The 272,845-nt window shown below is 46.3% G+C and overlaps 3 protein-coding genes and 1 pseudogene across 4 annotated transcripts; 3 read left to right on the top strand and 1 right to left on the bottom strand.

The window, feature by feature from the left end:
- Positions 1-5,054: 5,054 nt before the first annotated feature.
- On the top strand, positions 5,055-10,391 carry FAM177B (family with sequence similarity 177 member B). Its single transcript, XM_036277769.1, has 5 exons — positions 5,055-5,231; positions 5,506-5,572; positions 8,878-8,975; positions 9,981-10,073; positions 10,281-10,391. Exons 1-5 carry the CDS (start codon positions 5,055-5,057, stop codon positions 10,389-10,391), a joined length of 546 nt encoding a protein of 181 aa, XP_036133662.1.
- Positions 10,392-45,780: 35,389 nt separating this feature from the next.
- DISP1 (dispatched RND transporter family member 1) lies at positions 45,781-183,874 on the top strand. 2 transcript variants are annotated; one of them, XM_036277614.1, is made up of 10 exons: positions 45,781-45,823; positions 87,733-87,882; positions 95,400-95,462; positions 133,355-133,883; positions 162,345-162,374; positions 167,264-167,387; positions 168,232-168,359; positions 168,806-168,903; positions 171,274-171,371; positions 180,284-183,874. In XM_036277614.1, exons 3-10 carry the CDS (start codon positions 95,417-95,419, stop codon positions 183,872-183,874), a joined length of 4,644 nt encoding a protein of 1,547 aa, XP_036133507.1. In that variant the 5' UTR covers positions 45,781-45,823; positions 87,733-87,882; positions 95,400-95,416. The 2 variants fall into 2 exon arrangements, with proteins under 2 accessions (XP_036133507.1, XP_036133508.1); XM_036277615.1 differs by lacking the exons at positions 45,781-45,823; positions 87,733-87,882; positions 95,400-95,462 and adding exons at positions 117,240-117,246; positions 120,275-120,396.
- On the top strand, positions 103,548-103,993 carry LOC118640642 (annotated as a pseudogene).
- Positions 183,875-235,388: 51,514 nt separating the features above from the next.
- TLR5 (toll like receptor 5) lies at positions 235,389-237,995 on the bottom strand. The gene has a single exon (XM_036277497.1). The coding sequence runs from the start codon at positions 237,963-237,965 to the stop codon at positions 235,389-235,391; it is 2,577 nt and encodes an 858-aa protein (XP_036133390.1). The 5' UTR covers positions 237,966-237,995.
- Between the last annotated feature and the right edge of the window lie 34,850 nt (positions 237,996-272,845).

Here is a 272,845-nt window from a genome sequence, read left to right as displayed (position 1 = left end):
CATCGCTGGTGCCCCAGGCTTGAGCTGAGACCACCAAGGGAAGAGCTAAGGGAGAAGCCGGGAGGCCCTGCGGCAGTAGCCCGGGCGAACAGTGCTGATGAGCTCCTATGTCAGTTCTTTCCTGCATTTTAACCTGCTTCATCTGAAACATTTTCTGATTAATAGAAACGGAAAACTCGAGGACATTTTAGGGATAACCTTCCTAAAGCGAAATGCCAAGATCTAGAAGTAGTATGTTACTCTGTCGATACAGATGACAACAATGCTGTGTTTCAGTGGAGGAGTTAAGAAGTGATTAGGGTGTAAATGTAACAAGAAGTATATTAAAAAGTAGCCATTTTAACAGCAGGAAATAACATTACAAGTCTGCTCATTTTTTAGTGTATTCCATAGTACCTTCCCCCGACCCATAAAAATGAACTAAATGTATGATTCATTTATTAAACAAATACTGAGTTCCAGCTCTGCCAGGTGTTGTGGGGCAGGACATAGGCAAGGTGCACACAGGTAAAACCCCTCCCACTCTGCCAGAGGCAGGGCAGGGGAGGGAGAGGAAGAGGGGACAAACAGGACATGAAATACAGTATGTGTCCGTGAAGACGAGTGCCAAGGAGAGAGAACAAACCAAGGAGGTAAGATGTTCAGTGGTGGTGGTGGTCAAGGGGATGCAAAGTTGCCTTCAAAGGGGAGCTCAAAACAGCCCTTTGAGTTAAAGACCTGGAGGAAGGGAGGGAACAGAACGAGGGAAGAAAGACTAGTTCAGAGAAGAGCCGGTGGCTTGGAGGTCCCCGCGGGGGGACAGCCTGTGGCTGGGGTGGAGTGAGTGAGGGCAGTAGTACAAAGTGAGGCCAGATCTACGGCCGTGCAGGCCGTCACGGGGGCTTGGGCTTCTGCTCTGGGTAAGCTGGAAACCCACGGGCTGTCTTAAGGAGAGGAGTGACGTGATCTGATACGAGATGTAACAGCTCTGGTCTTTGCTGAGCTACACTGGAGGGGGGGGGGGGTACAATGAGGAGGCCGCTGCAATCATCTGGGTGAGAGATGATGGCTTAGACCAGCTTGGCAGCGGTGGCGTGGTGCTGTTAGGATTCCAAAAATACCCAAGAGACTTTCCTGATGGGTTTAATGGGAGGCATGGTGAAAGGAGAAGAATCAAGAATGACTCCAGTGTTTTTGTTCTGAGCAACTGGAAGAACAGAGCTGCTGTTTTTTGAAACGAGAGTCGGGAGCACGTGAGTGTGTACGTGGTTGGGGTGGGGGTGCAGGAAGGAGAAGGGGCCATCGAAAGTTGAGCAAAGACCTAGGTGTGTTAGGATTGACACTGCCTATTAGACACCCAAGAAGAGGTGCTGAGTAGACAGTAGAATCTATGAATCTGAGATGCAGGGGGGAAACTCTCACCTGGAGATAAAAATGTCAGATATAAATGTGTGTGTAGATTGTATTTACTGTAAATAAGATAATCAAAGCAGTAGATAAAGCAAAACAGAAAGCACACCAGAAAAGATCCAATCAATGAACCCTGAGGTGCTCTAATATTGAAAGGCCACGGAGATGTTAGTCTGTTCATTATATTTATATACTTAAGAACCGTTCTTGATAAACTAGATTTGGGGTTTTTAAGAAACAAGAATAGAGGTGCTCATAAGAATCGAAGCACAGTGTAGGGAATATTTGGTCCTTTGAAAGAGCACTTAAAAATATCCATATCTAGGTACTCGGTGTGGAGTTGGCAAAGCTCCCAAGGTTTTGTAAATAAATAAGTAGATTCCACACTGTTCAGTACTGAGCCCCTCTAGGACACAGGCACTGTGATTACAATGACTTTTTCATAGCACATCCTAAAATGTCCACTAGGTGGCAGAAAACATCCACTGCATCAACTGCAGCTACCTCAGTGTCTCCCTCTCCCTTCCCCACCACTCCTTTTAATTAAGAGCCCCTCTGGATTAAACGATGTATATGTCTCGTTAATGCACAACACTAATAATAGAGAACAGAAATGGTCTTTCCTTCGGAGCTCCATAGCTACCAGGATCTGTGAGATAATAGGGGTGAGCCAGGTGTGTGGGGTACAGAGTACTTCATCCAGTTTGGCAATGTGTGTATGGGGAGGTGGTCTTGAGAGGAGTAAACCCAGGAGACTGTTAGGCCTTTCTCATAAACATTTCATATTTAAGATTTTTAGCTTGGGGAAAGGGGGCGGGGTTGATCAGAAAGCAAAAAGCAGAAAACCCTCTTGGGAAAAAATAAATCACAAGACGAGTTCGATCTAGAAGTTACATCTTTTCCCACTCTTCTTAGGGCACTGGTTCCCCAAACTTGACTGCACCTTGAATTCCCCTCGACAGCTTCAAAGATAACCAGTGCCCGTACCCCACCCCTGGAGACTGTGATTGGGGTGGCCTGAGGTGCGGCCTGGCCTTGGACTTTTTTTAAAGACCTCTAGATGATTCTAACACGAAGACAAGTTTGAGGGCCACTGTGTTTACTGAATGCCGGATGTGCAAATAGAACTAACTGCCTTTCCCACAACCCAAACACGGCCCACCCTGTAAGTCACACACAGGAGAACACCTCCCCCTCGGCATGTTCCATCCAGGGCCCTGTGGCTTCAGCCCAGCTTTTACTAATCATCACTCACCAGGCAGCTTCCAGTACCACATTTTGTACTACTTTCAAAAACAACCAGAACGGATGAAAGAAATAGCAAAGGGATTATGTAGGTGAGTTGCTTTTTAAATGCATTTAGAACTCTTATTTATTGATTGATTTTTAGAGAGGAGCATCAGTTTGTTGTTCCACTTATTTATGCATTCATTGGTTGATTGGTGTGTGTCCCTGCTGGAGGATTTAATCCTCAACCTTGGCATATCTGGACGACGCTCTAACCAACTGAACTACCCGGCCAGGCTTAAATGCAGTTTTATTTTCTTTGGGTGTTGTAGAATGTTTTATTTCTCATGGCACTGACAATATTCACTTCTGCAAAAGTATTATTCTTAGAATATTGTTGTTTTTCAACTCCTTCCTTCCTTCAAGTCCCTTCCTTGCCTCTCTGTCTCTCTGAATCTCTCTCTGTCTCTCTCTCCTTCTCCCTCCCCTAGTGCAGTCCGATTTAATGTTTTGTTTCTTTCACTTTATCCAGCATTTCTGTGTGTTTGGGACAAAAAGGAGACCCTTCTGCATTGGCTCAGTCTGCCAAATTTGCTGGCATATTAAGTATTAAGCAATAGTGTGCTGACCACATTAGAACAGTGTTTGACACATACATACTAGTAAGAGATAGGTACTTAATAGCTAGCTTTTATTAAACACTATTTGCTAAGAATTGTTCTACCTTTTATAAGTGTCTTTACTCCTTAGTTTTATAAGATTGGCACTATATTCATACACACATTCAAACTCTATCATTCTTTTATTTATTGATTGATTAATTTTAGAGAGAGAAGAAGTGAGAAGGAGAGAGAGAGAGAAACATCGATGAGAGAGAACATCGATTGGCTGCCTCCTGCATGCCCCTCACTGGGGATCAGGCCCACAACCTGGGTATGTGTTCTGACCGGGAATCGAACCAGTGACCTCTTGATGCATGGATCAATGCTCAACCACTAAGCCACACCGGCTGGACCAAACTCTATCATTCTTATTTTATAGATGAGGAGACCAAGATACAGGGATAATAAATAATAGATTTTAAACCTAAGTAGTCTGGCTCTGAGCTTCTCAGCTTCATTGAGATTTAATTTAAAGACAATAAAATTACCTAACAGTAAGTCTAGTATTCAATTTATTTTGAAAAATGTACACAGTTGAGTAACCACCACTACAATCATGACATCTATTAGAATATTTTCATCACTCACAAAAGTTTCCTTTTGTCCCTTTGGAATTAATCCCCCCACCCACACGTGCCCCTGCCTCACCCCTAGCAAACACTGATGTTTTCTATTACCATAATGTTGCCTTTTCTAAAATTTCACATAAATATAATTTTATAATATAGAGTGTCTGGCTCCTTTTACTTAGCATAATGCTTTTGAGATTTCTTCACAGCGTTGCAAATATTAGTTGTCCACTACTACTAATTGCTGAGCAGCAGTCCACTGAATAGATACAGTACATTTTGTTTATTTGCCAGTTAATGGACATTTGGGTGGTTTCCAGTTTGGGGCTCTTGCAAATGAAGCTGCCATGAACATTCACATAATCTTTAGATGGATATCTGTTTTCATTTTTCTTGGGTAAATATCTAGGCACCGAATCATAAGATCATGTAGTAAGTAAGTTCGCCTCTTAAGACACTGCCAAATTGCTTTCCAAAGTGGCTGTACCATTTTGCATTCCCCACTAGCAACGTATGAAAGTTCTAGTTGCTTCATTGACTTAATACCTAGTATTGTTAGTCTTTTTAATTTGCAGCTGCTAGTATGTTATGATATCTCATTATGGTTTCATTTTGCATTTCTCTAATGACCAATGACATTGAGCATCTTTTCCTACGTTTATTTGGCATCTGTACATCTTCCTTGGTAAAGTGTCTATTCAAATCCTTTCCCTACTTTATTTGAATTGCTTGTGTTTTACCCGTTAAATTGCAGTAATTTTTTACAGATCCTGAAAGTACATTCTTCACTGGATATGGAGCTGGCGAAGATTTTCTCCTCTCTGTGCAAAGCCTGTATTCTAACCACTCAAAGCCTGTATTCATTATTTATTGAAATGATCAAGGAACTTCCTCTAGGCTCCGCCCCCTTCCTACTAGCAGTTGTGGGTTTTACAATTAATAAGGGGTAAGGGAACCCTGTTGAAATTTTTGTTTGCAGATCCAAAGTTCACATTTTCACTACTAAATGAATCTTTTTCATTTTGGTACCGAAATGACCAGTCTTCTCTTGGATTTGAAGAATTGATGAGATCACAGCTGTGATTCGGTCTGAACTCTCTGTCTTTTCCAGCTTGAAAATAACTAACATCTCTTAGTTCTGGAAACGCTGCTCTGTGCAACTGCCCGAAGGCGCCCTGAGCTTAACTCCTAGTCCTTCTGTTTCCTCATGGAAAAAGACAGTTTTCAGCAGTTAGAACTAGAGAAGAGTGGACCTCCCCAAAGGACTACTCCCAAAAGAATTATCCATTTTGCTGATGGAGACACCATGGAAGAATACAGCACAGAGGAGGAGGAGGAGGAGGAGGAAGAACAAGAACAGAGAATGAATTCAACCCTTGACCCCGTAAGCTTAGAACGTCGATATCAGGGAACAAGGGGGCTGAGTGAATGAGAGATTGAGCCAGACGAGGTTGGTAGAAAACACAGTTTTAAGCCAACTCCTGGGTCTCCTTGGTTTGCCGTCTAGCTACATGCATAGTCAACTCTTTATGTTGAAAATCTGAGTTTTCTCATCGATTAGAAAATGGAATATATTATAAAGCATGTTAAAACAGCCTCTTTAGTCACCGTGGTTGCTGTTAATTTAATTACTGTAACTGGATTTCTCTTTTTTTCAGTCTAAACTTTCATGGGGGCCCTACCTACGGTATTGGGCAGGGCAAATAGCAAGCACCTCAGTTTCCAGTAAGTACCGCTAAGGTTATTATTATTTTTTTCTTTTTTTCTCCCTCTCTCTCTTTTCTTTTTGGATTGTTGTTGTTTTTCTTGTACTTTTTCTATATAGACTTACAGACTCAGAGTTAGACGGACGGTTTAACCCTCCACGGCGTTCTGAAGCGGTGGCCTGGCCTCTTCCCACCTTCAGGGAGACCTTTCCACCTTTTCCAGCTCTTGCTAGTACATTCGGCCTCACATTGTGTCCTCTTTTCAAGTTCTTCCTCCTGATCCTACTTGTCTTTCGTGAGGTCACACAAAACCAGCCAGATCCCTCTTTCACAGGACAGAATTTGTAATGTTTGGCGCCAATAGCTGGCCTTCCCTCCGACGACTCTTCGCCTGAACGACCCTCAAGTTGTTTTGTTTTGTTTTTTTCTTTATTGATTTGAGAGAGAGAGGAAGGGAGAGGGAGAGAAAGAGAGAAACATCGATGAGAGAGAACATCGATTGGCCGCCTCCTGCATGACCCCCACTGGGGATCAGGCCCACAACCTGGGCATGTGCCCTGACCGGGAATCAAACCGACGACCTCTTGGTGCAGGGGTCGATGCTCAACCACTGAGCCACCCTGGTCAGTCATAATCACTTTATTATAAACAACAACTGCAGTAAACCCCCTTCTGGGGTCATGATGACTAGCCTACGAGTCTTATTATGCTCGACTGTCACCAGTTTTCTTTAAAGCACACTTGGCAACATCTGATTACTCATTTTCTTCTGTTCGGCATATGCTTATGTGTCCAACAGGGAGGACACAGCCTTCAGAATCTGAGAAACTGGAGTACAGCTCTGAGGAACGGACCTTCACCCATTCGTTAAGTGAACACCTCCTGAGCACAGTGTGCTCGGTGCTGTGCTGCACCCTGGGACACAAAGGCAAATGAGAGTCGGCTTCCAAGGGCCTCAGTGTTCAGTTATAATACAGACTACCCTGGTCAGTCATAATCACTCTATTATAAACAACATACCTAGCATTAGAATCGGTCGTCACAGCTGCCCGGGTAGGAAGAGCGTAGGGACGAGAGACTTGGACAGTCGGGGACGCTGACAGATGAAGTAGACGCCTTAACAGCACTCTGAAAGTATGTCTGGTAAAGGCCAGTTTGGGGACTCCGAAGGGACCAGGGGGTGTCTTTACATGACAGGAAAGAGCAATGACAGGGAGGATCCCGTCAGCTGCTATGAGCCCTAAAGGGATAAGTGCTTTCACATCAGGGTGGAGGGTGAATTGGAAGCTCCCTTGGAGACCCAGGTGAATACCAACCTTACCTGGACCTTAACACCTTGGCAGAAGAGATGCTGTTTTCCAGAGAGCCCTGTGCTGTGGTCAGGGCACGTGTTTGGAAGGGAGGGAGCTCAGGAGGCGAGGGCAGGTTGAGGGGCACAGCTCAGTGCATCAGTAACAGGGTATGGAGGAGGGTGGTGAGCCCCGTGGGGCTTTGACTTAGGGTGGCGGGGACAGGACGCTGGGGGGATCTAGCTGCCTTTAGTGTTCCAAAGAGATGTGTCGTAGTGAGATGCTTCTGAATGGGGCTTCCAGATTGTAGTGGAGGCATAAGTACGCCAGCAGCCAGAGCCCTGATCTCTGCATAGAGGCTTTGGAGAGGGCTGCAACCCGAGTGACCCTGGTAATTAATTCTGTCCACTTAAAGTTCTAGTAGGTCATAAACAGGAAAGCTTCCTAAGGTTTATTCAAATACTTTACAAGTGTCTCTTATACCCATGGACGGGGCATGGTGGCAAATGAACAGTTTAAAGAGCTAAAGTATTTTTGAAAAGATAAAACACATTTGAAAAAAAAAAAGAGCGCATCATTTTTTGTTGTTGTTAATCCTCACCCAAGGATGTTTTTCCATTGATTTTTAGATAGAGAGGAAGGGAGAGAGGGAGGGAAACATCTATATGAGAGAGACACATGGATTGGTTGCCTCCCGTACAACCCCGACTGGGGCCAGGGATCAAATCTGCTATCCAGGTATGTGCCCTTGACCGGGAATCGAACCTGCAACCCTTCGGTCCTCAGACCGATGCTCTAACTGTTGAGCCAAACCGGCCAGGGCTGAGAGAGCGTCATTTTGACGCACTGTCTGAGCACTATTCCAAGAAGCGGAATGAGTCATGGGAATCAGAAAGTCCTGTCATGAGGGGGGCAGAAGTCCTAGAATCTGAAAGGAAAACATTTCTGGGAGGAACCTGTAGGAAACCACTCATTAGTCATGTCAGTCTTTACCCCTGGCTCTAACCATCCCAGCACTGGGCCTGCAGGCCACCTACACCTGGGCTTGACGCAGAAGAGGAAGACCGAACCCGCTGCTAAGGAGTTGTCTCGATGCGGGAAGAACTTCTGCCATGGGTCTTGGTAACGCTGGAGTGAATTTTCAGTGTAATTTGAAACATACTCGCAGCCGACACCCATGGGGACAGGCATCATCTGTTCTGATTGCTCAGGACCATGCTGTACCTGTATTAAGTGCTTTGAAAAGCTCTGCTGGTATGGTCATCTGGAAAGAATCGCTTGGACGTAATCCCAGGTGGAGAGAAAAGATTGAACAAATTCCCTTTGCGTCCTAGAATTTTTGGGAAGTCCAGAGCAACTGACAGCTTTGGTCAGCCTTGAAGTTAATGTAGTGATAGACCACTTAGAGGCACGTTTAAAACCCTGGCACCTAGTCTAGCCCTGGCCGGTTTGGCTCAGCAGTTAGAGCCAAACGGACTGTGGGGTGGGCCCACGGACCAGAGAGACCCGGGTTCGGTTCCTGCTAAGGGCACGTACCTCGGTTGCGGTTTGTCCCCAGACCCGGTTGGGGTCGTGTGGGTGGCAACCACTCTATGTGTCTCTGTCACATTGATGTTTCTCTCTCTCTCTTCCCCCCTCTCTCCCTTGCACTATATCTGAAGATAAATGCAAAAATGTCCTCGGGTGAGGATAAAAAATAAAATAAAAATAATTAAAACCATGGCACCTAGTCTGGCTGGTGTGGCTCAGTGGTTGAGCATTGACCCATGCACCAAGAGGTCACTGGTTCGATTCCCAGTTCGATTCCCGGTCAGGGCACATGCCCAAGTTATGGGCCAGATCCCCAGTGGGGGGCATGCAGGAGGCAGCCAGTCGATATTCTCTCTCATCGATGTTTCTATCTCTCTCTCCCTCCCACTTCCTTTCTCTAAAATCAATAAAGGAAAAACAAACAAACAAAAAACCTTGGCACCTCATCCGACTCTGAACTTGTGTTATTAATTCAGTTCCCCTTAGTGCTTGTTCTTTCTTTCAGCATGTGACCTCCTCGGTGGGAGCGTTGCTGTCTTCTTCGGTCTTAATGAACCCAAATATCAGTATGTGTTAAACGAGTACTACAGAACGCAAAATAAGGTATGTGACATCCGGACGGGGACACCAAGAGCCCCGAGATGGCACAGCCGGTGGCTCCGCTTCAGACCACTGTCCCACCGGGACGCGTGTGCAGCAGGTCCTGGAATGACAGTTCACGTCATAACGTTGATGGAGGGCAGTAGTACCTAACTCTCCTTTATATCACTTAGCCCGGGGTAAAACTGGTGTCCTTAACTGCTGTTTTGCTTAATGTCACAGACCTATCAACAATATATATATTTTTTAATCCTCACCTGAGGATATTTTTCTATTTATCTTTATTTATCTTTTTTTTTTTTTTTTTTTGTACAGACAGAGTGGGAGGGAGAGAGAGGAAGAGAGAGAGAGAGAGAGAAACATCGATGTGAAAGGGACACATCGAGTGGCTGCCACCCGCACGACCAACCAGGGCCGGGGACAAACTGCAACCGAGGTACATGCCCTTAGCGGGAACCGAACCCGGGTCTCTCCGGACTGCAGGCCGACGCTCCAACCGCTGAGCCAAACCGGCCAGGGCTCTATTTATCTTTAGATAGAGTGGGAGGGAGGGAGGGAGAGAGAGAGACATCGATGTGAGAGGGACACATCGACTGGTTCCTTCCAACACGACCCGGACCAGGGCCAGGGATGAACCACAACCGAGGTACACGCCCTTGGCTGGAATCGAACCTGTGACTCATTGGTCTGTGGACTGATGCTGTAACCACTGAGCACACTGGCCAGGCCCTATCAACAATCTTAAGGGAAGACTTACTGTACTACAATTTTACTGAGCTCACACGGTCAGACTGACTTATTTTTCTACTGCCCCTCACTCCCAAGACACTTCTTTGCATTTGGCCTGCTCCTGGGAAGTCAGGATGTCATGAGACGGGTCACCGACGGGCGTGAGTGTGACTCCTGCGACTGCTAAAGGAGAAGCTCCCAAGAGGACGTCTCCCCGGGAGGGAGAGCTCTGCGGTATTTGGCTCATAGTTCAAGCTTCCCTCTTTCTCTCCATACTAGGAAAGTGACAAGGAAAGCAAAGGGACCGGATCAAAGGCCCGGCCACCCGGGGTTCCTAATGAAAAGTGCCACCTGAAGTTCCGGGGGTCCAGAGTATGGAACCGGACGACGGGCGGGCGCAGAGGGCGGTCCCCTGTGCGGGGCCTCGCCCAGGAAGGGTCTGGGGGGGCTTTCAGCTCTTCCGGGGAACCAGGGCTCGAGTTCCCCTGAACCCCTGTTCCCGGGCCATTGAGAGCCATGACGGCAGCACCGTGGGTGGCGCTTCTAAGCCAGACCTGAGCTTGATCTCCTATTCTCCAGCATCCAGGAACTGCAGCCGTAGTGAGAATAACTGTGGACTCTTTTTCAATATACATCTCTATTTATAAGCCCCCCAACGCAACTCCATCCCAGCACTACAAGTCCTATTAGTCTGCGTGGTCTATCAGCACTGACATTTGCATAGCACTAGAAATGCCTTAAAGAACTTGGGCCTTGCAGCCTGGGGCTGGAACCCTTTGTCCTGGGGCCAGGGTGCAGAAAGAAGCTTTGCTCCCCAGAAGAAACGTGGGCAGCGTGAAATCTAAATAAATCCCCTTTCAGGATTTGACGTGAGCTGTGTTCCTCCCAATAACCATCCTGGCTGCTTTGGGGTTTGCTTCGCAATAAGCAAACATTGCTAATAGCTCTGTTACAATATATCCCGGTCTTTAAGAATTGGGTGCCTTTCCCCCAAAACAATTAAAAATAAATTAACAAGCTCTAGTAAAAGTATCTGGGGAAAATGGTGGATTTTCTTGTTTATTTGACAACAAATCTTTAAAATCTGGAAAGAACAAACACAGGGTGTTCTGGCCAAAGGCAGCTTGGATAGAACAGAAAACAGGCCTTGCAGTAGTGAGACCCGAGTTCAAGGGTCAAGTCTACTAGGTGTGTGGTTTTAGGGGTCCAGATTTCTGAGTCCCATTCTCTGTCTTTGCAAACTAGGAGTGGCATTTATTTGTTCCTCAGGGGTTATTATTGTTAAATAAAAGGGGATAATAAACGTGAAAACACTTTGAAAACTGAATATTAGTAATTAATGGCTATACAGACTGTTATATTGAGAGTCCCCAAAGAACCAGCCTTCTGGAACTCACCTGCCCTGACGTAGTCCCACCTGCATGGGCTCTGGGCTTAGCCACGTGACTCGTTTTGGCCTGTGAAATAGCAACTGGGAAGCAGCTGGAGGCTTGGAAACACTTGCACGCGGGGCTTGTCCTCTTACAAAGCTCCACGTTGTGAAGGAGCTTGGGCCAGACTTCTGAATGGAGAGAGGCCACGTGGGGAGCGCTCCGGGGCTTCTCCAAAAAGCAAGGCCCCTGCGGTCTCTTATTGGAGGGTTCATCAGCCGGTGCTGGTCCTGCCTGACCAGGCAGTTGAATAGCCTTGAGCTCTGCCTTCAGGGGGAATATTGCCCACCGGGTACATCTGGGCTTGGAGTTATTCATATGCCTTTGGTTCCCCAAGAACTATGCCAGTGACCCTGCCACTCAGGACCCTTGAGCTGCTACAGGGTCCTGGCAACCCTGAGCCCCTGGTACCAGAATACTGCAGAGCATGTACCCCTTTAGCAGGTTGGATGCCCCAGGTCTTTGATGCCATGGCCCAGCTTAACCCCCTGGATATTCTCCTGGGTGGAAGGGTCACCCCCAACCCCCACAATATGATCTTATACTGAGGCTGCAAAGGTGGCGAAAGTCACTCTCAATTTGGAAGTGCTGTTGATGGGGACCCAGGCTTGTCCAGGACCCAGGGGTGCCAGAGTCTCCTCATTCCGGGACTCCCAGGTCCTTCCAGGCAAGACTGCCGAGTTCCCTTGTAGTGCCGCCTGGACACTGGCAGATGCCTGGTTTCCTCCAAGAGTCGGTGACAGAGACCCTGCCTCTTCTGAACAGGGTCCTGGCCTGGAGCTGGAGCTGGGTCACAGCCTGACCGGCTTCCCCACACCCCCGAGAGCCGCCCAACCCGCATGCGCAGTTCACTCTTCTCAGAGGGCCTCCAGGAGCAGAGGCCTTGGGCCCCCGGAATCCCAGGGGTCCAGGTGGGTCTTACCGGAGGAACCCGGGCAGCCCCGCCCCGCCCTGCCCCGGAACACCTTCGAGTCCCCCCAGGTCCGCCCTCATGGGCAGTGCGCACTACTGGTTAGAATACTCCTTGGCATTATGAAGAGACTCTGGACCCCCCGGAGTCCGCACCAGTGATCAGGCCGCTCAAGACACTTGCCCCGTTGCAGTCCCGGGGACCCCGAACCGCGCACGCGCAAGGGCAGGAGGCCTCTTTCAGGAGGCCTTGGGCAGGGGCGCCCCCAGGCCGCTGATGCCTTGGTGGGGCCTAACCATCTGGATACCCACCTCTTTGGAGGAGCCCTTTCCAAACGCAAGACGATCCTGAGGCTGCAAACGTGGCAACAGTTGCTCCCCAGTGAGTCTCGCTGCCGCTGGGCCCCGCCCCTCTGGCACGGGGTCCCAGGTGTCTCTCATTTCTGGAAGGGCCGCGCCCACCCATCAGGGCTTCAGAGCTCCCGGGTAAATGGCTCCAGGGCTCACGGGAGCCTGTGTGCAGGAGCCGGTCTGCACAGTGAGTGTTTTTAGAAGACGATCTTCCTTCAGTCTGCTGTGACTGCAGCCTCAGCCCCAGAGACTGCCCACACCTCCCGGGTAAGCCACTCCTGGGTTCCCGACTCACAGACCGGGGCAGTAAATGCTCGTTGTATTTAAAAATTTTTTTTTCTTTATTGATTTTTAGCGAGAGAGGAAGGGACAGGAAGAGAGAGAGAGAGAGAGAAACGTTGATGAGAGAGAACATCGACTGGCTGCCTCCTGCACGCCCCCCACTGGGGATTGGGACCAAAACCTGGGCATGTGTCCTGACCGGGAATGGAACCGGCGACCTCTTGGTGCAGGGTCGATGCTCAACCACTGAGCCACACCTGGCGGGCAATGTTTGTTGTTTTAAGCTGCTAAATATGGGGTTGACTTAGCAATGAATAACGAATGTATATTTTTATTCCTAAATGTTCCTAAGGACTCGGGTACTCCCCGAGACTCGTCATGCCCTCAGAGGGCTGGAATTGTGCCCTACTCCTCCAGGCAAACTGGATTCACTGAGGGGCATGCACGGGGCCTCCCCCTTACTGTGTTGTGTTGGGGCCGAACCAAGCAGCCATCTCCTGCAAACTCAGTGTCTGTTTCCTTTGCCACCACTGTCAATTCCCATATTTTCCACCTGCTGATTCATCCAGGTGGGTCCTCAGTGCACCAGGGAAATATAAGCATCCCCTCCCCCAAAAATGAGGCTTCTAGGAAATACAGCTCTTCAGTGTTATAATTCTTTTATTCACTGTTCCATAGCCAGTTTTCCAAAGCACGAACATAATAGCAAATCAACTCAGTAGGACGAGACTCTATGATTAGCAGTGCTCATAACCAAAACCAACACTCCCCAGCCACAGTGGGGACAATGGTATGGTCTTGTCACCAGCCCAGCCTCCCCGCTTCTAGGATGGGTTCCTTCTTGGGCCTTTATTGCTCTTTCATGCCACCTGGGCTTGGTCATTATCACCGTAGTCCATCCCACCTCATGTTTATTTATTTATTTTTATTTTTTTTTTCCCTCACCTGAGGACACTTTTTGATATTTTGTTCAGATAGAGTGGGAGGGAGAGAGAGAGAGAGAGAAACATCGACGTGAAAGGGATACATCGTCGAGTGGCACCCACACGACCCAACCAGGGCCGGGGACAAACTGCAACCGAGGTACGGGCCCTTAGCGGGAACTGAACCCGGGTCTCTCTGGACCGCAGGCCGACACTCTAACCACTGAGCCAAACCAGCCTGGGCCCACCTCATGTTTATATCTTTGAACCTGAGAAAGAGTTGCAGTCTTAGTCCTTTTCCTCCCAGAAGGTATCGCTGCCTTTTGTGTATATATATATATATATATATATATATATGAATATGTTTTTATTAACTTAAAAAAAATAAGTTTTTATTGATTTTTTTTTTTTAGAGAGAGGAAGGGAGAGAGAGATAGAAACATTGATGTGAGAGAGAACATTGATTGGCTGCCTCCTGCATGCCCCCTACTGGGGATCCAGCCCAAAACCTGGGCATGTGCCCTGACTGGGAATCAAACCTGAACCTCTCAGTCCATGGGACAAGGCTCAGTCCACTGAGCCACACCGGCCAGGCTCTGCCTTTTGTATATTTATGGACGCTAAACAATATGTGAAGAGAAAGTATTGTCCTGCTTCATCTGGAAGCTTCTAAGATCCAATGGTATGTTGGAAAAGGGGCAACTAACTTCCAGCAATATTTAAGCCCTAAACTCTTGCCAAGCCCCAAATATCCCCCAATTAAGCAAATTATGTAGCAAGAAGTCTTTTGCATCAATAAACAAAATTTAAGTGACTATCTGGTTCTTGATGTTTTAGGTTATCACCACATTTCAGTGTGTGTAATCCAGGTAAATTAAAGTTAATTTTATTATTTTTCTTTCTAATGATGAAGTCACCTCCACCTTAATGCAAAAAGTCTGAAGTGATCAGAGAAGCTCTTTGGCAAACGCACAGAGGCACTGGCCCTTTATCTCCATTTATAAATCATTCGATGTCTTTCCCTGAATGAGCAGCTTGTCAAAAATTGTTTGGGTCTTTTCATCTTTGCAGCCTTGTTGGTGACGATGCCCTTCAATTATTTCTGTAAAGGTTTCTATCCTCTGCCAAATTGTACCACCTCCAACCAGAAGATGTAATTATTTTTTATACCTACAGCAAAATGAAACTAACCACATCTTTAACCATTTTTATCCTCGTGTATCCTCTGCGGGTTTGCCGAGAGCTAGCAAACACGGTGGTCAGATCTTCAGGCATAAGAGGGGGAAAAATAGGGAGAGCTCTTTAGAGAAAATCTTCTTGTAGCCCATTTATGTTGGGGGCCGGGGGAGTTACCTGACTCGGTCAATGTAAATTTAATTTGGGTGGGCAGATTCACAGTGAGAAAGAGATGAAGGGACTTCAACAAATCACTCGAAAGGAAGCGGATATTATTTCTCTGACACATTTACTTTGCCTTCTTCCTGGCTTTTGGTTGTGTGTATCAGGACAGAGTGGTAGAAACAAGATTCTATTTGGAATGGAGTAAATTTCTGTAGGAAATGTGTCCTAAGATCAAGATTTCGTGATGATCTTCGGTTGTCTTGGGGGAAAAATCAGTTTCACTGACAGCAAGAGGGGCCCCCAAAAGCAAGATGGCACCTAAGAATGTGTTGGTGGCGAGAGACCCTGCTTCTTCCTCATCACATGGTAAGAAAGGTAGTTCTTGAAACTTCATATATCTTATTAATGCCAATTTGGGGCAGTTGATTGAAATACCAATTTTTCCTCCTTGGCTGATGAGATGGTTAGTTTGATGTGTCAACTTATCTAGAATCTAGTACCCAGATATTTGATCAAATATTCATCTAAGTGTTGCTTCGAGGAGATTTTCTGTGTGGGGTTAACACAAATAATCAGTTGACTTGAAGTAAAGGAGATGACTCTCGAGAATGTGGATGGGCCTCTTCCAACCAGTTGAAAGGCCTTAAGAGAAAAACAGATTTCTCAGAAAGGAAGAAATCTACCTCAAGACGATAGCATCAAATTCTGCCTGTCCGGTCTGCAGGCCTGCCCTACAGATTTCGGGGTTGCCAACCCCTGTAGTTGCACGAGCCAGTCCCTGGAAAGAAACCCATTTGATTCTGTTTCTCTGGAGAATCCTGGCCGACGCAGCTGGTATCTAACATGCATTTAGGAAGTGGCCACCACCATGTGTTGCTAGCTGTTCCGCTGGCCAGTTGGCCGATGTCACCACTATGCAATGTGAGGACAGCTCTCTTCTCGGTTTCATGCTTTTTTTCATAGAGCCTTGATTTAAACACGCTTCAGCTCTTAAATTATTATGCAAACCCACACACACACACACACACTAAAAAAAAACAACACCCTTTCTTCTTGGCTTCCCATGGCTTCCTCAATGAAATCCAACATAGAATATTTATGAAGAAGTACCTGGGCTTATGTGCATCTTCTCACAGATTATTGTGATCACCTAGAACTGCATAACTGAGAACTAAAAGTCTCCCATTCAGCTGGCTGTGGGGCCATGTGTGGAGGAAAGACAGGCCCGCAGTTCCCAGCAGAGGCTTAAAGCCAACCTTGGAATCTGAGAGGGACACATATCTTGGAGTTTAAGGACAAGCAGAGTGAGTATTCAAGACCAAGGGAGCCTAGATTTTAATTCCGGAGTCTCTAGTCATTGGGAGGATGGCCATAGCCAGGCCAAGCATCAACTTTGTCCTCTAAATGGGGATGATAAAAACCTGGCCTCCCTCTGCAGGGTGCAAAGTCATTGAGATCCTGAATGTGAAAGCGCTATCAGAACTGCTCAACCATGGCGCCATCAGTATTGCCTTATTCCATTTGGTCCCTTCCACCCTGTGGGATAACTGTAGAAGCAGGAGACTAGACAGTGAGAGTGTATACTGAAGATGACGCCTGTGTTCGTCTCTGCTTTACTTCCTGCTACAGTTATGGTTCTCTGGAAAAAGGAATATTTAAATTTAGCATCCCCTCTCCCCCGCCACCACACACATATTTACATGCAGCTGTGGATGGTTCAATTTACCCACTATCGACTGAGTCATGTCATTGTGCGGAAAGCAGATGTGACTCCAGTGGCTGCCCTCAGGAAAGTGGGGTGCTATTGAGATACAATTTCATATCAAGGGCGGCTCAGCCAAGGGAGCTGGCTTGGGAGTGTGTTTTCAGCAACTTTGGTCAGAGACCCATTCAAGCACAGGGCCTTGGCTACTGGCTCAGACTCCAAGTGAAGGAGGGAAACAGTACTAACAATGAGAGAGGACTTGCCCGAGAACCTTGAGGCCAATGGGATGGATGAAGGATGTTCTCGATTTTGAACCGGTTCACAAAGGGGCGGATTAGGAGTGAAACAGAGGTTTCCTCTCAGCTGCTCCCCAAGCACTAAGCGACGAGTTTTGCCTTTCCCTGGAAAGGTGAGAAGGAAAGTTACATGAGTTGGATTGGCATGTCTGCACCGTCGCAGTCTGAGTGAGTGTGGGTGTGAGTGGCCTGGGATGGAAGGGCATCCTGTTCAGTGTGGGTCCCTCCTTGTGCCCCGAGCTGCCGGGAGAGGCTCTGGGCACCAGAGACCCTGAACTGGTAAATGGGTTGAAAAAGAATGATCTTGCTGACCAGTGTGGCTCAGTGGTTGACCATCGACCCACGCACCAAGAGGTCACCAGTTCGATTCCTGGTCAGGGCACATGCCCAGGTTGTGGGCCAGATCCCCAGTGGGGGGCATGCAGGAGGCAGCCAGTCAATGTTCTCTCTCATCGATGTTTTTGTCTCTCTCTCTCTCTCTCTCTCTCAAATCAATAAAGATAAAATATTTTTTTAAAAAAGAAAAGAATGATCTTGTTTTTATGCATCTTTCCAAAATGTTATGTACTGTATAGCTGACATTTATTCCAATGTTTAATATTAGAAGTGTTTTGGGTTTTACTTAGAAATTTGGTGATGTTTTTGCGACCAGAAATATCCTGTAGGAACGTAACATTGTCTTCTATCAATTAGCTTATGGTAACGTTGGTTTTGGTCTGCATCGCTTCACTTAACATGGTGGTTTCCAAGCACCTAGCCATGATGTTAAGTGAGCACTTACTATGTAGGACAAATGGAGCCTTCAAGCCTCTGGCTGATGCTAGTTTAGGAAACATGCACAAACCACCTTCATATTAATTAGAAGAAGGAACAGCCCTGAATAACGAGTCATGAAAATTAGATTCTGGTCCTGACTCTGCCACTGGAAAGTTCTGTGACTTTTGGGAAAGTCATTTAGTATCTCTGGGCTTGGTTTTCTAATCTATGAAATGAGGAGTTTGGACGAAATGAGCTTTCCCCAAAGTGTGTCCTTCTGAATATTATTAACTTTCATATTTAGAAAAGGTCTGAGAAACTTACTTTTTCGGAGGAGTTCAGTTCGACAAAATGAAAGAAGCGTCTTTGCTGCAGGTCTTTCCAGGTGTTTAATATGCTAATGTGCATTGTTAAGCTCCAAAAGGCACATATAACATATTCAATATTTTCCGATGCATTTGCGTATGAAATCACTTGTGCACGGAGCATTTCAGCAAGGAGCAGTCCGAGGAGATTTCTTTGAGACACACTGAACCAGATAATCTTCAAGTGTCTTTTCATTCTAATACTCTTACTCTATCTAGCTGGACTAGAACTGAAGAAAAGGGCACGTGTCACCTGTAAATGACACGTGAAAGTGGGCAGGTTTTTAATTTTCACCTGCATCTTCTTTGGACGTTTCTCTCCTTTTTAATGGCATTGCCAAGCCGGCTGTCGGCCAAGCAGTACCTCAGTGGCGGCCTTGACTCTCAGCTGTCAATCTGTCCGTGGCTAAACCCTCACAATCCATCCTTTGTTCTCTCTGAAACTCATTTCCATGCCAGTAACCCTGCTTCCAGGCTTGCCTGGTGGACCTATTTCTTGATTATTTCTTTGCTGGTGGAAACACTGAAAATCTCTCTAACTAGTGAGGACATGAAAGGTGCCTTCTCTCTGCTTGTCTATTCTTGACCTTGATGCCAGAGGTTTTCTTTTAAACCATGCATCTAATCAGGTCACCCCCTCTTCTCAAAAATCTTCAAAGCTCCCACATTGTTACGGAATAAAAATGGAAATTCGTCAAGGTCATCCAAGGTCTAGCCCTTACTTATTCCATCTTTCTTATCTCTATGAGCCAAGCTCCTGGCTCCTTAAAAATAATCTTATTTCATGCTTTTTCATCTCTGTGAATATAATTTTTTTCCTCTTTAGGTTGCTCACCTCTTATATAGCTTGTTATTAAAACATGCACCTACAATAAAACATCTGTATCATGCAAGACCCTGCTCTCAACCCACCTCCTTCTTTGGAACTGCCCTCGCATTCTCATTTAGATGGGCGTCTCCTTCCTCTGCACTTGGTTAGAGCCTCCCTGATCTCATCTTCCCCCTGCCAATAGTAGAGTGATTTTTAAACTCATGCCAGTCATTCTTCAGATGATGGGTTGATGAACAGGAGAACCAGTGATGACAGGGCTGAGCTCAACAGCTCAGCCTGATCCCATTCATTTGTTCGCTCACACGACCATCATGTTCCAGACCCTGGGGAATATAAAACATGGATAAGATCCTGCAACCAAGCCCTTGGGCCCCCCAGCATGGCTCCAGGTGCTCAAGGAGAGGCCCCCGTGGACAGTCCGTCCCAGATTCCCCCACATCTTTCTGAGCAGCGATGAGCAGTGAGCACCAATGAGCAGTGAGCACCGTGCAGGCCCCAAATGCTGCTTCTGTGATAGCTCCTTTGGCGCAGGTGGTAAGATCCTCTCATTTGAGATCCTTCATGTTCTTGAAACCCATTAAAAAGCAAACAAACAAACAAGAAAACACCTGTCCTTTGATCCAACTTCCAAAGCCTCATTTTCAGATTCATCCTATTAGGGCTCTGGAACAAGCCTGTGCTGAACACTCCACAAATCCTGGTGCACTCCTGGAGTGTTATTTACTGTAACCTCCATGAAGTGTGCGATAAACACACAGAAGTCCCCAAAGCTGGAGGCTGGAGAGATGGAGCAGGAAGATAAATAAGCTTTGATGCTGGTTTCAATGGATGGTAATTTCTTGCTTCTACGATGCTCCACAAACACAGCTGTCGGAGCGCATTGTGTAAATCAGATGCTAATTAAATTAAATTCTCACTAGAATTAAGGCAGCAAAGTATTTTGTCTTGTTTCCTGCAAACGAGGCCTCTCAATCAAGACAGCTGGAGCACTGGCATTTCAGGTACGTGGAGCGAACAGCTGCAATGAAGCAAAGCAAGCGCTTTCATAATTAAATTGCCATCAGTATCAGGAAAATGGATGGCATTTTGGACAACATGAGTAATGTTAAAAATGCGAGCAATCTAGCGGAAACAGAGCTGAACTGGGAAAGAAGAGAACTGGGTTCTGATGTCAGTTTTGGCAAAATCATTTCATCATCTTACAGCTCTGAGGCCTCTTTGCCTGCTTCCTCCCACCCACCTCCCTGCCCTCCCTCCTTCCTTCTTTCCTTCTGGATATTTATTGAGTGCCAGCTACTGCCAGGCAGTCTACTGGGTCCTGGAGACACAAAGGTACAAAAGATGCTCCCTGCCCTCTGGATGCTCCTGGTCTTTTTGAAGAACCAGGAGGTGGGACTCCAGATCTAGGCCCCTTCCGAGACTTACAGCACTGTCATTCCAAATATAAACTTGCATTCAATCAGCGTGTCCCTGCCACTGGCCTCCAGTTTTTAGTCTAATTGGAAATAAAAGCAGATATAAGAAAACATCACCTCAATTATGTAGGGAAGTACTGAGGCTGGCCCGGCTGGTTTGACTCAGTGGATTGAGCGTCGTCCCATGAACTGAGAGGTCCCAGATCGATTCTGGGTCAGGGCACATGCCTGGGTTTTGGGCTCGATCACCAGTAGGGGGCATGCTGGAGGCAACCAATAGATCTTTCTCACATCGATGTTTCTATCTCCCCCCCCCCCTTTATTCTTTAGGAGGAAAAAAAGTATTGAGGCTGAAACTTGGGTAAGGAAGTCATTCAACAAATGCTTTTCTTCATTTACTCATTCATTCGTTGATGAAACATTTACTAAACACCTACAATGTGTCAGGTTCTGTGCTGGGTGCTGGGGATGCCAAAGGGACAGTCTCTACCATCAAAGAGCTTCCAGTTAATTGGAGAGGCTAATACCTAAAAAAGTGAATTATAATAAAATGTATGATAGAATCATTAGAATAGGATGCACAGGGAGATTTTTTTTTATTTTAATTAATTTATTTTTTTCATTTATCTTCAGATAGAGTGGGAGGGAGAGAGGGAGGAAGAGAGAGAGAGAGAGAGAGAGAGAGAGAAACATCCACATGAGAGAGACACATCGAGTAGTTGGCACCCACATGACCCCAACCGGGGCCGGGGACAAACTGCAACCGAGGTATGTGCCCTTAGCAGGAACCGAACCCAGATTTCTCTGGTCTGCAGGCCAACGATCCAACCACTGAGCCAAACCAACCACTGCAAGGGAGATACTTTTTAAAAAATAAACCAACTCAAAAGACTACTGAAAGTATCTATTTCATCCTTTTAATTGTCTCTAGAAAGCACAGGATAGCAATGCCTCTTACAAATACAGTCTGATACCAAGTGATTACTTACTCAAGAATGCATGATGTGCCCTGGCCAGTTTGCTCAGTGGTTAGAGCTTCAGCCTGCGGTCCAGAGAGACCCGGGTTCAGTTCCCGCTAAGAGCACGTACCTCAGTTGCAGTTTGTCCCCGGCCCTGGTTGGTCATGCAGGTGGCAGCCACTCGATGTGTCCCTTTCACGTCGATGTTTCTCTCTCTCTCTCTCTCTGTTCCTCTCCCTCCCTCCCACTCTATCTGAACAAAAAATGGAAACATGTCCTCGGGTGAGGATAAAAAAAAAGAAAAGAATGCATGATGTTACAACAATAGAAAAGTGAAAAACCAGACTGGTATATTCACGTAACAATGGAATACAACCCGGCAATAAAGAGGAATGAACTACGGATACAACAAAACTAAATCTCAAAAATGTAACGAGTGAACGAAGCCTTAAACAAGAGAGTACAGACTGTATGAGGCCATGATGGTAAAGCTCTGGAACAAAACAAACTAATCTGTGATGGGAAGAAGTCAGAGGGTGGCGGCCTCTGGGAAGTAGGAGAGGGGATTGCTTGGGAAGGGGCATGAAGGTTCCGGGTCATGTTCATGTTCTATACGTCGGCAGCAGTTTGGACTACACAGCTGTATCCATTGGATGATACAATGCATACTTAAGATTTGTGCATTTCATTTAATATAAATATTACCCCAAATGGAATAAAAAAGAGATATTGAACTCCAGGTAGCGATCTGCATACTGAAGTATTTAGAGGGAAGCATATCGATGTGTGCAATTTTTTTTTTCAATTTTTATTAATTTATTATTGTTACAGATGTTTCTCCTTTCTCCCCCCCTAGACACCCTCCTCCTGATCCGGCCCCTACCCCCAGCCTTGTTGTCTATGTCCATTGGTTACGCGTACATGCATGTTAGTTCTGTGGTTTATCTCATCCCTCCCCCTTGCCCTCCTCCTCTGAGGTTTGTCAGTCTGAACCATACTCCTTTCTATGTCTCTGGGTCTATTTTGTTCATCAGCCCACCTTGTTCATTATATTCCACAAATAAGTGAGATCATGTGGTATTTGTCTTTCTCTGACTGGCTTATTTCGCTTAGCATAATGCTCTTCAGGTCCCTCCATGTCGTCTCAAAGGGTGAGAGATCTCTCTTTCTTACAGCTGCATAGTGTTCCATTGTACATATGTGCCATAGCAATTTACTTTTAAATGCATCAAAAATAAGATGGATTCGTTAATGAATAGAAGGATAAATATAGAGATAGATATGAAACAAGTAGAGTGAAATATTAATGGTACAATCAGGTGGTGGACGTCGGGTGTTCGCTGTCATCTTCTTTCAGCGTGGCTGTCTTTAATAATACAGTTGGGGAAGTGGAAAGGATACGTGCTGTCCCCAAAGAGCTGGGAGTGATGCCTGTTTGGGGTTGGCAGCAACAGGACGGAACGGGGGCTTCCAGCCGGTTTCCTCTTTCTCCGGGAGCCTCAGTGCGGGAGGACAGGCGGGGCGGGGGAGAGACGGAGAAACCTTGGGAACCCAAGGGGAGCTGGCAGAGAGGACTAAGCAATCTGGACTCTTGCCAGGGTAAGTTGCTAAAATGCAGAGAGATCCAATTTGTCACCCCAGGCAGGCTTGGTATCTGGACAGGGAAGGGGCTGGCACAAGTCTTTGTCATTTTGCCAATGTACAGATCTCATAACTGTCTTCCCAGAGTGTCAGGGATAGGAGGTTCAGGTGTCTCGTTGCGACACTCCGAGAGGTCTGTTCTAGGGCAGCAATTATCCAGAAGTCTCCGGAACAAAGGGAGAAAAGGCTGTAAAGCAATACGTTTAAATGTTACTGGCTAGATGCTAATTTCTGGATCCATGCAGAATGAAATTGGACTAAAGGATGATTATCCCTTCCTTCTCTTGAAAAGCAAGGGAAGGCTTGGTCTCTTCATTTATAATCCAACAGATTTCTTCCCATATTTAAAAATCTCAGTTCTATGATCCTTGATTGCACGAGGAGAAAAAGATAGAACTAGAGCAAAGTTGCTGCCTAAGGTGGTACCTGAAAATGACAACCGAGAGGAGAGACTGAGAAACACTGATGGATAAACTTTTTAAAAATTTTTTTTATCGCCCTGGCCGGTTTGGCTCAGCGGTTAGAGCGTTGACCTGCGGTCCAGAGAGACCTGGGTTCGGTTCCCGCTAAGGGCATGTACTTCGGTTGCAGTTTGTCCCCGGCCCTGGTTGGTCGTGCGGGTGGCAGCCACTCGATGTGTCCCTTCCATGTCGATGTTTCTCTCTCTCTCTCACTCTCACTCTATCTGAACAAAAAAGAAAAAAAAATGTCCTCGGGTGAGGATAAAAATATCCTCACCCGAGGACATTTTTCCATTTTTTGTTGTTGTTGTTGTTCAGGTAGAGTGGGAGGGAGAGAGAGAGAGAGAAACATCGACGTGAAAGGGACACATCGAGTGGCTGCTACCCGCATGACCAACCAGGGCCGGGGACAAATCGCAACCGAGGTACATGCCCTCAGCGGGAACCGAACCCGGGTCTCCCTGGACCACAGGCTGACTCTCCAACCGCTGAGCCAAACCGACCAGGGCTAAACTTTTGGTAAGTACCCACTGTGTGCAGGCAGATAGCATAGGGCTGGGAGCTTTGACCTGAATCATCCCGCGATCACACTGTGACCCTGAGCCTCACCTCCACGGCACAAATGACGTTCAGGCCCCCTATTGCTTTCCATGACGGTGCCTTATTTCTTCGCGAGGAGATGCAGCCGAGACGGCAGTCATTGATTTCAGACTTCCTCAGCATCAGGGTCAGGTCCCATTAAGTTCTGAAATTGATTAAATGAACCTCAAACAGCAATTTAAAAAAAGAAATGGAACAGAAAAAGGAAATATCATAGAGCAGGTATGAAGATAGGTCGTTTCATGAAATTTTTTGTTTTAGTGTTATGGGTAAGTGTGTATACTGGATTTCCATGGTAAATGTTTCTTTTTTTGTTCTCACCCAAGTATACTTTTCTATTTATCAACAGATAGAGTGGGAGGGAGAGAGAGACAGAAACATTGATGTGATAGAGCCATGTTGACTGATTGCCTCCTGCACGACCCGACCAGAGCCGGGGATGAAACGCAACCGAGGTATGTGCCCTTGGCCGGAATCGAACCTGTGACTCATTAGTCTGCAGGCTGACGCTCTAACCGCTGAGCCAAACTGGCCAGGGCAGTAAATGTTTTTCTTTATCTGGGTCAAGGTTAAAAATCTGAAGAACACTGATCTATTTCATTGCACTGAAATGTACGATGGTTTCCATCCCGTAGACATATCAGAAGTGAATTATGTGTGTTAAAATCTTGTTACAAGAAGGGATTGTCTGCTGTGTTTCTTCGGGGATGATGTCAAACCAGCTCATAGAACAAATAGATGGCAGAGGGTAAGTAGATAGAAAGGTTTGTGATCAGACAGTTTTCCTGAATAATCACTTCCCTGAACGGTGCACATCACGTGGCAGTTACTGAATCTCAGAGTAAACTCGTTCGAGCAGACAGCTTTCCTTCACTAATTACACTCATCCTCACATCACTTGTTACATTCATCAGTTATAAATCATTTTCTTCCTCTTCTCTCTAAAGACACCCTCCACATTTCTTAAGCCCTCATGCAATCATCTGAAAACACATTTTATAAGTCTCTGGAGTGGGGAATGTAGTGGTAGGAGATGATGGAGTTGTGCTCTGAATTATTTAAGGCAGCGTACATCATGAGCGCCTGACATGAGAATTCCATGTTTTGAATGGTAGTTCAGAACCAAAACCCAAGAAAGGTAAACCATAAAGAAGACTACAATTCCTGTGTGTGTCTTTCCGAACATAGTGCTGACTCGGTTGGTTTGTATAAATCATTTTCCGACACCGGAAAAGCAACAGAATCTTGCAGAGTGTGCAAAACAATTTCTTACTCTTTTGGCACGTGCCTTTTGATTTTGAAGAATGCTGCTTCTGTACCTTCAAAACAGGTTTTCAAGATCTCTGTACCCTGGGAGCTGAGGAGAGGGGAATAGAGAGTGGAAGGGTCCATACTGCCACCATCGCCCAGAAGCGGAAACCTGAGGTCTGAGAACTGACTCATGCCAGGTACATGCTAGTCTTTCCTCTTCTCTCCCAACTTTCAATGTCAAAATATAGCAAACCCACAGAGAAATGGAAAAAACAGCACAAGACACATCTATGTAGTCTTCATCTATTTTGGTTCACCAACTGTTAACATTTTGCCATGTGATTCCTTTCATAGATAAATATATAGATATATGGATATATATATATTTATAGATATAAAGATATCTATAAAGATCTATATATCTGTATCTCTTTACTAATTAAGTTGTAGACATCACGACAATTTATGCCTAAATACTTCAGCCACGGTCTCCTAAGAATAAGGATATTCTCCTATGTGATTGTGATATTTAACATTAAATCAGTAATCTCTCCCTAATCCAGAGCCTAACCTAAATTTTCCCAGTTGTCTCCGCATCTGGTCTTCTTGACCCTGGGCCAAGATTCCAGTGCTCAGCACTTCCAATTCCCAGAGTCAGTGTTTCCCTGAAGTCCCAGTCCATCTTCCTTACCTCTTGGGAGGGATCAGACCCCACAGCCAGGACTGCGCCTGAGTGTCTGACCCCCCAGCCCCACCAGCACTGAGGGATGGAAGGAATGTGACTGACACATGGGAGAGGGGAGAGGGGGAGAAGAGGAGAGGGGCCGAGGGGCCGGCTGGGTGGAGGGCCTCCTGCCAAGCACTGTTCTGCCTTCAATCCTGAGAGGATGAGCCAGGGAGCGTTGAGGTGTGGGGTTTTCTTTCCAAACAAGCCCCTCTAGGAAAGATCTACGTGTTTGGGGGGTTATTTACACGTAAGCCAAGACCGAGTCCATTCTCCTACTATGGCACACAGGCCTTCATGAACCAGCTTCTGTTCATCTCTCCAACCTCCCCTCCCTCCCCTCCTCCCAGCCCACTGGGCCAGCCTTCCCCTGACAAGTAAAGTTCCCTCTGACCTCTAGGCTTTTGCACAGGGTTCTTGTGCCTAGAATCCTCTTCTCCCATTTTGCCGGGTCTCCTCTGAGCGCCCCGGCCCCCTAACCTGAGCGGGCGGCTCCTCCCCTGCTCCCGAGGCCCTCAGTCCCCACTCTGTGCTGATGGGCTGTGTACCCACCCGGCTCCTGCAGCGTTCGGTACACGGTTTATCACCTGCTGAGGGAACGCTTCTGGCCGAGATATCGGCCCCCTGTAGTCCCTGCCTGGTTCAGGCTCGGTGTTCGGTGCATAACGAGGATTATAGGATGGTCTCTGCGTCCTCGGGGGGCTACGCTCGAGAGAGGGAAGGGAAGCAAGTCTAACGTGCACAAAGGCCCGAGCGCAGTCCGAGAAACCGGGGAAGAAACGGCTGCCACAGTGCACGGGTAGATCCCACTGTGCCGAAGAACCACCCAGGGGGATTTGCTAACGACACAGATCTCTGGTCTCTACACTCTGAGGTTTGATTTATTTATTTTCCTTTATTGATTTTAGAGAGAGAGGAAGGGAGAGGGAGAGAGAGAGATAGAAACATCAATGAGAGAGAACATCGACTGGCCGCCTCCTGCACGCCCCCCACTGGGGACCAGGCCCACAACCTGGGCATGTGCCCTGACCGGGAATCGAACCGGCAACCTCTTGGTGCATGGGTCCACACTCAACCCCTGAGCCACACCGGCCGGACTACACTTTGAGGTTTTAATCAAGAAGGTCCAAGGGTCTCTTGATGTAAGGGACCCAAGAGACTGCTGTGCTGGAACATGACAGAACTTAGGAACCACTGGCCGCTGAGGGCTAAACCTTCCTGAGGTGGCGGGGTCACCGAGGGGGCCTCCCCAGCTTCTGTGCCAGTGTGAGAGTGAGGAAAAGACAGCCCTTGCAAAGCATGCCACCCTGGCACTCGGCCTGGTGCGCGGGGGCTGCACTTCTGCTTTCGCTGGGCCCTTGGTGGATGTGTGTAGAAGGCACAACCTGAACATACAGACACAGCAACTCTACCCACAGTGACACAGGAGGAACCATCAGAGGTGCCAATTCAGAGCCACTTCTTTTCATGTACCAAGAGCCACTGCCCTAGCCTCTTCTCTACATGGCACCAATGTGGTCCCGCGACATGCATCTCAGTCACCAAGCGAGAGAAGGCACAGGGGAGCGTTCTGTAAGTTGTTAAGCACCATACAACTGTGAGAACCGGTTCGCTTCCATAACTCTCCTTCCTCCATGTTTGGCAATCCTCACCAGGAAACTCATGGAAAAGGCCCCATGTTGTTTTTGAAAGTGGTCACTAGGTGTAGCTATTAGTTAAGATAACATCTTGTTAACCTATCCCTTGGCTCCAAAATACTTTTAATTTTTGTAGAGGTACTGACATTGTTTTTTCTCTATTTGATTGTAAGAATTACACATTGTGTTTCCCATCATTTACAGTAAGATAATCCAAAGTCAAGTAAGGGAGAGAAAATGTCCTTAGATTTTATATTTCTTTTTTCCTTCTTTCATGCCCTTGATTTTAATCATCATCTAGCTCACCGTAATGCCTGCAATGCAGTTAATCTCCACATCAATCTCTATATCATTCATTCAACAAACATTTATTGAGCATTATGTGTGTGCCAGGCATTGGGTGAGGAGCTGCAGATACAAGAGCGAATGAAACAGACAAAACACCACAGCTTACTCCATAGCTCTTTCTGGGACAACAGACCCCCCACTACCAACTTTCTGTTGGGAAATGAGCTAAACAAACTCTCCGGTCTTTCTGTTTCCCACCCTGAACGTCTCCCGAGATTGCATCCATGCAGCTCAAATGCCTCTCAAACTCATCTCATTCATCTTGAGAACCATCTCTTGCCTTGAACAGAACCACCACTCATTCTCTCGAGTCACCAAGTCAAAACCTCACTTTCCTTGGGAAGCTCTCTGTCCTCTTTCCACTCCCAGCTGATTGTCACATCCAAGCTTGGAGCAGGTCTTCCCCTTCACCTCCTTCCCCAAAGCCATCACTGACATTGACATTTCTTGCCTGGGCCAGGGTGAGAGACTCCTACGTGGCTCTCCTGGCTCCTTTTCCTCTTTCATTCAACAAATCCTCTACACTGTTGACAAAGTGATGATCTTGAAGGGTACTTTTCATCATACGACCCCCACTTCCATTCTTTATTATAAAATAGTTGAACTCTCTTTAGCATCTAAAGCCCTTTCCAGCATTTGCTCCATCCTCAATAATCTGCACTCTACCTCTGAATGAATAAAAAGTGGGTCAAGAAATATTTGTGTGTCAGGCATTGGGTACCTATTACTGGGACTTACAGATGCTCGATAAATATTTATTTAATTTGAACAAGGGGGGAATTCTGCTAGAATAAAGGCAATTATACATTTTTGCTTGAAATGTTAATGATAATATATTGTTTGTTCTTTTCTGTTAAAACAAACAAACAAAAAACCAACTTACTGGGTTCTTTTCTGTTCCCTTGATCCCCGGAAGGAACATTCGGGCACCTCGCTGGTTCTGTAGCTTCATCCGTTTCTTACTATGTTCCCTCTCCTGATGATATCGATGAAGAAAGTATCTGGCAAAATTCTTCAGAGCCACATCATTGTGGTCAAAGAAGCCAGACTTTACATTTAAAGCAGTAAGACTTTATATTTCAAGGGGATGGTCAAGAGAAGCTGACTGTCTAAATTTCTGAGTCTTCAGATGTCAGTTTATCTAAATCTAAATAAATTTAGGGCAAACAGACATAGTCAGAATCAATCTTTAGCATACTACTCTGAGTGTGATCTTTAAAATCCAAAAAAGAGTTGGTATTAAAGAGTTACCTTGACAGTTGAACTTTTAGAGAATGAGAACCCTTACCTAGAAGTTTAACTTTCTTTTGTTCCTTCCTCTGAAACTGTTGCCTATTTCTAAAGACTTTTTTTTTTTTTCTATCTCTTGCTAAACCTTAAGATCTAGGCTCCACTTTCAAACTTCAGGATTTCTAGAGAACAGTTTCAGAACTCCCCTCCCCCCCACTTAATCTCAATCACGAACAAGTCATCTTTTAAAAATATTTTTAAAATTAATTTGAGAGAGTGAGAGGAAGAGTGAGAGAGAGAGAGATCAGTTTGTCATTCCACCTATTTATGCCTTCATTGATTGACTCTTGTACTTGCCCTGACAAGGGATTGAACCCACAACCTAGGCATAACGCTCCACCCAACAGAGTTACCTGGCCAGGACCCATGAACAAGTAATCTTAACCTTAAATGTTCTCTTCCTTTCTATCTTTTAGCTAAACCTTAATTTTAAATCTTAATTTTAAAAGTGTAGTCAGACTATCCCCAAAGAACTTTTTGGTATTAACTCCAGCATGAGTAATCCTCAAATTAAATAGGAAAAGAAAGCTATATGTTTCATAGGTTGTGCTGTTAATACAATAGTTTCCACATAAAGTTGAGCGAGGAACCCTGCTCTCATTAACTCAATGGCGCGATAAAAAAGAATGAACTGCAGTTACTCCCAGCAGTTTCGGTGAGTCTCACAGATATAATGTTGAGTTTAAAAAGCTACTCAGAAGAGTAAACACTGTATTATTGCATTATTACGAAGTTCAAGAAAAGGCAAAACCGATTCCAGTTATCGTGAGGATTAAATAAGCCAAAGTCCTTGGCACAGTAGATTAACTGAAACTAATCAATAAGTGTGAGCTACTATTATTATGCTCGGGGACAGTTACTAAACCCTCTCGGAAATAAATTGTGAGTCCACCTATTTGTGCCTCTTCATTAAGTGGTTTTAATGAAGGGCCGTAAGGTACCCCGAGGAAAGAACGATAGACCAGCCCCCACTAAGGTAACTCCGCTCAGAGAAGTGGGGTCCCGGGACTCGCAGGCAGAGGTGACACTGGCTCACGGAGGGGCAGGTAGCAGAGAAGGGTCAGGCAATGAGGATGGATAGGAATCCTTGCCTGGTTCCAATAAGGTGGGGTTGAGGGGTGTCTGGAAGTTATTTCTGAGAGAAGAGTGGGTGAAGCAGGAAAGCCAGAGTGGGACTTAGGGGTCACCCTCACACCATGGCCCCATCAAGCTACCCCAAATAAGAAAAAACGACAGGTTTGCTTTGGAAACAGCTTCAGGAGAAATCCCTCATCCTTTTCTAACCAGATCACTGTCAGCGCGTTTCTCCTGTACACGAACCTGGAGCAGCCCCTGCGTCCTCGATGCCTTGTTCCCTGAGGCATCAGCCCCTCCCTCATCCTGCCTTAGACACTCTGAGGCTGATGGGCGGACAGGCCCGCAGTCTCCACCTGGCTGCAGAGCAGAGGCCCACAGCTGTCTGCTCCACCCGGCTCAGTCTGGCTGTATGCCGAGGCCACAAATACGCTGTGAACGCCCGGGTCTCTTCGTGATCTCTGGTCAGAATGGATGCGGGCTTGAAAGTGTCGAATAACAAAGGTGCCATCCAAAAAAGGTTGAATCATTTCTTTCTACTTATTGTTCTCCCTTTCCACCTACTCTCCTTTTACTTGGGAATTTTTAGATTCAAAGCAACTGAAATAGTGGTGTGGCACGTTATAGTAGATGCTATCAAGAAGGCTTTGAAAGTGCTTTTTAAAGTACTGTATTCCTTATACTTAGATTTCAGTATATGAATGTAAAAATATCTCCATAGAGTGCTAACTGCACTTAAACTGTCATTGTCAAATTAATGGACAATCATCATCCAAAAGTAATTTTAATCCACAGTAATTATACTGGCACCATTAAGTTCTTTTCAAAATTTGTTCTACATGAGAATGAGTGTAACTCAATCATACTTCAACAACCTGGGCCATTACATAATTGCACTCTGAAACTCATGACCGGTGACACCACAGGTATTTAACAAACACTATTTGATTTTCTTATCCTGATCATGTTTCCTTCTTCCTCGTCTCTTAAAAGAAAAAAAAAAAAAAAAGAGGTATGATGTGGTGAAGGTGTGGGACATGGGGAAGGAGGTATAAACTATGCATTACATTTTTCAAAAGAAAGGACTAATTCAAAGTATGTTTTGGTAATAAAAAAAAAAAATGGAGCCTTAGAAAAAAATTGGGTTGACATTCCTCTAGCTAAAATAAGAAAGACTTGAATCATTCTGTAGACCTTGCAAATAGCCTAAGGTGATGATACATTTTGAGTTGACCTGGGTAGTGTGGTTTTCTAAAGACTGGTCGCATAGCCCTGGCCAGTGTGGCTCAGTTGGTTGAACATCCTCCTATGCACCAAAAGGTCACTCACATACCCCAGTTGCAGGCTGCATCCCCAGTAGGGGGCGTGCAGGAGGCAGGCGATCCATGTTTCCATCTCATCGATGTTTCTGTTCTTCTCCCTTCCTCTCTCTCTGAAATCAATAAATACCTATTTTAAAGACTAGTCTCACAAACTTTTCCCCTTGATAAACTGATCTGTGTTAAACCATATGTTTCAAAGACTACAAATCTAGGGTATGCAGTAGTCCTTATCCATGGGAGATTCATTCTAAGACCCTCCATTGATACCCAAGATAATGCCAAGCCCTTTATATACTATACATACATACCTGTGATGAAGTTTCATTTATAAATTAAGCACAGTAAGAGATTGCCTTCAACAACTAATAATAGAATGGAACAATTATGACAATACGCTATAATAAAAGTCACATGAATGTGGTCTCTCTCTCTGTCAAAATGTCTTATTATACTGTACTCGCCCTTCTTCCTATGAGGGGAAATGATCAGATGCCAACCCTATCCCTGAGTCTGTGTAACCATCCCTCAGTTGCAGTAAATGGCTCGGTGTGTCTCATTTCGGGAGAACCCTTGCTGAAGTCTCCCTGCAGGCTCAGTGCTTTCTGGCACAACCTGTTGCCATCAAGGGAAACGTCTTCTGCCCACGACTTAATGCCCTTCCCATCTTAACTGAGCACTTACCACGCACCGTGGCTGTAGCATTTGCAGTCTGAGGTGCGACAGCAATACCAGCACTGATTTCTGTTTCTTCACAATTTCAGAGATAGAAGATTCATTCTTACTGTAGATCTTGGCAATATCAGATTTTTTTTTTCTTAAGTCGAAAGCTTTCATCTTTACGCTTGAAGGAAGCGCCATACAGCTTCTCTTGGGCAGATCTGAATGGTCAGCATCACTACTCTTACGTTTTGGGGCCATTAGTAAGTAAAATAAGGGTGACTTGAACACAATCACTGACATATCTTTTTTTTTTAATTTATTTTTTTTCTTTATCGATTGTAGAGAGGAAGGGAGAGAGAGATAGAAATATCGATGAGAGAGAACATCAATTGGCCGCCTCCTGCATACTCCCCCACAAGGATCAGGCCCACGACCTGGGTATGTGTCCTGACCGAGAATCGAACCAGCAACCACCTGGTGCATGTGTCGACGCTCAACCACTGAGCCACACCAGCCAGACAATCACTGAAATATCTTTTTTTTTTTTTAATCCTCACCCGAGGACATCCTTCCATCTTTTGTTCAGATAGAGTGGGAGGGAGAGAGAGCAAGAGAGAGAGAGGGAAACATTGATGTGAAAGGGACACATCGAGTGGTTGCCACCCGCCAGACCCAACCAGGGCCAGGGACAAACTGCAACCGAGGTACGTGCCCTTAGCGGGAACCGAACCCGGGCCCCTCCAGACCGTAGGTCGACGCTCTAACCGCTGAGCCAAACCGGCCAGGGCTGAAATATCTTGACAGTTCATTGTGTAACCAAGACGGCTAGTAGTGACTAACAAGTAGCATTATTCAGCATGGAGACACTGGACAAAGGCATGATTCACGTCCCAGGTAGTATGGAGCGGAACAGCTCAAGATGGCATCATGCTGCATCATGCAATTTATTATTCATTCATTTATTTATTTATGAATGAGAGAGAGAGAGAGAAACATTCATTTGTTGTTGCCCTTATTTTATTTTTAATCCTTACCTGAGGACATGTTCGTTGACTTTAAGAGAGACGGTATGGGAGAGAGAGAAAAAAAACATTGATCGGTTGCCTCCTGAATGTGCCTCAACTAGGGATTATACCTGTGCCCTGGGTATGTGCCCTGACTGGGAACTGATCCCATGACATTTCATGCATTCATTGGTTGACTCTTATGTGCCACGGCTGGGGATCAAACCCATAACCTTGGTGTATTGGGATGACACTCTAACCAACTGAGCTACCAGGCCAGGGTCATGGCAAACAGTTCAAAACGTAGGTGTTTTCCACTTAGTACTTTTGGACCGCGGTTGCCTTTGGGTGATTGAAATTGCAGAAAGTGACACTGTGGACAAGGCGGGGACCTCTGTCCTTGTCTCTAATATTTGGGTCAACTTTGTCTACATAGTTACAGTTTCCTAAAAAAAGGATTCATGGAGCCAAACCACAGGACTGTCCGTAAGCATACTGAAATTGTGAAATCGTGTGTGTTGGGGGGAGGGGTGCGTGCACGTGTGATGCTTTCTTTGGGGGAAGTAGGTGCATATTTTCATCGTGTTCTCCGAAGGGACCACAACTGAGGTCAGGTTAAGAATCACTGACCTCTGGGTAAGGTCCAGAAGAAAACAAGGAGCTTGAGGGCCAAACCCAGTGCTTGTTCAAAGGCAGCCAAGAGGTGGGTGGGGAGACCACATAGCAGCTGTGCTAGAGCGCTGGGCTGAGACTGTCCGGGAGCAGAGAGCCAGCCGTCCCAAAAGACAGGCTTTATTTACTGTCGATACTCTAAGCTCAATTGGCCAGAATTGATTTTTCTTCCTTTCTTTTCTTTTCTTTGTCAGGCTCACATAACTCATTCAGGTCAAGAATCTCCACCCAAGCCCTTTGGAGGAAGGGAAATGCCTGCTGTGGCCAGTAGGTGGGTAAATACTGGAGCCAACAGCAGAAGGTTAAAGAGGGGAAGTGGCCAGGCTGGATTCAAGAGCTGAGACTGTAACCAAGGACGCGAGAAGCTGCCCATGGTTTACGTTGATCACTTCAGCTCATGATTTGGCCAACGAGCATCCTTTCCCCAATTAACACATCTTTTCTTCTGCACCCAGTCTGGGAACACTGGAGCAGCTAGGGAACCCGGGCAGAGGTGGGGAGGGAGGAGAGGACAGAGGGAGAAGGGGAGGTGGCCCGAGGGATCTTACAGTTCCCTGGGCTTCATGCCTTCCATTGGAAAGGGTGGAAAGGCCTGGTAAACTGAGGGCCTCCTGTCTGGTATACCAGTCCACTATTATTGCTTCATTTAGTGAATTCTTGAGTACCTTTTTTTTTTTTTTAATCCTCACCCGAGGACATTTTTCCATTTTTTGTTCAGATAGAGTGTGAGGGAGAGAGAGGAAGAGAGAGAAAGAGAAACATCGATGCGAAAGGGACACATCGAATGGCTGCCACCCGCACGACCAACCAGGGCCGGGGACAAACTGCAACCGAGGTACATGCCCTTAGCGGGAACCGAACCCGGGTCTCTCCGGACCGCAGGCCGATGCTCTAACCGCTGAACCAAACCGGCCAGGGCTTGAGTACCTTTTTTACAAGGACTATTTTTTAGGGAATAGAAACACTCCTCGAGGATCAATGCTTAAGGCCTCTTCAGCTAACACCTCCCTTATTAGTTAATACCATCACAGGAGCTGGGAGCAAGGAGGAACTCGGGGACGGCTGATGATTATGTTTGCCGGAGGAATCCACCTCTCTCAGAAGTCTTGTTCCAGCAGCTTTAAAAGTTATCAGTGGCCTAAATGTCAAAGGTTCAATGATCACAGTTTTTAAATAAAAATGTCCCTAAGTGATCTGACAAGTCTGAGTGTAGTTCATGGATAATGGGATGAGCTGTTTGAGATCATAGTAAACTGTAGCCAGAGGTGGCTGATTCCCATTTAGTTTACAGGGTTACACCCTTCCCAGCTCTGATTAGATCTCTGGCTGGATGCCAGCTGAACTGGAAGCCAGAGCTGTTTCTTCCCCTTGAAGTTTACAGAGAAATCACTACTTTAAAAATGTGTGTATTATTATACTTTTGATTTGTTTAAAGACTTTCCTTTTTAGACTAATTTTTATTTTATTTTCACAGATGTTAAATTTCAAGAAAAAGTTATTATTGGCCATGATAAATTCATCTGAGCCGCTAGGGATGAACTCTTAAAAAAGCCAACAGCAGCCCTGGCCAGTGTGACTCAGTGGTTAGAGCATTGGCCCCTGCACAGAAAGGTCACAGGTTTGATTCTCAGTCAAGGGCACGAACCTGGGTTGCAGGTTTGATCCCTGCCCAGTCAGGGCCCGTGCAGGAGGCAACCAATCCATGTGTTTGTCTCACATCTCTCTCTCTCTCTCTCTCTCTCTCTCTCTCTCTCTCTCTCCCTCCTCCCCCTCTCTCCTTCCCTCCCTTCCTTCTTCCCTGCCTTCTACTCTCTAAAAATTAATGGAGAAAATATCCTTGGTTGAGGATTAGCAGCAACAACAAGAAGCCTATAGTAGGTTGCTCCGGGGGTCTTGAAGGGCATATGCCTGGAGTTCTGGGAGAATACTTCTCAGAGAAACGGATGCTTTCTAAGGTATAGAAAGGATGTTATATACCTCTGCAATTGAGATCTCTTTGGAACCTTAAAAAAAAAAAAAATGCAAGAAAGTTTATCTGTTTTGCCCTGGCTGGTTTGGCTCAGAGGTTAGAGTGTTGGCCCATGGACCAATGAGACCCGGGTTCGATTCCGGCCAAGGGCACGTACCTTGCTTGCGGTTCATCCCAGGTCTTGGTCGGAGTCACACAGGAGGCAACCAGTCGATGTTTCTCTCTCGCATTGGATGTTTCTATCTCTCTCTCTCTCTCTCCCTCCCTCCTAATCTGCCTAAAGATAAATGGGAAAATGGCCTCAGGTGAGGATAAAAAAAAAATTTTATCTGTTTTTTAGTCTATGAGTAAACAGGAAGAAGAAGGTAAAAACCAAGTTAGCTAGGTAACCCAATATTTTAAGTGTTTCTGGCTGATTTCGTCAAAACCAGTCATTGTTTTTGTTAATTAAAAAAAATTACATTTGACATCATGAATGAATGATTTTAAACATGTATGTGCTTGTTGTGTCAAGGTAACTAGGAGTGAGTTTATTATTTTGTTCAGGTTATTCTTTTACATGTGCTTCTACAAACTGGTTCGTGTCACACTCGCACATAAGAATTCAAGTCCGAGAAAGGAAAACAACTTCTTTAATGAAAGGAGGTAGTTTTCAAGTTATGGATGCTTTATATTTGTCAAGGAAAAACTGCTAGTGCTTTTACTACTAGATTCTTTTCATTTTACATATTATTTAAACACATTAATTTTTTGTTTCTTATTTTTTTTATCCTCACTTGAGGACATTTTTCCATTTTTTGTTCAGGTAGAGTGGGAGGGAGAGAGAGGAAGAGAGAGAGAGAGAGAGAAACATCGACGTGAAAAGGACACATCGAGTGGCTGCCACCCACATGACCAACCAGGGCGGAGGACAAACTGCAACCGAGGTACGTGCCCTTAGCAGGAACCGAACCCGGGTCTCTCTGGACCGCAGGCCGACACTCTAACCGCTGAGCCAAACTGGCCAGGGCGAACACATTAATTTTTTATTTGGAACTGAGTGGGCAGTTAGCTTTTCTGAGTCATCTAGAAGCAGTCACTGTTCACCTTGCTGTTGATTGTCTAGTTCTTCCTGGTCCCACTGGCAGGCAGTTCTTCTCTGTCCCGTGGCCCCTCCCATTGTCTCATTATTCTTCCTCTGTATTTGGCTTTCTTAGGAATAGGAATAGACTAAATTTGCATTTTTTAGACCTTCCAGTTGGAAAAATGACCCCTTGTGTGTAATACAAGAAAAGTTGAGTTCTTCCTTCTGTGAACTTTTGCAAACGTTGTTAGCTTGAGAATTAAGTCTTGGTATGTCATACGTATGTACCCATATTTCTTAGTTTAAAAATTGATAGGGGCCCTGGCTGGTTTGGCTCAGCGGTTAGAGCCTCAGCCTGTGATTGAGAGAGACCCGGGTTCGGTTCCCGCTAAGGGCATGTACCTCGGTTGCAATTTGTCCCCGGCCCTGGTTGGTTTATGCGGGTGGCAGCCACTCGATGTGTCCCTTTCACGTCGATGTTTCTCTCTCTCTCTCTCCCTCCCACTCTATCTGAACCAAAAATGGAAAAATGTCCTCGGGTGAGGATTAAATAAATAAATAAATAAATAAATAAATAAATAAATTGATGGGGGAGATGGAACAATACCATTGGAGTCCAATTTGAGTTCATTTACATTAAGCAAAATATATTAACACAGAGACTTTTTCCTGGATTTCTCCTGGAATCGTGGAGAAATTAGGTCGTCTGGTCCAAACTCTCACCCACTCCTCGTTGAAGCCACCATGGCAGGTGGTCCCTCAGCTTCAGGGAATGGACAGCTCCTTCTCCCTGCTTTGAGATACTTTTATTTCGCTGAATCACTTGTGTGTTCGTTTATTTGTCCTTTATTGAACACGTACTGTGTCGGTCACTGTTTAAGGCACTGTGTGAAAAGGTGGTCATCTTTTTGATGTTCCTGCCCTGCAGGGGGGCTGCATTCCTGTGAGAAGAGACAAATAGGCAAATGTGTGAGACAGTGTGTAGTGTGGATGTCAACACTTCAGAGAGTAGTTTCTTGTTTGTTTGTTTCTCTGTTTGTTTGGTCTAGAGGACAAGTCATTACCTTTTCTTGGAGGACATAGGGATGCTTCAGAGAGTCACATCTGAGATGGTTTGAAGGTTGAGTAGGGAGGGTTCAGTTGAAGAAAAGGCAGAAGGAGGACATTTATTTCTTTTTATTACTCTTATTTTAATATGTTTTTATTGATTTTAGAGACAGGGAGGAAGGGAGAGGAGAGAGATAAACATCGATGCGAGAACCATCAATTGGCTGCCTCCTGCACGCCCCCTACTGGGTACTGGTGACCTCTGGGTGCATGGGGTGACACTCAACCAACTGAGCCACACTGGCCACGGCTGGAGGACATTTTAGACACACAGAAAAATACATGCCAAGACACTCAGTGAGAGAAGACCGGCAAGGCTGTGGTTGTGGTAGTGACAGCGGTGGCTGGAGGTCCACCTCATGGAGCCCTCTGGCAGGAAAGTAGGTTTTGTCTGAGGTGATGAGACTTGACACAGAACCTGCCGCTAACATCATATTAGTGGTGAGAAACCGAAAGCTCCCTTGATGGGCTTAGAATAAGGCATTTATGGGGAGAAGCAGAGAGGGAGAAGGTGGAGGATGGGTCTGGAAAGATATTGGGGGTTCTGAGTAAGAAAACCCATATCTGCTAAAGAATTGGATTTGATCCCATAAGCAACATGAAGCCAACTAGCGTTTTCAAGTGTAATAATAATAATAGCTGTCACTTATATTGCAATGTGGTAAGCAATGTCCCAAGTATTTAGATACATTGACTTATTCAGACCCTATACCAATCCTATGAGGTAGGCACTGTTATTATCCGCACTTTAAGATGATGAAACCAAAGCACAGAGTGGTTAATTAATTTACGTAAGGCCACACAGCTAGTAAGTAACAAGGCTGGGATTCTAATTAAGTAAAGGAACTTTGGAAAAACAACCAAGAGCAATGTACTGTGTGGTTCAGAGGTAGTGGTAGGAAGTCCAGTCTGGAAGCTCTTATAATAACCCAAAAAAGGGCTTGGCCAGTGTGGTTCAGTGGTTGAGTGTCAGTCCATGCACCAACAGGTTCCCGGTTCGATTTCCAGTCAGGACACATGCCCAGATTGTGGGTCAAACCCCCAGTGGGGGGCATGCAGGAGGTGACCAATCGATGTTCTCTCTTATCGATGTTTCTCTCTCTCTCTCTCCCTCTTTCTTCCTCTAATATCAATAAATAAAAAATAATTAAAAAAATAATAATCCAAAAAAGAGAGTTTATACTGAGATAGTGGCCGGGATGTAAAAGTATACCAAAAGTATATTGTGTCAAAATTCCATCTCAGGCTGAGTTGTGCAGGATGATTTTATGATGAAGGACGGACTTTGGTAAAGGGGTCAACAGAGGAACTTCACACCCATTTATTACACACTCTCTACACGCCGGCCCTGGGCTACGCTGCGGTACCTTCAGCTATCATTCGCTTCATTTTTTATCGCTACCAAATTTCCTTGAAGGAATGTAGTCTAGCATTTAAAACACGGTGTGGTCTTTCCTTAGCTCATGAGTATTTCCAGAGAGATGTCCTTTTATATTTTCTGACCCAACTGAACTAAGCTGCTCTGTGTCCGGCCGTAAAGGCCTGTCCTAAGTGGCCAATGTTCTGGCAGAGTTTTGGTGGGCAGGGGGCCAAACGCTAATGATTTTAGTAAATAACGTTCACCCAAACACTCTGTTCTTGTTTCCAGACCTCCGTGGCTGGTGGTAGCGTTCTCCGTGTGGGCTCCTTCATTCTGCACAGGCTCCCTCTGTGCGGTGGACGGGGTGAGGTGGGCGTGGAGGCTCACAGTGAGCCCTGCACCGGGTCCGCTCGGACAAGGCAAGCCAAGGCAATTTTCTGAGTGCGTAATGAGAAAGCTGGGCTTGTGCGTTGCACGTCCAGGCAGTGGTCTCACTTTACTTTGCCAGTGATTAGGAATGAGATTTGTTTGTTACTCATCCAACAAACCGGGAGTGGGCACTATTACGTGCTAGGTTTTGTGCTAAGTGCTTGGAGTCCGAGATGAATCAAACACGGCCTGTGACTGCAAGAGTCACAGCTCCCTTATCAGTCAAGTTCCAACGAGGAAAAAGAAACCACGCTAGTTATCTTAGTAGAGAGAATTTAATTTGGGGAGTTGGTTAAATGGGCGATGGACAGCTGAAAAGGCAAAGGTCACAGAGGGGCAGTTGCTGCAGGAAACAGCTCATGCTTTTAGGGCGGTGGAAACAAGGGAAGCCCAGGGTCTGCAGGAAATGGGATCTGGGACTCTGGGCCAGGCTGCATTTCTGTAGCAGATACTCTGAGGGGCCTGATACAGTTGGTTTTAGGAGTAATAGCCAGTCATTTCCAGGATGAAGGACCATCTATAGGTGAGGCTGACGGGAAACAGGAAGTAGACAGGAAGGTGTAAGTCCCTTCTCTGCCTCCAGGCTTTCTATCTCCCTCTGTCGCCCCCTATTGGAGAAGCCTAACAGGGAGCAACTGGCAAAGGAGAGATGGACAAGAAAGACAGAAAGGCTAACAGTTCGCTTCTAGTGGGAAGTCCAGGCTGAGCCGAGGCTGGAATTGAGACATTTCTGAGCATGTTGCAGGCTCGAGAGCTGGAGATCTAGAATTTCATTTGCATGCTCCTGCCTCAGGGCTGTTCCTTCTGTCTTGGAACACCCCCCACCCCCATGCACACACATTCCCCTTTTTCACTTTTTTTAAAGCCTCTGCCCCAGTATCATTTCCTGATTATTGTAACTGCAAACCCCCCCGCCCCATGCCCTTCTGTAATGCCTTATTTTTTCCTAAAGTATTTATCATTGGTTAAATAAACATGATAAGTTACAAATAAGCATTTATCATCCTATTAAATAAATATGTTAAATCATAACATATTTAACATATTTGTTTATTGTTTTATTGTTTATTTTCCGCCCCCCTCCCCGGCCATTAGAATGCAAACTCTTTGAGGATAGGAATTGTTGTTTCTTTTGTTTCCCAGTAGATTTAAAAGAATAATTGCGCTCTGGATAGTTGTTGAATGAACAGATGAATAAAGGTATGCTTAGTTGAGGAAGAAAAAGAAAGTTGTCTGGGACAAAAGGCTAATAAGACTAATACAAAAAGAAACTCCCAAGGACAGTGGTGTCTGTCTGAGATATTATCGATCTCTCTTCCACGAAGAGAGGGCAGCTGCAGGCAGAAAAGGAAGAAGGCGGTTGACAAGCAGTATTTGCAAGGTGGGCTCAGCAGTGCTCTGTGTGCTCAGGTGACAGAGCAAGAGCTGGGCTGGGGACATTCGCAATTACCTGCACATTGAGGTCTCAAGGGTTGGAAGCTTAGATGGACAGGTTGATGCAGACAGGTTTCTGGGCCAGGGCAGGAGTGATGTCTAGAAAGTCTGTGCAGTTTGTCTCTGTAGGAGTGAATGTTAAAGGGTGTGGAGAGAGAGGTCAGCAGAGTCCATATTTATTTGTGACTATAGTCTCAATGTTCCATTTTCCAGAGATGTCACTAGCATTCTTTGGGCTGTACTCCTCTAATACCAAAATTCTATTTGACTGACATGGGAAAAAAGAAAAGTAATGAAAAATATAGAACATGACTCAAAAAAAGAAAAGTACCTCATAAGTAACTACCGTGAAGAACCTGGTGTGGTTTAATAGCACTGGTCCATTCTGCTCTGATTGGAAATTTACCATATGGAAATCAGATCAGTTTCTCTGATTCAGTCTTACATACTCTTCATTTCATTCTTAACAATACCCATCACAGATCTTTGACCTTCTGTTTTTTTCTTTATAAAATGTTAAGGAAACTATAAAAAGGTGGATAGAGTTTATACAGTGACAGTCTAATGTTCTATTCATAGTTTTGCAGGAGAAAACTTGCATTTATATATTTAAGGAAACTTTCCTTTAGAAATATTTAAGGAATCTTGCTTGTGTGTGATAGTGTTGCCAGATTTAGCAAATAAACACAAAGAATGCTGAATTACACTTGAATTTTAGGTGATCAGTAACTTCCTGTTATCAGTATGTTCCATGTGATATCTGGGACACACTTATACTAAAAAATAACCAGAAATTCAAACTGAACTAGATATCCTGTATTTTATCTGGCAACTCTATATGCAGGGTATTTTTCCGAGCAGTGAGTATTTGCAATGTGAGAAGGCCCATCTCAGGATAAGAATACAGAGGAATCAGACATAATTCTCTATGATTCTGTCGTGTCTCCTCAAGGCAGTTATAACCAATCTGCACTGTATTGTTTGATTTCAAAAGTTTTTAAGAGAATGCTATAAATAAAGGAAGTGATTTTCTTGCTAACTAACTGGGATCTTTGTAGAAAAGGCATATTCCTCTTTATGGTCTATATGTTTGGGAAATTTGGCTTCAACCTTCCCAGCCTGTAGCTCATTTCTTCTTAGGAAATAATTTTTTATCACTGAGTCTCAGAGCTGAAAATTCAATCTATTACTTACCTAGTGGTGAGATTTTCAAGTTAGGAATAGAGCTGTGTATTTAAGTTATCAAACCATGGAGTGACTTTTTTTTTTTTTATCCTCACCCGAGGACAGCCTTCCATTTTTTGTTCAGATAGAGTGGGGGGAGGGGGGAGAGAAACATTGATGTGAAAGGGACACATCAAGTGGTTGCCACCCGCACGACCAACCAGGGCTGGGGACAAACTGCAACCGAGGTACTCGCCCTTAGCGAGAACCGAACCCGGGTCTCTCTGGACCGCAGGCAGACGCTCTAACCGCTGAGCCAAACCGGCCAGGGCATGGAGTGACATTTTTATTGAAGAGAAAAGTCTGGTTTTACTAGTCATGTTGGAATTTAGCAGGTGAAGCTTTCTCTGGCAGGAGCATTTCTGCTTATTTTGATTTTGTTGGGACTCAAACCAAGTGAGGCTTTTGCACCACTCAGATATGAGGAATGCCCCCTGCTTTTGCAGAAAGACAAAGATTGGAGTTTAAAATGATTAACCTGCATACAAGTCCTTGGGAACTCACACACCCAAACTTCCAGTTAGTGAGTATCATGCCAAGTTTTCCTGCTGTGTTTCTTGTTTCCATATGGAAGTTCCATTGGTGTAGGGCTTAAAGAGGTCTCAAGTAGAAATGTTTAATTGTTAAACAATGTGTTCCTGTAGAAATCACGTTTCATTTGAATTCCATAGGAGAAAAGAGGTAAATAAGGCCCTTTTAAAAGTTCTATTTATAAATATGTCTACTCCAGTTCACTGTGGCAGTAAGAAGGGATCATTTGGCTCAGTGCCCATTCAGCAGGGAGTCTGGGAGCGGATTATCTTAAACAAGGCTGTAATATAGGTATACACCTTAAGATTATTTTGTTTGCAAAAAGCAGAAGCCTTCTTTGGCTAGTCAAACAAAAACATGTTTTGGCAGTACACAGGGATATCGCCTGCAATCAAAGGCCACAGGGCAGGTCCTGGGTCCTTGGCAAAGGGTGTTAATACATCTTTTAGGGCAGTGCCATTTATGTGACTCAGCTCTAGTGGATATCTTCTCTTGGGGTTTCCCTATGCTCTATTTAAGATCTCTGGGGTGACGGGGAGTCTAAGTAGCCAGGTTTAAGATGTGTCCATCTCTGGATTAATCTGTTATACAGGGGACATGAGAGTGTGGTCAACTTGTCCACATTTTCCCAGTTTAAGCACCAAAAAATTCGGTGTCTTGGGATCCCCTTTAATCCTGGGCAAACCAGGAGGGTTGCTCACCCTAGAGCATGGTCATTGTGCATGCATATATGGCTTATTAAGGGATTGCCCTGTATATTGGGGCCATTCCTGCAAAACGAGGAATAACAGTGAGCTATAGGGAAATACCTCATGGAGTGCCTATTACATTCTACTTCCTGGTGGCCCGGCACACACACACACACACACATGCACGCGCGCGCGCACACACACACACACACACACAACCCCATACATCACACAACACATACACTATCTCTTCTTCCTATTCTTTCAAAGACACCTCTTCACTACATGTTTGGTTATTTCATGTACTGCCACAAATGGACTGCTAACCTTCCCAATGGGAGAAAATCCAAAGCTGTATTCTTCTCTATTCAGAGATGATGTTGTGCTTCTAAGTACAGACTTTCTACATGATGTTTCTTCTACCATAATCCTATCACCATACCAGGGTGGCAAACGTAGGTTTACAATTGTGAGTACATGAAACACAGCGTTTGTTCTTGTATTATTGTATTATTTTCCATACGAGCAGATGGAAACCTACTTTTGCCCACCCCTGTACATTGCAAATGTACTCTGTTGTTGGAAAAGAAAATGAAGAAAAAATGTTATTATAGTATATTTTTCTTTTTAAAAAGGAAAAACGGGGCTTGGAATGCAAGAAGGTATTTATTAAACACCAATGGCAAGCACGAAAATAGCAATAGAGACAACAGTCTTCATCACTGTAGCTAGTAGTGACGTTTCTTCCTCTGCCCATTTCATGGTTTTCTGTGGCTTCAGCTGGCATCTCAAGTTGATTGGGGTGATTTGCCCAAAGGAGCAACTTGAGGGGTATGAATCTTGGTGGTTCTGCTGTTTTGGGTTGTAGTAGTCATCCATTGCTTTTACATATGGGTATGGCAGTTTGAGAATGCACCCTCAAGGATAAAATGTCCTATCCATGATCTTTCAAGTTCTTATTCTTCTTGGATGACTAGGTCAGACACCCTATTCAACCCCTAACTCACTTTTACCTGTTCCCCTAGAGAACTTCTCCCCTTTCGTGTTGCATGGAGTCTAAAGTCCCAGTTCCTTAGTCTAATACACAAGTCTTCATGCTCTGGCCCTGCCTCCTCTCACTGTGCTTGCCCTTGCCTCTGTGACCTTGCTTAACTGTGTGCCTCTCCAGCTCCCGGTCAAGCCCAGCTCTCCCTCTTTGGCAGCCTAGTGGTCTACATGCCCTCCCCGACCGTGTCTGACCTTTAAGCTTATTCATCATTGTAATTTCAATTGAAGAGCACTATCTCTTGAGCTCCCTACACCCCACCATTCTCTGGGGTTCCTTTAACGCTTGATGTTTTCATTGCTCATGTTTGGGGGAGGCCACTGTTTGATTTCTTCTATTTCTAATTCCCTGTCCTGGGCGCCTCCCTCACTCCATCATGTAGGGGCTCACCTTTATTGTTTGTTTTGTTTTTTATCTTCACCCAAGGACATTTTTGCATTTATCTTAAGATAGAAGGGGTTGGGGGTGGGGGGTGGGAGAGAGAAACATTGATGTGAGAGACACATGGAACCTGGGTCTCTCTGGTCCAGCGGCCCACGCTCTAACCGCTGAGCCAAACCGGCCAGGGCAGGGGCCCTCCTCTGTTTTAGTTGTTAAATAAGTGATAGTACAGTAGGTGACAAAAACTTGGAGAAATGAAGCAATGCCCCCTCGTACTGCGATGCTTGTATCACACTTGCGCTGCCCAGGGCTGTGATCAACCTGCTTATACTTGTGCCACCAAGGCGGAGGGCAGGGGTCGGGGTCCGGGTCACCGTGCTCTTCCCAGGGCCGGGCGAGCCGGAGTCAAGCGAGTGCAGAGGCGATGCCCCGGGAGGAGAAGGAGCGCCTGCGAAAACACACCTCGGTGCTCCGCGAGCCGCGGGCGGGGCGGGACTTCCGGCCCCTGTAGGACCGCCTTCCGGCGCGAGGCGGAAGCCCGGCTCCGGTCCGGATCGGAGCCGGAGCACCCGGGACACTTGTGTCCTCAGCGGATGCTTGTCGGCCCCGCAGCCGCCCTGCGCCGCGGGACGGGGAGACCGGGTAGGGACCGGAGAGTCGGGCCTCCCCGCGCGGGTGGGGGGAGAAGCGGGACCCGGGTTCGAGGGAGGGGACCACGATGGGGCCGAGGACCCGGGAGAGCCCGAAGGGCAGCGCTGAGGCTAGGGAGGGCGGCACGGGGACCCCGAGGGCGGCGAGGCCGGCAGCTGGCCCCTGGGGAGCTGCGGGCGACACTGGGCAGGGATGCACCTCCCGGGAGGGGAGCGCGTCCCGCGTGGGGGAGTGTCCGGCACTTGGCCGTGGACGAGGGTGGCGCGAGACGGCAAAGGCTGGCGTCCGGGCAGAGGTTCGAGAGGAGGGGTCATCCTCCGAGGGTCCTTGAGGAGAAGGACGTCTTGATGTAACGGATTAGGATGGGATGCTGCGCCCGTGTGGCTTCATTTTCGGTGAATACCGGTGTGTGCGTGCGCGCGTGTGCGTGTACCTGTGTGGATTTCAGGAGAGTATTTCACGTTCCTCGGGAAGCTTGAAGTCTCCTTCGTTCAGGTTCCAACCAATGCCGCATATCTTGGTCCGAACGATGCAGTCCTTTCCAGTGGTTTCATACAAGCGAGCCAAGCGAAGTTTCCCTCTTGCAGCCTTCTCTGCCCTGCAGAGTGCAGGCTCGGTTCCTTTGTCATGGAATGAACTTTTCAAGTGTATTTACAGGTCTGGTGATCATTACGCGGAAAGCCAGCTGTCAGCGTTGGCAGGCCTTGTTTTCCTGCCTCTTTCTCACAAAATACTAACAGTTGTCCTGTTGGGTTTAGTTTTTTCCGCTTAACCAGTAAGGGCAATTTTAGATTAGGGTGTAGTCAATTACTAAGTTTCTAAGAACTTACTGTAACTTTTTATTTCTGCTACAAGGAAATAAGTCTATTTGCCATTGGCCGTGTTTTTAAAAATATTGGTAACCCGAGATTTGTTGTCATACACACATGAACACATTTAGTTTTCTTTAATAGCCGGTGTATAATATGTGGGCTTGTTTTGATCATTACCCGAGATAATTATAATTAGTTGTTGTCTACATTGTATTTATGTTTTATTGGCTGCAATTCATACATATTTCCTAATCTACACCGTATTGTATCTCACTAAAGTGTGATTACAAAGACTCTCCTAGCTTCAAATAGATTGTAAGTGAATTGTTTGTTCACCACAAACTGGGCAGGGTAGTTGGGGAGAATGGTAACACTGTCATTGGTGGAGGGTGATATCTGCTGATTGGTGTGCTTGTTTCCAGTGTTGCATATTTCAAGTGTTAAACTTTATTACTTTTAAAATTACTGTGTTGGTACAGGTAATTTTTAGATCTGATTTCGTGCTCTGACTTGCACCGATTCACATAAATTAGAACATTTTATATTTATTGCCGTGTTGCTAGCTTATAAATTATTTTTTCCCAGCTTTTTGAAGTATAACTGACAAATAAAAAGTGTATATATTTAAGGTGTAGAATATGCATATGAATAGTGAAATGATTACCACAATCAAGCTAATTAATGGATCATAACCTCACATTGTTACCATTTTATTACTTTTAATGTGGTTACAACACTTAGGATCTACTTTCTTCCAGATTTCAAATGTACAACATTATTAACAATAGCTTATAAACTCTTGGAAACAATCTGTGCTTTAATTTTAATTTCCTTACGTTTTGTGGCTCAGCTGATGTTAGCAGTGGGAAGCAGTGCCTAATCAGAAACAATGTAACTTTAACACATAAATGAGCATATTGAACACTTTGTGAATTAGGAAATGAAAAGACGACACTGATCTTTCTAGTTATTGAGTTAACTGCTATATAGATTTCTATATGTTTAATTGGTATACTTGAATCTTACTTCATTAAATTAGACAATGCTGTTTTTTCTGATAAGACTCATTCTGTTTTTTCCATACAATCTTGATTTTAAAAAATGTATTCTTGCCCCTTTCCATTGGTTTTTTGGGGAAAAGCACTTGAGACAATATGCAGGTCTTTAGACTAGTTCTCGGTAGGTTAGACCTTCTGTGGCAGGTTTCTTGGAATACATCTGAATGGAATGTTTGAAATCTGAGTACATTGTGTTCTGGATAATCTTTGGAATTTTTATTCTTTGTTCTAGTTGTTGTGTAAGTTTCTCAGCTTTCTCTAGATAAATTCTCTATGTTATTCTGTTGGATTTTGATGTATTTTACAGCTTAACCAATCATAACCATTTTTTATCGGGTTGTAGCAAATTACTAGTTATTCTTATAGATTTCTTTTTATTTTTGCTACAGTGAAATGTCTATCTGTGCATCGCAAGAACTGTGAAAACGGCGATAACCAAAACGCTGTCTTCTAATATGCATACGTATCCATTTTGTTTTCCTTAATTACCAGTTTGTAACATAGGATGTAATTTGAACTTTGTTTGGTTCGGTACTCTCTGATGATCAGTTTTATAATACATAGCCCATCCTCAGCTATCGGTGTACCCTCGTTAGAAAGCCATTCCAGCCCTGGCCGGTTTGGCTCAGCGGTTAGAGCGTCAGCCTGCGGTCCTGAGAGACCCGGGTTCGGTTCCCGCTAAGGGCATGTACCTCGGTTGCAGTTTGTCCCTGGCCCTGGTCGGTTGTGTGGGTGGCAACCACTCGATGTGTCCCTTCACATCGATGTTTCTCTCTCTCTCTCTGTTCCTCTCTCTCCCTCCCACTCTACCTGAACAAAAAATGGAAAAATGTCCTCGGGTGAGGATAAAAAAAATAAAATAAAATAAAATAAAAAAAGAAAGAAAGCCATTCCAGGTCATTTGATAGAATCGGGAGGCTTTGTTAACAGCAGAGGAATACAGCTTTTGCACAGGGACTTGCCAAGCCAAGTGTTGGTCCTCTGCTGACTTACCACCCAGCTGCTGCATTGCCTGTGATGTAAGCATGGCCCTCAACCAGATGGGCTGACGCTCAGTGTACCCTTTCTTTTAGTATCACTCTCTGTGCGTTTTCTTCTGCCGAGTTAGACCTTTCTCTCCTATTGACTGTGATGACCGGGGCCTCAGAGTGACTCGGGTGGCAGGGCAGCCAGACAAACTGCAGTCCTGTTTGTATAGCCTTGTCCGTTCTGCTGGGTCTGGTCCTGTAAGTCTTGGCCGACTTTCCAGCCTCCAGGCATGTGGTTATGGCTGTGAGCCACTTGTTTACGTTATTGTTGTTTGAAAAAAAGTTTCAAACTAAACTGTAGTTGGTCAGATGATATAAATGGACCCGATTTAGTTTTGCTTAGAGTGAGGCATCCCATGAACGTACACGTGGACTTTTCTGTTGCAGAGATACGACACCTCAGGGCTACAAATACGATAGAAAGTACACCGATTGCCCTGAGTAATTGTTATTAGGTTTTTAAAATGTAATGTTTGAAGGGAAAGAAAAGCTGTTGGATAAAAGACTTGGGCAGAGGTGGGAGAGGCTGACATAGTAAGGGGTGATGGTAGGAGCTGTCCGCAGTGGTTGGAAGAACTACCTTAGCACTTAGGTTGTTTAAAATTGCCAGTGCTTCATGATAATAAAAAGCAGAAAGACTTGTCCTTGGTATTAGTATTGTTTTAAAGTACTTGTCTGCAGGGGGTAGGGAGAGAACTCCCTCTCACCTCCCTCTTTTTTTTTTTTTTTTTTTTTTGGTACATGCCGCTTGCGGGAACTGAACCCCAGACTCTGTTCTGCAGACCGACTCTCCAACCACTGAGCCAAACTGGCCAGAGCTCACCTCCCTCTTTCTCCTCCATGAGAATGACCTGAGGCTCTGGAAGTTCAAGTTGATATGGTAATTAGGATCATGGAGAGGTTTGGGGCAACGGTTGAAATGTGAATAAAACAAGCAAACAAGCAAGTATTGAGGTTTGTTGTAGTGGTGGTGTTCATTTTCAGTATTGAGAGGACAGAGGCTTGGAGACTAATGAGAACACTGCAGATCTGAGAAGACCCAGCACTATATATGAGTGAATTTGTCTTAATTAAAGTGGAGGAGGCCCTGGCCGGTTTGGCTCAGCCATTAGAGTGTTGCCCGCAGACCAATGAGTTGCAGGTTTGATTTCCGCCAAGGGCATGTACCCCAGTTGTGGTTCGTCCCTGGCCCTGGTTGGGGTCGTGCGGGAGGCAACCACTCTGATGTGTCCCTTTCACACCCATGTCTGTCTCTTCCTCTCTCTCCCTCCTACTCTATCTGAATGAAAATGGAAAAAAAAATGTTTTCAGGTGAGGATAAGGAAAGAAAAAACCCAAAATAAAAAAATAAAGTGGAGGAGGGGGGCAGTCCCTAGGAAGTGATGCATAATCCAGTTCTAGACTTTCCCACGAAAACTAATGACTACAGAGAAAAGAAGTATCAGCTCCTAATGTATTAGGCCTAAGTGAGGACTATATCATAGTAATTGAATAGAGTTGCAAAAAAGAAAAATGGTACCAGGCACCACCCATATACCCTTTATTAGCGATTCACCTGTTGTTCAGATTTGGCCCCGTTTGCTTGGTCACTGAAGAACAAGAACGCTTTTGAGTAAAGTAGAATGCTTGCATCAAATATATTCCCAAGGTGAACTGCTAACCTCATTTCTCCCCCTAATAAACAGTTATTTATTGGCTCTAGTTCTGAGGGGTAGAGCTAGGAAGTACCTTGGGAGAGAATCTGATTTGACTCCCGAATTTACAGAGGAACTCTGTTAATCTGGTCTTGTAGTCACACAACTGATGTTTGAACTGAAACATGGGCCTTCATATTTCTTCCTGTTGAGTTGTGTCCTGCCTGTGTTCAGCCCGCCTGTGTTTCTGCCTCTAGGGCAGTGGTTCTCAACCTTCCTAATGCTGTGACCCTTTAATGCAGGTCCTCATGCTGTCTGTGGGCGTGTCTGCATGTGGGCGTGTCTGCATGTGGGTGGACCCGCCTGGAGACCATAGAGGAGCGGGGTCTCAGTTCCTCAGACAGTCTAAGACCACCAGAAATATATGTTTTTCGATGGTCTTAGGCAACCCCTGTGAAAGGGTCGTTTGACCCCCTAAGTGGTCACGACCCACAGGTTGAGAACCGTTGCTCTAGAGACATTTTGGTCTGAATTTTCTACTTGCCTATTAGCCATCCTTATAGGCTCTGTCTTCTACATTTATAATACTTATCTCTTAAAGCATGTGAGGCTTTGGATCGATTATAGCTAAGTAGCTAATACTCCTTGTAGGGCTTAGAGTAGGATCATGTACAGATTCTTTTATACCAAGTGTTCTGCAGAAAAGTGTGACCGGTGATACTTCTCTGGGCCTGGTGCTCTCACTTTCTGAGTAACCCAGTCATTACCCAGAGGCCTTTGCAGAGCTGGTAGTGGGTTTTCTGTTCTCAGCCACTCACTTTTATGTGCATTTCTGAAGAAGAGAAAACAAATGATTGAAATTGTGTTCTCACATACCTGCCTCTCTCCTCGCCCTCAGTGAAATGTCACCACTTAAATCTAGAATAGTTGAAAACTCAGCTGAAAGAGAGTATCTGGGACCTGCCATTTCTTATGTTTCTGATTTTGCTTTGGAGTTTGGTCTTTGAACTATGTATGAACTCTGATCCACACTCTAAAGGCTTTTAAAAACTGCCAGGAACTATAAAAGGTTTTAAGAAATGACCCATAGAGGGAAACGATAATTAATGTTTTTGGAAACTAGGCTTGCCAATGGCCTTAGTTCATTATTATTATTATAATATAAATGTATAATTACATATAGATTATATAGCTAGACATAGATTGTATATAGTCATTATTTTCATTTTTAGTTAATGTCAAACCTTTGTATCCCAAACTAATAATCTCTTATATAGACACATTTTTTAAGCTTTGGTTCAAATCTTAGTTCTTCATCTCCATATTTTTAAAGTTAAAATCTACAACTAAGCACTGGTCGGTGTGGATCAGCGGTTAGAGCATTGGCCTGCGGACCAGAGAGGCCCGGGTTCGGTTCCCGCTAAGGGCACATAGCGGTTGCAGTTTGTCCCCGCCCCAGTTAGGGCCATGTGGATGGCAACCACTCGATGTGTCTCTCTCACATCAATGTTTCTCTCTCTCTCTTTCTCTTTCTTTCTCTCTCTATCTGAAGATAAATGCAAAAATGTCTCGGGTGAGGATAAAAAAATACATAAATAAATAAAAATCTACAGCTAAGTCTAGCGTAGAAGAGAGTCTGTTAGTTGGTGAGATGAATGCTATATTTAGTAGGTAGTGGATGGGAAGTGAGACTTGCAATAATTGGGTTTTCATTCAGTTAGGAACGAACTAGTAGAGGAATAGAAAGAGCCCTAAACAGTGTCCTGGGTTCTAGAAGTAGCTATGCTGCTAAGGGGCTGTGTGATTGGATGGGGTGTTGCCCCTCAGCCTCAGCAACTTCCTATGAAAAGAGGGCTGGACCCTGTCAGTGGTCTTATTTTCCCGTAGTATTCCTCTCAGCAGCTGCTTCATAATAATTCCTAGCTGTGGGAAGTCTTTTTCCTAGGCTAAGAATGACTAAACCATGGCCCCCAGCCCCTCTCAGCTCTGACACCCTAGAGAGGTGCTAGCCTGTACAGCGGTCCCTTCCTACAAGCCTAGATGCGACTGGCCCTTGACAGGAAAAGTTTACGGCCACCTGGTATCAGTAAGGCTTTTTGAATGGAACCAGAGTGTGAACAGATGTTACCAAGTATGTGATTCTTGTATCCTTAGTAGTTTCCTGTGTATGTAGTGATTCCGAAATCTTTGTCTATGTCAGTGTGCTAACCAGTCGCCAGCTCATCAGTAAAACAGAGCTGGAGAATTCTCAGGTTGATTCTGCAAACATACTGAGCAGTGCAAAGTTTACATCTATTTTGTATGGATGGTTTCTCATTCTTTAAAATTGGGTTGATCGTATAACGTGGTCATAGTGATGTTTATACTGACTGGTAGTTGTGAAATACTTTGAAAATGAACAACGTTGAATCTCAGAATCTTCTAAAATCAGTTTTGGAGCTTAAAAATTCCTTGTAGGAAACACACTGTTCTTTTTCCTCCTATGTATTTTAATAATGAAAAGTGAGATAATGGCATTGCTAATTTGTTGGCAATGTGTAGGAAATAGAAACTTACAAAATAACCTTCTGAGCACTTATTTAAAATACTTTAATATTTTAAAGAGGTCACAGGAAACAGATATCTGTTCATCCTTACTTAAGAATGACAACAATACCAGTTTGAGCTTTCAGTATGTTAGAGTATCAATGTAAGGGTTCTCTAGAGAAACAGAACCATGTTCATTCGTGTGAGTGTGTGCGCGTGCGTGTGTTTAAAAAGAGACGATTTTAAGAAATTGGCTCATGAATTGTGGGGACTGGCAAGCCCCAAGTTTGCAGGGCAGGTCAGCAGGCCAGAGGTCGGGCAGGAGTTGATGCTGCAGTCCTGAGGCAGAATCCTTTGGGAAGCCTTGGCTTTTGTTCTTATGGTCTATAACCCATTAGCTGGGTCCCCCACACACAATCGAGGGTAATCTTTACTTAAAGTCAACTTACTGTACTTATTAACCACACCTACCAAGTACCTCACTGCACCACCTAGATTAATGTTTGATTAAATAACTGGGTACTATAACCTAGCCAAGTTGACACATTAACTATCACAGTTAGTATTTAAAACACATTTGGTATACTAAATAACCATGTGTATACAGTATTGCATAGAGATTAGTAAACAGGAGCGTGTCTATATTCCTAGCCTTTACGGAATTACCTGGGTTTTCACTTATGTGTAAAATAAAGATTAGAAAATGGACAATTTAATTAACCTTGTCACCCTATGGAACTGAAGTTATTCTCTTTTTTATGATATGTTGTGTATTATTTTGCCATGTTGTGTATTATTTTAACTTAGGTGCCTTACATAATTTTAAAATTTTATAAGAATTTTTGTTTTTATAAGTAAATGCTCTTGCTAATCTTTTTGCGTAAAACATGCTTAGAGCTGGGGATCAGTTTTGAGCTTATTCAATTTAATTCCCGTCATTTATGGTTGAGAAACTGGTCCCAGAAGGGCGGAGTGCTTTGCTCAGGTAATCACAGCGAGTAGAAGAACCAGGATCAGAAGCCGGGCTGGTTTCCAACCCGGTCCTTTTGCTCCAGTTGAGCGAAGCTGCCAGGGGCAGGTTTTCTGAAGAAGGGGTGATTCTGAGTTTCTACTTAAGGGATTGAGTATGAATTAATAGTTAAGAGAATGGAGGTGATATTCAGGCCATTCAGTGACATTAGGGGGAGGTGGGCAGAGAAAATTGGTTATGTCATTGGTTTCTACAAGTGGACCACATGCCCTGTTGAGGGCACATGGCGACATTTGGCTTGAAGAGATTTTACCTGTAAGAACAAGCTAGCCACTGATGATTCACAGGGGAGAGTCCAGAGGAACTGAAGTATAGAGGGGCATGGACCAGGGACTGAGAGAGCTTGCTTTCTGGGGGAAGTTGAGAACAAAGGGGTGTTGGGGTGTTGGAACCCAAGTGCCCTCTGTAAGCACGTGGACACGGATCTGGAAATCGTCTAGGAGGGAATTTCAGGACTTGGTGGGACACAGAGAAAACATTGTAGGATGTAAATGGATCCTTGACAAGGTTGCCAGGTTTCAGGCATCATCGAGTTTACCTCCTTACCTGCAAATTAAGCACAATAGCACCCACCCACTGCACGTAGTTGCTATAGGGAGCAAAGGAGGCAGTGTGTGTACTGTGCTCAGCACAGTGCCTGGCATAGTGCTCCAAAGTGATCGCATTTATTACACTACATCATGGCAGCTGGCTGAGGGTCTTGTTAGAAGGTCTCTCTAGATCCCTTTTCTCCTTCCCTTTCCCCTATTCTAGCTACTTTATGTCACCCCCACAGCTCTGTAGCATGCTTTAGCCTCCAGGTTTATTTTCCAGGCAGGTGTGGATCTCTGACTGTACAGTACCTTCTACTTCTGTGACCAGCAGGCCTGTTCTCTTGAATCAGCTATGCTCTTTGGGGGCTGTATTCAAATCACAAATTCCATTTCATCAGATTGAAAGGATGGACTGACGGCAGCACTATCCAGTTAATTTTATGACTCCTGCTTTGTGTGTGTGTGTGTGTGGTTTTTGTTTTTGTTTTCCCTTTGGAATATTACTTTGAGATGTGGTTGGAAAGGGGAATGGAAGGTACGGGATTTGGAAGTCGCTTTTCCTCCAAACATAAAATGAAATATTTTGACAATGCCGACCCCAAAGTAGTTAAAAAAGAGCTTTTCTGTGATAATTGCATCTTAAGATATGAACGCACTTAAGGATATAGACGCAGGGGTAATTAAATAACAGATTTTTTTTTTTCTTTAGTGTATGGGCTCAAGATCAAATTTGATATTACCAGATATGAAGCATAGAGTATCATCCTTAACTTTATAACGTAATTATTTCTCAATCAGATCTGGAAACCATTTCACTTGGGTTCCTAAGGTTGGTATTATTTGCATTGGACTCAGAGTGACTTGGTGTGTTTAATTATCTGACTAAGGAGCCTCTGTGATGCTTGAAGATATTAAAGGATCTTGAACATTTAGGTGAGAGATTCTCTGCGCAATTTTGTCTGCTAGGTTATACATTTAAATTGAGAAACTGGTGTATGTCTATATTTGCAAGCAAAAGGAGTTCAGAAAAGCTTGTAAGAGGCCTTTAGGGGAAAGAAGTAAGTTTGAATGCTTTTTTTTTAGTAGTCCCTAACTGCTTAAAAAAAGATGCAATTAAGTAGACATTAATTTTTGAGTGATAATGATTTTTCTATAGTTTGATCACAAGGTAGAACAACTTCATATTCTTAGACCCCGGTGTTTCAAATTATATGGTATCCTGTTTCACAGTCCTGGATCAGTATTGGTAATGAAGAGTAACATTGATTTTCTTTGAAGATACGCTGGCAATTATTGTCTCTGCAAAGCCAGAGCAAGAGTATTGGGTGTCAATTATTACTGTTTGTCCCCCAGTTCTTGGTACACAGTCTCCTGCCATCTCTTCTTTTCCTACTGGTATTTCCTCTCTTGGATAAGATGCTTTCTTCTCCCACAACTGCCCCGTGCATTCAGCTATCCTCTTCCCTAAATGAAATCTCCGTTTTTCTCTTAACCGATAGCTAATCTATAATTATTTGATTAAGTTAATTTGAATAAGGTGTGGGACAAGACATATTACATAAATTACATGTGTTGTAAAGTGAAACTTTTAAAACTATGCAAAAAACTTGTTAATCCAAAGAATCGGCAAGTGACTTACTGGATAGAGATTGCTTGTGTACCTCGTTACTTCCGACTGCCTTTTTTGGACTCCCAGTTTCTAAGAGAACATGTTGGTACCTGGAGTAGTTGAGAAGAGGGGAAAATAATGGGAAGAGACAGGACCTTTTCCATCTTGACAAATAGGCATAGCCACTCCTTGACTTCTTCCCCAGGTCCTTCCTCTGGAGTCTCACTGCATAGTTTTTGTTTGTGTGTTTGTTTACATACTCTTCTTATGAAATATAACTCGCCTCTCGGTTGCAGGTTCCTAGCTCCCAACTTGCTGTTAGAAAGATACTCCTAATCTAGGTTGTCCAGTTACATATTCTTTCATGAAACCTAAGAATCTACTTTGTTTTTCAGAACAGTAATAACTTCTATTGACATGATGCTTTTTTTTTCCCACCAAGGAATAAAAGTCATCACTGTCTCTCTTATTGAAAACATCTCTGCCCTGGCCGGTTGGGCTCAGCAGTTAGAGCGTCGGCCTGTGGTCCGGAGAGACCCGGGTTCGGTTCCCGCTAAGGGCGCGTACCTCGGTTGTAGTTTGTCCCCGGCCCTGGTCGGTTGTGCGGGTGGCAGCCACTCGATGTGTTCCTTTCACATCGATGTTTCTCTCTCTCTCTGTTTCTCTCTCTCCCTCCCACTCTACCTAAACAAAAAATGGAAAAATGTCCTCGGGTGAGGATAAAAAAAAAAATAAAAAAAAAAATAAATAAATAAATAAAAAAAGAAAACATCTCTGATAATACTGGCCTTTATTTATTGATCATGTACTATGTGCTAAGCACTCTGCTGGGTATTTTTTTTTTTTAATCCTTACCTGAAGATATTTTCTCAAATATCTTCAGTTGGAGTGGGAGGGGGGGGAGAAAGAGGGGGGAAGAGAGAGAGAAAAACATCAATATGAGAGGGACACATCGATTGGTTGCCTCCTGCACGACCCCAGCAAGGGCCGGGGACAAACTGCAACTGAGGTATGTACCCTTGGCTGGACTCGAACCCTCGACTCTTTGGTCCATGGGCCGAAGCTCTAACCACTGAGCAACCGGCCAGGGCTGCTGGGTAATTTTTATATATATAATGTTCATGTCTCAGGGCAACCCTTATATAAGGTAGGTATTTATATTTCCCTTTTATAGATGTGGAAACCAAAGTTTGGAGAGATTAAATAATTTGTCTAAGTTTATACTACTCGTGGAGCTAATTCTAAAGCCTATTGGCTTTTGATTATACATGGTTTTCCTCTGCATTTCAAAAGCACCTTGAGTGTTTTGGTCCTTATACCTAAAGTACTTTTTAGAGAGTGTGAGCAGCATGGCGATCCTATACTTAAAAAAAAAAAATCTACGTATTCTTGAAGTGTTTTATGATCCATTTGTTCCACTTTAAACTTTTATGAAATGCAATCAGTTTATTAACGAATGTTTTTTCCCCCCAAAGTACCAGAATTAATGTCGCATCTAAAGTAATGGATGCTTGTGGTATTTGCTGCATGGATGAAAACAATAGCTAAGAGAGGTGGCAGTGAACGCAGGGGGTTATCCACATAAAACTTCATTTCTTCTGGAATGTGAAGCAGGAACTTTTCTCATATTACAGCATGCTGCAGGGCAGGGCTGGAATCCAAGCTTTGATGAAAAGCACCCAAACTCTTTTTTTTTCTTTTCTTTACAACCACAGTTATTGCCAGCTGAAAAGTGTAATGGAGAAGAATGATGAATGCATTTCCATCTGCTGCAAAACATTTTTTAGCCAGTTTCATTCTTTTGCACCTAGATAAAAAGGCCGCTTTGAAATGAAGAGTAAATTAGTGGCTGCCAAATAAGTAGTTATTAGATTCCTGCTCTGGAAACCTGTTCAGGTGATACTGATGGGGGCAGCTGCCAGTTAACAGTTCTGTCTGAAATGCGTGCTCTCCGGGGGATGGTAGAAGAATTCAGGCACTCGGGGGAGTCTTTCCTTTTCATCCCCAACTTCTTAGGTTTAGATAGAGGTGTTACTTTCCTGGAGACTGCTCAGGCTTTCTTGGGCTGTCAAGGTCAAATGCAAACCAAACTTTTAGAATGATCTGCAGTAGATCCTTTTACTCATTGGCACAGGAGAGAGCTAAGCTGTTTTGAATGGCCTGGGTCTCCCTTGCCCTCTTTCCCAGCCGCTCAGGCTGTGGGGAGCATATTGAATCGCTGTGCTTCCAACATAGTTGATGGATCTTGATGTCTTTTTGTGTGTGTGTGTGTTGTTGTTGTTAATCCTCACCCGATGATATTTTTCCACTGATTTTTTAGAGTAGAAAGGAGAGACAGGGAAGAAGGGAGGGAGGGAGGGAGAGAGAGAGCCCGCGCACACGAGAGAGGGAAGCATTGATGTGAGAGAGACACGTTGATTGGTTACCTCCCACACAACCCCATCAAGGGTCAGGGCTCAAACCTGCAACCCATGTACATGCCCTTGACTCACACTCGAACCCATAACCCTTCGGTCTGTGGGTTGACGCTCTGACCACTGAGCCAAACCAGCCAGGGTGGATCTTAATGCTTTTTGGCTTCGGTATGGTTTTATTATGGTTGCCTCTCAAGATCACTTCAGCAGCAGTATAGTATAGAAAAATTTCATTAGTCCCTTCATACTGTAACCTAATTATTAGTAATTAGGACTCTGGGCTCCACTGAGCAAATTAGTAGTCACCTTTATGCTTTAATACTTTTCAGTGATTTTTAACTTGTGTTTCTTTGGCATGGGAATGAAGTTGTATTTGCTGAATGTTGATGGGCATTAGGATTACCTACTATCAGGGAGTAAGTAGAATGTAATTTATGTAACTGCTGCGGAAGGTGCTTTTCGACACTTCTGCTACTGTGGTGTGATAAAAACACTTTTAGAAAGAGGATAATTATATGGCTGGCTAACACTGATTAAATACATACTGTGTGCCAATTATCATGCTAAGTACTTTACATCTGTTCTATCTAATTTAACCCTCACTGTAATCCTGTTAAGGGCCATTATTATGCCAACTTCCCAGATGTAGAAACTGAGGTGTATGGAGGCTGAAAAGCTTGGCCGAGTGCAAGTGACTGGAGCTGGGGTGGGAATCCAGGCGACCTGTCTCCAGGGCCAGGGCGCTTCCTCCCCTGCCCCCATCCAGCCGCTGCCTTGTGTTTTCTGCACAATTCAGCCCTGTTTCAGATTTCCACTCCTAGAATTCCCGTGTCGTTTCCTATTAGAGGCTGTGTGTACACGCCGGATTTTCCATTTCTCTTCTAATAAAACTTCATCTTCAGGTTTAGCGGTTGCCAGTTGGTTTCTTGCAAAACATTTCCAGCTTTGAGTTTTTTCGTTCCAGGTAAGAGGATTGTGTCAACTTGCTGACTCTTCGGTGCATGTGCTCGAGACGCCAGAGCTTTGTGCTGCAGAAATGAACAGTTAGAGCGGTCTTTGTTTGGATTGTATTATAATCTGCGGGAGGGAAGCCTTGTCATTTGAACTTTATTTTAGACACATATGGACATTAATTTTTATTTTATAAAATATGCATATGGGGAAATTCTGGAAGCAGCCTGTGTAGAGGAGAAAAAATCCACCCAGAATTTAGAATTGGCCATGGAGAATTTTAAAAAGAGAGTGAAGGTACGGATAATCCATATGTGGGTTGTTGAATTCAGAGTTTCTTACCTTTTTCCTCCTTAGAGCGCAACCTGATAACACTGTTATCGGGAGGTGTTCGACTTTCTAAACTTGAACTGAACACCGGGCGTTTTGGACATTTCTCAGCCCATGGGATGGTCTTCACACAGCAAGGCTGTCTTTTATGCTGTGCTTTGGGATTACACACTTGTTCCTGGTTTTGACAGGTTTGAATTACCTGCAGTGAGTTACACATCTTTGAGGTGACATCATTAATAGTCTTTCTTTTTCTTCCAGAAAGTTTGGGGTTGGAGGGATAGGCAGCTATATAACAAAGCAGCAATGGGGGTTCTTCATCTTACATGGGGATCGAACCTACAACCCTTTTTACAAATTTTTATTGATTTGAGAGAGAGAGGGAGAGAGAGAGAAACATTGATTGGTTGCCTCCTGTACAGGGATTAAATGTGCAACCTGGATATGTGCCCTGACCAGGAATCAAACCCAGAACCTTTTGGTGTACTGGACGATGCTCCAACCAGCTGAGCTACCCAGCCAGGGCCCTTTTGACATTTTGATAAACATTCCCAAATGAAATCCTAAATAAAGCCTTCTTTGATCTAAACTAACTTTGAGATTTCCTTGAGGATTCCTGGAAAATCTCAAAGCATTCTGTAAAAGAGAGATGTTAAACTGGTTAGGTTTATTTGATATATTAAACTGTGTGGGAAGCATGTCAAATAAGAAGTGTTGATAAACCTTCTTCATTATTTCTGTGGATGTATGTTATAGAAACATATAAACACTGTTAAAAGTTCATAGAAATTTGTCAATACCCTTGACATTCATGATATATTCAGCATCATGTTATCAGTCTTATTCCAGTTATTGTGTTAAAATATTGTATGTAACTGAAATAAACAAAATTTCTTGTCAATTACATTATAATGACCTCTCATCAGATCTTTAACCATGGCCAATTACGAGTCTTTGTCATTCACAGACAGTTATTTTTCACTCCTAATTCTTCTCTGAAAGTGTTTACAATCAGCTCCAGGAGAGAATGCTCAGTGGAGCCATTACTTGAGACCATGCCAGTGGACTGAGTAATTTTCTAAACTAATGAAGAAGTTGATGGATTCATGCAACTGCTCCCCCAAGCTCAAACAGAACAAGAATGAATTACACGAACTGATGAAGATGATTATACTTTTTAATGACTTTTTTTTGAAACCTTGCTGGCTCTTTAATGTTTTGTTTTTCTCTTTTCTCTTAAGCTATCTCTCATTTACAGCAATTTGGTAAAGTGTACCTGTGTGAACAAAGACGAAGGTTTTCTCCCTACTTGATCCCTGCAGAATTCAGAAACTCTTATTGAGTTTTTTTTTTTTTATCCTCACCCGAGGACATTTTTCCATTTTTTGTTCAGGTAGAGTGGGAGGGAGAGAGAGGAACAGAGAGAGAGAAAGAAACATTGATGTGAAAGGAACACATCGAGTGGCTGCCACCCACACAACCGACCAGGGCCGGGGACAAACTGCAACCGAGGTACGCGCCCTTAGCGGGAACCGAACCCGGGTCTCTCAGGACCGCAGGCCGACGCTCTAACCGCTGAGCCAAACCGGCCAGGGCTTATTGAGTATTTTTATTCTCATGGCAATATAGTTGTTTGCATAAGTCCAACAAGAATCTGTTTTCTTTGTAACAGGATACAAAAAAAAATTGGTTATATTACCAAGGTTTTGACTGTAATGTCATATTTGAGAATGATGTATAAAATCAGATATGGCCAATTTTAAGGAACTAAGGTGGTCTTTACTGAGCGAATGCTTATAAAACTCTCTTGGAAATCTCTGGCCAGTGCGGCTCGGTTGGGCGTTGTCCTGCACACTGAAAGGTTGCTGGTTCGATTCCTGGTCAGGGTGTGCAGGAGGCAGCTGATCCATGTTCCACTCTCACATTGATGTTTCTCTCTCTCTCTTCCTCTCCCTTCTCTCTCGAAGGAAGGAAGGGAGGGAGGGAGAGAGGAAGGGAGGGAAAGAAAGAAAGAAAGAAAATCTAAAAAAAAAAAAGTCTTGGGGGAAAAAACCTGGCCTGGTACTTGGCTTACAGTGTTCCTAGCTTTACAGGTGAGTAAGTAAGGGACACCCCAGGAACCTTAAAATATTTTGGGAACCTTAAAAAGAGAAATTCAGGGCTTGGCTTCCCAGCCTCAAGAGGCTTTTAAAAGTCTTAATTTGAGATTTGTTGTTGAAAGTTTCAGCAAAGCAAACTTAAGAAGAATATGGTTGGTCACAGTTCTTGCTGCCCTTAGGTAAATAATCGAATTGAATGAGATTAGACTAATTTTGCAGACAGATGAGTCTTACCCTCCTTATCGTTGATGGAAATGGGGGTAACGAGAGAGAGAAAAATAGTGTTTCAATAGGAAACTATAGTACACCCCGGTGGGGCTTAAGTTCTAGTTTTGTTCACTGTCTTTAAGGTTTTGTTATCTACCGGTAGGTTGGACTGGATCCTGAATTCGAGTTTCCTCCATTATCTGGTTACAACCCTCCAAATGAGCATTTCCAGTTTTCCTCCACCCCTCTGCCTTGGAATCACTGAGAACTAAAACTGTTCTTCCCTGAACCCTGCGAGCCGAGGCTGGATAACCCGACGTTAGAGAAATCACCCGAACAGATCATGGACAGGCAACCATCATGCCTGTTGTGTGGGTCACTCAGGGGTTCTCCAGACCACCTGATGACCTCAGCAGAGGCAATCAGACTGCAGACTGGGAAAACCCATCAGATTGCACTGCCTCTCCCACACCGCCATCTAAAGATGCTTGAGCTCAGCATCCAAAATCCTAACTGCCTGTCCTCTGGACTCAGAAACCGAGTTGATGGTTTTTTCTAACCATTAACCTTTTCCCTTTACTCCCATAGAAAGGTCCCCTGTTAAATGCCTGATTGCTTACACCGTGTAGAGACCTATCTTAGGTGGGCCTAGACTCCTACCTATACCACCACCTTCTGAAATGAGACACAGCTGTTGAAATGGACTGGCCCAGTCTCAGCACCAAGACTGGTTTGATGTTATGGGTTATGGGACAGTCTAGCAGCTCAGTTTCCGGACTGTCAAACGTCTTGGGAAAGTTTTAGATGGGGGAATGACGGGTCAGGACATGCTACCCACGAATATGGTACCTTGGCAGGTTGAAATTTTAAGCTGAAGGAATTTGAGAAATGGCAGGTGTAGGAAGGACCTTTTAACCTTCCCCTAAAGCAGGTCAGAAGACCCTCATGTGAGAGGTGCTTCCCTGTATCCAGAGAGAGGAGCACCTTGATCTCCAAAGATGGGGGCACACCGAGAGGACCGAACTGACTGGTCCTGCTGAGCTTCCCGTGTATTACTCTTGGCTCATGCTCCTTTGTCCTGTCATTGTTCCCATGATTCTCTACTCTTCATCAAACCTAAACACACTCAGGTTTGACCATTTCTTTGGTCTTCATTTCCTTAGGTAGTCTCCTGTATCACATAAAATGTATATTAAATAAATCTATTTGCTTCTCTCCTGTTAATCTGTCTTTTGTTATAGAGATTCAGTTGAGAATTAGAAGGGTAGAAGGAAAATATATTTTTTCTCCTCTACAAGAAGAACTAAATAATTTTCTAAGAAACCTTGAAAACCCCCTTACTTTGGAGGCTTATATTGACTGCCCTCTTGAGGCAGAAAAAGAAAAACCAATTTTCTAATGGGACATGAAGTATTGTTTTTTCTTGCATCTTTTTCTGAGATGACTTGATCTGAGCCTGGATTGCCATGTGCAAAGAGCGGGAGGACCAAAGACTCCAAGAAGTTTTACAGTAAGGCTGAAGTGACCACGGGCGTGTCCACACTTCCTGGTATTGACATTTGGCAAAGTTTGTTCTGAGGACTTCTCCAGGGGCGTCTGTAGTCTTCAAAGAGATGATAACCGTACTTCATCAGTTCTCTTTACATTTTAGGCTCAAAAATAGTTTCTTTTTTATTAAAAAAAAAATCTTACATGAGAAGTTTTTCATGTAAGAAGTTTTTCTCATGTGTTTTAATTCATTTTGAAGTGAAAAATCATGCCTTATCAAAAATAGTTTGTGTACTGTTTTTTACTTCTTTCTTAAGAGTAAATATTAAGAAGGCGTTTACCAGTAGAAAATAACTTCGAAGCAGTGTTTCTTATATTCTTTTCTTTCATGTAATCTTATAATATGATTACCTACATTAGAGGTATGTTTTCCTTTGCTCGCTAGATAAACACTGTTAAAATAATATTTTGATTGCGAAGGTGCTTAACCCGCATATTTTTAATGTGTTAAGGTTAACGTGTTATCAGGTTGTGCTTTGTGTAGCAGGCAGTGCTGATTCAGTGGGTCTCGGCGTGGCTTCAGTGAGCCCCATGGAGAAGATGAGCATTCGAAGGGAGCCTCTTGCTTTGTAAGTAGTGATGTTGAGTAATGACAGGACATTCATGTGCTTGGCCAGAATAAACTCCAGACAGATCTGCCTGCCTTCTCCTCCAGTGGGCTGTGTGAGTTGGTGTTTATCACTGACGTGAATATCAAGCCTTACAAACCACATAACTTGACCATGAAATCAAGCAGCTGTTTCAAAGGGCTCCCTGCAAGTAGATTTTATTTTTCAGTTTTGGGGTCACTGCAATGAAAAGAGGATTGTGCAGTGTGTGTATGCATATTGGAACTTTCCTCCCCTTCTTCCCTCCCTCCCTCCCTCCCTCCCTCCCTCCCTTCCTTTCTTTCTTCCTTCCTTCCGCCTTCTTTAAAGCGAGTTTCAGTGCAGAGATTTCTGCAGTACTTTTGGTTGGTGTTCTCCAAATGGTCCCTTCTGTCAGCACAGTCGGCTTTGTACTAAGGCTAATAGGCCATTACATTAAAAAAAAAAATCAGATAGTGTTTATGGTATTTGGCGACTGTCTTTCAGAGATGATGGAAAGTCAGAGTCTGTGAGGTGGTACCCTGTGTCATTTAGATCTGTCACTCCTTTTGTTTTAGGGTTAATGGGGAAGGTGCCTCGTCCCTACAGAATGATATCTAAGTTTTCGAAGAACCTGCAAAGGTGGTTATGGTGGCATGTATGACTGATGGGTCGTTGGGATTGCTCCTGGCTCCTTTCTAGTGCAAGATGTGTATACATATGAGTTGTATAGAACCTTTAATATGCTGACCTTCGGTTGTGCTCATGTGAAATCTGATGATTCTCCTCTTAAAAACTGGGCTGTTTCAACATTCTTATGTTGAAGTTTAGCATGGAAAAGTTTAGCATTCTTATCTGGCAAGAGCTACTCCACTTGAAGTATCACTCCATTTGGCTTTTCTGTGTGTGCACACACACATGTGTGGAATTGTGAATTTAGGTTAGGCATTGACATAAAAAATGGGGAGATTATTTCAGAGACAATAAGTTTATTTTTTGGATAATGGAGGTATCTTAAGTTAATTTAACAAATATATACTAAATGTCCATGATATATATAGAACTATGTTTGATGCTGGAAAATTTATAAACATCCCCAAGTTCTTATTCCTTATCCTTAAAAACCCTACATCCTATAATTGCTGAGCCAGCATTGTAGTAATTCAGATGAGAGAGAGATTCTCAGAGGACAAAGCGATGAGAGAAGACTTTGTGGACATCATGCTCCGTGCTGGGACTTGAAGATGGGAGGCGTAGGTGCTGGGGAGGAAATGCTCAGTAGGGGGAGCCGGAGTGAAGGTGGGAGTCAGGATGTGTTGGAGGGACCAGTTTGGTGGTGGTATGTGGCACACAGGACAGGGAGTAGGGGAAGATCAGATTGGGGCCAGGACTTGGAGGACATTGAGTGCCATCCCGAGGAGACTCTTAACTCTTGGGAAACCATGAGATTCATTCATTTGTTAACCAACTGAATACGAGTTGTGTGCCAGGTGCCAAGCAGGCAGAAGGGAAGAGGGGGTAAGAGCATGGGCCCTGGGGCTCGGAAGTTCCCGGACGGAGTCCAGATCGGCCGCTGACGGCTTAGTGAGCTCTTGCAAATCTCTCAGCCCTCTCGGACAGGTCTTGATTGGCCTGTGAGGGTAAATTAGTCAAATCGCCAAATCATTGCTTTTTATCAAATTTTCAAATGTTTAAGGTCTTAATAGGAACTTTCATTTTTGGTTCCTTATCAGAAACTGTTATTACTAACAAAAATTTTAGTATTTCACTTAGCAGTTTTTTTCAGTTGAGAATCTTTTAAATGAAGGGTCATTTTAGCTAGTTTTGATTTCTTTTGGATACTGTTGAGTTAATTTTAAGTTAAATTTAACATGAAAATAAAAATGAGTTAGAGTTAAAATTTTAAGTTTAAATTGCTGTAAGTTAAAAATAAAACCCCCCAAAAATAAAATAAAATCCGAAAACACTCCAAAGAAATCACAGCTAGCCAGAACAATCTGTGGCTGGGCCATGGTATGGCGGCCTTGAGGGTTCTGTGTGGGTCAGCCCTGCCCATACTGCACGGGGTGGGGAAGGACTTCCACAGGGACAAGATGAATGATGTTTATTTGTTTGGCCATTGCGGTTGTTTCATAATCAGAAAAGGGAGTGCAGAGAGCATGCTGGATAGGCAGAACTCGCATCCACAGCCTGTGGCGACCCAGAGTGGGCTAGACCCCTGCCTCGGAGGTTGACGTAATGGAGTGGGAAGGTGGTTGAGGTCAGTCACAAGGACAGCCTCACAGTGTGGCAGAAATGTGGGTATATTAAATGGGTCCTTCCAGACTGACTACCTGTGTGTTCAGGGACACTCCATGGGCCCCGATCTTGGGTTGGTGGCGTCTCACATTTGGACGTCCCCCAGCTGCCCTCTAGTGCCCTGCTGATTTCTCACCCGAGCCTGCCTCCTGGTCTCTGACGCCGCCGGACAGTTTGGTTCCATGTTTGAACAGGTGGCGAGACTTGTAAGGGCGAGTGGGAAGTGGCCCGGCCTGGGGACGAGGCCCGCGCTGTGCCTGCTCCTCCGAGCTCACGTCTCTGGGTCCTGACTGCTTTCCCCACGTGGCTGCCGCTTCGCCACGACCGGGTGGAGCTCGTGTGATGTATGGGCTATGAAGCGTGCATTTCAGATGTTAGGAATTGAGCTCTAAATTCACTTGACAGAAACCAGACTCATTGTTCCTCGGAGACCCTAAGTGTAGTGGGATCGGAGCCAGAAGACCTGGGCTGGAATCTCCGCTCCTCCTCTGATTATTCGTCACTCTGAGCAACAAATGGAGTTTCTCGTCATCTGTTTTCTCTTTAATGTAAAGGGAGGGATAGTTCTTCCCAAGGCCGCTTGTTGCAAAGAGACTTAAATAAGATGCTAAGAGAGCATTTTAGACCATTCCGAAGAGCTATTGAATTGTCAGCTGTAATGGGGTCTGTGCATCGCGGGGGGCTGGCAGGTACCCACGTGCTGAGGCTCCGATTTGTAGTCGTATGCTGTGTGCGGGCAGAACCCTGTGGGCTGCCCAGCTGTGCACCAGCACCGTTAGAGAACCGTGCTCATCTCATTTTCTGTATTTCTGAGTTTAAGAACTTTTCATCATCATTTGTCTACTCACCCGCTTTTCTCAGAAGTCTGAGCATCCTTCCCCTCTCCGAATGCAATGGTATAGCGGAGCGTGGTGCTCTGTGCTGCAGCTGGACAGACAGTTAACCTCCCTGGGCTGGTCCCTACAGGCAAAGAGGCAGGGACTGTGCCAGCGGGGTTCTCTGGGAGTTCTCTGTCTGCTCACATTCGGAGGAACAAGATAGTAGAAAGGAATCTGGAGAGCACAACACAGAAGAGAAAGATGTTGGGGCAAAGCTGGCCAGACACAGGAATTCAGGCTCAGCAGCTGAGTGGAGAAGCCAGCAAAGGAGTGTGGTCTGGGTCCAGGGAAAGCCAATGGGGCACACGAGGTCTTACCTCTGAGACACCTGTCCCAGCCAGGTAATGCACACGAAGCTTACACACCCGTGGCACCCATCCAGGCTGCACACTTCACACTGTCACCCTGTTGATGTTTTTATGTATGTAAAACAGCATTCATAGACTGACAGATGACAGTTAAGACTTTCTGTATTTTAAGACAATGGCCTCTTTTTCATAAGAGAAATATATCCTTCAAGTTAGTTGTTTTGAAAGTGAAGTATTTGACTCTTGGCTCTAGTACACAAACTATGTGATATTGGGCACGTTACCCAACTGCTTCTGAATGTTCATTTTTTTTATTAGCTATAAAATAAAAGAGTACCTTGCGGATTTGTTGGGAAATAAGATATGTAAAGTACCCTGTAGGGTGCCAGGCACAGAGTAGAGATTCAATTAATGACGGTATTATTATTTGATCTAGGTTTAATGTATAACTATTTTTATATCGTTGGCAATAAGTTCTATTAGGTACATTGTGAGTATTCCAAATATTGTCAGTCTTGTGGGTTTTGGTATTTGTTTGTAGACTAATATATATTATGTTCTTTCATTGATTTCTGAGAGAGCAGATGCCGTGTTCTGTTGAATTATATGTAGTAACTAAGGCATATATCAGTTGTCAGAAGCAGCTTCATTGACAAAAAGATAACTTCAAATTTTGAAGGGTCATTTATTATTTTACATTTTACTTGGGTTATATTTGCATCCTTGACAAGAAAATTAATAGTTCTCTCGAACGAAATTCTATATCACATTCACTCTGCACTAGAATGGTCGCCCCCTCCCCTGCCTGCCCATCCCCCCCTGCCCTGTCCCTCCCCCTTTGATAATGAGACAGGGCTGCCTCTAGGCCCAGGCGCGGTTCTCCTCTTCCTCCTTTTGAGAACTAGAACTCCTAGCTGCACCCCAAGTGTTAGCTCACCCGTGGCCACCAACTACCATGTGTTTCCCAGCCACGTGCACCAAAATGGAGCCTCGTGACTAACTTTGGGACCCTAGGGTGTTAAAGGAAGAGGTGTGGGCGGCTATGGGGGTCACTTTCGTAAAGACCAAGTCATTTGCCCCAGATGTCTTTGTTCCTTTTCCTCTTGGGCTGGGAAATGACAAGAATGAAAGCAGCAGCCTTGGATCCAGGGATGGACACTAAGTGATGAAGATGGCAGAACCCCTGGCTGCTCGGGGCGCCCTGGAGCAGAGCTGTTTACCCGCCCTGGATTGCTCTCGAGCGCTTGGTCTATGGGAAGGAGGAAACTCCCGTCGTATTGGGCCCTTGTACGCTTGCACGTCTCTGCTGCAGTGGTCGCAGTTTGTTGTCGTCTGACTAGTGCCTAAGGAACCACTGCCACTGAGAGTTGTGAGTTGCCTACTGAATGGGAGAGCATATTTGCAAATCGTATATCTGATAAGGGGTTGGCATCAAAAACATAAAGAACTCATACAAGTCAATAGCAAAAAACAATCTGATGGAAAAAAAAAAGGGCAGAGGCTCTGAATATATTTTTCCAAAGAAGACAGTACAGATGGTTATCAGGTATTGGCGAAGATGCTTAATGTCATTAATCATCAGGGAAATGCAAATCAAAACCAAAATGATACAGCACTTCACACCTGTTAGGATGGTTGTTACCAAAAAGACAAGTGTTGGCGAGGATGTGGAGGAAAGGAAATGCTGGGGCGTGGTTGCTGGGAATGTGAATGGGTGTAGCCACTGGGAAAAACAGGAGGTTCTTAAAACAGTTAAAAATAGAACTACCATGTGATCTACTAGTTCCACTTCTGGGCATTTATCTGAAAACGAAGACATTAATTGAAAAGATGCATGCACCCCCGTGTTTACTGTACATTATTTATAACAGCCAAGATATAGAAGCAACTTAAGTGTTCACTGATGGACAGTGGATAAGGATGTGGCACACATGCTTTATGACACAGGTATCTCCTTTCTAACCTGGCACTTAGAACTTCTAGATACAGGTATACACCATGAACACGAACTCTGATCAATACAAATAATGGTCAAATGGTATTTAAAAGAAAACTTTCCGACAGAAAATTTTTAAAACTTTCCATCTATGATTCATTACAGAGCAGACAATAATTACCAAAATATTCAACTCCCTTTGCACTGTCTTAGCAATTCAGATCGGCAGCATATTTCTAAATATTTAGGTAATGAGAAAGTACATTCTTAAGAAAGGTCTCTCAAACTTACAGACTTCTCCATTCCTTGCCAGATTATGCCATCAGACAAAATTAGTTGCATGTGTTTACCTTTACATTGATTTCTAAAAATTTTTAATTGTGGCAAAATACACAAATAAAGTTTACCATCTGAACCATTTTTATTTATTTATTTATTTATTTATTTTTATTTTTTTATCCTCACCCGAGGACATTTTTCCATTTTTTGTTCAGGTAGAGAGAGGAACAGAGAGAGAGAGAGAAACATCGACGTGAAAGGAACACATCGAGTGGCTGCCACCCACACAACCGACCAGGGCCGGGGACAAACTGCAACCGAGGTACGCGCCCCTAGCGGGAACCGAACCCGGGCCTCTCAGGACCGCAGGCCGACGCTCTAACCGCTGAACCAAACCGGCCAGGGCTGAACCATTTTTAAGTGCACAGTTCAGTATTGTTAAGTACACTCACACTGTACAACCAATCTCCAGAACTTTTTCATCTTGCAAAATTGAAACTATACCCATTGAGCAATAACTCCCCATTTCTCCCTTCATCTGGCCACTGGCAATTACCATTCTATTTTCTGTTTCTGTGAATGTGACTTCCCTAGATCACTCATCTAAGTGGAATCATACAATATTTGCCTTTTTGTGACTGGCTTTTGTCACTTAGCATAATGCCTTTAAGGATCACCCATGTTGTAGCACGTGTCAGAATTCCCTTTCTCTTGAAGGCTGAATAATGTTCCGTCGTATGTGAGGACCATATTTTGTTTACCCATTCATTTACTCATGGACACTTAGGTTGCTACCACCTTTTGGTTATCATGAATAATGTTGCCATGAACATGAATGTCAATGCAATAATTCATCAAAAGTTCATGTTACCAGAATTATTCAGTGATGCATATGAAAAGTAAGAAAAATACAAGAAGTCAAGGAAAATAAACTTGTCACTTGGTTTTCTAATAAAGGATACAACTTTCCATTTGGTGAAATGATAGGAAATAGCCCAAAGCCCATTCATTTATTTGATTTGACACTAAGTTCTATTTCTTTCACAATTACTTTAAAAAGTCTATTGGGTCAACTCAGCAGTAACTAATTTTGATATCTAAAATTAATATATATCAAGAATTTATCATGTAGGAATCTCCAAAAATATTTTTCTGTAACAAATACTCTTATAGTTCTATGGGAAAGCTTAAAAAATGTCTAATTTCTTTCTTGTAAAACATCCTTATCATTTCATTGACTGAGACACGGTTTTTTAAGCTGCATATTTCAAGGAGAAAACATAATATACCTGTTTTTGACAAGCATTGAATCACATAATGAATGAAAGCTACTTAAAGGTTTAAAATATCAAGAGTGGGTATCATTAAGTCTTGTACAACATTAAGTAGTAAAAGCATTTCTATTTAGACAAAGGCACTCAGGAAACAGACCTAATGCATATATGCACCTATGTCAGAGCACTTTCTTCGTCTTCTAGTTAATAATATGTTATTACGCGTTCAATCCTCAAACCTTAAATTATGTCATATCATTCCATCTCCATTCAAAGGAGCATTAGATGTGCTGCCTGACAGTCTCCCCCTTCTCAGAGCTCCACCCCAGATGCATTGTGGGCCTGGTCCTCAGCCACAGAAGAATCTTCCTGCAAGAGGGGTCCAGATTGTTTACACTGCTGTCCCTGGGAAATAGGGCATATCTACATGTACTAGATGGAAAGACATCTCAAAGTCACCGTTTCATAAAAAGGCAAACTCCAAGACCATTCTCAGAGTCAGACTGGGAAGATGGGTAGAAAATAGAACTTCTGATTTTCATTTACCATCCTAAGGGGATTTTTAAGGCAGTAAAACTACTGTGTGTGAAACTATAATGGTGGATATATGATGGAATGCATTTATCAAAACTCGTAGGGTTGTACAACGCAAACAATGAGTCCTAATGAAAACTATGGATTTGAGTTAATAATAATGTATCAGCATTGTTTCACCAATTGTAACAAATGCCTTTTTAGATGTTTAGTCCCTGACTACACTGACCCATGAAGATTTAATGCCACTAATACCAGATATTAATGATGAGGGAAACTGGGGGGTGGGGAAGCTAGTATAGGAATTCACTGAACTTTCTGCTCAACTTTTCTTAAACCTAAAATTGCCCTAAAACAAGTCTATTTCATAAAAAAGAAATCCGTAGTGATTTATTTACTAATGACAAGTATATTATGTATCTCTCATAATATAGAAAAATAATTTTTAAAACTGTTAAGAACTAAATATTTTAATCACACAGTTAATGCAGATTTGGGAGATGAAACCAATATATGCCCTGTAATTTCAGGGCTTTCTAGTCAATCAGATATTTTGCTATTTAAAGTAGGTTAGCATCCAGAACTTAAAAATGCACAGTATATGGGCACTAAGAGATGCTCTTCCTAGATAGGTGGGCCCTGCCTTACACTACTGTCTACACACTAGTTCTACACTCGAAGGATACTCTCTACATCACTGTTTCTCACCATTTTATTCATTACCATCTCCCTCAGGTGCCTTTTTAGACATTTATTCCCTAACTACACTTGAAATGTTAATGCCACCAATACACTCACTATTCCTTTATATTATTATGAATAGTCACCCCCTACATAGAGATTCTCCTTATCTCTGTAATGGGGGTAATACCGCTTACCTGGCAAAGTATGTTAGAATGAAAAGGAATAACTCATGTAACATGCTTCTTAGGATAGCATTCAACACATTGCACGCAACCAATAAATGGTACAAAGATAACTATGATGACAATAGGCACATTTTTTTTTTTTTTTTTTGCAGTCAGATAACAATAGAAGAAATAGACTTAAACTGTTTTATTTCTTTAATTATTTTTTTATCCTCATCCGAGGACATTTTTCCATTTTTTGTTCAGATAGAGTGGGAGGGAGAGAGAGAGAGAGAGAAACATCGACGTGAAAGGGACACATCGAGTGGTTGCCACCCGCACGACCCAACCAGGGCCGGGGACAAACTGCAACTGAGGTACGTACGTGCCCTTAGCAGGAACCGAACCCGGGTCTGTCTGGACTGCAAGCTGACGCTCTAACCGCTGAGCCAAACCGGCCAGGGCTGTTTTATTTCTTTAAAAAAAAAGAAGGGCGCCCTGGCCAGTTTGGCTCAGCGGTTAGAGCGTTGTCCTGCGGTCCAGAGAGACCTGGGTTCGGTTCCCGCTAAGGGCACGTACTTTGGTTGCAGTTTGTTCCCAGCCCTGGTTGGTCATGCGGGTGGCAGCCACTCGATGTGTCCCTTTCATGTCGATGTTTCTCTCTCTCTCTTCCTTTCTCTCTTCCTCTCTCTCCCTCCCACTCTATCTGTACAAAAAATGGAAAAATGTCCTCGGGTGAGGATAAAAAAAAAAAAAAAAGAAGCTTCAATAAATGTTTGAACAAATGAATGACTAAATTAATATATGTACCAGTTCGTGAATTGGGATAGATTCCATTTTCATCTATGAATCTTTCTTTTATGAATATAATGTTTCATTTGCTTTTTCTAGATGTTTTTCTTCCTTTTATAAGCTTGCTAAGATTTCTTTTAAGTGATTTGCCTTTGTAATAAATAGGATTCCATACAAATAAATAAAAGTATATTTAGCAAACAGTTATATACTGCTTACTATGTGCCTGGTACTATTCCCCATAAATCATGTAATCCTCATGAAACCTTATGAGGTGGTTATTACTCCATCTACGAGAGGAAACTGAGGCACAGGCAAGTTAGGAAACTTGCTCTGTTGTCTGGCTAGTAAGTGTCTCAGCTGGGATTTGAACACATCTCTGTTCCAGAGTCTGTGCTTAACCCCTACTCTGGGCAGGGTCCTATTTTTAACAAATGCCAGCTCTAAAAATTATTCCCATCTCCCCAGAAGACTGCCCATGTGAGTGGGGCTTATCTTATTATTTGTAGTAAATTTCGTTAACATAGACATTTTTTACACCAATAGTCACTGTACTTTTATCGTCAAGCTATTTCATGAGTATTCTGTGTAATTTAAAGTTATATCTATTGTAAGATGTTTGAAATATGCCTAATAATATTTATATTGATAAGACATGATAGTGGTAAATGGGCGTTATTTCAAATGGAATGGTGTGTGTATATGTGACTTTAGCTCTTTGCTGAGGTTGGTAAATGTCCTTTCTGTCTGAAACATCTTTGAAATGTCAGACAGGAAATGGGAGGCTTGGGATCAGAACGACTGGATTTTTAGACATTAAGCTATTATTTTTGACATCTTTGCTAGGTACCTAACAAATTTTGAACCTAGTAATGTCCTTGGTCTTCTAATTGTCTAGGTACCCGAGGAGTTGAAGTGTTTCTCTTTCTTGCCCAATTCTGGGATGTAGGAAGGAGTTCTGAAAATTTAAGCTGTAGTCTAGATTGTGTTTGATATTTCACAGATGAAGGCATTCAATTCACACATTTATGGCTGTATGCAGCCCTTTTAAAAAGCATTTTGGGATATTTCTTAGTACTTTGGTTGTTTAAAGACCACAAATAGCCTAATTTCTCAAGTATGCAGTGTATAAATTCACTGTGGCATCTCTTAAACTAAACCCGTCATTTTAAAAGAGGAATCATCTGTGTATTCAAATACAGTGACAGCAAAACCACTAAGTGTGGACAGAGCCCCACTTGTCTGTCCAGGCATTACTGTTTTAGAGAAAGAACAACTGTTTTTCTTTGTCTAACCTTTATACTTTTCCTCTTTCCCCGAATAACTAGTACTTTTACAGGTATAGTGTCAGGCAGAAATTGCTTTATGTTAAAGATTAAAAATAGCAACCAATAGTGAGCATTTTCTATAAATATTAGTATTTTCCAAATTATATTCTACGAGACTCTTGTTTTGGGACACGATCTGCTAGAATATGGTTTTGTAGTAATAAACTGAGGAATAATTGCATAAATACTGCCCCTCCCAACATACACAGATGCATGTGTCAACACACATGCTTTGAGAAGGTATGCTAAATATTTATATATTAATGACATTAAGTAGTCCTGTAGTAATAAAAACTGGTTTTGCTTTGTTTGTTTAGCTCAACATTTCCCACAGCGATTTGAACTCAGGACCGTTTTCCCCTGAACATCAGTTGGTTATCTGCTGCCCCTTGTATTCTGCAGACTACTGTTTGGGAAATACCACTCTATGGTACAGCAGTGTCAGCAGCAGGTTATTTTGATGAGGTTTCAGAAGAATGGCCCATCAGAAGCAACCATTGTTACTTCATTCATAATTAATAAACAGATTGGAGGGAAAAGCATTTAGAAATTGTGAGACACTGAAGGTATGATGACTCTTCCTTGAACCTATTATGCAAATCCAAGATGGCATTAAAAGAGTGGTTTTTAAAGAAATACTATTTTATCACTGGAAATACTTCATCTAAAATTATACTAACAAAATGTTCCTAAGTGGATGATTCTGGGTGAAAATTCTTTAAAGGATAAATAACAGTGACTTGTAATTAGCTCAGGTACAAACATAAAGGTACTTCTGAAATACTTGAGATAATTTTAAAACTGTTTTTTTTTTTTTAAGTTTTAACTTTTATTACATGAATCTCATTTGTGTAATTTGCTTCTAAGCCATTTCTTTATAGATTAATCTATTGCAAACTCAATATGGTGTGTCTCATAAAACCTCAGTTGTTTAGTGATCTGTGGCCTAATTGAGAGAAGAATGGAACAGAGGCAAAGGAGAGGTCTTCTCGAATGATGAAGAAGGAAAAATACCTCTTCTGAGCAGTGATTAAAAATAACAAACAAGAACCAAGAGACCTGACTGTTACAGTTTAAAGGAGTGATCGATAATTGATAAACCAAAGGGAAAGGCATATGCTTACTGAATTCTATCAGAGTCCAGATCGAAGGCCAAGAAGTGTTAAAGCACAATAGCAGTAAAAAAAAGAAAGAAAGATGAAACCATGAGACCGTGCTGCAGGAGAAAGATGAGCTTATTAGTGGGGGTGTAGCGTCCACGATGGCTAGGTGAGGGGAGGTCTGAACGCAGGTGCCACTCCAGAGGAGTCAGCCTCGGAAGCAGTAACAAAAGCAGATAAATGGTGCTAGTGTCATGGCTTCCAGTGAAGATATTGGTATGTTTCACCCTCGCTGAGGTGTGTTGGGACTAGGAAAGACACCCATGGAACTGCAGTTGTCCTTAAGTGCTACCTTTTTACATGCTAAGCGATCATCTCAGAATATATCCTGAGTAGTCCATTCCCTAGTCTCTGTTTTTGTATCTTTAAAATAGCATGTACCCATGCCCTGGCCAGTTTTGCTCAGCGGTTAGAGCATCAACCTGAGGACCAAAGAGTCTCAAGCTCAATTCTGGTCCAGGGCACGTACCTCGGTTTTGGTTTGGTCCCGGCCCTGGTTGGGGTTGTGTGGGAGGCAACCAGTTGATGTGTCTCTTTCACATTCATGTTTCTCTCTCTCTCTCTCTCTCCCACTCTATCTGAAGATAAATGGAAAAATATATTTGACTGAGGATTTTTAAAAAATGAAATAAATAAAATAGCATGTACACATTTGTTTCCTAAAATCTTGCCATTTCAGTGGTTCTTGCGGGACTTTAATAGACCTGGTATGTTTAGATTTCCTCTAACTGCTATTTACTTCCTTTGATACTTTATATTCCTTTGTGGCAGAAGAAAATACAGTAAAGCATAGTATTAGCACCCATTTTATAGGAGTGGGGAAATCAAGGTGAAGGTTAAGTGGCTTATGTAAGAAATGAAGGGAAGGAAGCTTTCAAGTGTAGCTTAGAAACCAGGAGTTTAGTACTTTTATAGGGAAAAATATGATGGCTAATTGAGCAGGCTTTCTGAATTTAACTTTTTTATGTTTGATTCTACACTTGCGTGTATTAAATCTTTCAAGTATTATCTATATCGGTACTGACTAATCTACCTTTTGTTATATAATGGATAACTGATCCAGCCTTTCCTTTTAAGAAAATCCTCGATGTATTAGGTCGTTAAAACAAATTCTAACATTTGGTGCTCATTAGTGTTGTAACCGAAACAAAAACATTTTAATGGTTGATCCCAGAATATTTTGAAGTTAGTGTAACTTTGCTGGAAAGGTATTTAAGCTACGGTATCAGTTGCAAATAGGCCATGAGCCAATTTTCAAAGCTGTTTCTAAGTAAGACATGGAGTTTTTCAGAATGCAAAAAAATACATCATGTGGCACTGTGCCATGAGGCAGAGCAGCAGAATGAAACAATTACAATGGGTTTTGTATTGATAATTGTATTTCTAAATGAGTAGTTTAAGATATTACGAAACAGTTTAGAATAACTCTCCAATGAGTACAACAGTTGCTTTATTTTAATTGTACACTGTGGAAGAGGTGTTTTGAATGTAAAGAAGGATGGGAATATCTGGATGACAAAATTCATACTCAATATTTAGTATTGATAGCTAATTGACAAGATGAAAAATGGGATGCTTCATTTATCTATTAAGGTAAAATAATGATTTTCTGCAATGTAGTGATTAAAAAGGTAAAATCTCTACTTAAGCTTCTTACTGCTTGTTTTTCGGCTGGGCAAAAGAATTTGGCAAAGAATATTTTTTCTCAAAGAATACTCAAACTGCCCTGGCCAGTTTGGCTCAGCGGTTAGAGCATCGGCCTGTGGTCCGGAGAGACCCGGGTTCGGTTTCCGCTAAGGGCACGTACCTCGGTTGCAGTTTGTCCCCGGCCCTGGTTGGTCGTGCGGGTGGCAGCCACTCGATGTGTCCCTTCACGTCGATGTTTCTCTCTCTCTCTCCCTTCCTCTCTCTCCCTCCCACTCTATCTGTACAAAAAATGGAAAAATATCCTCGGGTGAGGATAAAAAAAAAAAAAAGGGCCCTGGCCAGTTTGGCTCAGCGGTCAGAGCGTCGGCCTGCGGTCCAGAGAGACCCGGGTTCGGTTCCCGCTAAGGGCATGTACCTCGGTTGCAGTTTGTCCCCGGCCCTGGTTGGTCGTGCGGGTGGCAGCCACTCGATGTGTCCCTTCACGTCGATGTTTCTCACTCTCTCTCCCTCCCACTCTATCTGTACAAAAAATGGGAAAAATATCCTCGGGTGAGGATAAAAAAAAAAAAAAAAAGAATACTTAAACTGTGGTAAATGCAAAAGAAAGGCCCAGTTAAGTATTATTAATGTTGAATGTATATTCAAATTAGATTCCATACTTCATTTGTCCTCCTGAAGCAAAAAGAAATGGAAGACAGTCGTTTGATTGATCATCAATATAATCTAATGGTTTATATGTGTGTTTGACATTTAACCATAGACTATTACTTGTAAGAACATGCTTTGATTTTCAGAGTAATTTACAGTAAAACTGAATTTTCAGCCACTATTCAATGTCGTTTATTCAATATCTGCTCTTTTTACTTAAGTAAAATGTAAATGTCAGGTTTAACTTATAGGACATTTAGAAAATATATTTTATTTATTTATTTGTTTGTTTGTTAATCTTCACCTGAGGATATTTTTCCATTGTGAGAGAGACACATTGATTGGTTGCCTTCTGTGTACGTCCCCAATGGGGCCGGGGCTCAAACCTGCAACCCAGGTATGTGCCCTTGCCTGAGAATCGAACCTGTGACCCTTCCATGAGTGGGCTGACTCTCTAACCACCGAGCCACACTGGCCAGGGTGAAAATATATATATATATATATTTTTTATCCTCACCCGAGGATATTTTTTCCATTTTTTGTACAGATAGAGTGGGAGGGAGAGAGAGGAAGGGAGAGAGAGTGAGAAACATTGACGTGAAGGGACACATCGAGTGGCTGCCACCTGCATGACCAACCAGGGCCGGGGACAAACTGCAACCGAAGTACGTGCCCTTAGCGGGAACCGAACCCGGGTCTCTCCGGACCGCAGGCCGACGCTCTAACCGCTGAGCCAAACTGGCCAGGGCTGAAAATATATTTTAAGTATTGGTCTCCTACCAGTTTAATTTTTAATTTTGAAAAAGTTCAATTAAAATAAAATTTTAATTTTTAGTTTTTTACCGTTTTTTATTTGTTTTGGTTTATTATTTATTTTGTTCTAGATCCACATTGCAGAATCTTGCTCATAGAATAAAATGTAATGAACTCCAAATATGTTTGAGTAATTTTAAAATTCATCCTAGTGATACTCCTGTAATTTTCTGTTGTTTCTTGGCCCTGTCGTTTCGGGTGCATGTTGCCTTCTGATTTCCCCGGCTCTGCCAGCCAGTATGCGGAGGGCTGGGGGTGTTCCTCAGGAAGCAGAAACATGGACGGGGAGGGACTTGTTTGGAAAACATTTTCAATAATGTAAATGATGCTATATGATAACTAATAAAATCAAAACATCATTTTTTAGCCCTGGCTAGTTTGGCTCAGCAGTTAGAGTTCAGGGGTTAGAACCCTCGGACCAAAGGGTCACAGGTTCAATCCCCAGACCCCTTTGGGGTCTATGGGAGGCAGCCAATCCATGTGTCTCTCTCACATCAGTATTTCTCACTCTCCCCCTCTCCCCTCTTCCCTTCCACTCTAAAATATCAATGGAAAAATATCCTCAGGCGAGAATTAACAATAATAGCAGCAGCAACAACAAAAGCACATCATTTTTATGATGATGATGTATAGGGAACAAGTATAATGATAGGAGAGTTTAAGGACTAAGGGTCAGTTTCTGACACTTCAAGGTGCAGTAGAGCTGGGAATCTATAAAGCTATATTAGGACATCATCTCTAAGTTCATTTTCTAATAATGCTAAATATCACTGCTTTCTGGACAATAGCCTACATTGTGTCTATCCCAGATAACTTTTTAGAATAGATACTACATGCAGGCGGAACAAAATGAAAAGGCATAGAGGTGTAGTGAGGTTTAACCTCTGCCCGCCCTTCAGCCACAGTCTCTCTCCTGGCAGGCAACAGCTGATGTCAGTTTTTCCAGAGATTTTATGCAAATATAAGCATATATGTTATATGTGCATACGTTTTTTTTTACAGTTTATTGTTAAGTTGTTTCCTTACTTGGATTTTGCAAAATATACTGCAATGAAATGTACAAATCTTGTTTAAAAAATAAAAAAAATAATTTTCAAGGATGTTGAAGCAGGATGACTCTTATAAAGGAGACTACCATATGCATCTACGCTTAGTACTATGAACATTTTTGCATCTCTCATGTAAAACTAACTTTATTGAGATATAACTTGTATATGATAAAATGTTCCCATTTTAAGTGTTAGGTGTGTGACGAATCTATACAGCCTTGCAACCACCAGCACAGTCAAATTATAGAACATTTTCTGTTACCTTAAAAGTTCCCTTGCACCCTGGCCGGTTTGGCTCAGCGGTTAGAGCCTCAGCCTGTGGTTGAGAGAGACCCGGGTTCGGTTCCCGCTAAGGGCACGTACCTGGGTTGCAGTTTGTCCCTGGCCCTGGTTGGTCGTGCGGGTGGCAGCCACTCGATGTGTCCCTTTTACGTCGATGTTTCTCTCTCTCTCTCTCTCCCTCCCACTCTATCTGAACAAAAAATGGAAAAAATGCCCTCGGGTGAGGATAAAAAAAAAAAAAATTCCCTTGCACCCTCACACTCTTCAGTTCCCCTCCCACCACCAGCCCCAGGCAACCGCTGAGCTGCCTTTGTCACTTTTACATCCTATTGGTGGACAGAGCTGGGAAATTATGTATAAATGTGTGTGTATATAGATTTGTATATCTATATCTGTATCTATATAATCTATATATCTCTATAACTATACATATCTACATCTAAATAAAGATATAGAACTATATCAGAAATAAATATAGATATGTATCCTATGTGTGTATATATATGTATGTAGGTACATATATGTATCTATGATATGTATAGACATGTCTATATCTATAGTATACACGTCTATATTTATTTCTATAAATAACTATACATTTATACTTATACCTCTAATTGTAATCCAATATCATAGGTTTGTTCTTTTTCCCCTAAGCTTTTCTCTTGCCATGTGAGAAAACCTGCCTTCTGTTAACCTCAATATATTTACTTATTTGCTCAGTTACCTTCTATATAAAAAAAATCTGGCTGCAATTCACTACATTTTTGCTCCAGGCCATGCTGACTCCCCTCTGCCCAGCAGCCTCTGCCCAGCCCAGGGGCCAGGGAAAAGAATGAAAAAGAAGGGAGAGGGAGGAAGGTCCTGTTAATGAATTTAGGCTGAATTATTCCATTGGATAAAAAAAAATTAAAAACCCGAAGGGAGGAGGGTGCCATATGGAATTTTAAACTTGAGAATAGTCCATTTTGTTAATACCTTAAAAAAAAATTGTTTCTGATTTCATGTCACAAGCTAAGTTCATAAAAATGTTTTTTTGTAGTACTTTTTACATCTTTTATCTTACTTTTGACATTTTCATTTTTAGTTCATCTGAGATTTATTTGGGGTTATTGTAGGATCTAATTATATTTTATTTTTCCAAATGGATTATTCCACCATTAATACTGATTTTAAATGCTGCCTCCACTGGATCTTGTTTTACATTGTTCTGTTCTGTCTCCTGATGTTCCATTTACCGGTTTGTTTCTCTCATTACATGCCTCTTAGTGGGGCACTGTGATAGTAACTCACTGGGTGATTGTGAGCACGAAATGAGAAATGCATATAAAATGATTAGTGCTCACCATCTAGTGTAGTCACCACGTACGTATTAGCCACTGTTAAATTAGCCAAAAAGGAATCCGTTAGTAGAGAGTAAATTGCAAAAAAAGGTAAAATGTGTAGTTAGAACTTCTGGCATCTATTTATTCCCATACAAATTTAGACCTAATTTTTATATTGTGCTTATAGAATGGGAACAGAGCTGATATTCGTTATGTATAGATACATTATATTAAGAAATGCAGCCAGGAGTAGATGACATTTAGTTATTTAGAATTATAGGTGTTCTAGATTACAGCCTCTTTATGGGCAGAGACTATGTTTTATTTCATTTAACAGGTAGTTATTGAGCACCTCAATGTATTAGGCACTGAGCATAGAACAAATATATATTTTTGTTTTTAGCTGTCTTCTACTGATGTGGAAATATTTTTATCAGAACTGTATGCATTCACTGAGAAATTTTCATAAACATTTGGATGGGATGATGAGAATCGTTGAATAGTGTTTTTATGTTAGCTTCCTATGAATTATATTTCAAAGTACTTATTTGTCCCCTCATCCCCTTCCCTCAAATCTTTGTATGATGCCACTCACATATAAGGCAAAGGGCCACATTTTTGGAATGCTTCTTTTGTATTTTTTGTGCTTCGCAAGATGTTAATTCTGTATTCCACGTCGAATCCTGAATGGGGAATGCACACATACCGCTTATTAACAAAAAGATGGTAGTTTCAGAACCTCATGCCAATATTGTTTTCTCTGAATGCTTCCTCTAGTTCTGTGACTAAAGTCATGTAGTTCATTTGTATTTTTATAAGATCAAATTAATGCATTTTAAAATTCAGGCATCTGTTCTCTATATGTTCCACACCTGCGACAAGATGGTTTTAACCATTCACTTATAAAAGAGAAACACATTGTCAGGGGGCACTCCAGCTTTGAAGCACACGTTCTATTTTTTGCTGGGTAACCATGTGAAAAATACCAATTACTGCCACTCTGAGAAGAATGAAGTTACTTGTAAACCTAGTATCCATACCAAGAAGGCCCTCTAAATCAAAACCATACTGAGATGCAATAGACCAAATCTGTATAACATAAACCTTTCAAGATCATTGTTGCTAAAAAATCATCTGTGATTTGGGAAGGCAGCTCTAACAAAACAGTGTTGTTACAAATAAGGAAAGTGAGACCCCGGGCAGCTGGTCCACAAACAGGAATCACCGAGACGCCATGCAACCCGAAGACCTCAGTGCGGAATCGGAGTCCGCGTCAGGGGACTGTCGCAGGCCATGTTTCTAGTCTATTTAAAAATAATAATTAATTTTCCCCCCATTGACCCCCTTCACCCTGCTCCGCCCCCCTGCCCTCACCCCCACCCCAGGCCTTCACTGCACTATTGTCTATGTCCATGGGGTACGCGTATAATTTCTTGGTTAATCCCTTCCCACCCCCCCTTCCCATATGAAGTATTTTGACATGTGAAACTGTGGAATTTCCAGAAATTAAGAACATGCGTAAAAGCACCATTTCTGTTGGAATGAAAATTGTGACACTCAATGTAGTATGTCAAGTGCATCTCAATAAAGCTGGAAACATTGTTTAAAATCATGAGCATTTCCGATCTTGAGGAGAGTAATCTATTTTTTTATTTTATTTTATTTTTTTTTTTATCCTCACCCAAGGACATTTTTGCATTTATCCTTAGATAGAGTGAGTGAGCGGGAGAAAGGGAGGAAGAGAGAGAGAGAAACATCGATGTGAGAGAGACACATTGACTGGTCGCCACCCACACGACCCCAACCAGGGCTGGAGACAAACTGCAACCGAGGTACGTGCCCTTAGCGGGAACTGAACCCAGGACCCTCTGGTCCGTGGGCCGACGCTCTGACTGCTGAGCCAAACCGACTGGGGTGAGGAGAGTAATCTAGATTCGGATACCGCGCCTGTTAAGGAAGAGCGTGTATTCCAGCATCGCTGTCACTGTTAGAAACTGTCTCGGGCGGGAAGAGGCAGCAGGAGTGTTGCTAGAAGGACTTAGAGGTGGTTTGGTCCCAGCTCTGTTGCTAGTCTACTGAACAGTATACTTAGTCTTTCTGTGCCCCAGTTTCTTGAGCTGTGAAACGTATAAGAAAGGTCTTATACATTTAAGATGTGTGAGCTTGAAGTAAATACATGAAAAATGTTCAGTATATTATTAGCACACGAGCAACACGTAGTAAATGTCGGCGGTCAAGTTCAATGTAAGTGGACATTCACCCCTTGTGCGCTTTCTCTACTCCTCTCCTCACTCTTAGTTTTTCCCTTTTCCCTTTAGTTTTCTAATCTTACCACTTCCTTTTATTCCACTCTCTCCCTTGTTTACTCTTTCTCCTTTAGCTGTCTGTTTTTCTCCCACTTCACCCCAAGTTTTTATTAGCTTTTAACATTTCCCAATTACTATTATTTTGTTTGGCAGGCCCAGCGGCCATTCTTGCCTCTTCCCTTCATAGGCCTAGTTCTCTGCCTCAGGGCCTTTTTTTGGTGTTGTTCATCCTCATCTGAAGATACTTTTCCCTTTTTTTTTTTTTTTTTTTAGATAGGAAGGGAGTGGAGACCGGGGGGTGGGGAGGGAGGGAGAAATGTCAGTGTGAGAGACACATCGATTGGTTGCCTCCCACATGACTCTGACCAGGGCGGGGACCAAACCTGCAACCCAGATATGTGCCCTTGACTGGGAATTGAACCCGAGACCCTTGGGTCCGTGAGTCAGTGCTGAGCCAAACCAGCCGAGGCTCTGGCTTGGGGCCTCTTAACCTGAGATCTTTGAATCCTCTTCAGAAGCCTTAAGAACCCCTGAAATTGTATACGGAACTTTATAACGATGTATTTTCTTGAGGGAAAGTTTCCTAAGTTCTTTACCTGGTTTCAGGGGATTTCATGCGTTCTCCAGGGATAAGAACCCCTATCAATGGGATGTAACTACCCCACCCCCACCCCATGATGAATTGTTGGGCTTTTTTGCCAGTTGCCTCATTAGTACAAGGGGACCTCCTTATACATGAGAAGATGCTCACCGCTCTACTCTCTACACTCAGAGAGCATATGGGATTTTGTAGCATAGTGTTATAAAGGAATTGAGTTCCCAGGTCATTCATTAACTGTTGCAGTTCTGTGTTGTGCTCTAATATTTGAGTGCAACAGCTTTGTTTTGCAAAATGTTAGTAATTTCAGAGAAACAACATTATGCATTCCATATGGCCACCTCAATTTAAAACTAAGTAGATATTTCTCATTTTAATTTTTTTCCATTTCTGTATGATACACCCAGGCCAACTTGGAAACAACGCATTCGATATTTTAGAAACCAATTGTCTAGTGAAAAAACAAATGTATTTGGAATGAGTTATAAATTCATTAGAAAACATTCCAGATTGACAGCATTTTGGGTTGCTTTTAAGCCTTTGAAGGCAGGCACGTCAACAATAACAGAAGTAATGTAGACTTTTGGTATATATTTTTTTCAAATTGGCCCAAAGAGTCAAAGTTGTTTTCTTAACTAAAATCATCCTTCACATGAGTCGTCATGACAGCCTGAAAAATTTAAAACTCCTCTAGGAAAAGGAGATACCCAAGTAACACATTCTTCACGCATCCTATCGTGTGAAAGTCTAGAGAAGAAAAATATTCCTTCTTTCATCTCTGCACTGATAATTCTGACCTCAAAAATAAAGGCTCATTTTCAAGGGCCTGGATTCCATTGGGGTGTGAGGGAGCGAAATTAACAAACACAATCCCCTTCCCCTAATCACACACACACACTTTAAAACAATAGTGGCAATCAATCTGCTTGCTTGGTGTGCACAGCTTAGCCAACACAGTGCCGTACATATTTATCACACACACGCATAGATATATATACACACATATGTGTCTATATACATACACATGCATATAAATATATAGTGTGTGTGTTCATATACAAATAGTGGTGGGTGCAGCAAAGATGTGAATAGGACCCGAGGAAGAGTCCCTTTGGCTCTAGACCTCCATCTACAATTATTTGGTGGAAAAAATAGCATCCTTCTTTTAGTCATAATTAATCTGTTTTCTGTGCTTTAATAACAAAGTCGGTGGCAGACCATGATCTGTGGCTGTTCCAAAAAGAAGGAGCTTTAGTCGCGCAAAGATGTTTGCACCTTGACGTGTAAAGCGTGCACTGGGAGGGAATGCATGGGGTGAAGGTGCAGGAGATGCTAGCCACAGCCCATGCAGGGGTCACCCGGAAGCACTCTGTTCTTCATAACTGTGTCCCTGACTCAGCAAGCCTGAATCTTAGGAGCCAGGCCCTAGCGCCCCTGTCTTGGAGATCACCCTGAACTCTAAGAGTACAGTGTGAACATGACCCATCTAGGCTGACCCTTTCGTTTCTCAGGTGATGAAATGGAGCGCTTCAGTGTCCGCATTTCAGCTGATTAGAGAAGCATCCTGTGGTGGACCCTAAATATATCTGACTCAGTGTTTACCTTTAAAAAAAAAATTGTATTTGGTTAATATCATGCCTACCCAGAAGACTGCTTTGAAACCTGAGTGATAAGGAGGTAAATGGGGATACCTAGCTGCTTGTGATGAACAAGATATGGGGGAGTAGGAAGGTGGCTTCTCTAGAGCAGAAGCAATTCTGTTTGTGTCCTGGAGACTGAGGCGGTTTAGTCCAAACCACTTTCAAATGTGTCTAGGGAGCTTTAGGAGCCTGTTGGGGAACCCTCAGGGCTGCTTTGGGTATAGGTTTTCAAAGAAGGGAGGGGTCTCTGCCCACCCCTCTTTCCCTTAATGAGGGAGCTACTATTAGATACAAAGCAAAAAAAAAAAACAACAACAAAAACACAGAACTTGAAAACAGTGAATGGCTTCTTGCCTCTGTGTTGTCGAACCTTCCGGAGTAAGAATGTTTATGCACAGTCTGGACGGTTTCCCTGTGTAGGACGAGGAACCTCATCAGGACCTTCTCACCCTGGCTCCCCTATTCTTTTCTCCTTCTGCCATCCCTCCTCTACCCCTCTCCTTGCAGGAAGGAAAGTGGGGGAAAGAAATAGAACCCGAGTTCTGGCCTGGTGGCTCAGTCCATTGGAGCATCATCCTGTACACCGAAAGGTTTCGGGTTCAATCCCTGGTCGGGACGCCTATGGGTAGCAGCCAATTGATGTTTCTCTCTCACATCGATGTTTCTTTCTCTCCCCCTTCCTCTCTCTCTAAAATCAATAAGCATATCCTCGGGTGAGGATTAAAAAAAAAAAGAAAGAAAAGAAATAGAACATGAGTTCACACCATGGGAATTATAGGAGACCTATTAGCAATGACAGATTTAAGCAATTAGTTAATATTCAAAAGCCCTGAAAGTTATGTTTTTAAATTTTCTAACCCAATGGAAAACTACATTATCCTCATTAAGAAGAATATAAATGTAAGTAACCAACACACCGAACTATTTAGAAAGCAACATATTTCAGCCAATAATGAGTCCTAACCTTTAGGGGATTAGCACGTGGAAATCGTTACCATGTGCCAGCAGATAGAAACATGCCACCATACTTCTTAGGTCAAGGACTGAGTCTCCATTATACCAGGGCATTCTCATTTTCGCCGTTAATCTCATTTACTTGCTAAGTGCTTTGCATGCTTAATGGGACAAAATGTAAAGAGATGACTGACTGGTTAGTGTGAAATGTTTATTTCAAAACACCTTTTTCTCCCTACCTTTTGAGGAATTTCTGACCATTTCAAATGTTGCATACCGTTGAGAGTAACCTAATTTTTAAGCTACAAAGGTATGTGATTTGAAGGCTTCCGACCTAATGAGACTGGAATTTTTCTCCAATTATAGACGAGGCAAACCATCCTTCTCCAATTTCCAAAAAGAATGCAGTTGCTTGCAAGAGGTCTAAACGAAGGGGACGTTTAATATTTTGAAAAATATGTCCTGGGGGTGGGGGGGAGACTCTGCTCTTCAAAAAGATATTAAATTATTTAGCTTGGCAGCTCCAGGAGGTGACTGTACTGAGCCGCATCACCTCCACTGGTTTTTCATTGAGTTCAAGTGGAAAAACGGAGCGCTTTTTCTGACCCGGAGCCTTTACTAGATCTGTCTAAACGCCCGCCTGCTGTCATCTGCGCAGGTACATTCTGCTCCCCGGGGACCCGCATTCGGTCTTCAGACGCCTCGGCAGCCGCAGAGCTGCGGCCCCGCATCCCTCCACCGGGACCCCTTCCGGCCCAGACGAAACTGATAGTTCCCGGCCCGTGGCTGCCACTCAGGACTAATCCAGGTAGGGCCGCTTCCTGTTTTTAATTTTCATGCTCAGAACTGAAAGGCAGCATTTGCCCTTTTCCCATGAGAAGCCAGTGATAATGTGTCCGAACGCAGCAACTGGAGCCGCTGGCCTTGCAGACCGGCATACCCGGGCTTTGTCTCCGGGCCTCGCAGATAGGAGCTTGATGACAGATGCGACGCAGTGGAGGACAGCCGTGTAATAGGGCATTAAGGGAAAAGAAGGCTGTATTAGGGGTTTGCCATAAGAGTTTCAAGTTGGTGGCATGGAGAGCCACTGTTTCCTACGACAAAAGATCCATTAGTGCCACTTGCCATTTTGGGTCAAAATGTTTACGTGCATGGACAATATGTTTTTATGTTTATTATATTTTTTGTTATAAAAATAATGCAACAAGACGGGGATGTCCTCAAGGGTAGGAATCTGTCCTATTCATCTTTGGAAATGTCTGACAAATAGTAAAATCTTAACTGGTAACTGAATGGCCACGTTTATGAATGAAGGGACTATCATGTTTGTTTGTAACTTTTAATACTGATATAATTTCAAGCTTAAAGAAGAGCTACATAATCAGTACAAGGAAATTTCCTGTATTTATACTGTGGACTGAGATTTACCAATTGCTTAGTAAGTTTTACATTTTTTGTATATGCATAATGGCTTCCGGAGCCATTTGACAATAAGTTGCCAATGTTTGCCCATTCACCGCAGTATGTATTTCCTAAGAACATTCTCTTATAATAAAATACAGTACACTCATCAAAATCTGGAAATTTAACCTTGACATAATACCATTTTCTAGTCCATATACAAATTTGTCCATTGTCTCAATAATATCATTTGTAGCTATTTTTTTCTCAGCCCAGTGTTCAGTCCAGGATCACACATCCCACATAATTTTCATGTCTAATTACCTTCATTTAATCTAGAATATGTCTTTAGCTTTTCTTTTTCTTTCTTGACCTTAACATATTTTGAAGAGTGGAGGTCAGTTACCTTGTAGAAGAGCCCTCAGTTTGGGTTTGTCTGATGATTAGTCTGTCATTGGAAGGAAAGCCATACCCTTCTCAGTAGATCCTATCAGTAGGCACAGGATATCGGTGCACGAGTATTACCGACTTTTCACTTGGTTAAATCATGTCCACCAGGTTTCTCCACTGTAAAGTGACTGTTTGTCCTTTGCAGTTAACATGTCATTTGTGGGGGATGCTGTGAAACTGTAACTATCTTGTTTCTCGTTGAATTTTCACCCCCGAGTTGTAACACTCATCTTCCGGTTCTTCCACGATTATTAGTTGAATTACGTTTGAAGGAAGAGCTTCCCTTTTTTCTTGTCTTAATTTTTCATTTGTATTCATTTGAACTCATAGTTTCTTATTTTATTCAAGGAATTATATTCCAGCCCTGGCCGGTTTGAGCGTCGGCCTGCGGTCTGGAGAGACCCGGGTTCGGTTCCCGCTAAGGGCACGTACCTCGGTTGCAGTTTGTCCCCGGCCCTGATTGGGTGGTGTGGGTGGCGACCACTCGATATGTTCCTTTCGCATCGATGTTTCTCTCTCTCTCTCTCTCCCTCCCACTCTATCTGAGCAAAATATCAAAAAATGTCCTCGGGTGAGGATAAAAATTACAAAACAAGGAATTATATTCCAGTCTGTCAGTTGTCTTGACTCTCGAATTAGTCTCGATTTGTCCTGTGGGAGCCTCTACAAACTGCTCCTCTGTCCTTTTGATAGATTTTCATCCTTCTTTGAGAATCTCTTACTTTCCAGTGTAACAAGATGTTCTAGGTCCTTCCTTGCCCCAGCCCTGGACTCTCGGGCTCAGCCTATAAGAGTCCTGATTCCTTTTCGCCGTGAAGGATATTTAAAATCAAGATCTGGGTGCTTGGTGTGCTCATTGTCCCTAATGTGTCTTTAGTTCTATATGCTCTCAGGCCTCAGATCTCTCAGACTGAGCTAGGAAGTGTGTGTGTGTGTGTGTGTGTGTGTCTGTGTCTAAGTTTATGCCTATGTCTAAGTGTAAGTTAAAGTTCTGTATCTAAATGAAGATTTCATAGGAGCGACTACATTTCAAATCCAGCACTCCAGGGTTCATTCCAGTCTTTCTCCACGTTACAACAATGCAAAACTTGGCTTTACGATACCATTTTATATCCCTAGTATTTTGTCCAAGCCTTGGCATTAAGTGATAAATACATGTTTTCAGGATTTAAATGACTGAATGAGCAAATAAAATAGTCATGATGTCATCTGTAAAGCTCTGCACTGTGTGACCAATGCCGAGTATGACTTAGATGCTGAATAAAACTTTGCTGAGCAAATGGTTCCCTTCTCTCCAGTATCTTCATTTTTCACTTTCGAACCAGATGAAACATGACTCCCTGTGAGTACTCTTGGTTTTTTTTTAACCATTTAACGCATGAATCCAGATAAATTACTCAGTGAATATGAACAGTCTTTTTTTTTTTTTTTCCAGTGAGAAAAAGTTATAAGGAAAAATACATTTGCAATCTAAGAAAAATAGTTCCTTTGTTTTGTTCAGAAAAACCCCTGGCCATGGGCAGCACCGCTGAGAAAGTTTCAGGACTTCTAATTAGGAAGATTGGAGCTCGCGGGGTTTGTCTGGCACATTTTTCACGTTTGTCAGCTCTGGCGACGTGAAATATGTTCTTCATCTGAATTCTCTTCCTATACCCCCTGCTGCCAAGGCAAAAAGAATTCCCACTTCCCTGCTGCTTATTATTAAGCTGCTATAAACCAGGATGCTTGAAGATAACTTATGAGCCAGAGACTAGAAATTTCTGATAACCTTAAGACTCATTGCCAAATTATATTAGTAACTTTGTGAGTAATCTGGAGAAAGCAGTAGGGTTTCACCCACCTATGCCCTTCAAGGTTATAGATTTACAATTCTGGACAGCCATTAATGATGTTACTTCTTGAAGTGGATATTCCCCCCTTAAACCTCAGGAAATGTGGTCTATTTTTCTCTCTGATGTAATTAAAATAAATAGCTTCTTGCTCATAAACTCTTAGTTTATCTCTAGAAACTTGCTTAAAAATGACTCTATTCCCTTAGTTTTGCTTTTTCTATTTACCTGCAGTGTGTTAAATACAGCATATGCATTGTAACTCCTAATAGAGAATTCAAAGAGACAAAGCCTTACGTTCAATAAGACTTTTCCACAAAATTGGCTTGGAATTAATTTTTGTTTGAAAGAAGTTTTCCTGCAGCATAGCTTCTTTAACCCTTTATAAAAACATTTAAAATATTTCCCCCATGTTTATAAAGAGAGTACCAGGCTTTTGCATCTTCTAAAACGAATAGAAAATTCAAGACATTTAAAGCAAAAACTAAAAAAGTATCTCTTTACATAAATCATCCTCTTTTCCATGATTAAATTTTTGAAAGCCAAGTTTTATGGCTTCATATCTTTTAAGTATAGACATATAAAGCTAAAACCCCCAAACTGTTGCTTAAAAAATACTATGGGAGTGGTTGGTGGTGCTGCCGTATCACATTCCAGGCTGCCTGTTGGTTTTGTTGCTCCAGCATCAGCCTAGTATGACTGATTTTTCACACACACACACACACACACACACTCACACACACACACACACACACACAATTAACTATTAGAAGCAGGTATACATACCAGTTTTTTAAAAATGTCTGTACTTTTAGCTAAAGTTTTGTTTTTGTTTCTGTTTGAATGTTCGCTTATGGTCCCTCTGTTGTGTTTTATCATAAACACAGTATGTTCTTTGAGGAGTGCGGACATCTAGGAACATAACCACATGAAATGTAGTAATTCTTTATATATATTTATATATGATATGTTTATATATCGTTGAATCAGCATTCAACTATGTTGTTTAATTTGTTATAGAAAGCATCTATCACTTGTTATTAAAGAGATATAATAAATAGAAATTCAAGTCAATCTGTAGCTTTGTGTATTTGTGGTTCTTTTTTAAGGAACTTAAAACTGAAGTCAGGTAATAGAATTTTTCATAGAAGAAAAATATAGATTGTCTGATTACTAGCTGGCTCAACTCTAGTAGTTTCTAATACCTTCAAATTTTTCAGTGGTAACATCTATACAGAAAGGAACATCTTGAAGGTAATTTTTAGATGTGGTTTCCTTAAGATCAAACTTTTCAAATGCTCATATTGATCCACATAATGTTAAGCATTTTTCATTCTGTTTTATTTCAGAAATTTTTTATATTTAGCAATAAATTGATTAAGCTAGTATATTCACCAATGAAAGATGAATATTGTTTCCATGTGAAACCAAGGCTAATAAATTTTCATAAATGCCTTTGATTTAATTAAAACCCAAACCTTCTTTTTGCCAAGAAATGAATTGCTTAGTGTAATTACAGTTTTCTTTTTTTAAGGGAATGGAATGAATTCTCTGCATTTTGTGATTTTTTTCATAAGTCTAAGGCTCTGAGCCTTCAGGAACTCTAAATAAGTGTAAATGCCCTTGTAATTTTCCAACATTAGGGGTGCCTCAGGCCCCAAGAGGTTGTTTGTTTTAAATCACAGGTACTAATAAAAGAAAAATATTTCTGAATATAAATATTTACTGGGAGTTTCTTAATCATTGGTTTCACATAACACTAACAAAGCAATTCTTCACATAAAATATAAAAAATAAATCAATTTAAAACATAAAAAAAAGCCAGTAACAATTTGAGTGTATTTGGGATTGAGAAAACAAAATACTTACTAACCCTTTTCTTAGTTCAAGTCTATGTGTTATATATAATCATTTGCTCTTGTAGCAAGCTTTTATTTCTTCATTAAAGTAGCACCAAATTAATAACTTTTAAAGAACCTGAGTGTGTAAACAAGACCTGATTCAAGCACTACATCTTAACGAGGGGATTCTTCTCTCCCAGGAGCTAGTAAAGCTTGCAGAAACCATGACCATCTGATCTAAAATGATGATTTTAAGGATTAACTGATACAGGCTAGAAAAGAAAATACATCACACGATGAAACAACTCTAAAGAGAAATAGAGGGATCTCATCTTTTCCTTGATCTCCGCATTTTGAGAGATGTAACTTACAGATAGCTAAATTTACGTAGTAGCTTTTCTTTTTTCTTTTTTTTTTTTTAATCCTCATCCGAGGACATTTTTCCATTTTTTGCACAGACAGAGTGGGAGGGAGAGAGAGGAAGAGAGAGAGAGAGGGAAACATCGATGTGAAAGGGACACATCGAGTGGCCGCCACCCGCACGACCAACCAGGGCCGGGGACAAACTGCAACCGAGGCACATGCCCTTAGCGGGAACCGAACCCGGGTCTCTACGGACCGCAGGCAGACGCTCTAACCGCTGAGCCAAACCGGCCAGGGCCGTAGTAGCTTTTCAAATGAAACTTAAAGTTAACCCTTCATGAAGAATTCTGATACCTACTGTTATGGCTGTAAATGAAAATTAAATGATAATCATGTCAAAGGAAATCATTACATTAGTTTACTAATTTTTGGAGGGGGTCAAGTCAAGAGAGACAATGAGAGAACTTTTGAGGCTTATAATGGGATGGGGCTGGTGGGTCATTTATTTAGTTTGAATCTTACATTCATGGAGGGTCTTAAATGTAAATTTTTTTTTTTCTTTTTCTTTTTTTTTGTGGTACGTGTCCCTAGCGGGAACTGAAGCCAGGACTCTCTGGTCCGCAGGTCAATGCTCAACCGCTGAGCCAAACTGGCCAGGGCTTAAATGTAAATTTTTAATATTATCCCCAATCAAGGTTGTTTATATAGTTGTATGTTTGTTTGTTTTTTCCTCTGTGTTAAAAACATTAAACTATAAAATGTACTATAAATTATTTTAACTATTTTGACTCTTTTTTCTGCCCTGCCCTGCCCTGCGTGGTCAAGAGATGTTCCAGCCACCTCCACTCTTTTTAGGCTCCTACTATAAAGAAAAGGGAAGGGAAGGGAAGGGAAGGGAAGGGAAGGGAAGGGAAGGGAAGGGAAGGGAAGGGAAGGGAAGGGAAGGGAAGGGAAGGAGGGGAGGGGAGGGGAGGGGAGGGGAGGGGAGGGGAGGGGAGGGGAGGGGAGGGAATAGCATCAGGAACTATTCATTAGATGCCTGCTGTAATGAATGAAAAATAAAAGAGTTTTGGGTCTCGCTATTGCATTTGAAGATATGTATATGCTTCTAAAGTTTGCCTGGAAGAAAAAATATGTGAAAATATCCAGGCACATTCTGAAAAGGAGAGTTACTAAGGGAAACTTGATTTATCAGATAGCAAAATTGGATAACAGACCTACCTCTTAGGGTTGTCATGAGGATGAAAAGGTATTGTTTATTTCAAATTCTTGGAATAGCGTCTGACATAGAACAAATCTTTCTTTTTTTATGAGCATGCAGTATTTTTTCTTTATTCAGAATGGGAAGATATTTCTAGCAGTCTCCACACAAATGTTGCTTTCTATTTTATTGGTCAAAATTGGGCCACAAATGCCTGGCCGGGGTGGCTCAGTGATTGAGCATTGACCCATGAACCAAGAAGTCGCCAGTTTGATTCCTGGTCAGGGCACATGCCCAGGTTGTGGGCCCAGTCCCCAGTGGGGGGCGTGCAGGAGGTGGCCAATCGATGTTCTCTCTCATCGATGTTTCTATCTCTCTCTCCCCCTCTCTTCCACTCTCTCTAAAAAATCAATAAAGAAAAAAAAAAATTGGGCCACAAGTCCACATCATTGTTCCTAAGCCCTTTCAGTGGACAAAGCTAGGAAATACACGGATCATGCTAACACATCTACACACCCATATATATATATATTTGTTTCAGTATCTATCCATCTGTCTGTCATCTACCTAAAATACCGTGAGTTCTTACCTCTGGCTCAAATACAACAGGACAGGGTTCTTTCTACCATTTCTCCTTTTCTTATTTGTTACTTTCCTCTCCAGCCTGAGAGAAAGGAGCTGGCTCTCATTGTCTAGAACATGTTTACTTGTTTGTTTGAACCTAGTAGACATGCAAAGCAGTGGTTCCAACTGAAGGCAGTTTTGTCTCCCAGGGGACCCTTTTGTCGATGTCTGGAGATGTTTTTGGTTGTCCTACAGAGCACATGACAGCCTTCACAAGAAAGAGTTATGTGGTCCTAAGTGTTGGTAGCAAGGTTAAGAAACCTTGGCGCCGAGATTGCATGTTCCCCCATGACAAGTAAGTGTGCCAACTCGAGTATATTATTAGTGTACAGTTTTTTCTTTAGTCTTAGAGTATTCCGGCCAAACAGTGTTAGCCCACGTTTATTAGGGTTAGTTCTTTCCGTCTCCACCCTTTCAATACGCTTATGTTATTTATGATGCAGTCAGGAACATCTGCTACCGCTTTTATTCAATTTGGGGTTTTATTTGTTTGTTTATTGTGTGAATGTGTGGAACATGACTCTAAGAATCAGAGCAGGACAAAAAGGGACACTTAGAGAAGTGGGAAATTATTTTACAAGTTCTCCAGATGATTCTGATGTTCCCCTGTTTTCAGAACCACTGGGCTAGCTCATGGGCTTTGAAGTGAGACCTGAATTTCACTCCAGTTTCTGTTCAGGTATGTACTGTGGGTAAGTTCCTTCTCCTTGATCTTCTGATGCCTGCTTCTGAGGATTGTTGTGAGGATATCTGGATGTTCATGCAGTGCCAACCCCAGTGGGACCCCCAGTGGGACCCTGGATGATTGCTGCTTTCTTTCTTTCGTGTATTCATTTAGCAATTAGCAATGGTGTTGCTGCTATGTACTGAGGCATCGTACTATTTCCTAACATGGTTCATGCCTCTGAGTAGTTCGCATTATAGAGGGCTTTTAGCAGTTTTACAGAAAATGCAATGACCGTTTCTTACATTCATGTGCAATATAAGAGGTTAAGATAATAATAAATCATGATTTTTGTGGAAGCTTCTCCCTAGAAAGCGTAACCAGTGCAGACTGTGCATATATTGTATGATCTATCATGGAAAAGCATATCTAGAGAAATAGATACTTATGTGTCTCTGACTCTCTCAAATATAAGTTATTTCAGGCTTTTAAAAATGCCTAGATATCAAACCACTGAGGTTGAATTTTCTGGTGGTGAGTGCCTGTGGGCAGGTGTTCAGTGTTCTCAGATAGTGGACATTTCTGCGGTTTTATTGTAGCTGAATGTTTTCAGAAGAGTGCTTCTCTCAATTTTAACGCGTCTGCACATCATCTGGGGATGTCGTTAAAAAGCAGACGCAGAGTCCCCAGGGCTGGAGTGGGGCCCGAGAACCTGCATTTGTAACCAGCTCCCAGTAGGTAAAGCTGGCTGTGGTCACATTCGGAGTGACAAGGTTCATTGCATTGACTGTGACATCATACTTTCTGGCTTTGAATCCCAGTTCTTCATCTGATTAGATCTGAGCCTGTTATGAATGACTGTTTTCACTCTACATACACATGGTACATTAAGGTATCAGCTGCTGACATCACCCCTTCACAGCATATGAACATTTTATTTTTTAATAATTTGTTTCTTTATTGATTTAAAAAAATTTTTTTCTTTGTGGATTTTAGAGAGAGGAAGGGAGAATGAGAGAGAGAGAGAAACATTGATGAGCGAGAACATCGATAGTCCGCCTCCTGCATGCCCCTTACTGGGGATTTGGCCCACAACCGGGGCGTGTGCCCTGACCAGAATCGAACCGGCGACCTCTTGGCGCATGGGTCAACCACTGAGCCACACCAGCCAGGCTCTTTATTGGTTTTAGAGAGAGAGGACAATCAATGAGAGAGAACATTGATTGGCCACCTCCTGCATGTCCCCCACTGGGGATCAAGCCCACAACCGGGACATGTGTCCTGACCAGGAATTGAACCAGCGACCTCTTGGTGCGTGGGTCAGTGCTCAACCACTGAGCCACACCAGCCGGGCAGCATATGAACACTCAGTGCGAGAAGACACACTTTTAACAACTAATAGAAGGAATTGAAAAACCAGTGTCATGATAATGTAGCTAAAGACATCTTCTTTTGTTTGGATCCACATATTATTTGTGGATCCCCAGTGTGACAGCCACTAAAACTAAGTACCTAAATAAACTGAAATGAGAACCAGGCTTGCAAATCATTAAAGGGTTAAATCAGGATTTAAAAAAACACATTATGATCTCCTTATATTAACATATTAATAATTAATAAAATAGTTTTAGTGAAATCATTTTTGAACCATTAACAAATAAATAGAACTTACTTTAATATATTATTTATTTCATCTGTCCTTTTAAAATTTCTAATTTGTATGAGTTTGAATGTACCTAGTTTCATGGTATAGAAATACATTTCTATAATTTACATTCTAAATTGGGGTATGGATTTCTTTGCTCATGAGGGGTGGAAGAAAAAAGTGATTCTAGAGCCAGATGGTACAGAAAAGATGCCTTTCTTTTGAAAAATAATTGGGAGTCGATATTAATAGCTACGGGGAGAAAGAGGTTGTGGAGAAAGACCTTCCATTGTTACCTCTCCAACTCAGATCGCAGAGCTGATACTCAAATTCCTTTTCTGTTTCTCCTGTAAGTTCTTCTGATGCTGAGCGCAGAGAGCTAGGCTGTCGGGAATCTGAATAATGAGAGCTGGAGGGACACCAGAGACAGGGGGCCGAGCAATATTCTGAGGTTTATTTGGTAACACTCCTGACGACAGGAGCAGTAACCACATCTGATAGTCCGCTGTTATTCGGTTCAGGTAGTCATGCATTCAAGAATGTTTATTGAGCACCTACTATGCCTTTTAATTTACATTGGACAAGTCAACAAAGCACCCCAACTTTTTCTCAGACAAAGCTCGCTCCAGTGACTGTGTGAAGATGTTTAGATTGCTCTGGTGGCAATACCTGCATTTCTTCCTTAAGGAGGATTAACTTGGTTAGGGAGACAAGGAGCCCCTTGTGGCTGGCAAGGGGCCAGCTCTTTGAAGTTCCTTGCTGGAGCAGACTAACCCTGTCAATTCCAGCGGTATAGGAAGCTGGCGTGGACTTTGATGTCAGAACTGCTTTGAGAGACCATCTTACGTTGCGTCGCCTTTGAAGCAGAGTGACCCAAGGCAATCTTTGCTCACACAGGGCCAATCATTTGACCTAGAAAACCTGGAAAGAAAAATCCCTTGCCAAAAGGGACTTGCAGATAGCTACAAGTGATTTGAAACATCATGTCTACAGAGAGTTTCCAGAGAGATCAGTTGGAGTTAATCTGGTTTACCTCAAGGCAGAGGATTAGTTGTTCCAAATGATTCCTTATGGGAATGTACAGGTCGATGGAGAGCATCTGTGATTTCTTTGAGCACTGGCATGTTTAAGTGCAGGCATTTCTGGGGAGGGCCAGTTTATTGCTAAATGCACAGCTATCCATAAACACAGAGTGCGCGGTTGAGATATTTTTAAGAGCCCGGCTATAAAGGATTTCGAATGGGGGGAAAATAGTCACAGAAGCCAAAGGATCAGGTTCAGAGATAGCATGTTATCAGGTTTCTCCCGGGATGTCAGGTTAATGGGAAACTGGAAACAGAAAGCTGGTGTGTGTTAACCCTCGTACACCTTCAAGTGTTGCTTGTTAAGACAGGCACATTTTTGAAATATTTGTTGAATACCTGAGCTCCAAGCCCTTTTTTTCCTGGCTGCTTGTCACCCTTTGGGTTGGCTGTTCTGATCGTAGCCAGAGCATCTGGGCTTCTCACAGGCAGTCAACATTAAAAGAAACTTATCAGCGTGTCTTCTGCTCCTATTACCCTTTAATTCATAGTCAAAATACTTGTTAGTTTCAGGCATAATAGTGTCCTAAACTAGGTAATTATTTATAAACATCATAGTGTTGTTCTAAAATTTCACCTTGTGTTATTTTTATCTGTTTATTCAATTTATTTAAACTAAAAAAAAATTCTCCCACTCACACCCCTGTCTCTGGCAACCACGGATCTGTTCTCTGTATCTATTAGCTTGGTTTATTTGTTTATTTTTTTAGATTCACATACAGGAGAGATCATATGGTATTTGTCTTTGTCTGACTTATTTCACTTAGAGTAATGCTGCAAAGGTCCATCTACATCGTCACAAATGATAAGATTTCATTCTTTTTTATGGCTAAATAATATTCCATTGTATGAGTGTGTGTATACATCCATACCACAATTTCTTTATTCATTCATCCATTGATGGACATTTAGGTTGTTTCCATATTGGACTATTGTAGATAATGCTGCAGTGAACATGGGGATGCACGTATATTTTGTTGTGAGTATTTTCATTTTCTTTGGATAAGTACCCAGAAGTGCAACTGCTGGAACATATGGTAGTTCAATTATTAATTTTTTGAGAAACCGCCATAACATTTTCCATAGTGCCTGCACCAATTTACATTCCCACCAACAGTGTACAAGGGTTCTCTTCTCTCCGTATCCTTGCCGGCACTTGTTATTTCTAGTCTTTTTGATAATATCCATTTTAACAGGTGTGAGGTGGTATCTCATTGTGGTTTTGGTTTATATTTCCCTGATAATTAGTGATGTTGAGCATCTTTTCATGTATCTGTTGGCCATCTGATGTCTTCTTTGGAAAAACCAGATACTCTGCCCGTTTTTAATTAGATTGTTTATTTTTTTTGCTGTTCAGTTGTATGAGTTCTACATGTACTCTGGATATTAGCCCCTTATTAGATGTATGATTTGCAAATAGTAGGTTGTTTTTACATTTAATTGATGGTTTTCTTTGCTTTATTATTTAGAAATACCACATTATTTGTTTTTGATATCTTAATGTTCAAAATAATGTTATCTTTAAGAATGGAAAGAGAGCTTTGTCCTAATTTAGCAGGTTGGAATGGGGTTAGAGGTCATAATGACAGAGAACTGACACTGCAGACCCATCATTTGATTGTTTCAGTCACTAATTATGGGTTCATACTGGACCCTCCTGGGCCCTTGGCTACAAATCCCTGAAATAATGACTAGGAAACTTGAAGGAGGTCACCATGTTGGGTGGATTTGCAAAGTGGAGCTGCCTGAATGTTAGGAGCAAGTTGGCATTTCATACCAGTGGCTTCATTTTAGACCATTTCTAGGAGATGGGTTAGCTTCCTAGCGCTGCCCAAATAGTCCCAACATGGCCCTGTTTCCGTTTCCACCATTCGCTTCCAAATGATGAGTGTTCATGGAGAGAACGGCCCTCCAGTACTTTTTGATTTTAGACATATCAGCCACTCATAATAAGCATCCCGCGTGGAATACAGGCTGGCTGCTGCGTGGGCATGAATGAGATGGAGCAAATCCCTACACACATGTTAGAACAAACTAAAAAGCAAGACTTTCAAGCTATTATGTGTGTTGGACAAGTCAATCTTAAGAAGTAAAAAATTTTTTAAAGTAAAATTTTCAGAGGTATTTTTATTGAATGAAAAGAGTTAACAGTTCTACTTTTGGTAAATTATTTTCTGGTCAAGGGAATGCTGTGGATGGGGCAATATAAAAATGATAAAATCAGAATGCCCAACATAATGAGAGAGCCTTTTAAATCTTGAGTTTTTCAGTGTTTTTTTTTTATCAGAATGTATTCAGATAACAGAATAAATTTGGCTGCCTATTGAAGATAACAGACAAACCAGAAAGGGTTTGAATAATCCTTATTTTCTCCCAGAAACTGGGACAGAGTAACTAAATCTTCCTCAACATCAACAGTGTTAACTTTTATCAGAACTATGAAAACTTTCAGGTCTTTTGTTATTTTCGCGACAACTTTATCTTGAGTAACTGGTAATGTTCAGTTAGTTCTCTTTGTTGTCTTTTTTCCCCTGCTTGATCGACTTTTAAGAGATTTCTTAATTTATTTAGTTATTTACTTGTTTCTAACTTGAAACATTTAAAATTAAAACTTTTTTTCTGGGATTCTGATTTTGAAAAAATATATTTTATACTTTGAATGTTGTAGGTTTTGTATTTCTGATTATTATATGTTTTGGGGGAAGTGTGGGATCCTTGCTGAAGTGAAGAATTTCTAAGTTAAGAATGAGGGAAGAAAATACCCTTAAAATCAGAATAAGTGAGTACTAAATAAATTGATGTTTAATCCCTTGAAAGCCGGGGTTTGGTTTGGTATCCAGTTACCTCATATGTCTCGTCTCTTGAACTGACTGATGATAGGGAATCTGTTTTCCCCAAATAAGAGCTTTTCTGCAGTTCCTAAAGGAACTCTTGCAAGAGATTTTCTGATTAAAGGTGACAATGCGAACAGTAGCAGTTGGGACATTGTCTCGTTTGTGACACTGTTCTGCTTCCAAATGTAAGCTTTTCATTAGTTTATCATTTTCCCCATGTGACTGTTTTTCTCATAGTTATAGCTATATATTATTACAACTATGTGGAATTCATATGCTTTGGGCAAAGGCTCCAAGAAACACAGACAAGGGAAAATAATAAAGACATGGGTTACTGGGTGGCAATACTTTTTAAAAATTTCTAAAAGTTGCTACTATTACTTCAGCAATATAGAACATTCCAAGGAAGATAATTTTTATTTTTTCAATCTTGAAAGAAACATTGTTAAAGCCTTTTCCATTTTTCTGTTTCAGAGCAGAAACCGTAATGAAGAAAGTAATGAACAAGTTCTGTATTTTCCTTGAAATCATTTTGAGATCAGTCATGGCTGAGGGCTGTGTCTTTTGAGTTCTTTTGTTGGCAGAAAACTCAATGGGGGTGGGAGAGGGGGTGGGTTAGGGAGATAAAGAGACCCAAGAGAAGTATTTATGGGTGGGATTTGCTTTCTTTTTCTAGATCCCAAATGATGGAGAAACAGGGAAACTATTTTAATTGCCCTGTGAGAATGAAAGTTTAGCAGTCAAGGCAGAGATTGCTGATTCACAGGAATCTACTGATGTCAAGTCCAAAGCAAGAGCAGGAAGTGTTGACATGGAATCACAGGTTAAAATGGATATTTCTGGAAACCTGGATAGGAGTATGTAGGAGAGAAGGGTTCACAATCAGTCTTGCTTGTGGCTGTTGCCATGTGTTAGTGGGTATTCCCTACCCCTGTGTACTGCTAATAATGATTCATCCTTGCAAAAAAAAAAAAAAAGTATCAATGCATTTATTTACATAGTATACTTTGTATGATTCCAGTTAAGTGGTGTTTCAAGAAATAACAACTTTTGACAGCAAAATAAATTCTTAAATTGGGGATTTGCACGTGGATTCTGTGTAATGTCGTTAACCTTGCTAGGAGATCCGAATGTTACATATTTGAAAACTACCTAACAGTGTTCACTGGGGGTTTCCAGTGTTTGGCATTTGCTACAGGCTACAATTATCTGTACATACTTCAATAGAAATGCAAAGAGAAGATGCAGATGTGGCTGTGGAATACGCCAGCATGAAATCAGAAACTGATCTATGTAATCTGAATTAACAAAGCAATATTGACTTTAATAGCAAAACCAAAACCAGGGTTAGCAGACAAATAATTATATTGGCGAAAAAGGAAATGAGCTTAAATGAAGCACAATGTGCCTAAATGCCTAACTGGAGATCATGCCATCTAGACAAAACCAAAGGAATTTTTCCATGCTAGAGTATTTGTCATGAAACAAAGGTAAAGACTTTTGCTACTTTGTATGTTTTAAAATTTCATTTAAAATGGTTACTTTTATCTTTGTGATATTCTCTTTCCATGCTTAAGTGAGTTCTACTGGACATTTGTGTTAATGCTCATTTAATGTTTTCTGTTATTAGATGTCTGTATCAGGTACTGATCATTTTTACATTATTGAAATATATAATCTTGTAATATAGTGGTTGATAAAAAAAAATAAGCTATGTCTTTATTACTAAATATCTTATGTTACAGAAAACCTCTTAAACTTTTAGTATAACACTACCATGAAAAAAGTATTCACTGTCTATATAATTATTGTCATTATTTAAAAACATAAACATATGAAAAAATAGAATAATTTAAGTTATTGAGGAGAATCCCTGGGGATTCCAGAGAAACACCACCTAAGACATCATTTTGACCCAAAAGCTAAGATTAAGGACAATGGGTAAAAAGTAAAACTTTGAAGACAATTAAATGGACCAGAGGCTAATGCCCACAATTATGTATTATAGATTCTATAGGAACACAACCCCCCCCCCCCCCGAAATTACACCCATTGTTATCAAAGAGCCAAATTAAGACCAATTTTTTCACTGCTTTAGGTCCAGTTTCAATTCGGCCTGATTATTTGTATAAACACAACAAGAATAGTAACTGATCGTATAGGCTTTTCCAAATCTGCTTTGCTGGAATCACGTAAGTAATCTCCAGGTTGAACGTTAGCCTCTCAAGGCGAAGAAGCCAAGTCGCACCGTTGCGTCAGTCTTTACCTGCAGTACCTATAGATTGGGGTGAATCCCTTCAGTCCTTGGGGTTCTGTCCCGCCGTCTCCCGGGAAAGCAGCCTTCGTTCCCTTCGCGGAAAGACTGCGTGAACCACGCGGATAAGCCAGAGGCCAGGCTGTTTTCCAAGGGGCTTTTATTAGCTTCCAGAGTCAATCTTAATTCCTTAAAGCTTTCTGGTGGCGTCCAGAGTCGAGGCATGTCTCTCTCAAATGTGACATTCAAGTCAAAGTCTTGATACCACCCCAGTCCACACGCGCAATGCCGGCTGCACACGTCTCGCGTGTCCGGGCCCTGTATCGGCGCATCTTGCTGCTGCAGGGACCTCAAGGCCCTGGGCGACCGGTACGTGAAGGACGAGTTCAGGAGACACAGGGTGGTTGGTCCCCACGAGGCCCGGCGTTTCTTGCAGGAATGGGAGGCACATGCAGCAACACTATGGCAACAAACTAATGAGAACAGTCAAAATTCAACAGAAAAAGCATGCTTTGGAGCTGCCAACCAGAAGAGAAGCTCCATGACTTTCGTGACGAACAAATAGGACAGTTACTGGAGCTGATGCAAGAAGCCACTAAGCCCGACAGGCAATTTAGTATTACTGAGTCCAGGAAACCCAAGTGTTAGTCTGTGCAATAGAGCTTAACAAAGCGTTTGCAGTTCAAAAAAAAAGTCTTGATACCAGAGATATTTGATATTACCTTCCAATACTGAACATTATTACTCTAAATCTTTGACTTATCAGACCAAAGATGTTCCCAGGCTCTGAGATGTTTGCCGAGAAGCCAGGGAGGGGATCTCCTGTGTGTGAATGCCTTGTTTGGGCGGTCCCTCAGAAAGAGACAGTGGACTGAATAAACATTGAATTTGTGCTTGGCATACATTTTTTATTTTCCTTGTCTTCTTCAGTGTTTGTATTTAGATCAAATTAAACCTAGCATGTGTGCTGTGTACTCCTACAATTCAGATCTCTTTTATAGAAAAGAAAGAAAAATAGTCTGCTATTCCGTTCTCTAATCAGGAAGGATGAAGCTGATAGGTGTTGAGAACAGCCGAAAAATATTCTCATGTCCTTTGTGTAAAGGTTTAGACAGCTTTAGAAATCACTTGAAACATAGAAGGTATTTTATTACTGCCAATGTAAAGGGGTTTTTTGTTTGTTTGTTTTTTATTCCTCACCCAAGGATATTTTTCTACTTACTATCAGATAGAGTGGGAGGGAGAGAGACAGAGACAGAGAGAAACATCGATGTGATAGAGCCACATTGACTAGTTGCCTCCCACATGACCAGACCAGGGCCGGGATGAACCACAACCGAGGTCCTGACCGGAATCAAACCCGGAATCAAACTCATTGGTCAGCGGGCCGATGCTCTAACCGGTGAGCCAAACCAGGCAGGATGCCAATGTAAGGTTTTTAATCTATCTTATTCTTCCAAAACTAAAAAGTAATCTCTAAGATTGAAGTCTGAGTTATTTGTTACATAGAAAATGTATTTGTGTGAGCTTCCTAAACCTCTGCTCTTAAGAGATCATGAGCCTTCCATCGATTATGTCTTAAGTCATTACTAAGCCATTTGTTATGAACTGTACTGTAGATGCTAATTTAAACTAACTTATTTGTAGACTTTTGCAGAATCATTCAACACATTACTAGCCTTGATGTTCAAAAGAAGCTAGAAGTTTCTGAAACATTTTAATATACTTTATATTAAATTTAGAAAGGATAATTTATCTTTAGCTTATTCAGGGACTTGTGTTTTACTTAATAAAGTGATTTCTAATCACTTGATTATACTGTTGGAACAGTATACCTTCCTAAGCTATATTTTACTATGTTACTAGAAAAACAAAATATAGTCAAGGCTACAAGTGATGTTTGCTGGTAAATGCGAGTCATGTAATTTATTTTGAGACATTTTATTGGCTTTCTAGATGAATATTTTATTATTAATATATCTTAAAGTGAAAAAGGAATTAAGAAGCTACTATAAACCCTTTTTTGGAACAAGTTGGAGCATAAAAATGCTAAAATAAAATGGATTGTGACATATTAAGTGTTCTGTTGGGTTAACATTTTATTTTACAAGTAGTTAAATAATTTAAGAAATATTTCTTCCCTTCAGTGTTAATACTAAATCAGGCTAGTCTGAGATACATATTAGTAATGCTCAGAATGGAAAATACACACCTGTGGTAGAAGACTATGTCATGGTAAATATGTTTATACAGCTGTGTGCTAATGTTAGTTATTACAGAGTACATTTACGGAATCATGTAATGAGCCTCATTTTCAAACAACCATTAACTTTGGCTTAGAAATGGCTAATTAAAGAATAACTTCATTTTTCAAATGCAGACTGCATAAACAAGATAGAGCATCGCCATAGCTATCTGCAAGCTCAAATGCATAAATTTGATCATAAGTGTATGTTGGCTAATTTCTGAGGAAATGGAGACCTGTGACATTATTTCTGATTTATAATTTATGCTTTCACTACATATAATGCCTACTCTTAGTACCATACTGAGTTTCCATTCAACTTTATTGCACTTACGTGGACTCTTCTGTCATGCTTTAATAAAATTATAAAATTACTTAATTGGGTCTGTGTGAAAGCTTCCTTTATCATTAATAATTCCATTTATTCCATGGGGTTATTAGTTTTGTGTAACTTGTATGACTTCATTTAGATTTGTACTAGAATATGAATAAATATTATTTAAAAATTAAGCATGAGTAAAAGCACATTTTAAAATTGACTCATAGGACTTTGAGGATTTAAAAAAATATATTTGATTCAAAAGAGTGAGTAAAATGTTATCACTAAACATGTATTGCTATAGTGTTATAGTGTCCAAGAGTGCTTATAACTGTAGGTATGTGTAATGTTGCAGTTGTCTCTATTTGTCTTTTCTCCCAATAAGTTGTTTTATTTTTATTTATTTATTTATTTATTTATTTATTTATTTATTTATTTATTTATTTTTTATCGTCACCCAAGGACATTTTTTTTTGCAGTTATCTTCAGATAGAGCAGGAGAGAGAGAAGGAGGAAGAGAGAGAGAGAGAGAAACATCGATGTGAGAAAGACACATCGAGTGGCTGCCACCCGCATGACCTCAACCAGGTCTGGGGACAAACTGCAACCGAGGTACGTGCCCTTAGCGGGAACCGAACCCGGAACTCTCTGGTCTGTGGGCCAGAGCCAGCCAGGGCTCTCCCAGTAAGTTGTTTTAGAAACCAAGGTTCCTACTCCACTAGATTAGAGCATGCACCACCTACATTTCCTTCTGCCTTACCTATTTTCAGTGTTGGATTTTGTCCTCTCCCTTCTGTTTCTTATTTCCCCCTCAGATTGCTTTAGTTTCTGCCTGGCTTCTTTTCGCCCTCATTATTTGATGTGTGTGTATTAAATTCATCATATTGATACCATGGCTGTTTTCCATTTCCCATATTTCCTTTACCATTCGCCTATTACTTCCTTTTTCTCATTCTCTCCTCTTTTATCCCTGTTTGCCTTCATTTCCTCAGATGTCAAGCTCTTTTTCTGCAAGGGATTTCTTAAAGTTAATTATAGGGGTTGGTTCACGATTAATCAAGTTGTTCCTTTTAACTGGAATGTATTCTCAGGGCTTCTTAGGCAGCAGAAAAAGAAAAGCCAATTCCGCTATATTCATAAGCTTCGGTAAACTCTTGTTGAACTTATTTGGTTATTTTAGGTTTCACTAAAGAATGTGAGCTAGAAAAATAGCAGAGTGACAGGCACGTGCTCTCACGTCTGCGCATTGACATATGAGGTAATGGGAACGAGGACGGAGCAGGGCCGCCATATGCAGAGACGTGACCGTGAGACCTGAGATGGTTTGCAGGACTCTCAACCTGGACGACTCTGTTTGTACAGCAGGCATGTTTTAAAAAATGTACTTTAAAACAACTTTCAACTGTGCTTTAAAGTTTTGGAATAAAAGAGCACGACTGGAACGTAGTACATTAAAAAGATTTATTCTGATGTTGTTAAACGTATCGCACTCATCCTATCTCCTGGGTTTTTGGTAGTTACTTGTATTCTCTTAAAAGGTTTACCTATGAAATGGTTAGAAATGAAATAGAAAATTAAGACGGAATCATTTTATAAAACATTAAGGAAGTAAGCAGATAAATAGAGGACTAAGTTTATTTTTGTGGATAAAATGCATAGCTTTCACCTATCAAGATATTAGCTTGTGTGTGCAAATATAGAGAGGGGATGTTACTGTTAGATCCGTATCATCTGAAACGTGAACTTCCGAGTTCCCTTATTGGAAAAGAGAAGTTGGTTCATGAAATATCAAATTACTCAGATGATATCCTTTTATTAGCTTAGCAAGAAGCTGCTGCCCTCGCCGCCTCCCCGCCCTCCCTTTCATTGCTTAACCTTCAGTCCTGAGAAACAGTCACAGATATTAGCATTAAACATGCAGTAAAGGAACAGGTGACAAATAAAATAGGAACCTCTTACTGGCATTCATCTTTGGGATAACTCATACGTTTTGAGATTTAAACACCCTTTTCCCTCCATAATTGGTACACTCCAGAGCCAAGAGGGGATAACTTATTCCCCAAATTTGTACTTGAAAGTGGGAGTAGTCCATTTCTTAAAAAAACATTCGAAAAAAAATAGGTTCGTTCTGCTGTGTAAATACTGCTATTATGTGTTTTCCTTCCCCCAGCTACTCCGATGCCAGGTGATCTGAAGGAAATCATTAAAATCTTTGGCTGTTAATAAAATTCCTCGCTCCTCTATTTGAAGTTAGTCTTGATCAAAGGGACCAGGATTTAATTTTTTAAAAGGAACTTTTAAAAAATAAACACTCTTTTAGGGAGACTTATGCAACTCCACAGTTGAACTTTCCAAGTATAGTTCCAGAATCCAGTGTATCACTATATACAAATTTAATTGCCTTTCAAAATATATTACACCAATGGGATATATTAGTTTTATGCTTTGAAGTTAGGAATCAGAAAAATTCTTTCTTGTGGCCTCGTGAGTTCTGTACATTATTATTAATTTGGGTACAAGGTATTTTTTTGACCAGATCAAGAGGCTTTGCCCTCAGAGACCAGAAGACATGGAAACCAGAATCTTACCTCTTTTTTCTGTCTTCTTACCTACCCACCCCCCTGTTTTTCACTTCTTCTCTTGAAAAAGATACAGAGTTATTTCTCGCCGTGAGAATAAGACTGCAAATACTGTCCCCGTCATAGTAGAAATGCTGAGAGAGCTTGTCAACTTTAGTCTTTAACAGTGTCAGAGAATGTAAGGAAGTTAAGGTCATAGTAGCAAAGACTGAGCATCTTTCGTAGACCCCTGGCTTTATAAAACCCGAGCTCAGCTGTAGTTGTCCTGGACACTACCTTTGGGTACCAGTTGTCAGTATCAACAGTAACCATTGTTGCAAATGGAATCACAGATTAGAAAAAGCAGTTCTTTCCGAAAGGTATGCTTCTTTGATCATAAAAGCCACATTTGAGCTGTATGTAAGTTCAGGGATTGTCTTAGAGATTTGTGACAGTTCTACTTGTTTCTTTATCGAGGGGTTTGGAGCTTGATCCTCGATGCTGGCTTTGACTCCTTGCAAAGCCAGCAGGGTGTGGATGCACGTTATTACCAAGGCATTCCACTTGGCAGGGGAAGGGATGAACACTGCATTGCCTAATATCCCATAGGGATGGCAAAGGGGAGTGCAGGGTGTTCCTTTGCTGGGGCTCAGGGCTGTGCCGACTGCACGGTGCAGGGGAATGTGACTTGAGGATCCTCAGTGGAGTCCGTAGGAATTCCTGGTCGTTGACTGACTGAGATGTCCAGGAAAGCAAAGCCGGTTGGGTGACTAAGCAGAGCAGATGTTTTAACTTAGGAACAGAACAAAGAACTTACTAGTTTCATTTCTCTGACTGTTTTTTCATCCGCTGTTAGTATTGGGCACTTACAGTGACCTTTGCAGTGTCTATATACTGGATATTACTAATAGCATTGTGATACATATCTCTTTTCGGTTTCTTTTGAAGGCAGAGGTTGTCTTGGTGATACCATGTTGTTAACATAACTTGGAACTCTGATACAGTGACCTGCTTAATAAATCATTGTGTAAACTTATGTTGTTGTTGCTTTGTTATCAAAGTAACGGAATCCCCACCTCCTTTGCTGTTCCTTTGCCAAAGCAGTGCTTGTACCAATGCTTGTTACACATTAGTCATGGTAATTTTTACTGTGCAGCTTTTTGTTATAAAGGAGTAGACACATTTAAATGCAATCTAAATATTTCCCCCTACATTTTTGTCAAAAGTTTTGCATTCTAGAGTCATTTGAGTTCTTGGGAATAGGTTAACAAGGCAAGTGTTGGGTTTTTCTTCTCTAGAGACATTCAAGGTTAAGGATGCCTCAAAAGCCTGGGGCAGGTTTTTCTCTAGCCCCAGGTGTAGCCATCTGAGTCTTTTGAGGATGCCAGATTCTAGCAGCAGAGTCACAGCACACACGATGGCTTGGTATGGTCTCAGGACAGCTGCCTTATTGTGTCAGTTCCTACCCCTGGAGCTGGAGTATTTACCAGTCCACAGCCAGGAGGTCCACTCTGGCTGACAGCCCAGAAAGGTCTACGATTCAGGGATGGCAGTGACCAACCAGAAGGCGTCTAGGTTTTCAGCATCGGGGCTTACAGCGAATGTGCCAAAGATGCCTGCCGTTGGGGAGCCTGATCGTGGAGCATACCAGTCATTGTGATGACCTTTGTTTCCATGATTTTGAAGTGGCCTTTGCTGAGCTTTGTGACATGCTGCCTTTAAAGATGTTTAGATAGCCCAGGCGGTATGGCTCAATGGCTGAGCGTCGACCCATGTACGCAGAGGTCACCGGTTCGATTCCTGCTCGGGGCACATTCCCGGGTTGTGGGCCTGATCCCCAGTCGAGGCATGCAGGAGGCAGCTGATTGATGTTCTGTCTCATCGATGTTTCTATCTCTCTCTCCCTCTCCCTTCCTCTCTGTCTAAAAGCCAATAAAAATAAATAAATAAAAAATAAATAAAGATGTTTAGATAACCTTTACCTTCCATGACCTAATCCTAGCTTCTAATGTACCCCAATTATAAACATATTCTTTCAGCTATGCCTATGGTTTAAGTCTAACAACACTGCTATGTTGGGATACTTTAAAAGATTTGAGAGGCCTAAGTGAAATATTCTAATATATGTCTGGCATTCTTAAATACTGATATAAATATCCTTACTCCTTTCCCATTTGTCATTACATTATTTCTTATCTTTTAACAGCCACCTCACAGACTTTTATTTCATATAAACAACTTTCTGAAGCCAGACATAGCATGAGTTTCGTGATTTTGAACTGCTTGAACTTCTGAATCATTACTAAGTGTGTTTTCAACATATAAAACAACTCCCGCTACATTTGTGAAATACCAAACACCAACAACGCCTCTGTCTTAGGGCTTGGGTAATTTAAAGTTCTTTTCTTGCCAAAAATAATATGACCACCTATTACAAGAAGTATAAATAAATAAAATAGGATTAGAACGTTCATTTACTTTCTCCCATACAGCTTCATTTGAGATCAGAGAATGTGATGTGTCACAGTATTACCTAATCTAAGCCTTTAGCAGTGGTGACAGGTGTTTGTATGCAGGTGACACATGTATTTTCCTGTAAAGTCTGACTTTTGGAAAATTAACTTGCAAGTATTTTTATTTTCTGACATAAGGAAAGTAAGGGTAACTTTCTCCATGAATATTAGCAGTCTGACTTACAGAAAATTTCCGTTTATTGGTCATAATCCCCCTGAACATAGGAATGTCACATTAATTTAGATTCGTTCAAGGCTTGGTGACAATGCAGTTGATGGTGTCAAAATAAGGTTCTGGAAGTTTGAGGTAAGACACAGCAGCCTTCAATCTGGGAGTGGAGCGCATGCCAGGAGTATCCGTTGTAAAAGTAAAACATCTGATTTTGAAATCCTAGATTGCAAACCAGAAATATTTTGGAAAGTCCCCAGAGCCCATGGGTGTGTCATGCTTTGCTTTTAAATCTTCATGCATCACAAGATTGTATTCTTAGATGATCTGCAGTCTAGTTATTTTGTCATGGCTGAAAGGGTCCAGTTGCTTTTGATATAAAACTATCAAACCTGAGCCGCCTCTCTCCTAAAACATAACACATTCTTTTATAGTGCGTGTGGGGGGGACTCCCAGGCAGCAAGCTGTTTTCTTGCTCATGTCAAGACAAAACCTTCACCCGAATTCCAACGTGAGACCTATGGTAAACTAACCCGCTGGAGTTATTTTCACATTTAAAAATGTTTAGTAGTAATTTTCCGGTTCAGTTAAGGAGGGCTCAAATGTTTGTCTGCTTTTTATATTGCCTAGTAAGGTTTTTTTTTTTTTCTTCCCAGAAAAGAAAAAGAAAAGACAACCTTTTGTCTAAAAGTTACTAATCTCTGTGCTTTCAGCTTTAAAATATATACCCCTGTTTTAGATCTTTTAAAAAATGTTTGGTATGTATAGATTAGTAAGTAAATTTCATTCTGGTTGATCACAGTGCTCCTGGATTACAGTCGACCCTTGAACAACACAGGTTTTAACTCTGTGGGTCCACTTATGTGTGGATTTTTTTTCAATAAATACGTACAGTATTTTCAATATTTTATTATTTAAAAAAATGTTTTTATTCTCACCTAAAATCAATTTTATATAATATAACATATAATATATATAATTGATTTTATATATATGTTATATTAATATGTAATTGATTATATATATATGGTTATATTATATATAATTGGTTTTAGAGAGAGGAAGGGGGAGAGAGAAACATCGATTGGTTGCCTCCTGCATGTGCCCCAGCTGGGGCTCGAACACATAACCTAGCTATGTGACCTTCCTGGGAATCAAGCCCATACAGCCTTTTAGTGTATGGGATGATGCTCCAACTAACTGAACCACCGACCAGGGTTATGATTTTCTTAATAACATTTTCTTTTCTCTGGCTTTCTTTATTGTAAGAATACAGATACATATATATAACATTATATATAGATACAGATACATTATATATATATATATGATAATGCATATAACAGACAAAATATGTTAATCAACTTTATGTTATTGGTAAGGCTTATGGTCAACAGTAGCATATAGTAGTTAGCTTTTTGGGGAATCAAAAGTTTCATGTGAGTTTTCACCCTTAACCCCCTCCCCCCCATTGTTTAAAGGTCAACTCTATTGATAATTTTTAATCAAATCAAGCACAGGATATAATGAATAAAAATTAAATTTCCCAGATTCATCTATTTCCAAGACACTTTCTCACAGAAATCATAATTGCTACCATAAAATCAATTGGCAGAAAGTCTATTAAATCTAATGTCTTACTGTGGGGTTAACCTTTTTTATTTGTTTTCATCATTTAAAAACGTTTCTTCTGATGCCAAGGACAATCCTACCTTGGAAACAAAACAAAAAGGAATTTAAAAAACTGCCCAAGAATAAGCTTGCATGTTAGTTTCTGGAGTGACCTCTACTGGTTTCGGGAAAAGCCAGTTACTGACGTCTCTTATTATTCAGCGGCAGTTTAATATTCAGAATTTAAAAGCGGAGAACAGTGTAACATTGCAGTCATACAGAACATATATTGAATCTTGGCTGTTGTTTCTTTCCCACAACCATGGGAGAAATGGTCCTTGGGGCCCATATAAATCAGCAGGAAAATAGGATTTTGTACACTGAACTTTATTTTACAGACTGCCTTCCAATACTACATTTATTCTGTTTAATAAAGGACATGTGTAATCGTAACAAATTGTAAAGTGTTCTTTTTTATATTAATATTTGTCGAGTACCTGCCAGGTACTAGATCTTCCTGAGGGGTATTAAAATGATGATAATAGAGCTTGTGCGATTAAGTGTAGCTTAAGAGAGTAAAAGAAGTATACAGATGATCATGATAAAAAATTATACATGCTAGGTGCCATCAGAGAGATCGTAGGGTCATATTACTTAGAATCGGGTGAGAGAATTTCTGGCGTAGGCAATCAGGGAAGGCTTCATGGAAGATGTGTTATTTGTCCTACGTTGTAAAGAATGGATGGGACTGTGGCTGTTGAAAACGTGAGCAAATTCCATTCGGGTAGAAGGAATAGCATAAGCACTCGGGGTGTGTACTAGCTAGTTGAGTAAAACGCATTGTTTGGCAAGGTGCTGAGCAGGAAGGGGAGGGGCCGGGACATTGGAGGGTCTTGCTTGCCACCTCGGGTGTTTAAACTTCATCGGGTAGGAGCCGGCAGTATTTTTGGACTGGGGAGCAGCTTGATGATATGATGTCATGATGATGAATTGAACCTGTGTGCTTAGATTGGAAACGTAGGAGACCACAGATGAGGTCATGGTGTTAGGTGGTTGCAGTGATCTGAGGGACAGGAGGACATGGAAGGTAGGGGAGGGAAGGGTAAGGAAAGGAGGGGTAGATGTGACCCTGCTGGTCTTGAGAACAAATGAACAAGGGTAGGTGGTGGCATTGAGGTCGAAGATGACTCTCACCCTAGGTCCTGATGCAGCACAGATCCGGTGTTTAGTACATAAATATCGAAGTGAAAATTTGGGGCTTAAAGGACAAAGATTAAATAGAAAGAGAAATCAAGAAGTTACTTGAGGATGATAAGATCATTTATATTTTAGATGGTTGGGTTTGCGCTACTGGCAGGACATATATATTGAAATGTCTTTAGAGAGCTGATGGGACCAACGTTTTGCTCCCCTGAAGCTGCCTTTTTGGGGTATTGATTGGAGCTGTGTGTTGAGAAGATTCAGGGGGAGCCTTTGACCCTGCCGCTCTTTCCTGCCCAAGAGATTCAGAACCGAGAAGCCTGCTTTCAGAAGGGGTTCTGAGGGTGCCACCTAAGCCTGCTTTGCATTAAGTGTGGTAAACAAGAGGGCAGGGGCTTGTTGGGAGATACCTCCTGCATCCTGTTGTTCCTGAGGTGCCCAGCAAGCATCTCCCTGCCTTGTGTGCTTCTCTCTCACCACCTCCTGCGATCGCCCACGCTGACTTCTGAAATCTAGTGCCTCGTTCCCTCCCACCCCCTTTCTCCTTCGTCCCAAATGTCTTAAATACCCAGCGTTGCCCATGTGGAGTCTCAGATCCATGTGTTCACACTCTGACTTTCTCCTGTTAATCTGTCTATGTTCGCTTGATTATCAGCCCAGCCAGACCGCAGACGGTGAGAGGGAAAGTATTAATATTTTTAAGCGCCCCCCCCCCCCCCCCCAGCAAAAGTTGCAGAAATGGAACTAAAAAGGGAGGCAGATGTGCTGACACAGGCAGGAAACACAGAGTGGAAAGGACAAAGGACAACAGCCGGGGGTATTCTCGCCTGAGATGAGGAATAAGAGAAGTTAGAGGACCGGCCAGGAACACGGAGTGGGGACGAAAGACAGGGAAGTTTCGGACGGTGGAGCAAGGGGACGCGGGCACCCCCAGCAACGTGGGGAAATGAAGAAACCTAGAGAACCAGCATTGACAAGGGATCATTCAGTTTCATTTTGAAGGAACAGTTTTATTAGATGGTGGGTAAGACTAGGAGAGAGGAGAGGAGCCGAGGCCTAAGTGTTGTCTGGTGATGGACGGAAAGGAAAGAGACCAGTAGCCTGCGCACAACAGGCCCAGAGAAGGATTCCCCTTTGCGGTCAGGGAAAACGAAACACTTTTTTATAAGTAAGTAAAGAAGGAGCTGGCAGAAAGGATAAGATGAAGATGGACGTGGGGAGGGAGAGTGAGACGGTCACTAAGCCTGACCTTCAGGGTGCTGTTCAATAAAACTGGCCGCAGCGAGGAGAATGTCTTCTGTCTGCTCCGCCCCGGTGCGTAGCCCAGAGCCATGGAGCTGTTGAGCACCCGAAGGGTTCCTGTGCACCCAGAGACCCAGTATTCCATTTCATTCCACTTTAACTCATTCAAATGGAAATAGTTGTGAGGCTGCTGGCCCCCTCATTGGGTAGCACAGACCTCATGTGTAAGTAGCTAATTTAGGGAAGAGGGATGGGTATTGTGAGAGAGGGGATGAGTTCCAGGAAAAGTTTAAGGGAGAAATGATAATATTTGAAGGAATTCATGGTCCAGTAGTTTTGTTATTTTCAATAAAATCGGTGGCATGTTTGCAGAGCTGGTAAGGTAAGGAGCATGGGGTTTTCAGCAAACCTTGCGGGCATTTCCGGTGAAGAAGCTGATAGATGACATGAATCTCAGCCGCACTAGAACCCTCAGAAGTGAGTCCATGACATTTGGTTGAAGTGTCCACTTCCCTGTACGGTGACGTTTTTTGGTAGCATCACCAAGCCTGGTGGGGGGGTTGGAGAAGAGGGAGAGCGGGAGAGACCTTTGAAGGCTGGAGCATGGAAGGCTGGAAAAGTGAATCAATGCTGAGCACAGCATCTATGTGGAATGAGTACAAACCAAGTGAAATTGGAAAGTCCATGGTAAGGGACAGAGCAGAGTCCTTAAATGTCAGACCATGGACGATAAGCAAGGTCATAAAGTTTTCATTTGTAAGAGCTGTAGATTTTAAAGGTAGTGTTTTCAACAGGAAATGAGATTTAAAAAAGAAGCTTTTAGGTTAAGAAGTGTAAATTGTTGGGGGAGAGGAATGTGCAAGACTGGTGGAGATATTTCCAAAGGGATGGAGAGGAATTTCAGCATCCCACAATTATTTTGGTTTTGGTCCAGTTTGCTTACCATATGGTAACTCTCTGCTCCAAAGTCGCTAACTCAAAAGTTGAATGTATCTTTCTTACTCCAAATTTGAAATGTCAAAACTGGGATTTATTTTATCTATTTGCAGAGAGATCCAAATTCATAAAAGCTGAATTCAGAGTCAGGAGGGACCTGTGAGATCATCTCATCTAATGTATGGGTTTTGTAGATAAATGGCTATCAAGGATGGAGTAAGTGACTAGTTCAAGGCTACAGAGCTAGTGAGTGGCAGAGCTGAGATCATGGTTCTAGACTCCAGGGATTCTTGAGTAGCAATGTGTTCTGGGCTGACATCTTGACTGAGTACCTAACCATCTGTATTCCAGAAACACCGGGATACAGTGTAGAATTTCATCTGCAAAACTGTCCTATGATTACCTTTTCTGAACTTGTGCTTTCAAATGGCTAAGCTTTTGACTTGACCATAGTGAAAGAAACATCTTGCTGATTTTCAAGGGACTCTACTGTCTACCTGAGACCACAGTTTAGTCATTCATAACTGTTTAGACATTTAACACATACACATAAAGATTAACAGGTGGGACTTCTAAATGTTAATAAAAAATAACAAAATCTAGAATTACATTTTGGACTGAGTTCAGATGTGAAAGAGTCTGTTAATCAGCAGGTGGTTTTTTTTTCTTTTTTTTTTTTTTCAGTTTTTAAAAAGTACCAAGTTTCATGCCTGTTCTGCTAGATCTTGACTCTCCTTCCCCCTCCCATGTTCTCTCTCTTTCTAATAGCAAAGAAAGATACCTAAATAAGGGGTATTGTTTTGGGAGAATATTAGAACTTTGATAAAGTTACCAGTATTTTCCTTTTCACTCTAAATAATGTACTGAGAAATATTCTGAAGTGATTAGAAATAATCCTATTATTTATAAAATAATAATGTAATCCATGTGACAATACCTAAAGTGTACTTTAAATTGTCTATTTTTATGTGAACCCTACTGTTTTTATTTTAATGATTATTTATTGATTTGAGGGTGGGAGTGTGGGGGAGAAAGAAAGAGAACATCAATTTATTGCTCGCACAGGGATTGAACCGGCAACCTTGGCATATGGGGATGATGCTCTAACCAACTGAGATACCTGGCCAGGGCTGAACCCAATAGTTTTAAATGAAGTGATTAAATGCGCAAGTCAGTAACCTATCTAAAAATGTAAGTTAGAATTTGCAAGTTTGTGAGTTGGAGATTGCAAGTCTTTGGTTCCCGTGACACTCATTTAAGGAGTTTCTTGAAGTCATTTATGGGATCAGCCGCTCCAGAACCTTTGTTTGCCTTTCTCGCAAGCAAAGCACAATGAAATGGCATTAGCTGCTTTATTAAGTTAAACCAAACCATCAAACAATGTTAAATACCTTTGCTTTCACTTTAATTCTCTAATTCCTTTTGGGGGATTTTTAGGTATTATGGTATTTACCATATGTATGGCATGACATCAGCATACCTTAAGATTTCAGGGACTGAATCTTTTAATATATCTACTTGTCTGAATGCTTCTCCTTTTCCCTCCTTTCCTCTTCCCATCATTTTCCTCCCCAAGATTGGCTCTTTCTACCCTCTATGAACTCATACACTGTCTTTAATACAGGAATTCTCAAAATGCAGGTCTCAGACCAGCAGTATCAGCATGACCTGGGTGCTTTCAGAAAAGCACATTCTCAGCTCCCATCTCGGACCCTCAAAGTCAGAATCTCCAGGGATGGGACTCAGCAATCTGCCTTCTAGCAGGTCTTATAGGAGATTCTGACGTACACTCGAGTTTGTGAGCAGAAATGTATACCTTCTTTACTTTTTTATTGAGATAGATGTATCCACAAACTATAGAATTCACCATTTCAAAGTGTACAGTTCAGTGGGTTTTCATGTATTCATAACCATCGCCACTATCTAATCCAAGAATATTTTTATCACTCCAGAAGAGACCCCATACCTATTAGCAGTCACTCCCTGTCCCCCCCCCCCCCCCCCCCCCAGTCCCTGGCAACCACTTATCTCCTTTAGTCTCTATGGATTTGACTATTCTGGATATTTCATATAAATGGAATCATACGATATGTGATGTTTTGTGTCTGGCTTCCTTCATTTAGTATAATATTTTCAAAGTTCATTCATGTTTAAGCATGTATCAGTGATTCATTTTTTATGACTGAATAATATTCTGTCATATGGATGGACACATTTGGTTTATGGAATGGACACATTCCTTCTTCTGTTGATGGACATTGAGTTGTTGATGGACATTGAGTTGTTTCCGTGGCTGTTATCAATAATGCTCTTATGACATTTGGGTACATGGTTTTTTTGTGAACACACGTTTTCAATTCTCTTGGGTATATACAATTGATTCTCTTTATTTGTGGTAGTTCTGTTTCATAAAGACTCTGCCAACACTGGTGACTACTGAGTCATCCCTACACAGGGAAATACAGGGCTAGATTACTTTGAGTTGCTGGTTACATTTCTGACAACCAGTCAACACATAAGCTTGTCTTGTATGTGTTTCTGTTTAACATACACACTTTCTTCGTAAGGGTCATCGCAGCCGTCTTGAGCTTAGGGACACTAGTCAGCCCTGCACATGCACTTCGGGGCCAAAAACACACACGTGAACAAAATAGCATTAAGCAGACGGGGGAAGAACAGTTGTTCACAGGCTGAGAGCTGAAACAAGGCAGTCACCTGTCATCCTCACCTGGGAGCCTGTGGGCAGGACTCCAATTTCTCAGCACTCTTGCACCTGCGTGCCTGGTGCCTGCCAGAGCACTCAGAGGATTCTTTTAGGTTACAAATGTTAGCGAATTGGCAAATACAGAATCCTCAAAAAACGAATTCAACTACACCTGGGAGTGAAATTGCTGTGTCCTATGGTAACTCTGTGTTTAATTTTTGGAGGAATTGCTAGATTGTTTTCCACAGTGGCTACATCATTTTACATTCCCACCAGGGTCTCCATTTCTCCGCATTGTTGCCTACCCGCGACCTTTTCCTTCCTCCCTTGTTTTGATTATAGCTGCCTCAGTGGATGCGATAAGGTAGCTCACTGTGGTTTTACTTTGCATTTCCTTAGTGATTAGTGATGTTGAGCATCTTTTCATGTGCATATTAGTCATTTGTATATTTTCTTTGGGAAAAATGTCTATTTCAAAACTTTGGTCTCTTTTAGATTGGATTATTGATTTGTAAGTTTTTATATATGTTATGGATACGAGTCTCATACATACATGATTTGCAGATATTTTTTCCCATTCTGTGGGTCATCTTTTTTGATGTACACTTTTTATTTTGACGAAGTCCAGTTTTACCTATTTTTTTCTTTGCTTGCATGTGCTTTTGGCGTTATTTTCTTTAATTTTGAAAGTGCTATCTTCATATAATTAATCAGTACAGACTGTTAAAAGAGTTGTTTACAGATTTTCATTAAAGAAGTCATGAAGAGTTAGATGTCATGGTTTCAGTAAATTATCACTTCTTTGCCAGTGGATGTCCTGTGTAAATTGAAAGCATTTGTTTGCAAGCATTTCCAGGGTTTCTGTGCTGCGGCTGCGGCATCAGGCCCACATATGCTAAGGCAAGTCCAGCTCCCTGAGCACACTGCTGGTTTTGTTTGGGGAAACTGAAGAGACGCACTTCTGTTGGAAACAATCCTTTCCTTTCTAATAAAGAGGACTCTTCCTCTTTGGAAACTGATGAACTCTCTGCCCTAAAAAGCAGGGTCTCAAAAGGCATTTGTGAAAGAACACGAGAATCCCCGGAACTCGGAAATAAACACGGATTGGTGTTTATTTGTGTTAGTTTAAAGGTAGTAGCCCCGCGTGTCAGAAAACTGAATCTGCCACACTTTAGTTAGTCTAAGCAAGCAAATAATATCAGCTAACATGGCTTTAATCTACTAAGTAACTCTAAATCCAGAAGATCAAAGGAACTTATAACTAAAAACAGTCCTTCGTGCAATTTCTCTGTAGAAGCAGGAAAAGGCTAGAAATTACATGTCACCTTCATATCCTGGCTCACTGACCTTGTGCTCAGATCAAGCCCCTCTGAATAGCAGCTGTTACCATTATTAAGACCTTGCCCCTAGGGGTTAAGTAGGAGGAAAACTCCTGCCCTATAGGAGAGCAAACACTGGAAGTCCCAGCCCCTAACACGCCTAATTCAAAGCGATCTGCATGTTCTTGTCATTCAGTCTGTCCTGCCGCTCCACAGAGCTGCTCCTGCTGACTTGTGTTCCGCAGCCTCCTAGGGCTTTTGCTCCTGCAGATCCTTTGCTGACCCAGCTGAGCCAGGAAACTTTCTTTCAACATCCAGGTAATACTTGTCCTCGTGCGCCTAGTATGTACGAATTTGTTATTTGGGGAGGATTTCTTTAAAAAACTGAACTTTGCTCTGCGCTTCTAGAGTTGGATTTAAAATTCCAGCTCACAATTTCTTTTCAATGTAAACTTGGAACGGCTTCTCCTTGCCCTAAACTCTGGTGTTTCTTTAAATCGTAGTCTTTCATAGGAAGGGTAAGGCAAGCTGTTTCTTAGGAAGGTCTATTAAAACGTGCTTTCTTTATGAAGTTGGAAGGAAACCTCGGATTTAAAGCAGTTTACGTTGTCTCCTGCTTTGAGGTTTTTCTTGAACCACTATCTAAATCATAGTTTTAAAAATATGTGCTACTCCTATTACCAGTTGGTAGCAAACTAGATACAGAATTGAAGGAATCACTTTTGTGAATCAAATAGTGTAAGAAAGTAATAAAAGGTTAGCATCTTCTCATCTATAAAAATAGAAGTTTCACAAAGATAACCACTTGGGAGCTGAGCTTCCACAGCAAGTTTAATTCTTATCAGTGTTTATTTCAAATGCGCAACGTGGTATACATCTCCCAGTTGTATTTCACTTGGTTAACTGCCTTATGGTATACTGTATGCATCTTCATTGTAACTATGGTAACTACATTATAATTCAATTTACTGCTTGAAGTAAAAGCCAGACTATATTCGCCACATTTACTTTTGCTTAAAATGAGAATTGATGACTTATATGTGATTGGCAGAAACATTCAGACTAGTTTTAAAGCTGTGAATATTTGTGTGTCTAATAGTAAAATGCAAAAATTAAACATTTAGATAAGAATTGCCTAAAACTGAGGTATTTCATGCAGATCATTGATGGACCAGGGTGACTTTCTTCAGTGCCAATGCAAGAAATTGAGAGCATACTTGCCAGTTTGCTAAAATTTGATTTGACAGGTATTACTGTTGAAAGAAAAAGAATGAAGTATGTTCTTTTTGCCCACTAGCGGGTTATTATAGATGACAGTATTTATATTTTTAAAAACCTCCCATTCCCTGTAATGGCTGGGAAGTCACCAACCTGTGTAAATAAGCTCTGAACTGGTGTTTCACTTGTAGACAGTGGGGTCACTATTTCCCATGGTTTTAATGCTGCTGACACAGTTCTGCTTTTGAACATGTTCAAATAAGTAGTCTTTTTGCATTATTTTATTTACTTTAAAATTTTGCCTCTCTGAAAACCTCTCTGACTGCTTCCATTGCCAAAATCTTGACTATTGGAGTATTTCACGGGATTGTAGCTTTCAGTATGCAGATCAAGGCAGAGTGTTACATTTCAGACCCGAACTACAGAGATTACAGAGCCGCAAGCACGAGCTACTTGCATTGATTATGGGGGGGAAAGTGTAATATTTAAGAATCTGAAATGATTGCCCTACAAAGCAGTTTTAGAAAATACATGTTACTGGGTGAAAAAGGTGAAGGGATTAAGAAGAAAAAAAAAAGATACAGACAACAGTATAGTGATTGCCAGAGCGAATGCGGGGTAAGGGGGGTGGACGAGGGCAAAGGGGGGACAAATGGGGTGGAAGGAGACTTGACTATGGGCCGTAAGTGCATGATGCAGTGTGCAAATGATGCATTACGGAGTTGTACACTTGATACCGGTATGGTTTTATTAACCTATGTCCCCCCAGTCAATTCAATTAAAAAAAGAAAATGCCTGTTAACCTTGCCTCAGTGTGGGAAATGATGTGTTATAAAACTGATTCTGCCAACATTTTAATCTAATCCCAGTTGGCTCTGTAGTTTATACTGAACCAATCAGCCCTTTCTGGTGACTGTTGGGGGAGCTGCTTTGCAGTGTTTGCTGTACAGCGATTCTTCACCTTCCTTCTAGTTGCCGTGATAACTGGGTGTGGATCAGACCCTCACTTACAGCTCTTCTCGCCCAACTCAGCACAGCCTTGGCACACTGACGCTGTGAATATGTCCTTTTTTTTTTTTTTTTAATTGTAATTTCTGATCACATCCTAACACAGGAAATAGACAAATGAACTGCTTAGTCTGCCAGATTTGGGGGGAAATATAAAACAAAGCAAGCAGAGCAAATTTGAAAAGTAAGACTTGGGAGAGAGGTGCCTTTGTTCTCTCTATCTTAATTTCTATTTCTCTATCATCCTAATCTCTATTAATCAGGCGCACTTATTACAGACTCATGTATTAGATTGCAAGAAAACTATTCACAGGGAGCAAACACTGTAGGTGCTTATTCCATGATGCCTAAATAAGGACATTCACCTATGTAACTGAGAGCTATAATTTAATTACCTTTGTGAGCAAACAAGAATCCCACATGAACAGTAAATATAATTTCAGTGCATCTGCTATCTACAAGAAAGTAAATAGCAGAAATCATAAGCACTTATAGTGATCATTTCAGTAAGGAATAAATAAAGATTTCGGAAAAGTATACTCAGGCCCTTACTAAGTTCATTTATTGACCCAATTTGAGTAAGACAAGATGTTTTCTCAAGCTTCCTCAAATCTCAGATCTTTAAGTAAAGCATGTTTCTGATAGTTTCATACAAAAACTTGGAGAGCCGTGTCCCAAGTCTTCCCAAGTCGCTCAGTAGACGGAAGGAGCCCTTGGGGATGTCTGGTGAGCCCTGCTGGTAAGACCCCATCTGGGCAGCTGCTCCAGGAATCTGATTTGCTGTTTCTGAAACTTCCCCAAACAGCAGGGAGTGGAGCCTGGCGGCAGCAGATACTTAGCGTTTGTGGGAAGAGCTGAGACAATTCCAAGTGCAGTATTAAAACAACAACGCCTTGCCATCTCAGCCAAACAACTTCAGGGCCTTTATGGTGCCTGATCTCAATTTCTGACTTCAGGGAAGACATCATGAAAATTCTCTCACGTTCTTTTACCTCAACAGTATGCGGGGGTAGCATTTTCTTAATTTGGTTGACCTCCATGGTGGGTTTTTCCTCCGAGCTGCTAAGCGTGGAGGTTTTGAGATGTGTGAAGTAACAAACCTCCGTGGTGACTTCAGACACCCTTGTGATCTGTTCCGCAGCGTTGATGAAGCTCGATGCTCTGGTCCCGTTTCTGAGAAAGAGCTGTGGTGATACAGTAAGGTTGCTCAATTATAAACTCGCCTGTCCTGTGATTTCAGTTGAGCCAAGATAGCTTGAGATGAAATAGTGTGGCCTCATGATAGCGCTAACGTGTCTTGAGGGGCCTGTTTATTACCAAAGCATCTTGTAATTCTTACTGGGGGGGATGTAAGGCCAGATAGCGGGTCTGGAGTCTGGAGGCGGCCTGATCCTAGAACTAGAACGTTTAAGATGTTTAACATGCAGTAAAAATGTTTGTCTTTTCTATCTTGCTTTTTCTGCATTAAACTTTAGGAAACATGCTCTTTTAATAGAGGAGCTTCATTTGTTTTGTAGATTGGCAGGGGTTGGGGAAGTATTTTTTCTTGAGGGTTAAATAAACTCATCGGATGAATTGGCAATACCCTAAACTTTATTCAGATGACCTCTAAGTGATTGAGGCTAAGTGACAATCTGTTTATATTTCCACCACAACTTGTGTTCACATAAATTCTGCACTCTTGTCTCTCTAACTCATGTTTTATTAAGGGTTCCTCTTTGCTGCACCTTTATCCTTACTCTTATAGCTTCAGAACTACTACAGATGAAACTACTTTTCACTGTAACAAGAAAAAAAAAGTAAAGATAATCCAAATACTACAAAGCATATCTAACATGAACTACTAGGTCCAATTTTTTTGCGTATACAGCACCATTCTTCATTTCAAGCACTATTTGTTGAATTTTGTATTTTAATCCTCATCCGAGCATATTTTTCCATTTATCTTCAGATAGAGTGGGAGCAGGGAGAGGGAGAGAGAGAGAGAGATAAACATCGATGTGAGAGACACATCGACTGGTTGCCTCCCGCATGACCCCAACGAGGGCCAGGGACCGAACTGCAACTGAGGTATGTGCCCTTGACTGGATCGACTCCGGACTCTTTGGTCTGCGGGCCGAGGCTCTTACAGCTGAGCCAAAGCAGCCAGAGTGAATGTTGAATATTTTGAGTGGCAGTCCTTGCTCTTATACATCAATCAGCATTAATTTAATCAAGTATAAGTCATTGGCTCTCACTCCTAGTTACACATTAGAATCACCTGGGGAGCATTTTAAAAAATGCTGGTACCCACACCACATTGCAGTATGAATGACGTCATAACCTGGGGGGGGGGGCAGAGCCCTGTGTCTGTAATTTTTTATTTATTTATTACTGGAGTGATTGTAACGAGCAGAAAGGGCTGAGACAGCTGTAATAGACCCGGAACTCTGTGAATATTTATTACATTTGTTGCATTTCCTTCAAGATTTGCAGCCAACTCTAAGTGAGTATCTTGGCTGGTCTTGGGTTAGTTAACTTTTCAGAGGGCTTTCTAGAATTCTTTTGGAATGACTATTGATAGATATTTCTGATTATAGAAAACTTCTCTAGTTTTATTTTGTATTTTTGTTGTTGTTGTTAATCCTTCCCCAAGGATATTTTTCCATTGATTTTTTTTTTTTTTTTTTTTTTAGTTAAAGTGGAAGGGAGGGAGGGAGAGAGAGAGAAACACCGATGTGAGAGTGACGGATCAATTGGTTGCATCCCACATGACCACAATTGGGGCTGTGAATCAAATTTGTAACCCAGGCACGTGCCCTTGGTCGGGAATCGAACCCTCTACCTTTCGGTCTTTGGGCTGACACTCCTACCAGTGAGCCGAACTGGCCAGAGCTGTATATTCTTAATTATGCAAATGAACATAAGTCTCTAGACTTAGGATTCAATAGAAACCAGTGCAGCTTTATAGAATTAATAAAATAGAATAGTTTAAATAGAATTTAACTTCATCTGAAATAGAAACTCAAAGATATAAGAAACCTCTCTCTCTCTCTCTCTCTCTGTGTCCCCCCCCCCCCCCCCCCCCCTGCCAAGGGCATTGATGCTATGGATATAACATCCAAGTGTGGGGAGAAGTGGTGAAGATGCTGTGGAATGATAATTTTTATGGATGAACTTGGAAAAAAGATCTCTCTTAAAATATCTATATAGGAAAATAGTGTTTATGCTAAAAAGAGGATGTTATTGACTATCATTCATCCCAGACTATAAAAGATAAACTTTATTTTATACCCACATTTCTCTTCCCACATAGACCTGTCACCAAAGGCACATTGGACATAAAATAAATGAGAGAAATGAGATCCATGTTTCCACAGACCTGGAATTCCTACCGCTTCCCGTGCAGTATAACAGGCTCTGCTTTGACAGCCTAACTCGTATCCACAATAAGAATGTTTCCTAAACCCAGGGTCTTCAGGTTTGCTATGGCACATGCACTCTAACATCTTCCCAAGGTTGTTTAATTTGTATTTTTGTTGTTACAGAAAATCAAGGGGGTGAGGATTTTATCTGGCAATTTAAATTTTTTTTTTTTCTGTATCATTAAGCTCTTTGCAAATATGAACATTTTTTTGGTAATAATGAACATATAACATTTATAGTTTCTTTATCTATATATCTTATGTTAAAAGAGGTTATATAAAAGTGTAAGGTCTATTTCCCTTTTCAGAGGTGGTGTTTGTTATCATAAGTTTAGTCTACCCTCTTGATAATATAAATGTAATGGGAAAGCTGTATGTTTTCTTTTTTTTTTTATCCTCACTCGAGGAGATTTTTCCATTTTTTGTACAGATAGAGTGGGAGGGAGAGAGAGGGAGAGAGAGAGAGGGAAACATTGATGTGAAAGGGACACATCGAGTGGCTGCCACCCGCACGACCAACCAGGGCCGGGGACAAACTGCAACCGAGGTACATGCCCTTAGTGGGAACCGAACCCGGGTCTCTCCAGACCGCAGGTGGACGCTCCAACCGCTGAGCCAAACCGGCCAGGGCAAGCTGTACGTTTTCATTGTAAAAGCAGAGCCATCGTTACTTTCGGATTCTTTGTAACATACTGTGTGACGGAAAGCATGCTAATACCTAGCAGGTTCTTATGAAATGTACATTTAGTGGTCTAGTATGGATTCTCAAATGCATAGCATTGTGTCTTTGGGAAAATGGCTTATGCTGAAGGGGAATAATAACCATAATACCTTATTTTTGTATCGTTCTTTGCAACATATAAAATGTTTATAGGTGATTAAGTGAAGATGTTTAGAAGTGTTCTTACTGGAGCAGAGTTTAATGGTAGAAAGTTCATGAACTCGAAGAAAAATAAGAGAGTTTAATTTGTCTCAGAAGAGGAGAAGATTATATTTCTTTATTTAAGACCATTCTTTTTACTTCCTTAAAAGTGCCCGATTATAGATACAGATGTTGCTGTCAGGTCACAATTACATTATTTTGAAATAGGCTAAATGCTACATGACCATGAAGAGCAGTCCTTTGCCTGCTGTGTACGATGCATGGGTGGATGGCACCTCTTCTTCATTCAGTGACGTGTCTCTGACACTCTTAAGTGCTGGATTGTACCTCTTAAAACCATCTTGGGAAATACTGAGTTCAGAGGCTATTTTTCATGTGGACCTTCAGACTGAATTCTACATCAGTAGCCTCCAGTGACCCTGTACAAGCAGTTGAACTTGGCAGTGCCCAGAGCATCCAGATAGTGGAAGAGACACACTGGTCTGAGAGTGTTTCAACCATGTGACTGGGATTACTTATACTTTAATATTTTTGATCCTCAGTTTTCTCAATAATGATTTCACAATATCTTCATAGAAGCGTTGTAAAGAGAGTATTTTCACATAGTGAGTTGTTTTAAAAAAACACATTTTTAATAGTCCTTGGAGGGGAAATATGTGCTTAGAGACAAAACCTGGCCAATGTCTTCAGTAGCCCCAGGCCAGGGGGTGCCTAACGTCCGAGCATTTGTCAGTTTCTCTGGTGCATGGAGAGAAGCTGTTTATTCTGTGGCCTTGGCACTAAGTCTTAATAAGTTAGCTTAGTACCAGTGATCAGAAATGACACTGTCGTTTTGGGCTACACATCAAGCAATTTTAAGAGGAACTGTTTTGTATTAAAACAGGTAAATAATGGGTACAGTACTCCCCAAGCTGCCTTCATACTGAATGTGAAAAAAGACTTCAGGTATCTTTCTACACCATCTTTGAATATGTAATACCGCTTGAGAGAGAAGGATGATTTCACCCAGTTAACCGGGCAGGTCCTTCAATCCTTGTGTGTGTTGTGCTAAGAAGATTTAAGATTTCATTGCACACAACAGTTCAAGTTATCAAATAAGCCAGAATTAAGCTTGGTTGTCAGAACCTCTGTTCTTAAAATGTGTTACTTTTCTCTGTCTTAATCAGAAAAATGGGCCTTTATCTCTCTGTCGAGTGTTGCCCTTCGCTGGCGTGTTTTATCCATTCTGCTCTCACTGGGCATCGTTTTGCCGTTACTTTGGCCTAATTCTCTTGCAGCCTTGCCCTCTAGTTTGTGGTCGGGCCTTGCTGCACGGAGGGTGTTCTGGGACCAGCCGCGTGGGCGTGCTGTTGGCAGCTGGCTGCCCCACTCCAGATGGACTGCATAGAAAATGCATCTTCACGACATCCCCAAGTGGTCCTTCATGTCTGAGAAGCACTGGGTTAGTGTTGTGTATTTTATCCAGTGAAATTGTGCTGTCGGTGCATCCCTCTTCTGAAAAGATGATTGGCTACAACACGGGACCTTGTTGGTGATCCAGTCTTGCCACTGATTGTTAACTTTGGTGTTCTGAACCCTATGAAGCAAGGGGTTACTCTAGAAGCACATCATCGGAGCTTATGAATGTAGTTTAGCAGAAAGCCCTCCAGACCTTGGCCTTGAGCTTTGAGGGGACCATTTAAGACTGTCTGTGTCTCAGGTTTTCTTCTGCAGATGGAGGGGTGATGCCTGCCACGCCTGTTTTCTGAGTATTAGGAGGATCAGCCGGAGAGATCCTGCTGGGAAAGTGTTTGGAAATACCTGGGAGGTGTGCGGTTATGACTGTTGATGGGAGGAAGGCGGCGTTTCTTCAGGCCAGAGGAGCCCTGTTTGTTAGGGATAGGGATGGCTTTGCTAAATGGTTACTGTGGTAATGGGAACTGTGTATCCTCTTCAACATTACATTTAGATTTTAACTTGAGTTTTCTGGCCACCCCAGCAGTTCTGACTTCCAATTCCAAGTAGTTACTTCTGAGCTTTTCATAACACTTTTTGTTACATGTTGAACCACCTAAATAGCTTCATCCTTTGGGCAAATTGTGTGTCATTAGCATATTTTGGTATGCAATATGTTCACAAGTAAAATTTTCATAATTCAAACAGACCCTCCTGTGATTATATGATAGCATTTTCAGTGAGATACTACTTTTTGTCTTCAAAGCATGGTGATTTCCTTAAATCTTATAGGTGTTGAGTTTCCTGAGTCCCAGACCAGAGTAGGATGTAATTATTTGACCTTTCTCATCCTGTGGGACCTCCGATGATTTTTCTCTCTACACTTCAGCATGATTGGAATGTAACACATTTCTTCTCTCTTCTGTCTGCTCAATGCTTACAGAACTAGTCACGTTACTTTTGGTTTATAGATAGCTTTGGTCCAACAAACAATAATTATGTTTCCAAAAATTTGGAAGCTATGAGATAAGGTAATATTATTTTTCTGAATAGTTTGTATTCATCTGTTCTCGCTCCTTACCTCCTTTTTCTTTCCCTGCTTTCTCCGGCGATTTGATATGTTGTGTTGGGTGTTACTGCAAGAGAGCAGATATATATCAGAAGATAAACATTTTAAAAAACATCCGGTGACGAGGCGTCTAGCTATCCTTTAAGGTAGAATAAGTTTATGCCTGTTTTTGCATATTAATAATAATTACCTTTGTTCATTATTAGTGCTAGAAACTTTGTGTTGTTTTATTAAAATCCTACATAGAAGATGCATTCATAGTGACGGTTGCAAGCAGTAGAGAGAGTAAAATGTGCAAGCCTTCTCCACCCTTCCAGATGGCCCAGCTCTCCAGCAGGGACCGATGGTAATGGTCTCTGTGTCCTCCCAGAAATTACCTGTATGCATTCCAACCATGTATGTGTCTTCCTTGCATTTTTAACTAAATGGGTTCATACCATATAGGCTGTTCTGCAGATGGGTTTTATTTACACACGAAGATCTACTCTGGACTTCTTTTCGAAGCAATAATCCTGATTCAACTCATTCTTTTTTTATTGTACAGAATACTCAGTGTATGGATATGTCAGATTTAATTCTCCTATTGAGAATTTAGATTGTTTCCAGTTTTCACTGGTGCAGACAGTGGTGCAGTCAACAACTTTATCCATATATTCGTCTTTACACATGGTTCCAATATGCCAAAGGATAACCGCCTAGTAGAATCGCCGGTCAAGGATGAGGGCATTTTCAGTTTTGATTAGTAGTGTTACGTTGCTCTCTTTGAGGGTTGCACCAATTTGCATTTCAAACAAATTGAACTCTAAGAACAACCAAGACTTAGAGACTCTAAGAGTCCAAGTAACTTGACCCAGGCTCTCAACTTTCAAACTCAGACCTACCCAGGCTATTTCTTTCAAGATACAGATGTCTCGGCTGCCATTTTAAGACATCATTTTGGCTTTCAAACTATTCTGTATTTTTTTAATATTCTCACTCAATGAAACAATAATGCTAACTCTTCCACCATAGATACATAACCCATTATAGTTTTCAAAAGATTTTTACATTCTCATAGTAACCCAACGAGATGGACATCGGTTATTATCCTAACTTACACATTTGAAGAACTGAGGCTCAAGGGGAAAAAAATCTTAAGTTTTAAAATATAGTCAAAAGAAGGTCCATGGCCTAAAGCCTCACAGCCCCACACTGCTAAAGCAGTCAGTAGGAAAGGAGAAATGGGGAGGGTGGGATTGGTGGCTTCGACTGTATTGCTGTTGGCGTATTACATGCATGAACGGCAGGAAATACATGCGAGGGTCTGGCCATGCGCCCGTCACACCTCAAGGGTCGTTTATTTCCTGGCAGTCACTGTGTGTCATAGCCCGGGGGAAAACAGGTGATTTTAACGTAGCTGTCTTCTAAAATTGTTCATTCTATTTGCTCCAAAACTGAATTTAAGCCTCCACCATAAATACTATGATCACTGCGTTTATAATCATAGGGCATTACATTTCCTACAGTAGTTCCTTCTCTTACGATGTTGACTCTTCCTCTGTCTCATCTCCTTTCTTGTTCTGTCCGAGGCTCAGATCACAATGTTTTTTCTCATCTGTCTCTGTTCTCAAGAGAGAAGATCTTTCTCTGTATGGCCTTGGGTCATCCTGAGGTCAGATGGCAACTTCGCTGTTCCCCTGGTCCCCTGAAGTCCTGCACCAGTACAGCCACTGAATTTAACCTGTGGACATTTCTTAGGACCCTTTTGTCCTGGTTTTGCTTTTTATGATTTTTTTACTTATAATTCATAACTTATTTATAAAGTCAATTTGATTTTTTCCTCCTATGAGTCAAGACACACTCACAGAAAGCTCACGTGACTGACTTCACGTACACGCCAAAGTCGGAGTTCAAGTTACTCTTTACTGTCCGCTGGTCCCTACCCCACCGCCAGAAGTCTCTGAGTTACGAAACGGGTTTTGTTCCAGAAACTCATTTGTAAGTCAGTGATTTGGCATTTGAACCACATTTTACCACAGTGGGGGGAAAATGTCATAAATGGTTGATTAAGTCCCTTGGCTGGCCTGCAAAAATCTGTTAACTCTTATGTCACTACAAAATGATGCATTTGTAATAAAAATAAGAGGGAATGATAGTTGTAACTCTGGTTACCAAGACAAAAAAAGTCATTTTTGTTCCTGAGGAAAAGCAGATTCCCTTACAAGCTAGGGAACCAGGAGGTGACAGGGTCCGCAGGGGATGCCCGCGCGGTGGGTGTTGGCGATGGACGGATGGTGCTGTGTGGAGCCCAGTTTTCCTTGAAAACCTCAAGGATTTTGTTGTTAGATGCTTCTCACTAGCATAACTCACCCAACAGCTATGATTAGAGTCAATAGGATTGATTGAATTAAATAATTTTAAAAAAGAATAGACTCTCTGAGATATTAGCCAACCTGGGTTGGCAGAACCAAACCATCAAACCAGAAAAAGTCTGCCATCCTTCTGTCCTCCCGATGGAAAGGGGAAAGGGAGTCATTGATTTTCCCACTCATCCCAGCAGACCCAGCAGCGGGGCACCTTGGCTGAGGCAGGAGCGAAGGCTCGGGAGCCTGGGTCATGGGTGGAGGCGAGAGAAAGCAGTTCCTTCAGTATTTGTACGGAGAGTCTCCACTTCAGGGAACGACTACCCCGATCTCATCTACCATTGCTGCTCACGTGATCTAGACGGCTTCCCCTTAAGCCCACTAATAAACGTCCTACATTTCAATTAACTTTTTAAAAAGTCTAGTGCCTTTTGAGGTGGCGTTTATGTGTTAGTTTTCAGAGCATTTGCACCCAGCTCTTTCCTTTGTTAACAACTGAAAGGGAGGCTCTGTCCTTCGGTAAGCAGAAGCTGAAGTGAGCAGATCTTGCTGAGGTGGTTACATTAAGAACACGATGGAAGGAAGGGTAGAGTCAGTGCCCCTCGGTCGGGTCGGGGCTACCAGCTGCCCATCCTGCCTCCTCCTAGTTGGATAACATGTTTAGCCATCATTGCTTTGTGTTGGGTATGTTCTGGCATGTTCTGCTCAGAAATGCCCCTCTTGAGTCGTTTTTCTCTTGGGTGGAAACATGCATGTAGTCAGACTGGGAAGAGATGGTTCTTCTGGGACCTCATGTCTGTAGAAAGTGGGAGAGATGGAGAGAGGTTGCTCCAGAAGCTTTTGTCTACTCAGAAGAATGCCATTTCAGAAGGGTCAGCGAGCCAAACCATGGATTGCTTTTTTTCTTGTTGGCCTTCATGTAAGGTTAAATGGACCAGTCATAGCCTTTGATGACCCGTTTTTTTTTTACTGCAAATTTCCAGATTTTGTGTGTTGGTCAGAGGGCGGTGAGTGGGTGATGGGAGAGGGAGGAGGTTGTCTGTTTTTGCTTTCATTTGGTGACTGGGCATAAACATGCTACTGGTAATCCGAGCATTATTTTCCTTTATTGTTTTACATCGGCGCTTTGGTGGAAGGAAAAATTAAGAACAAAAATCTCATTTGAAGCAGATCCCATCCACACTAGTTTTTTTCTCACCTGCAAACGATGAAGGCTATTGCAGTATATAACCTAGAAAACAGTCAGTTCACGGCGACCTATGTGGCATGTGTGTTCATTACTTTTTTTTAGCATTTTATTTATTGATTTAGGGGATAGTACTTTTGTGTCTGATAGCTTGGTTGCTACAATGCTGAGCTGATCAGTTTTTATTTTCTTTTGTTTATTCTTATTCTAGGACCTGAATGACTTTGAGGGAAAGTCATATTTTCTTGACATTTTTATAAGACATTCTTACGATTATTCACATTATTTTAACCTATGCAGTTTATTGCCCTGAGAGTGGCTCTTTGCTTTGCCCATTGCTCCAATGTCAGGACACACCAAGCATGGTATTGGTGAAAAGTTGAGGACAATACTGATCTTCTCTCCTCCTCTCCCCCCCCCCCCCGCCCCCAACGTTCTAATTCTTAACTAAGACTTGCACATCTGGACAGGGAGGGAAGAAAGGAGCGAGTGGGGAGGGGGGAGTCAAAAGAAGAGAGGAGGGCTCTCAGGGTGCCGGAAGTAGCTGGGAGGAGAGACCAGGAGGGCTGAGGTGTTGGCTGGCTCTGTCGCACCAGCCAGCCTCTGGAACTGTCTCAAACTCCTGCAAGAACCTTTGTTTGCAAAGAGCTGTCCTTAAGCATCTTTCCTGTCTTTCCCACAGATCTGCCTGCCTGACTCTAACTGGAGGATTTCGTGTTGTCTCTTCCTTAGGGTCAAGAAATTGGAGCATGGCCATGAGCAATGGGAGCAGCGAGTTTGTGGTTCTGAGCAATGGCAGTGTCGCCGCCAGCACAGCCAGCCCCAGCCCCCTGCCCCCCTGTGACGGAGACCTTGCAGCCCAGCAGCTCACACCCAAAGAAGCACCAAGAGCAAAAGTGAGTCCAAATGGGTGCCTGCAAGTGAATGGCACAGTCAAAGCATCCTTCCTGCCCTTAGACAACCACAGAACGGCTCAGCTGTTGGCCCAGTGCTGCCATCCTTGCCCATACCATCATCCGCTGTCGCCGCACAACAGTCACCAAGAGCGCCACCCCGAGGCTGGCCCTGCGCCCCCTTCTGCTTTGGCCTCGTGCTGCATCATGCAGCCCCACGCCGAGTACCCCGCATCTCTGTGTCCGCACCACGCCCCCGTTTACCAGACCGCGTGCTGTCTCCAGCCCTCTCCGCCCTTCTGCCTGCATCACCCGTGGCCTGACCATTTCCAGCACCAGCCCGTGCACCAGCACGTAGCCAGCGTAAGGTGAGTGACCCCAAAGTTTTACAAGCCGTCAGTGTGCTTAATTCCTCGTGCACGTGGCTGCGCGTGTTGATGTCCGCAAAGGGAGAGAAATGGGTCAGAGGAGGAAAATCGATGGGAATGCATGTTTGGCGCAAAGCCTGCTAAAATGCAAACGAAATGATATTTTATCTGTTTTATCCATTGACTTCTCATTCAGTTAGACCCTCCCTCCCTTCTCCCTGTCTGCTAGCTGTCCCTGCCTTGAGTCTGGAAGTTCAGTACCATGTGTTACTAGCAGTCATTTCTCTCATCAAATGTGATGAGGCTGCCTAAACAGGAGTCTTATGTTCTGTGGTGGACAGTGCTCAGTCTCTGCGGGAAGAAAAGCACGAAACCAGCTGCCCCCTTGTGCTTCGTGGGGCTGGTCTCACAATTCCCTTCCGGGGCGGGCGCCTGTGTGCTCTGCAGACCAGGCGGGAGCCACGGTTCCTCCCCTCGCAGAGCAGACGTGTCTCTGGTGAGGGCCTTGCAGATGGTCGGCTGGGCAGTACTGGAGACCTCTCCATCGTCCCCGGCTCTCCCCGCCGCCTCGGCCCAGTTTTCTCACAGCGCCTGTCTGCTGTTTGCTCCAAGGGCTCGCTGAGCCCCGGGCACTGGGGCCACACCTGGTAACTGGCTTCATAAGGCACCGAATACTTGACAGAGACCAAGTAGGATTTTACATTTTTAGGTAATAAAACGTTTTTAAAAAGATAGAAGAAAGCATTCTCTTTTTTAAAAAATTAGAGCATAATTTGCATACAGGGAGATGCTGGCACCTTAAGTCTGCAGTTTGATCAGTTCAACAGATGGATACACTAGTGTAACCCCCACCTTGGTTCAGTGGGAAACATTTCTGTGACCCCAGAAGGTTCCCTGACATCTGTCCTTAGTCACTTCTGTCTTCACCCGAAGCCATAACTGTCCTGATGACCACAGACTTGTTTCGCCTGCTCTAAAGCCTCATGGGAGTGGAGTCATAGTGTGTATTCACTGGAGTCTGGCAATTTTGACTCAGCGTAACATCTTGAGACTTGGCAAATGGCTGTGTGTACTGGCTTCCCTTTATATTGCTGAGGAATAGTCCAGTGTATGCATGTAGCCAATTCACTTTTAATTAAGGAGTCAGTACAAACTTCAAGTTATAAAATTAATAAGACCTGGGGATGTAATGCACAGCATGGTGATACTAGATCATAATGCTGTATTATATATTTGAGAGCTGCTAAAAGAATAGATCTTCAAAGTTCTCATCACAAGAGAAAAACTTTTTATAGCCCTGGCCAGTTTGGCTCAGCGGTTGAGCGTTGGCCTGCGGACCAGAGAATCCCGGGTTTGGTTCCTGCTAGGGGCACGTACCACAAAAATAAATAAATAAATAAATAAATAAATAAAGTTTTTATAACTGTGTATGGTAATAGATGTTAACTAGACTTACTGTGGAGATTATTTCACAATCTATACAAATAATTGATTTATTACGTTATATGCCTGAAACTAATATAATGCTATATTTTTATATGGTCAATTATATCTATACTGTTATACAGTCAATTAGATATCAATTTATAACAAAAGAATCAGATTCAGACAAGGACTAAGGAATACATCTATTTCCCCTTTATAAGGTTTTAGGTGCCGTTGAGATGGCCTGGTTTGACTCTTAAAAAGAGAGGAAGAGAAAGATGGGGCAAGGGGCCAGGGTCGGAGGAAGTCCTCTGCTGTTTGTTTCTACATTTTCTGATACAGTTTCCATCTCAGATGCGAGTCTTTGGTTGCAGAGCTCTGAGAACAGGCACCAAAGCCATTGCTTGGACTTCACCAGACACCTTGTGTCGCACGGCCCATTTTAGACTCTCTCCACTTTAAATTAGCTGGTGTGAGTGGTTGATGTTGAAATTGTAAGGTCTTAGACATTGATGTTTTGGAATCATAAATTCTTTGGTTGCAGAATCTGAGAAAAGATAGATGGTTCTATAGTTTGAAGCTGATCCTGCCTTTAAAAAACTTCACAGACTGTTAAAACTGTGGGCAAGTAACTCGTTCGTTCAATATGGCATGTGTGTGAATATTTTCAAGTCTTTGGCTTAGTGTCTCTCAAAGACCGAATCTTGAAGGAATGAGAGACCTGTGTACATACAACTTTGAATCGAACAGAATGGCATTAAAAAACAAATGGGTAAAATGCGTTTTTGTCCATCAAGAAAAATTTGTAGAAGAAAAAATGGAGTATTTTGGGAGAAATTTTTCATATTTAGAATTTTATCTCAGGAATTTGAGCCTTTTGATCAACTCTTTGTAACAAGACATAGACTCTTTCAAAGATGCCTGCAAAGAAATGTTTTGTGTCTAGTTGTGGGTATTACCTATTTTATTTTAAAATGTGTGCTTCCAGAATTACTTTCCAATTTTCTACATTTATTTATTTATATGCTCAACAATTTACTGAATACTTGTATGTGCCAGGCACCGAAGATGCAATTCTAAATAAGTTGAGACATGTTTCTGCCTTCGGAGAGCTAATACTAGTAGGAAGGGAGACAGAAAGCAAACAGGCAGCTACAATATTGTGATAAATGCTACAAAGGAACACACGGGGCTGAAGGTGACCAGCAGTGACGACTGGAGAGGCGGTTGTCTAGTGGTTAGCGGGCACAGTGTGTACAAAGATGTGCAGAGCAGTGCGGGCCCAGCCCCAGCACAGGTCAGTATGGCGAGGCCCTGGAGGAAGGGAGAGTAGCTCAAGAGGTAGGTGTGCTGGGACCGTCTTCCAGGGCACTGTCAGTCACATCTCTAGACTTTGTCCTGAGGCCAGTGGGAAGGCATTATAGATTTTTGTGTGCATGTTTGGTTTTTTTATTGTGGAAAAATATATATAACAAAATTTATCATTTAATCATTTTTAAGTGTATAGTACAGTGGCATTACATACATCCACACTGCCATGCACTCATGACCACCATCCATCTCCAGAACATTCGTCGTCTTCCCAAACTGAAAATTCTTGCCCACTGAACAATACCTTCCCATTTCCCCCACCCCAACCCCTGACAAGCACCATTCTACTTCCTGTCACCAAGAATTTGACTACTTTAGGGACCTCATATCATTGGAATCATATAGCATTTGCCTTTTTGTGAGTGGCTGATTTCACCTTGCAAGGTTCAGTCAAGGCTCATCCAAGCCATAGAGTATGTCAGTTGCTCCCCTTTTAAGGCTGAATAATAATATCCCTTGAAAGTGTGTGTATACCACATCGTGTTCATCACTCATCTGCCAGGGGACAGTTGGGTTGCCTCACATTTAGGCTCTTCGAGTGATGCTGCTGTTAACGTGGGTAAACAGAGACCTGTTTGAGTTCCTGCTTCCAATTCTTTTGGGTCTGTACCCAGAAGTGCAGTTGCTGGATCATATGGTAATTCTATGTTTCACTTTTGGGGAGTCTCCAAACTGTTTCCACAGCAGTGCACATCCCTGCTAACACTTTTTTTTGTGTGTGGTTTTAAAAAAATAACAGCCTTCTTAATCACTGTGACATTACAGATTTTTTTTTAATCCTCACCCAGGGACATTTTTGCATTCATCTTCCGATAGAGAGGGAGGGAGAGAGGGAGGAAGAAAGAGAGAGAAACATCCATGTGAGAGAGACACATTGAGTAGTTACCACCTACGTGACCCCACCTGGGGCAGGGACAAACTGCAACCTAGGTACGTGCCCTTAGCGGGAACCGAACCCGGGTCTCTCTGGTCCGCGGGCTGACGCTCTAACCGCTGAACCAAACCGGCCAGGGCCATTACAGATTTTTTAAGCAAAAAGAAATACTGTCAGATTTGCATTTCAGAGAGGCCATAGTCTGCGTGTGGAGAGTAGATGGGCTGGGTCAGGACTGTTGGGGGGGGAGGCCATAGTCTGCGTGTGGAGAGTAGATGGGCTGGGTCAGGACTGTTGGGTGGGGGAGGCCACTGGAAGATTCGTTGCTGTGATTCAGGTGAGAGATGATGGTATTTGAACCAGGATTTAGAAACAATTCCATGCTAGAGAGATTTACAAGGAAGAATCTACTAGCTCTGGTGGACAGTTGGATGGGGGGTGCCGGAGGGAGGAAGAGTCACAACTGATGTTCAGCTTTCTGGCTTGAGCCACCGGTGGTCACTCCAGTCCCTGCCAGGGAAAGATAGGAGAAGGGCTGGAGGCTGGCCGAGCTGAGGCCTGGGCTTCCTGGGGCAGTGACAGTGAAAGTGGTGTCCTTGAGCGCTCTTGACAGAATGGCATGCTGGGTGATGCATGACAGTGACGTTGAGGATAGCAGTGATGTCGGAGGTTGTCTTCGGATGAACACTGAGACTCGGCCCAGCGTGTACTTGTTTACAGAGTTGTGCTGTGGGCAAGACACTGGACCAGGCGCTGTGTCCTTGTCTCAGACCAGTGAGATGCCCACAGAAGCACATGTGGACGTGGTGGATACAGCTACTGGGGCAGGGAGAGCCGGGCAGTCTGGTTGGTGCACACAGAACGTCCTCGCTAAGACATTCTGAAAACCAGGAGGTCATGGGATGCTTCGCTGCTTTTTCTGTTACTCTACCCAACACTTCTAAAAGTGCTGCTAGAACGAAGGGTCTAGAAGCGGATCTCTACCAGTAACTTGAATTGTTTCTTTTAAGTTTCCTTTTATGATTTATTGTCTGTTGCTTTTTTATTGATAATCTCAAATGCTTAGTGAGATATTATTCAATTAATGTTTAAGAGGTACTCATGATTTGGCAAAGGCGTGTGGTGTGTCAGAGTCAAATAGAAAATGTAATTGTATCCTGGCTCCTGGCCACTTGCTTTCGGTTGTTCATATTCTCATTCTCTCCCCCCCCTTTGTCATACGGTAGGTTCCTTTTCATCCCTTCTTGACTCTCTGGGCCGTGATGAATCCATTTGTTACCAAATATTAAGTAGTTGGAATAGATCTTGTTTTAAGGCTTCCGGCCTTTTTATCTGTAGATTCCCATCCTCATACCTGTCGCTCAGCCACTCATGAACATGAACACTAAGGCATTCAGAGTGGCAGAAAGCGGTCTCTCCCCACGATGAGACAAGGCCCACAAGTCACCTGGAGAGTCACCAAATCAAAGAAGCATAACCAGACGTCTCTTTTGCGGTAGAAACAGTAGAGAACACCAGGAGCTCGGCGGTGGGAAGGGTCTCTGCAGAATGAGGTCGGGGACCGTCTGGCTGGAAGAGAGAACTTGAGGGACCCTCAAAGGATGACCAGGACGTGATGCAGGACGGGGAGGCAGAGCGTGGATGGTGGGGAAAGTATGAGGGGAAACAGAGTCATGCTTAAGGAGAGTGAAGAGCAGGATGGCCAGAGTGAGGGGTCATTCGGATGGTCGTGAGAGAGGACAGCTTTTCCCGTTCTCGGCCTGGACCCAGCCGAGTTGTCAGAGGCTCCGCGCTAATGGTCTGCTCTGTATCCTGCGGAGATCTGGAAAATGTCTCTCAGGACCCAGTCACGTTCCATGTGTGCTGGTTGAAGCAAATTGTTCATTTGGGATCTTCTTATTGCCATATTAAATGGAAGGGGTAATGGTTTATGACAATTACTAAGGAGTTCTGCATCCAAAAATAGCATACAAAATTTCTAATCCAAACTACACTTACCTTTTAATTTGGTGTCGCAAAGAAATGTGCTCGATTGTACCAGAGGACTAGGTAAATGATACTTGGCAGTGCCACAGACTCATTATCATAGTGGGGAACCTGTGATAGCTTTGGGTCCCTGCCAAGTGCATTTTTATTTCCCTGAAGGTGATTTCATAGACAGATGGTCAGTTTGAATGTTCCCTGTGGCGTCCTGGAGGAGTTACAGCCTCACAGAGTTAAGAAGGCTTGGCACAGAATGGCTCGAGCAACCCCCTGCATTAGCTCAGCCCCTTAAAGTTTAAATAAACATTGTCCCCAACCCCCATACATTACGACTATATAATTTTTTGTACCTGTATTTCCTTTATCCTTCGGTTCTTTATGAATTTTCCAATTTCTGACTCACTCTTCTCAGAGGTTTTCATTTCGTTTTCTCTTAGGACACTCGTTACTTTCTGTGGAGGGAACTCTAGAAATAAGAATTCGCGTCTGATGGTAAAAGAGATAGAAACTACCCCTTGAAACCTTGTTCTTTTGTATCTGTTGTATCATAATGTCCAGGGCTGAAGTTATAACTTTGAGCATCATTTTCCGAAGCATTTTCCTTTGCTACACCTGCCTTCAATGATCCACCCTTTCCCTTTCCCCAGCCCTGGGGAGTGTTACTGTAGTTAGCTAGGGAATTTGAACCAAAAACCACATTGAACACTTCATCAGCAGCACAGCATAAACCTGGGCATCGACACAGGTTCAACCCAAATGGCTTTTCTGAAATGTTGGAATAATGAATGGAGAAATTCAAGGATAGTCGCGCACTTATTTAGCAAGTATTTAATGAGTACTCCCTAAGTGTTAAGTGCTGGGGACAGAGTCGAATATTGTAGTCATGGTCCCCAATGTCAAAGATGGGGCGGTAATGTGGACAGGGTAAGGTGCTTTGACTGCGCATGAGCCTTCCATGCATAGGTTGTCTTCTAAGATCAACAAATATTGACCGAATGTTTGCTGTGGTCCTTGGAGCACAGCAGTGAAATATCAGTGCTTTTGCAGGGCGCAGCCGATTTATCTATTAATGCAAAAAGAGAGCCAGAGTATGGTTTTATACATTTATTTCCCCCTCTTTTCCTCTCTTAGCACTGAAGGTTTATTCATAGCTAAATAAGATTTGTCTTTATTTATTGATATAACGTGTAACCTGTCCAGGACTACAGCAGGTGTCTTTGCAAGAAGAGATGGTCAAACTGTATTCCTCAGACCTGTGCTGTTCCATAGTGTCCAATCAGACAAAAAACTCAGCTCCTCAGTCACAATAGGCATATTTCAGGTCTCAAGAGCCACGCATGACTAGTGGCTACCATGCTGGACAGCACAGATATCGGACATTTGCATTATTGCAGAAAGTCTGGCTGGACAGAGCCCTCTTCCTTGGCTGTTAAAACAACCTCCGTGGCAATAAGTGGACACATAAGATGTGGAGTAACAGCAGTGTTTGACAGCGAACACCATTTCTTGTCAACGTAATTGTAGTTAATTGGGGTTTGATCGCTTGTGTTTTGTTTTAAAATATAACAAAGAAACAACACAAGCTAAAACCCATTTGCTTCAAAAACCAGAAGCCCTAAGTTATAAAGAATTGTAGCAGGTGGGCAATAACCTTCAACATCTCCGAGAGGCCACAGTTCTATCCCACAAAACCACTGCCACGCCATCATTTACATTGTTCCGAAGGCAGAGTATCTTCTCACTTCATCTGGAGTTGCCTGGGCTTTGCAGGGAGGAGATCTAAAACAGCAACGTGAAAACAAAGTCTCTCTCCAGGGCAGCCCAGTACAGCGAGCATCCAGAAGCAGTCAGGGATGCACAGCCCGGCCTCACCCTTCCTGGTCCTCCCTGCGCAGCGCTGGTAGCTGGGACTTCAGAAGACATACATGCATCGGCATCTTGGCTCTGCCGTGTGCCAGCTTTGTGGCCTTGGGTAGATGGCTCAGCTCTCCCAGCCTCGGTTTTCAGTGCGGTAAAATGGGAGTCGCGGGCCATTCTGCACACAGTGCCTAGAACCAAACGGTCCTTTCTCTTCCTCTTTGTTCTTTTCACCTTCTCTCTCTTTTTGTTGTTGTTCTTTGCTGCCTGTGCTAATTTTGTTAGTATTGTTTGAAAACCAAGCTATTCCTGAATCCTGATTTCAGTAAGTATTGCTTTTTCATTCTTACTTACCAGTTGCGCATTTCGCCCCGTCCGCCTCCAGGGAAGAGCAAGTGGGAAAGGTCACAAACGCCTCCCGGAAGGGGGGGGCTATTGCGAATCAGTGCGCCTCCCCAGCCCCAAAGACTCAGAGCCTCTACACGTTCCACTAATTATATAATCTGATTATGATCGTTAATTTTAGAAGTCTGGTAAGATTAAATCTTGATTTCACTGAAACCAAGGTTTATTTTTACTTTCCTTAAAGCAGTCCAAATTAACTTTTTAAAACAGGATAATGTTTGTAAAATTTTAAATGTTCCAAGCGTGCCTGCCAAAGTGAGTGAGTTTGGCAGTCAGACCGAACGTGGGCCTGTTTTATGAGCGGGACTTCTCTGGGAGGCTCGCAGCGTTATAAACGAGCAGACATTGCACCGAGCCTCATGGAAGGCGTTGCACGGCCTGAAATACGTCTCAGAACACGAGCTTTGGTCATCTTTTATTTTAATAATAAAAGTCAAGGAACAACGCCCTTCTTATTTTATAAAATTAATTAATATAACAGTTTGCAGTGAAGTAATATGTTCTTTCCCCCCCTTTCCGTATTACTGCTCGTGCCGAGCAGGTACCAGAGAGTGAAGAACAAAAAGGAATGGTTCAAATTTTCTCTTTTTCGTCGTGGTTAAAAATAAAGTTTAAAAAAAGTAAAATATTTGGCAAACAATGAAACGTAAAAGACATTGTTATGGGTCGGCTGCAGCTCTAATTCCAGGAAAAAAGCAATTATCTGTTGTATCTTCTTCTCAGACTTCAGGGGATTGTCAAGTGTAATTTAAAAGAATTTATAGAACTTACCATTGGTAGGAGAATTTTGATTGCTGTACTGTTTTGTGTTCTTTTCAGCAAAATTGATTCCGTAAAATTGTATCTTTTTTTAAAAAAAAATATACAAACCAGATAATCAACCAACTGCTTGATATTTTGGAATTTGAAATACAGCCTACTGCTTGGGGGCATATTTGGAACCAAATATCTGTTGAATTAATGATTACCCAAAAAATCTCAGGAATATTTTTTAAAATGTATTTTTTATTGATTTTTACAGAGAAAGGAAGGGAGAGAGAGAAACATCAATGTGAAAGAGATTCATCAGTTGGCTGCCTCCTGCAAACCCCCACAGGGGACCGAGACTGCAACCCGGACACGTGCCCTGACTGGGAATCGAACCGGGACCTCAGTCCATGGGACGATGCTCAACCCACTGGGCCACACCAGCTGGGCAAAGCTTCAACTTTTTAACAGTTAGATTGGTCACTGCCCTCAAGCAGCTTACAGTCCAGTAGGAGAGAAATGATCAAGGCAAAAATAACCACACACTCCGAGGACCAGAACCGGAGTTGAGAGGGTTCTGTGGGTCCCGAAGAGGGAGAGGGTCCTAGGAGAGCTTAGAGGAAGCGTCGGGGAGATGGGCGGGCCTTTCAAACACAACAGGAGTCCAGCTGCCTGCCGTGTGGGGACCGGAGGCGGGAGGATGTGCGAGTGGGAGCAGGTGGGAGGCAGCCTGGCGAAGGGACCGAGGAGGCCTCACAGGGCATTGCGCCCGCTGGGCCCATCTTATTCGGCCTTTGAAAATCAATATGCTATAGTCAATATGCTAAAATCAATATGCTGTAGTCAGTCAAGGAAGACCACTCGTTAGATTGCTGTAAACGGTTCCAAATGTTGTTTTCATTTACTTGTTTATTTATTAAGCATCTAAGTATCCAAGTACTCTATATGCAATAATTGCATAGTTCCAACATCTTTGATTCGTTGATACTTCCCTAGGCCTCTTGAACCAATTTCTTTGTACTAATGTTTATCTCCAGGGCCTAGCAAGGTGCCAGGCTTTTAGTAAACACTCAGAAGTTAATTGTTGAAAGAATGGAAGAAATGATTGAGCATCAGTCAAGTCCTTCTGCAGGGCTTGATTTTTAGGATGTTTTCATTTAATAATGAAAATCAGGAGCCACTGGTCCAGGATAGTGAGATATTTGCCAAACAGGGAGGAGGTTCAAAAGGCTTCATTTCCTTGTGAAAGCTGTTTCCTTACTGTTGTGGGTGTTTATTTGGACATACCCGATCCTGTCCTTTAAGACCCAAATACATTGGTTTCTGACTTTTTAAAAAAGATAGACTTACTCATGAAGAGGAAAGCTAGTTCGAGGTCCACCCCCACAGTTCCTAAGCTGGTCATTTGGACTCTGGAGCCGCTTCGAGAAACCCTGGGAGGGGCCAGGAGACTTGCCCCTGGGAGTCAGCCCAGAATAACCTCTCTGTTTGCCCAGCTCTGGCCACCTCTAGGATAATCGCAAATCTGGTCCAAGCGACTTTGTAAGCAGTCAGCAAATTATAAAACTGGTGGATGAAACACATTCCCGAAGGAGAGATTGGGCTTATCTTTGTTATGTGCGTTTCATGAATTTACAAGGTGGAGTCAAGTGAGAGGGGCCAGGACCAGACGGGATGCCTCATTCCGGTGAATTTGCTGAGTTGTGGGTTTAGTTAAATATTTGTTTTCTCCATCTGAATGGTGCAGGACTCTGATAGTTACCAAATAGTTTTGAGATCAAGCACGATGCTTTCTGTGGGCTGTGAGCACGGACTGTTTCTAAGCTCCACTCTGCGTGCCCCTTAAGAAGCAGCATGGGCGGACAGTCAGCGCATTCATTCCGGCAGGCCCTGTTTGTGCGTCTGTGGTCACTGCGACCTGCCCACCGCCCCTTCCTGAAACACTGCCCTCATTATGTCCCTCCTCGCCCTGCTCAGAATCTTCCACGCTTTTCCCCAAACTCCTTGGCCCAGCATTGCACGTCCCTGGAAGGGTGGCGTGTGTCTCGGGAAGGAAGGGGTTCAGGAGGAGGAACCTTCTAGCCCTGGACAGGAACATGGTCACAGATCTCAGTGAATCAGATCACTGTACCCCATTGTCCCCCCGCACTTAGAAGTTAAAACAGAAATTCGATTAATGACTGTGTCTTCATTTCCACTGATAGTTAATTGACAGTTGGACTCTGACAGTTTTTTTGGTCCTGGCCAACACGAAGTATTCTGGGTCTTTGTTTCTCAGGCATGAGTCTGGGACTTGGTTTTTTTAGCTGTCAGCCATTGATTGGCCAACCATCGTGGCCCCAGAAACTGAAACGACTTCATTGTAAAGCTATCCCTAGGAGAGATTGACTTAAATGTATTATTTGGTTGTTATAATGTCCCCCTCTAACGCAGTTAAACCCTACATTAAGTTTCAAATTATAGGGATTTTTTTTCCTTACCCCAACCTTCTCCCAAAGCTTAAACTTCGAGTGCCTGGTATTTTGGCTCGAGAATGGTAGACTTCATTCCAGCATTCCGTGCTCTTAAGTTGGTTAAGTTTAATAAGATTTTTCTGGCTTTCTTACAAGCTTTTCTTGGATCTCTTATTAGTGATTATTCACATCTTATTAAGAGAAGCATAATCTGTGCTCCTATTTAGCATGTTTTGGACAGGGCTCACAGCAATGGTCTGGCAGGGACCGGCTCGAGTTTAAGGGCAAGTGCTTTCTAATTGAGTATACCTTTAAAACGCAGCGCGGGCTGTTTGCTCTGTAACCTCCCACTCAGCCATGGAAGTTCACATCATGGGCCGGGGAAGAATGTTTTCTTTTACCCCAAGCCACTTTGCAACCCTTGCAAAATATTTTTTAATTAACCAGTTGTCCTTTGCAGAATTCTAATGGCTTTAAAGTGTTTCTTCAAAAAAAGGCACTTCGAGCCTCCTCTTGGGGTGTGCCTCGCGCCAGACCAGAGCCATGTGGTGTGTCGACCTTTAGTACTGCCCCCTCTGTCCCCCTTGTAAGTGGCAGAGACAAAGTGTGTTTGAAAAGGAATTTCCCATGCCCTGCTCCCCTCACCTTTCGGTGACCAGCAGAATAGCTGCCCTTTAACTGGTGGTCTGCTAGGCCTTGGGACTCCATCGTGTTAAGAAGAAATAATTAATAGAAGAGGAAGTGATGCCCCTCCCCCATTCTCACCCAGTTTTGTATAACACAATTCCTTTCTTTTTACCGAAATAACGGGGGAAACAGCATCTTTTTTTGCTTGCTTGCTTCTTAGGACCAAGCTGTATTAATAATAGGAAAAAAAATTAACTTAAATTGAAACTCAAACTGTGTGTGACATGAAAGTCTCTACCAGCTTAATGGGGTTTTGAGTCTGAGTGGGGTAGGCAGACTCACATACATGATACACAAGACGTTCTTCTTTGAAAAACACTGGCATTTTTCTTTTGCCAACAAGTTTGGCTAAGTTGGTGTGGGGCTTTCTAAATGTGTGCAGAGTGCACATTTTTGTCATTTTCTCTGCAGTCTTTCGTCACGTCTCTGTAGCGTTCTCAGTGTCTCTAGGGGATATTGCACATTACTGAGCAGCTCAGTTGGAGGTAAGTTTTCGGAGCTTATTAGTAACCTCTGAATGCTAAAGTGGCTTTCAAGTAGATGGACGTAGCCCTGCTCGGTTTGGCTCAGCAGTTAGAGCATCAGCCTTCGGATCAAAGGGTCGCAGGTTTGATTCCCATCAAGGACGTGTACCTCGGTTGTGGGAGGCAAGCAATTGATGTGTCTCTTTTGCATCGGTATTTCTCTCCCTCCCTTCTACTCTCTCTAGAAATCAATGTATTTTGGTGAAGATTAAAAATAACAACAACAATAATAGCAATGGGTGCAGATTAAAAAGAACAATAATAATGATAACAATAACAATGGGTGCAGATTAAAAGTAACAACAACAATAATAGCAATAACAATGGGTGCAGATGACAAAGAACAATAATAATAAAGTAGCAGGAAGCGGAAGCCAGGGCTGTGAATGTGCTGCTCCAGGATCTGGACCGACGAGGACAGCCGGCGGCCAGTCATCTCGCTTCTGATGATGTTTCCGTGTGTGATGAGCATGACCGTGGACAGTGCTCACCGCATAGCAAGCACTCGGGAGTTGTTTCTTGAGCCACTGCTAAAACATTTTAGCAAGAAGGAAACAGTGACAACTCCTCCTCTTACGTCTGAGGAGCAGAGATGCGGCTAAGAGGAAGGCTTCAGAGTCAGACCAGGACTCATTGCAGGCCCCCTGCTTCTTATTCACCGTTGAAGTAAGCTTTTCAGCACTTCAGGTTTTCAAACTATAGTTTCTTCATCCATAAAATGATAAGTTCCTTGGATTGTTTTCAGGATGAAATTAGAAAGTACATGTAAAATATAGTACGGATCTGGTGTATGGTAAGGGCAAAATAAAACCAACACATTATTAGTGCTGTATTATACATTTGAAACTTTATGCCATTAAAGTCCATTTTCTTCTCCAAAGATAAAATCTTTACACTCAGAGACTATTCATATTTTAGAATACGTTTAGTAATGATAAAACAGTAATAAAATTCTTAGAAAGGCCATCCTGTTATCAAGTTACGTAAAGGAGACACTCATGTGAGAGCCGAACAAGAAATGCTTTACTCCTCCCACCTGTTACAGTGTCAGATCTTCATTTCCCGCCTGTATCTTGCCCTGTAGTGGATGTCACTGGAGTCACAAGAGCACGTAAGCATAGCCACCAATAGTAACCAGATATTGTTGACTCAGGCAAGGTCTTAAACTTTGGAAGAAACTAAAATATAAGGAAGCAGAACAATATGTATTTAAATAATCTATTCAAAAGTAACATCACAATAGATACTAGGACCAACAGTAGCTTTGCTTTGGCTCTCTGAAGTTCTGCTGCTCATCAGAGGCCTTTTATAGGTCTTCTAAGAGGGAGATAAGTCATTTGCACAGATATTTTTAAACCTGGGAGAGAAAAGATTAATTAAGACTCATCTAAGAATCACCCATTTAAAATGTTACTGATACTTCATTTTTATATCTTTTCCTAAACTTGAGCTAACTGGAATTTTAACTCTCTGTGGTTCTACTTAAACTTTTATTTTTTGGCTGTCCTAAAATGGTGATCTTTAGGCCAAAGAATCTACGAAGCCTGAATGTTGGTTACCTCTCTGGGTGGGATGCGATTATTGATGGGAAGGGGTATAAGTGAATTGGTGGGGTGCTGGGAAAAACTGTTCTCTCTCTTGATCTGATTGATAGTTACATGGATGTATACATATGTAAAAATCTATCAAGCTGAACACTTTAGCTTTGTGCCTCTTTCTGGAGAGTTGGTGAAATAGGAATCATTTAAAGAATGACATAAGGGCCTTGGCTGGTTTGGCTCAGCAGTTAGAGCGTCGGCCCGCGGACCAGAGAGTCCCGGGTTTAGTTCCCGCTAAGGGCATGTACCTCGGTTGCAGTTTGTCCCCGGCCCTGGTTGGGGTTGTGTGGGTGGCAACCAGTAGAAGTGTCTCTCTCGCATCAATCTTTCTCTCTCTTTCTCTCTCTTCCTCCCTCTCTCCCTCCTGCTCTATCTGAAGATAAATGCAAAAATGTCCTTGAGTGAGGATAAAAAATAAAAAATTAATTAAAAAAATAAAAGAATGACATAGGGATTTAATTCTCCCCTTTAATTCTTTTCTCCTTCCTGGCCAGTCCATGAGCACTTGGACGGCAGGGACAATATTCTGTTATTTTTTATGTTCTGGTTTTGTAGTGGGAGAGGGGTTGGAGGCTTGAAGACCAGTATACAAACCTCCTCCTCGGAGAGTTTCTTTTTTTTTTTTATCCTCACCCGAGGACATTTTTGCATTTATCTTCAGATAGAGCAGGAAGGAAAAAGGGAGGAAGAGAGAGAGAGAAACATTGATGTGAGAGAGACACATCGACTGGTTGCCACCCACAGGACCCCAACAGGGGCCGGGGACAAACTACAACCGAGGTACATGCCCGTGGCAGGAACCGAACCCAGGACTCTGGTTTGCGGGCCGACGCTCTAACCGCTGAGCCAAACCAGCCAGGGCCAGAGAGTTTCTTAATAGACCCAACTCTACTCTGAGCTGCCACTTGGATATATATTTTTTTAGAATCTAAAAAAAAAAAAAAGATAAAAAAAAAAAATACTGGAGTATTTTGCGACATGATCACATTTGTGCCCTTATCCTGGCTTATTTGCCTTTCCCCTTATGTCTGTGTCAGACTCTCCTCTTCCTATTTTGGTACTTGAGAAAGACATCGTATCTTTTACTTCCTACTGCTCAACAAACATGTGCTGAACTGGAACTTTATGACGGAGGAGACATGACAAAGGAATGATTTAGCGATGCTGCGGAAGTAAAGGGCCGTCCCGGGCAGCCTCCCTCGGGGAAGGCAGTAATGCATCTTCCCCGTCCCTCTGCCAAAGCTCTTCTCGCAGCACTGAGCCAAGATTATGGAAAGATTTAAGTTTTCCATATGGAAGAGCCAGATTTAGGGCCAGGAAGAAGGAACAGAGGAGTGTTTTTAACATTTATGACAAGAAAGAGTCCTTGGCTCCTGCACGTGTAAGCCTTTTCTTCCAGAATCGCCTCGATCGAAGTCGGGGCCTGGGAAGGCCTACTGTGCGCAGTGCCTTAGAGCTGGACGCGAGTGCACTCCGGAAGAAGGAGGGTCTGGGGGCTTTGCTGCGGCAGCCCTGCCCTTGCCATTCGTGTAGCTGCTCCGTCGGGGGGTGGTTCTGGGTGAGCAGAGAGGCTTTTGAAACTTCCTTTAGAATTTCTGTTCCAGACTCTAATTTGGCGTGTGCATGTCATCAGAGCAGTCAAGTTCTCATCTTTGGCTGGAGGTCCATTTAATAATCTCGTCCGATCGTTCATTAACCAGAACTGTTTTCAAGTGACAGATGCAAGGATAGCATTCTAAACCCATTAGTTTCCCAGAGGGAATGAGGACTTCCTACATGTCCCGTCGTGGGACTTGCCCATCTTGAATTCAAAATAACTGAAACAGTGTGATTGTGTGAGAACTGGATCAGTGAATCCACTAGAACAGATGAAACAGACCCCCGTATGTATGACACCTTCATAAAGGAACCCCCCGATGGCTCGTTCGGCTCCCGACTTCCGCCCAGCCCCGTTCCCCAGTGGGCCAGACTCATTTTCATCTTCACCCCGCCAGGAAGTCATAGGCCGCCCTTGTTGGGGGCGTCGGGAGGCAGAAAGCAGATCTGCATGTTCCCATTACCCCGTTTCCCCAAATCTGGCTACCAAAAGGGGCACCAACTAACAGAGAGACTTCTGTTCACACTGTTGTAGTCCTGGAAGGCACAGTCAATCTCAGAATCCTCACTTGTCCCCACTGAGAATTAAACTCAAGGGCACAACTATTCCCAGCTGGCGCCAAACCACAGCCTGTCCCAGGACGTGCTGGGGTGGTGCAGCCAGACCGCGGAAATGCAGTCTCCTCCTGCACAGGTGCCCCGGGATCAGCTCGCGGTGTCAGTGTCAGAGGCCATGGATTTTACGAAAGTGAATTTTCAGACTCGACTTTTCTCCTTAAAGGGGGCCTTAGAGAAGATGATCGCTGCGGCATCTCAAAGTCATAGTAAGCGAAACGGGAAAGCTGACATCTGGGTTCGGGGCGACTCTTTCATTGTAAAAGGAGTCATGGAAATGACAGAAGAAATTAAAAATGCGTGTCCAAAAAATCGTGTTAAAAACCATGCCACAAACTAGGGAGAAAATCTTTGCCACAAGTGTGATGTTCCGTAGCTTTCATACAGATCTCTTACAGATAAAGAGGAAAATAGATGTATATAAAGAACTGGATTAGTGTGACTGCCGTTGTATGGCTATATGTAATGATAAATGGAATGGAACATTATATAGCTACTAAAAATAACGTTTTCAGAAGATTTTAATTACATGGGAAAAAGCTCATTATCCAATGGGTAACACTTTAGACATTCAGTATGGTCCTAATTGTGCATATTTAATGTGTATATTTAGGCACAAGCGGGAAAACACTGAATTAGGAAATAGATTAAACAGAGGTTAGATCTATGTAGTAAGAGTGAGGGTGATTTTTTTTTCTTTATAATGTTCTGCATTTTCAGACTAAAAAAAATAAATGAATGTGTGTTATAATCAAAAACAAACCCACCATTACAACAAAATGAATCTCCTCATTAAAGCTGGGCTCCTTTAAAAATTACAGTCCATGTTTTAGAATGGGCAAAACGTTAAGCAAAACAAGCCTATCAAAGATTTTTTTCAAATGAAGATTTTATACTGCTTTTCTTAGATGGCGGATGGCACACCGAGGAAGGAGGTCTTTGAAAATTTAACAGCGATTCTTTTTAACTTGATAACTCTTTCCCATTTGTTCTTCTGATGAAACCCCTTAGGCTGGTGAAATAGGTGATCCCTGCCCACTTCCTACCACAAGCATCTTTGATAACCTGGCGCCGTTCCTCCAGCGCTTTTTCCTCCTTTGATACCTGCTGGTACAAAGGTGGTCCTGGCCTCACAGTTCATCGATCTCCCCTGCGTCCCAGTTCACAGGAGGGAACTCTGCCCTCTCCTCCCACCAAGCCTTTTCACAAATCCATTTCTCTGGCATTCAAAACGCCCTTCTCTCTGGCTATTCACATAAAGAGCCAGCATTATTTTTCAAAGCATTTTAAGACACTAGTTCTTACCTCCCTTACCGGAGGACTATTCATTGATTATTCACGTGAACTATTTCAATATAGAATTGTAACTAGGGGAACCTGCTTCTTAGCTTTCCCATGGCAGAGTGTTAAAACGCATACGTGATGTCTTCAATTCCATGGGAGAATACGGAGAATTGCACTGCAGGAAAGGACCTTAGAAATAACTTAATCCAACTCTCTCTATTTTACAGATGAGGATGGAAGCCAGAGAGGTTAAAACCCAAGATGATTACCCGTTTACTTCTCACTGTGGTCTTTTTACTACATTCTCCTTAGAATAAGTTCCTAAACTTTCATGTGGTGTTTGGGCATCGTTGGCATACATCATAGGTTTGGGGGTTGCAAGCAGAATCTTTGCCATTGTGAAATGAATGTATCAGATTTAAGATGTCAGCCAAGCTGCCCTGGTACCAGTGTCACAAGGACTCCACCACAGCTTGAGAACATGTGGTCCCACCCTGGGGTGTTGTCCTCATTTCTTCACAACATTCTCAGTTGTCCCCAGTCTCATTCCTTTAAGCTTAGTTGATTTTTTTTCCCCTTAACCTCAGACTTTTGGCTGAGAAGAAAACCCTTTTTTATCAGTGTTGTTTTTGTAAAATCTGTGTTAGAGTTTCGCTTTGATCTTTATTTATTAAAACTTTTGATAGTTATTGGAGTTACCTAAATTTAATTTTTAAGCCGAAAGATGCATATGAGAAAATATAAGTAGGGAAGAAAAGCCAATTCACTATATACTGTTGTTCTTAAAAGCATAACTAAAGAATTTCTGTAGAAGTTGAGGGAATAGTCTATTCTCCGGGCTGGTAAAATGAAGACATCACAGCAGCTGCAAAGTATTGGTTTCACTGTTGGAATTCATTTTGATACAGTGGATTTTTATTATTTTTTTAACCCCCCCACAAGGTTTTTTTTTTTAAATAGCAGGTGTGACTTTTAACCTTCCAAACTGGAACTTGTACATTATTGAGTAATTTTGTAGGGACAAAATAATTCAAAATATGTGGGAAATGAATTTAAGAAAGATTAATCATCTTTCCTTGTAATTTTGAGCTCAAAATAATAGCTCTTACATTGCACAAAATAGAGACATGTTACACTAAAAATTGAGAACCAGCAAATGTTAGAGGAGCAGATAATTGGCAAGTTTATGTGTTATGATTGTTTATACTTTTGATCTCTGATCTAATTGAAGGCCTTGTCCTATTAATAAAGTAGATAACTTAAACTTACTTTCAGAAATGCAAATATATTTTCACTGAGGTTATAATTAATGTATAAACTCTTATTTATATAATTTGTACAGTTTGTAATGAAAATGCAAAACATTTTACTATTTTATAGGTAAGATCCACACATTTTTTTTTAAACAGGAGAAATGTGTGTGTGTGTGTGTGTCTTATTTTAATAAAATTAATGAAATATATTTGCTGAGTCAGGCTTAATGTAAGCCCCATAAATGTACTTATAAAACTGTGCCATCAACCTCCAGACTAATCTTCAGGACAACCTCCTGTAATCCAAACGGTCACTACCTTCCCTTCCGTAGGCACTGCTACTGTTTTTTTTTTTGGTATGTATGTATGTATGTATGTATGTATGTATGTATGTATGTATTTATCTATCTATCTGTATTGATTTTAGAGAGAGAGGAAGGAAGAGGGAGAGAAAGATAGAAACATCGATGAGAGAGAACATGATTGGCTGCCTCCTACATGACCCCTACTGGGGATTTGGCCCACAACTGGGCATGTGCCCTGACTGGGAACCAAACCAGCGACCTCTTGGTGCGTGGGTCGACGCTCCACCACTGAGCCACACTGGTTGGGCACTGCTACTGGTTTTAATTCATTATATAAAAATGCACTAAATGTGGTTTTAAGCATTTCTAATTGTACTTAAGGTGCATCGTTATATGTAAGGGTGGAAATGTGTTATAATGTACGTGGGATAAATAAACCTTGGTTTATCCAAAATTACATCAGAACTTTTTCTTGTAATGCCATGTATATGTTTGACAGTTGATACTCATAGTTTTTAAAAAATTTTTTTATTCTCACCCGAGGAAATTTTTGCATTTATCTTTAGACAGAGGAGCAAGAGGGAGAGAGAGAAACATTGATGCAAGAGAGACACATCGACTGGTTGCCACCCACACGACCCTAACCGGGGCCGGGGACAAACTGCAACCAAGGTACGTGCCCTTAGCGGGAACCGGACCCGGGACTCTCTAGTCTGCGGGCTGATGCTCTAACCGCTGAGCAAAATCAGCCAGGGTGATACTCATAGTTTTGATTCATATACTTATAAGATTCTCAGAGGCTTTCTGAATCATTAAAGGAAGATTTAGTCTTTTCCACTCTTCTCTCTCAGCATACCTGGAAATGTATACCTGAAACACCGCACCTGTTCCCAACCTCGTCTCCTTGTCTTTAGTGTTTCCCCGTCTAGTTCACCCTGCACATCGCCACCGGATCATTCATCCTAAATAGTGCTTTCATCATATTTGTTCTTGCTCAAGAATCTTTAGCAGCTTCCTATTTCCATGACCTAGTCTGGTCTCCTGCTTTGCCCCCAAACAGCCCCTACTCCAACAAGCCGCCCTCTTCACTGTTCCCTCACAGTAAGACCTATTGACATTGCTCACGCCGGGCGGCGCTGTCTAGCATAGGTCTTGGTACAATGTCTTCTTTCTCTCTCCCTCCTGGTTATCTATCCAAAATTTACCTATCCTTTAAGACCTAGCTCAAAGTCTACTTCTTACATCAAGGCTGTTCTTTGGGCTACCTCCCTATTCCCCATTCTTAATGTTTGGACTACACTTTTAAGTTCTGATTATCTTCTTGTGTCATTCTCTAATCGTTTCTTGTCTGGAGGTCACATTTCCCTGGCAGGTTGTCCCAGGCAGTGGCACAGGCTCTGATTATGTAGGCTCTGCTCCAAGACCCACTAACCAGGTCCTGGGGAGGAGCCTGGACATCCGGTTTCAGTAATACCCAGGTGATTCCAGTGACGATCAAATCACTTCGTGTCACTTTGTGTAGTAAACATTTCAATTGACAGAATGAACTATAGATTTTGTATTCAAAGATTTTTTGAAGTTCTTTGAAAACGTATAATCTGTGTGTAATGTTACCTTTTAAAAAATCTAGTTTGTTAGCCAGGGTGCCCCATTCTCCCCAAATTCAGCATCAGTGAGAGAAGTTTTCAAATAAAATATTTCAGCCACGTATACATAAATGAATACATGTGCAGTTTCCCTTTAAAAAGGTATTTTCACTTCTTAATTATACAACTAATTCACGAACACTTTTGCATGAAGAATTCAAAAATACAAAAACTCACTCTTGATTTCTTCTCCTTCGGCAAACAGGGCTGTGGAGCTGCCGTATTCTCTCTTCTGAGTGTTTAAACTGCACTTACATATTTTGTATTTGGTGTTTCCCATAAACACACTACGAACTGTGTTGAAACTCCTCACTTTGTCTTGACGTTCTTTCCATATCAGTGCGTGTACATGCGTGTGTTTATGTATTCATTCTGTATGGCGTTCCATACTGTGGATGAACCGACGTTTATTTAAGCATGTTTCTATTAATAGATGGATGTTGAGGTGGCTCTCACTTTCCCCCTTATCGTAATCCTCAGTGAACATTCTTGCCGATGCCCTCTTGTGAACAGGTACCATTTACTCTTGAAAAAGATTCTCACAAGCGGTATCTCTTAGCCTGCATCAGGTTTTCAGGTGGCGGCCAAGGCGTGCAGGGTCAAGTCAGGAAACGTGCACGCAGACCTCACTCTCCATCGACTTTCTCTGTGATCTGACCCTTCTCTCCTTTGTTACATGAATGAAGGTGTTCGACGGGATGACTTTTAGGGTTCCTTATGGGTCGAACAATCTCACTGAATTAGGCACGTGAGCGTGGTGCCATCCAGTTATTATGTCCAGCGAGTTGCCAGTGCCATTCGATTCTCGTAAAGTAAAGGGTAACGGTTTGGAGAGCATTGTACTTTACTCCACATTAGTCCCTGCATTACGTCTTAGCTGACGCTCGCCTGTCATTTCCACATGAACTGGCAGTAATAGTGGTGGTTGTAGTAGTCATACTTTTCTTTTAGATAATGGTCAGTAGTTTACAGAAACCTGTTATTTACACCAGCTCGTTGTCAGGTATTATCCATTTCTCACAAATGCTGAGAAATTCAAGGACTCGCTCTGGGTCATTCACCTGTCTCAGGGCCCAGACTTCCACATGTCTTTTGATTCACCAAGTTTGCTGTGTTCACAGTTTCTGCATACTCAAATATTTATTTAACACATGCTATTTTTTTGGGGGGGGGGGTAACATTTAAAAAGTGTTTGGTATTTTTTGGATGATCTTTAACTATTAGTCTTCCGCTCCCAACCTTTTCCTCCTGCCTGCTAGGTTATTCTATATTTTGTGTCATAGCTGGGACTCTGTTCGTGACAACAGTTTTAGACATCAGCATCCCTCAGGCATTCGGGAAATGCATTGTACAAGTAGTTGTGGTGGTTGTTAGTCTTCATATCACTCGACAAGACCATCCGCAGTTAGCTCTGGTGCATGAGGGTCGAATTAGAGGCCAGGCTTAGCCTGTCTGCAGGGTTTCTGTCTCACCCTCATAGCAGAGCCCAAGAGATCACTCATGGAGACACTTAGCCATGAAGGAGGGTGGTGTTTTAGTCGGAAACCTTTTCAAGAATGCTCATCACAGTCGGGTTGTACGGGAGGCAAACAATCGATGTGTCTCTCTCTTATCAGTGTTCTCTCTCTCTCTCTCTCTCTCTCTCTCTCTCTCCCCCTCCCCCTCTCCCTCTCTCCCCCCTCCCTCTGTCTCCCTCTCTCTCTCTCTCTCCCTTCCTCCCCCTCTCCCTCTCTCCCCCCCTCCCTCTGTCTCCTTCTCTCTCCTTCTCTCCCCCCTCCCTCTGTCTCCTTCTCTCTCCCTCTCTCTTTCTCTCCCTCCCTTCCACTCTATCTAAAAATCAATTGGAAGACATCCTCGGGTGAGGATTAACCAAAAAAAAGAATGCTCATCAAAGTACGAGTTCTTTACTTTCAGACACTTTTTCATTACTACCCACACTGAACTGAAGTTATCGCCAGCAGAATACTTACAGGAAGGCAACAAGGTGCAATCTCATGGGGCTGTTGAGACTAAAACGTGCTTCTTTTTACTTAAGTTTGGTTACAGTTGCTCAGAACTACACAGAGCTGATTTCCCAGAGCTTTGACCCCCGTGCTAGGCAGAGCTGTGTGGAATTGGGGGAAGCTGGTACTGTCCCTCTGTACGTTGTGATATTAATCCTGCAGCTATGTCGGCAGTCGAGTTCTCCAGACAGGCGACAAGTCTTCATGCTTTAGCGTCCCCATCCCTCGCCCTTCAATCTCTCACTTCCTCCCCAAAAATTATTAAAAGAGAGAGAAAAGGTGAGGGAAACAGACCATTGATAGCCTTTCCCCTTTTTTCCCGTCTCTTGTTAACTTTGTCCTCCCCTTCTCCTTCTTTATGTCTATTGCCTTTAAAAAACTTTTTCCTTTGCTTCTATATCTGCCCCGATGCCCCTTAAAATGATTATCTTCCCACCCTGTCACCTTCTGAGAACGTGACAGTCCCATTAGCTGTCCCCTTGACCCATGTAGGCACACAGAAGCGGAGCCCGGGCTCTCTGCGGCTGTGACAGTTCCCAAGCGTGACATGCCAGGGGCCATTTACTCCTAACGTGAGTAACTGAGCTTGTAAGTACCTCATTGTTTTAGGACAGAGTGGAGCTTAGCCCTGTGACAAGGTCCCTGTCCCGCACTTGCGTACAGGAATGCTTTCTTGAGGGAGGAGTGACTCTCCTAGTCCTGCGGGAACGGGGCGCAGCCCAGCTTATCTGCACCCCAGCCTGTGGGAGCGGAGCCTGGACATGCCACCACCATCTGCCTCGAGGCTGCTTCTCATCAGGAGAGAAGGCTGAAGACCCACTAAAGAGCAGGCAGCAGTTCCTGCCCAAGATGATTATTGTTTCCTTGGTGTGTTTTGACCCTATGGTATTACAGGGTGAAAGAACCCGGGAAAACAGTGTTCCTCTCCATAAGAGAAGTTGGATGTATTTGTTTATTTTTACTAGTCTTTATTTATCAACATAAATCTGAAGTTCGTGTGCGGAGTCATCCCGCAGGTTTTAGTAGATGGATGTTGAAAGTCGCAAACTGGAAAGATTCAGGAGTGGAGGAAGACTACTTTTGCTGGGTGGATTCCCGCCAGCCTCCTTTCTCGGGTATTTTCTGGCAAGAGACTGCAAGGGAAGAATTAGAGATAACAGCACGCTGAATCAAAGAGAGCTCATGTCTTACCTGCCGTTGTGGTTTGGGTGATTCAAACATCTGTTTGTCATGTATAAAAACTTCAAAGGGATCTAATGTTTTCCCAGGAGGTATCTTTGTGGTAACCTCAATTTTTCTTTTTCAATCGATGTCGACAATCTCCACTTACGGTTTCAAGTTGAACGTAAAATGAAGGCTTTACTCAAGCAGAAAGAATGCGATGAATCTATAGTTGTTTCTGTCTCTAGGGAGTAAATTAGTCGCAGATCCATGAATTTCTCAGTGGGGGAAAAAAAAGTTAGCAGGGCTAAGTGGGAAGAAAGAATATTTACATTTGTTACAACCCAAAATGTGTATAATAAAATATTTCTTTGCATCTGCTTCGTATGATCTGTCCCAGTGACTCCGAAGATTGCAAAAATCTATTAACTTACGGAAATTCAAGAGGTGGTTTAGAGAATGTGTAACTTGAAAACTGGGAGTGAAAAATTAGGGCTTTGTGTACAAGTTAAGTGGTGCTTCCTTGTTCAATGTTTTGCAAAAACACATTTTCTCTCACAGCTCACGAGCAGCCTCGCCGCTGATGGTAAGATAGCACGTTCTTTAAAAGTCAGTGGATGGTGTGATAATAGATGCACAACTCTGTGGAAATCCTAAAAACCATGAACTTGTGCACTCATAAGGATTAATTACATAATACGTGAATTATATCTCAATAAAACTGTTATGTTTAAAAAATCAGCCCTGGCCAGTCTGCCTCAATGGTTAGAGTGTCAGCCTGTGGACTGAAGGGTCTTGGGTTCGATTCTGATCAAGAGCATGTACCTGGGTTGCGGGTTCAATCCCTAGCCCTGGTCAGGGTCGTGTGGGAGGCAGCCAGTCCATGTGTCTCTCACATGGATGTTTTTCTCTCCCTCGCTCCCTTCCACTCTCTCTAAAAAGAAAAATCAATGGAAAAATATCCTCGGGTGACGATTAATAACAACAAAATCAATATGTAATTATATTTCAAAATATTATAGGTGTTTTTTTTTTTGTTTTTTGGGTTTTTTTGTTTTTGTTGTTAGATTTACCCCAAAAAGTAAATGTTCTTTGTGACTTCTTCAGTAGTAAACTTTTTTTTTATTGAAAGCCTCTTCTGTTCACCACTCAGTGGTGTTGCGGGTCACCCTGCCCTCCGTGCACCTGGTGGGGGCTGGGCTGCTCCGTATCCACACACTTCCTTCCACTCCTGGTGTTCGACAGGTGTGCTTTCTAGCCCTCTTCATACCACCAGCTGGGCTTGTTTTGGTAATTATGTCACTTAATTAACTGTTTTAAATTACTCACTTATGTATGCATTCTAAAAGAAAGTTATTTTTTTGAAAAGAAAATTGTAGGCTTTGGAAAGACTAGATAAAGATAAATTGTGAAAAAATCGACATGGGATTAGGCATGAGAGAGACAGTTGTAAAAGATTTGCGGGGAAATCGTCAAAATTGAGATGTGCATGTAGGCAGTACACTCAGGGTACGGGCAGGCACCCTAAGGCCCCCCAAAGGCTAGAAATCAGACCACGCACTTGGGTGTGGCTCATGTGAGAAAGATCGGCAGCTGCCTGCGCAGTTATGTTACAGTTAGGTATTTAAGGAATGTGTCTGGTGCCTTTTTAGAATTTTTCACTTGCATAAACTTTCTAATTCACCATCAAATGAATGGTTCATGCAGCATTGACTAAGAGGGCCTGCTATAGGGCTTAGAGACACTAACAAAAACTTACCAAATGTAGTCTAGGGTGAAGGAGCTTAGGATTGACAAATGAGATGGGCTGAAGTTACAGAGTGTGTGTGTGCGTGTGTGTGTGTGTGTGTGTGAGAGAGAGAGAGAGAGAGAGAACAGAAAACTACATTTATCCATGTAGATATTGATGTTCACACGTTCTTGCTGTCCAGTGACTAGTGGCTTTGGAGCTGTTGAGCCCGAGAAAAGGAACAACAGATGCTCATTCATTAGTCCAACGAGTTCTGATCTGACATCCACCAGGGACCATACCTTATCCCACGTCACAGAGATGTGCAAACAAATAAGATCTGGTCCCTCTTTATGGCTTTACTGTCTTTTTGCAGCTTTTAGAAAGGCACTCTCTTTGCTATACATATGTAAAAAGAAGGCGATTTTTGGTATTCTTTTGTAATGCTGTGAAAATAAATGCACTCTCAACAAGTTATGCTGTTCTTACAGGAAACCCTGACTTTGATTTCGCATCTTGCAAGAGAAAGGATGCTTTTCCCGCATGACAGATGAATGCTTTGTGGTTACCCCACAAAGTGGGGTTGTTGGTATTTTGTCTCCCCTGGTTTGGCAGACAGAAACACACACTACGGAGAGCAAATCAGGCATCAGGATATGTGAGTCCTTACTGCAGCTCTGCTAAGACCTTGAATGACCAAAGGCAAACAAAGGCCCATCTCAAAAATGGGCCTGGGATGGAGAATTCATATTATCTAAGATTGTTTCCAGGGCGTACAATCTCTGAAGTTGTTTGTTCTCCTTGATTTTAATATTTTTAATGGCTTTTGAGTCCCTAATGAGGACATGTAAATAGAGCTTGACATTTGGAGTCCCTGTCCAATAGACAGATTAATGCAAAGAACATTCTAGAACGTAAGCTCCGTGAAGTTTGGGGCCTTGCCGGTCTCACTCATGGCTATACCAGGAGTTAGAGAAACCTTTTTTCAAGAATGAATACATGTAATTTAGAAATGTAAATGGAGAAGGAAAATAAGAGAGAAAACTTTAGATCTCAAAGAAATTCTAAAATAAGGTTCTTACTGCCCTGGCTGGTTTGGCTCAGCGGTTGGAGCATCGGCCTACGGACCAGAGAGTCCTGGGTTCGGTTCCCGCTAGGGGCACGTACAAAAAAAAAAAAAAGATAAAATAAGGTTCTTACTATTAGAAGAGTAATAGCTTGAAAGTAGAAAGATTGGAAGACAGATGTTTGCAAGTTGTTTTGTTTATTCAAAATATGGGACATCCTTGGGGGAGGAGTTCAGGTTAGGAGATTGTACACAGTAGGACATTTATTCATTTATTCGGCAAATATTGAAGTACCCTCTCTGTATCATTGTAATGGCTATCAAACTCTTTGATCTCATGACCCCTTTACACTCAAAACTTATTAAGGATCCAGAGAGCTTTTGTTTATATGGGTTATACTGACTATGTAGTATATTGGGATTGAAACTGAGAAATTCAGAATTTTTAATTTAACTCACTTAAAAATAACAATAATAAGCCCTTTATGCACTAACATAATGGTTTATGAAAAATAATATAGCTCCCTAAACGAAAAACATTAGTGAGATGCTTGGCATCGTTTCCCACTTTTGAGTTCTCTCCGCTGTGTGGCTTACTAGGAGCAGGATTCTCTAGTCTGCTTCTGCAGTCAGTCTGTTGCAGTATGCTGTTTGGTTAAAATATACGGAATCACGTAGAAAGCCATATAATAAGTATATGAAATGATGTAGAAAATCCAGCCTTACCCAGGGATGGTGCTAGACAAGGGAGACACTCCAGCGGAGGGTCTCAGGAACTCCCAGAGTCTTGAGAACACACCAGGAAAACACTGTGCCGGGGACAGTGGAACATGAGCATCGAATTTGGTTTGTTCACCACACAGTGAGTGAGTGCTCACCATATGCTAGTAACATGGGAACAATTTACTCTGGTAGGAATTAAGAGTTTGGCGGTTGAGGCTGAGTCAGATTTGGAGTTTGCTTTTTGTTTTTTTTAGAAAGTTTTTTTTTTTCTTTATTGATTTTAGAAAGAGAGGAATGGAGAAGGAGAGAGAGATAGCAACATTGATGAGAGAGGACATTGATTGGCCACCTCCTGCATGCCCCCCACTGGGGATCGGGCCCACACCCTGTGCCGACCGGGAACTGAACCGGCGACCTCTTGGTGCAGGGTCGACGCTCAACCACTGAGCCACACCAGCCGGGCAGATTTGGAGTTTCTGTGGGTGCCTTATCCGCTGTGTGGGCAGTGGTGATGGGGTGCAAGAGGGAATAACAACAGCATGGTGGGGAGCTCACTGAGGCACACACCGCTACTTGTTGAGTGGGTGTGGAGTTAGATGCTAAGAAACTGGAAGGTGGAGGAGCAGCTCTCCATCTCAGAAGGAAGAGAGAGGTTCTAGTTTAAGGAGGTATCGATGTCATATGTGTTTTTCTTTTCTTTTCTTTTTCGTGGTGCGAGCCCCTAACAGGAACCGAACCTGGGACTCTCTGGCCCGCAGGCTGACGCTCAACCGCTGGGCCAAACTGGCCAGAGCTCATACATGTTTTTTTAAAGGTGTTGGAGGATCCTTGATAAGTGAGAAGCAGCTTAGGCTGGAGACAGGAGTGTGGATGCTGGTAAGAGAGCTGAGTGCACCTGTAGCTGGCGACTTGGAGAAGGTCGCACAGTGTGACCGATTCCATAGGAAGGTGTGACCAGCCCTCCGGCACTCCCACCAGGTGGACAAGATGGTCAGCATTCACTGTGAAATCCGTGTGTGCTTAAAATCTTGGTCGTCCTTGCTAATTCTTCCAGGACTCTTCCCGAAGGAGAGATGAGTAAAATGTTAACTGCGGACATTAAGCCTTCACGTTACGATGCCTGGTTTCTGATGGTTTTTCCTTTGCTTTTTTCCAGACCATCCAGACCTTTCAAGTTACCAAAAAGGTAAAGTAACCCAGATCATTTTATTAAATAACCATCTTTCTTGCATGCTCTTCCCCTTTAGTATTTTCTCCACACTTAGCTGCTGTCTCCACGTTCCTCATTCATACTTTCGTGGAGGAAAAAGAAATGTTCCCTGAGTTGGTCTTAACCTCCAGGTAGACGGACAGTCTTTCAGTTCTGTTTGTGTCTCATTGTGCACATTGGCCTCGTTAGTTTGCGTCCTTCCTGTGATGGATGGCTTCTCAGTGTCCTACCTGTTCACATGGCTTGAATTCAGGGGACTTTTTTTCAAATAGGTTGGCTGTGTTTCTCCCTAGAAAATTCTATTCCCATATGAAGATGGAGGTATTCTTTTGCGTGGAAATTTTAAAGTTTTATCCTTTCAGTGGAAGAACAAAATTGTAAATGGATAAGAGTTCCTGAAAAAAGTATTGGCTCATCAGATGTGCTTGTCCTTTGCCATGTGATATTATTACACCTTAAGAAACTCGAAGTGCTCTTTGAAATCCACTTGCTAACTCTCTTTTTAATTTTACAGGGGTGGGTTGCGTTTACTAGTACGTTGTGTTGTCTAGGGATCTCCAAAGTCAGAACAGGCAGACGAGCGACAAGCACTGTATGAGATGCAGAAGGATGTATTCTAGTGAAAGGAGTGGCCCTTTACAAAGTTCTTCTACCGTACCTGTGGTCCACTTTCCAAAGAAAATGATGCTCAAGTACTTTCTTCTCTGAACTCAGTTAGAATATGTGCCTTGAACCTGGACTCACCAGGAGTGGAATTAGTGAGAAAACTAATGTTCTAGGCCATTAGTGAGATGTTCTAGGCCATTTTCAATTTCCCTTCTGTCCCCAGTTTTCCCGCTTTACTAGATGTACCTGACTGTCACAGCCCTTGTCTGCATCCGTATTGTGCTTGACACGTTGTTTCCCCCTGGTGCCCGAATCACACCCCCTGGTGTGATAGCTTAGCACAGACAGAGGAGGAGCAGAACGCCCTCAGCAACATTGTGGTACTTGGAGATGCGTCTGGGTCAAGGTCAGGCAGAGGAGTTGGGGCTTCCCCCAGGCTGCCGTGTGTCCTCAGGACGTTGACGGCACTTCTTTGGTGTGACCAGTGTCCTGGACAGGTCAGCATGGGGGAGCCCGGGGGGAAGTGGAGTGGTGAGGTAGTAAGGTGAGCGAGCACGAAGACGTGTGCTGCGGTCCGAGGCCTCGTCTCCCTCTGTCGTCCATGCACACGTCGTGTGTCACCGCGCTGAAAAATCAAAGCCAACGCTGTCGAAGGGAAGAAAGGCAATTCTCACAGCACGTCTTTTGAGGTCGCCATGCATGTGTGTGCAGATTTTTCGAGAACACAAAACAAAAAGTCATTATGTGGGTAAACTGAACCGCAGTATGAAAGCTAAGCCATTTGGGGCCCACTGCCCTCTGTTGACAACATGTTTGTAGGTAAAAATGAGTGATTTCTGGCTCATTTGAAAGAAAATTGATCCATTTAAAATAAAGTATAATGAGTCATTGTATGAGCCTGAGGCCATTTTCATGGGGGTGGGGAGGCTGATACTTTAAAGGTGGAAAGTGTTACCCTGGCCAGTTTGGCTCAGCGGTTAGAGCATCGGCCCGCAGACCAATGGGTCTCGGGTTCGATTCTGCTCAAGGACATGTACCTTGGTTACATTTCAGTCCCCGGCCCTGGCTGGGATCATTTGGGAGGCAACCAATCAATGTGTCTCTCACATCGATCTTTCTCTCTCTCTCTCCCCCTCCCACTCTGTCTGAAGATAAATGGGAAAATATCCTTTGGTGAGGAGGAAAAAAAATGAAAAGGTCTGGGTCTAAAGTCTAAAGGACTCTTTAAGTCTGAGCAATGAAGAGAAAGTCTCAAGTGTGCTGCTGACAAAGGACTTGATTGTCTCGAAACAAGTTACTTCCATGCTGGTTTGCATTTGCTGGAGGAGGAAATCAAGTGTTTAGGATATAGGCACACACCAGCGTTCTAGAGATCGGAATGCTTCTGACCAGTGCTGTTTGCATTTGATCAACTACCATCAGCATATGGTGATCTGTATGTTTTCACTACATTCAGAATTACTCTTAAATTATCCAGCATAATTTTTCCTTGATGAGTTTTTAAACCCAGAATTGACAGTCTAGTGAATCATCTTCAGACTTGAAGTCTAATGGGTCTAGATGGTTTTGCATAGAGAAATTAACTATTAGTGTGGCTTAGGAATTTAATTTTAAACTGTGAATTTGGGGAAGCATGCATTTGTGGCAGGTTGACTTATTCCAGATGTCTTTTGTTTCTTTGTGTTTGAAGCAAGAGCTGATATCATAGTGGTTAAGAGGCCAGATTCCAGAACCAAACTACCTGATGCCAAGCTTTGGGACTTCTTTTTATTGAGATCCAATTGGGATAACATTTTATTAATTTTAGGTGTACAACATAATGATTTGATATTGTATATATTGCAAAACAATGACCACAGTAAATTTACAGCAATCACCACACACATTTTTTTCTTGTGATGAGAACTTTTATTTTGGCAAATACACAATACAGTGTGAATAACTGTAGTCACCATGCTGTGTATTTCACTCCCATGACTTATTTATTATATAGCCGGGCAAGCTTTGTGACTTTGAGCAAGTTATTTCACGGTCTGTGCCTCGGTTTCATCTTACAAAGTTGTGAGAATTAGATGAGATGATAATCTGTATAAAGGAATTCCTAGTAAGTGCAAGTGATCATGCTTTATTTTCCTAAGATCACTTTTATTTATTTTTTACTGTTTAAATATGTTTTTATTGCTTTTTTTAGAGAGAGAGGAAGGGGGAGAGAGAGAGAGAGAGAGACATCGATGCGAGAGAGAGAACATCCATCAGCTGCCTCCTGCACGCCCCCTACTGGGGATCGAGCTCTCGACCAAGGCAGGTGCCCTGACCAGGAATCGAACTAGGACCTGTCAGTGCACTGAGCCACACACACTCTTGGGGCCCTAAGATTACTTTGAAAAGAACAATGAAAAATACCTGTGCCAGTACTCCCTGAAGGCACAATTATGTTAGAGTTTAGTTTTCTTATTAAAATAGAGTCAGAAGTAAATATCCCCACAAAGCCAGATCTGTGAAGTTGCAAGATTAGAATATAAACATCAACAGTCTCTCCTTGGAGACACACAGCAGCTTTCTGCAGAATGGCAATGAGCCACCGGCCCCCGTCAGTGCCCCTCCAGCATGGTGCTTAGGAAGCTTCCACAGGTACACGAGTAAGAAGCCGGTTCCAGGTGAGCCCGAAGCAGCCCTCCCAGCCGCCCAGTGAACTGGCATCAGTGAGAACCTGAGAGCAATTGTCCGCTAGTGAAGTGTTTCTTTTTTCTATAATAAAACCTCAAGAAACCTGAAGTTGGCAAGATCGATTTTGCATTTTAGAAAAAGTTCGGTGCAGTCAGGCACTGACTGGGCACTCAGTTCATCTCAAGATCTGGAAGTGTCCCGATAATAAGGCTGGTCCAGGATCTGGAGGAAGGGAGCAGAAGTCGGTCTTCGTCGGAGGTGGCGAAGGGGGGTGTGGGAAGGTGTCTGGAGGAAATGTCTCGATGGTGGAATTGGGTAGCGGAGAGGGGTTTCCAAGGTGTGGGGAGAGGCTAACGCCAGGCTGTGCGGTTGGCAGTGAAGGGAGGGTAGTAGGTACAGGGTGTCTGTTCATCGAATCCATAGATAGTTATCGAGTACCTTTTAAAAGGTACTGTTCCAGGCTCTGATACTACACGAAACAAAAACATAAAACAAAAATCTCTGCCTCACGGAACTCACAGTCCAGTGGATCTGTTCATTATAGTTTTAGCTAGAAGGAAAGTTCCAGGTTTAGGGGATGTTTTTGGTTTGGTTCAGTTATTCTTTTTAAAGAAATTTTTTTCTTCATTGATTGTAGAGAGAGGAAGGGAGAGGGACCGAGAGATAGAAACATCGATGAGAGAGAACATCAATTGACCACCTCCTGCATGCCCCCCACTGGGGATCAGGCCCACAACCTGGGCATGTGCCCTGACTGGGAATTGAACCGGCGACCTCTTGGTGCATGGGTTGATGCTCAACCACTGAGCCACACCGGCTGGGCTGATTCAGTTATTCTTAAGATCTACACTCCATGAACCTGTTTATGAGCTGAGTTCTTTTTCCAGGACTTACAGAGTAGAAGTATAGAGAAAGGGAATAACCAGACAACCAGATTTCTGGAAGAGACAGCAAGGAGTTTGGATCCTCTGTTAGAGTATATGTTCTTTCCACTTAGGAAGTGTACATTTTACCTCTTCTCTTCCCAGGCGCAGATGTAGATAGAACATGGTGTCAGAAATAGACAGTTTTCACCCTGGCCGGTTTGGCTCAGCAGTTAGAGCGTCGGCCTGTGGTCCAGAGAGACCCGAGTTCAGTTCCCGCTAAGGGCATGTACCTCGGTTGCAGTTTGTCCCCGGCCCTGGTTGGTTGTGCGGGTGGCAACCACTCGATGTGTCCCTTTCACATTGATATTTCTCTTTCTCTCTTCCTCTCTCTCCCTCCCACTCTATCTGAACAAAAAATGGAAAAATGTCCTCGGGTGAGGATAAAAAAAAAGAAGCAGACAGTTTTCTGACTCTTGGTGGCCCGTGGCACATGACCACAGCTACGTTATCACAGAAATGAGAGGACAGTGATCCTGTGATTTTCTATATTCACATACTCTTTACTGTAATTACACACAAACACTTATAATGTCATCAGATCTTTTACTCATAAATACCTGTACTGGGTTGGACATACCAGGATTAACCGAATTACTCTCTTAGGTAGCAAAAAGCTCTCTGTTGCTCCTAAGAGGCCTTCTTTGTGATTTCTCTCTGCTTCTGTAGTTATGCAGCCCTGATAGCCGACTGGCCCGTGGTGGTCCTGGGCATGTGCACGGTGTTCATCGTGGTCTGTGCCTTGGTGGGAGTGTTAGTGCCAGAGCTCCCTGACTTCTCTGACCCACTGCTGGTAAGGAGGGCTGAGCCCGCGGCGTTTGTTTATCTGCTTTCTTTAGCCCAAAACCATCTCTGAAAAATTAAGTATGTTGATACAAATTGCATTTTGTTATTTAGGATCCCATTTTTTTAAAAACCTTCTTAAGCCATTAGTGGGTGTACAGCTCTCTTTGTGCAAAGTAGAAACATGTCTTCTCTGTATTCTCAGGTCCTTAAAGGTCAAGAAAGGTGTCCACCATGAAAAATCGGGAAATTTTGCTTTTTGGTCCCTATGTTTAAGCTAAAAAGCAAGAAATTGGAGAATCTTTGTATTATACTACCAAAATGTTTTCATAAAGTCTTTAAACTGTCTCTTTTTCCCCCCAAAAGAAGCTAAAGGAATTTCAGCACTACTAAGAGATAGCAAGGTCTGTTTTTAAGTAAATGTTCCTCTGGAGTGGAATAATGAGGGAAATATGAGCAAGGATAATGGCATCCTCTTTGTAAAACACTGTAACATGCACAATATAATTTACTTTGACCATAATATTTTATAACCTAAAAGTAAGTATTTACTAAATGCTTAGGTATGAATTTGAAAGAGAAGCTTCCGATAAGGTGGTGTTTTTTTTTTCCCTTTTTCCTGAGACATGTAGCATATTAAAGAATCAAACTGTTTTGTCACAGTAAATAGGTGATCATTGCCATGTTAAGTCATCTTGTGTCCATGCTGGTCACCTCTGGAGTAGTCCTGAGGAACATCTGTATTTTCGGTTGAAAGCTATTCATCGCCTAGACATTGCTTTCCCCAGCTGCTTACTACCCGGAGCCTGAAATGAAGTACACTGATGGAAATTTGTGATTATTTTTTGCCTTAGGGTTTTGAACCAAGAGGGACTACAATAGGCCAGAGACTGGTCACGTGGAATAACATGGTGAAAAATACAGGATACAAAGCAACGTTAGCCAATTATCCCTTTAAATATGCAGATGAGCAAGCCAAAAGGTAATCCTTTGTTAACTTTCAGATAAAACATTGCTAATGAATTTCCCTTTTAAATACCACCTGAGCAAGAAAGAATAATGTAAAATGTGTGGCTCAAGACCTTGTTTAAATTGTCGTTGTCTAGTAAGAGTTTATTGTATTGGAATGAAGAGCGAGAGCTTTGGCTGGTTTGGCTTAGTGGTTGGAGTGTCGTCCTGTGGACCAGAGAGTCCCGGGTTCGATTCCCGCTAGGGGCACATACCAAAAAAAAAAAAAAAAGTGAGGGCTTGGGGGCTTTTCTCTTTTTTTCCAAAAGTGAGAAAATTAATGTTGGTGGCTTATATTAATCCTTCCGACTTAGTTTCAAGTGCTAAATAGGCCGTGCCTTTGAGGACGTGCTGTTACAGGCAGCTCCTGGGCCTGGCAATAGCCAGCACTTGACTGAAGATCAGCTTGTTCTCTTCCAGCCACCGGGATGACAGATGGTCAGATGACCATTACGAAAGAGAAAAGAGAGAAGTCGACTGGAACTTCCACAAAGACAGCTTTTTCTGCGACGTTCCAAGTGAGTGGCGTTTATAGATGATCAAGCCCCTCAGTGGCTTCCTAGCCCTCTTGAGATGGAACAGGATTAAAGTCTGGACTGATGGAAGTGTGTGGCTAGCACACAGCTTCACTGTTTCTGTCTTACTTAAGGAGATATTAGCTTCATGAACTTGTCATTTTCTTCTCTAGGTCAGACAACCACTAATCTGAAGGTGTTTATCTAGAGGGAAAATTAATAAGAAAGAGATTGAGCTACATTCAGTTTTAAGGAGATATAAATCTAATAAAATTCTTGACCTGGCCCCAATTTCAAGTCACTTTTCAAAATTCCTTGTACTATTTTAAAAAATAGCTTAAGGAACAAGTACATATTTTGGGATTGAGCCCTGAAATCATCTACTATATGACCAAACATAGTTGTTTTTTTTTCCATTTTGATTCATTCAAAAGCATCTGTGCCTGCCTTGTCATTAGGCCTTAGAGATAGAGAAACAAAATCACGTCCAGAAGCCTAAAGCTTGAGTATCACAGGGACCTAGGTCATGATATGAATGAGTGAAGCTAGCAGACCAGAAGGCAGTAGGAAGTGATGGTCATGGGGAGCCACAGGGCACCTCTGGGGGAGAAATCAGTTGCTACTCTGCAGTAGAATGTGCCCTTAAAGAAACGAGAGCCCCGATATTATAACTGCCCTGAAGTCAGGAATCCAGATTTTAATGTTGGCAGCAAATTCCCTGAAAATCTGCAGCAGCCTTGGAGGAGGGAGTACATGGCCTGGAGGAAATGGATCTAAGGATGTAAGTCACTGACAAGCCCTAGATTAGGAATGAGGAATTGTGGATAATTTGTTTCTAGCAGTGAATAGTAACATTAAAGCTCTTTGGATTTTAGGTTTTTTGTTGTTGTTGAAAATCCCTCTAAAATGTGTAGCTTCCTGTCTGATCTGATCACTAGAAGACCTGATTGGCTCTTTGATGTTTCTAGATCTTGCCAAGCCTCGGGGTCTTTGTTTTGAACACTGGTTTACTATTTAGTAATAGAGAGAGAGAAAGTCGGAGATTAGGGAGAATTTTTTACTGATCTCGGGAAGCAATGCAAGTTTCTTCTCTTATTTGAAAAGTTGGGCTCTGGTCAGTTTCATGTTCTGGCTAGTTTATTTCTCTCAAAGTGTTACTGTAAATTGCTTAACCAGCATCTGTCTGGTGGTGAATATCTTAACCAGGAAGAACATTAGCAAATTCATAAACTACAGTCTTGTTTACATTTCAGTCATCATTTGTCTCATAAGTAGTAGATTCTGCCCTGATAAAGTCATTTCTGACTCGACTTGAATGAAATGTTCCACAAGGCTTATTTTGATCTGTAAAATCAATCAATGTAAGGTAACAGCCAGTTGATGAAGACAAGAGTTTACTAAAGAAAACTTTATATACTCGTGAACAAACTTTATATACTCATGTAATAAAGCTTTATTCATACATGTGCAAGTTGATTTTCTTTGTTAGCACAATTCGGCTTTTTAGATAGTGTGAAACTCATCTATTTTGTTTTACTTGGTTCAGATTTTTTGTAATGGCTGAGCAAGCAGAAACAGTCCTTACTGAGCACCTATTTTTTATTATCTCATTTAATCCTCACAGCTAATTGGGATGCTGTTGCTGTCTCCATTTAACCAGTGAGGAACTAAGGCCTAGAGAAGTTGGTTGTCCAAGACCACCCAGCTGGGGAATCACTAGACCTGGTTACACTGAGTTCTAACTCTGAGGCCACGCCCTCTCCCTCCCCCCCCCCCCCCCCCCAGCATCACACAGCCTCCCTCATTCAGAAACATCTGATACCAGTATGATTTTCAAAATGTTTTCTAGACTGGTGTAGCAGGGAGACCATGTTCTCCACCAGAACATGGAGGGCGTCTGAGATCCTGGCCAGCAGTCTGTGCTTCGTTGACTGTTTCTGGTGCTTTTAAATCGATCACCTGCCATCTCTCCTCTCTAGTTAGCTGCCAAAGAGAACATCCTATAATCCATCCTTGACTCCCAAGTGCATCATTCTTTGATTTCATATACCATTACGGTGATGTGTTGTGAAATTAAGAGGGGGCATTCAATTAACTGCCTGCTGAAAGTTCTTATGGCTTGTTCTTCGTAATTACACTGTGATGCTCTGGTTTCTAAGATGTAGTGAGTAGGCAAAGGCTTTGAGCTGACAATGTGATAGCATTGCCTTTCTTCAAAAACCCTCTCTCCCGGAATTTGTCGAGGGAAAGGCTCCCCTGCCACTAAAGAATTGTCCATGTGGTTTCCCAGTTTGAGTTGCTTCTAAATGTCAAGCCTTATGAAATACATGAATAATTTATGACCATTTTTCTTCTCTTTTTTTGTATCACCAGGTGACCGATATTCCAGAGTGGTATTCACTTCAGCTGGAGGGGAGACATTATGGAATTTACCAGCAATTAAATCCATGTGCAATGTAGATAATTCAAGGGTACGTAAAGGAGAACTGAGTTCCGTTTAGCACAGATGAGGCGGTCTCTTTGCACCTCCTCTGACTGCTGAGCCCTCTGATGGATGGAAGTGCTGACGGTGCGAACCTGCTGGGGACTGAGCGCCAGCAGGCCCGCCCGCCTTAGATCTGGGATCAAAGTGTCTGCTCCCCACCCAGCAGCCCACCTTCCTGAATAAAGAACTGTTTCCTTCTCTCCTGTCCTCTGCCCACCAGCCTTTGTGTCCTTTCCCAGCAGATCCCCTTTCAGGATGAGGCGAAGACTTTTTTCCTTCTTTTGTCATATTTTCTTTTCCTAATCTGCTTTCATTGTTCACTAAACTTCCCCCGAGGCAACTGTCAGCATCTTAATTATACAGTGAAATGCCGGCCTTTCGAGCAATCAGTGAGTCCTTTGGGCCTGTGACCTCAAAGGGAAATTTAGGGCACAGGCTGGGGAAAGGGACATCAAAGGTTAGGAAGACAGCATCTATGCAAATGGCCCGAGTAATCCAAGCCAGATTGCCCTGTGCTGCAGCAAACACCTGGGAAGACAGAAGGAAGCAGGGACACAGGCTTCCTGCGTAGTCTCCTGGAGCCACAGCGCTGTCAGCCCAGGACACGCAGAGGCCCTCTGGGCGTGGGGCTGCCCCTCCCAGCAGAAACTGCTGTCTGATGGCACCGATGGACCTGTCATAGCACAGCGACCAGGCAGAAAAGGAACTCATTGCACTCTTAGCATCGCTCTAAGACGCAGAATCACTGTTCAGTTGCAAATCTAATCACATGCAGTGCTAAGAGCTAGCCCCCTGTTCTCACGGCAGCGTTCTTAAAGGAATACGCAGAAAGGAGTCTGAGACCGCCCGGGCCAGCAGTCTCATTGTGCCGATATAAGTACCGTCCGAGAACGAAGCGGCTTACCAGGCTGGTCAGTTGACCCCAGATCTCCTAACTCTCTTCTTCATTCTGAGAGGCTGTCTGTACATTTTGAAAATAACTTCCCCATGGATTGAGCTGTCAGGATTTTCGGCGCGTGCCATCTTTTCTCTGTCTAACTCCAAATAGTCCAAAGGCACAGTCCACCCGTAAACGGACAACAGTTTCTCATCAGTGGTCAGTTTTTACTGGCCAGGTTTTCTTCTCTCCCTCAATGATCAGTTCATTATTTGGAAGCTATGAACATGTTTTTCTTTGTCGTGGGTGGTGGTTGCCACCCTCTTACGTAGAGAGGGAACTCTGGAGAGGTAGACGTGTGGAGTGTCTGCTCCGTGCAAGCCTGGGCTTCGTGCTTGTTGCTCACCCCGCCGTGGCCCTGGAAACTAGCGCCTGTATAAGCTGGTCTGGCTCCTGGCTAATGAGCCTTGGATGAGAGCAGTTCACCTTCCACACCTCCTGGTTCTTTATTATTATTATTATTATTATTATTATTTTATCCTCACCCAAGGACATTTTTCCATTTTTTGTTCAGATAGAGTGGGAGGGAGAGAGAGAAACATCGACGTGAAAGGGACACATTGAGTGGCTGCCACCCGCACGACCAACCAGGGCTGGGGACAAATAGCAACCGAGGTACGTGCCCTTAGCGGGAACCGAACCCGGGTCTCTCTGTACCGCAGGCCGACGCTCCAACCGCTGAGCCAGACCGGCCAGGGCTCCTCCTGGTTCTTGCTATCCTATCTTCACAGTTGATCTTTAGACCTTCCCCCCCTGAAGACAGACTCTGAAGCGACTGAACTCACACAGTTGATTAATAGCTGATGTTTACTGAGTGTTGTTGATGTCTGCCAGGAATCGTTCTAAACACTTGAACGAATTATTTAATCGATCATTGAATTATTAGTCATTTGCACGACAGTGTTATGAAGTAAGTGCTTTCATTCTGCCTGTTTTATAGACCTTGAAAGTTCACCTGGGTGGTAAGTGGCAGGTGCAGGATTTGAACCCAGCTGAGCCCCGCTGGCCTGTGCCTTTGCTCACCGTGCCACACCTCCAGAATGCAGATTGCACCCCATCCAATTCGTTTCACTACCTGAGTCATTTCCTACTCAAGTGGCCTAGAATAAGGACCATTTTAAGAGCTAGGAATTTATTCTGCACACTCAAAGACTTAACAGCCAGCAAGCAATACTGTCCCATTGTAGCTTTTCTTAGTGAAAGCAATATACTATTTCCTCTATGATCTCATATTCATATATATTCAGACTCACAAAACCAGCATCAACAGATAGCTTACAAAAAGGCATACAGAATGATTATGACAAAGAAGTTGAATGAAGGGGAAGTAATGGGGAGGAAATCATGAAACCAAGAATGAGATTTAACATACAATTACGCATACCCGTAATTCTGTACACTTGCTAGCCGTGAGCGGCAAACTTGTCTGTCCTCCCTGACAGCCAAAGCAAAAAGGGATTCACAATTAGTGACGAAAGTCATATAAACAGGGTAACCAACTTGTTTCTAGAAGAAGCCCAGCTTCCCCTAACAGGCACGATGCCAGGTGCAGGGTTCTCGACAGCCTGCTCACACAGCAATGAATCTTAGCTGGCTGGTAGACAGCTCAGGGAGGTCGGTAGCAGGAAGAAGTTGTTGTGACGGCATTTCTACAAGGGGTTAAAGCAAAGAAATCTAAACGTGTGCTTTCTAGTGGCCTGGATGCATTAGCACGGTGTAGGCTATCCGAGGGAATGGACGCACTCTGCTTCGGGTATTTCTCTCCACTGGGCTCATGACAAGGATTGGCTAGCAATGAGGCCAAGTTCGTAATCTGCAGCAAGAACACCAGAAGCACTGTGGTCTACCCAAGACTCAGATCTCAGGGACTGGTCAAGCCAGTTAGAAATCTACATCAGCAAATGAATAACTAGATCAAGGTCCCCAGACTGTACCTTAGCGGGTAGGGTTGCCACTTAAACAACTGCTAACACCTTTGTATTCTAGTCTCAAACTCTGCTTTGAACCCAGAATAGTAACCCTTTCTCAACAGGGATAAGATATTCAGTGGTATCTAATTCCTGGTTAGAAGTTCAGATTTAACATTATTACTGTACCTTTTCTTTTAGTCTCCCAGTTCAGGACCCTTTTAGGACTATTTGTTGTGGTTTGAGCAAACTGTGTCCCAAGGCTACTCGGCTGCCCCCGCCCAATGCTAGTATTGTACTTAAGCACCTGGTTACTAACAACTACCATGTTGTCGCACCAAAATGGTACGGAGCAGAAGAGCTTAATTGTCGGTAGGTTGACTCCAGAAAACGTCCGGTCATCAGTGTGATGTTTCAATGAGGTCAGATGCTTCCATTGTCGTCTGCGGTGGTGACGACAAGCACACGGAGTCACTTGGCTCCCGTTTCCTTGACAAGCCACGGACCCCGAGTTCAGACAGCCTCGCCCTGCGCCGTGCGGGCCTCCGTTTCTGCCGCTGCCGCTCCCTCTTGACAGTGCCCCTGACACTTCCGCCCCTGTCTCCCCCTCACTTTCTCCTGTGCTTTGACATCCTGGGGACCCGCTGGTGGTTGGCCACCAGTACCCAGACGTGTGTTTCTCTCATCTTGACTCTGCCGGAAACCCTTTGCCCCGTTTTTAGTCTTCGCACATTGTCGGAGTTGGAACTCGGAGCTGTCAGCTGCCAAAGGGGTTTGGAATTTGGTGCCTCGGACCCGTTTTCTAGGGTAAATTTTGTGGACAGCTGGGGACCCCCCCCCCCCCCCCGCCGTGCTTGATTTAAGGAAGACTGTGGAGTCCTTGTTTTTTCTTTTCTCTGTAGGTCCCTTCAACTTGTCGTACACGAGGCCAGGTCACGTGGGGATGGCGAGTCCAGCAGGGACTAGAACCTGGTATTAGGGGTTAATTTCCTCCTTTAGTTTTTTTCTTAGCCTCTTAAAATACCTCCAACTTAGCCACTAATTTTGAAAGTGAAGGTATTATTTAAAACTCTGCTGGTTTCTTCTTTTTCTCTCCTTGTCCTTCCCCCCTTATTTTTAGCCAGCCCCACCCCTGCTACTATCTAACTAGGGCATGAGCAGGGACAGGCTGTAACCACGCAGGCAGCCCGGCCTTCTGAAACCGCCCATCGTGAATGCCTAGAGTTGAGTTACACCGCTCCTGAGAGTTACAAGAAAATGCTCTCACTAACTTATTTTTATAAATGTCCAAGACCTTGAAAGCATTCTATGAATTCCTTTCCCCGAAATGTGGCAGAAATATAGCCCCTCTGCGTGAAGAAACACCTGCTTGCCAGGTTCTAGGAGCCGCGGGGTAACACGACCGTGTGTGAGCTGTCTGGTCACACGCAGCTGAGTCCAGCCATGTCCCACTCTTCCTCACTGTGTGTGAGCTGTCTGGTCACACGCAGCTGAGTCCGGCCATGTCCCACTCTTCCTCACTGTGTGTGAGCTGTCTGGTCACACGCAGCTGAGTCCGGCCATGTCCCACTCTTCCTCACTGTGTGTGAGCTGTCTGGTCACACGCAGCTGAGTCCGGCCATGTCCCACTCTTCCTCACTGTGTGAGAGCTGTCTGGTCAACGCAGCTGAGTCCGGCCATGTCCCACTCTTCCTCACTGTGTGAGAGCTGGCTGGTCACACGCAGCTGAGTCCGGCCATGTCCCACTCTTCCTCACTGTGTGAGAGCTGGCTGGTCACACGCAGCTGAGTCCGGCCATGTCCCACTCTTCCTCACTGTGTGTGAGCTGTCTGGTCACACGCAGCTGAGTCCGGCCATGTCCCACTCTTCCTCACTGTGTGAGAGCTGTCTGGTCACACGCAGCTGAGTCCGGCCATGTCCCACGCTTCCTCACTGTGTGTGAGCTGTCTGGTCACACGCAGCTGAGTCCGGCCATGTCCCACGCTTCCTCACTGTGTGTGAGCTGTCTGGTCACACGCAGCTGAGTCCGGCCATGTCCCACTCTTCCTCACTGTGTGTGAGCTGGCTGGTCACACGCAGCTGAGTCCGGCCATGTCCCACTCTTCCTCACTGTGTGTGAGCTGTCTGGTCACACGCAGCTGAGTCCGGCCATGTCCCACTCTTCCTCACTGTGTGTGAGCTGTCTGGTCACACGCAGCTGAGTCCGGCCATGTCCCACTCTTCCTCACTGTGTGTGAGCTGGCTGGTCACACGCAGCTGAGTCCGGCCATGTCCCACTCTTCCTCACTGTGTGTGAGCTGTCTGGTCACACGCAGCTGAGTCCGGCCATGTCCCACTCTTCCTCACTGTGTGTGAGCTGTCTGGTCACACGCAGCTGAGTCCGGCCATGTCCCACGCTTCCTCACTGTGTGTGAGCTGTCTGGTCACACGCAGCTGAGTCCGGCCATGTCCCACTCTTCCTCACTGTGTGTGAGCTGTCTGGTCAACGCAGCTGAGTCCAGCCATGTCCCACTCTTCCTCACTGTGTGAGAGCTGTCTGGTCACCGCAGCTGAGTCCGGCCATGTCCCACTCTTCCTCACTGTGTGTGAGCTGGCTGGTCACACGCAGCTGAGTCCGGCCATGTCCCACTCTTCCTCACTGTGTGAGAGCTGTCTGGTCACCGCAGCTGAGTCCGGCCATGTCCCACTCTTCCTCACTGTGTGAGAGCTGTCTGGTCACACGCAGCTGAGTCCGGCCATGTCCCACTCTTCCTCACTGTGTGTGAGCTGTCTGGTCACCGCAGCTGAGTCCGGCCATGTCCCACGCTTCCTCATCGGCGTTGCCTCCGCAGGTCCACACAGACCCACCTAGTATGGAACTTCTCACATTGAATTGTAATTAGTGATTTTCTTGTCTGATTTCCCTGCCACACTTATGAGTGACTTGAGGGCAAGGACCACTATGCCTTATTCATCTTGTATAGGTGTCAGTTACTTTTTCCTCTTGGATGGATGGATGGATGGATGGATGGATGGATGGACGGATGGACAGACAGACGGACGGAACAGATGCCCTCACTCCTGAACACCTAGACAGTTCCTTCCACTTTGTTCCTTTAGACTCAGGGCATCAGGGCACTGGCTTCCGATTCCAGCTGGGTGTACCAGGCATGAAGTCTTTCCTCTGTTCTTATTTCTTACCCTGTAAGTATCCTCGAAAAGTGCTTTTCGGAGGTTGTCCATCAGCCAGCACCCCCTTCAAATTTGAGGACGGGCTCTCCAGAAGCCTACTAGCATTCATTTATTTATTTAATCCTCACCAGAGGACATTTTTGCATTTACCTTCAGATAGAGTGGGCGGGAAAGAGGGAGGAAGAGAGAGAGAGAAACATCAATGTGAGAGAGACACATGGAGTGGCTGCCACCCACACGACACCAACCGGGGCCGGGGACAAACTGCAACGAGGTACATGCCCTCAGCGGGAACCGAACCTAGGACTCTCTGGTCCACAGGCCGCTGCTCCAACTGCTGAGCCAAACCGGCCAGGGCTAGCATTTATTTTTTATAGTGGCCACCCAAGTAGTATTTGGTCTGTGCTGATCTTGTCCAACTTTTTAATCTTTGGTCAAATACGCTCGTGAAGAAAATAAGAAAACCTGCCATTATTTGTAAAGGTCATCCAAGGACAGGCTCCTCGCTCTCTTTCCCAGTCTTGGCTGGCAGCCCTGTTTGCTTTGTCTTCCATTCGGTTATTTCGTCGGCCACAAACGGGCTCCTTCTAGCCGACCCTGGCTCCTGGTGGATGCCGTTCCTTGTCTTCCACCTCGGACCTGCGATGTTCGGGTCCCTTCACCTCCCCTCCCGCCCCAGGCCGACCGCGGGGCCTGCGCAGCATCTCTGCGTAGGGTGGCGCTGTCATCTGCCATGGAAACCAGAGGTGCTCTGGGAGTTTCCTGGTGGTTGCCAGGCGGTTCTGTCCCCCTGACTCAGCACACGTGAGTGTCTTCACTGGAAACAGCTAAATATGAATTATCCGGTTTTGTGAAATGTCAGGTAATTAGTTATCTCTCTTTAGGAGAGAGCTTAAAGATGAAGGCTTTATTAAAACAAACATTAATTTAGTACACTTGAATAAGTAACTCTTTTGGCTCTTCTTCTTTTTTTTACCCCCAACAGAGTAGCTTTAAAAACAAAACTTTTTATTATGGAAATTTTTAAAAAGATGCAGAAGTAGAGTAATAGACTGATCCTTCTCATGGACGTCTCCTGACTTCAGCAGTTCCCGGTACCTGGCCAGTCTTATTTCATCTACACTACACCTCATCCCAGGCTTAGTCCCAGTAAAGTGCAGTTAACCTTGAACAACAGGGCGTCTAGGGGCGCCAATTCCCTATGCTATCAAAAATCCACATATAACTTTTGACTCCCCCAGAACTTCACTATGTATCTTTTTTTTTTTTTTTTTTTATCCTCACCCGAGGATATTTTTCCATTTTTTGTACAGATAGAGTGGGAGGGAGAGAGAGGAAGGGAGAGAGAGAGAGAAACATCGATGTGAAGGGACACATCGAGTGGCTGCCACCCGCATGACCAACCAGGGCCGGGAACAAACTGCAACCGAAGTACGTGCCCTTAGCGGGAACCGAACCCGGGTCTCTCCAGACCGCAGGCCGACGCTCCAACCGCTGAGCCAAACTGGCCAGGGCTTTACTATGTATCTTGATAACCAGGGGTAGAGCCTTGTAAATGACTTGGTTCTTCAATAAGTCTAAGTTCCAAAGAGATCATTTGTGCCAACATCTCCACCTCGAGAAGATTTTTCAGTGCATGATTGGTAAAGCCCACTTTAATAAAGACCAGGGATGGATTCAATCCTCCTGGGGGAAAGATTCACACCCTTCTTGAACTTTGGAGTTTCCTCTCTGGAACAGCCTTTGGCCAACAGAGATGAGGGACCAGGACAGGGGTGGGTCATCTGTAGCTCCGGTGCTTCTAAAGAGAAGTCTCTGAACAGGCTCAAGAGAAGGGGAATATTTCTTACTCTCACTCTTGGGCAAGAGAGGCCACTCGTGTAATCTTCAGACTTTGAAGGCAAGGGAATTGGACAGGCTTCTGGATGAATTAGCAATGCCAGGTTGGCCCTGGGACAATCTTTCCATTTTCCATAACAAGCACAGCCATCAGCAGAAAAGCTTCTCCAGGAATAGTGTCTAATGAAATACTGTCCACGTGAAACCAGGACTGGTCACACTTGCTGATAATGTGCAGCGGAGCCCGGTTACCAGAAGAGGAAGTTCTCCCCAAAGGGTTTTTTTTGTTGGTTGGTTGGTTGGTTTTTTTTGTTGTTGTTGTTAATCCTCACTGAGGATTGTTTTTTTTAAGATTTTTATATTGATTTTTAGAGAGAGAGAAACATCAATGTGAGAGCAAAACACCGATTGGCTGCCCACTCACACCCTGACTGGGAATTGAGCCCACAACTCGGGCACGTGCCCTGACCCGGAATGAACGGACATCTCAGGGCACAGGACAGCGCCCACCAAGAGCCACACTGGCCCGGGCACCAGTCGCTTTTTGATTCACGGACAGTTTTCTAGGATATGCATCCAACTATGTTTATTGAGCTGTAATACCTTCGTCACCCAAATTTCATACTGATACCAGAAATTCCAGGCAAAGCCACAAATGTGTTTCATAAATCAATGGGACAGTTCTGTTAATTAATCCTGTAGCTGTACATACAGAAGCCTACCATAGGCTTATCCATTTTACTGCTTTTTAAAGGGACTTTGGAAAGGCATGTTTACAAAAGAGGTGTTTATTTCCACTCCTTTTTAAAGCCACACCAGCATTCTTTGAAGTTGTTTCACACTCGAATGTCGTCCCCAAACAGTACTTTGTGTACCGTAACCTAGCAGGACTGTGCCACGGGGAGCTCTGGGGGAAGGCTCACCCTGTGTTCACACCCATGGCTGTGTCCCTTCTGTGACACCCTGTCCCTCCAGGCCACCTTAACCCAGGCCTTTGAGCGACCCCATTTTAAGCACAGCCCTTCCGCATGTCTCTCTCTGCAGATCAGGGCGCACCCCCAGTTTGGCGACCTCTGCCAGAGGACCACTGCCGCTTCCTGCTGCCCCAGCTGGACGCTGGGCAACTACATCGCCATCCTGAACAATCGATCGTCCTGCCAGAAGATCGTGGAGCGGGACGTGTCCCACACCCTGAAGCTGCTGCGCACCTGTGCCAAACACTATCAGAACGGCACGCTGGAGCCCGACTGCTGGGACATGGCGGCCAGGAGGAAGGACCAGCTCAAGTGCACCAACGTGCCGCGGAAATGCACCAAGTACAACGCCGTGTACCAGATCCTCCACTACCTGGTGGACAAGGACTTCATCACCCCGAAGGCGGCCGAGCACGCCGCCCCGGCCTTGAAGTACAGCATGCTCTTCTCCCCCACCGAGAAGGGAGAGAGCATGATGAACATTTACCTGGACAACTTCGAGAACTGGAACGCGTCCGACGGGGTCACCACCGTCACCGGGATCGAGTTCGGGATCAAGCACAGCTTGTTTCAGGACTACCTTCTGATGGACACCGTGTACCCCGCCATCGCCATCGCCATCGTCCTGTCGGTCATGTGTGTCTACACCAAGTCCGTGTTCATCACGCTGATGACGATGTTCGCCATCATCAGCTCCTTGATCGTCTCCTATTTTCTCTACCGCGTGGTGTTTAACTTCGAGTTTTTCCCCTTTATGAACCTCACCGCGCTCATCATTTTGGTGGGAATCGGGGCAGACGATGCGTTTGTCCTGTGTGACGTTTGGAACTACACCAAATTCGACAAGCCCCATGCTGAAACTTCAGAAACAGTGAGCATCACCTTGCAGCACGCGGCCCTGTCCATGTTCGTCACCAGCTTCACCACCGCGGCCGCCTTTTACGCCAACTACGTGAGCAACATCACGGCCATCAGGTGCTTCGGCGTCTACGCGGGGACCGCGATCCTGGTGAACTACGTTCTGATGGTCACGTGGCTCCCCGCCGCGGTCGTGCTGCACGAGCGGTACCTGCTGAACATATTCACTTGCTTCCGGAAGACCCAGCAGCAAATGTACGATAACAAAAGCTGCTGGACCGCGACTCGCCAGAAGTGCCACAAAGTGCTGTTTGCCGTCTCAGAAGCCTCCCGGATCTTTTTCGAAAAGGTGTTGCCGTGCATTGTCATTAAGTTTCGCTACCTGTGGCTGTTCTGGTTCCTTGCCCTCACTGTAGGGGGCGCCTACATCGTGTGCGTGAACCCGAAGATGAAACTGCCGTCCCTGGAGCTGTCCGAGTTCCAGGTCTTCCGGTCCTCTCACCCTTTCGAGCGTTACGATGCTGAGTACAAAAAGCTTTTCATGTTTGAACGGGTCCACCACGGAGAGGAGCTGCACATGCCCATCACGGTGATCTGGGGGGTGTCCCCGGAGGACAACGGTAACCCACTGAACCCCAAGAGCAAAGGGAAGTTGACCTTAGACAGCAGTTTTAACATCGCGAGCCCGGCTTCCCAGGTCTGGATTTTGCACTTCTGCCAAAAGCTGAGAAACCAAACGTTCTTTTACCAGACGGACGAGCAGGACTTCACCAGCTGCTTCATTGAGACCTTCAAGCGCTGGATGGAGAACCAGGACTGCGATGAGCCGGCCCTGTACCCCTGCTGCAGCCGCTGGAGCTTCCCCTACAAGCAGGAGGTCTTCGAGCTGTGCATGAAGAGAGCCATCATGGAGCTGGAGAGGAGCACGGGGTACCACCTGGACAGCAAGACCCCGGGGCCCAGGTTCGATATCAACGACACCATCAGGGCGGTCGTCCTGGAGTTCCAGAGTACCCACCTCTTCACGCTGGCCTATGAGAAGATGCGCCAGTTTTACGAAGAAGTGGAAGCGTGGATTTCCAGCGAGCTGAGTTCAGCGCCCGAGGGCCTCAGCCGCGGCTGGTTCGTCAGCAACCTGGAGTTCTACGACCTCCAGGACAGCCTCTCCGACGGCACCCTCATCGCCATGGGGCTCTCGGTGGCCGTGGCCTTCAGTGTGATGCTGCTCACCACCCGCAACATCATCATCAGCCTGTACGCCATCATCTCAATAGCTGGGACCATATTTGTTACTGTGGGTTCCCTTGTCCTGCTGGGCTGGGAGCTAAACGTTTTGGAGTCTGTCACTATTTCGGTGGCGGTTGGCTTATCCGTAGACTTCGCCGTCCATTATGGGGTTGCTTACCGCTTGGCCCCGGACGCCGACCGCGAAGGGAAGGTGGTCTTCTCCCTGAGCCGCATGGGCTCCGCGATCGCCATGGCTGCCCTGACCACCTTCGTGGCCGGGGCCATGATGATGCCGTCCGCAGTCCTGGCCTACACGCAGCTGGGCACCTTCATGATGCTCACCATGTGCATCAGCTGGGCCTTCGCCACCTTCTTCTTCCAGTGCATGTGCCGGTGCCTCGGGCCACAGGGCGCCTGTGGCCAGATTCCGCTCCCCAAAACGCTCCAGTGCAGTGCCTTCTCCCACAGCCTGTCTCCAAGTCCTGGTGACAAGGGGCAGAGCAAAGCACACGCCCTGAATGCTCACCACATAGATCCCCAGGGCCAGAAATCCGACGCAGAGCATGAGTTCTATGAGCTGGAGCCTCTGGCGGCCCACGGCTGCGCCGCCCCCGAGAAGCCGGCCTACGAGGAGACGCACGTCTGCTCCGAGTTCCCGGGCGGCCCGGCGAAGGGCCCGGGGACGCCTGTGCGCGCCGCCGCCGTCGGCAGTGAGCTGGACGGGAGCCCGGGCCACGAGCCGAGCGCCGCCCTGCTGCAGCCCGCCCTCGAACAGCACGCCCTGCGTCACTTCTTCTCTCTGAGTCAGAGATGCAGCTGCCCAAATGCCTACAAACGTCTGAAGCACAGCCCGCACTCCTGCCAGCAGCTGGGCGACTGCTTGTGCCCCCAGTGTGCCCGTGCTGCCAGCGGCTTCCTGCACGCCCAGAACGGCGGGCCTGTGACGGCGGCACAGCGAGCCCCCGAGGGCTTCGTGCCCCCCGGCCCGCACTTCCACCCCTGCCCCTGCCTCCAGGGCAGAGGGAAACCGCCCGGGGTGCAGAGTTCTCTGCCTCGGAGCCTCTTCCTCCACCCCGCGCCCGCGCAGACCAGCGCGCACAGCCTGCAGAGCGGCGACGAGCAGCCCCCGAAGGTGGCAGAGCCGCCCCCGTTTTCCTGCAGAAGCACAGGATCTGTGCAGAAAGCCTGTCGTGATTCTGAGGACAACCAAAGGGGACCCTGTCAAAATACAGACGTGGGGAGTATGGTGGGCAGCGGCGGGGCTGAAAACACGGCCCCCCCTTCAGTGGGTCAGACCGACAGTGCAGAGACGGGAGCGGAGCCCAGCTCGTCACGGGCCGATGGCCCTGTGAACTCAGAACATTTGAATCACAGTGAACCACAATTCCTATTGAACCATTTAATGGGGGAGGTGGGTTGCGGGTCCTGCCCGAACCATCCGCAGGGCTATGGCAGAATTGCCAGGGTGAGGTGCCGCTCTGTGCACTGCCCGATGCCAGCCTTCGAAGCCAGTGTGCCTGCTGTCATAACACACGCAGAACTTTCTGGGGAAAGTCTGTTAATAAAAACACTTTAATAAATATAGTATTAAACTCAGAACCGGTGCCTTGATTGTTCCTTTGAGACAGAAGTAAAATCCAGAAGTTTAGAAAACGGGTCCCCAGAATGCAGGAATAAAAAGGTTTCACTTTGTTAAAAATCGTGGAACTTTCTGATGCCCGGTGAACAGTCACACCCATCTGAGGAGTGTTGGCTGATTCCGGGGTTTTATATTTTCCAAAAGGACAGTTGTTTTACATCTGTACCCCACTGGAAAAGCCATGGTCTCTGACAACAGTGAGTCAGATTGAGAGCGCGGGCACCTGGGACTTTCCATGCCCCTGGGAATTCTGTTTCCCCGACAGCCTTATTCTGCGCTTTGTCAGTAATTAGGACATTTGCTTGCGCAACATAAAGAGGGATTTTAATAGAGGCACTTCCGTTGGAGTCCAGGAACTAAACGACGTTAAAAGTTTACATTATGTGATGAGGCCTTATTTAAAAATCAGGTGCCAAGCATTTTCTGTTCATATGTTTATTGATTTTTTGAGAGACAGAGGATGGAAGAGAGAGAAACATCGATGTGAGAGTAAAACATCCATCGGCTGCGTCCTGCATGTCCCCTACCAGAGACCACGCCCGAAACCCAGCCATGCGCCCTGACCGGGAATAGAACCAGCAGCCTTTCCGTGCACGAGATGACACCCAACCGAGCCACACTGGCCAGGGCAACAAAGTACATCCCACTTGCCCGAGTGAGTAGATTTTGCATGAAGCCAGTAATATTTCTAACCACATCGGTGTCTCTTCCCACATTAGCCAAAATGTGCAGTTCTTCAGTCATTACCTCTCTCGACCCCCAGCAGTCACGGGCATCACCTCGTGTTGGGTGACAGTTACGTTAGTGTCACAGAAGAACGAGCACAAAGGAAGAGATGTGATCAATCGAAACAGTGCCACCCTCCTTAGGATCAGTCACGTGTTAACAAAGACAGACCCAGGTCAGGTGAATCCTAGCCCTTGGAGGCAGTCAGGGGAAGGCAACCGGTCCTAGGAAGTTTGCTTCCATCTCTGCCCCCAAGGGACATGTTCAGACGGCTGCTTTCTCCTGTGTTAGACGATGTCTCAAGGTGTGCAAGGCTGATTTTATTGTGCAACTAACACCTGGAAATGCTAAGCCTTCGGGCAGCATCTGAAATGACAGTGTCTTGATCACTCGCCCACAGTTGAGCTGTTGGGGCACACTGTCCGGGTGGTACTTCAGAGGACACACCCTCCTTCGTGGGCGTCTCCAGATCCTGTGCATTCCTGCCCCGTCCAGGGACGGTCCCTGCGCACTCTGCCTCCAGTTTGGTCCCCTAAAGAAAACTGGTGGAGCCCGGCTGGGGTGGCTCAGCGGTTGAGCATCGACCCTGCACCAAGAGGTCACCAGTTCGATTCCCGGTCAGGCACGTGCCCAGGTTGTGGGCCCGATCCCCAGTGGGGGACATGCAGGAGGTGGCCAATGGATGTTCTCTCTCATCGAGGTTTCTCTCTCTCTCTCCCTCTCCTTCTTTTTCTAAAACCAAGGAAGAAAAAGAAAAGAAAACTGGTGGAAAGATTTCTAAATACCACGCTTTTCCCGCAAAAGTTACGTATGTTATTTTCTAGGAATAGTTTTTTAAATTAGATCTGCCTACGAATCAGGGTTTTCAACAAAGAATGCGAAGGGATCGCGTGGTTCACCGGCTTCAAGCCACCTCCACCGAACCACCTTCCTAAGGAGCTTTGCAGCGCGTGCTGGGGCCCCCCAGTGACAAGGCACTCACCCCGTGACTCCCTTGCTGAACCCACATCTGTTGTCTGCAGTTTTCCTGTCGTTTGGGTCCTCATTCTGCTCCAAGTGAAAACGAACATCTCTGATCTCTCTGCCACATGGCGTCCCGAAAGCTATTTGAGCACAGCCGTCCTGTACTCCCACTCACATCCCCAGTTCACGCGCCTGTTTTTCCCATGTCCGGGCTTCAAGCACTTACGACACTGATCAGGCCATTGTGGCCTCTGCATGAGTAAGGCTGTGGAACTCCCTGCCCAAGGGGGGCTCATGAAGCAGGCTCCGCTGCCCCAGGGAAGCTGGAGGGACCCTGTGAGGTCACTTTGAGATGGAAATAACTTCTGGCTCAGGCATCACAGCCGACTTCCATGCAGCTTCTCGGAAACTAAACCCACGGCGTCTCACACGTGTACCGGCGGAGCTGCCTCTTGCTACCCGGTAGCTGTTTACACGACCTTCCGGACCGTGCGCCGCTCCGCTGCACTGAACTGTGTTCGAGAAACCTGGCGAAGCGGCGAAGAGAAGGAACCCCTGAGTATTGGACTCAAAACCCCCAACATCAGACCCTGTGTTTTTCGTCGGAAATGTGTAACCATAAAGTTGTCTAGTGGTCATTTAGGGACCGAAAAGAACTTTTTTTTAAACCTGGCAGGGACACAAACTGAGCGTAAGGGCGACAAGAGAAGCAAACTTCTTTATGGATGGTCCAACCTGGAAGACTTCCATGGGAGCTTAATTTAGAAAACAAATACATGGAAATCGTTACCCTGAGCCTTGAATATGGCAGGAAACTTTCTGCATTGATTCATCTAGACGTTGGACTTTGAATTGACTATTCATATTTTTCAAAAATATTTTTTTCTTTATTGATTTGAAAAAGAGAGGAAGGGAGAGGGAGAGATAGAAACATCAATGAGAGAAACATCGCTTGGCCGCCTCCTGCATGCCCCCCATTGGGGATTGGGCCCACAACCTGGGCATGTGCCTTGACCGGGAATCGAACCGGTGACCTCCTGGTGCATCGGTTGACGCTCAACCACTGAGCCACACCAGCTGAACAACTATTCATATTTTTCATGCAGGAATTTCTAAAAAGAATTTGTTCGCTGGGACTAGAAAAAAAATTTAAATATCACTGTTTCTAATTCTGTTTCGCAAAGAAATGTCATCCATTGTCCTAAAGAATTACAAAGCAGATAAAACGTGAAATTATAAGAGAGAAGGGCCCTTTACTGTGAAGGGTTTGTAACTTGGAGGGTTTTTGCTTATGGAAAGGACTTACAGATTGTTCCGGCCACAGGACATACCTTTGAGGTTTGGGTCCATGTGACCAGAATCATTCCTGACTCCCCTGGAAGGTCACGTTTTTAACCCCTGCCTGACTGGAAAGTGGGCTAGGCTGAGAGCGTGAAGTTTCTCGCGGAGACACGCTGTGTGGTTTGAAATAAAGGGCCAGCTTCGTCTGCATATGTCCATTTCTTGCATGTAATCGCTGTGATGTGCACGTCTTCCTAAACCAATGTTCTCTAAGGTGTGCTAAGCTGCTATTCGATACATCTCATTGCAATCATCTGCAATCGTTCTAAATTCTGAAACTTTCTGGAACGAGTAATATGAAGAGTAGTTTTACAAATGTGGTCTTACGGAAGATTAAGAAATGTCCCTGATCCCCATTGGTTCACATGGAAACCATCTTTCCGCCAGCAGTTAGGACGTTTCTGGATGAAATATGAGGAAACAATGACTTTGACAACAGCTGTGTCTTTTCTTTTTAAAGAGGAGGGTCATGTTAGAAGGAAAAAATGAAGCCTAGGTTAAAAAATTTCAAAGACTTAATTGAAATGGTTTCTCAGTGGACTCAGACATAGACATGAACGTAGAAATTTTTTGAAATTATGAGGGTTTCTTTTTTTAATGCAGAGGTAACTATATATTCAAATATTCCTTACACCATAGAGGATCTTTCCAAAACGTTTGCTGGCATTTAGTTCGTTTATCTCCAATTATTATACTAATTTACGATTTTTTTTTTTTTTTTTTTGGTTAAAACAGCCACTTTCATTAATGTTTGATTTTGTACACCAAGTGGTTTTATATCTTTGCATTAAAGAGAGGGGAAAAAGGTGAGTCATGAATACCTGTGGTTGACTAATAGAATCTTGTACCTTTTGCTCTTAACAGTGTTTTAACTGCCTAATTTTTATTTATTTTTTGTGAAAATAAAAAGGTTAATTTCTCTGTTCACGAGTGCTAGAAGCCACTGCACACCCAAGAACAACTCATTAAGTAACCAGGATAAACACAGTTTCCATCAGCTCCGCTAAGCCATCAGTCAGAGCATGAACTTGACCACACACGGGCCAATGAGGACACAGCTTGCTACCTCCGCAGACCTTCCTCAGATTTGGGGTGAGAGTGTTGTAAGTATGGAAGAAAGCACTGATGTTTTGCATTCAGCGGTCAGTACAAAGAAGGACTCTTCCTAGAATGGACATTCTTCAAGGGTTTCTCTTAGGTAAACTTGAGAACCATATACCTTTTTTTGTTGTTGTTAATCCTCACTCGAGGATCTTTTTCCATTGACTTTTGGATAGAGTGGAAGGGATGAAGAGGGGGAGAGAGGAAGACGGAGGGAGGGAGAGAGAGAAACATCAATGTGAAAGACACATTGATTGGTTGCCTCCTGCATGACCCCAAACAGGGTCAGGGATGGAACCTGCAACCCGGGTACATGCCCTTGACTAGGAATCGAACCTGAGACCTTCTGGTCCACAGGCCGATGCTCCAACCAGTGAGCCAAACCGGCCAGGGTAACAACTATATACTTTTAATTTTGAATAAGAAGATAAGTCAATGGCCCAAATTGTTAAGAGGATCTCTGTAGAGCACACGTCTTCCTTGTAAGGAAGCCAACATTTGAAATACTAGTCAGCACCTCCACCGTCCTCACCAGACACCGACAATGCAATCCATTTCTGAACTTTGTGCTCATTATTAATGACTCTGTGCTGTCCCGACCCTTTTACTATCACAGTGAAACAAGTTATACTTCATACACTCAAATCAACTGGAATAGCCAAACTTTGACATTTCTAATCATATTTTTTCACATAACTTTTTAAAATATAATTACAGCCTCCTAAAAAATGAAGGGCAGATTATTTTCAGCATGAGGTTTTTGTTTTTGTTTAGTTTCCTTTTTACCTAGTAAGATCCTTATAAGATAAGGTTTTTTTTGTTGTTTTGTTTTTTTATCCTCACCCGAGGACATTTTTCCATTTTTTGTACAGATAGAGTGGGAGGGAGAGAGAGGAAGGGAGAGAGAAAGAGAAACATCGACGTGAAGGGACACATCGAGTGGGTGCCACCCGCACAACCAACCAGAGCCGGAGACAAACTGCAACCGAGGTACGTGCCCTTAGCGGGAACCGAACCCGGGTCTCTCCGGACCGCAGGCCGACGCTCTAACCGCTGAGCCAAACTGGCCAGGGCTAGATAAGGTTTTAATTTGAGGCAAAATGACAATCCGGAAAATCCACGAATTGGCCCTTCTTGGTCAGTGACTGGACTTCCGATTTCCACTATTTAAAGCAGAAAGGATTTGCTAAGTAAATCAACAATCCGAACGAGATCACAAAGAGCATGTTTGCCTGCCTACGAAGGCAAACCCCTGCAGCTGAAAACACGGTAGGTAGTACAGTTTGCCCGCAACATAACATGATCGTTACAAATCTCACTGATAAAGGGCCAGAAGGACCACCTCCAGGCAAAGCTTTACCAGATGTCTAAATGCTAGTTGAGAATAGTAAAAGAGCATCTATTTTTAAACAGACTTACCCGTGATCTCTGTTGGACGCTCTTCACTCCCGAGAGGGTCATTGCTCCACCTTGGGAAGCTCTCTGGTCTGCAGGTGACCTCCGGTCCTCTGCCTCCTGGCAACTGTCCTGCGCTTCCTTCAGCGTAGCCTCAGAGGACGGGAGGTAGTCAAGCCGCGGGCTTATCCTCCCTCCAACAAAATCTCTCTTTGTTCCGAGATCTGAGAGAAGCTTTGGAAAACAAGCAAGTCTCTGGCAACATGCTCACTCAGGCTGAAGTTCCCCAGTGTCGGCCCTTTTCTACCCTTTGCTCCCGTTCCCTTCGGTTTTCTGAATAGTGTGTTGTATCCGTCGAATATATCAGATGGGAATAGAGATGTGCTCAGTAATCTGGGATCTGTAACCCTATCTTAGATCCCAACTTGAATGTTTACCCTACCCGAACAGGACTTGAGGAGAACCCTGGGCTCTGATTGGCACACAAGGGGAACTTGCCTTCGGTGAGCAGCTGCCCCGCTCATCACAGCAATGACACAGCGCTCTGGTCCATGCCTGCAAGCTACCATCGGTAGTGAGCGGAGGTTAGAACAGCCCACTTTGAGACAAAACCCAGTCTTTGCTCTAAATCTTCTCAGTCGTTCAGAAAGCCAGAAGGCACAGACCCTGCCCTGGAAACCTGCCCTGAGGTGTGATCTTTCTCATCTGTGGGTTGATTGTTACACAGCACAGGGGGTGGGAGAACTCATCCTGAGCCACTTGGGAGGTGGAGGGAACGTTTTATATTCTCTGTGTTCTCTGATGTCATATTTTGGTCTTGGGACAACCGGCCTGATCAGTCTTTTTAAACAGTTTGGGCCATCCTGGAGGGAACCACAGGCAACCTCACGTACTCGAACTCCACAAACCTGTTAGAGTCGTCCTGATACCAAGTTCGCCATCAGCATCCATCGTCTGTCGTCACTGATCATCTAGACTGAGGACTAGACTGAGTCCTTGAGCGCAGGTGCTGGAATGACAAAACTTCACTGAAAGAAAACTTCACCGCATTCCGGGCTCCTGCTGACATAGAACCTCTGCCTTCAAGAAAACTCCAGTCCTGGAAGAGCAAGATCGATGCCCTCGGAGAAGAAGGGATTTGCAAAGCAAGTGATGGTGCAACTGAGACATTTTTAAAAACATGAAAAATGTTGAAACCACAATTCAAATAGTCTCATGCATTTTAGAATCTGCCCGGTGTGAAGCAGCAAGTCCTGAGAAAAAAAGGAATTCAGAGTTTAAAAAACAAAGACCTAGACCGAAGAGCAAAACCAGCCCCTCCTACTACCTCAGTTTCTTCTATAAAATAAAGCTGGTGATACTACCTCAGAGGGTTACAAGGGTTAAATGAGATGAGACGTGTTAGAGATGTTACAGTGTGGATATGGCCATCCTAGGCGCTGTCACGCTCGAGTCTTCTGTCCTACTCACCAGAGGACCATCTGCAAAAACAGGGCAGGCCACCCTTGGTCAGACCAGTCAGTGCCACACAGATGCTTCCTACATATTTGCTTCAATTGCAACTATTGTGTAGTATAGAAATGTGTGTACATACATGTTTTCAGGGCATACATTTGCACAAAATTTCAATATAATAAAAGCTTTATCTTATTCCAGTCCGTATCACGGTGACCACCATGGTGCTTTAAATGAGCAGTGTTTACCTGTTTCACAGGTTGTGTGCATGTTCTCATACACGATATTCTCGGGTACCACAGACATAGTTCCCACCCCAGTTTTATAAGCAGAATGTTTTCAAGGTTATCCTTCATATTATGGTTGTAGAGTATTTTTTATAGCTTACAAATCACCTTTACATACATCGTCAATTAAATCCATCTATACCGTAAGATGTCGGGTAATAGGTTTTGAATGAATGAATAAATGAGTAAATGGGTGAAAGAATGGATGGATGAATGGATGGATGGATGGATGGATGGATGGATGGACGGACGGATGGACGGACGGATGGACGGATGATTAAGTAGCCTGCACAGATTTCCGGTCAAGATTGCGGGTAGGTAAACGCGGTATCGCGTCCTCCCACAACCACATCAAAGTTACAACTAAACTACAGTACAACGATCATTCAAAACCACCTGAAATCAAGCTGAATGGAAGTCCTACAACTACGGAATTAAAGCAGCAGCCACATCCAGACTGGTAGGAGGGCGGAGGCGGAGGGGCTGGTCCCACACCCACATGTGGTAGATGAAAATCAGGAGGCTCCCTCGGCTTGGAAGGTCCTTTCTGAGGACTGAGGGGTTCCCGTCCCACACCAGGTGCCCTGCTCAAGGTTCCAGTGCCAGAAAGAGAATCCTGATCACTTCTGGCTAGAAAACCAGCGGGAACTGAGGCTCAGGGAAGCTGAGGCGGCTGGAGCCCCAAGCAGCTCCTTAAAGGGCCCACGTATGGACTTACTCGGACTCACTCCCTCCAGGCTCCAGCGTGGGGGAGGCAGAGACACGGGGGGAAGGCGATGGGGGAGAAGTGATGAAAACCAGAGACATACAAGGAGGAACTGAGCTGTTTGGCACTGGAGCGAGGGCTTTCTCCTGGACAGATGTGCTGTCTGAGGCCTTTGTTCCTTTGGTGAGCCCTTCCCTGGGGCGGCAGATAGCCGCCACATCTGGGACTCCAGCAACCTGGCTCACACTGGTAGCCCCGCCCTGGTGATTCCCTGAGGTCCTGCCCCGCCCAATTTTTAGGCCCACCCAAGCTGATGCCAGTTGCTTAACCATAGGATTGGCCTGTCTTGGATCCTGCTTCAGGTTTTCCTAAATTCTTTCAAACAAGCAGCATCTGGTCTCAGCTAGCTCCATACCTCTCATTAAGTAATACATAGAAACAAACACAGAGAGGTAACCAAAATGAGGAGACAAAGAAACAGGTCCCAAATGAAAGAACAGAAAAAATCTCCAGGAAAAGAACTAAGCAAAATGGAGATAAGCAACCTAACAGATGCTGAGTTCAAAACGCTGCTTATAAGGATGCTCAGTGAACTTAGTGAAGGCCTCAGTGAACTTGGTGAGGGTCTTAAGAGCATAAAAAAATGACCAGTCAGAAATGAAGGACGCACTAACTGAAATAAAGAATAATTTACACAGATTCAATAGTAGAGTAGGTAAAGCCAAGAAGCAAACCATTGATTTAGAATATAAGGAAGCAAAAACACACAATCAGAACAGCAAAAAGAAAAAAGAATTAAAAAAATGAGTATAATGTAAGGAGCCTCTGGGACAATTTTAAGTGTGCCAACATTCGCATCTTGGGAGTGCCAGAAGAAGAGAGAGAACAAGAAATCGAAAACCTATTTGAAACAGTAATGGCAGAAAACTTCCCTAACTTGGTGAAGGAAACAGACATACAAGTCCAGGAAGCACAGAGAGTCCCAAACAAGATGAACCCCAAGAGGCCCACACCAAGACACATCATCATCAAAATGGAAAAGGTTCAAGACAAAGAGAGAATCTTAAAAGCAGCAAGAGAAAAGCAGTTAGTTACCTACACGGGAGTTCCCATAAGACTGTCAGCTGATTGGAAATGGGTGAAAAAGATGAAGGGATTAAGAAGTACAAATTGGTTGTTAGACTGACAAACCTCAAAGGGAAGGGGGGTGGGGATGGAAAGAAATAAACCAAAGAACTTATATGTATATATGCATAACCAATGGACACAGACAACAGTGTGGGGAAAGGCAGGAGGCGGGCAGGAGTGGGGAGGAGCAGGTCAATGGGGGAAAAATGAGGAACATCTGTAATACATTCAACAATAAAGATAAGTTAAAAATAAAATAAAATAAAGTAGTCTGCACAGACACTTTTCACCTATATACAGGCGATGAAATCGAGGTCAAGGGACTTAACTTGATCACTCAATTGGCATGTGCTGACCTAGGAGTCCAGGGTTTTTATTCCCATGATATAAATCTACCATGATGAAGTCATTTTAAAAATAATTCATGATTTCTTGATATTATTTTGATTTAACAGTCTATATGACCAGTCTTATGATACAAGTATTCATCAGCCTCTTAATCTTTTAGTTCTTAGTCAAAGTTAATACATATTTTTTTCTAGTTTTTTATTTGCTATTTATACATATGAAAACTGCCCCATAATATTTGTTTCATATTAAGGTTCTCATGATGCTCAGGAATTGAAGCCCAAAACCCCAGCTCCATCATGGTTTTTACTGAAATGATCTGAACTAAAGGTAAAACTTTCAGAAAACAGACACAATTGACATTGTCCAGAATATACATTTTATTTCAAAACCCCCTGCGGCCACGTCTTTCGTCATGCAGAGGCTGCCTTTCCCTTGACTTGCCTGCCATCCAGGTGCAGATCCACTCACTTGTACAGCAGGTGATGCTGGGAGCGGCCGGGAGCCAGCTACTTCTGTCTCAGGTGCCGGAGCCTGAATGACACAATAAGACACCCTGCCTTCCAAGAGTCCAGAGTAGTAAACAAATAACCCCAAAAAAACAAATGACTGCCTGGAAGACAAAGCAATTTCGCAGCACCAATGACAAAGGGTTAACATCTCTATTGTACAAAACTGAAAGAAAAGGGAACCCAGTAGAAAATGGGCAGAGAGTCCAGCTGGTGTGCTCATTGGTCGAGTGTGGACCCACGCACCAAGGGGTCGCTGGTTCGATTCCCGGTCAGGTTGTGGGCCAAATCCCCACTGGGGGGCATGCAGGAGGCTGCTAATCGATGTTCTCTCTCATCGTGGTGTCTCTCTCTCTCTCCCTCTCCCTTCCTCTCTCTCTCTAAAATCAATAAAAGAAAAAAAGAAAAATGGGCAAAGAGCAGAAACAGGCACTTCACAGGTGGAGGTGCACAGTGGGCGACCTGTTTGCTGGATGGCTTGCTGTCTAAGCCATCCGATTGGCCAGGATTTTAAAGCTTGATGACATCTAGCGTTGGAGAGAATGTGGGGAAAGAGGCCATTTGGATGAGTGAAAATCAACATAACATTTTGAAAAGTCGGTTTCTGACAACAGTTGTGAATGTTTATAGTCGGGGACACAAGAGTCCCATTTTTAGGGATCTTCCCTCTAGAAACAGCGTGAGTGTGCCAAAGGGACACACAGGGATGCTCATGGCAAGAATCTGAGACGAATTTAATGTCCACCCATGGACCCCCAGTTAAATCAAACTATGGAAGTCATTGTGTTGCCCTTTAAAAAATGACGCAGATACTTACTAGCTGACCTGGACAGGTACCCATGGTGGGTGTATTATTATGTGGAGGAAAAAAGTGTTGCAAATAAACTGTTTAGAATGGTACACACGAAACTTTTCGCAGAGGCTCCCTCTGGAGACTAGAGCTGAACGTGGGACTAATTACTAAGGAAGGATCATTTCCCAGCATGCATAGGCTTTTTTCAATGTGGGTGGAACATGGGTGATTTTAACTTTATTTGCTTTAAGTCCTTCTTAAATAAAAACTCATTAAATGTCTCAATGACACAGTTTAGCCTAAGTGCTACAATCGAGGTGTGTACAAGATGTCACGGGAAACAGAAGGAGGAAAGGCGGAAGGAACCCTGAGCGTGTACCATCGATCTGTGTGATTAGCCCCTTTCCATCTATCAGCCATGTGACCCTTGAATGGCCTTAGAAAGTTAGTAGTATTATCCCTATTTTATGGATGTGCGAACTGAGGATGACATTCATTAGGTCACACGGCTACGCAGTGGTTTGTCTCGCAGGCTCCCAGACCCACAGGCGAGCGTTTGACCCAGGTATTGCAGAGGTGACCAGAGGTGACAGCTATGACCAGAGGAAACTGTACAGGCATAAATTCAGACTTGAAAGAATAGAGCCCGATGAACGGGCTGTTTGTAACAGCTGAGGACCACTGTTAAAATTTCTCATACGCGACATAGGAAGACACTAAGAGAATGACAGAACCCACAAGTCACAATGAAATTGAAACCGTTGTCTCTGCAGACTTGCTTTAAAATTGAAGGCTGAACAGGGGCTCTGGAATGAAGGGAGAATGAGAAAATGCAGATCCAAACCTGGAATCACTGTCTCACCCACTGATGAGTGGAAAGGGGAATTCTTGGGCCACTCATGGGTACCCCCAAATTTTAACAGCCTCTTTATGTTTTGAAGACCTCCCCCATGATGCAAAATCTCCTTTTGCATTATAGCTTCCACAACACTGATTCCCAGCATCCTTTGCCACAGGGCTGCAGACACATGACTTGGGTTTACCAATCAGAGGGGTTGAAAGTGAGAACACAGCAGGGATGGAGGTACTCATTTGCATATGCAGGTGATGCTGGTTTGTAGCTGGGTAGCTTCCTTCCCAGGTCCGTTCTTCCCTGTAGTGCGGAGTTGTTCCCGGGAGCTTGGAACAAGTGTCCCCAGCCCTGGTAACACTTCAGTGACTTCCCTAGTATCCCGGAGTAAACACTGCCCTGCTGAGAACCAGCAAGAACAGTCTGTTGACTGTCATCTGCAGCTCAGACCTCTGGTCAACATAAGGGGAGATCTTACCATCTCATCGGTCTCGGCTTCCCTTAAGGAGCGGAGAAGTGAAGGCAAGGTGCGCTGGTCTCTCTGGGAACAGCTCGGCTTCCTTAAGGTCGGTGAGTTCCGATCCTGTCTGGGGTTTCGCCTGGAGTTTTAAATTCTACCCAGAAACCACTGTGTCATCTATTAATTTATAGGTACCAGCAATATTCTAGTATACCTCATAGCCTCTGAAACAGCCACCTCCCAGCAAGGGCTCACAGCAGACGCAGCTCGGACACAATGCCTAATTGGTGTGGGAGAGGCAGGGCCCCTGTCCAGCTGCCCCGCGACTTTCCTATGAGACCTGCCCACTTGAAAAGGAAGAATGTGAATAAGGGAGGGGTGCTGAGGGGACCTCTTTCAAGTCCTTCGGTTTCCTTAGGAGAAGGTGACCCTCCCATGCCGGAGACCGCGGCCCAGCTGGAGTTCACACGGCCCGTTGGGCTGGTCCCAGGCTCTTCGTCCACATTCATAATGAGAGGGGGGTGTGCAGGCCTGACGTGCCAAGGAGATTCTAGGAGAACTGGCTGTTAAGGAGAAAATTCTGGATAGATCCACAGCCGCCCGGGACACTGTAGGAGAGCCGGGCCTGTCTGCCGGGAGCTGTGCCGGCCTGGGGTGGGCTTAACCACGGAGCCCACGTGAGGCCAGTCCGGGGGGTCATGATGCTCTGGACCTGTCATCTTTGGAGTCAGAGGCAGAATTGTTTTTCTTTATGAACAAATTGTATTAGAGCAACAGTAAAGCCGAGGAGGCCAAGGACAGAATGTTGAGAGAGTTTTGCTGTCCGGTAGGAGACCCGAGGCCGGAGGGACAGAAGAGAGGCAGGTGACTTGTCTGGGCGCCACACCGGGAAGCAAAGGCTGGGCGGTGACTGGTGACATCGGTTTGCCGCAGCGGCAGGACTGGGCCGGCTGGAGGAGGCTTGGCGGGCGCTCTGCGGTGCCCTCCGGGGTCTGCTGCACCCAGGAGGGCCGGTCCTGCGTGCCTTCCTCTGGCCGGTGCCAGTGGGGTTGGTGAGCTTCTTGTTTGGGGTCCCATCAAGTAGAGAGAGAGGCTAGGGGGTCATGGGCAGAGAGAAGGGGCCTGTCTCCTGGGGAAAGCGGAGAGGCCTTCTGCATGGTTTCAGGGGTCTCAGCGGCGAGGGGCTGCCCACAGCAGGCGGGCCTGGGCCCTTCTCGCCACCCTGCCTGCTGCTGGTTCTCTTGGGTCCCAGTCCCCTGCTCCCTCCCATGGTGGCGGTCCACCCTCACCCCCTGGGAAAAAGTCCAGCTGGGAAGCGGCTGCCTGGACGGGCAGGAAGCAGGCCGGGTGCCGGCAGAGAAGGTCTGCTCCCCGTCTGTGGGCTGGCGCGGGGGGAGGAGTAAACAGGAGGTGCCCCGGCACTGGAAGTTCCTGAGTGAGGTCTTTCTCTTTAACTGGAAGGAAGGGATATCCTGACATTGATCGGTGAGATGGTCCCTGCTCAGCATCTTTCCAGACCCACGATAGGAAGGGCCGGGCTGCGGGCTTTGTCCTGTGAACCGCTGGCCAGCATGCTCCCAGGCCTGCAGAGAGGACTGCGCCCCCTCCAGGCCAGGATGGGAGGGCCAAAGCAGAGGGAAATCAAGTAGGGGACAAACTAACAAACCTCAGAGGGATGGGGGTGGGAGGGGTGGGAAGAGATAAATCAAAGAACGTATATGCACAGATGCACAACCGATCCACATGGACATGAGGTTGGGGAAGGCAGGAGGCAGTTGGGAGCCGGAAGGAGGAGGTCAGTGGGGAAAAAAGGGGGACATCTGTAATACTTCAACAATAAAAAAAATAATAAAAAATTTTTTTAAAGAAAAATATAAAAATAAAAAGGTTCTCGGAGCCCTGGCTGAGGGACACAAGTCCAGCCCAGCCTCTCTCTCGTGTGACCTGAGGCTGGGCCCTTTGCGTACCTGGGCCTGGGCTGCAGGGGCAAACGGTGCCGCCGCCTCCTTGGGCTGTCGGGGGTACGGTGCACCCCTCGCACAGTGCACTGGGCCCTGGGCGGACGTTCTCTAAGCGTGCCGGCCCTGGTCATCCAGGAGCCACCGGTTGCCTGTGACAGTAGGAACACGAATGGAGTGATGTGTCCCCAAGCACTCAGCCGTTGACACTGGCCCCTCTTCTGCAGAGACCCCGGAGGACAGGGTTTGAGGGGACGCAGTGGCCACCTGATGGCCTGTGGTCCCTGTGGGCGAGGAGTCAGTGCCGCACAGTGGAACCCATACGGCCAGTGCCTACCTGCGTTCCTCAGCCCTTCACCCTCCTCTGCTCCCGACCAGTAAACTAGTTAGTTTCCAGCACCGGGGGCTGCAAATTAACTACCTCGCCTCCTGTCTTCTCTGGGATTGCCATCCCTTTAGGTCCGCAGTAAACACCAGCTCCCCTCAACCCTCAACATCTTCGAGTGCTGCGCCTCTGAGGTTTTCATAAGGAAGCTTAGCAGGTAAACTGGGGAAGTTCGGACGGGGGCTTTCTCCAGGAGGTTGGGACGTGTGCCCATCTGGGGTCAAAGGTCTGAAATATCCTGGAGACTTCGGGGAGGCCCCGTGGGCTCCAGCCTTTGATGGGGGTATCTAGGTCAAGTCAGGACAGACGGGGTCCTCGGAGCCCAGCAGCAGCTGTCTGGAGCCCCAAGTCCTCAGAGGTGGCCGCGGCTTCTCAGAGCAGTTCATGGAGTCAGTCTGGACCCAGGGATGGAACGGAACTCCTGAGGTCTGGCGACATCCATCCCCTGTTCTGGGTCCCTCCTCAGCCCATGTTCTCTGAGGGAGAATCATTTTGAGGTGGGGATGACTCTGATCCCAGCACCGCCCCCTCCCCAGGGACACCGTCGAAGGCTGGTGGCCTGCCAAGCTCTTCTCGATGAATTATAGGCTTCTCGGCTTTCTCAGACTGATCGTAATATCCCTGGTGTGTTTCAGGTTCAAATAACTAGTCCACCTTTCCAGGAAACTGGATATTGGGGTATTCCAGGGCCAAAGCACAATTGTTCCCTGATGTTGGGAAGGAGCCAGGGCAGGAGGTGGCGGCAGGCCCCAGGGCCTCTGATTGCTGGGAGCAGGGCTGAGGTCGGGGGGCCAAGGGAAACCATGGATACCTGAGGGAGGAGGCGGCCTGCAGGCCTCCTGGGGTCTAGACGCCCCCTCCTCAAGTCAGCACCAAAGTCCAGGCCAGTCTGTGACGCCCGTGTCCCCCTCAGCGCTCAGGGCCCCCGGGGAGAGAGATCGAGGCCGCCATCCAGGCCTAGAGCTGCCCCGCAGCCTGACCCCACTGAACCCAGGATGACCCACCGAACGGTGTCACCACAGAACACGACCCAGCTCGGAACAGTTGAAGTGCGGGGGTAGATTCTGTAGAGGAGCCGGTGCCTCGTGAACCCCAGCACAGGCTTCCCAGCGGCTGGAGCTGGGAAACGGCTCTCCCGCCTCCTGTCTCTCTGGGGACATGGTCTCTCGTGCTCACTGGTCCCGTCTCTCTCCCTCTTGCTCTCTGTGAACGTGGCCGACCAGGGCTGCTCCGAGTGGTGCCCTCGGCCCGCGGCTCCCGCTCCCGCAGGTCCTGACCCAGGCTCTCCAGGGCCCAGTGAGTTTTCAGAACCAGCCCTCTCAGCGGCCCAGCCCCCACCTGTTGTCAGCCCGGGAGGATCAGGTCACAGAGAAGCTGCTCTGGCTCCTCCCTGGGCAGGGAAGGCGACGAGGGGAGTCTGAAGTGATCTGCACCCCTGAGCTCGGAGGCCACAGCGTGCTCCCCAACACCGACTGGGCAGCTCACAGCGGGCCTTGCCGATGCTCGGTCTCCCGACAGGCCCAGAAAGCCGCCCTGCCCTGGCCTCTGGCTCCCAGGCCACCAAGACCCCATTCAAGGAGCGAGTTCCAGCCCAGGTCGGGGAGCCCACTCTCCTGCGCCAGGTTCTGCCGGGGCCCAGGCACTCCTACGGGACAGCATCCGGTGCCAAGAGCTGGGAAGCGCCGAGGGTTTTCTGCCTGACCCAGCCCCAGCCGCCCCAGCAGACCCGTCTCCGCCTCGCCTGGCTGCCTGGCTGTAGTCTCTGCAGGCGCCCTGGGGTCTCCAACTCCCAGGGTCGCAGCTGCTCCTGTCCATCCCCAGCAGCCTGGGCTGCATCCCAGAGGCCCCGTGCGACTCACAAGGGCGGGAAGGCAGAACTGGGGGTCCCTGGGGGCAACAGGGAGAGAGACAGCCATGGGGCTGACCCGAGCCTCAGCGGCAGCCCAGCTGGAGACCAGGCCAGACTCCCACGAGTGTCCCCGAGCCTGGGGTGTCCCCGCCTGGTCTCGAGGGGCTTCATCTCCCTGCTGCAGCCTCAGAGCGGGGGCTTCCGCTGGGACAGGCCGGGACAGGGCTGATCTGGGAAACAGCTGGAGCCCAGGCGTTCGCACTTGGCTCAGGTTCCACACTGTTGTGACCGGGATTAGCAGGAAGGAGGCCAGATCAGGTGCTGCCGGCAGGGGCCTTCTCCCCTGGGCCGCCCTGGCCCTCCTGGCCTCCCCCTGGCTGGGCTGGGTCCACCTTCCTCAGGAAGCTCCAGGCAGCCACAGCTGGCCTCGGGCTCAGCCTGCGGGATGGGCCTTCCTGAGTGTTGGTCGCCTCCAAGCTCCTGGCCCCATGTGGCCAGGGATCCAGGCACCAGCCAGGTGGGCTCTGGGTTGTCCCATGGAGACCATTTGGGTCTGTCTGAGGGGGAGCATGTCTTTGAGCACTTCAAAGTCACTCTGTCATCCATTCACCTCCCTGGTTCATGCCTGCTGTCACCATGGGACACCCCCTGTGCGTCAGTAGGACCCAGGGGGGCGGGCAGTCACCATGCCCTCAGAGTCCAGCCAGGAGGTTGCAAACGTGCGGGAGGCCAAGCTCCGTGTGTCTGCGGGAAGTTCCGAAAAGTTCCAAATACAATCTACTGCCTTTTCAATTTTTTTTTCTTTATTGATTTGAGAGAGAGAGAGAGAGATAGAAACATTGATGAGAGAGAACATCGACTGGCCGCCTCCTGCACGCCCCCCACTGGGGATTTGGCCCACAACCTGGGCATGTGCCCTGATGGGGAATCGAACCGGCGACCTCTTGGTGCATGGGTCGACGCTCAACCACTGAACCACACCAGCCAGGCCTACCGCCTTTTTAAAAAAGTGTGGCAATAACTTTTTATTTATTTGAGCTGCACACCACCTGTCATTTATTTTTTTATTTTTCAATTACAGTTGGCATTTAGAATTCTATTAGTGTTAGGTGTGTAGACTATTGGTTAGACATTTCTGTGACTTACAGAGTGATCCCCCAACACGTCCAGTGCCCACCTGGCACAGCACGGAGTTATCACAGGGTCACTGATCCCCCATGTGTACCTCCCATGACTGTTCTGCTTCCTGCCAGTTCGCTTTGTTATCCAAAGTGAGGCCCGAGGATGTGCTTGTCTGAAATGCAGAGTCTCGGCCCCACTTCCTTTTAAAGGGTCCCCAGGTGATTGGCACACACTCTAGCGGCGGAGGAGTGCTGGCCTGGTCCATGGGTCTCAGTCCTGCCTGGGAAGCTCGCAGACACACTCGTGGCCCGGCCCCTCCCCCACAGAGTCTCATTTAGTTGGTCAGAATGTAGCCTGGGCATCAGGGTGTCTCAAAGATCCCAGGGTGATTCCAACATACAGCCAAGGAGGGGACCATTGGTCCCGAGGAAGAAGCTTCTGGAAGAAGAGACGTCCAGCTCACTGACCCACTCGCACACGGCCATGCCGTCATACAAACAGCACTGATTCCACTTGCAGAGCGTTGAGAGAGATCAGGACACAGCCCACGCGCACAACACGAGCATGACCAGAAACACAAAGGGGACAGAAACAAGTGACGGATTTCACGGCACAAGTCACAAAGCTGTTAATGCCCCCAAAACAACGCAGCGGGCTCCATGGGGCGAAGGGAGTCAGGTGGGCGGTCAGGGTGGGCTGGGTCTGGAATCAAGGGAGTGGAGGGAGGTGGGGCAGCATCCTCACAGTTGTGGGTTTGGGGTCTGGGAACCTAGGGGCAGGGGAGGAGAACATGGTAGCTGCTTCTTCCCGGCTTCGGTGACGGGAAGTGGGAGCTAAAGAGAAATGGCCCAGTGGGAAATGTCCTGAGACCTGGCCCGGACTCATTGGAACATGGGGTCCTGGGCTGGACGTATGGGCTTGTTGCTCTGGACAGACTGGTCAAGAAGTCTCCTTCCCACACCAGGATATTCCATCTGGTGGGCAAAGAGCAGCACAGAAGGGCTCAGAGTGAACAGCCCCTGACTTCAATCCTGGGTGACAACAGTGTCTGGGCGTGGTTCCTTGGTGGGCGTGGGTACGTGGTTCCTTGGTGTGCGTGGGTACGTGGTTCCTTGGTGTGCGTGGGTTCGTGGTTCCTTGGTGGGCGTGGGTGCGTGGTTCCTTGTGGGTGTGGTTCCTTGTGGGCGTGGGTACGTGGTTCCTTGGTGTACGTGGGTACGTGGTTCCTTGGTGGGCGTGGGTGCGTGGTTCCTTGGTGGGCGTGGGTGCGTGGTTCCTTGTGGGTGTGGTTCCTTGGTGGGCATGGGTACGTGGTTCCTTGGTGGGCATGGGTACGTGGTTCCTTGGTGGGCGTGGGTGCGTGGTTCCTTGTGGGCGTGGGTGCGTGGTTCCTTGGTGGGCGTGGGTGCAGGTGTGGGCCTCAGGCTGCGGAGGGGGTCACTGCAGAGCACGGCCTCTCTGCCCCTCTGCAGAGTCATCCTTACCCTAGACAGGTGCTCAGAACACAGCCAACTCCACCCCAGTGGCCCCGGGGCACCAACTAGCCTTGTCATGACAAAATCCAAGGGGCCAATCCAGTCCAACTGCCTTTCCTATAACTTCCTTGGATTTTCTTCCTCCCCAGGGATGGGAGGAAAGTTGTATTTTTAAACCACACATCCCAGGAGCCCTAAATTCCTGGAAGGAAATACTCATCCTATTGTAGAAAGGGAAGGTCAAGGTCAGCACTGCGCCGGGTCTGTGGGAAGGAGGGAGGGGGCCGTGAGCCTGTGCTGTCAGGGAGCAGGGACATGTACCCACACACGTATTAGGTACAACAAAAGTGAAGGCAGAAGGTGCCCCTGAGACCCAAACCACGTCGCCCATTGGCAGCCCTCTGGCGTGCCAGCCTGCCTGTGACGTCCTAGCAGGTGCCCCGGCCTCCCAGGCACAGTCCTGGGCGGAACACACCCGGGCCCACTGGGACTCCCTGGGATCCCAGCTCATGGAGCTGACTGCTGGTCTGTCCTCTGGGGAACTTCATTTAGATGACTGGGCAGACGCCCTTCCATAGCTCAGACGAACATAACAATTAAGCATTTTGAGGGAGGATGCTTGTGTAAGTTCAAATTAGATGCTATATCGGGAAATTACAGCAGTTTCTGCCAAAAAGAGCCAGCAGGCAGGGTCGTGAGCTTGAGCGGCTGTGCGCGGATGCAGTATGGACGGAACCACTGTGGGCCACAGGCCAGCGTGACCCCTCCTCCGCAGCGTTGCAAATGCCACAGCGGGCCCGGGAAACACCCACGGGCGCCTGAACCTCATCGCTGACGCTGCTCACGAGTCCTGGGCTTCTTACACAGTGGGCAGGGCTGGGGAGTCAGGCCTGACCGCCCCGCTCCATGGCCAGACCCCACACCGGAGTGGAGCCAGGACCCCGCAGTGACACCCCAGAGAGGTGTTCACCAGGCAGATGCTTTCTCTGTACCCCCCTTTGTCCTGGGCTGTGCATCCCTGGGACCGCTGGGCTGGGAGACACAGGGGGTGGCTCTGTCCAGGTGCCCGGGCTGGCTTCCAGGATCCTATGGTTCTGGGATTCTCTGGGGACCAGACCAACACTTGGGGGTCAGCAGAAATGGGCTGTGAGGTCCTCTCTCTCTTCTCACCATTTCTCGAGGGTGTGAGGGGCCGGTGTCTGTCAGTCTGAGGGCATGCAGGCGTCACTGGGTGGTTTCCACGCTCCAGGGCAGGCACGGTGGCTCTGGGTTGCCTCCCCACCCCTGGCCAGCTCTGTCCCCAAGGCAGGGCCTTCCTCTGCTGAGCTGCTTGTCTATCCCCATCGAAGGACATCACCGTGAGAGGAGGCGCCTGCTGGGTCTTTAGACACCTTCTTCGTCACCAGCAGCTGGCCAGCAGCCAGCAGTGACCGCGACGGAGCTACTGTTCGTCCAGCGTCTGCCGCGACCTCGGCATTTTATACACATCGCTTCTAATTATTCACCTGGGATGGCCATCTCCAAGTGCGGACCTGAAGGCTCAGAGAGGTTAAGTGACGTCCTTAAAGACAGAGACAAGGAGGGCCAGAGCGGGCTTTGAAGCTTCACAGTCTCCCTGGTTTGCACTCGCTCTCTCCCACGGTGAAGCCATCGGGGGCTCCTCTCCCTGCCCCAGCCCCACGTCCCCTCCCCTGGTCTTCCGAAAAAGCAGCATGAATCAGATGAGCTGCCTTGGAAGGGCCCCTGGAGGACAACCATGGCCCACTGCCTGTCACCAGGCCCCTGGCTGAGAGGAACACAGGGGCTGGGGGCCTGGGCACCCCACGGGCAGCCTCCCCAGCCCTCGTGGGTAGCGTTGCCACACTTAGCAAACAAAGTATGGGCCACACACACCAATAATCTGCTGTTTATCTGACATTCAAGTTTAGCTGGGAGTCCTACACTGTCCCTGGCCACCTGGTCCAGCCCCCAGCAGGCTACTGTCCTGGTGGGGAGGTGAGCCCGAGGGACCAGTCGGGAAAGAGAAAGAGCTGGCACAGGGAGAGGGTGGGGGGGGGGGGGACAGGAAGGAAGAGAGAGGGCTGAGTCCTGGCTCCCCATGTCCAGCCTGGTCCCAGTTCCTCATCTGGGGACAGCCCTTCTCCTGTGTCTGTCCCACAGGCAAAGAAGGCCGGAGCTGAGGTCCCAAGGCAGGCAGGGCGACAGAGGACAGACAGGATGCCTTCCCTCCCACAGCCCTGAGAAAGGCCCCTCCTGGGACAGAGGATGGAGAAGGGTTCCAGCTCCAGGGTGAGCCCAGGGAACCAGGGCCACCCAAAGAGGAGGGACCAGGACTTGTGTCTGCCTCCTGAGACCTGTGCAGAGAAGCAATTCTGGGGACAGAAAGGTGCCCGGGTGGAGGAGGGCTCAGCGTGTGTGTTCACGTCTCATCACTTCCGAACGAGGTACGCTGGACCCTGGGGACTTCCCCTCCCCCAAGGGGCAGAGCAGCCTCCGCTGGACCCCAGGGAGGTGCCACTGAGCCCCACTCAGAGTGTTCTGGTCTCTGCACCCGAACCTTCCTAAAGCCCTGGCTGCTCATCTTCTTCTACGGAAAACACGGTCTCTGCTTTTGTTGTTTTTTGAGGAGTGATTGCAGGTTTCGCTCTGTGGCCTTTCGAGTGGGTGTTTCTCCTTCCAAACAAAATGTGGAGGCTGCTGAGCGTGTGGCCCCGCCTGCCTCCGTGTGGCTCCTTGTGGGATTTCTGTGACCAGGCAGGCCTACTTCCAGATTCGGGAAGGGAGGGCAGCCTGCCTGTGTAAATGCCATCAATGTGTGACGTGGCCAAGCATTACCCGTGACACTCACAGAACGGTCTCTGTGTGGCTAGTGACCTTCACTGCGCTCCTCGTGCTCATGGTCACTAGCAGAGGCCCCGGGAGGGGCACTGAGGCCTGGTCGGGGGGCCTGGAGGAGGGTGTGATGTCCGGTAGGAAGCTGGCCATCCAGGTTGCTTAGTAAACACCAGGCAGGTGGACACGGGAACCCAGACCTCAGCGCAGGATGACATCGGCCACTGGAGAGGATGGCAGTGGGGACATCTGATGGGGGGGCGAGGTCAGTGACCCCTGGGGAGAGTGTCTCAGGCCATCCTGTTCCGGTCAGTCGGCTGAGATTAGAGGAGGCGAATGAGGGCAGAGGCGCAGCATGGAAGGAGGCATCACCCCGACCCACCCTGCCCTCACGTGACCCTGAGACCCGGGAGGGAGCCCCCCCAGCTCGCCCCTCACCCTAGCGCGGGCCCTGCTGCTGGTGCCTGGGCCGGCCCTGCAGCTGCCCCTTGGCCCCGGCACAGCACAGGCAGGGTGAGTTCGTGGATTTGGGGCTTGGGTGGGGTCCTGGCCCTGGTTCTGTGCACCTGTTCTGCCTGTGGGGCCTCTCAACAGGCTGCAGTGGTTACCTTGAGAAGGTCCGAATGCCACTAAAATACCTCCGGATGGAAAGAGCACGGGATCTTGTTTTTTCTTAGCAATTTTCCTAAGAGATGCTCTTAGTGAAGTAAGGGGTGCACAGGGACCCGGAGGCTTTGTCGCCCTCACTGTCCAGTCTTCTCCCTGGAGGAGCCAGCCCAGGGCCCAGGGAGCAGTGGAGGGGCTCATCCGTCTGCTTGTGCATGTGCCCGAGGCTGTGCTGTCACCGCTGGTTTCTGACAGGGGCCTGGCCAGCAGATGGAGCTTGAGCAGGTCAGGGGTTAATTTTGCCCCAAGGCAGGCATTGTGCCTGGTATCTGCGCAAGAATTTGGGGTATGTTGAAAGCCTAAGGCTACAGTGTAAAGAGACCTGTCCTGCCCTCCAAGACAGGGCACACCCCCAAGCGGACTGCCAGGGCAGGGCTTAGCTCTGCCCACCAATACCTGCTTTTTGGCCCCATGTTGGGAGAGACAGACCTGGGGGAGAGTCCCATGCAGGTCTGGAAGCAGCTCAGGGCGGGGGGGGGGGGGGGGGGGGGTCCTGGGTCCACTGAGCAAGATGCAGGTTCTCCAGGCCGGGGCAGCCCTCGGTCCTGAGGCTCTGCCCAGGGCAAGGGCTGTGGCCAGAGAAAGCCCAGAGGAGGAGCCTCTGAGCGCAGCCATCAGAGCAGGAACCGCTGTCTCCTAAGGTGGTGGGTTCTCTGGGCCTCATTTGTCACAGAGAAAGTGGCTGTGGTGTGGACAGTCGCTGATGACCCTGCAGAGGCTGCCAATCAAGGGACAGAGCAGAGCACCTGGAGGATCCACGCAGGCGTCCCTCAGAGCTCCTCCACGCAAGGTTCGCCTCACTCCGCCCCGCCCACGCCGCAGCCCTGGTCGGGCTTTGCGACCCGGCGCAGGGGGACAGGGTCGCTGCCCTCTTCCCTCCCTCCTGTCTCCTTTAAATCCGTGTCCGTCCTTCCTTCCCACTCTGTCCCTGTCCTCCCACCGGCCTGGGAGAGCTGTCCCGGGGGGTCCTGCAGGCACCGGGGCTGGGCGAGGACGGCCATGTCGAGGGGAGGTTTGTCGTCCTACCCGGCCGCCTCCTGTCCTGAGAATGGGTCGCCCGAGAGAGCCGCGTGGGCGTGACGGGGCCTGGGGAGCCGCGTGGGTGTGGCAGGGCTGGGGAGCCACGTGGGCGTGGTGGTGGGGCGCGTGGGTGTGGTGGGGCGGGGATGGGGGGAGCCGCGTGGGCGTGGTGGGGGGAGCCTCGTGGGTGTGGGGGGGGCCGCATGGGCGTGGCGGAGTGGGAGTGGGGTGGGGGGAGCCGCGTGGGTGTGGTGGGGGAGCCGCGTGGGCGTGGCAGAGCGGGGGTGGGGTGGGGGAGCCGTGTAGGTGGGGTGGGGGGAGCCGCGTGGGCGTGGCGGAGCGGGGGTGGGGTGGGGGAGCCGCATGGACATGGCGGAGCGGGGGTGGGGTGGGGGGAGCCGCGTGGGCGTGGCGGGGTGGGGTGGGGGGAGCCGCGTGGGCGTGGCGGAGCGGGGGTGGGGTGGGGGAGCCGCATGGACATGGCGGAGCGGGGGTGGGGTGGGGGGAGCCGCGTGGGCGTGGCGGGGTGGGGTGGGGGGAGCCGCGTGGGCGTGGTGGAGCGGGGGTGGGGTGGGGGGCACGTGGGTGTGGTGGGGCTGGGGTGGGGGGAGCCGCGTGGGTGTGGTGGGGGAGCCGCATGGACATGGCGGAGCGGGGGTGGGGTGGGGGGAGCCGCGTGGGCATGGCGGAGCGAAGGTGGGGTGGGGGGAGTCACGTGGGCGTGGTGGGGGGAGCCGCGTGGGCGTGGCGGGGTGGGGTGGGGGGAGCCGCGTGGGCGTGGCGGAGCGGGGGTGTGGTGGGAGGAGCTGCGTGGGCGTGGCGGAGCGGGGGTGGGGTGGGGGGCACGTGGGTGTGGTGGGGCTGGGGTGGGGGGAGCCGCGTGGGTGTGGTGGGGGAGCCGCATGGACATGGCGGAGCGGGGGTGGGGTGGGGGGAGCCGCGTGGGCGTGGCGGGGTGGGGTGGGGGGAGCCGCGTGGGCGTGGCGGGGTGGGGTGGGGGGGCCGCGTGGGCGTGGCGGAGCCGGGGGCACAGCTCGTTCGGCCTTGCAAACCCAGAGCGGATCCCGTCCAGCTCCTGACGCTGGAGTATTCCCCCTGGGGCCCCTCTTTGGGACGCTTACGTGTAGGATTCATGATTAGAGCCCAAACAAAAACAGTCTCTAAGCCCAACACCCAGTAAAGTCCGCGTTCAGATGCTCCCCACGCTGCCCGCACCCGGCGGGCCCAGGGCCGCCCCGTCTCCGCTGCCCCCGTGCCTGGCTGTCCCTGAGCTCGGGCCTCGCTGTGAGCCAACGCGTCAGGGGTGTCCGCCAACAACCGCTTGGTCCCGGCTCTAAATGTATCCACCGGGGATTACTTGTTGGATGTGGGCTTGGACGGCGGCTGGGAGGCAATGTGGGGCGCACGGGGCACGGTGGCCTTCCTGGGTGGCAGACCCCACAGAGACAGGCAAGGGGTTGAGCGGGAGCTGCTCGGGCTGCGTCTCCTTGGTGGCGTTCAGAGGTCGGTTTGTGGACTCACCACCGGATCGTCACAACTGAATGGCCCCCGGGAAGCACCTGATCGAAGCCCCAGCTCACAGGGAGGGCGGTGGAGACAGGTGGTTGACCATGGTCGGACTCCAGAAATGTCCTCCTCTGTTCTATTTCTCACTGTCCCTTATAAAAAGCTCACGTAATATTTTCTTCTTAAAATTCAGTAGCGGGAGAGGAAAAGTAACAAAAGCAAAGCTAAACATAAGGACTACGGCAGACTGAAACCTTCTGGTGGGCAAAGGAAGCTATCAGCAAAGTGAAAGGCTGGGTCTCAGCTATTCCCCAAATATTCCCACTGAATGAGAGGACACACTGGCAAGTCATGTATCTGACAAGGGACTCATTGCCAACATACACAAAGAACTCCTACAACTCACTAGCAAACAACAACAAGCCAAACAATCTGATTAAACAGTGAGCAGATGATCTGAAAAGACATTTTTCCAAACAAGACCTACGGATGGCCAACAGGTACATGAAAAGACGCTCAGTGTCACTAATCATCAGAAAAATGCAAATCAAAACCCCAGTGAGCTATCGCCTCACACCCGAATGTGTGAATGCATGAGAACGGCTATTATCCAAAAGACCAGAAATAACAAACTTTGGTGAGGGGACGGTGACAAGAGGGGACCCTTGTGCAGTGTTGATGGGAATATAAATTGGTGCAGCCACTGTGGAAGGGTGAAAAAATGAAAAATAGAGCTCTGGTGCTATCTAACTGTGCCACTTCTGGAATTATATCTGAAGGAAGTGAAATCCGTGTCTTGAAAAAAATAAACTCCACTCCCATGTTCGCTGCGGCATTATTTATAATGGCCAAGATATGGAAACAATCTAAGTTGTCCGTTGATGGATGAATGGACAAACAAATTGTGATCCATACATATGGTCTTGACATCTTTGGATGGGCTTATTCCCAGGTAGCTGATTTTTGCATCTGTCCCTTGCCTTACGGTGCAAAGTTAAACAGAGGTGGCGGCTGTGTGTGTCCTTGTCTCTTCCTCAGTAATAATGGTTAGAAAGTCCTTTGGCAATGGAAACACCTTCTGCTGTGCAAGGTCAAGTAATGGCATTTGACCCCACGCAATCCGGTCGTCTTGGTACCGAGACAGCAATCGAATTAGCACTGTTAGATCCTGCCAGAGATTGCATTAGTGTCTTGGATATAGCTAGGCAGTTTGTCTCCCTGCAAAGAAAAAGAAAGGGCAGGTATTGTTACCACTGTATAAATGGGGAAACTGGATCACGGCATTAAATCAAAGCAGAACTAGGACTAGAAGCCAAATATCCTGCCTGCTGACCCACTGCCCAGTACCCCAGCCAGGCTGTCCTGAGACCCTAGATGGGTAGGACTGGGTGGGGACTGTGCTTGAATTCTCGTCTAAAAGTTCAGTTTTGTGATCGGAACTTTTGCACTGGAAGGGTCTTGTTTTCTGGGACACTCACCATTAGGCTCTCAAAACAGCCTTCTCTGCAGCAGCACGGGAAGAATGTAGACACTGCTCTGCCCCTCCGACCCCGTCTGTAGGATGGAAATATCAGTCTTTGGCCAGGGTCCTTTGGCTGTCAGATCTGCAAGAGGCTTCTGGTTGGTCCTTGGCTGAACTCAGGGAGTGAATTCATTTTTACCATAATAGTGCCTCTACCTTTGTTTGTGTCGTGATTTAATAGTTCGCTCAGGCGATTTAATGAAAATCAGACACTGCCTTGTTGGTGTCTTTCCAAAGCATCGCCATTGGCCCCGTTCGTGATGACGGCGGTTGATTTTGCATTAGCGGGCTGGACTGAGCGGGACCGAGCCTATTTTTTATGTCTTCTGCCACTTTCCAGACTAAATTGAGAGCAGGTCTGAGTCATTCTTATCATCTGTTGGCTGTACTTTTGACATCTCTTTGATGTATTCAGTTCTTACCACCCCCTCTGCTGGGACCCGGCTCTAACCTCAGCCTCTCCCCCCTGGAATTCCTCTGTAGCCTCCCCACTTTGGACGTCATTTCCCCTCCACACAGCCGGGGTGTGACAACACGAAAATCCTACCACGGTCTGCCATGGCACACCAAGCGCGTGGAGCAGAATTCCTTACCATAGCCACGGGCCCTGCAGGGGAGCACCTGCCCCGTGCCAGACCCACAGAGGTAGATGGCCACGCTGGCCTCCTTGCTGTTCCCCAAATATTCCACGCATGCTCCTACCTCGAGCGCTTGCGGTTCCTCCGCCTGATTCATGCTCTTCCCCAGACACTCACCAGAAGGACTCACTCTGCCGGGTTCTCAGGGCTCAGGGGCTGCTGTTGCCACGTGGATGGTGTGGAGGCCTCACGGGACCTGACGGTGGGCATGACCTCCTGCTGGTGACGGCCAAGGCGGCTGGTCACTGCACACTGGTGACTGCCCGGCATTTGGGGGACCCGATCCAGACCCCAGCGTGATTCAGTGGGGCGGGGACAGAGCACAGAGTGTCAGATACTCTGTTGATGACAGATCAACCATCTCCTCTGATCCTGGGTCACTGATACTCTGTATCAATCATTCGTATTTCGTTCTTGCTTGGAAACACTCAGACATGACCTAGAAAGCTGCGGCTCACCTTGGGCCTCCCAACCTGCCTTCTTCCCAGAGATGCCCATGTGGTCAGATCTCCCTCTGCACACACGCAACTTACAGAAACGGGCCGTTTCACTTTCCAAAGCTGTGTATGCAGATGACACTATTACCTTGTAACTGGCTCTTTGTTGCTTGAACTATACTTGAGAGATCTTTTCGTAAAATAGAAAACCACCTCATTCTTACTGCTACATATGTCTTTAGTAAGGCCGCGCCATGATTTGAGCATTTTCTTATTGGTGGAAATATTACTATTCATTATTATTTCTAGTTTCCCGTTTTTCTATTTTCTCCTATCGCAGTGTTGGAGGAAACACCCTTGAACGTGTGACTTTGGGTACATATGTTAACATTTCTCTAAGAGTTCAGAGCTCCGAGTGACATTTGTGGGTCTAAGGCAGTGCTATGCACTAGAACTTTCCACAGTGATGAACTGTTTTATCTGCTCTCCACTAGGGTACCAGTCACCAACACGTGGCTTTTGAGCACTTGAAATGTAGCTAGTGCAACTGAGAAACTGAAACGGTAATTGTGTTTAATTTTAATTAAGTTCCTTTTCAATTTAAACACCCACGGATAGCCAGCTGCTATTATATATTGGCCAGCACTGGTCTAAGCAAACACATTTAAAAAGTTTTTTTAATCCATTGATTTTTTTTCAGATAGAATGGGAGGGAGGAGGAGAGAGAGAAACATCTATATAAGAGAGACACATAGACTGGTTGCCTCCCGCACAGCCTGACCAGGGCTGGGGACAAACCGCAACTGAGGTACGTGCCCTTGACTGGAATCTAACCCGCGACTCTTCGGTCTGAGGGCCGTGGCTCTAACCGCTGAGTTCAGTTTTAATAAACAGAGCTAAAGTGTACTCCAGGTCGTCTGCATGAACATGCATTCTCACAAATGGTGCCTCACCAACACTTTTTCATTTTTGCCAACCAGTGAATAACAGTATCTGGTTTTAGGTTGAATCTGTTTCGTGCGGGTGAAGTTGACCACACTTTCGTGTATTCGTGAACTTCCAATTTCCTCCTCTGTGACTTGCCTGTTCCTACCCTTGTTCTTAGGTCACGGGTTGGCTTTCTCTGTTGCTTTCTGGGAGCACCCTCTGTCTTCTGGGCATTGACGCCACCCCACTACCCACATTACAGTGTTTCCATCTGCAGCGGGAGCCGCTTGCCCCTCACTCCCGATCCCCACGCAGGGGCCAACCGTGGGGTTCCGGTCAGGAAGCACACCTGTGACCGGCCTCGGCCTGAATGGGAGTCAGCATGGCCTGTCTGGCCGAGTCCTAGGTGGCCTGTCCCCTTGTCCTCCTAGAGCTCTGCAGTTTGGCCCGAGCTGTGGACAGCCAGCTTGGACTCAAGTGGAGCCCTGCCCACGGGAATGAGCACACGTGTTGCTGCGCCCAGAGCCCTCCGGGGTGGTGTGGGTCGACCTCTTGGACGGGGATTGCGCAGGCCTGAGACGCTTCAAGGATGGTTAGGTGGGGCCTCTGGGCCCAGTGCCCAGGGGATTCCTGCAAGGCTGGGTGGATTGGATGGCCTCAGAGGACCTTTTCAAATCCAGCACTGAGTCCACGCCCTTCCTTGCTTTGTCCCAAGAGTGCTGGGACCACTGGTGCATGGGGACTTGTGTCCAGATGTGAGCTGTGTGGTGTTGGGAAGGTCCCTGAGTCAGATCCTCCTCATCTGTGACATAGGGGTACAATGTCCGCACGAGCAGAAGTGGTGGTGCGTGTGACAGAGACCCTGGCCAGCCCCACCGCACTGTCAGGAGCTGTGAGGTTCTCTGCCCCTGGGCCTGGCTGGGTTTCTGTATAAGAAATAGAATTTCCATCTATAATGATTTTTTAAATAGAATTTATACCTAGAGAGTCTGACTAAGGTCCAAGCACTGGCTAAAGTCAACACTAGTCAATCGATGAGCAGACTTGGAGGAACAAAGAAAGACTGTGACTCTGCTGCTGGTATGTTAGCATCACTGGATTCCGGGACATTGAGTGTATAAATGAACCAGCTCTAATCAGCCAGTTCAGAAACTCTCTGTACACCCCCTCAGATTGGGCATGCTCTGTACACCCCCTCAGATTGCAGACACTCTTACACCCCCTCAGATCGGGCATGCTCTGTATACCCCCTCAGATCAGGCATGCTCTGTACACACCCTCAGATCACGGACACTCTCTGTACACCCCCTCAGATTGCAGACACTCTGTACACCCCCTCAGATCGGGCATGCTCTGTACACCCCCTCAGATCGGGCATGCTCTGTACACCCCCTCAGATCGGGCATGCTCTGTACACCCCCTCAGATCGCGGACACTCTCTGTACACCCCCTCAGATTGCAGACACTCTGTACACCCCCTCAGATCGGGCACACTCTGTACACCCCTCAGGTCGGACACGCTCTGTACACCCCCTCAGATCGTGGACACTCTCTGTACACCCCCTCAGATTGCAGACACTCTGTACACCCCCTCAGATAGGGCACGCTCTGTACACCCCTCAGGTCAGACACGCTCTGTACACCCCCTCAGATTGCGGACCCTCTGACACCCCCTCAGATCGCAGACACTCTCTGGACAGCCCCTCAGATTGACCTCTTTTTGGTTCAGGCCTTGGCTGAAATTTTATTTTTTTCAACAAGTTAATTATTGTAAAACTCTCTTTCCATTGAGTTAATAGACAGAGAATTAGAAGTAATTGAATTAAAAACACTTTTATTGAGTACAAAAACAGTGAGACTGATTAACTTAATTGTCTTGTACTCACTGTTTTCAAGTCACTGGGAGCATTTTCTCCTTTTAATTAACCTTCTGGGTTTTTTAAAAGCTCTAAGTCAGGCACTTATCAGTGCTTTGTTCATGAAAAAAATCACCTACTGAGTCCCTGCAGGGCACCGTCCAGACCGTATTCAAGCAGATCTAATCCATCCGAGTGTGAATGGGTCTGTGTGTGCACGTTAATGAAGATGCCCCACAATGGTCTGTGTGCGCTCTGAATTTCCTCACAATCACCACACTACGGTAGTCGGCTTATGAAGCTACAAAGAGACAAGAAGGGATGAAATCAAGAAAGACCCACAGGGGCCTTCTCTAGATGATTCTGACAATCCCATAGTTTGCCTCTCAGCCTCACATGCCCAGAAACTTTGCTGTCAGCACACCAAGAATGGATCTGTTCCTTGAGGCAAACTCCCATTAGCCAGACTCACAGAGGCTGATGTATAGACCAGAATAAAACCCTTAATCACTGAGGGGTGTGCTGAGCTCTCTCCCTGTAGCTAGGCTGCTTGGGGAGGTAAGTGACAATTAGAAGACAGTCTTTAAGCTCAGAAGCAGTGCCAGGAGATGTGTATTGAATGTTTAATGGCATCAGGCCAGAGGTGAAAGAGTTGGGAAAAAGCTCTGATTATGAATTATGCTTGACAGATCCTCAAGTGGTCCTACAGGGCACAGGATGCCCCCACAACAAAGAAATATGTGACCCCAAGTGCCAGTAGTGCTGAGGTTGAGAAGCCCTGTTCTCAGCTCTAAAATTCTGAGTCTTGCCGAGCAGAGGATAAGTCATTCTGAATCTGCGATTGTCTGAAATACCTGGGTTCTGTAAGGCTGACTCATGGCTCTCCTAACATGAGGAGTCAGCCATTCGACATCTTTGAAGTTTTAGGCGGGATGGGACAGTCACTGTGTCACCCATATGGCTGCGGTTGGGGGAGTGACTGGACCGTCCCTAATGTTGAGTCCATGTCTTTGTGTCGCAGGTTCGTCCTCCCTTTTTAGGGTCTGAAGCACTAAAGCGAGAGCCGGAGGATGGTGCCCTTGGGTTTTTGGTCAGTAGAAGCTAGACTTGTACCCCCAAAGTTCTGGTGGAAAGGGTGGTTTTCCAGAGCCATCACACTCATTTCCTGTGTCCTCTGTGACCTTAGACATATAGCTTGGAGATGGCGTCACAGGAGTATGCTGCCTGCCTGCCTTCCTTCCTTCCTTCCTTCCTTCCTCCCTCCCTCCCTCCCTCCCTCCCTCCCTCCCTCCCTCCCTCCCTCTCCCCTCCACTTCCTCCCTCCCATGTGCTGCCCATAGAACAGCGAATAAGACCAAATCCCGGTGTCAACAAAAACCACAGGCCAGTCGGGGTACCGGGTAAGAAACAAGTCGACGTGGTGCAGTTTATTTCCACAGTCAGGAGCTCTCTTTCTAAGGAGGTTGGTCTGTTTTGCCCCAACACCAGCTAAGGGAACATTCTCAGACTTTCTCCTTTAGAGATCACAGACGACCCGCTTTTGCTGCAGAAAATCTCAAAGTGTTAACCCTCTCCCTGTGCCGGGGCCTCTGGAAGGGGCCCCTTCCTCCCAGCCGGGCTGTGGCCTCCGCTCCCACCCTGCGCTGCGCTTGGGGAACTGGCTTCCTGCAGTTGCCTGCACCCCAGGGGTTTGAGTTCGGTCCTGGGGAAGCAGAGCATAGGGCACTGGGGGAGGGGCGGCAGGGGCAAAGCAAAGTGCTGAGGCCTGGCCAATTCCTCCCAGGCTTGTAAAATTCCAGGGCTGAGTCCAAACTCCCAAAATAGAAGCGGACAGAGAGCAAACTTCCTGGCTTAGGAGAGGCTGCTGGTGTGTTGAAAGAAGCTGTTGGTCTGCTGGGTCTGGGCGGGCGTGAGGGTGGGGGTGGGGTGGGTGGAGAGGGCCCCCGTGAGCAGGAGGAGCCGGGAGCCTGGGAGAGGGACAGTACCTGGTGGCCTCAGCCACACCCCATCTCAGCGGTCACGTCTCTCTTTAGAAAGAGGTCGTTTGCTTTCTGAGGTCTTGGGAAGACGGCAAATGACAAGGCGGTCATGGGCTGTGCAAGGCCGGGTGACATGTCTATACCGGGGGGCAGCGTACCTGTGGACATGGGTTGGGGTGTGATGCTTCGTGTCCACCAGCAGCCCGCAATGAGCGGAGCACGCAGGGTTCATGCTTCCGCTGTAAGTGCAGCAGCTCATTTATTCAACTGCTGTTCGGAGGTTCTTAGTTCATCACAGGGTGTTAAAAATTCATAGCTCAGCAATGAGCCTCTACATGTGTTTATTCATTGCTCCGGTTCGGTTAGGTTCAGTGAACACTACTCTTGATGTCTTAATGGTCCCTCATGAAAATAGCAGACACGGTTCAATCAAAACAAGCATTGGATTAGAAGACAGGACAGCCCTGCAGGACCAATGTGCTTACTGTGATCAGAAAGGGGACAGCATGATCTCGAATCAGCTGGGCAGACTGATTTGCTCTCGCGTTTCGCAAATTACTGGTGTGAGCTTGTGACATGCTTTCCTCCTCCTGAGCCTCAGTTTCCTTCTTTGTCAGTGCTTCCCATAAACATGGTTGGAGTTGAAGCATCTTGAAAGAGCTGATGCCCTGGCCAGTTAGGCTCAGCGGTACGTCGGCCTGTGGACCAATGAGTCGTGGGTTCGATTCCAGCCAAGGGCACGTACCTCAGTTGTGGTTCATCCCCAGCCCTGGTTGGGTCGTGCAGGAGGCAGCCAGTCCATGTGTGCCTCTCACGTCGATGTTTCTCTCTCTCTCCCTTCCTTCCTCTTTCTCCCTCCCACTCTCTCTGAAAAGAAACAGAAAAATATCCTCAGGTGAGGAATAAAAAAAGAGTTGAGACAAAGCATCAAACAAAACCTTGCCACGTAACCCTTCCACACAGGAAGGGCTTCTGGTATCTAAGGAGAATCCCTCCAGGACCTACTCATTGGAATCAGCTGGAAGGCCACTCTCGGGAGCTAAGGAAGGGCTGAGCAGGGGATGCTGGGTTCCTGGAACCATTGGTATGTCCAGGCACCTTGCCTGGCATGCTGCACAGTGTGGTCAGCTGTCCACCAGCACGCGTGGGGTTGAGCTGCACTGAGCACCGCGGGGGGGTTGCCTGAGGACAGTCAGCACTGACTAAGGGCACGAGGTCTCGCTGGGTGCAGCCATTCAGCTCACGGGGACAGTGGAGTCAGGCCTAGCACATGCCAACCCGGTGTGAGACCTCCCCTCCCTTTGCCCCTTTTGGATCCCCATTCTCTTCTCAAGATGAAGCAGAGCCTGCACCTTTAGCTGTGTCCCTTCAAGGGGGCTCGTAAACACGCGCGCACAGGAGGCAGGTACTGTTGTCCCAGCTGAAGAAGCTGCAACGGAGAGAGGCTGAGTAGCTGGTCCGACCGCGGGCATGAGCCGGAGTGGGATTTGAACCCAGGCAGACGCAAAGCTTGAACCCCTTCCACTGTTCCATGCTGCTTCCCATTCCCCCCAGTCCTGGAGGGTCCCTTGGGCATCAGGGGCGTCCCTGCGGGATCCCACCCAGGTCAAGTCTTCCACACACCACAGCTCATCGTGTGACCACATCAGCCCACCGTCAAACTGTGCCCCGCTGGGCTTGGCAGGCCTTACACAAAAGCCATTTTTGATACCAGCGATGTTAACATGTCATGGGTTTGTGTAATTATTATTGTTACTTTGGTCTTGATTTCCTCTTGCCAGACGCGATGTCTAAACAGGAAAGACCAGCCTTCCTGTTCGGGGATCTGCGACTTTCAGAAGCAGTTGAAAGTGAGCTTCTCGCCATCCCTCCCCTCCCCCTCCGGTGGTTTCCAAAGATCCGTTTCGGTCTTGAGGATGAGTGGGAAATACCAATAATAGCCCCCTGTGAAAGGAAGGAAAACCACAGTGGGCCAAGTCAGTGGTGCCACTCAGCTCGAAGGATGGGCTCTGGTCCAGCCAGCTCCGCCTTCCATCCTGCCGCGTGGGGACGTTTGGTCTCTGCAGGGAGCCCAGGAGCGCGCAGGGCACAGCCAGGGGGTGGTGGGATGTCCTGGCGCCCCTGTGGCATTCTCTAGGCATTTTGCCGCAGGCAGCCTCTGCTGGTCACAGCTGTGGACAGTGGGGCCTGGAGTCCTCTTCCTGGGTTTCAGGGAAGGTCCAGGTCCTCCCGCATCATCCTCACACCTGAAGCTCTAATCCCGTCTATTTCGTGTAACTTCTCCCTTACTGAGCCACTATTATATAAAGAACATTCCCACAGGAGGGTTTCTGAGACGGAAATAAATGAGTCCTTGTCCTGTGACAACGATGGATGTGAGAGCACATGGACACACAGTGAGGAGACACGGCCAGCACACCCTGGGCCTGAGATGCCACTGGACAGCAAGCCCAGCCCCAGTGCCACCAGCATCCCCAAGAGGCAGGGTCTGGCTCTGGTTCAAGGGACTCCTGATTCTGGGGCTTTGGGGGAGGGGACCGGGCAGATTCTACTTTTTCCCGTGAACACCCCTCACTCTGCCCTTCCAGGTGCTTCCTGTCTCCCTGCCCCACGCAGGGGGGGGGGGGGGGAGCCGGGCAAGGAGCGGGGAGGTCGGAGACGCATCTTAGAGCGGTGAGGTCACGTCTGTAGCTGCTCTGGGGAAGGTGGACACACACAGCAATGCACCCACGTCAGACGCTCCCTCCGGCGCTCGCACGCCTGCTTCTGGCCCTGGAAGGCCCGGGTGCGAATGCTGCCGCAAAGCTGTGAGAGGCACGGGGAAGAGGGCAATGTCTGAGGCCTTCAGGAGGCCTGGGGGCTCCACTGTCAGAGCCCGTGTCTGACCGATCCCAGCGCCTGCCTGCCCGGCTGCTGGCTCCGTGGACCACCGGGGCCGGGGCTGGGCGGGCTGGGAAGGGAGGCCAGAGGGAAGGAGCGTGGCTCGGACAGGCACCGCCCTGGGCACGCGGCGACTGGAGGGCGAGGCCTGCGCAGGACAGGGCTGGCGGGCTGGGCGGGCACCAGCACCAGCCAGGGAAGGACAGGCATGAACAGTGACCGCAGATGGAGAAACCTTACCTGCCTGGGCACCAAGTTAGTGGCCCACGAGTCAGTGGGGTCCAAGTGGCTGTGAGTATTTCCACTGTATCATGCCGGGAGAAATCTGCACATTGAGGACGGATCCTGTGCGGAGCATCGAAGCCTCTGTGCTTGGCCTTTGGCTGCGCGGAGGGGACGGGACACACAGCGGGGTCCCCACAGGGCACCGCGGCAGCTCTGCATCACCCGTCCCCATTTACAGGTGAGCCAGCGCCCGTCCCCATTTACAGATGTCCCAGCGCCCATCCCCATTTACAGGTGTCCCAGCGCCCGTCCCCATTTACAGGTGACCCAGCGCCCGTCCCCATTTACAGGTGTCCCAGCGCCCGTCCCCATTTACAGGTGTCCCAGCGCCCGTCCCCATTTACAGGTGACCCAGCGCCCGTCCCCATTTACAGGTGACCCAGCGCCCGTCCCCATTTACAGGTGTCCCAGCGCCCGTCCCCATTTACAGGTGACCCAGCGCCCGTCCCCATTTACAGGTGTCCCAGCGCCCGTCCCCATTTACAGGTGACCCAGCGCCCGTCCCCATTTACAGGTGACCCAGCGCCCGTCCCCATTTACAGGTGTCCCAGCCGCAAGGCCCAGGCCCAGCCTCCCCGCGCGCAGGAGCCCCTCCCGGCGGGCCCACCTGTCTGTCCCCACGTCTCTCCGGCTCACACACACCCTTGGCCACACTGAGCCCCGCGGGGCCTGGAGGCCAGGTGGCCCTGCCCCTGCCCCTCCCACGTGCCGGTCTGGCCAGCTCTCTGGCCCAGTGACCGCAGGGCCTGTGCTCACAGCTGGCGGCCAGGCGAAGAGCCCGGCACTGAGCTCTGGGAGGGCAGAGCGGCTCCGCGGGGCACTGGTCCTGGGTCCCGCCGGCCCTCCTGCAGGGCAGGGAAGGAAGCTCTCCCTGTCTAGTGGCCCCAGGTTAGGGCAGAAGAGGTGACTTACTGTGTGCTACGCAGTGTCTTGTGTAGTGTGTGCATGTGGTGCGTGCATGTGTGTGGTGTGTGTGTTGTATGTGTGTGATGTGTGTGTATGTGGTGTGTGTGATATGTTGGGTATTGTGTGTGTGATGTACATGTGGTGTATACGATGTGTGTCATATGTTGTGTGTTGTGTGTGTGAAGTGTGTGTGTTGTGGTGTTTGTGATGTGTGTGTGGTGTGTGTGATGTGTGTGTGATGTGTGTGGTGTGTGTGTGTGTGTGGTGTGTGTGATGTGTTGTGTAGTGTGTGTGTTATGCGTATGATGTAGTGTGTGATGTGTGTGTGATGTGTTGTGTATTGTGTGTGTGATGTGGTGTGTGTGATGTGTGTGTGTTGTGTGTGAGTGTGGTGGGGTGTGTGTGTGTGTTGTGTGTATGATGTAGTGTGTGAGTGTGGTGGGGTGTGTGTGTGATGTGTTGTGTATTGTGTGTGTGTTGTGTGTATGATGTAGTGTGTGAGTGTGGTGGGGGGTGTGTGTGATGTGTTGTGTATTGTGTGTGTGTTGTGCGTATGATGTAGTGTGTGTGTGTTGTGTGTGATGTGGTATGTGTGTGATGTGTGTGATGTGGTGTGTGTTGTGTGTGAGTGTGGTGGGGTGTGTGTGTTGTGTGTATGATGTAGTGTGTGAGTGTGGTGGGGTGTGTGTGTGTTGTGTGTATGATGTAGTGTGTGAGTGTGGTGGGGTGTGGGTGTGTGTTGTGTGTATGATGTAGTGTGTGAGTGTGGTGGGGTGTGTGTGTGTTGTGTATATGATGTAGTGTGTGTGTGGTGGGGTGTGTGTGTGTTGTGTGTATGATGTAGTGTGTGAGTGTGGTGGGGTGTGTGTGTGTTGTGTGTATGATGTAGTGTGTGAGTGTGGTGGGGTGTGTGTGTTGTGTGTATGATGTAGTGTGTGAGTGTGGTGGGGTGTGTGTGTGTTGTGTGTATGATGTAGTGTGTGAGTGTGGTGGGGTGTGTGTGTGTTGTGTGTATGATGTAGTGTGTGAGTGTGGTGGGGTGTGTGTGTGTGTTGTGTGTATGGTGTAGTGTGTGAGTGTGGTGGGGTGTGGGTGTGTGTTGTGTGTATGATGTAGTGTGAGTGTGGTGGGGTGTGTGTGTGTGTTGTGTGTATGATGTAGTGTGAGTGTGGTGGGGTGTGGGGCCCCCCCAGGGTTTGGAGGAACTACAGAAGGCCCTCAGGTGGAGGAAGGGAGCTGATTTCCGGCCGGAAGGCTCCCTCTGTGAAGACTGTTTTGTGATTTGGTTTTTGTTTATTTTTGTTTGTTTTTGTGGGTGTGAGATCCAGAGGTTTTTCTCCCTACGGCCACGTGTCTGTGGATGGGGGGCGGTAGGCGTCCCGGGGGCGGGAGGGGCACAGGGAAGGCAGCCCGGGCCCTGGGACAGACAGGGGATGGCGGGCTGGATCCGCGGGGTCTGTCCCGTGTGCATTCCGCAGCCAGGCTCTCAGCACTGTGTCACTTCTGACGGCAGGTGGTAGGGACACGCTAGATGCCTTTGAGCCTGACGGGGAGGCTCAGGAGGCACCGGAACGCCAAGGAAGGCCAGGCCTGTGGCTTCTCTCCCCCAAGGCAGGGCTCCTGGGGAGCCTTGGGCTGAGGACAGCCCCGGGCTGTGGTCCTGCAGCGCCACCTGGGGGCGACCATGAGAATGGCCACCAGAGGATGAGCCGGAGGGACCTGTCAGCCTCCCCTTTGAGGTGGTCCTCTGGGGGCAGGTGGGGAGCAGGTCCTCTAGGGCACAGCCCCCAAAGGAAACTCCCCAGTTCCTTGGGAGATGCTGGGGGTCTGTTCACGTTTCCATCAACAGACAGAAAAAACTCGCCCTGAAAACCGGGCTTCCGTTGGGATCGCCTTGCTGGGGATGCAGGCTGACCAGAGATACACTTCCCGCTCTCCTGCCCCTTTCTGTCAGAATACATGTTCTAGTGAGAGGCAGCGACTAGTTCAAGACCCTTTGAATTTTCGAATTGGGGATATTGTTGAGTCCACCTGCCACGTTTTGGTTGTTGTTGTTAATCCTCATTCGAGGATATATTTATATATTTCCATTGACTTTCTAGAGAGACTGGGAGGGAAGAAGGGAGGGAGGGAAAGAGAGAGAAACATAGATGTGAGAGACACATTGATCGGTTGTCTCTCGCATGACCCCGACTGGGGCTGGGGATTGGACCTGCAACCTCGGCAGGAGACCTGGATGGGGAATTGAACCCGTGACCCTTCAGTCTGAGAGCTGATGCTCTAACTGCTGAGCCAAACCCGCCAGAGCCACCTGCCACGTTTTGTAAGTGGGGGAGGAACTGAGCTTGGAGAGGCCGTGTCCTGACTTCCACCCCGCTGTGTGATCGGTGGCCAGGCACCCACAGAGGGCCACCAGAACAGAAGGGACCTGAGTCTGAAGGGAGGGCGACCACCCAGAGAATCATGCCAAGTAAACACAGAGCTGTGTTGGCGACGGGGGGCTGTGGGCACGAGGCGGGAGGGTGACAGGTGCACTGAGACAGCTCCGGGGCTGTGACAATATTCAGACTGAAACCTGGGACTGAGAGAGCGAGGCTTTGTGGGACCTGGACGCTTCTGCCTGTCATCTCTGGAACAAAGAAGGGATGAATATTGCAGTCAAGTTCGCATCGGAATTCTGCAGGCTGCCCACTTGGCCATCTGATGCTCGTTGCACAACGCTTCGGAGAGCCAGGCCGCTGCCCTCCCCGCGTGCCCTGTGTCCAGGCCTCTGCTTCGCGGCTTCTCCAGCGGGGACACCTGCCAGGCCCCTTTCCAAGCAGCAGGGTGAGCTGGCTCCTGCACGCAGCCAGGACTCCTTACGCAGCAGAAACGCAGTGGCTCACAGTCCTGGAAGCTGGAAGCCCGAGATCAAGGTGCTGGCAGGGTTGGTCCTTCCTGAGGGCTGTGAGGAAAAATCTGTCCCAGGCCTCTCCCTGGCTGGTAGGTGGCTGGCTTCTCCCTGTGTCTCTCCACATGGTACCCTTCCTGGAGGTAAAAGCCAGAGGAGCAGGGCCACGTAGAGACCTGAGGGATGTGGAGGACATCACGGAGGCAGGAGGGCCGGTGGTGGGGGGTCGTGGGAACCCCCTTCAACGCTGTGCCAGGAAATCAAGTCTTGAGAGCCCTCGGTCCCAGGCAGTGGTGTTGCCTGCTGGCCAGTCACCAGTAACAGTGATTGTTCCCACTCACCATACGGGGAGTGGATGCTGGTGGGAGCGCAGGCCTCAGGGGCCCCGTGACTCCAAAGTGCTACGTTCAATCCAGGGGGTGGGAGCCCCGCCAGGGGCCTGATGGGAGAGAAAACTGGTTCTTTTTTTTTAATTAAAAAAAGTTTGTTTTTTTAATTGATTTTAGAGAGAGAGAAAGTGAGAGGGAGAGAGAGATGGAAACATCGATGAGAGAGAACATCGACTGGCCGCCTCCTGCATGCCCCCCACCGGGGATCAGGCCTACAACCTGGGCATGGGCCCTGACCGGGAATCGAACCAGCGATGTCTTAGTGCATGGGTCGATGCTCAGCCACTGAGCCACACCGGCCGGACAGAAAACCGGTTCTTGTCGTACTCATGTCACTGGGAATGTGCCAATACATGCTTTACACAGTACCTTTTCATGTGGCCTGTAATGGTAATAAAAATAAACTAACATTTTTATAGCACTTTACAGCTTACAAATTCTTTTGTGTATTAATGAGTCGATCCCTAATACTTAGAGAAGGAGCTCCCCCAGGGACCGCCAAGGAATGTATAGGAGCAACGAATGTACTTTAGATAGAGTAGTTGTCATCATCATCATTGTCATCGTCATGTCCATTTTACAGATGAGAACACTGAGGCTTGAAGAAGCCGAGACTGCTTGAAGTGCAAGAAGTTAAACAGCAGAGGCAGAACATGCAGCCCTAAGGCCTTGACTCCTATTATTCCTACACACAGGTCCTGTTTATTGAACATGTACTATGTGCCAGGCCTCCCAACAGCCCTGAAAAGAAAATCACTGAGACTTGGAGAGTCCAGGTAATTATCAGAGCTAGGCTCTGACCTTGGGTCCTCTGACTCCAAACGTCATGCTGGATTTATTGCTCGGCCCCCCCAGTCCCCCAGGTGTAACTCGCCCCAAACCCTACCCCTTGGGAAGGGGCCCTCCAGCCTCATGGACGGGAGGAGCAGTGCATCCCTTACAGATCGGCCAGGTCGAGTCTGACTTCTTCCTGGTGGCTTCCGTCATCACAGCGTGTCCTTGGACGTAGCCGAGCCGCCTGTCAATGGGAGATCCGCCGTCTGACATTTTCGGTGCACTTCGCGGAACCTCATCGGCTGGTCTCCCTACTCCTTTTATGGGTACAGTATTCAGCCTGTTGCTGCCTGGGCGGTCACTTTTGTGCCTTCAAACGTAGGTTTAGAATCAGTCCTCAGAACCTCTGGCCACTGTCTCCCGAGTCCGCCACGGTGTCCGCAGGAGCTGAGGTCTCTGAAGTTCAGGCTCAGGAGCTGTCACTTTCCCGTCGTGCTGCTGGGTGGTAAATGGTGCCTCGCTCCTGCTCTTTCTTCCGCGTCATCCTCTTTGCAGACTTGTTTTCAACGGAAAGGAATGGCCGTCGGCAGCATCCCCGAGGCTTCTGAGTGGGGCTCCTGTGATGAGCGTGGCTGAAACTCTGGGCAGGAAATGGTCTCTCTGCGGCTCACACGCCGGTGTCCAACCTGTGTGATGTCTGCGGCCCTGTGCCTGTGAGCCCGCGGGCTTCGCCTCTTCAAAGATGCAGCCCAGCCTCGCGGAGCGTGGCGTTCACAGCACCGCTGCTGGGGACTTGGGGAGAAAGTGTGTGTGTGTGTGTGTGTGTGTGTGTGTGTGTGTGCACACGCGCTCAGTCATCCCATCTGTCAAAAACAGTCGCAGCCATTTAGCTCACGCTCCCCCCAAAGACTCACTGCAGACAGAGTCCGATCGTGAAGCACTTCTAGGACGACTTGTCCGTGGATGTTAAGTGCAATTAATGAGGAGGGAGCTGTTGCAGAAAGAATTCCTCAGCGTTCTGTCATGTCACCTAGGCCACGGGTGACGGATACCGGACAGGTGACAGGGCCACCGCCTGCTCCCTGCACATCTCGATTATTATGAGAAATGAACATTTCTTTCCATTATGAATCTACGTGCCTCAGGGTTCCCAGCTGGAACTTTAAACAAGATCACACACACACGCACACGCACACGCACACGCACACGCACACGCACACACACACTGTTCTTTGAACACACGGGTGAAGAAAGTTTCCTAAAAACACAGAAACAAGAGATCGGTTCAGCTGTGAGTAAATGAGCTGCGTGCCGAAAGGACGGAGTAGAGGGCTCAGTGCGAACTGTCTAAATGCTTTGTCCTGACACAGGGAAGCAGCCAGCTCTGCAAAGATGCAGTTTTACCCTGTTCACACCTGGCTGCTGCTTCTTCCGTTGCCGAGGCGTCCTATGGCTCTATGAGCACAGCCAAGGTATCCGCACCGCCCGTGAGTGCACAGCATCCTCCCTCTGCCCCTCCCCCCTCTCATTCGCTGCCCTGTGTTCCCTTCCTCCCGAGCCCGCCCACTTCTGTACCTGCCACCAATCAGGACCCCCTCTCTCCATCGTCCTCAGTTCTCCCCTCTCTGCAGGGCCTTGTCCCCATGAGCACATCAACAGCCTCAGGCTCTTCTGTCTTCAAGTGGAACAAAAACCTTCTCTTTTTATTCAACTTTTTTGATTAATTTGTTTTTGTTACAGATGTTTCTCTTTTCCCCCACTGACACCCTCTTCCTGTTCCCTCCACTCTGCCCCGTCCCCAGCATGGTTGTCCATGTCCATCGGTTACCTACACGTGCGTGTAAGTTCTGTGGTTTATCTCTTCCTCCCCCACCCCCTCTTCTGAGGTTTGTCAGTCTGTCCGCTACTTCCATGTCTCTGAGTCTGTTTTGTTCATCAGTTTGAAAAACCTTCTCTTAACCGCATCTCCCTCCGACTCTTCTGCTCTTCACGGCCACGTCGCTTGCTGGAAGCCTCTACCTGCTGTCTCTTGTCTCACCCACTAGACCTCCCCCAAATACCACTGGGTTCCTGGCACTGAGCTCCCCAGTGACCTCCATGTAGCCAAAGCCAGACCACTCCTGCAGGATTTCCATGGAGCATTTGCCAATGAACATTTGCCCTCCACCCGCCCATCACACGTTATCTGATGTGTCTCCTGGCTTCTGAACGGCTGTCCTCTCTCGGTCCCCCCTCACCTCCCTGGCTACCCTTCCTTGCCCCCTCTCCCAGCTCCTCTTCTTCTGCTTGCCCCTTAAATATCAGTGTTTCCTGGGCTCTGCCCTTGACCCCGGCACGTCCACTCTCCACGTTCTTCCACTCTTTGCCTCAACTTCTCCCTTGGGACTGATGACACCCAAAGCTCTGTCTCTGCGTGGGCCTCTTCCCCGGGCCCCACAGGTCCCCCAGCCCTTCCTCGGAGGCGTCTGGTTCCGTGTTGCTGTCTTCACTCTGCGGTCAGTGAATGGCTCCCGGTCCTGAGCTCATGCCTGACTCCTTCCTCTCTGATTTATCGAATCCCTCCCCTGCCGGCAAACAGCTTCCTGCCTCCAAAGAAGGGGCCCAGCACTCCCCACAAGTGTCAGGACTTCGCCTGGCTCCACCCCCAACCTGCCCACTGCCTGCTGGTCCAGGGGTAGCCCCTGTGCTTTGAAATAATGACGACCTAGATGTGTAAGTGCCTACTGCATACCGGGCGCTGGGGTAAGCGCCTTATAGGTGTCATCTGAATGAATCCTCACAAACCCTGTGAGCTCATCGCTAACTTCATCCCGGTTTTACAGATGGCAAAGCCGAGGCTCAGCCGGGGAGTCGAGGCTTCAGGGCACCCCCCAGAGCAGCCACCACCCCCTCCTGTGCCCCAGAACCCAGCCCAGAGTCCTGGGGTCCCACTTGCTGGGCTTCGTCTTCCCTGCTCTCACCCCTTTCTGCCTGGTGCCTGAAACATCCTTTTAAAAGTCTGCTAACTGAAACCCTCCTCCCTCAGGTCACATCTTCCCAACTGGCTCTCCTCACTGCAGCAGAACCTGGTCGTGTCCCTTCCAGCTTGAGCCCTTCAGTGACACCTTTGTTCTTAGCGCAACGTGTAAACCTTCGGCTTGGAATTGGTCACGCTGCTGCCTCTCATCCCCGCCCCCCGCGCAACCCCTAATGCACAGATGTGTGTGCTGCAGCCCCGCCCAAGTCCAAGGCCGGCCCCTCCCATCCCCCTGGCATCCCTCTTTCTTCCTCTAACGTGCATTTCTTGTGTGTGCCAGACAGCGCTGTGCTGGGCACTGGGAACACAGAGCCGCCATGGACACCCTGGCCCTGCTGTCATGGGCTTCCCAGACGAGTGGGGAGCATCGACCATCCCGAGTGAATTTAATAGTGTGACGAGTGTTACAATGATGGGCACACCCTCCCGGGTTCCCTGTAGGCTGGTGCAGGGCTCCCCTCCAGGATGCTTTCTGGGCACCCCTGCTAGAGGCTGGTGGGTACCTGGATACATCTCTGGAACCGTCCCGGAGGCCAAGGTAAAGACTGAATTTTATCCTTTGGGTCTCATTTAGTGATGTTAAGCTGGAGGGCGACAGGACTGGGGGGTGGTGGCGGAGGTCCTCTGGCTGCGTGTGGAGGAGGAACACCCACAGCACAGTGCCAAACCCTCGGTCACGTTGGAGTCCCAGACAGCTTACAGAACACGCAGGCCTGGGCCCCCCCTAGGGACCTAGTGCATTCATCTGTGGTGTTATCCACCCCACAGGAGTTTCAAAAGCTCCCAGGTTATCCCGTTGTCCAGCCAAGGTTGAGAACAGCTGAGTTAGAACAGGGATCCTAATTCTTTAATCCAGGTCACATGGGAACCACCTGGGGACCTTGTAAACAATGCCCAGGTCCTACCTCCTAATGTACGGAGCCAGGTGGGGGCTGGTAGAAGTTGAGCAGCAGAGTTTTAGGAGGTAGCACGGTTGGAGCTTGGGGGTGGATCGCATGGGAGGATCTGAGGTAGGACAAGAAGGCCATGATGTACCCTCCTTTCCTGACTTGATCAAGGGGGAAAGGGAGGCAGAACATGCCACCCCTGCATATACTGCTTTGGTCGATGGATTGTTTTGAGCTGTAGGCACATAAAAACCAGAAAATGCAGGAGATGCTTTCTCTGCTGGAGGAGTTGACCCCGGCCTGGAGAAGCCACCATTTTTGCCCCTTGTAAGAGGAAGAAAATTAATTTCCCTCTACCCTTCTGAGCTCTAGGCTGAGATGACTGTAATAAAAGACAGATTAATAAGAGAAAAACAAATAAGAGTGTATTAACATGTATACCTCGTGTATACATTGGAGGTACCAAGGGAAAAATGAGTAACTCAAAGAGGTGGCTTAGAATTCAGGCTTAAATACCATTTTAACAGGGGAAGGAGAGAGTACATGTAGGCCTCTTAGGGGAGAGTAAGTGATTTTTAGAAAGGGGACAGGCCCTTAGAGAAACAGATGGGAAGTATAATATAGTTTGTGACAAAGTTTGTCTGGGTGTCATGTCAACTTAAGTTTTGCCTCCTGTGATGAGAGTGAATCATCTCTGGTTGATAAAACTCCAGGAGCAGGGATTTGTGACAATTGGGATTCTTTTGGAAGATCTGACTCTAGACAGATAAAGACGCCGCTAATAAAATGGAGAGGCGAACTATAGCCTGTGAGAAAATATTAGTAATCCATATGTCTGACAAAGACTTCTACCTAGAATATATAAAATGTGCCTACAAACAAATGATAAAAAGATAACCCATTTAAGATGGGCACAAGATTTGAATGAACACTTCATAAAAGAATATATGTAAATGGATAACAAGCACATGAAATGGTATTCAACATATTAGTCATTAGGAAAATGCACACGAAAACCATTAGAAGATACCACTTCACAACTGCTAGAAAGACTAAAATGCAAAAGGCCGACCATATCAAGTGCTGACGAGGATGTGGAGCAACTGGAACTCTTATGTAGTTAGTAAAAGTGTAAAATGTTACAAACATTTTGGAAAACTGCTGAAAGTTTCTCTCAAAGGAATCCCTATATTTACCTATGGCCTGGCAATTTTAGATATTTACCCAAGAGAAACGACTACATGTCCACAAACAACCTGTAGCTTCGTCTGTAGCAACTGGAAGCAACACTGGCTGGAAATGACAAACCTCAGCAGGAGACTGGATAGAGAAGTTGTGGGAAATCCGTGCAAGGCAATGAAGAGGAACAAACCAATGATGGATGCAACACCTTGAAGCATCTCAAAAACTTACAAGTAAAAGAAGCCAGATACCAAAGCCCGAATACTTCTGTTTACGTGAAGTTCTAGAACAGGCAACATTAGTCTGTGTTGATGGAAGTCACGGCAGTGGTCATCTGAGTCGGGGCAGCGGTGGGTACTGTCAGGAAAAGGGCAAGAGGAACTTTCTAGAGTGACGGAAATGCGCTACGTCCCCATTGAGGTAATGACACGTGGGTGGAGTCAAATGTCAAAAAGTCCTGAAGTGCACGCTCGGGAGCTGTCCGTTTTGTTGTATGTTTAGAAACCACAGCTCAAGGATTCCCTGTTCAGATTTCCAAAGGCATTGCCTAGACTCCACAAAGGTCAGATTCACCGCAGGGACCGGGAGCAGCGTCCAGGCCAGAGGACCTGAAGGCGAAGCCAGGGAAACCTAGATGTCGGTGCGCAGGGACACCTCACCTGTGCACCAGCCAGGTACGAAGTGCATTTATTTTGTGTTAGAACTATGCTGCTGTTTCACAATTTATCTTTATTATTGAAAGTATTATAGATGTCCCCTTTTTTCCCTTCATTGATCCCCTCCCCCCCAACCCCCCTCCACAGCCTCACCGCACTGTTGTCTGTGTGCACGGGTTATGCATGTATGCATATACTTCTTTAGTTAATCTCTTCCCCGCCCCCCGCCCCCCCTTCCCTCTGAGGTTCCTCAGTCTGTCCCCTGCTTCCATGTCTCTGGATCTGTTTTGTTCATCAGTTTGTTTTGTTCATTAAGTTCCACAGATAAGAGAGAGCACGGGATACTTTCACTTTCTCCGCTAAGCTTATTTCGCTTAGCATGATACTCTCCAGGTCCTTCCATGCTGTCTCAGAGGATAAGACACTTCTGGGGAGAAGTCACCACCACCACCAAACAGCAGCTCCAAGCAGGAAAACAACACACCGCTGGCTGGAATGGCAACGTGAGTCTTCCGAGTCAAAGGCCAGAGTGTTCTCTACGGAGGTCTCTGGGCACGGAGCTGGCTGGGGGACTCCTGTCCCAGCTCATTTGGGGACTGCAGCTTGAGCGAGGCTAAGGGTGGCACCTTCACCGTCCAGGGACTCTCGCAGCAACATGTCCTCTCTGTCTGACAGCCAAGCCTGCAGATCAGTCTTAGAAGCACCCTGGTTAGCCCTGGTCCTGGCTCCTAAAAGGTTCTCTTGTTTCACATGGACCAGCACACAGAAACACTGGCGACTTATTTTTGCAAATCCCTTAGGGCTTGGCACGACCCACAGGCCTGGGAGACACTGGTCCTATAACAGCTACAGGTGGGGAATGAGCGGGGAGCCAATTAATGGTCAAGGTCATTGGAAAAACCATGAAAGCGGCCTCAAGTGTTAGGCCCCGAGGGCTACTTGAGCGAGCGGCACACTCAAGAGCTCAGCGAAAACCAGCCCGACCTGCACGCTGCCAGAGCATCTGTTTCCTGAAGGGCCGAGGCCCAGTGAGACATGATGTCATCGGCTTTTATCGCATTTCAGCGAGAGGAGACAGAAAAACAAGGCCTGGAGGAGGTAAAGGGCCCAAGCTAGGAAAAACCACCATTTCCAGCCTTGGATCAGGTCCCCGAGACCCAGGACTAAAGCTGCCTTGTCATACTCAGCTGGGCTGGGGTGCCTGAGACGACCCCAGGACCCTGAGCATGTTCCTTCCATGGAATTGTCTGTAAAATAAAAATGTTTCATTTCTTAAAAGTTCTCTCTAAATGGAAGGTATTGTGGCCGGGGAGAAATAAAATATTTACTAGCTACATAAAACAGATGAAAAGTCCCTTTAATCTTAAGAAAAATAAAATTGAGCGAAATATTATGTATATAGCATTCACCTGTTGAAATAATGTCGTTCTTCTTTGGTGGTGATTTAATTTTAAAAAATTTGGGTAATTCTATTTCTGTCAAGGGCAAACGTTAACTCCATTTTATGTATGCATGTATTGATTGGTTTTGTCGTTAAAGTATTAATGAAATGCACGCACAGAGCTAAACATGAAATAATACCATTGACTCGTCATGAAAGCTTGCACCCCGGTCCCACCCCAGCTTCCTCCGATCTCTCCAGCCGCTCTACCTCCACCCAGCACAATCCCTTGTGTGTTCTCCTTTGCCTGGGCCGAGAAAGTAGCAGGTGTAGACCAGACGCCATTTCTTTAAAAAAAAATTTTGTTTTCTTTATTGATGTTAGAGAGAGGAAGGGGGAGAGAGAGAGAGATAGAAACATCGATGAGAGAGAACATCGACTGGCCGCCTCCTGCATGCCCCCCACTGGGGATCAGGCCCACAACCTGGGCATGTGCCCTGACCAGGGATCGAACCAGCCACCTCTTGGTGCAGGGGTGGATGCTCAACCACTGAGCCACACTGGCCGGGCCCTGCCTGCTTCTTAACATTTTTTTTTCAGTTGAAAAGTAATACCCTCTAGAAAAGTGAACAGATTAATTGGCACAGATAAAATGTGCTGTCATAATGCACACACACCCATGGCATCATCGTCCAGGTCAAGAAGTGAAACGTGGCCAGCATTTCAGAAGTGCCTCCGCTTCCTGCTCTCCTCCCGGAGGTAGCTGCTCTCCTCGTGCTCACCAGAGGTGAACTGTGCCCTTCTGACATTTCTAAAAATGGAACTCCTCGGTGTGTGAAAGGTAGGCCTCGCTTCTCTGACTTACCATTTCTTATGAGACTTTCTCATGTTGTTGCGTGCAATCCTAATTGGTCAATTGCCATTTCTACAAAGGTTTCAATGGGCGCAATGATGTCTCCGCGTTGCGGTTGATGGGCACGTGGTCTGTTTCTGGTGCTGCTACTGCAAACAGAGCTGTCATCGCCATTTCTGTGTCCTGGTCCATGGGTGCGCGGACGTGTGATGTGTGTACACCTACGAGCTGAGCACACGTGGGCTCAACTTTAGCAGGTAAGGAGAGAGGTCAACCAATTTACATTCTCACCTATAACGCAGTTGAGTTTCAGTTGCTCACGTCCTTGCAAACACTTGATACTGTCGGGCACTGTCACCTTAGCCATTCTGGTGGGTGTGCAGTAGTGGCGGTGTGGTTTGGATTGACATTTGCCTGATGCCTAAAGGAGGTTGAATAGCTTCTCATTTGCTTTTGGACACTGGGTTTCCTATTGGGAAATTCTTAAGACTTGTCCTTTTTTCTTTCATGTTGCCTTTTTCTCGATTTGTAGTTCTTTCATATTCTGGCAATGAGTCCTTTTCCGATACACGTGTAATTTGTATGTGCTATGGTTTGCCTTTTTATAGAATGATGGTCTTGTTAGAAGGTCTTGCTTTAAATGTGGCCATCTCTCTTGCTCTTCTCTTTGATCTTGGCCCTCTTTGCTGCCTTGTAGCTCTCTGGTGCCTTTATTCCCCCCCACCCCCCAATGCCTTAAACACATTTTAAAAATAGTTTCTCCAGCTTTCCTAGATGTTTCCCATGGAGGAATTGGGCCGAACACCCTCTGGCAATCACCATTAATTTGAGTGGTTCTTTCTTCTGGCATTTCCTGCTTCTCAGTGTCCATTCAGAATGCTATTTCTTGACTTAACATTCCAGACGTTTTACATTGACTTTGTCTTGTGGTCGGGGAGCATCTGTCTACCTGACACGTATACTTCACAGTCTAGCCTCTCAAATGAACCGTTTCCTGATCCCCCACCATCAGCCATGTTTACTTTACATTGTATCAAGTCTCCCTGAATGTTCGCATGGTTGACAAGAAATGTTCAGAGTCAGCTGTATCTGGGGTGACTCTCTCTGAGGTTTTCTCTGAGCTCCCCAACAGCATTCTAGATTTTCCGGAATAGTCTCCATTCCAAATGCAGCGAGCTCTCGCATGCTCAGACCGAGCCGCAGCAGATCCCCCCACTCAGGAGCGCGGCGAAGGACCACGCTCCGTGGAATCGATCCCCTTACCGGCGTGGAGCTGCGGTGAAGGGGGTCCAGAAGCAGCTGCTCAGCAAGTCGCTCTCGGCGGACCACCTGGCGCCCACATCCCAACGCCGCCGATCTTCGCTCCTACCCCCTGAGCAGCGGCCCTTGTGGGGGGAGACTTGGGAAGTGGCCTCGGAAAGAATGGCAGCTGCTGGGGGTGGGCACAGAAGGAAGCGGTCGTCCAGAGGGGTGGGCGGCCGGGCAGGCTCTCACGGAGGCGGCAGGGAGTGCCTGCTTTCAGAGAACAGCGGACGTGCCGAGAGTGTGCCCAGGAGGGAGAGGGGCCTGGGGTGGAGGCACCCAGGAGCCTTGGTGGGCTGGGTTTTGAGGACCAGGTAGGAAGGATGTGCAGGGTTGGGAGAACAGTCCAGAAGAAAGGGTAGGCTAGTGGAACAGGGTGTGTGTGTGTGTGTGTGTGTGTGTGCGCGCGCGCACGTGTGCATATGAACGGCACTAATGGGCACAGCCTTGTTCAAATATAAAACAGTAAGTGGAAGGTGAGCTCAGTCTCTAGGATCAGAAGGGCCCACGGAAGTCAGGATGAGAGCCGTGTGCGTGCGTAGTTAGGATTGGGGTGCAAGTGAGGACCACGGAGTGACGTTCTGGAGTGCGGGGTCCTAGGTCTCTGCTCCTTAAACAGCAGCTGCTGACCTGGGGTTCTGCTGGCCTGGGAAGAGAGGTGCGGAGCCATGGGGAATTTTGGTGAAACTTTCTCGCTTTAAATTTTCTTAGTACCTTCCAAAAAGCATTTCCGTATTAAAATAAACACGAAAAAGTGAAAGAATGCAAAATATGTAGAGGTGTCTTTTATGATTAAAAAAATAACAATTTCCAAGACATTTGGACTCCCTCCAAAAGACCCCTCCGTGTTGGCGCCCTCTTGTGGCCACTGGGACAACTACGGACAAGACCTGAGAAGGCAGCCTCGGCCCATTGAACTTCATGGCAACTCTACCAGCACGCCCACCGATGAGAAAACCGAGGCCCATCAGGGGGGTGTAACGTGCTCGAGGTCACAGAGCTGGTGAGCAGCAGCAGCAGGACTCAAACCAGCATCTGAGTCCAAAGGCAAAGTTCTTTCCACAAGAGCCTGAGGGGTTGATAAATGATAAAAGAAGGAAAGAAAGAAAGAAAGAAAGAAAGAAAGAAAGAAAGAAAGAAAGAAAGAAAGAAAGAAAGAAAGAAAGAAAGCTGAGATAGATTGGTGCTAAATCACGGAAGGTCTCGAATGCCAGGCTGAAATAAAGGCAACCTGCCAAAAGGATGTTCGTGGCCCGCCAGGGTCCATCTGGGGGAGCTGAAGGCCGGGGCCACAGCAGATCTGGTCATTCTCATCCCAGCTCCTCGGGGCCACCTCTTCTCCCCGAGACTGATCAGGGGCACCGTTCCCGTGGCAGAAGTAGGAAGCGAGCCTCTGTTTCTACCTGGTGTTGTCCTGCAGAGCACGGAGGACTCAGCCTCCCTGGCCAGCGCCTTCTGGAACTGAACGCTGCAGAAAGGGTGTCCGTCATCAGTAACTGCTCTCAAGGTGTCCTTCCCACGACGAGGAAATGTTTTACAGTGGACGCAACAGGAGAGAGTGGTATTATTGAGTCTGAAAGGGAATCGATGGAGAATGGACCTGGGGTGGCTGCAGTTTTCCAGACCTATTCCTTTCAGTCTGGAGGTCAGTGAGACAAAACATCGTGTTATTATAAAAATCAGGAGCTTTATGGTTTTTTTTTTTTTCATACTAGGGAAAAGAAACTTCAGAAAGGACCCCCACACGGGAACTCAGTGCAAGGACAAAGGGAAGAGCTGTCTGTGGCTTGAGATCCGTTGAAACCTGCTCCTTTGACTAGGAGATGCTGGCTACGGTTTGCAATGGGATGCTGGTGTCTTGCTCCTTTTTCTTTTCTTTTTTCAGTATGTGTCGAGAGAGTTTACTAAGAAACCAGTCGACATCCTGGAGATCCTCAGGCCACCTCAGGTACTGCTGTTTCTGTACAAAGCCTCTGACAGACGCATGTTTCATCAGCTGGTACTGGGACAAGGACCCGACCACCACCATGATGAGGGTGCTGTTGAGATCGGCTAAGCTCCTGCTCCGGGCACAGCTGAAGGCTTCCAGGCACCACCCATCTTGAAGGAAGTGTCGGCTCACAAGGCAGATGATCTTTCTGCTGTTCCACACAGCGGTGTGGATGTTGGCGATGAGGTCTTCCCCCGGCATAAAGTCTCTCTCTTCAAAGCACAGGTTAAATCTGTTTCGGTTACTGTACTGCGTGTCTAGATGTTTTAGCAAAGCATTCTGCACCCACTCAAAGTCTTTGCTGCTGAAGCACAAATAGGCATCGTATCTGTATGTGTCAGGTTCTCTTGTCTGGGTTTGGTCCTTGAGCAGGAGTCTCTCTGCTGTCTTGTAACAGAGGAAACAAGACCCCCGGAACTTCGTGACGACGAAGACGGTCATGAGGAACAGAGTCAAAGTCACAGTGAATAAGATGAAAAGGGAAAACTTTAGGGACTTTAAGCTTTCCTCTTCATCACAATCCTCCGTGGACAGAGAGTAGAGGGGAGTCCCAAGGAGCCAGTTGGGGTACAGGCAATATATGTCATCAGGAGACCCAATTATGGTGACATTGGTTTGATTGAGCCACTTGATGAAAGTGCTGAGCTCACACTCACAGATGAACTTGTTATGAGTTATGTCCACGACACTAAGTGGTGCAAATACATGAGGATCAGGAGCTAGGAGCTGGTTTCTGGACACATCGAGTATCTCCAAATTGGGAGGTAGGTCGCCAAGAGAAAGAACCGTCAGCCTGTTGGAGTTGAGGCTGAGTGTCTTTAATGCAATCAAATAACTAAATACCCCTGGTGGGAGGAAACTCAGGTAGTTATTATGCAAGTACAGGACTTGGAGACGGGAAAGCCCCTTGAAAACATCCCAACAGGACCCAGTCTCCCAGGCAAGTTGCAACATATTTTCTCCAAGGTAAAGTTGTTCTAAGCTGAGATTCTCTGAAGGGACAGGAGGTTGAGCACAAAAAGAAAGTCGATTTTGATTTAAAATGAGAATCTGGAGGTGAGGGACCTGGAGAAGGAAGTAGAGATTATTCAGATTTTCTAGCTTGTTCTCTGATAACTGGATAAAGTTGGCTGTGAGTGGGATGTTTGGCAAAGTCACCAGTTTATTGCCGCCCAAATAGATAGTAGATATGCTTGAGATAAAATTAATTGTTTTCAGAGCATTATCCCGGAGGTCCAAGGTACTTAATTTTCCCAGGGATCTGAATGTGTTCTCCTGAATGACCCCAATGTGATTCTTTTGCAGATCAATATAGGCTACGTTGGGCAGTCCATAGAAGTTAGAATTGTACAGTTCCCCCAGAAGGTTAAATGACATATTAAGGACTTGGAGGTTGTTGAGTCCATAGAAAGCCTCGTCTGCAATCTTGTTTATCTTGTTTTGGGCAACACTCAGAAGCTTCAGCTCCTCGAGGGCCTCAAAGAGTCGGTAGCTCAGGGAGAAGATAAATCCACTCGAAAGGTCCAGACGCCTCACTGAACTTCTGGCCAGGCCAGCAAACGTGTTCTGGTCAGGATCTTTGATGTTTTGGAAGCCAAACCCAGGACCCATAATGTGGTGGGTAAGAACCAGAGAGAAAATCTGGCTACCAGTGATGGCGTTGCTGAAGTTTCGCATGATGTCGACGGTCCAGCCATTTCCAGACACGTCGAGGGTGTCTAGGACCATGTTTCTGAAGGGGTTCATGCACCTCTCCCAGTCCACGGAGACCCTGCTGTACAGGGTGGTAGAAGCCAGCCTGAGAAGGGAGAGTCTTTTCCCCTGGAGGGGCTGCAGCTCGGGCTCACACACAATGGGTATTTGGTTGAGGAAAAAGTCAACGGATTCCAAGGAATTTAATTCCCGGAATGAAGGATGCAGGGCAAGGCTATGAATGTGATTGAAGGACAGGTCCAGGCGAGACAAAGACTCCAAGTTTCTGAAATAACCATTTTTTAACACAGCGTCAGAGAGACCACAGGAAAAGAGTCTAAGTTCAAACAGACGGGGTAGTCCCTGAAAAGCATCTAGATGTAAGAAGTCTATCTGAGTTTTGCCCAAGTCCAAGATTCTGAGGTTGGGCAGGTTTCTGAAGGCTTCTTGGTCAATAGTCAAGGGCGTGAACTGAGCCCCGATCTCCAGCAGCAGGAGCTGCTCCAGGAAGGGGAACGACGTGGCTGTGATGCTCTTGATGTAATTGAAGCTCAGCAGGAGGCGCTCGGTGGTGTTGGGGACCTGAGGGACCTCAGTGAGGTTGCAGAAATAATATACGGCTATCAGACCGTTCGAGGAGCAGGGAGAAAATCCAAGCACAGGACTGGACATGAGCACCACTCCTAAGAGAAGGTCAAGGTGATCTCCCATGGTCCTATGGAGAAGGGAGAATGAAAACACAGCTATGTAAACCGGAGGCATTGCACATGGGTCTTTAGAACATGGGGATCTTTTGAGCTTTGAGGTAATGAGCCTGCTCTTGCAGACCCTTTGCTCCTCTGTCTCCGTGGACATGGCTATTAGCAGATATGTTCTGGCATAGACAGAAGTGTTGTTACCGTCTTCCTATCGCTTCTATCAAATTTTCTACATGCCACAGTGGTTCTTAACTGCTCTGAGGTCATGGACCCCTTCGAAAATCTGGTGGTAGCTCTGATTCTTTGCCTTCTAAAAATGCACTTTTGCATCACAAATCATGTTTTATATTTGGGGGGTTCACTGACCTCCTGAAGCCTGCCCCTTTCAATCTCACGCTGAGAACGCTTTGTTTATATATAACAACCACCATGTTTTATATTCTACAGTAGGGCTTGGAAAACTTTTCCTGTAAAGGGCCAGATGATAAATATTTTAAGCTTTGCGGTCCAAATGCCATAGTTTGTTGACCTCTGTTCTAGAAGAAAAGAGAATAGAAACTTTGGTTTTACAAGTGAGGACTTTAAGTGGCTGTAAGATAAACATGTTCTGATACTGAACAGCCAGGTTGGTGGGGAAGAACAAACTCGGCCCCCAAGTTGCTGCCAGTTTTGCAGAGGCTGCTTTATCCCAGCTGCAGAATGGATTCTCATCTCATGTAACCGGACAGAAAAGTCCCTGCAGAGACAGGGGCGTGAGGATACTCACTGGGAGAACAGAGTTACATCTCGTTTCACGCCTGTCTTTTCATAGGTGACCCCGTACTGGCCCCCAAATGCACACACTCAACTCTGTAGCTCGACCTTAAATTTGTGCTAACAAGCGATGAAAGAGAGCCCCAAACCACATCCATCCTAATACACTGACTTTTCAAGTCCATAATAAGAAAGCTAAAATTAAACAGAAAAGGTAGATAAGGCCAGCTAAACAAATAGATTGTAAAGACAAATATTTGGGCCTCGTATGGCAAAGACACCACGCGGACCCATGCTCTTATGAAATACAGAAAAACGGGCTCTAACTACATTTCATCTCTGAAGCAGACCTCTGTGGGGAAAGTGCCAGGACAGGTGAACAGAGGAGCCAGGTGAGCCAGTGAGCGGACAGGAGTCTGCAGGGCAGCTCATGAAGGCAGAGGTGGGCAGAGGGACCACCCACAGGGGTGTCCTGGATGGGAGGGAGCCAGAAGCCAAAGCGGGTTGAAGTAAATATAACGAGCAGCGATACAGGGCAGATCTAATCAACAAACGACGGGCGGGTGATCGAGTTGTTTCAGACCCGATACAGCCTCCGAAGGACGAGCTTTCAAAAGTAGGGTCCATCCGGACAGCGAGAGAGCAGGTAGGGGCAGGTGCGAACACAGGGCCATCCGGGAGAGAAGACCAGGTCACCTAAAGCCCTAAACCCTACCGGGCTGAAGCCAGCGGGAGCAGGAGGTGTGGAGCCAGGCCCAGAGGAAGCCTGTCCAGCTCGGGCCGCTTGCTTCTCCCACGGTTCAGGCTGCAGAGCTGCACCAAGACCCCCTCACAGGAGTGCGCCCTCTACTGGTGTCCGGAATCCAGTTTTCTGAGCGCGAGTAGAGGAACAAAGGGAAGTTCCGGACAAGGACAATGTGCTCCTAAACCATCATTAAAAAGATGACGAGAGGCCGCACGAACAATTACTTTTGCTGTTACCTCTGCCATCCGGCGACATATGGAGTCCTTCCTAAATATCAGCGTGCAGTGCAAAATTCCAATAAATCCACAGGCTTCTGGGGAAAAGGCGACTAGAAGCAACACTCAGAAACTTCGTCAGTGGCCCATAAAAAAACCAGTAAAAGCCGCAGCACCGTTGTAGACATGTCACGTGGTTGAGAAGTACATAAACACCACAAAAAATAGAACAGAATCCCTGCACCTCGGAAAACCCGAGCATTGCTTGTGGAGGGCATCAGAGGGTCTATTGTGCAGGGTGGAGGCAGGGAGATTTGGTATCAGACACGAAGGTGGACTTAATGCCACCAAACTGTACGGGCAAAATGGTGAATTTTATGTTATGTATATTTTACCACAATCAAAAAAAAAAAAAAATTAAAGAGAAAAAAACAAAAAAACCAACATGACTGATACTTGAGCCCGAGTCGCGGAAATTCAGGTTTCAGGCCTGGTGGAGCCTGGGAAATACATTTTGCAACCAAATCCCAAGTATTTGAAGCGCGTGGTTCCTGGCGTGAGAAACGCCGGCCCCAAGGAGCCCCTCCGACTCAGCAGGCCCGCGATTCTCCAGAGGAGGGGCTGGTGAGAGCACACAGGGCCGCTGGAGGCCCGGTTCTTACTGCGAAGGCTGGGCCAGTGGGTGCCCAGGGCTCTGAGGGGTAACAGGAGCAGCCTGGCAAGGCAGCCTCCATACTCCTGCCAAGCGCTGTTAATTCCGATAATGAGGCCAGAGGGAGAAGGGTCAGCATCTCTTTCATCAAGTTCAATTCATTTAGCTCTAATCCCAGCCATTAGCAGACCAGGTTCCCTTTCTTGACTTAATTGCCTGGACGGTGTTGCTGCTGCCCTGAGCTTGGGCGAGTGATGGGCAGGACGTCTGCATAGGGAACGGGCACCTCTGTTCTCCGGGTACGGGAGCCAGGGCCCCTCCTGTGCTAATTTAACACTTGATCCTTAACAAGTAATACCGGTAAGAGGCTCCTTGGTGGGGCCTGGCATTCTGAGCGGGGCCTCCAGGCTGTAGAGGGAGCACTGCCCCGGTAGGTGGCGGCCCGCATCGAGCAGGTGGCCGGGACACTGGGTGTGCAGGACTCCGTCTGAGAACACTGAACTCATTTCCAAATGGGTGCTTGGAAGAGTTTCTCCAAAGTTCACGTAGCAGTAAAAGTCCTGGACTGAGTCCAAATGTGGGTGCAAAATACCCGTTACGCTTTGGACAAAGGCTCAAGATCAGTGGGCAGAGGCACATGTGTTCTCTAGATGCAGGATCCCGTGGGGACAGGAGCACGAGAGCACCCTGAACCCCGCACCACTAGCGTCCTGCCTCGGACCGTCGCTCCCTAGACACAAGTCCAGGGTCCTTCGTGAGCCACCGTGGCTTCCAGGCTCTTCAGGGGTGACCTCTTGTTTGCTCGCCCCACCTCTGCAGTCGTTAGAATGCAGGCTTGTCCTGGAGAACTCTTGCCAGGCCGAGGCTCCGCTGTGTGGGGGCCACTGCGCCAGAGGTTGACGGGGCACTGCCCACAGGGGTTCACGGTCCTAGACACCGGCGCAGTGGGGCTCTGGTGGGGCCGGTGAGCTCGGCACATCCCCGGGCCCCGCGCCAGCCCTGCCGAAGGAGACGCTCAGCTGGGCCTGGCGGGCTGTCGTATCAAGGCCTCTGGGTGACTGACGCACACTCACGTCTGGGAACCACGTGGGCTCAAGTGCAGAGAGAGGACAGAAATGCATTCTAATGGCCACAAGCCAGTCCCGTGGGCTTGTGCGCTCCTCCCGCACAGCTCCGAGCTCCCATCATCCTCCTGGTCTTTTCAAGGGACTAGCATTACCCCCATTATACAGATGAGGACACTAAGCCCAGGGAAGGGAAGTCACTTACCTAAGGTCACACAGCCCTCTCCCGTCTCCCTGAAGCCTCATGCCTCTGGGGTGGCTACACTGTGGTTCAGGGGTGCTGCTGTAGCCCCCCTCTCTGTCATCATGGCTGATCCTGTGGTCCCTTCCCCTCAGTCACAGAGGGTGTTGTCCCTGGAAGGTTAACCTGGCCCTCGCAGTCCTGCGTCCCTGAGACGGCCCCTCGGAAATGGTGACGTCCCTCCTGTCACAGCCTCCCCCCCCCCCAGTTTTTCCTGCCTTGACCATGGCACTGGCTCATGGCCTCATTCCCCTGGGCCTCCCCTGCCCTTAAACTACCAGCCTCCTTGGTCTCTCCAGCACTCCAGGGCACACAGCCCTTGTCTCCGAACCCTGTCCCAAGCCTTCGCCTGTCCTGCCTCCTTGCCCTGCTCCCCCAGCTGCCTGACTCCAAGCCCACCGGGGAGGGGAGCTGAGCTCTGTTAGAAACCCACACCCTGATGTGCAGCTGCCCAGCACGACTCCCCACGTCCCAAGTTCCCCACGTCCCTCCCCTCGGGGTGGTTCCGAACCTTCATCCGCTCTGCTCCCCTCCCACCTTGCCTTGGCCCTCTCGGAAGCCGTCAACCCTGCTTCATGTCTGGAGAAAGGAAGGCCTGGGCTTGACCTAAAGCATGCCGTGGCTGCTGGGGACCACTGTGCCAGGGCAGCGACACCCACATGAGGGCCCACGGGCGTCCCGGCAGGTCTCGAGGCTTTGGCCAGGCGGAGGGCAGCGCACCTGTGCAAACCCAGGTGCAAAAGGTGCTCCATGGCCAAGTCAGGCCGCCCACGCGTGCAAGCCCACGGGAATGGGCACCTCACCCCTGCTCCTTAGATCCACCACACACCTGAGCGGCCAGTCTTTTTTTTTTTTATCCTCACCCGAGGACATTTTTCCATTTTTTGTTCAGGTAGAGTGGGAGGGAGAGAGAGGAACAGAGAGAGAGAGAGAGAAACATCAACGTAAAAGGAACACATCGAGTGGCTGCCACCCGCACAACCGACCAGGGCCGGGGACAAACTGTAACCGAGGTACATGCCCTTAGCGGGAACCGAACCCGGGTCTCTCCGGACCGCAGGCCGACCTGAGCGGCCAGTCTTTAGCATCTTCCGTGAGCATCTGGGTGAACAGGGCAGGGTAAAAAGTCCCACAGCTGATGACTGTTCTTCAAAGAGGAGTCAGCGCCCAGCGGTGCGGCTCAGTGGTTGAGCGTTGACCCACACACCAAGAGGTGGCTGCTTCTATTCCCGGTCAGGGCCCATGCCCAGGTTGTGGGCCTGATCCCCGGTGCGGGGCATGCAGGAGGCAGCCAATCGACGTTCTCTCTCATCGATGTTTCTATCTCTCTCTCCCTCTCCCTTCCTCTCTCTCTAAAATCAATAAAGTAAAAACAATTTCAAAGAGGAGTCAGACATCAATTAGCACATTAGGTCTCTGCGCACTGGTGGCCTCTCAGGAGGATGGTTGATGCACTTACTGACGCCTGGGGGCGCTGTAGGGTCTGTCTGCATCTCTAAGTGTATGAGTCCAGAACACAAAGCATGTCTACTAAGTGGAGCTAGTGAGAGTCCCCTTTTAGATGCCCTGTTTCGTGAGCAGAGTGTGTGTGTGGTGGGAGTGGGGGAGGTGGGGGGAACATCCTGAGAAACTGTCGAATGCCTCGCCCAGTGTCTAGAAGCTGTGACCCTGCAGGGATGGAAACAGCTGAGTCCGCTATGACTTGCTGCTGCCGAACCTGTGAACCTCCGCTGACATGCAGGGTTCCCCCTGCCCTTCCCTAGGGCTGCAGACCACCTACCAAAGCTCGTCTAGAAAGTTCTCCGCAAAGGCTGCCAAGCGCACCGGTCCCTGTTTGTAAATTAGAATTTCATTCCTGAGGGCAGGTATTGTTTTGTGTTCCTGGGTTGGAGGCCACATCCGCCAGCACCCGGAACATGATGAGTCTGCAAACATCCACTGAATGAATGAAGTTACCACGTGCCACCTCTGGGTCCTCCCACCCTCTCTGTGGCCCCGCGGGGACCGCTGCGGGGTGCTGAGGCTCTTCTGTGCTCCGGGTCCCTTGGGTGGACTGGTCTGGGCGGCCTGGCCCATCCAGAGCAGCCCCCTCTCCCCGGCTGGCTTCCCTCCCACCTGGGCGCCCCTCCCTCCACCTGGGAGCGCTTATCTGTAGGCCTTATCCCATCAGCTCGGAGAGGCCTTGTCCTTCCTCGCCCCCCTCTGGACACACCTTCAAACACCCTTCAGGGCTCCTGTAGCTCCTTGGCCACTGGAAGAAGCCTGAGTACCACAGCAAGGCCGTTGGAGACAATTCTGGGACGCTGACCTCAGCACAGGGCCAGCATCAATTGCCTGCCCCATGGCCTGCCGCTCAGCTTCCCGGCCCCACCGCCTCCGCTGGGCCTGCGCAGTGACTGCCTAGCTGATGCCCAGACCCCGCAGGCATCTCTCACTCGGCTGCCCAAGGGGCCTGCAGAGCCCAGCTCTGGTCAGAAGCCTTTGCTGGCTCCTTCTGCCCACGAAGGTCAGACTCTTCAGGGCACAAGTCAGGGTCCTCCCTGTGGACGACCGCCGAATCCCGGAATGGTTCGTTAGAGAGGGCGCTTAGCGCTCGGACCCTCTCCCTTAACAGGGGGCTACAGTCAAGCCCACCTACCTTCCTGGCTGTGTCTACAGCCTTGCCCTTGCTCCAGGAATAGTTTTCTTTCTCAGAACTTGGCCTCCATCCGATTTCTCTGCTTAGGCTGGTCCCTGGGCTTGAATGCTTATAGTCGTCTCGTCTGCTCATCCAGTTCCAACCGCCCATCCCCCTTCCCAGGGCCCAGCTCTTCCATGAAATGGTTCTCCTGCTACAGGCACACTGTCTCCCTCCCTTGATATTCTGCTTACAGCTCCATGCTAGTATTCTCACCAGATTACGCCTCATTCCCCCTACACGCTAAATTCCTTAAGAACAAGGACCCTGCAGTGCGTAGCACGACTTATGCACCCCAGTCATGTTTCCCCCATTAATAGTTTTGTAATCACTGTATTCTTTAAATTCATTTTTAATTTCAGTCGATATACAATATTATATTAATTTCAGGTGTAGAACCTCGTGATTCAACATTTACATACCTGACGATGCGGTCAGCACAGGAAGTCTAGTAACCACCTGTCACACACGATATTGTGACTGTGTTCCCTATGCTGCACTTGACATCTCGGGACTCATTTATAAGCGGAAGTTTGTACTTCTTCCCCCACTAATATTTCAAAGATTTATTTCATCAGGAGCTTACCTCCGAACACAAGTTGCTGCTAATATGTTCTTCTTAGTCTAGGGCCACGGGTCCCTGGTTGCTCAAGGACTTCTGTTCCCGAGACTAGAGGAACCCATCATGGATGATGGTGGCCAGTGTTTTTCAGTGAATCAGGAGAAAGGGCTTTTGTTTTCCTAAGAACAGGAAATCCAGTTATGAGGGAGAAACAGAAAACATTATGCAGGTGTCTTTCTGTGCGATACAGCAAGTTTCTTTGTAGCAGAATTCAAAACCTCAGGTGCGTCTCTTATTGAGCAGAGTTTTAATCGGCGAAGATCAAGGTCATTTTGTCAATCGAGGCATGGGACACGTCAGAGCTGAAGGGATCTGGAGAAATCCCAGGCCAGAGGTGGGTGTCTAAGCCAGTCGGTCAGACGGGCAGCTTGCTTCCCTGTAATTCCAGGAAAGGCAACTACACCTTCATAACACAATCTGTTTTTGTTAAATCCCTGTGGTGGTGAGGCAGGGTCTCCTTGGACCTAAAAGTCCCTTTCGTGACATTTCGTGGTCATTTGGTTTCTGAGAACACAAGCACAAGGGTGAGGACCATCCACTATCTATAGTGAGCAGAGAAATTGCAGGTTTGGAGGAAAAAACAGCAAAGATTGCATCAGAGTGTGGCATTTCTAAGCAGTACATCTAGGTACATTATGGCCGAGTGAGGAGACACTGGGTAATTACGAGGTCTCAGATTTGAGATAAGAAGGACCCTAAAGTTGAATCGACGGATAGTGCTTTTCATTGTTTTCTAGAAGATCACACTCCTGCTCAGAGAGGTTAAGCACTTGCCTAGGGTCATCCATCTGCTAAATTGTGGAGCTAGGACCTGAATCTACCTGCAAACTCAGTTGTCACTTCTGATCTTTCAGAAAAATTGAACATACCGAGAAACAGACACAGAGCCCGAAAGGGTGCTTTGCATACGAATTGCCTGGCGAGCTTGCTGGACTGTGCATTTCTAAGAAGCCTCCAGGTGGGGGGATGCCGCGGGCTCACCGGCCGCAATCCGAGTGGTCAGGACTCAGTGACCCGTTATTTGCAGCACTGCTCACTACTCAGGCTGCCTTATTCTCCGGGAACGAAGCACAACCAAGATGCGGCCTGATCACTTCTGAGAAGGGGGCTTTATCAAGACAGTCACCCCAGTTCTTCTCAACCCTGAAGGGCGAAGAATTAGTTCTTGCTCAAAGAGGATCCATTTGAGGCATCTGAGCAGGGGGAGTGGGACCAGTCACATTGTTTCACTTGGAGTTAGGGAAGCAGGAGAGCTTGGGTGGTTCTCCTGGAGACCAGCAGGGGGCGTACCAAAGGCGGAGACCGAGGGGAGGAGCCCAGAGGAGAGGCTGAGCTTGGGGATACAGAGGCCAAGAGCCGCTGCTCTGAGCTGAGCTCCAGGGCGAAAGAAGTTGGTCTTGCTTGGCTACATTCTGAGTGCTCCCAGGTGCCCCTGGCCATTTCCAGGAGCGCAGGGGGAGAAAGTCACTGCTGAATTTCAAACCAGGACCGCGATGTCTCCTCCTTCTGAGCATGCACCTTAGAGCAGTTATCCACCCCCACTCATGCACCCTTTGAGGCCCTCTCTGTTTGCAGTGTACACGATTTTGACTTTTTTGCAGGATCAAAATGATAACCAAGTTTGTAGCTGGCTTCAAATTCTAGCTCCACAATGAAATAGATAGGCGACCTTGAGCAATAACCTCTTGGAGCATCAGTTTAATCACCTGTACAACAGCAACCATCACAACTTTCACTTCCCCCAGGAAGCATCAACATGGGCTCCTGCGGACACTCCGGGGCCCACCCAGAGAGGGCTATGGACGCACAGTCCTCTATCACCTCTTGCTTGCTTAAGTAGACATTGTGTATGCAGCGGCACCCCACCAGCGTGTATCCCCTTCAGAAACACTGAAGGGGGACAGTGGGGGAAGGAAACAGAAATTCTCAGTACACGGGTGAGCTGGTGTCCTCTTGCCCACACTCATGGGTAACTGAAGGCGTCCTGGGAACTCCTAATGAGCACGCACTTTTTATATGTTTATTTTTAATCCTCACCTGAGGATATTTTTCTGTTTATCTTCAGATAGAATGGGAGGGAGAGAGAGAGAGAGAAAAAGAAACATTGGCGTGAGAGAGACACATCAAGCAGTTGCCTCCTGCACAAACCCAACCAGGGCCGGGGAGCAAATCAAAACTGAGGTACGTGCCCTTGACCAGACTCAAACCCACAAGTCTTTGGTCTGTGGGCCGACGCTCTAACTGCTGAGCAACCGGCCAGAGCTGAGCACACACATTTAAAGCATCTGATACAAAGAAATAATTCCATCCGAGAGATTATTAAGAACTAACAACTAGCGTGACATGTTGCAAATCCTCGGGGAAAGATAGCTCACCGAGGAATTGCACCGCTAGACCTGTCTTCAGGCTCAGGCAGCACCGGTGTTCTCAATTAGAGAATTAGCGGCGCAGGCTCTGATAGCCTCCCCCACCCAGTGCAACTCAGCTACGGCGTGTGGACGGCAAAGCAGAGCCAGCCCGACGGGCAACTGCAAGGTCAGGAGTCAGAGCAGATGAGGGCTGGGAGTCCATACTGCAGCCCCTGAAGGTAATGACACAGGCAATCTGCTAAGAGCAGCAAAAGTCATTTGGATTGTGATGCAGATTGGAGGCAGTTGGGGGGCGGGGCTGGGAAGAAAAACCTTAGTGAACTGTGAAGTTAGACACAGAGAACGAAATGGGAGAAGAGAGGATAACTGTCCTGGGTGGGATCTGCAGTCTGGGCTGAGCTAGTAAAGGCATCAGGAGAAACCTGCCCAGGCGGATCCACTCAAGCCTGCTCTGCAGTGGACGAAGACACCCCTGGTGCGGGGTGAAGGAGGGCAGAGAGGGGGAGTCAGGCCGGCAGGGGTGGTCGGGGTTCCATGCCTGATAGCAGAGGAGGGCAGACCGTTCCATGAGCTGAGCCCAGGGCCCGTGAACAGGGCCAGGGGAGGGCAGGGAACCACGTCCCTGCTGGAAGCACTGGTTCCCACCGTGTGCCCAGTGTCCTGGGCCCCCAGGGAGGTTCCTGGAGCAGGAATTCGCCCTGAGAGGGCTGCTGGGGCGGGGCGGGGGGGCGGGGGGGACTGAGTTCCTTTCTGAGTGGGGGTGGAGGCAGCCAGAGAGCGGCTCTGACCGCCTGTGGTGGTAATTCCCAGGTGCATGCAATCACGGCAGAAGCACTGGACCGGGTCTAGCCCTCCGCATCAGCCGGGTCCTGGACACGCCTGCCTCCCTTGTCCTGTTTCTGGGTGTGTACAATGGCGGGAGTGAGCTGCCAGCACTTCGGTCCCTGGAAACTAAACTCTCTCATGAGGCTTGCGGAGCATGTGACGGCAGCAATCACAGACCGGGGCACGTTCCTCCCAGGAGGGTAATAGTCACCCTCCCCTTGGGCAGACGTGTGAGTCCCTTACAGAGGATCTTAAAGATATCTAGTGGAAAATAATGTTTTTAAAGGACCAATAAAATGAATAAATAAAATGGATGATGTATATACTGGCCTTAAGTAGCAGCCCCCCCCCCCCGGGGGATTCACTCTGAGGGGACTGCTTTTGGGGCAGCTTCCCCTGCCCACCTCCACATCTCCCACAGTCTCGCCACATCACTGCCCCGGGCTAGGTATGCGGCACAACTATACCCAGAATTAGCCTGTAGGTTCTCCTGGCTTTGATTCTCAAACATGGCTGTAGGTAAAAGACTCCGAGGCTTTTCCAGGCAGAACAGAGAGGGCTGGGTTTAGGGGAGAAGCAGAGAGGCTGGGAAGAAATAGGAAAGGAAAGTAGGTCAGTAGGTCCCAGGAGGACAGGACTCTGGCAAGACCCCAGAGTTGGACTGTGTGGTTCAGAAACAGCAGAGGCCAGGGAGTGGGGACAAGAACGTGCTCACTGGTGACCTGTGCTCGTGGTGAGCTGTGAACAGGATCGCCCCCACCTCCGCCCTGAGGTCTTGGCAATGCGTAACAGCCAGAAGCTGCGACACCACAGTGGGGTGGTTTCTAGTCTTACCAGCCTGATGAGACAGGGGCTTCATAGTGATATTAAGTCGATATCCAGAAACGAAAAGGAGAGGCGGTATTTCTTGCACATTTGAGCATGTTAGAGATGCATACTCTACCTTTTCATTTTGCACGTTGGGAAGGGAAATACAATTAGCCTTAGAACTACAGATGCTCCCTGACTTACGATGGGGTTACATCCTGATAAACCCATCATAAGTCAAAAACGCTTTTAATACACCCAGCCTTTCAAACATCATAGCCTAGCTTAGCCCGCCTTTAATATGCTCAGCACACTTGCATGAGCCTACTGATGGGCAAAATCACCTAACACGAAGCCTATTTTATGATACGGTATTGACTATCTCATGTCATTTATTGACTACTGTACTGAAAGTGAAAGACAGAATGGTTGTATGCACCACTGCAAAGTCGAAAAAGCATAAGTTGGGGACCATGTGTCTTGAGATTCGGTTGTCTCTGACCACGAGAAGGAGGCAGCTCCGGTCACAGACACTCAGAGATGAAAATGACCTGAGTTCCGGCTTTTACTATGTCTGTCTGAGTTCACACGCTGGCTCGGTGTCCCCGTCTACAAAACGAAGTGGTTCTGAAGACTGGATGAGATGAGACATGTAGCTTATATTTTTGGGTCCCTTGCAATGCTTTGCATGCATTATTTGTCGATATTAAACTCTTATTGACTGTGAAAACCAGTGTAAGCTACAGTGAAACAGGGTCCAGAGAGATCCCTGGTTTGGTGACCTTGGACAAGTCATGCTGCCGGGACCATGAATCTTGTAGCAGCGTCAGGAACATGAACATTAATCGACCTTAAAGCATGAATTTGCTTTTTGTCATCTGAAAAATTAGAATAATAACAATACCCACTCATACATACTCAGAACGGTGTCTGGCTTAGAGTAAATGCTATTTGTGTGTTTGCTGTTATTATGGTGTCATTAATCTGTGCACAGTAGAGGAGGGACATCTGGCCAGCAGCACTATGAAGGAAAGTCAAGTTTGGGGGGGGAGGGTTGTGAGACAGGTTTACCAGGCTGGACAAGTGAGAGCCAATCATTTCAATCCTAGTGTTGGACTTCAGAGATTACCCCAAATGACAGTTCTCTGGGACACTTGCAGGGAGGGATGAGGGGGAGGGAAGTTTAGGTGAAACAATCAATGTGGAGAGAGGCATCTCTCCAAATTCCTTAGCATAAATGGGCCCTTCTCTCCTCCATTCCACTGTGCTCAGATATCTGTTGTCCTCCTGACACGACCTCTCCTCCCTCTGGCTGAGAGATAACCTGTCCTTTCTTTCATGGCCAAACTCCTCAGACATGAAGTGGAAAGACCCCACCCAGTGTTCCCACTGCCCATCAACTGGCCTGTTTCTGAGTCCGTGAGATCTGGCTTTCCCCTGGGAGCTACCTTCTGGAAGGCCGCCTCCTTCTGGCCAATTCTTGTCTGAACTCCCCCCACCCCGTTCTTTTTTTAGCACAGACAGCTTTTGCCACCTTTATTTTATTTTTAAAAATCTTATCCGAAGGCCCTGGCCAGTTTGCTTAGTGGTTGGAGTGTCGGCCCATGGTCCAGAGAGACCCGGGTTTGATTCCCGCTAAGGGCATGTATCTTGGTTGCAGTTTGTCCCCAGCCCCAGTTGGGGTCACGTGGGTGGCAGCCAGTCGATGTGTCTCTCTCGCACTGATGTTTCTCTCTCCCTCTTCCTCCATCCCCCCCCCCTCTCTCTCGTGCGCTCTATCTGAAGATGAATGCAAAAAGTGTCCTCGGGTGAGGATAAAAAAAAAATCTCATGCTAGGATATGTTTTTATTGCTTTTTTTAGAGAGGAAGGAGAAAGAGAGAGAGAGAGAAACCGGCTGGTTGCTTCTTGTAGATGCCCTGACCGGGAATCAAACCTGCAACCTAGGTATGTGCCCTGACCGGGAATCAAACCTGCAACCTAGGTATGTGCCCTGACCAGGAATCAAACCTGCAACCTTTTGGTGCACAGGACGAGGCTCCAACCAACTGAGCCACCTGGCTAGGGCTGGTCACCTATTTCTTCTCGAAATATCTCTTCCCCTGGTGTCCCTGATGTTCTTCCTTTCTGTCCTGTTTTCCACTAGTTCCCTTTCGCCCCCCCCCCCCCCACACACACACACCTTGTCTGTTCTCCCGAAGACCTGGATCTCGGCTTAGGCTTCTTCTCTAAGTGAACACATGTGCTTTCACAAGCCGGACCCTCCCCACTCTGCGCCCCAAGTTCTCCCTCTAGCTTTGACCTCACCAGTCCTCAAAGGGTGTGGGTGTCTCAGCCGATTAAAGCACATTATTTGGATGTCCTTGTAGACCTTCAGATTTAATATGCCCCAAAGTGACTGACTAATATTTTTAATTTTGGAAATCCTCTGAAAAGCAGAAACATTTTTGCACAGTAACCAGGATGGACCTCTCCCTTGGCCAGGGACCCAACTCATGAGTGACACCACCTCCACCTGTCACATGGGTCATAAACTAACCCTCCCCTTTACTCTCTTTCTAGAACTCATCACCAGATCCTATTTTTCTCCCTTCCAACCGTCTCCAGAGTTGTTCTTCCTCCTACAGTTTCATCACCCTGGTTCAGTCTTCCATCTAACATGTGTATATTGGGCACTCTCTCAGGAAAGATGTTAGCCAATGGGGCTTTCTTAAGAACACCCATCCCCGCCTCCAGAGAGCTCCATCTTGAGCAGGGAGGCAGCCACAGGAGGGGGTGCACTGTGCACATGCCCCCAGCCCGAGGGACCTCCACACCCAGGGACAAAGACACGGAGTCCTAAGCATCAGGAATAAGCTGGAGTAGCGTGGGAACTCCTGGCAGAGGCTGCTCAGCAGCTGGTCAAGGGAAAGCAGGGAGCGTGCTTGGGGAGGCTCAGAAGATGAAAGTGTGAGTTCAAGGTGGGAGCTGAGGCTGGAGAGGATACCCTGGGGCCCAATCAAGAAGGACCTTGCATCCCATTCTGAGGGCGCGGGGGTGCCAAGGGTTTGAGTACTGCCACTGCATTAAACTCAGACTCCCTAAGGCCTCTGGGATTTAGCTCTCCCAGACTTATCTTAAATTTCCAGTAATAACACATAACCCACATCTTCTGCTCCAAGTAAGTGAGGCGTTTCATTGTGCCCTATATATGGCTGAATTGCTGTCAAGAATCATTTACCAAATGCTGGCTGTGTGCCAGCCACCAGCTTTGGCTGGGAAGATTGCAAGATGAGGGAGACACAGCCCTGCCTGGGTGAGTGGGGCAGGAACCCCTCAACTCCAGGGGGCAGTACCGGATGTAAGAGCTTCAACAGAGGTTCATAAAGGGGTGGTGGGGGCAGAGGAGTCGGGCGGCCAGGGAAGTCTTCCATGGAGAAGGGGCCATTTGAGATGCTTCTTAAAGAAGGTAGAGGACTCCCCAACAGCATTCCAGCACCGCAGGGCATGTGTAGAGAGAGAGGCATGCAAAGAAGACCTGGGCAGCACCTAACAGGGGGTCAGTGTGGCAGGGGCGTAGGTAAGTGGCAGGAGACAGAGCTGGACAGGGAGGTAGGGAAATCGGGCTGGATCTGGTGACCAGTGAGTTCTCCGCTTGTTCTGAGCTTCATGTTGGGCTCGGGCCGCCGTCCCTCTGCCTGACCCTGTCCCTGCCTGTCATTCTAAATGTCACTTAAGCCAAGTAGCTCCAGAAGCCCTCTTGACCTTCTTCAGCCCTCAGCAGCTGTCTTCTTCTAAGCAGCAGGTGAACCTCAGTTTCCCACCTAATGGCACTTTAATCAGTTCACAGATTTAGTCTCCCACCTAAACTGGGAAGTATCTGAAGTACAGGCGCACCCAATGCCTCCAACAGCTAAGCACACTTGGCCTACACAGTGGGGCGGGGCAGGGGGCGGGGCAGGGGCGGGGCTGCTACACCAGCGCTGCGATCCCGGAGCTTGAAACCGGGCCAAAGATTTTAATCTGTTGTCCGCTTTCTTTTGCATGTCACTAAGAGTGAAACAGACACATCTGGATTCAATAAACATACATTCTAGTGCTTTCTTGCTCTCCGAGTCTGGGAGCACGCAGAGACAAACGAACGGGTCTATCTAAATTCCGACACTCTGCAAAGCCAACTTCCCTGTGCAGGGAAGTCAGCAAACGTGGCTCTGTGAGGCCGGCACGTTCCTCAGACGTCTTCCCTGCTCAGAAACAAACCAAACACCTGGCAGAGTTGCGTTGCATTCAGACCCGGGGATCTAAATGCTTCTTGCTCAGAAGCGTTTGCTCAGAGCTACAAAGCCCCAGGGGATGACCCTGTGACGTTGCCCGGGCGGGGAGCACCAGTCAGCTGAGATGCATGGCTGCAAGCATGCTGATGGTTAAAATATGCCTGGTTATTACTTTGGCCTGGGCTTCTCCTAAGGGAACCCCCTGGGACCTCCTGCAATTCCACAACTGAGGGTTTAGCATCTAGCACCCGACCTTCTCCCAGGGTTCAGCCCCAGGGTTTCCTGGCACAAGGGAGGCTGCTGGCCGCTGTCTTCTGCGCACACACACAGGGCACAAGCCAGGGCATCCAGGAGACCTTGTCAGACTAGTCAGAGCTCAGACTGGCCGAGTAAATGCAGAGAAAAGCAATCACACCACACTGGCTAGGGCCTGGCTGCTCCCCAGGGCAGCTGACCTAGCATCAGCCCGTCATCACTATGCCCTCTTCCAAGCCCTGCCTGAGAGGATGGCATCCCAGATGTGCTTGATGTCCAGATAGGGCTTGGTATTGACTGGATCGCTGCTCAGCGACAGGATCTACCTGAAGGGTATGGGGCTGAGCCACTCATGTGTGGGTCACGGAGCTGGATAGGTGTGTTCCAACATCAGCTGACTCCATAGCAAACCCGCCACCAGGAGAAACCCCACCATCAGTTCTCACTCACCTTGGCCTCGGCAGCCTTGCTGGGGCTGCGCTCCTCACCTCTTAGAAAATGTCACCCCAAGTGTGGTTTTCCAGGGGCACTGCACTGTCCTCTCCCCATCATAGATGTTTTTTTTTTAAATAGATCTTTTTTTTTTATTTTTTTATTTTTTTTATTTTTTATCCTAACCCGAGGACATTTTTTCATTTTTTGTTCAGGTAGAGTGTGAGGGAGAGAGAGGAACAGAGAGAGAGAGAAACATCGATGTGAAAGGAACACATCGAGTGGCTGCCACCCGCACGACCGACCAGGGCCGGGGACAAACTGCAACCGAGGTACGTGCCCTTAGCGGGAACCGAACCTGGGTCTCTCAGGACCGCAGGCCAACACTCTAACCGCTGAGCCAAACCGGCCAGGGCCATCATAGATGTTTTTAAATCCCAAGACCAACTATGTTTACCTTGGAGCCTCTGCCAGGCTGCTCGCCCAGGTGCCATGGGGTAGACGGGTTCAAGGCCTTTTGCTGAACAGCTCAGGTACCTCCTGGGAATCCAAGGCCCTGCTGGAGGTGGCTGTCTCCCTCTTCCAAGTTAAACAGTGAGGCCACCTGCCCCTCCCAGGCTGGGGACAAAGTGAAAACGAGAAAATCTGATAAGACTTTTCAAAGGTGGGAAAACAAATGATTTGCCTCACAGCCGCGTTTTCTTGGATCCTGCCAACCAGGCCCAAGATATCCACGTTCTCCCCGCTTCCCCCATCCCCGGCCAAGGGACCCCCGGGTGACAGGGCAGAAAACACGCTCCAGAGATGGGACGGGAGCTGGAAAGAGCCCAGGATGCCCCAAGAGGGAAAGAAACACCGACCGCCGCGAGCAGCCGGTTCCGCGACTCCGGGCCATGCCCCGTCCTCTGCCGGGGGCGCGGGCCCTCGCCTGTCCTCCTCCGCTGCAGAGCGCTCACCTCCGGGACGTCTCCCCGCTGCCCCCGCCTCCGCTCGCTCCTCCCGGTGGCCCACGAGGCGCAGTAAGTCCCGGGCTCCGGAAGACCCGCAGGCCCCGCCCACTGGAAGGGCCCGCCCACCTGATGGGCCCCGCCCATCGGGCAGGCCCCGCCCTCCCGCCCAGCTCCTCCCAGCCCCGGAGTGACCTCCTGCTTCAACCCTGGGGAACCGCGGTGCGTCCCAGAGACTCTGTGGCTGCGCGGGCGGGGCAAAGTGTCTGTTTCCCAAGGAAGAATACAGAGGCCCGTTTGTTTAGGGGACAGGAGGCTGGGACACCGGTGCTGGGTGCACGGGGTAGGTACCCTGGATCCGAGGGGAAAGGGCCGGAGCATGGGGAAGAGCTGCAGCCTCTGTGTTAACCAGAGTGTCCATCGAGGTCCTCAGGTCAGCGTGGCCCCTGCCCTTCCTGTCCCATCGGACAGAGGATGCCTGGGCCCCAGGACCCAGGGTAACTGTCCAGAGGCACAGCCAGAAGCTGGCAAAAGAGGGGCTAGACCCCAGGCCCGGTGCGGTGCTCCTTCAACTGCACCAAACCTCATGCGACTCTTTGAAGACCTTAATGACGGATTCTGGTCAACCCATATTTGGGAACTGGGACGATCTGAGGAAGAAGCCCTGAGTTTGGCAGGAGAACCCAAGAGAAGACAGACCCTTTGTGTCCTATGAGCACGGTATTCCTTCTGCCCAGCTCTCTCTTTTCTTCTTTCCCACCTGTCTGTCCCCGCTGGGGTTTGCAGGGAAAGGGACATGTCAGCAGAAAGAACCCTGGCTTCCCAGAGCCGGAGCAAACAAAGGGTTAAAGGGAGCTGACTGCGAGCAAGTGTGCAGTGTGCAGTGACTGGGAGGAAGGGTTAAAGGGAAGTGACTGGAAGCAAGTGTGCAGTGCGCAGTGACTGGGAGCAAGTGTGCAGTGCGCAGTGACTGGGAGCAAGTGTGCAGTGTGCAGTGACTGGGAGGAAGGGTTAAAGGGAAGTGACTGGAAGCAAGTGTGCAGTGTGCAGTGACTGGGAGCAAGTGTGCAGTGCGCAGTGACTGGGAGCAAGTGTGCAGTGTGCAGTGACTGGGAGGAAGGGTTAAAGGGAGGTGACTGGAAGCAAGTGTGCAGTGTGCAGTGACTGGGAGCAAGTGTGCAGTGTGCAGTGACTGGGAGGAAGGGTTAAAGGGAGGTGACTGGAAGCAAGTGTGCAGTGTGCAGTGACTGGGAGCAAGTGTGCAGTGTGCAGTGACTGGGAGGAAGGGTTAAAGGGAGGTGACTGGAAGCACGTGTGCAGTGTGCAGTGACTGGGAGCAAGTGTGCAGTGTGCAGTGACTGGGAGGAAGGGTTAAAGGGAGGTGACTGGAAGCAAGTGTGCAGTGTGCAGTGACTGGGAGCAAGTGTGCAGTGCGCAGTGACTGGGAGCAAGTGTGCAGTGTGCAGTGACTGGGAGCAAGTGTGCAGTGTGCAGTGACTGGGAGGAAGGGTTAAAGGGAGGTGACTGGAAGCAAGTGTGCAGTGTGCAGTGACTGGGAGCAAGTGTGCAGTGCGCAGTGACTGGGAGCAAGTGTGCAGTGTGCAGTGACTGGGAGGAAGGGTTAAAGGGAGGTGACTGGAAGCAAGTGTGCAGTGTGCAGTGACTGGGAGCAAGTGTGCAGTGTGCAGTGACTGGGAGGAAGTGTGCAGTGACTGGGAGGAAGGGTTAAAGGGAGGTGACTGGGAGCAAGTGTGCAGTTGAGTACAACTGAAGGTGGGGCTGGGGTAGGGGCACAGACTGTGCAGGTGCCTGAGCCCCATGCAGGCGAACCTGCCCCTGGGAGCTGGGTGTAATCACAGAGCGTTCCACACTCGCACGCACTGGCCAGCAAGCGTGGTGGCAGGACCAGGCGAGGTGGGAAAGGGTGTAAAACAAAGCTTGGCACTTAATTACAGCACCGAGATCTCATTATAGAGTCTTCTCGGCTCCCCCCTTGGCTGACAGCTTGAAGTGCAGTGGCAATTGCCTCAAGTATGTCTCCAAGGACTGCACGCAAAGAAATGACACCTCCTCTCCACTCAATGCCAAAGCCATTGTGGGGGCTGGGAGATGGAGGGGTGCTCACACTGTGCTGGGGGGCACCCAGGGACTGCTGAGAGCCGGGAGCCTCAGTGGCCAGACCTTGACTCTGAACCACACATTGCTGGGGCAGGCCCAGCGTTCCCTTGCTGTCGGTGGAACCCAGATACGAGTGGGGAACATAATACATGGCATCTGTTTACCCTGCTTGACAGGTGGACAGTGTGAGACCGGCAGGGGCCTTGAATGTCACCTAACCCAGAGCACCGGGAATATGTAGGGAAGGGAGGGACGTTCCAGGTGGTGTCCTGGCCTCCCAGGGACTTCCAAAGCCCTCTCCCTGGGGCGGCACCTGGCTTTGCATACGGATTCCAGCCACCTGGCTGGAGACTCAGGTCAGACCTGGAAGGACCCTTAGAGCCTGTCTACTTGGCCCTGTCTTTCCACAGATGAGGTCATTGGGGAGATGACAATTTCAACCTGAATGGCCAGGACAGCTTAGTGCTTCTCAACCTGTGGCCCTTGAAATGGGCTTCTATTCTCTCCTCCGGTGTGGCAGGGAGGGGCTGACAATCATTGTCCTCGCTGGTCAAGGCCCAGGGGCTGTCTCTTGCTTTTTGTCCATGAAGATCCAGAGTAGCACGCACACCGTTAGGGCACAGGCAGGGCCTTTTCCAAGGTTTGTGTTCCTCCCGTTTAACCCTTCAGTGGCTTCTCTACGCACTGAGGATAAAATCCGGATTCCAGACCCCAGCCTCACAACGGGAGAAGCTGCGTCTGGTCTGTTCACCACTGCACACCTCGTGTCTGAAAAGCAGCTCCCAGTGTCTGTTGGTGGAGGAGTGAATACAAGAATGATACTAGCAATCTTCATTTTAAAGGAAAAATTAGAACTCAACAGACTTGTAACATAGCATCAGTGACTATTTCTTTAAAAAGGTAATGACCAAAACAAGATTCAGGGAAATACAGACGCCAAGGTTTATTAGGGACCTTTAAAAACTAACCATGCATTCAACAATCACATATTAAACTCCTGCCATAGACCCTGTGCTTCTGGCTAGGAATACAAATCAGAACACAATTTGTCTTTCGGCGTCAAGGAACTCACTGCCCAGGGGGAGAGGTGGACCTGTAAACAAACTGTTATCATACAATCCAACTAGTGCTGCAATAACATATGAACTTCATTGCCTGGAAGCCCCTGTGTCCGGGACCTGATGATGCCTTCGAGTCGGATGGGAAGGTATGATGATCTTGTCAGCTGGACAGGACAGAGGAAGAACGATGCTGGCAGAACTGAGGGGAGGAGGAGGGGGCTCATCTGGGGAACTGCCACTGGTCTGGTGTACAGGAATGCAGGTTGTGTGCCAGGGTGGGGGCCAGATCACGGGGGGCCATCCACAAATGCTGCTCTGACTGCCTGTAGGGATTGGGGACCCAGGGGATGGTGTTGAGCAACAGAGTGACATTACACCTTTGTGTTTGTACATTACACGTGTAACCCTAACCGAAGTGTATAGACTGAAGGGGGGAAGGGATGCGTGAGCTTCAGAAAAGCAGCCCAGTTAGGAGGCTACTGCTATCGTCCAAGCCAAGGTCATCAGAGTATAAATTAGAACATTCATTCATTTTGGCCAAAGAATAGCTTTTCTGCTTTTATGAACGAAGCACCACGCTGGTGGCAGGATATGATGTTAATAGCCAGTGTTTACTGAGTGCTTACCATGTGTCCTGCTCTGTTCTAAGCTCTGCACATCCATCTGCCAATTCGACTGCCACCACAACCCTATGGACCATTGCCATCCCCATTTTACACACGGGAAATTGAAGACAGTGGTGTGTAACTTATGGGTGCTTACACAAGCGTGGTTACCTTGGATGCGTTTTCCAATCTCTCTGAACCTCAGTTTCTTATCTATAAAATAAAAAGAATAATGCCTACCTTATCAGACCATTGTCAATATTAAAATAATAAATGGCCTGTAACACACATAGGAAAAGATGCTCAACACCACTAATCATCGGGGAAATGGAAAAAATAAGCGCAATACAGTCTCACCTCACACCTGTCAGAATGGCTATTATCAAAAATTAAACAGGCAACAAGCGTTGGCAAGGATGTGGAGAAAGGGGAACCTCCGTGCACTTGGGGGAATGTGAATCAGGGCAGCCACACGGGAAAACAGTGTGAAGGTTTCTGAAAAAATCAAAAATAGAGCTACCATATGACCCAGCAATTCCACTCCTGGGTATTTATCTGAAGAAAATGAAAACATAGTTTAAAAAGATATACCGCACCCCAGTTCACTGCAGCGTTATTTATAATAGCCAAGATATGGAAGCAATCTAGGTGCCCATCAATGGCCGAACGGACAGAGAAGATGTCACACACACACACACACACACACACACACACAGATGTCACACACACACACACACACACAGAAGTATTGATATTGCAAAGTGCTTGGAAAAATGGCCGGCATAGGGTAAGGGCAAAGTAAGCTGCAGAGGGGTTTTTATTTTTTTATTCTCACCTGAGGATACTTTTCTTTTTTTGCATTTATCTTCAGATAAAGTGGGAGGGAGACAGAGACAAACATGGATGTGAGAAAGACACACTGAGTGGTTGCCACCCACATGACCCCAACTGGGGCCAGGGACAAACCACAACCAAGGTATATGTCCTTAGCGGGAACCGAACCCGGGACTTTCTGGTCCACGGGCTGACTCTCTAACCGCTGAGAAAAACTGGCCAGGGCTGCAGAGGGGTTTTTAACATCAACTTGATTGCAGTAGAATTTACACATAGTAAAATGCAGTGGGCCCCACAAATTATGTAACTGTATCTTGTCCTACCACCACCATAAACTAAATTAGCCTTTTCTACACTTTCATGTAAATGGAATCGTACATACGTGCTTTCACTTGGCGGGAGATTTCTGAGACTTGCCTGGGTGCTTGTGTGTGGCGTCAGCCTCGTCGCTAACAGCCCCAGGCTGTGCACAGTCCGAGTGTCCATCGGCAGGTTAATCGTGTGCATGAAGAACTAGCCAGAGAGGTCGGGCCTTTGTCTTGGCTACTGGGAGGTGATCTCTAGACCCCTGGAATACCCTGCTTCAGAGGACTGTCTTTGTTTTTCCTGGGGGCTTGGCCACCCAGCAGTCTGACAATGTGATTTTTAAATTTATTTTTAATCTTTGTCTGAGGATATGCATTGATTTTTAGACAGAAGGAAGGGGGGGGGGGAGAGAGAGAGAGAAAGAGAGGGAGAGGGAGAGAGAGAGAGAGACATCAATAGGTTGCCTCTTGTATCTTCCCCAACTGGGGGTCAAACCCGTAACCTTTCGGTGTGTGGAACGATACCAGCCAGGGCTGACAGTGTGATTTATTATACATCTTTTGGAGGCACCACATCAGCTCCAACCTCTGAGAAGGGCTGGAGACCACAGGTCAGCCACTGCTCAGTACGTGATCAAACCCCAATAAAAACTCTGGACCCCAAAGCTTGAGTGAGCTCCTGGGTGGGCAACTCCCTGCAGTTTGCCACATGTTGATACCAGGACGACAACCCTCCCTGAGGACATGCAAACTTCATGTCTGAAACCCTCCCAGATTCTTCCCTACATGGTGGGATCTTTGAAGGGTTTTACTGTGTATCTCTTTGTTATAATAACATGTGATTCTAAATGTAGCCCTCTCCTGAGGTCTGAGGGTTATTCTAGCAAGTTCTGGAACCCAGGAGGGTTGTGGAGACCCCCACATTTGTAGCCTGCTTATCTGAAGCGAGGGCAGCCCAGGGGGATCGTTCCTCAGACTTTGCAATTTGGCAAATTCATTGCAGATGGATAAATAAAGTGCAGCATGTGCAATGGACTAGAACTCAGTGGGTAAAGAAAGAAACAAGCTACTGATACACGTGACACAAAGATGAGTCTCCGAAGCTCTGCGCTGAGGGATGTGGTTTTTAAGGCAGCAACTCAGCAGCTGGCCCAGGACAACACATGACCGGGGATCCCTGTGGGCTCCTTGCCCAAGAAATGCTGCGTTGGCACAGAAAGGTGGCATCTCCAGCGCCTCAGAGGGAAGTGAAATGTGGGCAGGGCCTGGGGCATAGAGACACATGGCAGAGAAGCAGGCAGGAGGGAGGAAGACAAGTCAGGCAGGAGCAGTCAGAGAAGATACGCTGGAAAGGTGGTCGGGTAGGAGCCAGGGGGTTTTGGACTCACCCTGTGAGACGGGAGGAGGTCTCGGCTTGTAGCCCTGGAAGGGGGTTGTCACGTCGTGAAAGCAGAACTGGAAGAGTGTTTCTTATCGTTGCACCAGATTGAAATGATGGAGATTCCTCAACGTAGGATAACGGGGGCGGCTGCAAAAAGTATATTTGCTCTGAATGCAACAGTCAGCAATCAGTGTATATTCCGATATCCAATAGAGTGTTTCTCACACTTTTCTCGACAGTGACCCAACCAAAAAACACATTTAACGTCATTATTCAGCCACACTCACAAACACAAATGAAACAGAAATTACATGAACAGCACCCTCTTACTATGTGCAGTGCACTCTGAAAATTTCTATTCTGTTCTATTTTATTTTTTAATTGTTTTTAGAGAGAAGAGAGGGAGAGAGAAAAACATTGATACGAGAGAGAAATATCGATCGGTTGCCTACCCCACGCACGCCAGCTGGTGATTGAACTCGAAACCTGGGTATTTGCCCTGACTGGGAATTGAACCCACCAGCTTCTGGTGTACAGGACAATGCTCCAACAAAATGAGCCACACCAGCCAGGGCCTATTCTAGTTTTTAAAATATTGGTCATATCCTGGACGGTTTGGCTCAGAGGTTGGAGCGTCGGCCTGCGGACCAGATAGTCCCGGGTTCGGTTCCCACTAGGGGCATGTACAAAAAAAAAAATACATATATATATGTCATTAAGCAGTACCTTTATTCCCTGGCCTAATACCCCCTGCCCACTTTTCCTCCATCATTCAACCCTCAGGTTCCAAAGGCCAGAGCATTTAGGGGTCATTGTTAGCCACAGATATCCCTGTGTTGAAAGTTTTGAGTCCTAGGTGTCCCGTGATGCTCTAGAAGTCTCATTTTGCCGTTGGAACCTTGCTTTCCAAAATTACACTAATCCCATGGCTAGCACCCCGGGCTCCGGGCTAAGCTTTAGTTATTCCCTGTGTCAACCCTGGTGGCAGGGGCTGCCTTCTGCCTGCTTTACAAATGAGCCAGCGGGAGGGGCGAGATCACGTGTAACAAGCAGCAGGTCTGGGACTTGAACTCCACTTGACTCAAACTTCCAATCTCGTCAACCATCGAGTTTTGCGGCTCTGAGAACAAGAAGTCGGGAGATCAAGCCACGCGCGACCTGAGCGTTCTCAAGGAAGCCCGAGAATGACACGGAAACGTAGACACGCTGCAGGGCGCTGGCCAAGCCCAAGCCCCACAACCAAGATCTCAGTTCCCAGAGAGAGTGTTGCTTCATTTTCCAAATGGCCATGCGTAAAAATAACTACGAACAAGAAGACAGGTAGGCCAGCCCTTGCTGGTCCCCAAGTCCTGGTGACTCCTCAGAGCCCGAGCTCATCAGGACCAGGAGAACCAGCCTGCTGCAGGCTCTCATTCAGGCAGGTGGATTTTTCGTAGACTTTGTTTTTAATCTACAGAGGGGTTTACAATTGCAACCTGGTGGACCAGGAAAGAATCTCCCCTACCCTGTCTGGCATGCATGGTGGGGTCTCTGGGAGCCAGTCAGCAAAGGAGGGGGACCCGAGAGGAGGGGACTCGGCTGGAGAGATGGGAGAGGTTTTATAAATAACTCTGGCTCCCCTCTGCCTGAAATCATAGCACCGTGACAGGCTGTGAAATTAAATGAAGAGCCGGCAGGGCCCAGGCAAAGCCAGGCGTCAGGGAGGGGACAGGGTGCGGGAGGGAGATAAGCGGAGAGGCAGGCTGACTATAATACAGGTAAACAGGTGGCCCTTGAGAGGAATCAAGAAGCCTTGAGGTGTGTACATGCCTGAGTGTGTGTGTGAGAGAGAGAGAGACAGAGACAGAGAGACAGAGAGGCAGAGAGACAGAGAGACAGAGAGAAGCGCTCATGAAATCCATTTGTACTCTGTCCTCCCTCCCTGTTTACAGACGGAATCAAACTGGTTTTTCTCTCCTACACAGAGCTTTGTATGCCCCTCCCCCAGCCATCCCCCAGCCGTCCCATCTCCGCCCTCATCCCTCATCCTCAAGGGGTTCCATAAACTATGTTGCAGTGCAGGTGTCTTTACTTTAGTTATGTATTTATCTATTTATTTATAATCTTCACCAGAGGGTATGTTTATTGACTTTAGGGGGAGAGGAAGGGGGAGAGAGAGAAAGGGAGAGAGGGAGAGGTGAGAGAGAAACGGTGATTGGTCGCCTCTCAAACACACCCCAACAGGGGACTGGACCACAACACAGGTGTGTACCCTGACTGGGAATGGTACCTGCAACCTTTCGGTGCAGAGGATACGCTCTGGCGAACTGAGCCACACTGGCTTTTCAAATGTCATAGCCTGACCCCCTGGCCAAGAGTAGAAGGATGGCTGGGTATTCTGGTCCCAAGAAGGGGCACCAGAAATGACTAAACCAGACCTTCTGGGGAGAGGGCCAGGCCCCTCCGTGATCTGCCTCAGGAAGTCGAGAAGATGTGCTACAGATCTGCTCCCTCAGAGTTGTCCCTGAGGCGGGGAGACAACTTCTGGAATGTTCTGGAATGTCCAGGGTAGAAAACGCCATTTGGGACGGGTGCCCTCCCTTTCACGGAGGTTAAGCGTTTCCTTTACTAGCTCTGCTCCATGGGGGTTTCTTCGACTTCTGCCTCCTTCACAGTCCCCTTCTCTGTGGTAGCATCTCAGTTAGACTTTCACGATTCCCTCCCTCAGTCCCCTTCCTCCCCAGCAGCCTCCCTGGTCTGAAGCTGACCATAGAATTACTATAATGCTATGGACTTCATCATGTCCTCCCCAAATCCCATGTTGAAGTTCTACCCCCAGTGTGATGTTATTTGGGGATGGGGCCTTTAGGAGACCATTAAGAGTAGATGAGGTCATAAGGGTGGGGTCCTTATGATGGAATTAGTGGCTTTAGAAGAAGAGAAAACAGAGTTTGGTACTTTTTTTTTTTCTTTCTATTTATCATTAGATAGAGTGGGAGGGAGGGAGAGATAGAGAGAGAGACAGAGAGAACCATCGATGTGATAGAGACACATTAACTGGTTGCCTCCTGCATGACCTGACCAGGGCCAGGGATGAACCACAACTGAGGTACGTGCCCTTGACCAGAATCGATCCCGAGACTCATTAGTCCACGGGCTGACACTCTCACCACTGAGCCAAACCGGCCAGGGCTAGAGTTTGGTAATTTGTTATAGCAGCCCAAGCAAACTAATACACACTATAAGCAATTTAGGCCCTTTCAAGTTTACACAACAATTATTGAACCTGGCACTGAGCTAGGTATTAGAGAATCTTGAAATCTGAGATGCTGTCCAGTCTTAAGGAACGCACAGTCGGGTTGGTGATATAAGACTCACCATAAGGCAAAGAGAGACATATATATAATAAGGTCTCTGAATGGGAGCAAGTCGGGATGCAGATCCACATATTCTGGGCATATTTGGCCCAAGAACATCCATTATCGGATATACTGTACACACTCTCACCCAAACAGCCACACTTTTCTTCTCAAATCCTTGGGAGCTAAGCTGTGTGGACCACATTGGGCTGAAGTGAAGAGTCATCTGCAGCCAGAGTTTCTCCGAGGGCTCTTAACATGACCTTGACAAATGGCATCATGGGACTTAAGCTCATAAACTAAACCAATGGCTCTTGCCCAGTGGCCACCACAGCCACATGGAAAGACATACCTGGCCTGGACCCTTTCTTTATCAGTGTGACTCAGATTGAGTCCATTCTCTGTCTTTGGATGATTTTGAAGCCAGAGTTGGTCATGTCTTCTTGCTCACTGCCTTCCATTGCTTGATTAAATATTTGCCTTAGACTTTTCCCTACTTCAACTCGGGGAAGAGTTCTACCAACTTGAGGATAACCTTTGAGTGACATTGCCCTCCACAGTCCCTCCTAGAGATGCAGATTTTCTCCAAAGCCCTGGGATTGAGGTTTTTGGTCATCTCTTCTGGGGTTCTCTTACAGAGCAAGGCTTGATGTTAAGTTCAGCTTTTCCATTATGCCGGAGCCAGTTATGGAATTATGGAAAACCGGTCAAGAGAGCATGCTGCCCACTCTGAGAAATCTCCCTGAGCCACACCAACTCCGCTGGAGCCGATTTATATAATGCTAAATGAGAGTTCACCGCAGACAGAGAACTTTACCATCCCCAGATAAATAGCTCTGCAAGCAGAAAATGCAAATCACGGCTTAAAGTCGGCCTCCGGTTCTGCACGGCGCATACCAATGCAGCTCTACCCTCTAGCTAGGGCAATGTAGCGCCTGCTTCTTTGGGGCAGGTACATGCCCCGTGTGAATTTGTTTCCTGACTGTTGGAAAAATAGAGACTGCTAGCTATTTGGTGTTCCCTTCAGAAACCGAGGAGGCGTGACCGTCAGATGCTGAGTCTTTAAGCACCAGGTCCCTGGAGAGACCACACCTGAGAGCATCCCTTTGAGCAGGGCTGAGTAGGTCAAAGCAAGTCCAGAGAAAGGGTGTGGGCAACCTGGCCGGTTTGGCTCAGTGGTTAGAGGGTCGGCCCGCGGACCAGAGAGTCCCGGTTCGGTTCCCACTAAGGGCGCGTACCTTGGTGGCAGTTTGTCCCCGGCCTCTGTTGGGGTTGTGTAGGTGGCAGCCAGTCGATGTGTTTCTCTCTCTCTTCCCACCTCTCTCCTCCTGCTCTATCTGAAGATAAAAAATAAATAAAAGAAAAGGCATGGGCAAGTCTTGGATTCGTGATCTGAGCTCCACCTCAGGCAGAGGACCTGGAAAATAGTAGAAAAGCAACCTGTGAATTTCCTCTTGTTCCTTTCCCAAGGTCGCTACATCCCGGTTCTCTCCTCTTCAGAAACAAAGTGGTGGCTGAGCCCGGGATATCCCTGTTGCATGAGGGGCCACCTGCTCTGTGCTGAACAAACACTTGGAAGGAAGACGGTGGGTGGGTGGAGAGGCAGCGGCTGGCAACCCTGACAGCAGGCAGTAGAGGGTGGAGGAGGGAGGAAAGGAGCGAAGAAAGGAGAAGTCAGGGCAGAGGGGACAGGCAGTGGGTTTGGGCACCTGAACCCTGGGAAGGTGGGGAGCTCCAGCAGGTTCCCCCCCCCCCAGCGGCCCTCGCGTGTGGCTCCAGACCCCCTGCTTGGGGGCGGCGGGTCTGCTGCCTCCTCCTCCCCAGTGCTTCCTGTGCCCCTGGCTCCCTCCCCCACGTGCTGTCCGGCTCTCTGGCTCTCCGGCTCAGCCTGTCGCCATGGTGCCTGTAGACATGGTGCCTGTCACCATGGTGCCTGTAGGCACGCCGGACTTTTGGAGGAACTGTCCCGCTATTTGAACCAGTGAGCCCTTGTCTGTCTGGGCAACACTGCAGGTGAGGAGGCAGGAACAGAGAGGGATGTCTCCCCGAGGACCCACGTGCGACGGGGCACTGCCCACACCCTCCCGCTCACCTTCTACCCTGGGGGGCGGATAACTGGCGGGACAGGCGGTGGGGAGGGGAACAGGAAAGATGCTGGCTTAGGTGGACCTGTCAGGTGGGGACTGAGGGTCAGCAGCAGGACCCAGGTGGGAGAAGGGCAGGGGCTGAGTGGGCTGGGGTGGGTGCACCAACCTGCAGGTGAGTCAGAACCCCCAGGCCCAGTGTTTCACTGTGTGCCTCTGAGTCACCTTCGAGTGCTGGACCTGTGTCCCTGCAGACAGGGCTGCCGTCCTCTGTCCCCACATGGCAGATGACAGTGGGCACTGAGGCACGCTCTGGGGCCTCAGGAGGAGGATGAGACGAGGAAAAGGAGCCGCTCACCTCTGTGTTCCCGATGACTCAAGCGACTCCATTAGGCTTGCAAGCTTCCTGCGTGTGGAGGGACTCTGACCGACGTCCACAGCCCTGGGGAGTCCGGGAATGTATTTACCACCATGACAGCACCGGACAGCAAGTGTGGCCGCTGCAAAGATACCAGACGTGTCCCTCTCTGTCACATTTGCGCTGGCTGCCTCCCTCTCTCCCTCCTAAGCCACCACTGCGTCTGGGGCACAGCGACGCCCTATTTTCCCTCCACTAGTTCCACCTCCTGCTCACGCCCGCCCTTCAGCTCTGCCTGTCACTCCTGGGGCTGGAAGCCCACCTTGTGGGTGGTCTTTGGGCTACTGAACCCTGCGGCCAGCAAATCCATGCTGCGTCTAAAATGCCTGGGGGGTCCGACCGGTGTGGCTCAGTGGTTGAGCATCGACCCATGCACCAAGAGGTCACCGGTTTGATTCCCGGTCAGGGCACATGCCCATGTTGTGGGCCCGATCCCCAGTGGGGGGCATGCAGGAGGCGGCCAATCAATGTTCTCTCTCATCGATGTTTCTATCTCTCTCTCCCTCTCCCTTCCACTCTCTCTAAAGTCAAAAAAGCGGAAAAAAAGTTTTAATGCCTGGGGGTGGGGGGTGACGCTGTCGACGCCTTGAATTTGGACCGGGCACTGTCGGAGAGTGCATTTCTGTGGTTTTAAACTACCAGTTTTGTGGTAACTTTTTACTTACTGCAGCTCTGAAAATGGAATACAGCATGAATAACTGAGACAAAATAAAAATAAGAACATTTTAAACCACAGAAATGAATAAAACAAAATAAAATGCATGGGGGCGTGGACGGCACGGCCCCGTGGCGGGGTTCTCGCCGGGGGACGATGGAGTTCGGTGAAGCCAAAATGACCCGAGTTTTCTGCTGTGTGAAATTTCCTAACCACAAATAATTCATAAGTTTCGTACTGCTGAGGAGAAAATAGAAATAGGATTTATGCTTCACCATTTATGTAGCCAATTTCATAGATATTTGGTAGTTCTATCATGCATCTGAAAAGTACACATCATTTTCTCCCTCTTAGAAGCTGTTGAGTGTGGATGGAAATGATTTAAACACGATAAAGACTATTTACGAAGAACCAAGATCAAATATTTTACTAAACAGAAAAATGCTGAAGTCGTTTCTATGACATCAGGCACAAGAGGTGGTGCTGCTGTCCCCGCTCTCGATCACCGTGGATGTGGGGGTCTTAACTAATGGGGTGAGACAGGAAATGAACTGAGCGGAAGAGGTAGCGAAAAAAAAAAAGAAAATATCTTTATTTACAGATTATTGAGAGTTCACCTAGGTAACCTGATGAATTTTAATAAAATAATATTAAAATGAGTAAGAGAATTTGGTAAGGTAGGTGGATAAATACAGAACGGTTTGATTTATGGCAGCAATAAATGTTTGGCAAGGAAAATGGGACAGCCCATTCACAGTAACAACTGTAAGATGTCTAAGAATGTGCTTATAAGATTTCTCAGGTATGCTACCTGTGTAATAAAATGATCAAAATATGTTGAAGGATAGAAAACAATTCCCAGCAAATGGAAATGTACAAGGCCTGTTTCTGGGTGGAAAGGTTTAATATAAAATACCAAGCCTTAAGAAACTAATACAGGCCCTGGCCGGTTTGGCTCAGCGGTTAGAGCGTCGGCCTGCGGTCCGGAGAGACCCGGGTTCGGTTCCCGCTAGGGGCACGTACTTCGGTTGCAGTTTGTCCCCAACCCTAGTTGGTCGTGCGGTGGCAGCCACTCGATGTTTCTCTCTATCTCTTCCTCTCTCTCCCTCCCACTCCATCTGTACAAAAAATGGAAAAATGTCCTCGGGTGAGGATAAAAAAATAAAAATAAAAAAAAAGAAACTAATATAGTATATACATTTAAGACATCAATATATAAATTTAATGAAATTATAATTAGGGTCCTACTTCTAAGAATTGGGTCATTTAGAATTACATATGCATAAAATAATTTTATATTTCAAATGTTCAGAGAATAATATGAAGAAAATTACAAATGAGAAGGGACCAGGGTTAGTAAACAATCACAGTGAGACTCGAGCTGTCAACAGCTACATGGCATGATACTGGCACAAGGACCACCCAGAGCAGCAAGAACAGGTGGGAGAGACCGGGAACAGATACAGGGAGGTAGAGGAACCTAAAACATGATGGCGGTACTTCCAGTCAACGGGAATGGAGGTGTATCGCATAAACCGTACCATACGACTTCCAACTTGAAGAAAACAGGAGATGCTAGCTTAACTATATCTAAAAGCAAAGTTTAGGTGAATTAAATGCTTGTGTCAAAATATAACATTGATGTATTAGAATAGAATTGGGGGGCATATTTGTAAAATCTTGGGCGAGGGAGCACTTTTTAAACAAAATGGGAATCTTAGAAGCCATCAAAGAAAGGGCAGAGGTATAGTGATTATGCAAAAATTAAACATTTTATATGATAAGAAAAATTCTTTAGCAAAAGCAAAAAGCAAACATTTGATTAGAATATGTATTTCAAACAGAGGAATAGATAAATAAAGGGTGAATATCTCTTGCATTGAAAGTGCCCATAAATTAATTATATTTATACAAGATAAATTAAAGATGTGGTAAGAACATGGTAAGGGACTCTGAACTACCAATTTGTGGAAGAGGCAGTCTAAGCGCCCAATAAGCATATGAGAAGTGACCCAACCTCACTAGTTATCAGAACATACAGATTAAGCCCTGGCTGGGTAGGTAGCTCAGTTGGTTAGAGCATCATCCCAAAGTGCCAAGGTTTCAGGTCAAGACACATACAAGAATCAACCAATGAATGCATAAATACGTGGAACAACAAATCAGTCCTCTCTCTCTCTCTAAAAAAATCAACCAATCAATAAAAAGAAGTCTTTAAAAAAAAGAAAATACAAATTAAACAAATGAGGGGATGTTTCCATTGAAGGTTTTAGGGTGACTAACTTGTCCCATTTGGTCCAGAACTCTCAGTCCTGGACTCATGGGGACCCTTGCACCCGAGAGAACAAACAAAGGCCTGGATAGATGGTTTGAACTTTGGACCGATGAGATACAGTTGCCCATTACCGCCTGCAGGGGGCCCGGCCCCACACAGTGCTGGGTGGTGTGTGGGTCCTGAGCACATGGGTGCATTGAGCGATGGGGGCCGGGAAGGCGAAGAGACAAAATACTGGGGGTGCATGGACTGAATGTGTGTGTGCCCCTGACATGCGCGTGTTGAAGTCCTAAAACTCATGGTGATGGTATTTGGAGGAGGGGCGTTTGGAAGGTAATTAGGGTAGATGAAGTCATAAGGGTGGAGCCTCACAGTGACTTTATAAGAAGAGGAAGAGACACCAGTTCCCTCTCCCTCTCTCCCCTCTCTCTCCCCCTCTCCCTCTCCCTCCCCCCTCCCCCTCCCTCCCCTTCTCTGCCATGTGAGGACACGGAGAAGAAGGCCATCTGCAAGCCAGAAAGAGTGTCTCCGGAACCAACCATGCTGCCCCTCTGATTTCAGACTCCCAGCTGCCGGAACTATGAGAAGAGAATGTCTCCTGTTTAAGTCTGTGGCCCTTCGTCATGGGGCCCAGCAGAGAGGCAGAGGGGAGGGGCCAGGAAGCCACCTCCTCATCCAGAAGAAATCATTTCCGGGTCACTTAGGTCTGTGGGTGTCCTGGACCCACAGTGTGAGCCACACATTTTTGGGCCTCACCCAGAACCCCAGAATCAGACTTTTTAAAAGATTGGTTAAGATGATTATTTATTGAAGTTTTTTGTTTGTTAATCCTCACCCGAGGATATTTTTCCATTGACTTTTTATCTTATTTTACTTTCTATTTTTAGGGAGACTGGAAGGGAGGGAAGGATGAAGAGAGAAAGAGAAAAACATCGATGGGAGAGAGACACGCACAACCCTGCCAGGGCCAGGCATTGAACCCACAACCCAGGTATGTGCCCTTGACCAGAATGGAACCCGAGACCCTTTGGTCCAAGGACAGACGCTCTCACCACTGAGCCACACCGGCCAGGGCCAAAGCTGAGTATTTAGATTGCGAATCAGACCAAATCACACAAGCTGAGAACACAGACATGACAAAAAGCAAGAAAAAAAAAGAAAAATGTTTTATAAATTATTATTGATCGTCTGTTTCCACTCATCTATAATAATTTTATCCTACAGAATTCAGCTGTATATTCTTTGATCTCCTCTTTATAAGACGATAATTTGTATTGTCATTTTCTGTAGTGAGAATAAAAAGATAATTCTGTCCTTCTTGGGAGCCTGGTTGACCCCTCTGAGTTTTCGATCGTCACTAGTTTGATAATGTGTTTCCTCCGGCTTCTCTGCTTGCTATTGGTGATGGCCTTGGCCGGGGGTGGTCTGGTGAGAACCCCAGCCCATGTCCTCGCTCTGCCCGGTCACAGGTGACCCCCAGCAGCTACTTCAGCTCAGCCACATCCTTGCCCACCTCCTTTGGCCTCTCCTGGTCCAGTCCTGGGGTGGAGCAAGGTGACCATGAGACCTGGGTCACAGAGACCTCTGAGTGGGAAGCAGAGCGGCGTCTTATTCTGATCCTTCTTCCTGGGGTCAAGGTGGGCGGGTCCTTAGTGAGGTCCTCCAGAAGCAGGTGAGTGCCCGGCCATTGGAGGTAGAGCGGGGCTGCAGTCCTGGGATTTTGCTGGGCAGTGGCATATGGCTATAGCTGGGGCCACCGTGGCCTCCTAGCCACCCCAAGGAGAACACGGCTGGAAAGGCCAGACCTGCATGGCATGGGTCCTGGTGGCCTCATGGTCAGTCACCCTCTGATCCCAGGTTGGCATGTCCTCAGTTTCCCAGAGGGGACCTGGGAAGGCTCTGTGGTAAGAGAGTCCTGTGGAGACCTGTGTTAGCGTCACCGTATTAAAACTGAGCTGTCCTTCCGTGAGGACACCCAGTGGTGTGTTTAACAGAACTTCCCCCAACGGCCTCTGTGCCCTCTTTCACCAACACCTGTTAGCACCACGAACTTACGAAAGCGCTGCCGTATGGAGACTCTTTCAGAGAAGGGGTGATTCATGTTCAAGACCCTCCAAGGGACCCCACACAAGACCCCAAATCTGTTTTTAATTTTTTTTCATTAATTTTTTAGAGAGAGGAAGAGAGCGAGAGAGCGAGCGAGAGAGAGAAACATCAATGAGAGAGACTATTGACTGGCCGCCTCCTGCATGCCCCCCACTGGGGATCTGGCCCACAACCTGGACATGTGCCCTGACCAGGAATCAAACCAGCGACCTCTTGGTGCATGGGTTGATGCTCAACCTCTGAGCCATGCCGGCCGGGCTGTCTTCCCACCAGGGGACATACCTGGAGGTACATCTTTCTCAGTCAAGACTCCACAAGGAAGCCCCCTCCGTAAGGCTGGCTGCCCTCAAAGTGGTACCCAGAGGAGCCTGGCCCTGGTGAGCACTTGGGTGTGGAAGGGGCAGGGGCCCTGGAGACCTGGGGGTGCAGCGAGCCTGAAAGATGGGAGCCGGGATAACCGCATATGGGCTGGAGCTCTGGGGGCCACCTCACCCAGGCTCAGAGAATTCTTGTTCTTTGAAAGGCCAGGAAGTGGCGGGGACACGTGGCGGAGACACGTGGCAGGGACACACTGCCCCCCCCCCCCATGGTGCAGGGCGGACAGGAGACTCCGAGAAAGGGGCGTCTTAGCTCCTCCAGAGCACAGGACACAGACTAGAACGATGTGGTGTGGGGTCTCCTCTGTGCCAGGCGCTGTTCTCCATCACCGTCGTGTTCGATCCTCCAGCAAACCGAGGCGGGCACTGCGGGCACCCCTGCTTCACGGGGGGATGGGGGGGGTGCGGTGCGAGGCCTGCACGCCAGTGGTCTCGGCCGACTTTGCTTCTGGAAGACAGAGCTGACAGGTCCGCTGAATT

Source organism: Molossus molossus, unplaced genomic scaffold, assembly GCF_014108415.1.
Source record: "Molossus molossus isolate mMolMol1 unplaced genomic scaffold, mMolMol1.p scaffold_m16_p_23, whole genome shotgun sequence".
NCBI lineage: Eukaryota > Metazoa > Chordata > Mammalia > Chiroptera > Molossidae > Molossus > Molossus molossus.
The sequence above is the reverse complement of the archived record's forward strand: the minus strand, read 5'-3'. Positions and strand labels throughout refer to the sequence as shown.

Bases quoted from the DNA above. Each gene is read 5' to 3' on its own strand.
- FAM177B (XM_036277769.1), top strand. From the start codon at position 5,055: ATGGAAAAAGACAGTTTTCAGCAGTTAGAACTAGAGAAGAGTGGACCT. The intron at 5,232-5,505 runs GTAAGCTTAGAA...TCTTTTTTTCAG, and splicing joins TGAATTCAACCCTTGACCCC to TCTAAACTTTCATGGGGGCC. The intron at 8,976-9,980 runs GTATGTGACATC...TCTCCATACTAG, and splicing joins ACTACAGAACGCAAAATAAG to GAAAGTGACAAGGAAAGCAA.
- DISP1 (XM_036277614.1), top strand. From the start codon at position 95,417: ATGGGCTTTGAAGTGAGACCTGAATTTCACTCCAGTTTCTGTTCAG. The intron at 95,463-133,354 runs GTATGTACTGTG...TCTCTTCCTTAG, and splicing joins TCACTCCAGTTTCTGTTCAG to GGTCAAGAAATTGGAGCATG. The intron at 167,388-168,231 runs GTAAGGAGGGCT...TTTTTGCCTTAG, and splicing joins ACTTCTCTGACCCACTGCTG to GGTTTTGAACCAAGAGGGAC.
- TLR5 (XM_036277497.1), bottom strand. From the start codon at position 237,965: ATGGGAGATCACCTTGACCTTCTCTTAGGAGTGGTGCTCATGTCCAGT.